At 46.4% G+C, this 285,934-nt stretch overlaps 7 protein-coding genes and 1 pseudogene across 21 annotated transcripts in view; 3 read left to right on the top strand and 5 right to left on the bottom strand.

Annotated features, from left to right (window-relative positions):
* Positions 1–16,618: 16,618 nt before the first annotated feature.
* On the bottom strand, positions 16,619–18,393 carry C5H11orf86 (chromosome 5 C11orf86 homolog). Of its 2 annotated transcripts, none has more exons than XM_075974952.1 (2): positions 18,070–18,393; positions 16,619–17,447 (listed from the first exon to the last, which is right to left on the bottom strand). In XM_075974952.1, the coding sequence occupies exons 1-2, from the start codon at positions 18,340–18,342 to the stop codon at positions 17,340–17,342; spliced, it is 381 nt and encodes a 126-aa protein (XP_075831067.1). In that variant the 5' UTR covers positions 18,343–18,393; the 3' UTR covers positions 16,619–17,339. The 2 variants fall into 2 exon arrangements, with proteins under 2 accessions (XP_075831067.1, XP_075831066.1); XM_075974951.1 differs by having other exon boundaries at positions 16,619–17,450.
* Positions 18,394–21,861: 3,468 nt separating this feature from the next.
* Positions 21,862–22,485, bottom strand: LOC142851370 (phospholipid hydroperoxide glutathione peroxidase GPX4 pseudogene; annotated as a pseudogene).
* Positions 22,486–33,983: 11,498 nt separating this feature from the next.
* Pc (pyruvate carboxylase) lies at positions 33,984–132,982 on the top strand. 7 transcript variants are annotated; one of them, XM_075973042.1, is made up of 23 exons: positions 34,164–34,214; positions 52,023–52,214; positions 87,733–87,854; positions 112,669–112,804; positions 112,927–113,111; positions 113,284–113,449; positions 113,566–113,711; positions 113,829–113,946; positions 114,126–114,277; positions 115,497–115,615; positions 118,087–118,249; positions 120,555–120,737; positions 128,318–128,462; positions 128,664–128,753; positions 128,841–129,062; positions 129,376–129,532; positions 130,140–130,380; positions 130,495–130,744; positions 130,933–131,177; positions 131,267–131,446; positions 131,529–131,777; positions 132,011–132,151; positions 132,242–132,891. In XM_075973042.1, the coding sequence occupies exons 3-23, from the start codon at positions 87,834–87,836 to the stop codon at positions 132,488–132,490; spliced, it is 3,558 nt and encodes a 1,185-aa protein (XP_075829157.1). In that variant the 5' UTR covers positions 34,164–34,214; positions 52,023–52,214; positions 87,733–87,833; the 3' UTR covers positions 132,491–132,891. The 7 variants fall into 7 exon arrangements, with proteins under 7 accessions (XP_075829158.1, XP_075829163.1, XP_075829159.1 ...); XM_075973048.1 differs by lacking the exon at positions 52,023–52,214 and having other exon boundaries at positions 34,151–34,214; XM_075973044.1 differs by lacking the exon at positions 87,733–87,854 and having other exon boundaries at positions 34,161–34,214.
* On the bottom strand, positions 122,496–125,819 carry Lrfn4 (leucine rich repeat and fibronectin type III domain containing 4). Its single transcript, XM_075973049.1, has 3 exons — positions 125,683–125,819; positions 123,863–125,221; positions 122,496–123,347 (listed from the first exon to the last, which is right to left on the bottom strand). Exons 2-3 carry the CDS (start codon positions 125,209–125,211, stop codon positions 122,786–122,788), a joined length of 1,911 nt encoding a protein of 636 aa, XP_075829164.1. The 5' UTR covers positions 125,212–125,221; positions 125,683–125,819; the 3' UTR covers positions 122,496–122,785.
* An 883-nt stretch (positions 132,983–133,865) lies between the features above and the next one.
* On the bottom strand, positions 133,866–136,815 carry Rce1 (Ras converting CAAX endopeptidase 1). 3 transcript variants are annotated; one of them, XM_075973054.1, is made up of 8 exons: positions 136,605–136,815; positions 136,376–136,478; positions 136,199–136,282; positions 135,883–135,961; positions 135,221–135,388; positions 135,036–135,099; positions 134,706–134,789; positions 133,866–134,523 (listed from the first exon to the last, which is right to left on the bottom strand). In XM_075973054.1, exons 1-8 carry the CDS (start codon positions 136,787–136,789, stop codon positions 134,163–134,165), a joined length of 1,128 nt encoding a protein of 375 aa, XP_075829169.1. In that variant the 5' UTR covers positions 136,790–136,815; the 3' UTR covers positions 133,866–134,162. The 3 variants fall into 3 exon arrangements, with proteins under 3 accessions (XP_075829169.1, XP_075829167.1, XP_075829168.1); XM_075973052.1 differs by having other exon boundaries at positions 134,706–134,768; positions 135,028–135,099; XM_075973053.1 differs by having other exon boundaries at positions 134,706–134,768; positions 135,028–135,099; positions 136,199–136,278; positions 136,605–136,633.
* A 198-nt stretch (positions 136,816–137,013) lies between these two features.
* Top6bl (TOP6B like initiator of meiotic double strand breaks) lies at positions 137,014–220,476 on the bottom strand. The gene is made up of 15 exons (XM_075973051.1): positions 220,447–220,476; positions 218,084–218,222; positions 209,305–209,358; positions 180,297–180,406; positions 167,534–167,617; positions 164,365–164,420; positions 163,980–164,051; positions 163,211–163,406; positions 158,085–158,232; positions 154,858–155,004; positions 150,166–150,287; positions 148,179–148,289; positions 143,336–143,434; positions 138,314–138,392; positions 137,014–137,360 (listed from the first exon to the last, which is right to left on the bottom strand). The coding sequence occupies exons 1-15, from the start codon at positions 220,474–220,476 to the stop codon at positions 137,014–137,016; spliced, it is 1,794 nt and encodes a 597-aa protein (XP_075829166.1).
* Positions 220,477–236,562: 16,086 nt separating this feature from the next.
* Positions 236,563–280,596, top strand: Sptbn2 (spectrin beta, non-erythrocytic 2). 3 transcript variants are annotated; one of them, XM_075973055.1, is made up of 37 exons: positions 236,563–237,043; positions 243,865–244,043; positions 248,675–248,826; positions 249,221–249,394; positions 250,184–250,275; positions 250,404–250,484; positions 250,838–250,953; positions 253,534–253,646; positions 253,778–253,965; positions 256,041–256,158; positions 256,733–256,891; positions 257,143–257,445; positions 258,387–258,540; positions 258,750–259,620; positions 262,332–262,469; positions 262,835–263,591; positions 265,212–265,414; positions 265,765–265,855; positions 266,020–266,166; positions 268,442–268,705; positions 270,506–270,730; positions 270,978–271,067; positions 271,566–271,826; positions 271,911–272,041; positions 272,242–272,446; positions 273,057–273,431; positions 274,151–274,395; positions 274,487–274,625; positions 275,056–275,140; positions 275,404–275,600; positions 275,902–276,044; positions 276,134–276,209; positions 276,283–276,333; positions 276,528–276,748; positions 277,000–277,173; positions 277,711–277,753; positions 278,082–280,596. In XM_075973055.1, the coding sequence occupies exons 2-37, from the start codon at positions 243,887–243,889 to the stop codon at positions 278,307–278,309; spliced, it is 7,167 nt and encodes a 2,388-aa protein (XP_075829170.1). In that variant the 5' UTR covers positions 236,563–237,043; positions 243,865–243,886; the 3' UTR covers positions 278,310–280,596. The 3 variants fall into 3 exon arrangements, with proteins under 3 accessions (XP_075829170.1, XP_075829171.1, XP_075829172.1); XM_075973056.1 differs by lacking the exon at positions 236,563–237,043 and adding an exon at positions 237,586–237,707; XM_075973057.1 differs by lacking the exons at positions 236,563–237,043; positions 243,865–244,043 and adding an exon at positions 246,456–246,648 and having other exon boundaries at positions 278,082–278,932.
* A 3,634-nt stretch (positions 280,597–284,230) lies between these two features.
* LOC142850030 (RNA-binding protein 4B) overlaps positions 284,231–285,934 on the top strand; it is a 9,526-nt gene continuing 7,822 nt past the window's right edge. For 3 of the 4 annotated variants that reach the window (XM_075973059.1, XM_075973062.1, XM_075973061.1), the window contains exons 1-2: positions 284,303–284,431; positions 285,067–285,494. In XM_075973059.1, coding sequence (XP_075829174.1) covers positions 285,083–285,494 — 412 coding nt within the window. In that variant the 5' untranslated portion in view covers positions 284,303–284,431; positions 285,067–285,082. Of the gene's footprint in view, positions 284,432–285,066; positions 285,495–285,934 lie in introns of all 4 variants that reach the window. The other variant, XM_075973058.1, reaches the window with a different exon arrangement.

Genomic DNA, 285,934 nt, shown 5'->3' on the forward strand with positions numbered 1-285,934 from the left:
GGTTGAAATGCATCTTGATCCCATGTACTGTTTCTGCATTGTCCCATGTCTGGCTTGAGACTTCCCTCCTACGAATGGCATCTTGTGTTATCCCATAGATGCACCTGTGTCATGATGGCCGGTTGTTGGGCCCCAGGCTCCTTTTATGATGATGGGGAAATTCATTAATTTTTATATTTTTTAATTTTAATTTTATTTTATATGTATGGGTGCTTTTGTCTGTGTGTATGTTTGTGTACCACTTACATGCCTGGTACCTAAGGAAGCCAGAAGGCAGTATTAGATCCCTTGGAACTGCAATTACAGATGGTTGTGAAGTTCTACATGGAAAAATCAAATCACAGACCTCTGGAAGAGCAGATGGTGCTTTTAATTGCTGAACCATCTCTCTTAGCTCCTCATTTAATTTTTTTTTTTTTTTGAGACAGGTCTTTCTATACAGGCCTGATTGGCCTGGAACTTGCTCTGTAGACCAGGCTGGCCTCGAACTCACAGAGATCCACTTGCCTCTGCTCTCCAAATGCAAGTGCTAGGATTAAGAGTGTGTGTACCTTCCAGCACTTGGGAGACAGAGGCAGACAGATCTCTGTGAGTTCGAGGCCAGCCTGGTCTACAAGAGCTAGTTACAGGACAGGCTCCAAAGCTACAGAGAAACCCTGTCTTGAAAAAAACCAAAAATAAAAATAAATAAATAAATAAAAAAGAGAGAGAGAAAGAAGAGTGTGTACACCACACCTGGCACCTTATTTAAAAATCCTATGTCAGGCAGCAGTCTACAGAGCGAGGTCCAGGACATCCAGGGCTACACAGAGAAACCTTGTCTTGAAAACCAACACCCCCCCCCAAAAAAAATTACGTTACAGAAGATATAGTTGCAGTAACCCCTCATCATTTGTTGGGAACGGGTTCCACAATCTCTCCCAAGATACCAAAATCCTCAGATGCACATATCCTTTGTATAAAATGGTACAGTAAACTGGAGGTGATGGCACACTCCTTAAATTCCAGCACTGGGGGAGCAGAGGCAGGTGGATCTCTGTGAGTTCGAGGCCAGCCTGGTCTACAGAGCGAGTTCCAGGCCAGCCAGGACTACACAGAAAAACCCTGTCTCAAAAAAAAAATTTAACTATTTTTAAAAAAGGCATAGTATTTCATATAACCCATGCACATCCTTCAGTACGCTTCCTTAAATCATGTCTAGACGATTTACAGCAACAAATACAATGGAGCTCTACATAAATAGCTTTTATTATGTTGTCATTAGTGTGTATATAAGGAAAAATATGTGGGCGTCGGTCTGACAGCAGCATCTTCCTCAATTGTTTTTTATTATAAGTATATATGCTTATTAGTATATATATATGTATATATATATTGGAGGCAGAGGTAGCTTGGTGGTTAAGAGCACTCTTGCTTTTGCAGAGGACCCAGATTAAGTGCTCAGAACCCACGTAGTGCCTCACAACCATCTGTAACTCCAGTTCCAGGGTCTGACACTTGTGAACTCCTTGTGAGTATGTATGCTTGTGGTACACATATATACAGGCAAACACACATATATGTAAAACAAAATTAATCAGAAAAATATATTAAAATGTATTCATTTGTATGTAGGTATATTGGTGAGGGTGTGTGTGTGTGTGTGTGTGAGAGAGAGAGAGAGAGAGAGAGAGAGCGAGAGAGCGAGAGAGCGAGAGAGCGAGAGAGAGAGAGAGAGAGAGAGAGAGAGAGAGAGAGAGAGTCAGTGTTTTCTTCACCTTGTCTAGCATGGTCTCTCTTGGTCACTGTGCCACATTCTCAGGGCGAGCTGGCCCATGAGCCTCTGGGTGAGCTCTTGTCTCCACCTGCGTCTCTGTGGGTTCCCAGTATTGGTCTCCAGTCAGCGGGCTTGCAGGGTTCACACTTCACTGCTGAGCTGTTGTGGGCTAGCCTTCCACCTTGTGTTTGGCGGTGTCTCTATGGAACCCGGAGCTTTCCAGTTTCGCTAGCCTGGCTGTCGCTACCTTCAGCAGAGGGATGGAGGTGTGTGCGTCACCACCAGAGCTTTTTAATGTGGGTGCCGGGGAGCAAACTCGGGTTTCTGAGTTTGTGCAGCAAGCGCTTTGCCAGCTGAGTCAGTCCCAGACCCAGGGGAAAAGGACAAGAAAGAGTCCAGGCATGCTCCGTGTGGATGATTATTATTTTTAATCTTTTTCTCATTTTTTATTTTCGAGACAGGGCTTCTCCGTAGCTTTTGGAGCCTGTCCTGGAACTAGCTCTTCTAGACCAGGCTGGCCTCGAACTCACAGAGATCCGCCTGCCTCTGCCTCCCGAGTGCTGGGATTAAATGCGGGCACCACCACCGCCCGGCTATTTTTAATCTTTTTATTCACAATTAGTTAACTTCGCATATGTCAACCCCACCAATAAGGAGGGCTGACTCTGTACCCTGTTATATTAAAAACAAAAGACAGAAATTGTCATGAAAGTGTAGCTCCGCTAGCTCTCCAGTAAGAGAGCACAAGGGCCTGCAGTTCTGCTCCACCGTGGGCAAATCCCTGAGGCTTCCAGGTCGTGCTGGTTACTTTCTTTTCACACTTGGACTTTAGTCTTTTTTTTGGTAGACCAGGCTGGCCTGGAACTCCATAGACCAGGAGGGCTCCGATTCAGAGACCACCTGCCTCTGCTTCCCTACTGCTAGGATTAAAACTGTGGGCCACCATGTCTGACTGGTATTTCCTATTTTGTTTTATTTTATTTTTGTATTATTATTTTATTTGTGTGTGTGCATGTGTATATGTATACAAGTGGTGGTCAGAAGACAATTTTGGAATCAATTCTTTCCTTCTACTGTGGGCTTTAAGGATTGAGAGACAAACTCAGGTCCTCGTGTTTGCTTGGCAAGCACTTTAACCCCTGAGCCCTCTCCACAGCCAGACTCCTGGTTTCTAGTCTAGTCTAGGTTGGTTTTTTTTTTAAGTAGTCTATTGATCCATTGATTTTTTTAGAACCTTTGATGTATCTTGAACCAGTTTGTCTCCTTGCCTCTTTTTCTTAAAAAACAAAACAACCAAACAACCCCCCCCCACCGCCCATGCACACACACATACAGACATTGGGAGCTGGAGCGGTGGCTTGGCAGTAAGGGAATGTCTTGTGTTCTTGCAGAGGACCTGGATTTGTTTCCTAGCACTCACATGGTGGCTCACAACCACCATAATTCCTGTTCCAGAGGCTCTGAGGCCACTTTCACTTCCACAGGGCGCAAGGGTGGTGAGTGGGAGCCCCTGCAGCTTTCTGAGACTCAAGAGGGCCATATCCAGCCTCCCGACCTGTCTAGTATGAAATTAGAACTGTTTAAGACTCTCTCCTGAAGCTTCTCCCCAGGAACCCCGTGTTCCCGGGGAGGCAGGACCTGAGATGGCCCTGTGGGGATGTGGGCTTGGGAGCATACCAGGCCACCTGGCAGCTGGGTGTAAGGAAAGGTGCCAGCCTCTTCACACACCCACTCACATTCCCCACCCCTGGGCAGCTGCTTCAAGTCTTTGGCAGTGAGCCTGTGGCTGCTGCCTCTCATTTTCCGTCAAAGGCTCCGACAGAGGCAGCTGGCACTCAAGGTGTTCTTGTTCGGGGCATGTAAAGTCTGAGATAAAGCTGAGCATTCAAAGCCTCACACAGGGGTCAGTGAGATAGCCCAGCAAGCAGAGGCACTTGCTGTGTAGTGGCACAAGTTCGATCTTGGGACTCACAAGGTAGAGGGAGAGAACCACCTCCAGGAAGTTGTTCCCTGACCTCCACACATGCATGGGGCACAAAGGTGCCCCCCATAAATAATGTAGTCTAAGAAATTTAAAAAATCAACAAAAACAAGACCAAAAAACAAAACAAAACAACAAAAAAATAACAAGTAAATGGGAGAAAAGGCTCAACAGTTACGATGGCAAGAATGCTGAGTTTCGGGGAGGCGGAGGGTGCAGGGCAGAATAGAGTGAAAGGAAACCTCAAAATAGCCACACATCAGAGGCATGCTCGCCTACACAGCTCAGGTGACGGCCCTACCCAGCCTGGACTTTGCCCTGAGCAGGGAAGGTGCTTGCCAGGTTGTGGGCTGGAGCTTTATCAGACATTCATGTGGTGTGTGTATGTGCACGCTCGCACGCGTGTGTGCCGCCCTCTGCATCTGCAACTTCCACATCCATGGCTTCAGACATTCATGTGGTGTGTGTGCGCGCATGTGTGTATGTGTGCGCGCGCGTGTGTGTGTGCGCGCGCGTGTGTGTGCACGTGTGTGTGTATGCGCGCGTGTGTGTGTGCCGCTCTCTGCATCTGCAACTTCCACACCCATGGCTTCAGACATTCACGTGGTGTGTGTGTGTGTGTGTGTGTGTGCGTGTGTGTGCCGCTCTCTGCATCTGCAACTTCCACACCCATGGCTTCAGACATTCACGTGGTGTGTGTGTGTGTGTGTGTGTGTGTGCCGCTCTCTGCATCTGCAACTTCCACACCCATAGCTTCAGACATTCACGTGGTGTGTGTGTGTGTGTGTGTGTGTGTGTGCCGCTCTCTGCATCTGCAACTTCCACACCCATGGCTTCAGACATTCACGTGGTGTGTGTGTGTGTGTGTGTGTGTGTGTGTGTGTGTGTGTGCCGCTCTCTGCATCTGCAACTTCCACACCCATAGCTTCAGACGTGGTGTGTGTGTGTGTGTGTGTGTGTGTGTGTGTATGTGTGTACTGTCTCTGCATCTGCAACTTCCACACCCATAGTTTCAGACGTGGTGTGTGTGTGTGTGTGTGTGTGTGTGTGTGTGTGTGTGTGTACTGTCTCTGCATCTGCAACTTCCACACCCATGGCTTCTGCACTGAACATGTATAGTCTTTTTTCCTTGTTATTCCCTAAAGGAGAGGACACAAAGATTACAGGAGGATGTGTATATACCGTGTGTGTGTGCGCGCAGTGAACTTTATGGATGATATTCAAGAAAGTAGGGTTCCCTAAGGTCCGGGCCTTCTTCTGGCGGTCTGGAATGGAAACTGTGAGGGGACACACTCACTGTCGGAGGCTGAGCTGGCACAAGGACTCCTCAGCAGTCAAAGACTTCTCTCTTGCTCTTGTATTCTTGCTGGGGTGGGTGCTCCGAGCCTTCTTGCTCCTTGGAGACCATGTAGGTCCACCAATCTGTTACTGGAGCCATTCATTGTCATACCAGGAAATATGATAATGTCATCGAGAGCATTGCCAGCCCCAGAATCAAAGGTGGTAGAGTGGGCATCACTGTTAAAGTCGAGGGAGACAACCTGGTCCTCCATGTAGCCCAGGATACCCTTTAGTGGTCCCCCGGATGCCTTCTTCACCACCTCCTTGAAGTCTTCACACTTGGCAGCTTTCTCCAGGCAGCATCTCAGATCCTTGACAGACACCATGGGAAGCTATGCTTCCTGTTCAGCTCTGGGATCACCCTGACCACTTGGCAGCACCAGTGGATGCAGGGATGGTGTTCCGGGCATCCCCATGGCCATCATGGCACAGCTTGCCAGAAGAGCCGTCCACAGTCTTCTGGGTGCAATGATGGTATGGACCGAGTCATGAGTCCTTCCACAATGCCAAAGCTGTCATGGATGAGCTTGGCCAGGGTCGGCTAAGCAGTTTGTGCAGGAAGCACTGCTGACAACCTTGGGGGAGTTGTCTTACTTCTCATTGTCCACACCCATCACAGATATGGGGGCATTAGCAGAAGGGGTGGAGATAGTGACCCTTTGGACCCCACCCTTCAAGTGGGCCCTAACCTTCTCCATGGTGGTGAAGACACCAGCAGCTCCACAGCACAGTCTGCACCAGCATCACCCTATTTGATGTTGGCAGGATCTTGATCCTGGAAGAGGGTGATGGCCTCCTGTTGACGACATTCTTAGCCTTGACTGTGTTGTGGAACTTTCCATGGGTGGAGTCATAATGCAACCTGTGGATCATGTAATTGAGGTCAATGAGAGGTTAACAATGATGGCAACAATATCCACTTTGCCAGAGTTGAAGGAAGTCCAGGTAACCGGGCACCCTATATGTAGCACAAATAATAAAAACCCAGAGACAGATATTGGGGTTCAATCAGAAATGCAGAGTAGACAGCTACTGACTCTTACTTCTTCCTCAGACCGAAAATGGGCGATCCTGTCTCCACAAATCCTCAGACTGAGAGTGAGATCCGTCTCCTCCCATCTTATATTCCTCTCCTGTGCTGGGATTAAAGGCATTCACCACCAACGCCCAGTCTTTGTGGCTAACTTATGTGGCTTCTGGGATTAAAGGTGTGTGCCACCACTGCCTGGCCTGCATGGCTGACTAGTGTGGCTGTTTCGCCTTGATCTTTGAGCAAGCTTTATTTATTAAAACACAAATAGTATACCACTATTATTTCCCCTCTTTTGTCTAAAATAAAAGAAGGCTATGACTAATATAAGAAAAACTATACACAATATATAAGGCAATAAATACATCAACAGTGTCTAGTCCATTTGCATTGGACAAAATCAGAGTAAATACTCCATATCTATCCTATCTTGGTGAGTTAAAGGCTTGTACCTAATTCACTTTCTATTATAACTTGCTTTATGCATCTAGTAAACAAGGAAAATTATAACAATCTAGTCTTCAACTTCCTCAAACCCAAGAAGGAAATAATATTAACTGAGTAAGCAGGAAGTGCAAGCAAGCGACTTCCAAAAGATGTGAGAAATGACAGAAACAGCTGACAGAACCCAAGGTTCTTCTGCAATGTTGGGGCATCTCATCTTCAGCCTACAGGCTACCATATCCAACAGACTTTTCTATGAAGCAGGATATTCTGAAGGGCTCTCCCTCCTTGTCTTGACAATATTTGGCAGTCACTTTCTTTTGTGCCCTGCTTGTCCAATTAGGACAGCATACTGTCAGCAGTTGAAGCAAGGGCACTTGCACTTTCTTGCCCAGTGGCTTACTTTTGCCACAAAGAAAGTAAACTCCATGTGGAGTTTCTTTGATGCCCTTTATCTTCTCTGAAATAAATTGGTGCTGCCAGGAGCAGACATGTCTCACTGTCATAAATAAAAGGATAGGTTATTAAAATATCTTAAATGCCATATTCTGTAGATCTCCTAAGTGTTTGAAGATAACCTGTCTATCTAAAATATATCTTTGTTTGATCTTGAAAACATGCCTAATATGACTACAAGTTTAATCTTGATGAGCTGGTTGATTTAAACAAAACCTTAGGTGGTGAGAAGGACTTATATAGGCTCAGGGATTTATCAGATGAAGCTAAGAGAAAATTGGTTTTGATTGAAGAGATATTTCAGAAGATACATGTGGATCTGAATCTTAACTGCATTCTGGTCATATTACCCTCCAAACATCCCCCTACAGGAATTTTAATGCAGAGAGAAAATATCTTAGAATGGATATTCTCACCACATAAACTGTGTAAAAAAACCAAAAGCTTATGTGGAAAAGGTCTCTGAGTTAATTATGAAATTGAGACTTTATCAGTTAGCAGGAAAATTCCCAGCAGATATTAGAGTACCTTTTAATAATGAAATTGACAAATTATGGGAAGAAAGTTAACCCTGGAAAAAAGCTTGTAGTAATTTTGGGGAGAGATTAATAACAAATATCCCAAAAGCAAGAGAATTCAACTTATAAGGAGAACTGAGTGGATCCTTCTTCGCATTGTATGGGCACACCAACAACTGGAGCCCCTGAATCTGTACTCATGCAAATAAATCAGGAAAGGCAGGTTACAACTCAGAATATTTAAGTAAAATGGATCGATGTCCTTGTGCTTCCATCCAAAAGTCAGAATCATATGCTATTCTCATGGTACTAAGAGATTTTAAAGAACTTCTCAACATAGTTGCCAATTCACAATGTGCAGAGAGAATTGTTTTGCATATTGAAACCACTGAATCTATACCAAGTGATACAGAATTGACTTCCTTATTTATCCAGTTACAAGATATAATCAGAAATAGGAATCATCCCATATACATAACACATGTCTGATTCCATACGGGTCTGCCAGGTCCTCTAGCATAAAGTAATGCAGAAATCAGTCAATATTGATTGGAAATGTGCTGAAGGCCTCAGAATTTCATAAAAAAGCATCATCTCAATAGCAAAGGTTTAAAAATAAAAGACTTGGCTGGGCGGTGGTGGCATACGCCTTTAATCCCAGCACTCGGAAAGCCGAGGCAGGCGGATCTCTGTGAGTTCGAAATCAGCCTGGTTTACAAGAGCTAGTTCCAGGACAGGCTCCAAAACCACAGAGAAACCCTCTCTCGAAAAAGCAAAATAAATAAATAAGACTTTTCCATCACATGGCAACAAGCCAAAGAAATTATAATGAAATATCCTACCTGTTCTTTATACACCCAAACACCACTACCTGTAGGAAGTAACTCAAAAGGTACTCAAAAGAATGAAATATGGCAGATGGATATGTTCCATTTTGTAGAATTTGGAAAACCTATTCAAGTTTTCAATGGGCAACTGCTTTAATTCAAAAAAGGCTAATTTAGTCATCACCCATGTGCTAGAAATTATGGCCATCATGGGTATGTATACCTGCACAAATACAGACAGACAATGCTCTAGCATATGTCTCTAAGGAAATGAAACAGTCCTTTGCTTATTATAATATAAAGCATATTACAGGTATACTACACAATCCAACAAGCCAGGCAGTTATAGAAAGGTCAAGATGAACTCTAAAGTATATGTTAAATAAACAGAAAGTGATGATAAATACTTCCAGAAATAGATTGCATAATGCTTTATTAACTTTGAATCTTCTAAATGCTAATGAGAAAGGAACAACATTGGATAGTAGAAAAACTACAGAATTAAATCAGCTGGCATACTTTAAAGAGGTACTGACCTCAGAATGGAAGTCAGGATATGTGTTACATTGGGGGAGGGGTTTTACTTTTGTTTCTCACACTCTGCTTTACCTAAAATAAAGTTCCAGTCCCTAAAAACTGAACATTTACATCCTGAACAGGCCAATTTTGATGCCAATAGTCTAAAGAAATTATTGTTACATCCACACCTGTGTCTACTAGACCTTCAGTGACAACACCATTTATTTGTATTTTTAATTTTGGTCTTTGTTCATTTATAGAGGTTTGCCAAAATACTTGCTTTATGGTTTCTCCTGAATTTTTTGTTCCCTCTTCTATTGTCCAGAGCAGTGTGGCTTCTTACAATAAGCATTAGGTTCTTTAATTGCTCTGGAGAAGTTTCTTCTACAATGGCGGGAAACGACTGAACTGGATTTAACAAAATAGAAATATATTATTTGTGTTTTAATAAATAAAACTCACCTGAAGATCAATGTAAAACAGCCACACTAGCCAGCCATACAGGCCAGGCAGTGGTGGCACACATCTTTAATCCCAGCAGCCACACTAGTCAGCCCTAGAGTCTGGGTGGTGGTGGTGCACACCTTTAATCCCCGTACTGGAGAGGAATGTAAAATGGGAGGGGATAGGTCTCAGTTTAGTTTCATTCTGAGGATTCCTGGAGGCAGGCTCGCCCATTTTCAGTTTGAGGTAGAGGTGAGAGCCAATGACTGGCTGCTTTACTTTTCTGATCTTCAGGTTGAACCCCAATATCTGTCTCTGGGTTCTTGTTATTCGTGCTCCACCAGTACTGACGGATCCATTTCCTCTGACTTTTCACCATCACGTCTCAGGGACAAGGCTGGCACGGTATGGAATGTGGCTGTCTCTAGGACAGAGAGACATCTCCCCCCCCCCCCGTGTAGCTCTGTCAGCCCTAGAACTCACTCTGTATGCCAGGCTGGCCTCACACTCACAGACATCCACTCGCCTCTGCCTCCCAAGCGCTAGGATTAAAGACGTGCGCTACCATCACCCAGCCTAGTACACCGTTTTATATGTGGGCGTTGAACAGTCTCAGCTTGTTTGTTTTGTCTTGATATTTGTTTATTTTTCTGTATATGAGTATTTTGCTTGAATACATGTATATATACCATGTGCATGTCTGGAACCAGTGGAGGCCAGAAGAGAGATCAGATGCCCTGGAACTAGGGTTACAGATGCTCGTGAGCTGCCATGTGGGTGCTAGGAACCGAACTGGGGTTCTCTGCAAGAGGAGCCAGTGCTCTTAACCACTGAGCCAACTGTTCAGCTCCGTGTTTGTTTTTTGAGATGGTATAGAGGCAGAAGTCAGTTCTCTCTTTCTGGGCATTGAACCCAGCTCTTCAGGCTTGGCAGCAGGTGCTGAGCCATCTGGCTGGTTCCTAGTTTCCTTATATTTTAACTTAATGTTTCTCTTGTGTTGCTGAGTTTCATCTTGCTGTTTTACAGACTGTCTCTCGGATTTGTCTGAGATATTTCTTGTTACTACATCAGGGCTGTAGGTTTGGGGTGAGGACCATAGGGGAAGCCATTGTCATCATCAGCATTGGTCTTGGCTGGGAGAGCGCTCCTCAGGCTTTGCCACTAAAGCTGCCCTTTGTTCCCGGTCACCATGCCTTTCCTGGAGAAGTCTAATGGCAGCTGCACCTTTGTTATCTAGGGGACAGCAAGCTGTGGCAGTGGCAGATCCGAAGTGGCCAGCACTCCTGGAACACGTGGCTTACATTGTGTCCCTCCTTATGACGCCTCATAACAACCCATTAACTTGTTCTTGCTGTCTCTATTTCAAAGATAAGAGCAGAATCTTCTAGCGCTAACCACACTAGAGCAGGCAAGACCCAGTCAGGAGAGATACATTCCGAGTCTGTCGGATCCTGGGCCTACCTGCATAGATGCAGAACGCTTATCTAGCCAGGGACTCTGCCAGCACCCTCCTCTCATTCTCTCTCTCTCTCTCTCTCTCTCTCTCTCTCTCTCTCTCTCTCTCTCTCGTTACATTTTTTTTAAATAATTTATTTTCATTTTATGTTTATTGGTGTTTTGTGTCCATGTACATCTGTGTGAAGCTGTCAGAGCCCTGGAACTAGAGTTACAGACAGGTGTGAGCTACCATATGGATGCTGGAAAGTGAACTCGGGTTGGTTCTTTGGAAGAACAGTGCTCTCAACCGCCTAGTCATCTCTCCAGCTCCAGTCAGCCCTCACTGCCCCCCTCCCAGGCCCCCTTTAACACCAGCTCTGCAGTGGTTTTCCTCCCTGGCTTCGGTTCCCATCAAACAGCCCACTCCTGACCCTCCAGGGTGTTTAGTGCCCACAGGGGAAGTGACCCAGACTTCCCAGCAAATAAACCTGCCCACGGATTTCCATATATACAGAGGCCACTGTTTCCTTTCCCTGCCGCTGGGAAGGGCTGTACTCTACACATCCCAGCCTGCTTTGGATCCTCCTGGTGGTGGGATCCTAAGCCAGACGTCTTGATGCAACGGAAACCTGCACCCTGGTGCTACAGAACAGAGGTAGCCAAAGAGTTGTGACCTGAGACACACCCACAGGCTGATTCTGGATACATTTGACTTAACTCTTTTTGCAGTGCTGGGGAAGCAAACCCAGGGCCCCACACATGCAAGGCTAGCTGCTTCACACTGAGTCACATCTGCCACCCGGATACATTGTTTGGTCTAGTTCTTTTTGCTACAGGAGTTCTGTAACCAGGGTTAGCCTCCAGCTGACTATGTAGCTTAAATGCCTGACTTTCCTGACTCCACTTCCCAGAACTTTGCCAGCAGGCCCACAAGATACATTTTCTAAAATTTATTTTATTTAGGCCAAGCATGGTGGCCTCAGCAGTCAGGAAGCAGAGGCAGAGTTCCAGGCCAGTCTGTTCTATATAGTGAGTTCCAGGTCAGCCAGGGTTACATAGTGAGACCCTGCCTAGGAAAAAAAAAATCAATCAGTATATGTACTTGTGAAAATCAGACAATTTAGGGCTCCTGAGAGAACCTTTTGTCTCATCTCACCCTTTTCTAGGCAGGTGCCCCCTCAGGTGCCTCCTCTGGGGTTCTCTCTAGACAACACACTGGAGTTACAGTTTCTTGGCTTGTCAAGCATGAATATGCTATCACCTACTGACTTCACACTGTGGACGGTAGAGACTTAGTGCCCTCACGTTCCCCTCCCCACCATACACTAGAATGTTCTTTCCCAGCCCTCTTGACAGTTACACTATGATTTGGTATAATAAATATTCATTGATTATATTATTATTATTATTTCATGTTTATTATTTGTGCATGTATGTGCGTGTGTGTGTGTGTGTGTGTGTGTGTGTGTGTGTGTGTGTAGACCAGAAGATTATCTGGGACTAGAGATACAGGCAGTTGTGAGGTGCTGTGTGGGTGCTAAGAACCAAATTCTAGTCCTCTGCAAGATCATCAAGTGCTCATAACCACTAAGCCATCTCTCCAGCTATTGCTGTTTTTCTTTTAAATTTTAAGTTTATTATTATTATTATTATTATTATTGGGGAAAACACTCTTTGGAGCTACATTCTCAGCTCCTGGAGACCCTAGTCTGGAAAACAGAAATATAGGCGGCTTCTCCTTCCATCATCCTCAGTGGGCAGCCCCAGGAATCTTTCCCAGCTGCCCACTCCCGAACAGCCTGCTGTAGCTCCCCTGTGCTTCTCAAGAGAGACACTCTTTGGCTTCCCTTTTCTGGGCACCTCTGCATCTTCAGACAGTACCTGCTTGCTCCATTCTCAAAGAGTTGACCTCAGTGGTCCACAACGGGGAGCACTGTCTCTCATCCTGTCTGAGATCCACACTGCTGGTTGAGTCTTGGAAGCAGAGGGGTGGGCTGACTGCTTGTCCTGGAGGTGTGGGGGGTCAGGCATGGTCAGTGGCAGGCACAGTGGGGAGGGCGCAGGGAGGAGCCTCTGTCTGCCTTCCTGTCATACCCATTTCCGGACATGTACTGAAGGCAGACTCCTCTTGGGAGGTCCAGTGCTGCCATCTGGTCTGTGGCCTGCTGGGCCCACTCTCCCAGATCCTGAGAGCTTCTGCCTGGCACCCGTAGCCCTGCCAAGGCCATGCACAGCCAAGGTGAACTGAGGACAGGCCTGGCTTTGAGTGGCCAGACTTCCTCAAGGCTTTCCTATGGCAGGCACTTCCAAGGGCTGGCCCTATGGGGTACAGCTTGCGCCCTGGCCCATTGCAGCCCCAGGTACCTCCAGCCAGGAGCTGTTATCAAAATTATTTGGATGTGAATTTTTGGAAGTTCTAGTTGCATGTGGAGACTTGTCTGGAAGTGGTGAACCCGGGGCTCATTAATGGCTCTGCTGTTTCACATGTCTTAGCTCTAGGAACCCAATGATCCTGTGGGAAGCAAAGGCTCTTATTTTTATTCAACAGAGAAGGAAATCAAGGCACAGAGAGATTGAATGACTTGCTTGATATCATTCAACCAGCACTAGTGGAAACAGAATTCTCCTTCCAGCTGGCCCTGTGTGTGTGTGTGTGTGTGTGTGTGTGTGTGTGTGTACATTCACCTGTCAGTGGTCAACCCCGCAGGTGCTGTCACTCAGGTGCCATCACCTTGTTTTTTGACACAGGGCTTTTTCTCCCCCACCTCCTCCTCCTCTTCCTTCTCTCTCTCTCTCTCTCTCTCTCTCTCTCTCTCTCTCTCTCTCTCTCCCTCCCTCTGTCTGAGACAGGGTCTCCTTAGGTAGTTCTGGCTGGACCTGTATTTTTCCACCTTTCTACTGTAACCCTTACTGTCCTGGAACTCACTCTGTAGATCAGGCTGGCATTAAACTCACAGACGTCTCTGCCTGCCTCTGCCTCCCAAATGCTGGGATTAAAGGTGTGCATTGCCACATCTGGCTGACACAGGGTTTCTTACTGGTTTCTTACTATGTATGGTTCAGCATTAGGCTAGACTGAATGGCCAATGAACTTTTGGTATCCTTCTGTTTCCGTCTCCTCAGTGCTGGGGTTACAAGCACATGCCGGTGCACCTGGATTTTTATATGGGTGCTTGGAATTGAACTCGGGTCCTCATGCTTGCACAGCAAGCCCTTTACTGACTGAGCTATCTCTCCAGCCCATGACCTTGGATATTTTACACACTCTATTCTCTAGCTTGATGATAAAGACCAACTGGGTATGTGTAAGGGTTCTCTCTTGGGATATAGAATGCCAAAGCATCATCATGACCATTTTACAGAGGAGACAGTTAAGGAGGAAGAGAGTGGGCTGGTGGGATGGTTTGGTGTGTAGAGGTACTTGCCATGCAAATTTGGCGACCTGAATTCAGTGCCTGGAACCCACATAAAGATGGAAGGAGAACAGGGAGGGGAACAGAGAAAAATGCATTGAAAATAAATAAATTAATTTAAAAAAGATGAAAGGAGAAAACCCGCTCCACAGAGTTGTCCACTGACATCCACACATGTGCCATGTCATATGTCCACACACAAACACGAGAGAGCACGCAGCAGGAGTGGGGAGTGAGCTCAGAGGAGGGGAATGATTCTCCCTGAGGTTACTTTCAGGAAGGAGGCTCTGACTATAGCTTTGACACTCAGGCCCTGACCTCAGCTCCTTCTCTGTCTGACCACACTGCATCCCTGCTGCCTCCTTCAGAGAGGAGGGTTTTGGACATCCAGCACAGGCAACATAAGCTGTGGCTGTCAGTCCCAGCTTGTCTCTGGCCCACTGCAGCCTCCCTGCCTCATCTGTAAGATAAATAGCCCTTTCAGCACCCACAGCCCTCACCCCGAGAGATGCTGGGGACACAGTGTTTTCTGTGCGCCTCACTGCTCCGCCATTAGCGCAGCCATGAGGCCCTATTTCCCCAGTAGGATTCCTTCCCCAAGCCTGCTCCCAGCCTTCTTCCTTGCAGGAAGCTAAAGAAGATGCCCAGTCAAGCCCAGAGCCAAGCCCTGGTCCAGGAATCAGGCCTCCTGTGTAGTCCCCCTTGCGATGCTGCCCTAGTAAACATTTAGTCTGTTTTGTAGCAGAACATCAGGCAGCTGTCTGTGCTCCATAGCCACACTGTGAACTACCTGAGGACCAGAGCACTGATGGAACCATGCCGGATGAGGAATGTGTTCCCCAGAACTGAGCAGATGGGAAAGAGGCTGCTCGAGCACCAGGAGGTGAGCAGGGAGGCTGGAATACAGTAGAGTCTAAACTGTAAGGGCCAAGAGCCTTGGACGTTGCCTAAGTGGTTCTGTCCATAGAGGCCAGAATTAATGGGGAACTGAAAGTTAAGAGCATAAAGAGCAAGAAAGCTGGACGGACAGACGCTGTCTGAGGGCAAGCGAGTGCCGAGCCCTGGCAAGCACCTCTGCATAGGCTATGCTGACCATTACACTGGGGAGGCCTCTGGAGACCACACCTTCATGTGTGCCTACACTAACAGAGAGGTCTAGAAGGTGGGGAGTGTATGTCCTTCATGAGGTAGCTAGCTAATTGGTTAGGAGCTACCCCTACCTCTAACCAGCAAGCTATGTCACCTCAGCTCTTTCTGGTCAGGTTTGAGCCCAGCCTGACCATGGTTCTGGTCCAATTCAGAATGGTCCCCATGCCTCCCACTGTCACCTCATCAAATCTGGCAAGGTAAGGTTGTTGTCTCCTTTGATGGACGGGGAAACTGAGGCCTCAAGTGCAGGAGGGTATAGGCAGCTGTTACAGAGCCTGACTCAAGCCTACACAACCAATGGAAGTAAAGGATGGGCAAGGCATGAAGCAGACACACGGGAGGCCGTGGGGAGCAGGGAAAGGAGTCATTTGCAGCAAATCCATGAAGTGCCTGAGTCAGGTCATTGCTGCGTCTGGGACCTTTGCAGCAGTCTGTGCTTCCGAACTGCGCCATAGCCTATCTAATCTCTAGCCTTTGCTGCGCCGATCCGTGCGAGGCAAATATTCCCTGAGCGCCTACAATGCAACCAGTGCAGTCTGAACAGCAAGCGCGAGGAGAGGCAGACTTGTCCTGCTGTGAGCTTTTCAGTCAGGACAGGCTGTGACCATAACCCCTGTTCCCTCTCTGGTCAGTGATTCAGGGTGACAATGTCCCAGTCCTACTGGGTGGCGCTGGTCTCTGTTCCAGTGAGAATTCCCCAAACACCTGAGACTGCCATGTCTTCCGAAACCTAAGAAGCTGATTCACAGTTCAGGAGGCCAGGCAGGAAGGTTGAGTCAGGTGTGTGCAGTCCCAGCTGTAGGATCAGGAACACAAGGCCCGCTTTGGCTTTCTAGTGAGTTTGAGGCTAGCCTTGGCTACAAGAGAACTTGTTTCGAAATAGATAAATAGAATTGGCAAGATTGCGCAACTGGTAAGAGCTCTGGCCATGTGTCCTTGATGACCCTAGAGATCCATCCCCAGGACTCACAGTGGAGAGTCAACCGGCTCTGGAGGTCGACCTCTGAACCCCACGTGCACACACGCACACACACACACACACACATGAATACAAATGTAATAATTTTAAAGTTTCTACTCTGTCTCCACAGTCTAGCTTCCAGCCCAAGTTCCCAGTGGCTTCCAGGGACAAATACTGTCCAGGACTCTTTTGTGCTCTAAGAAAATAGGGAGCCCATCACTATATCTTCTGGGACTTAACCAACCCCTCAGTGGACCCTGTGCCAAGACATCAGGCTGGAATTTGAAGAACTCGGAGGACCCACCAGAAGGCCTGATACCCTCTCCCTGTGCGGCCCTAGGCGATCCCTCTGCCCTTGAGAGGCTCAGAACTTGAGTGTCAGTCACCAGGCAAATATTTCCTTCAGCTCAGTGGTTTTATTAACATGGTCAACCCCAGTGTCAGGTACTGGGTGTGTGTGGAGGCAGAAGGGTCTCTTTCCCTCCCTGGGCCTCAGTTTCCCTCTGTCACACAGGGAGGGAGGACTTCCCTGCTTCCTTCATCAGGATATAATGAGGTCTAAAGAGGCAATACGCATGACTGGGCTTCTCAGGCATAGCACCCAGAGTGAGGAAGTCCAGACGCGGTCCTAGCCTTTGAAGGCCCGCTGTCTGTGAGGGAGACCCAAGGTAGAGCTTGGCCCTGTGACCAGGCGATATTCAAGAAATTCTCAGCCGTGTTTGGCTTTGGCTTCACTGAACACTGTCCTAGAAACAGCTGGTCTGTGTGGAGTCAAGAGTATTGTTGACGCTCTCATTTCTGCATAGGTCCCTAAGACCTTCATACATGCCAGTCCAGAAGGCGGGGAGCTAAGTGCCTTCTCCTCAGGCCTATGGAGGTCCATGCTAAGAGCTAACTGCCTGAACCAAGAAGGGCAGCCACACAGGGCTTTGAATGACCTAGTGACAGAGGCCTCCACGGGTCACATGACAAAGGCTGGAAGAGTTCAGAGTACAGAAAAGTCATGAAGAAGCAGATGGGGAGACGGGAGATGCAGGAGTTCGGCTGGCGGAGCAAGGGTCAATCACAGCAGTTCTAAACTGTCGGTGTCCAACGAGGTCTCTGGGGAGGCTGGCCGATGCAGGGTCACACTGGGGATGCTGGCGACAAAGCTCTTCCACTTTCTCCTCAGCTGCTGGAAGACCAAAGAGGGAATATGACAACACAGTGGTGGGCTTCAGATGCTGTTCCACTCATAGCCACCAGGTGGGGATAGATCCATGAAGGAGAGGCTAAGTTCCTGGGGGAGGGGGGACTCTTCCCGCTGGGAGGCAGGGCCAGGAGGGGTGGGGAAATCTACCCTTCTCTCCCAGATAAGAGAGAGATGGTAACTTGCCAGAAGTTGCTCTGGCCGATTTCCTTGCCTTCTGCTCTAGTCACCCTTCCGGCATAGTATTACGTTAATTATCTTAATACGTGTCTGAAAGGCTGGCAGGGCGGTTCATGCCTGTACTCCCAGCAGCACTCGGCACACAGTAGGATCAAGAGTTCTAGGCCATTCTGGGCCATAGAGTGTGACCCTATCTCAAACACACAGAGTTCTGACCACATCTCACCCAGGCCCCATTTCATCCCTCCTCCAACCTTCACTGACTCCCCAAAGCGCACGGAGAAAATCCCAGCTGCTTCCAGAATGTTCAGCCCCTGGGTATTTGCTTGGCTTTCCTCAGGGCAGCTGTGCTCTTGACCCTTTTCTGCCTTGGGTCCCTACCGTCCGTCTCCCATGGAACTGGTAATTCAGTTCGAAGTCTCACCTGTTGGTATTGCCTCAACCACCGCTGGCTGCCTTCACTCTGGGTTTGGATCAGCTGCTCTGTGTCTCCCAGGGTCCCTGGCAGCCGCTCCTGAACAGGGACCTCGGGCCCTTCTGTGCCGGCAAGGCCCTGCGACCTGGACTTCTCAAGGCCCTGTCTGAGGCTCAGTGCCCTGTGGAGTCGGCCCTCCAGGGGCCTCCCCTGGGACTCACGGAGCTTCCCATAGCAGGACCGGGGTTCTCGAAAGGACCGACTGCGCAGGCTGGTCCCCATGGTTCTGGAGGCTGTAACTGCTCTGTGAGCCACTAACTTTGTGAGATGGCCTGCTGCGTCCACTCATATGATGGAGCCAAAGGTCAGCACTGCTGAGGTGGCTGTCATAAACCAAAGGGCAGGCCACAAAGATCAAACATCTCTGAGTCACTTCCCAGTTGTCTCCTCACCCTGTGGGATTAGATAGCCCAGGCTGGCCTCAAACTCATAACCCTTCTAAGTGCTGGGCTAGCTCCCACTGTCTTTCCTCTGGCTGTACAGTCAGACTATTCTGACCTCTCTACCCTTGGGGACCTTGGCCTTGGCCGTCCATAGCGCTCAACTCATTGATGCTTCCACAGGAGAGCAGAGAACAGAACAGCTTCAACCTAGAACTGTCAGATTCACACACACCAGCGTGAAACTGGGTAAGGCAGCAGGCTGGAGCAGGGAACGGTGCTTGTTTAATGGCTACAGACTCCTGAGTTTTACAAGGTGACAAGGGCTCTGGAAGTCAGTGGCACACATAAAACACCCGTGACCCACAGGGCCTGGGGAGATGGCTCGTTCCTAGTAAAGTGTCTCCTGCACAAGGTTAGAGTCTGGCTCCCCGGTACCCAAGTGGGAAGGTGGAAGTGCAGCACATACGGCAATCCCAACACCTGAGAGAGATGGGAGTCTCCCTGGGGCCTGCTGGCCTCCTAATTGAGTTGCATTGGTGAGCTCCTGGTTCAGTGAGAGACCCGGTCTCCAAACATAAGGTGAAGGCTGTCAAATGGTTGAGAGGGTTAAGGCATGGGCCACCCCTCCTGACGACCCGAGTCTGATCCTTGATGGTGGAAGGAGAGAACGGGGGCCCACAGGTTGTCACCATACCACCACACGTGCCGCGACACTCACGCTCCAGCTCTCAAGAATGCACAGGAAACAGACAAATAAATGAATGCAATTTGAAAATCTAGAATGGTGAGGTCAGGCATGGTGACGCGTCTTCAACCTCAGTGCTGAAGAGCTGCAGTCAGGGGAATCTCTGCCAGTTCGAGGCCAGCCTGGTCTACACAGCTAGTTCCTCTCAAAAATAAAAAATAAAATAAAATAAAAATTAAAGGTAGAAAACGGCAGAGAAAGATACCTGATGTCAACTTCTGCCCCACCCCCGCGCGAAAGTCCCCCTCACACACATACACTACATAGAGACACAAAGAAGAAAATCAAAAAATGATACATAGTAAATATTATTTCACTGTACCAGACTTTTGTTGTTGTGTATTTGTGGCTGTATATAGGCCAGACTGGCCTCAAACTTGCTGTGTCAGAGGACAGTCTTGAACTCCCGATGCCCGTTTTCACCCCTGAGTTCTTGGATCACCAAGGTGAGTCACCATGCCTTGTGTAGCTAGTGCTAGGGATGGAACACAGATTCTTGTACGTGCTAGGCAAGCGCTTTACTAACGGAGCTACATCCTCAGCCTAGAAGGAAAAAAATGAAGAAAAGAAACAGGACAGTTCCTGGAGGTGTCAGACGCCTGGATTTTTCCAGCCTTGGCCTGGCCTTAATATTCTAGCAAAGCACACGGTTAAGAGCCCAGGCTCTGGGGACCACTGTCTCTAGGTGAGCTGTAGTCTTACTGCGCGAAGCTCTGCGACCTTGACTTACATTCTGCTCTCCTAAGTCCCCTCAGCTGTAACAGGGACAAAGAGCTCAGGCTGCTGTGTGGACTAACTGGGGTGCATAGGTCTGGGACCCTGTAAATGCTCAATTAAAGTGAGTTGATGGCATTCATTGTGTTGTGGTTATTGTTGTTTTCAGTTTCTCTGGGTAGCCCTGACTGTCTTGGAACTCACTTTGTAGGCCAGGCTGACCTCAAACTCACAGAGATCCACCTTGCCTCTGCCTCCCGAGTGCTGGGATTAAAGGTGTGTGCCGCCTTCACCCAGCTAATGGCATTCTTTCTTGTGTGTAAACCCTTTCTTGTAAGTTTCCTCATCTGTAAAATGGGTTGTTTGGAAACTAACACACATCATGGACATGAAGTGAGGCTACCCACTGCAGCTCTCAGATGAGACCGGGGAGAGAAGGCCGTGGTCTGGGCCAGTGATTCCCTGGAACTGTATAATTCGAATGCCAAGGGGATCCCACACATCTGGAGCGCCCCCTTTGAGCATTTCTATTTTTAATGTCCACATTTCTGGGGCTAGATTTGTCACCAGCCTGATGACACGGTGGAAGGAGAGAACTGGCTTCTGAAAACTGTCCTCCGGTGTCCACATTCACCACACACACCCCAAATATGTGTACAAGTGTTTTGGCAACATGTCTGAATGTGTACCATGTGCATGCCTGGTGCCTGAAGAGGCCAGAAGAGGGAGCTGGATCCCCTGAAACTGGAATCCAGAGCACTGTGAGCCACTGTGTAGGTGCTGGGAAAGGACCCTGGGTCCTTTGCAAGAGGAGCAAGTGCTCTTCATCCCTGATCCATCTCTCCAGGCTCACATTTCCAAATTTTGTTTTATTATTTGTTTGCTTGAAACAGGGTCTCCTGCTGTAACCCAGGCTGCCCTTAACTCAAGATCTTCTTGCTTTAGCCTCTCAAGTACTGGGATTATGGGCATGCATCAACATGCTTTACCTATGTGTGTGTGCACGTGTGTGTGCATGCGTGTGCAAGCACGCACACACGCTTGAGCACAGAGGTCACCGGACAGCTTTGGGTGCCAGTTTTCTACTTCCACTATGTGAGTCCTGTGAATACACGGAGGTTGTCAGGCTCTGCAGTGAGTATGTATGTTGACCATTTCATCAACTCATAAATAAATCTTTAAAAACATTAAAAGTGAATCCCTGGCCTTCAGCATTAGCCTGTCCCACAATCCTGTTCTGAAGCAGACCCGGGTCTCTTTTTGTTGTTATTGTTTCTCACTGTGTAGTCCTGGCTGGCCTGGAACTCACAGAGATCTGCCTGCCTGTCTCTTGAATGCTGGGACTAAAGGCGTGTTCTGCCATGCTTGGCTACTGTTGAGACAGGGTTTCCTGCAACCCAGAATGACCTCAAGCTCGAACTCCTGCTTCTTCTGTCTCCATCTCTCAAGCGCTGGGATTACAGGTGTGCGATGTACCTATGCCCCTAGTGTGAAGACACCCACACCCTTTTGCTGCTTAAAAGACTTCAGAACCATTAGCATGCTTATCTCTGCACCTGTAGTCAGCTCAGATCTCCAGCCTTGGTAAAGTGCTTGGCTGGAGTGTACCAGGCCTACCTTCTATCCTTGCCCCACAGAAACTTAGGGCTGTGGGAAGGGTGTGGTCTGAGTCCAGAAGGTGCTGCTGACTCACCGAACCCCCATCGAGCCCATAACTGGAAAGTACCCCCTTGCTGAACATTTAGTAATTTTTTTTCACTTTTCAACATTGTATTACCACAAGGCAGCCAAGGTGAAGCTCCGGACCTTCCTCTGGTGGGGGATGCACGCCAGGTCCTCAGGACTGCCCCACCAGCAGGCTGGTTTGCAGGCAGGCCATCCTGAGGGCTCCAGGGGTCACAGGGCAGGGGGGCTCGGCGGGGCACACACTTGTAGGGCTAGAGATAGCATGGCAGGTCTTTCTCTCTCACCTTGGGCTCCTCCATGGGACCGTAGTGCCTCATCATGCAGCCATTCTGATCAATGAGAAACTTGGTAAAGTTCCATTTAATGGCATTTCCCAGCATGCCCCTGCCCTTGGGCTGGACTTTCATCCGTTTCCACGGTGGGTGGGCATCGTCCCCATTTACACAGTTCTTGTACATGTCAAACTTGACATTGTAGCTGGCTGCAAACTCCTTGATTTCTTGATTACTTCCTGGCTCCTGCTTCCAGAACTGGTTGAAGGGAAGGCCAGGATTTGTAAACCACACTCAGCATGTCAGGCATGCAGATCGACTAGCTGAGTGCAGTTTATGTCGGTTTTGCCTCATTAGGAGGCTACGTTGGTGACGTGCATACGAAACCCTTGTACTTATCCAGGCAAATCTGTGCCCATCGATGTCCTTGGCTGAGAATTCGTGCGTTGAGCGCGTGGGATGCGCACGTGGTGCCTGCGAGGCCTGGAGCAGCAGGACCCCCGCACAGCCGTGCAGGCTTCTGTTTGTTTGTTTTTTGAGACATGATTTTGTGGGGGCCAGCCATGATAAGGTAAGTCTGGGCAGGTCACCCAAGGGAAGTTCTTTACTTCCAATCATTATCACCTGGGACTCTGGCCACTGCCGAATTTAAATGCAGTCTGGAGTCTCAGTAGTTTATCCTGAGACGATGCCTGACCCCCACCCAAGAGCAAACCATTCAAAGGAACTGCCTGGCATTCCAAGAGCTGTAACTAGAGACACCTGACAGCATACCTCGACAGGACACCCCTAGATTAATGTCAGCCAATCAGGGGCCCTAAACCTCAGAGACCCCTCGCCCCCCCCCACACACCTCTACTACTATAAAAACCCTATTCTAATTGAGCTTGGGATTCTCCGGATATTCCTACATATTGCACGTGCTGCGGAGAAACCGAGTTTGCAAACTTGATTAAAATAAAGGCTCTTTGGGTTTTACATATGGGACTCGGTCTCCTTTGTTGGCTTTTGTGGGGATCCCACGAATTTGGGCATAACAATTTTATATAACAACCCAGGCTGGAACTTAACTAAACAGCCAAGGAAGATTTTGAACTCTTTTATTTATTTATTTATTTATTTATTTTTTGAGATAAAGTCTATATGGCCTTTTGGTTGGCTTGGAACTCACTATCTATGTATGTAGTCCAAGCTGGCCTCAAACCTGGAGATCCGCTTGCCTCAGCCTCCCAAGTGTTGAGACTCGAGGCACGTGCCACCACCTCTGGCTCTTTATAATATTTTTCAGATTTATTTTTATGTATGTGAGTATTTTGCTGGCATGTTTGTGTGTGCACCACATGTGTGCTGGTGCCTGCTGAAGTCAGAAGAGGCAGTTCAGTCCCTTGGAACTAGACTTATAGATGATTTATGGACCACCATATAGGTGCTGAGAAATGAACCAGGGTCCTCTGCAAGAGCAATTGCTCTTAACAGCAAGCAGAGCCATCTTTCCAGCCCCTCATCTTCCCATATCTAGTGATACCTCCGAAGAAGTCTGCTCCACCCCTTGGTCCTGGGTAAGGTGGGCTTTTCCTCTGGCAGTCCAACAACGTACACACCCACTTTAACCCTTCGCTGCACATCCCCTGGAGACCAGGAAACCATTATCTTCATCTTTGTGTCTTCAGGCCCAGACACAGTGTTAAATACTAGAGGCTGTTAGTTACCCATTGCCACAGGACAAAAAATTACTTGGGGGAGGACTGCAGGCCTTGGATGGGACCAAAAGGTCTTCCCGCTTCCTTCCTTCCTTTCTTTCTTTTTTTTTAAAGGTTTATTTATTTATACATACAGTATCCTGTCTGTAGGCCAGAAGAGGGCACCAGATCTCATTATAGGTGGTTGTGAGACACCATGCCACCATGTGGTTGCTGGGAATTGAACTCAGGACCTCCAGAAGAGCAGTCAGTGGCTCTTAACTGCTCCAGCTCCCCCCCCCCCACACACACTTTTTTTTAAAAGACAGTCTTACAGCCCTGTTTGGCCTGGAACTATGTAGAGCAGGCTAGCCTTAAACTCAGGAAGTCCACCAGTGTTGGGACAAAATTTCTGCAGCACCACACTCTGCCCTTATCTGGTTTTACCCATTATCTCTCTCTCTCCTGCAGTTTTTACTGGTTCTGGAGCTAATCTCTTCACGGGTTTCATCTAAACCTCCAGAGAGCTTAAATGAAATTTAGTGGCTTAAAACAACATTAGTGGCTTAAGACAACACACTGTAATTATCTCTTTGTTCCTGTAGGTGGGGAAACTGGGAGTGGCTTAGCTTGGTGGCAGCCTCTCAAGAGCTCCCACCGAGGTGGCCCAGGGCAGTAAAAGTGCTTCAAGCTCGCTGGATTATTATTAGGCCAAAGGCCTCAGTTTCTTGCCAGCTGTTGTTGCTTGATCCTCTCTTCAAAGAGCCTCTCGCGACAGAGCAGCTTGCGTCAGTCAGAGTGAGCAAGAGTGAGGCTGGAACTCAGGGGGAAGACAGAGCCCCGCTCTGGATGTAACATTGGGAGCGGCCATCACTGCTTTCCGCTATCTTCTGTTTCTTAGAAGCTAATTGCCAGGCTCGGCTGCTGCCAGTGCGGGGAGCTGCACACGGAGGCTGTGCTATGTGATTATTTCTTAAATTTTTATTAGAAATTTAAATACATATGATATACTTTTGTGTAGATTCTCTCCCCTCCCCCAATCCTTCTAGATCTTCCCTCCCCACTCAACTTTATGTTCTTTCTCTCTTTCTAAAACGAGACAAAAGTAAAAAGAAAATCAGTAATAGAAAACAAAAGTACGCACAAAAAAATCCATGGAATGTGTTTTGCATTGACTCCTGGGCCTTGGCTTGTCCTGGGGTACGGTTTGCAGACCCAGTGCTGTGGTTTCTGATTTTTTTGTTTTTGTCAACTTAGCACAAGCTAGAATCACCTGGGAAGAGAGACCTCAGCTGCAAAAACACGTCCGTCAGACTGGCCTGTGGGCAAGTCTGTGAGGGCATTGTTTTGATTAGTGACTGATGTGGGAGGGTCCAGGCCTCCGTACGTGGTGCCATCCCAGGACAGGTAGGCAGGGTTGGATAAAAAAAGCTGAGTGAGTGGACGATCCGGTCAGTGAACCGCATCCCTCCTGGTCTCTGCTTCAGTTCCTGTCCCGACTTCCCTTCATGATGGCCTGTGACCAGGATGTGTAAGTCAAATAAACCGTTTCTCCCCAAGTTGTTTTCTGGTCATGGTGTTTATCACGGCAATGGGAGGCAAACGAGGACAGCAGCCTGGTGTACTTGGAGCCGTCCTAGGGAGGCCATTGCAAGAGGCTTAGAACTCCAAACCCAGGGCACTGCTTAGGTCTAGGGCCTTGCTCTGTTTTGTTGTCTCAGCTGGTCTGGAACTGTGTAGCCTCAGCTGGCTTTAGACTTGAAGGATCCTCCTGTAGCCATCCTTTCAGGGAAGAAGACTCCTAGGGAGACACTAATGCTATCAGCCATTGAAATCACAGACCTCAAAGGAATCTCTGCTGGGTGGAAGGAAAGGTAGAAGGCCTGGTGCTAGCTGGAGGAGCCTGCCTCCCAGGAAGGGATTTCACAGAGCTGTGACAGTTTATCTGACCACTCCCAGCTCAGCTCAGTTGACAGATGTGCACTACCAGCCCAGTTAGTTTCCTTAGTTCAGACCACGGGTCTATATTTCTGGTTTTTATTTTTATTTATTTATTTGATTTTTCGAGACAGGGTTTCTCCATAGCTTTTTTTGGTTCCTGTCCTGGAACTAGCTCTCGTAGACCAGGCTGGCCTCTAACTCAGAGATCCACTTGCCTCTGCCTCCCGAGTGTTGAGATTAAAGGCATGCGCCACCACCGCCCGGCTCATTTCTGGTTTTTAAATGTTCACAGAAAAGATGGGATGGTTCTCAGGTTCAGCGCTACCTTATCACTTGGTGACAAGCGCTTCTACCCACCAAGCCTTCCCACAGGCCCTCCACCTCACCACTTGGGGTGAGTCAAAGTGAAAGCAAACAATCCCATCTTTACTGAAAAGTCCTGGGAAAGCTGCTGGGAGGAGAGCACTTGGTGCTTAAGGTTTCCTGTGTGGGAGGGGAACTTACTTTACAGAGCCAAGACAAGGCCTGTCCTGATATGCAGGGGCTGGTGTGGTTGTGTCCTCAGGGGCTGGTGTGGTTATATCCTCAGGGGCTGGTGTGGTTGTGTCCTCAGGGGCTGGTGTGGGTTTACCTCAAGGACTGGTGTGATTGTGTCCTCAGGGGCTGGTGTGATTGTGTCTCAGGGGCTGGTGTGGTTGTTTCTCAGGGGCTGGTGTGGTTATATCCTCAGGGGCTGGTGTGGTTGTTTCCTCAGGGGCTGGTGTGGTTGTGTCCTCAGGGGCTGGTGTGGTTATATCCTCAGGGGCTGGTGTGGTTGTGTCCTCAGGGGCTGGTGTGGGTTTACCTCAAGGACTGGTGTGATTGTGTCCTCAGGGGCTGGTGTGGGTTGTTTCCTCAGGGGCTGGTGTGGTTATATCCTCAGGGGCTGGTGTGGGTTGTTTCCTCAGGGGCTGGTATGGTTATATCCTCAGTGGCTGGTGTGATTGTGTCCTCAGGGGCTGGTGTGGGTTGTGTCCTCAGGGGCTGGTGTGGGTTGTGTCCTCAGGGGCTGGTGTGGGTTGTATCCTCAGGGGCTGGTATGGTTATATCCTCAGGGGCTGATGTGGGTTGTTTCCTCAGGGGCTGGTATGGTTATGTCCTCAGGGGCTGGTGTGGGTTGTGTCCTCAGGGGCTGGTATGGGTTGTATCCTCAGGGGCTGGTATGGTTATGTCCTCAGGGGCTGGTGTGGGTTGTGTCCTCAGGGGCTGGTATGGTTATATCCTCAGGGGCTGATGTGGGTTGTTTCCTCAGGGGCTGGTGTGATTGTGTCCTCAGGGCCTGGCGTGGGTATGGCCTGCTTCCTAAGCTTCTTCCTCACCTGGGTGCCCAAATTCCCTTAGTTAACAAGCACAAGAGCGTTCTCTGCTTAAACCTACTGCAGAAACAGGTCTGGGCAGAGGCCAGAGAAACTGTCTGTACAACCAGGTCCCAGGCACTCCTTATCTTATGGGATATCTTGGGACTGCATTGTTCAAAATGCTCTGGATTTAACACGGTGTGCTTAAAGAGGCCTATTTCTAAACAAAGCCCTTTGTTTTGAAGTCTGTTCTTTTTTACCCCATGTTTTTTCAGGTGATCCAAGGTGGTTGCCAACTGGAATACAAAAGAAGCACAATCCAGGAGTTCAGGCTGTGGGTCAAGAGAGAGGTCCCGTCTGTTCTGGGAGCCTCAATGTTCACATCTGTCAAATGGGCACAGCATTCCTTAATACTTGACAGGATTACTAGGTAACCCACAGGGGTTGTGGCTCTGAGTAACATGTGGTAGTGACATGGTGACTGTGGTGAGGTGTCTACCACAGGCTTTGTGCACTTGAGCATCAAAACAGCAATGTGACAGGGCAGAAATTTCATGTTCACTGTGGTGAAAGAGATGGTATGTTCACCCCCAATAAGATTGGGAGGCACAGCTGGGCAGTGGTGGCTTGTGCCTTCAGTCCCATCACTTGGGAGACAGAAGCAGGTGATCTCTGTGAGTTTGAGGCCAGCTTGGTCTACAAGAGCTAGTTCCAGAACAGCCCCCAAAGCTACAGAGCAACCTTGTCTTGAAAAACAGAAAAAAAAAAAAAGATTGGGAGGCACTTTGGAGGTTGCTGTCCACCCCTTTGCTTGTTGGGAGCCATAAATTTAGAGGAAAGAGAGAGGATCTCGGAATTGGCAGAGCCAATTACAGACCAGGTTGGCCTTGAACTCAGATCTGCCTGCCTCTGTCTCCCCAGTGCTGGGATTAAAGGCATGCACCACCATCTCCTGGCTGGTCAGAACATTTTGCAGAGATGGGAAGTTCATGCCAAAACCCAGAGCAGGAGGAGACTTAAAAGAATGGGGCAGGGCGGGGTGGGGGTGCGCAACAGGATTAAAAGAACCTAAAAACCACAACAGGGAAGACATTGAGATTTAAGTTCCCTCCAACCCAAAAACTATACCCAGGCAAAGGCACAGGGCAGCCTTGCACAGCTGCACAGTTTTGCACACTGCACAACTGATGCAAACTTATGGGGCAGGCGGGAATTGCACCCTAACCTAGGGACTCTGCAGGTGTCAGGGAGACAAAGAAACTTCGAAGAGATCAGAATGAAAACTTGATGTGGGAGGGTCTTCTGTTTTGTGTTGATTTCATTGGTTAATAAAGAAACTGCTTTGGCCATTTGATAGGCCAGCCCTTAGGTGGGTGGAGTAGACAGAACAGAATGCTGGGAGGAAGAGGAAAGTGAGGAAATCGCCATGCCTCTTCTCTCTGGATCAGACGTCATGGATCCAGCCACCAGGTCAGACATGCTGAATCTTTCCCGATAAGCCACCACCTCGTGGTGCTACACACATTAATAGAAATGGGTTAATCAAGATGTGAGAGTTAGCCAATAAGTGGCTGAAACTAATGGGCCAGGCAGTATTTAAATGAATACAGTTTCCATGTAATTATTTCAGGGGATAAGCTAGCCAGGCGGCCGGGAGCCAGGCGGCAGAAACGCAGCCTGCTGTTCCTTCTACAAAAACTCGGGTTAGATTGACTTCATTAACCTGGATCAAGATTTCTAAAGGGTCTCGGGAGGCAGAGGTAGGCGGATCTCTGTGAGTTCGAGACCAGCCTGGTCTACAGAGCTAGTTCCAGGACAGGCTCCAAAGCCACAGAGAAACCCTGTCTCGAAAAACCAAAAAAAAAAAAAAAAAAAGATTTCTAAAGGGTCTGATCAGAGCCAGGCATGCCTTTAATCCCAGCACTCAGGAGGCAGAGGTAGGCAGATCTGAGTTCCAGGCCAGCCTGGACAACACAGAGTGAGTTCAAGGACAGTCAGGGACAGTAGAGAAATCCTATCTGAAAGACAATAAACAAACAAACAAACAAGAGTCTGATATCAGGTGATTCATTCAGAATTTATTTTAAGCCAACTATAATCTGGAAAGACATTTCCTGGTGTGATATAATCCTCAGTGCACAAGGAAGTGTGATTACATCAAAACTCAACTCAGGGTACTTGTTATTTTCCCCAAGAAGATGGGTTCTAGAGATAGGCTACCTAAGATAGGGCCTAAGGGTCTAGCCTGGTCTCAGTCACACAGATGGGGTAGAGGTTATTTGCACTATTAGGCAAGTCTGGTCCTGGTTGTGGGAGCTTGGGGGAGCCTATGGCTATAAGAATCATTTAGATTACCAGTCACTTCCGGTCCTAGTTGTGGGAGCTTGAAGTGGTCTCACCCAACAGATACCACATAGCACCAGCTCTTAATCACTTCCAGTTCTCAGATTTCTAGAACCTAGAACCAATTGTTTGTTTGTTTTTCTTTTTTATATTTTTCTCACTGCAAAGACAATTCCATGTGTTTTAACATTCCTGGTTTCTCTGAAGATCTGTGGCTGCAAGATTTGTGCTGTTCTCCCCAAACTAACCCATGTCTGGTTGGCCATGGACTGTGGGAGGCACTGCTATGGACCCAGTGACTTCCTGACGGCAACCTTTGCCTCATTTTCATGAAGGCCCAGAATGCCTTAGCAGTACTGCTATATGGAAAGCAACTTCAGAGACCCAGTAGTGTGGCCTGGGCCCTTGAGGACCTGGAGGAGGCAAACGGTGAAACAAGAAGAACCGGGGTCTACCCATTGCTCTTCCAGAAGACCTGGGTTGAATTCCCAGACACCACATGGAACTCCAGTTCCAGGGAATTTTTTGTCCTATTCTGACTTCTGGGAACACTAAGCAAAATAGCCATATACAGAAAATGATAATAAAATAATGCTTTAAAAAAGAAGAGTTGGGCGGTGGTGGCACACACCTCAGCACTCAGGAGGCAGAGTTCTCTATCAGTTCAGGACAGTCAGGTCTACAGATCAAGTTCCAAGGTAGGCTCCAAAGCTGCACAGAGAAACCCTGCCTTGAAAAAGAAACAAACAAAAACAAAACAAAACAAAACAAAACAAAAACGACCGACAAAGAAAAAGAGAGAGGGGAAAGCTATCGCTCACTGCTCCTCTCAGGGCAGCTTGCTTGCTCACACCCCAGACTTGACCTGGCATGTTGCAGGGTGTTGGCTGCAGTTGGTCCTTCCTTCTTCAATACAGAGGTCTGCACTCTTCTGTTCTGCGGACCTCTCTGCCTCTGGGCCAGTTTCATTTACTCCAATTCACTTAACTACTTATCATGGACTGGGTTCTCTTTATCAGGGAACTACTGTTTGTCAAACTCAACTCTATAAGAGGCTCTATTTAAAAGTGAGCAGGGGTTAGAAGACAGAAAGCACATCACTCTCCAGTTTGTCTTTGTGGAAGACAAAGAAGCTAGATGGCCTTACAGGAGCCCCTGAGATGCTGGGCACACTTCCCTCCCTACCTGTCCGAGATCCATATCCTATGTGTCACAGACAAACTTCTAGCCAAACCTGCCTAGGCCAGGCTCTGCTCTTTTGTCTGATCTTGCTTTCTGTTGAAATCTCTTAGGATTCCAGACAAGTTTCCTAAGAACTCAACAATCGTTGTGGGTTGGTCAGAAAGTGGGGAAAAAAAAAAACCAATAAAAAACTTTCTGGGCTCCACCCCAGCTTTTCAGGCACATAATCTCTAAGAGTGGGTGTGAGCCCAGAAGTCAACTTGGTTTTATATTTAAGAGCACAAGGAAGATTCCTTTTTTAAAAAAAATGATTTATTTATTCTTATTTTGTACATTGGTGTTTTGCATGCTTTTTCTGTGAGGGTGTCAGATGCCCTGGAACTGAAGTCACAGACAGTTGTGAACTGCCATGTGAGTGCTGAGAATCCAGGCCCTCTTTTTTTTTTTCCTTTCCAGGTCCTCTTGAAGAACAGCTAGTGCTCTTAACTAGCTGAGCCATCTCTCCAGCACCACCAGGAAGGTTCTTATCACCACAGAAGCCCGGCAAATACTTCTGAGGTCTCCTGGTGTTTCTCAACAGTCACAGAAGACCCGGCTGGAGAGCTTCTACACCAGCACAGAAATAAAGGGGCCCTCAGTCCCCAGGGATGATCTTAGGTGGCTTGGGTAATGCTGCTGGTGTTTCTGACTTCAGAAGGTAGAGCTCAGGCTGTCACCACCAGCAGCAGTACCTCTGGGCCCTGGAATGGAATCCATCCCCAAGTCTTTCAGGGAACCTCATCCAGGGGCAGGTGAAGGCCTGGGTAGACTGGAGTCTTGTTTCCTAATCTAACCTGAGCTACATAATATAGATGCTAGATCTCACCGTTCAGGGCCTACAGTTCCTTTGTCTACTCACTTTCTGGTTCTGTCTTCATCAGTTTCTTTGCTCAGGAATGAGTCATTCGGGGTGGACGTAGAACCTTCGGGAACTACCTCAATACTTACAGGAACCAAGCAGAGCAAGTCACACCATCTCAGATTGTTGCGTGGCCAGTTAAGCCTTTCTGAAGGACATAGGAATCCATGTCTTATAGCTATTAGTGGAGATTAGTTATAGACAAGAAATGAGGAAATGACAGGTAATCATGTACTAGGAAAATAATTAGGGCCAGCAATTAAAAGACTCAGTCACCATTAAGTGCAAACCCCTTTCATGGGGAAATCCACTTAGAGGTGAGGCCTTTGCCCAAGGTCACATAAAAAAAAAAATTAGACCGGGTGGTGGCCTTTAATCCCAGCACTTGGGGGAGACAGAGGAAGGTGGACCTCTGTGAGTTCAAGGCCAGCCTGGTCTACAGAGAGAGTTCCAGGACTGGCTTCATAGCTACTGAAAAACCCTGTCTCGAAAAACAGTAACAAAAAAAATTTAGAGGGGTTAGAAATAGCTCAGTGGTTGAAAGCACATATAATTCTTGTAAATGATCCAAGTCTGATTCCCAGCAGTAATTTTAGGCAGCTCACAAATGCCTGTAACTCCAGCTCCAGGTTAACTAGTACTCCTCGGTCCTCAGATGAACACATACACATAAGTAAATAATGACAGCTGGGTGGTGGTGGCACACGTTTTTAATCCCAGCACTCGGGAGTCAGGTGGATCTCTGTGAGTTCGAGGCCAGCGTGGTCTACAAGAGCTAGTTCCAGGACAATCACCAAAGCTACAGAGAAACCCTGTCTCGGAAAAAAAAAGTAAATAACGATAAAACAAAACAGTTTTTTAAAACGTTAGAGACCGGGGTGAGGTAATGTGGATCTCTAATCATTACATTAAAAAGTAGAGGATGCCGGGCGGTGGTGGCGCACGCCTTTAATCCCAGCACTCGGGAGGCTGAGGCAGGCGGATCTCTGTGAGTTTGAGGCCAGCCTGGTCTACAAGAGCTAGTTCCAGGACAGACACCAAAGCTACAGAGAAAACCTGTCTCAAAAAATCAAAAAAAAAAAAAGTAGAAGAGTTTGAAGCTAGCCTGTGCTACACAATAAGTCTTTGTCTCAAAAACAAAACAACTCCAAAACATGAACAAAAGGGTATGATCTTGAACTTGAGCGTTCGATAGAACAGACCTCTTGGGGTTATAGAAGGAGCTCTATAGCAGCCAGTAAAAGGAGCTCATACACAAGGACAGTGAGACCCCATCTCAACAACTCTCAACTCCCGATCCTCAGCTGAGCCTGGTGGCACATGTCTTTAATTTCAGCGCTGCGGCAGCGGCAAGTGAATCTAGGGATCCCAGGCCAGCCTGACCTACATAGTGAGTTCCAGGTCAGCCAAGGCTACACAGGAAGAGCTTGTTGTCTTAAACGAGCAAAAACCAAACAAAAAACTCAAACCCAAACTTCCTGATTCTCTTGCCTTTGAACGGCCAAGTGCTGGGATAAGAGTTTTGTGTCATTGTGCCTGGCGTTTCGGTCATAGTTATTAGGAATATGAAGAATTTAATGCAATGGCTTAAACGGGGTCTTGCCCACCACTCTCTCTGGCATAACATCAAGTACGTGCTTAGTACTTAGAAGAGATAAGTGAGTCTGGAAAATTGTAATTTAAATCCATATTCTCCCACTAAATAGCTGTATTGTACTGGATCCATGCAGGGTAGGGGTTCTGCCAGACAAAAGGAGGACCCAGAGTTGTCCTTCTTTTTAAACAGGACTTACTGCAGAGGCCAACCTCGAACTCAAAATCTTCTTGCCTCAGTCTTCTAAGTACTGGCATTACATACCCGTGCCTGCTCGCCCAGCAGCAAGCTCTACGTAGCAGAATCGTGGTCGATAGCAATTATTGGTTAACGCGATGTTCTCATAACTCTTGATTGTCCTGTCAGGAAGTGGTTATTTTTCTCTTCTTGCCCTTGAATGATGATCGACTGTAGATTTTATTTGTCTTATTTGTTTACTGTCTGGTCTCCTGTCATTGGAAGGCAGGGCTTTTGCTTGGTAACTTCCCACTCCTGGTTTGGCACAGAGCCCAAATTATAAAGCTTTCCTTTCCTTAGCTAACCGAACCTTCTAGAAAGAAAACCTTTAAGGTTCTGAGCGGTCCGGCATTATAGATCAAGAAACGTAGCTCAGAGACGTGGAGCTACTGCTCCAAGGTCACACAGAGGCGGGCTCCTGACCACCATCCCCACTCACGCAGGTACTAAAGGACGCAGACACGCAACCAAGCAGCACCGGCGCTTCCTCCCTCCTCATGCCCTTCGCTGAGGCTTTTCCTGCGACCTCTTCTCTATCCGCTAACGTCTACCTGCGTCTGGCAACGCTGCCCCAATCCCCGTGCATCTGTTATGATTGCGGTTTCCAGAGACACGTGCTACTCAGTGAATGAATCGCACGTACCCACCCCCGCCGACAGCCAATCAGGATGAGCTAAAGCCGGACCACTTCCGCCTATTGCGGACTCGGGCCACGCCAGATGGCCCACGTGAGGCTCCCAAGAAAAGGGTGTAGGCGGTGGCGCGTAGGGGGCGGGCTCTTGACGCCTCTTCACCAATCAGAAGGCCCTCCGGAGACGCGAGGGGTGGGGCAGACGTGAGGCGCCAACGCTTAAACGAGCGGGGTAGGTGGGTGCAGGGAGGAGCCCTAAAAGGGGGAGCGGTGAATGATAGACCCGTTCACCCAATCCTAGGAGGGGTTGGGCTGCCTCAACCAATAGGAAGTCTGATGGGCCGGGCCTGCGCTGCAGCAAGTTCGGTTGCGCGGAGACCGCAGCTGTTCTCTGTCAGTGGAGGCAGAGGCCGTCAGAGGCGGCGGCCACGGCTTGCGGCAGCGGGGCGGAGGTGAGTGTCCGCGGCGCTCCGCACCTTCCTCTTCCTGCTGCAGGTTGCCGTGGGTGGGAGTGCGCCGGCGCCGGGGACGCTTATGTAAGGGTAGCGCGCGCCCAGGCGGCGCGGGCTCCGGGAGTGACTGCTGGAGGAGACCGCTGCGGGCTGTGTGCGACGCGGCGCGACACGACGTGCGCAGTCCCATCCTCCCCAGGCACCGGGTCGGCACGGACCCGCCCCCTCCCTTGCTCGGGGCGCCGGGAGCCCGCGGCTGCTGGAGCATCCTTCTGGCGCAGGCGACTCGTCCCGCCCCCCTGGTGGCCCGCTTTGGCCTCAGTCCTGCTCTCGGGGGTGGGGGGGTGGAGCCCATTTTCCAGATAGAGAAACTGACACTCCAAGCCCTAAAGTGCTTCGCGCCAACTTCCCAAGGGCTCGAACTCCACTATATCAGAATGGGACGTTCTAGTTGTCCTCATAATACTGGACGTGTGAAATCTATTCAGGGAGTGTCAGAGACTTTTCCTTGTTCCAGATGTCTGTGCCACGTCTCAGGGAAGCTCCTAAGAGCTCCTGGGTTCCACTTCGGTTCATGTGTGGAAGAAATTCTGAGGCTCCCAAGATGCAATGAGGTGTGACTGGGTGCAGCCCGTTATTTCTGCATCTTCTAAGAGTTTATGAAGCACTTTTGGGAAGTGCCCTTTGGGGCACGGAAGCCCTGACTTTGAGGACCTGTGTTTCGGGTTCCTCCCAGAGTTACTTGCCCAGTGTACTTTGAGCGAGTTGTTTTACCTTTACAGGACTCTTTCCTCATCTCACAAACTTTGGAATCAAGCAAGATTTATAGGTCGGCCGGGCAGCGGTGGCCCACGCCTTTAATCCCAGCACTCGGGAGTCAGAAGCAGGCGGATCTCTGTGAGTTTGAGGTCAGCCTGGTCTACAAGAGCTAGTTCCAGGACAGGTTCCAAAGCTACGGAGAAACCCTGTCTCGAAAAAAACCAAAAAAAAAAAGAAAAAAAGGAAAAAAAAAGGATTTATAGGTCTTTGGCAAAGATTCTTAAAAATCTGAAGGTTTCTTAATTTTAAGAAAAAGTTCAGCCAGGGCTTATTACTGCCATTCTCCTTCTGAAAATACTGAGATCAAAGAGTCAACTAGCTGGGCAGTGGTGGCTCACACCTTTAATCCCAGCACTTGGGAGGCAGAGGTAGGCGAATCTCTGGGTTTGAGCTTGGTCTACAGAGTTCCAGGACAGCCAGGGCTATACAGAAACCCTGTCTCAAAAAACAAAAACAAACAAAAAACCAAGTAGGTAAACTCACTCTCAGAGTCTTTGCCATGTGCCTTCCAGTTGCTCCCTCACCCACTGCCTCCAGCAGTGCTGGCTAGCCTCCTGCTTTTCACCCTTCCCCTGTATATGATGCAAATGCTCATGCTGGGGGAGACTTGCAACTGAAGCTTGTTGGTTTCCCTGTTCTTCACTGCTCATTCTCAAATTATTTTCTTTTGGGGAGATACAATCTTTCAGTGTAGCCAGGGCTACCTTCCAGCTCATGATTCTCTTACCTATTCTTCCCAAGTGCCACATGCCAGCAGTTATAACTCTAGGTCTTTAATTTTTTTGTAATTAATTTTTCTTCAAGACAGGGTTTTTTTGTGTTGTGCTGGCTGTCCTGAAACTCACTCTGTAAACCAGGCTGGCCTCAAACTCAGAGATATGCATGCCTCTGTCTCCAGAGTGCTGGGATTAAAGGGGTTCCACACCCAGTCCCAATGGATACTCCTATAACACATTCTTGCAACTAAGGCTTTGAACATTGTGGAAGAGGGGGTGGAAAGATTGTAAAAGCCAGACCAAGGATCACGGAGTTTGCTGTGAGACTATGTATCCTAGTAATTAATGTCAGATGCTACACCATAAAAATCACCACAACAAGCCAGGCATGGTAGTGTAAGTGTAAGCCTTTAATCCCAACACTTGGGAGGCAGAGGTAGGTTGATCTCTGTGAGTTTGAGGTCAGCTTAATCTACTAAGTGAGTTCCAGGACAGAGGGCTGTCACACAGAGAAATCCTGTCTCTAAAAACAAACGAATAAAAGTCTCACCAACATAACTGTTCAAATGGGCTTTGAATAAGGGTGACATGAACACACATACCAAGGAAAAAGGGGGTAGGGGAGCCAATAAGGCCTCAACCTTACACAAAGAGCTATATGCAGCTCAGGAAATCTGGGAGTGGGAAAGATAGTCTTCCCCAGGGAGGAGCACACCAATTGGTTTTCCAGGACAAAATAATCAGCCGTGAAAACATGCATACAAGTAACATCGGGCTGGAGAGATAGCTCAGAGGTTAAGAGCGTTGCCTGCTCTTCCAAAGGTCCTGAGTTCAATTCCCAGCAACCACATGGTGGCTCACAACCATCTGTAATGGAGTCTTCTGGCTTGCAGGCATACACACAAAGAGAATATTGTATACATAATAAAAATAATAAAATATTTAAAAAAACAAGTAACATCATACATGGTGAGTAGGTTTTATTTAGGTATATGTATGTATAGATGTATACATATATGCATGCAATAACAGTTAATGAGAAAAGAGACTATGAATTTGAGGAGAGGGGGAGGGGTACATGGGAAGGTTTGGAGGGAGGAAATGGAAGGGAGAGATGTAATTGTAATCTCACACTGCTCTTTCAGAAAAAAGAAAGACATGCACCACCATGCAGGCTTTTGTTTTTTTAGATTAGTTTTTATGTAACTGAGGCTCGCCTTGAACTCTCCTGATCCTCCTGCCTCTCTACTTCCTATAAGTGTTGGCACTATTGATGCAGTCCCAGTTCATCTTTTTCTCCTGCAGTACCCCAAGTGCTGTGCTGGGTGCAGTTCCTCCCAAATTCCACATTTCCACTATGTGTCTTTACAGTCCCCAACACTGTCCTGGGAACAAAAAGGTGCTTAATAAAGATTTTGGATACATTGGAATGGCTCATGGTGAAAACCAAGGAGAGTAGTGGGGCTGAAGTCCAGGAAGATAGAAGTCAGTTTAGGGCAGTGGCAGTGGCCAGAATCATTAGGAGAAAGTCAGTAAATTTGAGAGGGAGTTTCATCTCTCTGGAACACTTCTGCCTGAGCCAGATGCCTTTGTGGGTCTTCTCTTTTGTTGCTTCGGGTAACATCTCTTTTGAATGGGCCCCTTTTGTGTTCTAGAAGTGCCTGGCTGCCCCTCTGTTAGTGCTGAGTTTTATAGTGAGATATAGCCAGTGTCTGCAACTCTGAAGCACAGGCTGTCCTGAAGGTTGGAGGTAGTTATGTGGAGAAAGTGCCTTAGGGCTGATTTCTTGTCCAGAGGCATCCTGTGCAGAACTTAACCTGCTCATTCACTGGGATCTCACCTGAGCCTGTGGCTGCCTGCCATGGAGGAAGGCCTGCAAGTGGGAGCTGGGAAATTGGCAAAGAGAATAAACCATTTGTTCTTGTTGAGTGGGAAGTTTTCCTCAGCTTGGCTTTTCAAGTGTCTGGACATGATGGCTTATACCTGCAGTCCCAACACTCAGGAGGTGAGACAGACCAGCCTGAGTCTCATAGTGAGTCCCAGGCCAGCCTCAGCTGCATAGTGAGACCCTATCTCCTCCTTGCACTCCTCAACGAAACAAGACTAATGCTATTTTACCATTGACCTCAAGACTGCTTGACCTTCTTTGAAGTGCAGTTACTAATTGGTCTTAAAAATAAAAACCCAGAGTTAGATATTAGAGGGTGAAAGCTGAAAGATCAGAGAAGCAGAACAGCCAGCCACTAGTTCTTACTGCTACAAAATCCTCAGACTGAATGGGGTATTGTGTCTCTACAAGTCCTCAGACTGAATGCCGTCTCTATGACACCTCAGACTTGATCCTGCACATGTTCATCTCCACCCCCCCACCAGCCGTGTCACCTCGTCACCTCCTATCTCCACCTCCCTAATGCTGGGCTTAAAGGTGTGAGTCACCACGCTTTTCTCTTTTAGACACTTCCAGTCTCTGTAGCCCAGGTTGACCTTGAACTCACAGAGATCCACCTGCCTCTGTCTCCCTAGTGTTGAGATTAAAGGTGTGTGCTGCCACCACAGCCTGGCCTCTATGGATAACTAGTGTGGCTAGCTCCACACACTGATCTTTAGGATTTTTAGCATGCTTTATTTGTTAGCGCACAAACACCATACTTCTTTAGCCCCCTTTGAAACTATTCCCTTTTTCCTTAAGCCCTCTTTAGAGTATGTCTTTGGCTCTTATTTCTAGTGACCTTGTTTTTTTTCAGGGCCTTTCCTCTTATTCTGTCAAAATTAAACTAGTCTTCAAGACAAGGGGCTTTCCTGAATTAAGCTTGCCAAATCTATTCAGTCAGAGATGGCTCTCTATTTTAATATGATGATGATATTAATTTTAAAAGTCACATGCATGATAGGCAGATCTCTGTGAGTTCAAAGCCAGCCTGGTCTACAGAGTGAGTTTCAGGACAGCCAGAGTTACACAGTACATGTATGTGTTGGTGTGTATGTGTATGCTGTCTCTCTTTGATAGGGACTTTGCATACAGAGAGGTGACCTAATTCATTCAAAGTCATACAAGTAGGAATGGCATGGTTGGAACTAGTCCTGGGCTCAGGCCCTGCTGGCTACCTCTTGTTTCATCCCTCTTTTGCCTTCTTAAGTTGGTCTGTAACAATTTATTGGCACTTTTTGGGCAGAGCCTGTGCCTTTTGGCTTGAATCTTTATGCAAGGCGGTACTCAGTAAATGTTTTATTGAATGAAATGTCCCAAACATTCTATTTTATTTTAATGTAATCTATCATGGCAACTGTTTTTGTTTTTGTTTTTTTTTTGTTTTGTGGACAAGTGGCTTCCTGGTCTGTGGCTCCCATTTGCTCTTTATTGGCCAGTAGCTTGAACTGCCCACAGTGGCCTTTGGAAAAGAAGTACTTTACAGAGAGTGTCCAAAGCAGCTGCACACTCCCTGTGCATTCCTGGGGTGGGGGCTTTTAGATAGTGGGGTGTGCTCTAGGTATGGCAAAGAGGGGCCTCAGCATGAGAGGATTAGAGGAAAGAGTTGGGGGTGGTGGAAACAGAAGATGCATGGTAGGTCACGTAGGCCTGTGCTTCATTAGTGTCAAGTTGCACAGTGAGATAGGCCAGCATCAGAGAATCAGGAGCACAGGTAGCACTTGGATTAGACACAGCTGCCTGGAGAAAGTGCATCTGGAGCTGCATGGAGGAGGGAGGGGAAAAATCACTCTGAAGGAAACAGAAACTGAGTTTTTGTTCTTTCATAGTGGTTCCAGACAAGGGTTTTACTTAAATGCTTGTTGCATGTTGACCCTCATCAGAGCATGCCGTTTTCCTCTTTTAGTGCTGGAGATTGAGCTGAGGATCCCATATATGCCTGGCAAGTGCCATATCACTGAGCTATAACCCAGTCTTGTTTATATTTTTTATTTTATGTGTATGGGTGTTTTGCCTGCGTGTATGAATGTTTGTATATGTACCTGTGTGCGCTTAGTGCCTTGCAGTACGAGGTGTCATATCCCCTGGAACTGGAGTTGTACTGACATGTGCCGGTGGGACCTGAACCTGGACCCACTAAGCCATGTTTCCAGCCCCCTTTTTACTTTTTATTTTGCGACAGGAGCTTTGAATTTGTGATTTCTTCTGCCTCTGTACAGGCCTACGTGTAACTCCAGTCTGAGGCAGAAAAATCGCAGGTTCAAAGCCCCCGTCTCTCTCAGTAGTTATTGGTATTGCCCCACCTTTTATAGGTGACTGGGTGGCAGAGCAGTAAGGTGTGGGGTGCAGGTAGCCTTTATAGGACAAGCAGTTCTGTGGGTTCCCAGTGTTCCTGACATTCCTGGGTTCTCTGCGGAGTGTCTGGAGAAATGAGATAGCCCCCCCCCCTTTTTACTGCAGCTAGCATCTGCCTTCTGGAGAGCCGACAGCACTGAGGGTGAGTTCTGAGCCTGAGCCCAGGCCATCATCCCACTGCATGGGTGTTCTTAAGACATTGTCGTCCTAGTGTGCACACTCCACCTTTCAAGTTCAGTGAGTACGAAAGCCCTGGCTTTCAAAAAATCTCCACTTCATCTTGATCTCTGAATTTTTTCTGGGTTTTCCCAGGAAGGTGACATCTGGTTCCCTGCAAGCTCCAGTTGGCAGCTGGCCAGCTGCAGTAGGATGCCCTTTTTCTGGAAGGGTGTGGCTTGGGAAGCTGGTCTGGGGATGGTGGGGCTGTCCCTACAGGAAACTCCCTTCTGTGCAGCCTTTGAGAAGACCCCAACTTAGAGACAGGCATCGTGGTGGCACTCAGTGGTTGAGAACTCTGGCTGCTGACTGAGTCTGGAGATGTATCAGCTGCCACATGAGAGGTGTCTTTCTCAGCTGTAGTAACAGACACTTGGCCCACTTCTCTGATGTCTAGCCACCACAAGGACAAGGGGTAAAGGCAGAATTGTGCCTTTTTCTCCTCACCTAGTGCTTAGCAGCATTGAGCGTTGTCCTCTTTAACCTGCCACTCTTTTTTAGACAGGGCTTTTCTGTGTAGCTCTGGCTGTTCTGAAGCTGGCTCTGCAAAGCAGGCTGTCCTCGAACTCAGAGATCTGCATGCCCCTGCCTCCCAAGTAAAGGCATGTACCACCATGTCTAGCAGGCCTGCCACTCTTAAAGTGTCTCCCTTGAGGCTTTCTCTAGGTTGCAGGTAGTTGGGAGCTGCAGGTGCATCTGCTCAGCCTGTTCTAAGGCATGGGATTGGGCCCCACATCCTTCTCCAGTCCTGTCTCCCTCTGGTTTGCCAGAGAAGATACTCTTTCCCTCCCTCGGAAGGCAGATGCACTGCTCTCCTGTTTCGTAGCTAGGGACCCTGGGGACTTTGTTACTTAGCTTTCTCCAGTGCTCATGTCTACCATGGGGTAGAGATTCTTTTGAATGGGGATTTTTGTTGGTTTTCTACTCATTGTACAAAACATTTTTTGAGGGTGCCCTTCTCTCTCTCAAGATTTTATGTGTTTGGGTGTTTGTCTGTGTACCACATGCATGCAGTACCCGAGGAGGCCAGAAGGTGCTATATCCCTCTGGAACTAGAGTTACAGGTAGTTGTGTGGGTGCTGGGATGTAAACCTGAGTCCTCTGGAAGAGCAGCCAGTGCTCTCAGCTGCTGAGCCATCCATCTCTCCAGCCTAGAACTGGTCACTTTAAGTCCCTATTCCTCTTGTCCTGCACCTTGGGTCAGTAGTTTCGATTCTACCACAGTCTTCTTAGAAAGTCCATGGAGAAAAGGCAGATGGGTACCTATTGGAAATGGTCTATTCTGTGGACATGTGACTTTCTCTACCATGGTTTTCATCATCTTCTCTTTCTGGCTCTGTACACTAATTTTTTTTTTGAGACAGTGTTTCACTGTGTTGTATAGCCCTGACTGTCCTAGAACTCACTTTGTAGACCAGGCTGGCCTTGAGCTCACAGAGATCGCGAGCTGCCACCACCCAGCTACTAATTCTTAGTTTGTGGACTGGTGTGGAAGAAAATGAAGCCTAGAGAAGGTTCATGAGCCAAATTCAGGAGACCAATCCTTTTTTTTTTTTTTTTTTGGCTGTCATCATTTATGGATGATAAATCCATCAGTTAGAAGAGAAAATTAGTCACCAACAAGGGTCTATTCCCAGGTCATTTGGTTTGTCAAATCTTGTTCTTTTCATCAGTTCCCAGGGCTCTGCTACTTCCCCAGAGCTTTCCTTAGTTACTGTAACCAAGACTCTGTCATCTTATTGGGGCCTCCCTGCTCTGAAGCTTTCTCCTGGGGCTCTCAGAGGGAGGGAGGTGTGGGCTGTTGTGATTAAATATCCCACCAGAAGGCAAAACTCATCTTCCAACCCACCTCAGCCTGCAGCTTGTATGTTACTCCTTGTCTTAGTTTGCCACCGGGGCTGGGGGCCAGGCCGGGATATGGCAAGTTTGCTGGCAATACATTGCTCCAGCCATGTGTGTGTGCGGTAGGCCACACTCCGGTGGCAGCTCCTCTCCTGCCCTACATGCAATATGACATCGCAGGCTGAGGTTTCAGGGAAAATTCCATGAGCTGGCTGTGCTGAGTCATGCTTAAGTCTCCTTTCTCCCGCCTGTCACTGGTCAGCCCCAGGTCTGTTTCACCTGCAGGAGCTGTAAGAAGATCAGGCTGTCACTCTTACATCTGCACGTACTTTATACTTCGGAGTGTTTTTTTCCCACTGATGTGCTCTCCATTGAAAAGAAATTTATTAATAATAAATCTCTAAATACAGTATTTATTTTGAGAGGCATTCCTTTCATGAGTAAGAGAACTGAGATTCTGAAAGCCTCAGTGAGTTTCGGGGGGGGGGCAGGCAAGTGGCATGTTTGGGTGAGGTTGTAGGTGTAACCCCTACCCTGACCCATGGAGCTTTGAGCAATGCCAAAGACATTCATAGTGACTTTGGCTGAAAAGATTTTGTTGGTTATTTTTTTGTTTTTTCAAGACAGGGTTTCCCAGTAGCTGTGGAGCCTGTTCTGGAACTTGCTTCGTAGACCAGGCTGCCTCGAACTCAAAGAGATCCCCTTGCCATTGCCTCCCAAGTGCTGGAATTAAAGGTCTGTGCTACTACCACAGTGCTAAGTTTTTCTTGTTTATTTTTATTTAATTTACTATTTATATAAGACAAGGTCTTGTGTAGCTTTGGCTGTACTCAAACTCACAGAAATCCATTCGTCTGCATCTACCTCTGAGTGCTGGGGTTAAAGGGATTAAAGTCTCAGTTTTGATTTGTTAAAATTGAAAATTAAAAAATCTAGTTCTTCCTTTTAAGGACTTTTAAGTTTAATTCTTTACGTGTAACCTCTGAAACTTTACATTTTACTTATGAGTTTAGAAAAATTTAGCAATCACTTTGAAGGGCCTTTTGATTAATATTGACCTCCTTTGAATAATTCATTAAACTTACTTGAAAATTTTAAATTGAATTTATAAATTATAGTCACCTTCCCTTAATTATTTTATTTTTTCCAATTGCATGATTAAAAATCCCTTAATATTTTAATTACTCCTATAAATCTAATAAATTAAGCCAACCCTTAAATTTTCTTAAGGATATTCCTGTTAGATTTTATTTATTTATTTATTTGTTTGTTTATTTATTTATTTATTTTTTGAGGCAGTGTTTTACTCTGTTGCCTGGAACTTACTATATAACCCTAGCTGGCCTTGACTTGCAGTAATCCTGTCTCAGCCTCAGGAGTGTTGGAATTTACAGGCATGGACTACCATGGCCAACCCTGTCCTGGTTTATTTAAGATTTATTTTATTTTAACTGTATGCATGTGTGTGTGCATGTGCATATGTATGTGTTCGAGCACATGTGCATGCATGTTTATACAGGCACACAAGAAAGCCAGAGGAATCAGATCACCCTGGAGCTGGATTTACAGGTGGTTGTGAACCACGACATGATGTTGGGAACCAAACTTGGGTCTTCTGGACATACAGTGCTTTTAGCTGTTGAAATATCTCACTCCTCCACCCCAAGTAACCACAAAACTGCTTTCCATTCCTGGAGGTTGGTTTGCATATTTCTGGAATTTTCCATAGGTAGACTGTTGCAGGATCATTTCCACTTTGTGTCCTTTCACTCGATATAATCAATAAGACATGCCCATGTTGTTGCATGTATCAATAATTCATTCATTTTTACTGCCAAGTCACTCTTGTTTTACATACACAGCACACATTTATCCCTTACTTGTTGCTGGTCATCCTAGTCACTTCCAGTGTCTGGCAACTACAAATAAAGCTGCTATAATCATTTGTGTATAAGTTTGATTTGGCAAGTGCTCCACTGGTGAGCTACGCCCAGCTCTAAAACTTGAATTTTTACTGGTGTGTGTGCGCGTGCATGTGCTGGTCAAGCATTCTGCAAACTGAGCTACATCTCCATGCATCTGTTCAAGTCTTTTTTTTCTGGACATGTATTCCTTTGCCTAGGAGTGGCATGATTAGATCACAAGTAACTGTTAAACCCTTCCAAGGTGCTTGCTCTGTTTTATATTCCCAACAGTAATAGAAAGTTCCAGTCACTTTCTACCTTTCCTAGCATTGGAAATCACCAATCTTTTCCATTTTTCCATTAAAAAATATAGTTTAATATATATATATATATAATACTGTAATATTATATATATGGTATCTCATGCTTTCAATTTAGATTCCCCTAATGACTATCATAATGTGGAACATTTTCTCAAGGGCTTGCTTGCCACCATCTGGTCTTTCTTTTTTCTTCTTCTTCTGGTAAAGCTCTATCGGAAGGTCCAGGAGAGGCCAAGTTATCTCCACTTCAGATAATGGAACTGAAGGCAACCTGGGTTCCAGGGCCAGGACTTCTTGGTAACCAAGCCTTACTGACCAAAAAGTAAGAATTCTTAAGTTCCACATTCTCTTTTTCTTTGTGGGGAAAAAAACTATATATGAAATAGTAAGTAGAAGGCCAGGCCTAGACTTAGAAGACCCGGATCCAAATTCCAGCCCTGCTAAGTCACTGACAGAAATTTTGCAGCCAATCATTGGTTAGACAAACTCTTTTTTTTTTTTTTTTTTGGTTTTTCGAGACAGGGTTTCTCTGTGGCTTTGGAGCCTGTCCTGGAACTAGCTCTGTAGACCAGGCTGGTCTCGAATTCACAGAGATCTGCCTGCCTCTGCCTCCCGAGTGCTGGGATTAAAGGCGTGCGCCACCATCGCCCGGCTAGACAAACTCTTGACAGCTACACAGAATCCAAGTTCTACTTACTTTGTATTCAAGTTCTACCTATTTTATAGGACATGAAGCCATAAGTAGATAAATCAAATCCAGTGCAAGGATTCAGCATCTGGTAGGGAACTGGAGAGGAAACTACGCAATAGTGTTTCTATCTGGGACACAGGACTGTCAGACCACCCTATTCGAGTCAGAATGGCTATGAATCATGGATCTGCTTAGTAGCCAGATTCAGAAGCTAAGACCTAATTTCATCTGGGCCAGGGGTCCTCGAATTATGAGGAAAACATGCAATTGCAGCCAGGCGGTGATAGAACACACCTTTAATCTCAGCAGAGGCAGGCGGATCTCTGTGAGTTTGAGGACAGCCTGGTCTACAAGAGCTAGTTCTAGAACACAGGCACCAAAGCTACAGAGAAACCTTGTCTTAAAAAACCAAAAAATCAAAAAACCCCAAAACCTTGCAATTGCAGAGGAAGTACCAGAAGTTGCTTGGGAAAGTAATGTACTCAGAGTGAGCTCCAGAGAGACCCTCTCTTGAAAAAAAAAAGGAGAAAAAAAATCATTTTTCAGGTGACATTTAGCCTATTTCCTTGTAAGAGTTTGTGGTTTTAGACGTTGCATTTAGATCATGGATCTATTTGAATTACTTTTCCTACCCAAGGTTTTGTTTTTGACTGCTTCAGTTATCTGTGGTTAACCTGTTTCCAAAAAACATTAAATGTAAAGTTCCATAAATAATTTACCAATTACCCACTGTTCTAAGTAGTCTGATAAAGTCTCTTGGGTGTCCTGCTCCTCACTGCCTAGGACACAAATTACCACTTTGTTCAGTAAACTCATACTATAGGAAACCCACCTGTCAGCTACTTCATGGCCATCTTGGTTGTCTGAAGTGCAGTCCTAATTAATTAGTCTTAATAATAAAAACCTGGAGTCAGATATCTGGGTAAAAGCTGAAAGGTCAGAGAAGGACCAGCCACTGTCACCTCTTATCTTTTCGTCTAACTACTCAGACCAAAGGGCCTAGATCCTGTCTACCCTTCTCCCCCAGCCTAATCACTTCCTCTCTCCACCCAAGGAACAACAAGCTAGCAGCTGGCCACAGTCAAGTTAGCTAGTAATAAGCCTGAGCCTTTGGCCTAACATTGATAATTAATATAAGCCTCTGAGTGGTTATTGGAACTGGCGGGTGGGAGAGAAACATCCAGTTATACATATTACTCTCCTGTCTGTAAGACCTCCAGATCTCTATGGTTAATTAGTGGCTAGCTCCACCCTCTAGGCAAGCTATATTTGTCAGAACATTGTTGTAATATGAGCGGCAGCGGGGCTGCGTCCCCCAACACCCCAGCCACCTGCCCGGCTAGCTTTACCCGAAATAATTACACAGACACTGTATTCATTTAAACACTGCTTTGGCCCATTTCTATCTAGCCTCTTCTAGGCTAATTCTCACATATTAATTTAGCCCATTTCTAATCATCTGTGTAGCGCCCCTAGGTGCGCTTACCGGGAAGATTCTAGCCTATGTCCATCCTGGATCGGAGCTTCATTGCTTGCGTCTGCCTGGGAGCTGGGACATGGCGTCTCTGCTGCGGCGTCTGCTCCCGAGAGCAGAGCTGTCGAGTCTGCCCTCACTTCCTCTTCCTCCTGGCATTCTGTTCTGTTTACTCCTCCCACCTATCTCCAATGAGAGCCAAGCAGCTTCTTTTATTTTAACCAATGACCTTCCTCCATCAGAACATAAAGTATCACAACAGTCATCAGACCAACTGTGCTGGAATGTAGAGCTTGAGCAAGTGACCCTGAGCCTTGGGGAGAGACCTAACATTATGCCACAATGCCTGTTGTCTATTCTGCTTCATCTCATCATGTGGACTTCACATTGTGTGGTCTCACATCAGCACAAGACTGAGAACAAGCCAGGTGGGAAGTTGTGCACTGCCACCACCACCTTGGTGATAGCTCACATTTTTAATTTCAGCTCTTGGGAGTCAGAGGCTAGCCCTCTACATAGAATTTCTGGCTAGCCAGAATTACCCTTGTTCAGAAACAAAAGCAAAACAAAACAGAACCTGGAGAGATGGCTCATCAGGTAACAGTACTTGTTGCTCTTGCAAAGGACCTGGCCACTAAGAATGTCTGAAACTCTTGTTCCTGAAGATCTGAAGTCCTTTTCTGGCCTCTGCAGGAACTGTACACACATAATCGCACAAAAATACATGAAAAATTCTATAGACATAAAAAACAAAACAAAAACTGTAAAACTGAACAAAGAAGACAGATAAACACTGTATGTTATAAGAAATGATTATATTAGCTGGGCGGTGGTAGCGCACGCCTTTAATCCCAGCACTCGGGAGGCAGAGGCAGGCGGATTTCTGTGAGTTCGAGACCAGCCTGGTCTACAAGAGCTAGTTCCAGGACAGGAACCAAAAGCTATTGAGAAACCCTGTCTCAAAAATCCAAAAAAAGAAAAAAGAAAAAAAAAAGAAATGATTATATTCACTTGGCGGTGGTGGTGCATGCTTTTAATCCCAGCACTCAGGAGGCAGAGGCAGGTAGATCTCTGTGAGTTCAAGGCCAGCCTGGTCTACAGAGTGAATTCCAGGACAGGCTCCAAAGCTACGAAGAGAAATCCTGTCTCAAAAAGCAGCATATTAGCCAGGCGATGGTGGCGCACGCCTTTAATCCCAGCACTCGGGAGGCAGAGGTAGGCGGATCTCTGTGAATTCGAGACCAGCCTGGTCTACAGAGCTAGTTCCAGGACAGGCTCCAAAGCCACAGAGAAACCCTGTCTCGAAAAACCAAAAAAAAAGAAAAAAAAAAGAAAAAAAAAGCAGCATATTATTCTACCTTTTTGTTTGTTTGTTTGTTTGTTTTTCCAGACAGAGTTTCTCTGTGGCTTTGGAGCCTGTCCTGGAACTAGCTCTTGTAGACCAGGCTAGCCTCGAACTCAGAGATCCGCCTGCCTCTGCCTCCCAAGTGCTGGAATTAAAGGCATGCGCCATCACCGCCTGACTTATTCTAACTTTTATTTTACTAATTATTAGTGCTAATCTTTTATAATGCCTAGCCTAAAAATTAAACTTTTTTATAGGTATGTGTGTATAGGAAAAATAGTTCACATAGGGTTCAGCACTATCAGAAGTTTCAGTCATGCACTGGGCATCTTGAAATGTGTCTCCGTGGACAAGGAGGAACTATATAGTGTTAGGGCCCAGCTTCTACAGGAATATTAAATAAAGTCTCTCCTTACCTATGATTCTGTGTTTCCCCTTTAAGTAATGTAGGAATACTATGATTTAAAAAAATGTCTGCATGGGACCAGGCATGGCTGTGTATGCCTTTAATCCCAGCGCGGGTGGGCAGAGGCATAGACAAATGGGTCTCTGAGTTTGAGACCTGCTCTATGTAGTGAGTTCCAGTTTAGACAGAGCGATACAGTGAAACTCTGACTTACCAAAACAACAGCAAAACTGTGTGTGGGGAGGGGTTGTCTTGAGAAATGGCTCAGTTAAGAGCATTTCTGTTCTTGAGAGGCTTGCCCATGTTGGGTGGCTTACAAAGGATTGTAACTCTAGTTCTAAAGAATCTCATGTCCTCTTCTGGCTTCCTCAGGCACTGCACACACAATGCACATAGAGACAAACAGATGCACACACATACGAATAAATTTATTTTAGAAAGTATGTGAGAATATAGTTGGTCTTTCATATTTTGGGTCCCACATCTGTAGGTTCAGACAAGTTCTTTTCTTTGACATTATTCTCTAAGCAATACAGTACAGTAGCTATTTTTATGGCACTGATGTTGCCACAGGCTTTATAAGTAATCTAGAGATGACGGCTACAAGAGTGTGTGTGGGTTACATGCACATATGCCATTTTATATAAGAAACTTAGGCTTTTGAAGATTTTGACATCCAAGGTGTGGGACCTGGATTGAATTCCTTTTCAAATACCTAGGGGTGACGTCACTAAGTGACACATTTTCTTCTTAGAGACAGGACATTTAAATAGAAGGCAGTGCAGAGATTAAAATTTAAAAAATATAAAATAAGCCGGGTGGTGGTGGCACACGCCTTTAATCCCAGCACTTGGGAGGCAGAGGCAGGTGGATCTCTGTGAGTTTGAGACCAGCCTGGTCTACAAGAGCTAGTTCCAGGACAGGCTCCAAAACCACAGAGAAACCCTGTCTCGAAAAAAAACAAAATAAATAAATAAATAAAGATAAAATAACAATCTAATTTGAGGAGTGCAACCTGAAGTGTAGTGGATCAAATGAATGTGTAAAGGTATTCAAATGACTGTTCTTACAGCAGAAATGTCCATCAGAAGATAGTTGTTCTATATGAGGTCTGTTTGGGGTCATGTGATATTGCCTTTAAAATTAGCTCCTGTGCCCTGATCAAACTGTCACTCCAGTTTTATTACTACAGAACAAGACCTATGAAACTTTCCCATAAATAGGCTGCATAGAAAATCCACACCACCTCTGCCTTGGTTAGTTTAGAGTGCTGCACTGAATGTCTTCCAGATGCTGGGATTATAACTTTGCACTTCCAGCTTCTTCTTTCCAGTGTGCTTTAGTTTAGTTTTGGTTTTTGAGGTGGTGGAGAGTGAACCCAAGATCTTGTGCTTCCTAAGCAAGCTTACTAAGCAAGCATTCCACTACTGAGCTGTATCCCCAGCACATTTTAATTTTTAAATAATCAACTCAGTTTTTTAAATTTTTATTTTTTAAATAGAGAATATTTTTTCTTTCTCTCTTTTAAATATACTCTTTTTATGATTTATTTATTTTTATTTGATGTGCATTGGTGTTTTGCCTGCATTTATGTCTGCATGATGGTGTCAAATCACTAGCTGGACTACAGACAGTTGTGAGCCACCATGTGGTTGCTGGAAATTGAACCCTGGTCCTCTGTAAGAGCAGCCAGTGCTCTTAATCACTGAGCCATTTCTCTAGCCCCTCTCTGTTTATTTGAGATAGTGTTTCTCTATGTAGCACTGAGCACTGGCTGTCATGGAACTCACTAAGTAGACTGGGCTGGCCTTGAACTCCTAGAGGTCCACCTGCCTCAACCTACCAAGTGCTGAGATTAAAGACGTGTGCTACTGTACCAGGTTGAAAAGAATATTACTTTGTAATAGTACTTGGAGTTTAATATTAAGTACAAATTATTTACTATTAGAGTTTTGCTCTTTCTTTATTTCATTCTTTCTTTCTTTCTTTTTTGGTTTTTCAAGACAGGATTTCTCTGTAGCTTTTGGAGCCTATCCTGGAACTAGCTCTTGTAGACCAGGCTGGCCTCAAACTCAGAGATCTGCCTGCCCCCTGAGTGCTGGGATTAAAGGCATGCGCCACCACTGCCCGGTGAGTTTTGCTTTCTTATATGTCTTCTCTGAAACTTTGTTCTGGAGACAACCCCTGCCTCCTTTTTTATTCAAGGCAGGGTTTCTCTGTAGCTCTGGTTGTCCTGGCACTCTTTGTAGTCAAGGCTGACCTTGAACTCACAGAGATCCACCTGCCTGTGCTTCCTGTGTGCTGGGATTAAAGGCTTGCGCCATTATGCCCTACAGCAAATCATTTTTCTAAATGCCACATAAGGTATTGTTCTCTGAGGAATGATAGAGTAAGAATGGTGAATGTGGCCAAAAATCATTCCGTTTAGAGCTCTGGCGATTAATCAGAAGTATGCAACAGTTGAGACATATTTATTCAAGAAAAATGACTGACATATGTATTCATATTTTCAATGAAAAGTTAAGAGGCATACACAAAAGAAAGAACCCATCAATTGAAAGTGTCCCCAAGGACACCCAGGTAGTAGACTGTAGACCAGTGGTTCTCAACCTTCTTAATAGTGACCTTTCAATACAGTCCCTCTGGTTGTGTAACCCTCCCCAACCATAACATTATTTCTTTGCTACTTCATAACTGTAATTTTGCTACTGTTACGAACCGTAATGTAAATATCTGATGTATAGGATATCTGATATATGACCTCTTAAAGGGGTTGTGACCCACAGGTTGAGAACGGCTGTTCAGACAAAGTCTTAAATGCTCCATTTCAAATAAATCTAAAGAACTAAAGGAAACTATGAAAACAAAAAACAACCTTCCTTGCAAAGAGAACTCGGCATATGTTAGATGGACAAAAGAGAACCACATAGACGCTCTGGTGCTGAGACTTCCACTGGAGGGATCAGCAGCAGAGCAGGAAGGTGCAAGAACCAGCAAACCTGAGAGCAGGCAGGTGAAGCACCTCCAGCTGAGGATCAGAATGAGCGAGCAGTGAAGGGGAAGGAGCAAGATCTCAGAGGCAAGCAGAACACCATCAGAAGGTCAGTGAGTCAACACACATGGCAGGAATTCTAGAAACAAAAGAGAAGGTCAGACTGTTTGAAGAAATAATAGCCAGAAACTTTCCAAATTTTATGAAAAAGCATCTAAACATCTAAATAACTCAGTGAGCTACAACTAGAATCAACGCAAAGAGATGCACCTAGGTGTGCCATAGTTATACTGTGAGGCACAGGTGCTAATTCAGCATGTGCAAGGGGCCACTGAGAAGTTCAATAGCTCATTTCTCCCCATAAGCCAAGGGTGATGAAGGTGAATGGAAGTGCCTTGTGAGGAGAATCCTTCAGCTATGATTACATCATTGCTTGAGTTGTAGGTGGTCTGGACCTCCCATCTTTACTAATGATTTGTTAGTTAGCTTTCCAAATAGCAATAGGTCAAACTCCTTTACTTTTTTTGTGATGCTGAGACTTGAACCCCAAGGCCTTGTTGTATGCCAGGCAAGCTTTCTAGCACTGAGCTACATCCCTAGCCTTCTTTTTATCTTACTTTAATTAATTAATTAATCAGTTAATTTATTTATTGGGGGCAGGGTCTCATGTAGCTTGGGCTGGGCTCCAACTCAATATGTAGCCTTTTATGACCTTGAGTTCTTTTGTTTTTATTTTTAATTTTTTTATATAGATGAGTATTTTGCTTACATATGTGTTTGCAAATTCTGTACATGCAGTGCCCATGGAAGCCAGAAGAGGACATCATAACACCTGAAACTAGAATTATAGATGGTTGCAAGCTGCCATGTGGCTGCTGGAAATTGGTCCCTGATCCTTTGCAAAAATTAACTGCTGAGCTGTTTCTCCATTCCAACCTTTAACTCTTGATTGATTCTCATGCTTCCACCTCCTAAGTGCTGGGATTACAGGTTTGTACCCACTATCTCGTTTCCCTTTTTATTTTGAGACAAGGAAGATCTTGGTAACTTGCCCAGGCTCATCTTGAACTCATTATATATAGACCCAAAGACTCTGAACTTGTGGTCCTCTTGCTTCAGCCTTAGAATAGCTGGGATTACAGTACTGCATCACCACATCTGGCTAGCAATTCTTTTCCTTCCTTCCTTCCTTCCTTCCTTCCTTCCTTCCTTTCATTTTTTGAGACAGGGTTTCTCTGTATAGCCCTGAAACTCACTCTGTAGATCAGGCTGGCCCAGAATTTGCAGAGATCCACCTGTCTCTGACTCACAAGTGCTGGGATTAAAAGTGTGCTACTACCTCTGGGCTAGCAATTCATTCTTTACTCAAGAAAAAGAGATTAAATGTAAGAATTTAACAAAGGCAGGTTCTCTCCTGCCTGTTGGCCATCCATGTTCAGTCAGATATTGGGATTTGAGGTCAACCTGAGCTCCCTAAAACACCCCAATGGAACTGGCTATTTCTGTGTTGGTACTATTGTGTGTGTGTGTGTGTGTGTGTGTGTGTGTGTGTGTGTGTGTGTGTGTGTGATAGACTCAGTTTTACTAGGAAGAAGCTCTCTGGGGACAAAATTACAACAGTCAGTTTAAGATGCTTAATTAGCTCTTTTTTTTTTTTTTTTTTTTTTTTTGGTTTTTCGAGACAGGGTTTCTCTGTGGTTTTGGAGCCTGTCATGGAACTAGCTCTTGTAGACCAGGCTGGTCTCGAACTCACAGAGATCCGCCTGCCTCTGCCTCCCAAGTGCTGGGATTAAAGGCGTGTGCCACCACCGCCCGGCTAATTAGCTCTATTTTTGATTGAAGAACCAACAACACTTCATTCTACAAAATAAAATAAATGTTCTAATGATCCAGGCTGGGAAAATTGGTTTTATAGACAGAAAAATGGCTGAAGACAGAAGAAACAAAAACCAAAAGGCAAACTGGTTACTTTCAGTTTTCCTTATGAGGTAGGGCCTTGGGACAGAACAGTAGAAAAATAAATGATTGGTCACCAATGATTTCTGGAGGAAGGCCAAGAGAACCTCGGTGTTATTCCTATGGAAAGCTGGTCTGTTTGCAAAATTTGGCATTCTAATCCTGATTGCTCTGAAGATTGGGTCCACAGCTTAGTTTTAGCTTAATGGAACCTCAATATGAGTGATTCCATTTTGAATTTTAGTCAGTAGTCTTTTGAGACAATTCAGGAGTTTAGTTCAAAGCAGTGGCCTCTTGTAATTTTTATTTAACATGTCAGAACCAAATTTCTTTCCTCTTGAGGCAGGGTCTCATCTGGCCTCCAATTCAATATGTAACGGAGGATGATCTGACCTCCTAATTCCCTTACCTCCACCTCCTATTTTGTGGGAATACAGACATGGACCACCACACTTGATTTAGCAGTCTAGATTTGTTTGCTTGTTTGTTTTTCAAGACAAGGTTTCTCAGCGTAGTCCTGATTCCCTGGCTTCTGCTGGGATTAAAGACATGGTCCACCATGCTTGGCTTAGTCCTGATATTTTACATAGGATTTTAAAAGTATGTCACGTGTCTATAGGGGCATTGAGGTTATCCTTACGTAATTGCTGGAAGAGAACAAATGAAATAACTCTTGTGAAATGTCACAAAGTTATGCCTATACTTCTGGGAAAATCACACTGGTGGTTGTATGAAAGGTCCCCATAGGAGGAGTCCCGAGGAGAGCAGACTCTGAGTACAAGGATCTGTGGGCTCAGGGTTATCTAGTGAGTAAGAGTGTTCAGGAGGAGCAAGCTCCGGAACTGTTGTCACAGTGGGGTTGAGCAAGAAGAGAGGAGGGCCCCCTGCATAGTGGCATTCTGAGGGGAGACATATTGATCAAAAAAACAGCCTTGCAAACTCGATCAAATGTTCAGGTCATCATTGGCTACAGAAGTTGTACATCAACCAGCCTGACTACAAGAGACCCTGTCGGGGCTGAGAGATGGCTCAGTAGTCAAGAGCACCACCTGCTCTTCCAAAGGTCCTGAGTTCAATTCCCAGCAACCACATGATGGCTCACAACCATCTGTAGTGAGATCTGTGCCCTCTTCTGGCTTGCAGGCAGAGTACTGAGAATACTGTATACATAATAAATAAATAAATCTAAAAGAAAAAAAGAGAGACCCTGTCTTTAAGAGTCAAGTATGGACCTAACTGAAGGTGCTGGAATCCCTACAAAAGAAGAGACATTTACTTACATCAATGGAAGAATACAGCACTTACCTCAAAAATGACAGAAATTTATTCTGGAGCCTAATTAGTGACAATGCCCCAAGAACACAGATTTATGTTACACCAAATTCCATGTTCTAATGAGGAAGCAATTTTATGAAGTTTTCATAGTAACAAAGTCATAAATCAAGACATTTTTCATATACTTTGGAAATGTCAGGTACCTAAAAGTACAATATATAAATTTAAGCTGTGGGACCTCAAATGCTATCTGATGACATTCTTAGCATTTAGGTTGATGGAAGGTAGTCTGCTAAGTTAATGTATTCCAAAGGGACCTGGTGGTGACGGCACACACCTTTAATCCCAGCGCTTGAGAAGCAGAGGCAGGTGGATCTCTGAGTTCAAGGCCAGCCTGGGGTACAGAGTGAGTTTCAAAACAGCCAAGGCTACACTGTGAAACTCTGTCTTGAAAAACCAAGAACAAAAGTAATACAATCCAAAATGTTTTTAATCTGTTAGTCACAGAATGTTAGGTCTGACATGTAGGTGGACAGCGAATGACTAATTAGGGGCTGAAAGCCAGCCTGAGATAAATTGTAATTGGGCTCTGGACCTGCAATGCTTCAACCTTTCCACATCATTGCATTTCTGATCAGTCAATCAGCCTTTGCAGACACAGCCACTTTCCAGGAATTCAGTCAAGTTCATTACTGCATAGCACTCAGGAGGCCTTGGAGAGCGGTGCTGCTGTGGGTAGCAGGTGCCAGGGCTGGAAGCCATTGTGTGAGCCTCAGCTGTGCTGTGACTTAAGGCAATAAGAAGCCCCTGAGATGCTTGAGCAGGGGACCACCCTGTGCTACACAGGACTTGGGGAGCTTTTCTGAGCTACATCTCCAGCTCTCTAGAATGTCCCCCTCATTCATTCATTCATTCATTTATTTTATTTATTTATGTCTATTTATTTATTTGAGATAGGGACTTTCTACATAGTCCTGGTTGTCCTGGAACTCACTATGTAGACCAGGCTGGTCTCAAACTTACAGAGATCCTCTTGCCTCTGTTTCCTGAGATGAAAAATGTACCACCATAACTGGCCCAACTGTTTTAATATTGAATGTGGTTCAAACCTAGTACCTTGACAAGTGCTCTGCCACTAAGATACATTGCCAGCCCTTTTAAAAACTTTTTTATTAGGCCAAGTGTGGTGGTGCATACCATTAATCCTAGCACTTGGGAGGCAGAGGCAGGTGGATCTCTAAGTTCAAGGCTTGGTCTACAGAGCGAGTTCCTGGAAAGTCAGGGATACACAGAGAAACTATCTTCCTCAAAAATAATCAAATAAACCCCACTAATTTTTTATTGACTGAATTCTTTTTACTTTCACTTCTTATTTGTATGCATACTGTTGTAATTTATTTAAAAAATGCCTCGAAGAGAAGACACCCCATGCAACAAGGCTCACATAGGTTTATTGGAAGAGAAGAGAGAAGGGGCAGGGACAGGTTCCTGGGTGGGAAGCGGGCAAGACTCACCTTTTAGAAGGGAACATAGCAAATGTGCACAGGAGGTGCTTTTAGTGGCTGCAGCTGAGGACATATCCTGTCAGGATCTCAAGGGCAAGCCAGTATAGATGCCTGGATACTAACATATTTGTTTCTGTGTGCATGCACAGGTATGTGGAGGGCATGTTGTAAGAGCTGGTTGTCTTCTAGCAAGTGGGATCCAGGGATCAGGTTGTCAGGCTTGGTGGCACTCTTTTCCCATTGAGCCATCTTGCCAGCTTCCTTTTTATTATCCTCTTTCCTATTATTCTCTCATTTTATCCTTGATTTCCATGGTTCCTGTCCTTGGGAAGGGGGTTTAGTCAGCTGAAATGACAGGTGGGACATCAGCTGTCCCTTTGAGGCCAAAGTCACAAACTAAGCCGTGTCACCTGTGTCTGGCCTGCTAGACAGCTCTCTCTGGCCGACTTGCTTCTCAGATGAAGAGGATTTCTGGTGAAAAGGGCAAATGAAGCCATTCTTCACAGACTCATGGATCCCAAAGAACGTTGCAGCTACTGCCCACCTGGAAGAGTTTTTCCCAGATCAGCCCACCCAGCAGGGCCCAGGTGACCCATCACTTTTGAGTCCATGCAAGAAGTCTCTGAGGCACCCTGGGCTAGATGGAGTTGTTTTGCTTTCTGGGTAGTCACATGAGATGGTGGAGTTGCATCTACTCTAAAAGCTTGTGAGACCAAGAAACCAGTGTGGCCCAGGCTAGTGTTTCAATGACACCCTTGACCCTTACTACCTAGTAACAGGTTACCAAGTGGTGGTGCAAACAGTATTTAACTTTTAAAATGTCTCTGGTTCTTAGCTGAATAATACTTAAATCTGGAATAAACATCTTCGTGTATCAAAGCCTCCTTTTGTTCTCCTTAGGGATTAGCTCAGTTCTCCCTGTAGGCTCACTCCTGCTAAAATGATCTCAGTCTTTTAGAGACATGTATTTGTTTAAAATAGAAACACAGCAGCTGGGGAGGTGACTCAGAGGTTAGGAGCACTGGCTGCTCTTGCAGAGGACCCCAATTTGCTTCCCAGCATCCATATGGTGACTAACAATCATCTAAAGACAGTTCCAGGACATCTAAACCCTCTTCTGGCTTCCAATGGCACTACACACATGTGGCACACATACATACATGGAGGCAAACACAAAAAATAAAGTACATCTTTAAAAAGATAAAACAGATGTGGTTCTTTTTGCTTTTCTACATCTTTTCTCTTGTACATCCTCTCTGCTGAGGCCCCTTTCTTTTATCAAGATTTGGTTGGATATGTGTTATTTTACAACTCACTCATGGAGCACACTGCTCTTTTTCAGGGTTGTAGGGTTTCTCACTGTACCCCAATGTATTTTTCTTAGTCTTGCTGAGAAGCCCTTTGGCTTTTACCTTTTTATGCTCCTAGAAATGGTACTTTTGTGAAATTCTTGTCCAGAGTTCCTAATTCGTGTGAGCAAGTGTTGCTCCAGGATATAAATTAGGAGAGGAGTTGCTGACCCTCCTACTTTAGGCTGTGTGCCATCCTCTTCCTGCCAGCAGTGCACAGCACTTAGTATTTTGTGTTCTCTCAGCTGTGGGATTTGGATCTTAGGTCCATGTGAGAGTCACCTTACAATCTCAGATTATTGGGGTGAGATACTTTCTTCTCACGACGTGATGGGATCACAGTTGATTTCCATGCAGGAAGGGGGAGGGGAAGATATAGTTTATTTCTGGTTGACTCTCACCCTGAGGTGTATCTTTCGGAAATCCCAACTGGACTTGGAGTAAGATCTCCTTAGAATTCTCATCTTGGCTGGGCACGGGGATGTGCCCTTTGCCTTTTGAGGCTTTGAAAAACCAAAGCTCAGGTTTCCCTGGTTCTGCAAAGGCCCCAGGATAAAAGTTACAGCAGTTACCTGCCTCTGGGCTTCTGCTTCTCCTTAGGTTTCCGCCTGAGTGGTCCTGATTTTCTTGCTGACTTGCTTACACTTTTATGAAGTATGTGTATGTGGTGTGTATCCCTCCTCCTTAATACATACATTTTATCCACAAATGTAGTTTTTCTTTTCAGCAGGAAGGATGTACAGTCACTTATCTATCCTTCTGGGAAACTTCTTGATTTCCTTTGAAGTCCCTGGGCACTGTGTCTTAACAGCTCTGGATTCCTTCCCAGGTGTCTCCAGCTCACAGCTGAATAATGGGGCCACCCCATCATAGGGACATGGTGGAGTCAGCTTGCCCATTTGCCACCCAGAATTGTAGAATTGCAGTGTTTGGGCCCGGAAGTGTGAGTCTCCCATGTCATAGATTTCTGAATTATAATGAGAATTGGAGTCTTTGGGGTCCATCCACCCCTCGGGTTTTAAAGTTCTATAGTTGATCCACTTGGCCTATGTTCCTCTGGCCTTCCTTGGGACTCAGTCAATTCTAGCTTTGGTTAGTATGGGCAGATTGCTTAGAGAACAGGCTAGTACACGGGCAATGATTAGGAACTATCTGTGGGATTTGGTTTAATGAGACAGTATACCCCATATCAAACCCTGATCCCTCTTGTCCTTTGTTTCAGTCATAGTGATTTTTTTTTACAAATATTTTGCTACCTTAGCCTTTGATTCCTGAAATTCCCATAATTCCCTTTTTTTTTTTTTTTTTGCATTCCTGGGTAGAATTCCAAGAATGGGTGAAACCCATTGTTACTTGGATTCTGGTCTCATTCTTGTTTTCTTTTTTTTTTTAATATTTATTTATTTATTTATTATACAATATTCTGGCTGTGTGTATGTCTACATATGACCTCATTACAGATGGTTGTGAGCCACCATGTGGTTGCTGGGAATTGAACTCAGGACCTTTGGAAGAGCAGGCAATGCTCTTAACCTCTGAGCCATCTTTCCAGCCCCCTCATTCTTGTTTTCTAAAAACAGTTTACATTGTACTTACATCTGCCACCAAAAAGGTTTTCAATTGTCTTCTGCACACCTCCAGATGCCATCTTTTTGTGGTGCCTTCCAAAGTACCTGCCAGTGATCTGGTTCTGGGCTGCTCTGGTCCATGTGAGTGGGCCAGGCCACAGCTGCCTCAACCCAGAGAGGTTCAAAGACCTGACCGTTAGACACACCTGAATGAGGGGCATGTTTTTCCTGGGGAAGGAGGCAGGACAACCTCCGCTGGTTTCGTCTTAGGATCTAAATATTACTTCTCAGTCAGTGTTCCTGTTTCTGTAGAGTTCTACCACACTGATGATCTCTCTAAAATAATGAAATGGCGCTCTTCCAGAATGCCCGCTGCTTTTCCATTGTATTCTTTTCTTATGTTCTTTCCCCTTTCACTTTTCCCTGTAGGACTTTTATTTTCATTTATTTTTTGCTGTGTGGCGACTCCTGTACATATGCTAGGCTAGCAGGCTAGCACTGTTATATTCTCAGTTGGAATTTTAAAATGTTTATTGCTGTGTTTCTATAAACTACCTTCTGAGTCCAACAGTTGCAGCCACTGCCTTTCTAGTATGTTCTGTCTGTTGTGCTGCTTTGTCCAGTGCAAGCAACCATCAGCTTCTTCTTGTTCTGCCGGCATGGTCTTTGTTTCCCTTGCTAGGCCCCTGTTCTCTGACTCTTACCCTCTCTTTCCAGAGAAATGCCCTGGAAGGGAGGTAAACCTATGCCTCTCTCGCTTCTCAAAGGATCTACTCCCTGCCCTGAACTAGTGTTTTTTGTTTGTTTGTTTTGGTTCTTGCTTTTTTTTTTCAAGAAAGGGTTTCTCTATAGCTTTGGAACCTGTCCTGGAACTAGCTCTGTAGACCAGGCTGGTCTTGAACACACAGAGATCCGCCTGCCTCTGCCTCCCGAGTGCTAGGATTAAAGGTGTGTGACACCACTGTCAGACCCTGAGCTAGTTTTGATATAGCTTGTCATTCAAATTAAACCAGAACTTTGCTGCATTATGAACTGATAGCATTAAAAAATATGTTCATGCCTTTAATTCTAGTATTCAGGAAGCAGAGGCAAGTGGATCTCTGTGATGTAGGTCAAGTATACATAATGAGTTACAGAACACCATAGCCACACAGTGAGACCCAGTCTTAAAACAGAAAACCAACCTCCCCTCCCTCCCCAAATATGTGTGTGCCTGTGTGAGTGAAAGTCACAATGTCTATGGAGGTCAGAAGAGTGTGGTGACCTGAATGGCACCAGAGCATGAGCTGAGAGCTACATCCTACAGGCCAATCATTTTTTCAATGAGGTTCCCACTAGGGGTGGAGCTCAGAGATAGAATATGTGCTTAGCGTGAAGGAGACCCTGTATTCAATGCTCTAGTACTAAAAATGTAGAATTTTAAAAATGTAATATGCATGCAAATATTCATGGCATTATTATTCATAATAGCCCCCAAATGGAATTAACCAGAAGGTTCGTCACCTGATGAGTGTATTCAGATGTAAGAACTGACATTTGCTGAAACCTGGGTGAAGCTTGAGAACACTGCAGTTACAGAGGCCAGGCACAAAAGGCCACATGCTGGATGACATTTCTGTGGAATACTAGAGTGGGCAGACAGCCAGAGTGGTGATATCCAGGGTTTGGAGAAACAGAGAACAGGATGTCTGGTTTCTTTTTGTGTAATGAAAATATTTTGAAGCAGATATTGGTGATGGTTACACAGTATTGTAAATCTGTTGAGACCCACTCAGTTGTGTACTTACTGTTTCAGTGGTGAAAACGTAACTTAAAGCACTTAATAGAAGTTGCAAACTCATAGTGTAATTGCGTCCCAACACGCTTGTCTTTGTTCTTTGTTTTTTTGTTTTTTGGGTTTTTTTTGGTTTTTCGAGACAGGGTTTCTCTGTGGTTTTGGAGCCTGTCCTGGAACTAGCTCTTGTAGACCAGGCTGGTCTCGAACTCACAGAGATCCGCCTGCCTCTGCCTCCTGAGTGCTGGGATTAAAGGCGTGCGCCACCATCGCCCGGCACATGCTTGTCTTTGTAAGTGCATCTATGGGTCATGTATGTTCTTGTAACTAGAGTAACTGTAGTTATAGGATAATATGTTCCAAACAGTTTTGTGGGTTTTTGTTTTTTACATTTATTATTTTTGGTTTTTCTAAACAGGCTTTCTCTGTATTGCCCTGACTGTTCTGGAACTCTGTAGACCAGGCTGGCCTGAAATTCACAGAGATCTGCCTCCACCTCCCAAGTTCTGGGACTAAAGGTGTGGACCACCATGCCCAGCAGTATAACTTTAAACATTTCTTCCTCCATTGTGCCAAGCACTTAAGAAGCACTCTGCAAATACTTATTGAGTTATCTATGTTTGCTATTTCCTATTCATTAGTGTGGACACTTTTCAGGCTAGTTATAATTACCTATTGTTCTTACAAAAGGTAATATTCTCCAAGTGATGTGCTTTTTGGTACGAGCTGTCTATTTACATGTATAAACTGTGTATATATTCTTTTCCTGGATGAAAATAGCTTTTTAATCATAAAGGCAGTATCTGGCACAGATGTTCAGCTCTAGCCTCTCTGGATTGGCCTTTATCTTTCAGAGGTTTCTAAACAGCCCACATCTGCACAGGACCCTGCTTTTTACTACTTGTTTGCTTGTTCTTGTTCCTGTCTTCTCTGTGCCATCATTGTCTTCCCACTGACTTCTGATATACCTTCTCTTAGGCAGGAGCCCAGGATGGCATTGTTCTCTTGTCCAGGACTCACTGTCTAACTGATTTGCAAATAATGAAGAAAAATAGAATGCTTGATGTTTGATCCACAAATTAGTATCTTTGATTCCTAACTCTTTTCTTCTCATTTTTGCCTTAAGGTCTTCTGACATTCAAACCTGTCTGTGTTTCCTTGGCCAATTTAAAGCGCTCAGCTATTGCATATCTCTTGTGGGGAAGGAAGGAATGGAATTCTAGGGCTCTTCCCTTTGCTGTGGAGCTCAGTGTACATCTGAGTAAGACATGCATCGTTACACTGGTGGCTGCTATTTGCTAATAAAGCAAATGTTACTGACTTTTTCTTTGAGTTATTGCTTAGGAATGAGAGCACCATTATTTGAACCCCCTTTGTAGCTAATAGCAAGCTTGAATGGGCATTTTATCTGAGCCAGGGGGAGAACTTGTCATAATGTCTCTCTGGTTGATGGTGATTGTCTCAGTCACTGTCTGCTGCTGTGAAGAGACACTATGACCAAAGCAACTTTTATAAAATAAAACATTTAACTGTGGTCTTGTTTACAGTTTCAGAGGGTTATTTCATGTATCATCATGGTGGGAGCATGGCGGCATGAATGGCACTAGAACAGTAGCTAAGAATTACATCCCGATCCATAGGCAGAGAGACACAGAGCGAGACTTTGGGCTTGGTGTGGGCTTTTTGAAACCTTAAAGTTTACTCTTATTATAAGGCCACACCTACTCCAACAAGGCCACACCTCCTAATTCCTCTCAAGTAGTGCCAGTCCCTAATGACCAAACATTCAAATATATGTATGAGCCTATGGCAGGGTCATTCTTATTCAGGGTCATTCTTATTGTAGCTATATCATAATGCAAAAATGCATTCTGTCCTTCAAAAGTCCCCATAGTCTATTAGTCTCTGAGATGCATGCAATCTCTTTTTTTTTAAAGATTTATTTATTTATTTTTATTATGTATACAACCTTCTGCCTCCATATATGCCTGTGTTCCAGAAGAGGGCGCCAGATCTCGTTACAGATGGTTGTGAGCCACCACGTGGTTGCTGGGAATTGAACTCAGGACCTCTGGAAGAGCAGCCTGTGCTCTTAACCACTGAGCCATCTCTCCAGCCCTGCATGCAATCTCTTAACTGTAACCCCTGGAAAGCAAATTCAGAAAGCAGACTGCATACTTCCAACATAAATGGCATGGAATACACATTGCCATTCCGAAAGTAAGGAAAGGGAGGAAATACTGGACCAAAGCAAGACTGAAAATAGCAGGGAGAACTCAATATTCTAAATATTCTGTATTTCCATGTCTGATGTAAAAGCCTTCTTTAGAACTCCAGCTCCTCCAGCTATGTTGACTGAAACATACTCTTTTTCTCTTGAGCTGGTTGCACACGTCTGCAGCTCTCTTTGGTGAGTATCCCACAACTCTGGCATCTCCAAAACCTTGGGGTCTCCAACACAACCCAGGGTTCTTCTTCTCAGCTCCACACAATGATATCTCTGGACCTCCATGCTGGGACACTCTAGACACGTCTGGTCTCAGTGACTTTTTTTTTTCTCCTCAACTTGTAGATTTTGTATTTCTCTTTGTTCTGTTTGCTCCTTTTTGTTATAGATTAGCAGAAGAGCAGAAGAGTGATTACTAATAACCACATGACAAAGTCAATACTAGGACAAGGCAAAAAGTGATGACATCCTTTGCCAAAATATCACAAGAATTTTTTCTAGGCCACTTACTATTATTTTTCCCCTCTGAAACTTTTTGAACTGGTCCCACAGTTCATCCTCAGCCCTGTTTTCTTCTATGCTCTTACTAGGATGGCCCTTTAAGCCCTGTTTAAAGCATTCAGTCACTTTTCTAGTCCAAATCCACTGGGAAAAGACCACAAGACTTGATTCATATTATAATTAAAAGAATTTATTAAATACTGCTAGCAGGCCAACAGCCTTGAAGCCAATCAAGGTGTGTCGTGCAGAAGACACTAGAGGAAGGGTTTTTAAAGGTGGGTGCTACAATGATCTCATTTGTGTGGAATGTGTAGCTAAGTGAGCAACTGCTTTATGCCTCTCAGCTGTGAGGAACTGTCCCTCTCCCTCTGTATACAGCAGTAAGGGAGCCGTCTCATTCCCTGATACACAGTGATAAGTGGGTTTACAAAAGCTAGAGCAATTGGTTAATTAACTAATAGCAGTTTTAGAATTTGAGGGAGGGAGGCAAGGAGTCAGCATTGCTGGGAACTTATCTTTGAGGAATGTAGACTGGGTGCATAGCACAAAGTGAAGTTTTTCTTAGCCATCACAACCCCAGTTTCTGGTACCAACATCTGTCTTAGACACTGTTCTCTTGCTGTAAAAAGACATCATGACCAAGGCAATACTTATACAAGATAGCATTTAATTGGGGGCTTGCTTACAGCTTCAGAGGGCTAGTCCATTATCATCATGGTAGGAGCATGGTAGCACTCATGGCGCTGGAGTAACTGAGAGCTACATCCTGATCTTCAATCAGAGAGACTCAGAGAGACACTCTAGGCCTGGTATGGGCTTTTTGAAACCTCAAAGCTTACCTGAGTGACAACAAGGCCACACCTCCTAATCCATCCTTGGAATGGTGTCACTTCCTAGTGACCAAGCATACAAATATATAAGCCTATGGGGCCCATTCTTTTAAAACACCATTGATGTTGCCCCTCCAGCTTGTCCTATAGCTCTGGGCATCCTTGTGTATAGTAATGTGCAATGATAAAATACAATAATCATGACAGCTATAAGTGATAGCAGTTACTAAATTCATTCTGCTATCCAGGGGTCCTCCTTCCTTTCCTTTCATTTCTTTTCTCTCTTCCTTCCTGCTGCCTTTTGGAAAGGTTTTATGTAGCACCGGTTGGCATCGAACTTCCTATATGGCCAAGGATGATCTTGAACTTCTGATCCTTTCTGCCTAAGAGCTGGGATTACAGTTGCACCTTCACCACTGGTTTCTGTGGTGCTTGTTGGGGTTGAATTTAAGGCTTTATGCAAGGCAAGAACTCCATTGACTCTACATCCCAACTTTTAATTAATCAATTAAAGACAGAGACTGTGTATTCTAGGTTTGCCCTCAACTCATTCTGCAGCCCATTTTGGGTACAAACTTTCAGTGGTCCTCTTGGCTTGTCCTTCCAGTGTTAGAATTTCAGGAGTGCTCTGCCATACCTGGCTTTCCTGGTATTTCTTTATATATCATTTCTATTTCAAATCCAGGACCTTTACACATGCTAGGCAAGAAGACTATCCCTGAGCTACAGCCCAACCCTCTGCTTCCTTACAACTATATTAGAAGTCTCACCTTGAAGAAATGGACCCTTCAAAGGAAAACCTTCTTGTCCAGGATGTGGCAGAGTTCAGACCTAGAATCTCTGACATTATGCCAGCACCCAAGCCATCCCTCTGCCATCCTGCCCACAATGGCAACTGAATAAGGCATTCCCACCCCAAAGGCCTGAGCTTGTGCCAGTCTCTGAATGATAACTGTTTCTCTGTTGTTTTTGTGCTTGTGTGCTTTGCAAAGCCTGTAAGCCCCTTTCTTCTTCGCCTCCCTACACATGGTGCCTGAAGTCTAGGAGCAGGTTTTGCTGAGGTGCCTTGCTTTTCATCCGTTTAGCCTGTTATCCTTACTCTCTGTTGTTGTTGTTGTTGTTATTATTGATTCCATTTCTTCTCTTGAGTGCAGCTTTCTGTTTGTGAGACAGGGTCTCTGTAGCCCAGAATGGCTTCACATTTGCTGCATAGCAGATCACCTCCTGAGTGCTGGGATTGTAGGCATATGCTGCACACCCACCTCTTCTTAAAGACTACAACACAGATAAAGACAGTCTTGCTCAAGGGTTTGAAAAAAATACAAAAGAGGGTGTTTTTTTTTTTTAATTTTAGCTGGTGGCCAAGTTTCTCCTAAGGCTGTTTGCACACTCCTCACTGTTCAGTGAAAGTGCTGTTTTCTTCACATGAACAGGAAAGATGGGTACAGTCTGCTGGCCGCCCAGTCAAGGGCAGCATCTCCTTAGCCATACTTCCTGCCCTGCACACTGGTGTTTCTGCACACTGAACAAATTAAGTTTGGACTGAGGCCCAGCTCTGTTGAGAGAATCCTGAAGAGGAGAGACTCTTAATGTTGAGTAGAAGGAAGGGGTCAAAGGGTAGGACTACTTGGAGGAGAGTGTATGAAGAGAGAGGAACAGCTTGAAGAATCAGGATTGAGGCAAGCCCCTGCTTAGATCTGGTGTGCTGTCCTTCCCAAGGGCAGGCCTTCCAGTGATAGCTATTCTATCTGGTTTCTGCCCATTATCCTGTCCCCCTGTGCTTGTCCCATCTTCCAGAATTGAGTCTATGTTTACAGTTTTCCTTTCTTCCCAGCTCTTAGGCAGGAGCCTATGCCAGGAGAAAGAAGACAGACCCTTCTGATACACACCCCGCTTATTAGAAGTAGAATTTCTCTGAGTATCTTTGGAGTCATCATTGCTCGTGCTCTCTCTCATTCCACTCCCACCTCATTCTGTTCTTCCTCTATCCCAGCAAGAACATGGTATGTTCTAGTCATCCTTATACATGCACTTTTGGCCAATCTCTGCCAGTTTGATTACTTCACATACAATCAGGAGACCATTCATTCATATATTCACTCAACAAGCATTTTTTTTTGTGTGCAAGCGTTGTAGCTTAAATCTTCAAGACTCCAAACTGTTATTTCTAAGCTGGTATCACTTGTCACTAATGCCCAATTTTTATAAACCCAGGTATTCAACATGAGGTAACAGAGTAATTCTATTCCAAAGAGTTACGACTTAGATGAGAGTTCTGCCATCACACAGAAGAACCCTCGGATCAGGCATACCTTTTGCTTTCATTCCCTGTCTTGTTACCTCCTTGCTCCTCTTAGCATAGATCCTCAGAATTGGTTCATTCACTTCTGGCCTGGAACCCATTCCACTGTTGTCCCTGCACCGACCCACTCTAGACATCTCAGTGTGAGCATTGATACAGACCCCACCTGGCCAAACAGAGGAATGGACAAACACATTTCCCCTTTCACTGTTCCTTTTGAGACTGATCAGAGCATGAGTCAGTGGTGCCAGGAGTGGAGCCTCACTGGGCTTCAGCTGGATGCTTCTCAGAGCTGCCCCAGTCAAGGAGCAGAAGAGCTCTTCCTCGAGGCAGATGTTCTAGAGTTGTTGAAGTCCACTTGAGAAGTACTTGTAGAGGTAACTGCCTCAACATGGCCAAAGAGGGAAGTCTTTTCTTTAAATATGTTAAGAGTGTGTGTGTGTGTGTGTGTGTGTGTGTGTGTGTGTGTATGTGTGTGTAGTAAGAGAGTAATTTGTTAGATTTGATCTTGGGCTTGGCAGCAAGAGTCTTTCCTGACTGAGCATCTCACCAGCTGGAAAATTTGTTCTTTATTCTTTTGCTTCTCATTTCCCTGCCTGTCTGACCTCCACACAGTGTTCCCAGAAGAGATGGTTAGATGTAGAATGTGGAGCTGGTTCAGAGGGACGCCATAGAGGTGTGTTCACCTCCCTGTACAGGGGCTACATGGGAGTGTGAACATCTCACCGATGCAGTTTTCTTTCACGAAGCATTGTTGGGAGGCTAAAGGAAAATCCCACGCAGTGTTTCCGTCACACCATAGAGTATACAGGCTTCTGTGAGAGGATGCTTGACTAGAGATTTTACAATTGATTGTGGCTGCTCCATCTTGGATGAGACAACTGTTGACCTAGAGGAGAGCTGAGCATTTCCATGTTGTTCCCTTTTCTAGTGCATGTCCTCTTGGCCGTCTTGTACAGTAGGCAGTCCTTGAAGGACCTTCTGTGCAGCCTGCCCTGGGCAGGGAGTGGTACTGCCAGGAACCCTGAGGCCAGATAGAGGTGCCTCTCAAGCCAGGTCACCTAAGTATAGTTCAAACAAACCTCTCCTTTAGTGTTGAGAGTGCCAGCAGGTTTGCAGGCCTTTCCCTCTTGCAGCAACCAGGCCAGTGGATATGTGTTAATTTAAGTGTTGATGTCCTGAGCTCAGTGACAGTGGACAGCAGCTCTCACTCACTGGAAACCAGAATTAGGGTTCCCTGGCCCGGCCCAGTCTGTTCTACAATTCCACACTTAACCTCTTTTCTTAGCCTACTACTTCCTATGCCCTCAAGTTCCTTTATCTTAGGCAGGAAAAGGAGAAGGCTGTTTCTGGAAACCTATGCTGATTTGATTTGCAGAGATTCTTCGAAGTATACGTTTCTGAGAAGACTGGGAATTTCACATTTTAAAATGGTTTACTGGAAATCACAAAGGGCCAGGTCCATCAAGCACTTTCTGCAGTACTGTGTTATTCTCCTTTTAGGTTTATTTCCATAACTATTTACCCAGTTGGAATTAACAGAAGAGCCAGCAAAGAGAACCTGCCCCTGCACAAAGGTCATTTCTTTTTGCCAAGTCCTGCCAGCAGTAGTGTGTGTTCCAGCAGACCCGGTGGCTAAAGAAATGTAGGTTGGTGGGCTTGTTTACTGGGATGAGGGGCAGAAGTACAGGACAGGGGAAGGCTGGGGAGAGCTTTGAGGGGGGATAGAGACAGGGTGGAGAGTACTTAGCTTACAGTGCAGGAAGATGCGAGCAGTTACTGGCACTAGGACTAAGAAGAGAAGAGACAGACCAAAGTGGGGCCTTGGGCTGGAACCAGGCATCACCCACCAGTGCATACTTGTCAGAGCTGGGGCTGCTGCCTGGTTACCCTCTCTGCTTCTTTAGCACGAGACTCTGAGATGTGTAGTGGGAACTTTGGAGCCTGGCATCCTGCCCTCTGAGGTCGCTGGCCCGTTTCCCCAGAGTTCCACTGAGGGGAGGCCACCAGCATAGCCCTTTGTGGGGTGGGGCTGAATTACTCCATACCCTGGTCTCTGTGTAGCTGTCTGGCATGGAGTGCTGTGCTGTAGCCCTGCTTTGGGCACTGCTGTGTAGCTGAAGGAATAAGTTTCAGACCCCTGCTGGGAACACTGTAGGGAAAAGAAGGCCTTGGCATCTCCTGTCATCAGAGAAGCCAGAGGAAGGCCAGACTGTGTAGTCACTGCTGTGATCATACTGTGGGAATCACACAGTGGCCCACGAGCACACCCCAAGCCCATGGGGGCCTCTCGGGGAGCCTCCCTTCCCTGTAGCTATCTGCCTCCTGCAGCTGGCAGCTTCAGACCCGCAACTTGGCAGGGACACCTGAACCTTAGTCACATCTCAAACTCAAGAGTGGAGGATAGAAGAGGAGGTGAGCAGCCCCTCCTGTTGCCCTGCGAGGCCCATTGCTGGTGCTGCCTGATGACTTACTTGGTGAGCCTCTTTTCATTGGCCCAGCCTAGGGACTTGCAGGGTGTTTCCTTTAACCAGCTCTGGGTGGTGTCCCTGTGGGTAGCAGAATTGTCCCTAGGAGACGGAGCTTATTTAGAGTTGAATTCAGCACTTCAGTTGTGGTTACCTGCCTGGGAGTTATCTGAGTTTGTTCCCAATTCATGTTGCCTGATCCTGGCCTCTCAGTGACGTCTTCCTATGCGCTTTCTTCCTGGCACCTCACCTGTGGGTCTCAGTGAGGGGTTGGCCCAGTAACATGCCACACTCCAAACAAAATACCCTCAGTAGACTGAGCAGTGAAGGCCAAGGCACTAACTGAGATCTGGTGTTTCCCATTTGGCTGGATATCTCCCATGTCTGAACAGGAAGTACTTAGGCTTTGAATCCTTAACACATTCTTGAGGACAACTTTTATTCAAACCCATTGTTGTGGATGCTAGTTTTAGAAGTACCACCATTGGCCAAGGCTGCACCTCAGAGCACACTTTGGAGTTTCTTCCTTCAAATGGTTACAGTTCCCATTATGTGCCCTTTTGGCACATTGACCCTTTGAGAAGCTCTGAGTCATCCACCTGTGCAGGGACAGCTAGCTGTACCATGTGATTATTCTGGCCTATGCCTAAGCCCAGTATCAGGGACAGTTGTGACATTTTCTATATGGACCCTGTGGACTGTCAGAATGGTATTAGTGTAGTAATATTGAGTTCTTCATGTATATAAATAAAAAAACCATGTTTGCGTGGAGCCCCAGACAACTAGGGGTACCCTGCACAGGGGCTGCCTATTGTGTCTTCTAGTTCTGCTTGGCAGCTTTGGGCCTGGACCAGAAGAAAACCTTTCCCAGAGTAAAGGGCCTATTGTTTGTCCCTGTGGCCTGAATGGCACTTTGTTTCCCTCCTTCAGCTCCAGCCAAGTGGCTTTGTTTGGCTGCGGGTGCTGATGTTACAGTCTCAATCTCAAGTAAGAAATTCATTCCCAGGGCTTTGAACCAACTAGGGGTCTTGTGTTGGTGTCTGCTGGGTAAGAACCCATTATAGGGCCAAGAGAAAGCATCTTCCTTATCAAGAACCTGGAGCTATTATTACTGAACTTGGGTCGAGGTGAGAGAAGTATTTACAGGAAGGGCATGGTGAGGCCTGGTGGATGGACCAAGCTGGGGGCAAAGGCAGGAGATGTGGGCTGTGCTTCCCCCTCCCTTCCTGTCCTCCTGCCCTTTGTCCCTAGCCATGCACTGTCACGTTGGTCCTCTAGTTGGAGGTATCTGTTTTGACTGGAGGTCAAAAGAAGAGAAAGGTTGCTCAAGGCCGGATGAGTAGGGATTAAGCTATTGGATTTGGCAATCAGGAAGCAGCCTGTTCAGCCAGCTTCGTGCTTGAACACCCGTCCTGCAGGTACAGGTCAGCTCCCACCTGGCCCTGAGAGTTATATCTGCTCACTGCTCTTCAGAAGACACACAGCAGAGCTGGCTGTTTGCTTTATTTACTACCCCAGGATGTAGGGAGTGCTGCCCTTACCAGTGGATCTTAGAGGGCTTCCCAGACCCTTGCAGGTCTTCAAGCCCAGTTGAAGGGAGTCTTCAGGGCAGAATAATTTCCTAACAATGGTGACAAATTCTTTTTGCCAGTGATGTAAAATTAGGGGAGGCAAAACTACTGACACTTTTGCAGGGGTCAGGTTACACACAGACCACTCCGCCGCCCCAAACCCTTTGCCCTCCACATCATTTAACACTGGCCTTAATGAAGCAGTGAAGCAGGTTCATTTAATCAACACTAATGTGCTGTGCTTGGGCACATATTCTTACTTTCTGTGTGATAAAATAGGAACTAAGCATTCTGTTTGCCAGCCATGGGGGCTGTGTGGGAAAAGCGCTCATCTGGACCTGAGTTGCACATTGAGCGTGATGGGTTTTTAGAATGCGTTGATGTAAATTGTGGTCATGACTGTGGTTACACAGATTTGAGTGCTTTCTAAACTTTTTATTTTATTCCAAAAGTGAACATTGATGAGTCTTTTTCTTAAAAGGAATCAGCTAGCCATACAGGTAGCCTGTGGTGAACTTGCAGGTTTTTCTGATGATGTTGACCTTGGTAGTGATATTATACATGTGGCATTCTGTTAATTCATTTCAGTCTGTACTGTGTCCCTGCCCAGAAGAGCAGCCTAATTCAGAGAGCCAGTATTTTCCGGATGACCAGCACATAAGATTACAAAATCATGCTGAGCAAAAGGACCCATTTACAAATTGAGACAGGCCAGTGAATTTTAAAGTCACAAAGCAGGAAAAGTTCACGAGGTTCGAGATTCCCTGTCACAGTGGACTACTTGTCTATTGAGTTTGGATGTAATGTCAAGGGAGTGACCTCAGTCATTGAGAGGTTATTAAAATATTTCTCTTTTGTAACTACAACTACATGTCTGGGCGAGTCTAGGTTTTCCTCTCAATATCACAGTAGATTAAACTATGAGTACACATGTGATGGGTGCTGGGGATTGAACCCAGAACTTCACACAAGTTAAGTGAGTGCACAGTCTTCATTAAAATTTTAGTAAATTTTTTTTGTGGTGCTGGGGGTACAATCCAGGGCCTCATGTATGCTAAGTAAGTGCCATACTTTCAAATTAAACTTGCCAGGCGGTGGTGGCATACACCTTTAGTCCCAGCACTTGGGAGGCAGAGGCAGGTGAATCTCTATGAGTTCGAGGCCAGCCTGGTCTACAAGAGCTAGTTTCAGGACAGACTCCAAAGCTGCAGAGAAACCCTGTCTTGAAAAACCAAACCATGGGGGCTGGAGAGATGGCTCAGTGGTTAAGAGCATTGCCTGCTCTTCCAAAGATTCAATTCCCAGCAACCACATGGTGGCTCACAACCAGCTGTAATGAGATCTGGTGCCCTCTTCTGGCCTGCAGGCATACACGCAGACAGAATATTGTATACATAATAAATAAATATTTTAAAAAAAGAAAAACCAAACTAAAACAAGAAACAAACAAAATAAAACTAAAGCCCTAAAATTATTTATTTTAAAGTTTTATTGATATGTAATTCATATAAAATTTACTCTGTGTGTGTCTGCCACCCCACCCCGGGTGTGTGTGATGTATGCAGTGGGTATAAAGGCTGATATCAGTTGTTTTCCTCAGTTGTTCTCCATCTTTATTTTGTTTTGTTTTGCTTTTCAAGACAGGGTTTCTCTACGTGTAGCCCTGGCTGTCCTAGAACTTGCTCCTAGACCAGGCTGGCCTCAAACTCACTCTGCCTCTCAAGTGCTGGGATTAAAGGCGTGTGCCACCATGCCTGGCCTCCATCTTGTTTCTTGAGACATGCTCTCTGAACCTGATCTTACCAATGTGGCTAGGTTGGCTGCTCAGAAAGCCTCCGGGATGCTCCTGTCTCTGCTCTCCCAGGCCAGGTTGCAGATTTACACTGTTTCATCCTTTTCTCTAGGGGCCGAGATTTGGCCTCAGATCCTCCTGCTTGTGCAGCTGGCACTTAACTGCCTGTCTTCTGAGACTGCATTAGAATTAGATTGTGCAGAGAATGTGCTTTAGCTATCTATTTTTTGAGACAGAGTCTCACGCTGTACATCAAACTGACCTGGAACTCACTATGAAGCTCAGGCTGACCTCAGATTTATGGTTTTCCTGCCCCAACCTCCCAAGTTGTGCGATTATAGGCATGAGCATATATAGCCCTCCCACCCCTTTTTTGCTACAAGGCTTCATTATGTTGTTCAGGCTGATCTTGAATTCAGGAGCTCAAGTAATCATCTCCCTGTCCCAGGCTCTCAGGCAGCCTGGACTGTAGGTGCAAACCACTGTGTCTGGTTAGAATTCCCCACCCTTTGTTTTGAGACTTGAACTTGCCATCCCTGTGTTTCTGGTGCTGTTATTACAGCCTTGACTGGCAAAATTCACTCCTCTAAAAGTGTGTGGTTCACTCGTTTAAAATTCATTGGCTTTTAGCACATTTCCAGGGTTGTGTACCATCTTCATTATTTGATTTTAGAACATTCTTATCACCCCACAAGGAAACCCTGTACCCATTAGCAGTCACTCCCTGCTCATTTCCCTTCCCGGCACCTGACATCTATTGTGTACTTTGTGTCCCTGGACTTCTTGTCTATACTTCATTTAGATGGTTGTATTACTTGTGCTTCTTTGTATCTGACTTCTTTCACATAGGTTGTTCTTAGAATTCATCTACTTTGTAACTATTTCATTTTTAAGTGCCTAAATATTCATTGTGTGGCTGTCCCAGATGTTTATCTGATTGAGGGTTTTGTCTATTATGAACAATGCTGTTATGACCACTTGTATACAAGTTTTGGGTAGACATATATTTTCTGATAGCTTGTGTATCTAGGAGTGGAATTGCTGGCTCACAGGATAACTGTTTCATCGAGGCGCTTCCAGAGTCTGCTGAAAGGCTGCACCATTTTACTCCCCCACCAACAGTGTAGAAGAGTTCCAATCTTTCCAAATCCTCACCACCACTTACTGTCTGTATCTTTATCAGACTCTGATTATTGTGAAGTGGCCTCTCGATTAGTTTGATTTATGTCTCTCTGTGGCTAGGGATGTAGAGTGTCCTTGTATGTGTTTATTGGCCATTTGTATATATCATTCAAAGAAGTATCTATGAAGATCGGCATGGCTCTGAGTCTGTAGATCAGTTTGGGGTATGTCTCCATAGTCTTCTGTAAACATGAACATGTTTCCTTTTGTTCAGAACTTTCTGCTTTTTTGTTTTGTTTTGTTTTTCGAGACAGAGTTTCTCTGTAGCTTTGTAGCCTGTCCTGGAACTTACTCTGTAGACCAGGCTAACCTCGAACTCACAGTGATCCTCCTGCTTCTGTTTCCTCAAGTGCTGGGATTAAAGGCGTGTGCCACCACTGCCCGACTTTTGGTTCAGAACTTTAACTCCTTTAAATGGTATATTGTAGTTTTCAGTGTGTAAGTCTTCTTTTGATGAGTCTGTTCTTCAGTATTGCATTGTATTTTCAATGCTTGTGTTACTCTCTATTTAGATTTCACCTGTGCTGTTTAACCTCCTCCTTACTTTGACTCCTTCTTTCTCAGCTAGACTGAGGACAGGACTGGGTCTCCACAAGGCCTAGTACCTTGTAGCATGATGCCTCAAAGTAAGTAGTCCATTCTTTATTTTTGTTCTTACTGCTTCTATGAAAAAGCTACCTTTTAAGCCAGGAGGTGGTGGCACACTCCCTTAATCCCAGCAGTCGGGAGGGAGAGACAGGCAGATTGCTATGAGTTTGAGAGACAGGAAGGGCCGTTAACAGAAAAACCCTGTCTTTTTTTTTTTTTTTTTTTTTTTTCGAGACAGGGTTTCTCTGTGGTTTTGGAGCCTGTCCTGGAACTAGCTCTTGTAGACCAGGCTGGTCTCGAACTCACAGAGATCCGCCTGCCTCTGCCTCCCAAGTGCTGGGATTAAAGGCGTGCGCCACCACCGCCCGGCAAAAACCCTGTCTTGAACAAATAAAAAAGCCACATTTTACCTAATGATGCTCAGGATGGTGGGGTGACTTTTCTTGAGAAAGTTCTGATAAACAGAACAAATTTTCTGATTTCACAGCCACTGTTCCCTCCAGCCATCACCCTACACAGAACTGTTACTCTCTTCTTAGACCCCTGGGGCTTGTGTCTGGGTCTGTGTCTCTTAATACAGTGTAGACCCAAGACATGATAGAATAGAGGATTATCACAGTGGCTATTAGGGGTCACTGTACTGGGCATCTGGAATGTGCCAGAGTCTCCCAGATACTGCAGAAAACACCTTCAGTTGAGGAGTTCTTGCAGCAACTCTATAAAGTTATTTGATTGTTCTTCTTCTATAGATCAGGAAATCAAGATTTAGCAGATGACATAAATTCCCAAGTTGATTGGGCAGTAGTGGCAGGTGGATCTCTGTAAGTTTGAAGCCAGCCTGGTCTACAAAGTGAGTTCCAAGACATTCAGGACTGATGGAGGTGGGTCTTGTATCTATCTGTTGCTTTCATTGGTTAACTAATAAAGAAACTGCTTGGCCTTTGATAGGACAGAAAATTAGGTAAGCGGAGTAGACAGAACAGAATGCTGGGAGAAAGAAGCCGAGTCAGGCAGTCGCCATGACTCTCATCTCTGAGATGGATGTCCTTTAGACTCGTCCCGGTAAGCCACACTCAAGTGACAATACGGATATTAGAAATGGGTTAGATCAATATGTAAGAGCTAGCCAATAAGAGATTATAACTAATGGGCCAGGCAGTGTTTAAAAGAATACAGTTTCCATGTAATTATTTCAGGTAAAGCTAGCCGGGTGGCAGGACGCAGCCCCACCACTACTTCTACACAGGACTATGCAGAGAAACCCTGTCTTAAATAGTCAAAAGAAAAAAAGAAAAAGAAATTCCCAAGTTAAAGAACTTATTCCCAAGTTAATTGAATGTGTATTAGTCAGGGCTCTGTAGAACAGTGGTTCCTAATGCTATGACTTGCCTCTACTTTTTCTCATGTTGTAGTGATCTCCAACCATAAAATTATTTCAGTTGCTACTTCATAAATGGAATTTTGCCGCTGTTATGAATCATGATGCAAATAATTTTTTGGAGATAGTGGTTTGCCCAGGGAGTCATGCCCTACAGGTTGAGAACTGATGCTCTAGAGGAACAGATCTGATAGAATGAATGTGTATATTAGAGTGACTTAGCAACAATGGCTACGTACCAATGGGAAGTCCAAGAATCCAGTTTTTCAGTTCATGAGGCTGGATGTCTTCAGTATGTGTCAGAACCCCGAGGAGGTAGTCTCTAATGCCTGTGAAGGAATGGACTTGCTAGAAAGAGGGATGGCAAAGAGGCAGAGTGAGAGCTTCCTTCTCCCACATTCTTTATATACACTGCCACCAGAAGATATGGTCCAGATTAAAGGCGGATCTTCCTACTTTAGTGGTGGCGCACACCTTTAATCCCAGCAATTGGGAGGCAGAGTCAGGTGGATTTCTGTGAGTTCAAGTCCAACCTGGTCTACAGAGTGAGTTCCAGGACAGCCAAGGGCTACACAGAGAAGCCCTGTTTTTAAAAAAATCAAAAGAAAAAGAAGAAAAATTTCTCTCAGGTGTGCCCAGCTGATTGGGTTTTAGTTAATTCCAGATGTAGTCAAGTTGATACTTGACCAAGAAATAGCCATCCCAGAACTACATACAGTTAAGACAATTCTGAAGCTCAGGCTGTGGCGCTAGGAGAAGGGAATGGTGAAATCCCATGAGCTCTGTGTAGGAGGCAGGATTGAGACTTGATGGAGATGGAGAGGCTCTGTCAACAATGGCCTGGGTCGTTTCAATCCAGAAGCATTGTTCCCTGGCCTAGAACATTCACTACCTTTCTAGAGGACCCCTTCTTGGGATAGGAAGACAACAGAGGCCTGGAAGCCTCAGCCTATTGACCCTCATTGTCAGCGCCATTGCTCTGTGGCCCTGAGCTTATCAAATGGCCCTGTGGTGGTGGGCTCTGGTAGTAGACACTCTTATCACATTTCGGGCTTGCCTCTGTTAGCAGATCGTGAACTTAAGTGTGGTGATCACTGCTTTCTGTTTCTCTGTGGCATATAATGTCATTTCTGCTCTGTAGTGGGATCTTCCTTACAATTTCTGTATAAAAGAAATTCTTCCCTGTCTTCTACACAGAAGTCACACAAGTTCAGTGCCTCTTGACTGGATTGGGCATGATGGGGTAGGCAAAGAACATTATCTTTAAAGGGGTTCAGCTGCCCTGGTAGAATGAACAGCTTTTATAAGTGGGCCTAGAGTGAGGACAGGAAGACATGGGACAGCTACAAACTCTGTCTCTTGTCAGTGCTCCCGCTCCTGGAGCTGAGCTTGGAATGTCTCATTCAGAATCGCCAGCATTTGCCAGGCAGTGCAAAGCATCTGAGCAAACCACTTGCAATCTGTGTATCACCACCTGGCCCATGGCTTATACTGGTAGTACTCTGGTATCTTACTCCCCTGGTGACTGGTGGCATCTCTGTCGACTCCACCTTCTTTCTTTCTGTATTCAGTTTGGCTTTCCTGTCATAAACCAAAGCAGCTTTATTCATCATCAACCAATAAAAGCTACACATATTCACAGTGTACAGAAGGACATCCTATATCACCCCCTTCTGTTTTTTTTTTTTAAGAGATGAAGAAACAGACAAAACCCCCAACTACCTGAACTTCTGTATCCATGACTTCTGCATTCAAGGGATTAAAAATATTGGGAAAATATGTTAACGTTGTTGCTGGTGTGTAGTATATTGTTAGTTCTGTGTTGGTTGCTGGCTATGTCTGTACTGAGCATACATGGACATTTTTTTTTGTCGTTATTTCCTAAGTATGACAACTGTTTACCTTGTGTCAGGTATGAGTCATAGAGATGATTTCCATGTATGGAAGGTGGCCAGGGAGTCACATGTGTGAAACACATCATTTTTTGCAAACAGATTTTGGTATCTGAAACAGTCTTGGAACCAGTCCTGTTTTGGTACCAGATGATTGCAGTACCGTTGGTGTTTTGGGGTACTTCACACTTGGAGAAAAAAAAGGATTTATTTATTTATTTATTTGTATGTGTGAATGCATGAGCTTGGGTGCCGCATGAGTATAGGTGCTCACAGAGGCCAGAATACCTGCTCACAGGGAATTGTATACCCTAGAATTGTGTTCTGAGCCACCTGGTGTGATCTGGGGGATGGAACCTTGGTTCTCTATAAAAGCACTAAGTGCCCTCAACTGCCCAGCCATCCCTCCATCCACATATTACTTGGGGGGAAGAGGGGAATGCTAGATTTTATGCATCAAAATTGAAAACAATGGAATGAGTGTTGGGCCCCTGTTTTCCCTTCCAGCCTGGTATGCATAGCTTGGTCCATCTGCCACCAGAACTATAGCATCACTCAGGTTGAGCCTAAACATTGCTAGTATCCTCAGAGCATCCCGGGAAAGGGATATCTCCTTCCTGCCTGAGTCCTAGTCCTGACCCAGAGAGACTCACCCTAGAGCTGGTGCCCTTTTCCCAGCTAGATTGAGCAAATCAAGTACTTCAGATTTGAAGAGCAGGTATAACTAATGTTTTATGTTCTTGAGGTTCTCAACTCTTCCCCTCAGTACAATGGGGGTTAAATGTCCCATCCTATATTTTGCCCATGGTATTGAAAGACCCCCAGTGTGGGGTGACTCTCACTCAAGTCTCGGGATAACATGACCCGCCCCAGTAACTCACGAGAGACGGTCCTTGCTGCAATCACACGAGGTTTATTTGACAGGTACCAGTGCACTGGGGCCGAGACTCATAACCTACTCAGGGGAGGAGTTCAACCCCAAGTAACTGGGAGAAGGGGTTTTCAAAGGAAGAAACCACAGCCTAGTAATCCTAAAGGAGTAGGGAGGGTGTCACAGACAATTCCAAAAATACCAGTGATGATCACAAGGGGGCAATTCCCTGTTTCTCAAGATTATATTCAAGATTACAATCTGACTTTATCTTTAGCTAGTTCCTGAAACTGAACCGGCTAATCCTAGATTTCTGATTCTTCTCTCCCTGCTTAGATTTTTGGGTCTATTTTTTTCCTGCTAGGGGCCGTCTGGATTTATCCAGGTCTTTCAGTATGAGAAGGTTGGTGTAACATACCTAAAGGAATTCTCAAGAGTGGCCACGATCTGTTGTAGAAGTGTCTCCTCAGCCATTTGTGGTCCTAGGCCTTGCTCCTGGGTGTTGCTCAGGCTCCACATCCACCTAGTGACTCACGCCCAGCAGCAACTGTCACAGGCCAGAGCAGCAATAGGAGCAGTGGAGCGTTCTAGATGCTCCTCTCCTCTCCTCTTCCTCAGCTCTGGTTTGAGTGACTAGAGCTTACCTTGCAGAATCAATGTTAAATGGGCTTTGTCAAGATTTCTTGGTGGACAGGAAGGGAAGCAGAAGCTGATAATATCAGTTCTAACAAAGGATGAGAAGAGGTGGAGGCTTGATACTGTCAGGTGAGGTCATGGAGGGTTCAGCTTCCACTAACTCTTCAGGAGATTTGCATTCAGACTGTGCCTACCTAGGAACCTCGCCTGCCTCAGGGCAACCTGTATTTTATTAGCAGTTTCTCTGTATACACGACCAGAATCAGGTGGGGACCCAATTTGAGCACTTACTCTTTAGTTCAGGAGGTCATACAAAAGAGAGCAGTGGGAAGTAGACTGTGCTGCCCCCAAGTGACCTTGGCAAAGCTCAACTGGGTGCTTTGTTTTTTGTGATGGCTAATGTTCCTAGAGGGAGGAGCCTTTCCTGTCCTCACTGGGTGGTCTTAGGGCCAATACCACAAAGGCCGTCTTTGTAGCATGTAGCATTTAAAAGGCTACTTGTTAATGAAATCTGGTACAAGCTCACAAGCTCACAGGCCTCAGGTGATGTGGCCTGCAGAGGGATCCATCTCCTGGCCCCAGTAGGAGGAAGGACCATCAAGTCGTCTGTTACCAGATGGACAACCTGAGGCGACTTTCAGTCTGGGGGGGGGGCGCTTTTAGCCTCCTCTGCTGCTTCTAGATCGACCTCATCTCTTTCCTGCCTTTGAAAATTCCAATGTCATTGTCCCTTAGTCCTTCCATGGGCACCCACAAAAGTGGTTTCTTACTACCCTTTTGCAGCTTATTTTCACCTGGTTGTCTCTGCTTTGAGGCGGGGGGGGGGGGGGGGCATTGTCACTCTCCCTCTGGAACAGATAGCTTTCTAGCAGGAACAGGACAGGAGACAGGTTTTAGGGATGGGAATCAAGTAAGAGGGTGGACTAGATCATGGCTCAAGGGTCTGTGGGAACATCTGTGGTTGGAGATATCAAAACCCTGCTTTGGACAGAGGATATGAGTTATCGATCCAAAGCTCTGGGCCAGTCTGCTTTCATGTAGTGAGAGCTGTTAGAGGAAGGCAACAAGGGTCCCTCATGGAACTGGCTGCTGAGGTCAGGAGAAGGTCTGTTCTCAGTCTAGCTCCAAGTCAGGGCCACGCTGGGCTGTGACCGGAGGGCAGAGGCCCGCTTTCTAAGGCACAAGGCCTCCTGCATAGCAGTGAGGGAAAGTGCTGCCACTGGCCTATGAGTAACACCCACTGCTCAATGTAGGGTCAGAGAGCTCTCAAATTTGCTTGGGAGGAAACCTTTTAGGAGGAGGAGAGCTGATAAGGCCTGTGGCTTCTGACTCTTTATCTAAACTGCAAACAGCCCAGATGCCTGCCAATCATAGGGTAGTGACTCAGGAGGTGGGAGGCTATGTGTATGCTTGAGTGTTCAGGAGGCAGATGAGGGTGGCGTGGAGGTTAGCATGCCTTAGTTATCTTCCTCTGTCCCAATGTCCCAAACCCCCTACATCAAGACTTAATAGTGACTATATCTTTTTTCAGTATGGGCTAGATGGGACATGGGACTTACCCCTATGCCTTTGTTCTCTGTTCAGGAAACCTATCATTAGGAAGGGGGTCTGAGACAAAGATACAGTCTGTATTAATCTGAATTAATCTGGAATGATCTTTTTGTTTGTTTTCCTCTAGAAACTGGGAATTGAACCAGTGACCTCATACATGTTGGTTAAGTGCTTTGTCACTGAGCTATCTCCTCCAGCCAGAATGATCCTGGTGTGAATGAAATGTCAGTTTCACAAGGGCCTCTTATTTGTCCAGTTTATCTCTAATCCTAACAGGCCTCAGGTTTTGTGAAAGGCTCTGTCAAGACTGAATGAATGAATACTTCTTCTTCCCCCACTTTCGTGCCTGTCCTTCCCTTAATCCTGTGCACCTTCTGGTGGTGCCACCGGGCCTCTCACCACTATCATCTACCTCCAGCTGCCCTTTCTATGACTGTGTTCCCATTACCCCAGGAAATCATGATAGCTGCCTCAGACCAGGTGGCATTCCAACAGTATTCTTTTGCCCCTTTTCAGCCCACCTGGTTTGTTCGTGCTGTGGTTTCTCCGCCTGACATTTCTGCATCCCATTCCTGGCCTTTGCTGTTGTGGGGAAGAACAGCTGGCAGAGAAAAGTTGAGAAGGGTCTGAGCCCCGTTTTAATAGAGAAAGAATGGTTGTGGGACTTGAAGGCACATGGCTCCTTCCCAGCTTGTCAAGATCCAACTATCTATTACGGGTTTGCCTGTCGCCTCTATGCTGATCCCTCTATCACTGTGGCACGTCTTCATACTGAGCTGATGGTCTTTCCAAGTCTGGCCCCAGCCTGGAAATCAAGCTTTGCTTGGTAGCATGTTTTACATCCCCCGAGGACAGTTTACATGGATTTTCATGTTTAATCTTCCCAAATGAATGTCTGAGGTTCAACTATTCTTATTTTTCAGTTTCAGGCAAGTGAGCTTTCCCCAGGCAACCTGGTTTATAAACACTGGGGGTAGGGATTAGGATTTGCTGGACCCTGACCTGAAGCAGAGCCTCAGCAACAGGAGGTGTTGGGGGTTTGTTTTCTCTCTGGTGCACTCACTGAGCACGTGCTAATGCCCTCTGAGCCAAGTGGCCCTCCATCTGTGACGCTTTTACCCTTCTCAGCTGCATCGCAGCTTCTGTCAGCCTCGCCCCTTCAACCGTGGTGCCTTCACTGCTTTCTCTTACATGAGGGACAACTTGTTTCAAAACCCTGACCAGCCGGGCAGTGGTGGCGCACGCCTTTAATCCCAGCACTCGGGAGGCAGAGGCAGGCGGATCTCTGTGAGTTCGAGACCAGCCTGGTCTACAAGAGCTAGTTCCAGGACAGGCTCCAAAACCACAAAGAAACCCTGTCTCGAAAAACCAAAAAAAAAAAAAAAAAAAAAACCCTGACCATTTGAGGTTCTAAGTATCTTGAGACAGAGGCCATCCTTCATTTTTTACCCTCTGTCCCACAAATGTGACATTAGAAAGAAAATGCTCGTTAACATGGCTTGATCACATGGAGTCTAGTCGTCTTCCTTTGAGTATGAATTATCATTTACAGTCAATGAAGAGACACGGCAGCCAGCCAGCCTGTGGTTTGAGACTTAGCTTAGCTCAGTGGTAGAGCATTTAGGCCTGGATTTGGTCCCTAGTTTAGGGGTAAAGGTGGTAGGCTGACATGGACAGAAAACAGTGGGCAGTGATGGTGCTCGCCTTTAATCCCAGCGCTCAGGAGGCAGAGGAAGAGTTTAAGGCCAGCCTGGTCTACAGATTGAGTTCCAGGACAACCAGGGCTGTTACACAAAGAAACCCTGTCTCAAAACCAAAACATGAAACAAACAAACAAAAAACCCACACCCCTCCAAGGAAAGAAAAGATGGGACAAAATCACAAAAAGCTTGTTTATGAGAAAATGCTTAACATTGGTATTTGTTGAAATAGGAGCGGCGGGCTACGTCCCCGGCACCCGGCCGCCCGCACGGCTAGCTCTAGCTTGTGCCCCGAAATAATTACACGGAAACTGTATTCTTTTAAACACCGCTTGGCCCATGTGCTCTAGCCTCTTATTGGCTAGCTCTTACATATTGATCTAACCCATTTCTAATATTCTGTGTAGCCCACGAGCTGGCTTACCAGGAATGATCTTAACCTGCGTCTGCCTGGAGTGGGAGAATCATGGCGACTCCTTGACTCAGCTTCTTTCTCCCAGCATTCTGTTCTGTTTACTCCACCCACCTATGTTTTAACCTATGAGGGCCAAGCAGTTTCTTTATTGCTTAACCAATGAAATCAACAGATAGAAAGATGACCCTCCTCCATCAGGTATTCACCAAGGAAAGGGGCAAATGAAGTTGGTCATGTAGCAACATCCTTGTAATCCCAGTATTTTGGAGGTAAAGGCAGGAGAATCCGGAGTTCAAGGCTAGCCTTGACCACATAGAGAGTTCTAGAAGTAAAAGCATATACTACCAAGGCTACCTAGCCCTTTATTTATTTATTCTTTTAAACTTATTTATATTTTATTTTATCTGCATTTGTATTTTGCCTGTTTGTGTGAGGTGTCAGATCTTAGAATTAGAGACAGTTGTGAGCTGCCATGTGGGTGCTGGGAATTGAACCCAGGTCCTCTGAAAGAGCAGTCAGTGGTCTTAACTGCTGAACCATCTCTCTAGTCCCTAACCCTTTATTTTTTAACTATTGCAAATTTTTGGTAAATTTTAAGATTTTTTTCATAGGCCAGGCGGTGGTAGCATACACCTTTAATCCCAGCACTTGGGAGGCAGAGGCAGGCGGATCTCTGTGAGTTTGAGGCCAGCCTAGTCTACAAGAACCAGTTCCAGGACACGCTCTAAAGCTACAGAGAAACCCTGTCTCAAAAACAAAAACAAAAAAAAAATTTCCATGTTGACTTCAGAACTTAAAAACTTATAAAAAAAACTATATTAAAAGCATAAGAATTATAAATACATGTACATACAATGCAAATTCTTTTGGTGTCAATAACTGTACTCAGAGCCTTACCTACAGCAGGCAGGTGCTATACCACTGAGCTATGACCCTGACACTGTGTAACATAATCCAGTTACGTACATCTACCTCCTCACTTCTCATCTCCTTAAGGTAAAAATACTGAAAGTCGTTTCTAGATCTTTGAAATAAATACTCAATGCTAAGCTGCACTGCTGTAGCCACACCATCATGGGACCACCCCAAGATTGCTTTGTTCTCCTTCAGTACAGCTCAGTGCCCACTGATGACATCTCTCCAGCCATCGCTCCATTGCTTTCCTCAGCCTCTGCAAGTCTCAACTTCCAGAAAGTCAGTTTTTCACATTCTATACTTTTTGTGCCTAGTTTATTTCATGTAGCATAATGTCCCCAGGTTTATGTTGTCATAAATGACAGGATTTCGTTACTTTTTATGGCTGCATAATGTTCTACTGTGTATGTCCTGCTGTTTTGAACACATTCCTCTACTGACAGACATCTGGGTTGTTCCCATGTCTTGGCTATTGTGAAGAATGCCGCCATAACATGGAGTGCAGGTGCCCTTTGGCCTCGTATCCGGTAGTGAGAGCACTGGTTCAAACTAGTTCTTTTGTTTGTTTGGTTTGTTTTGTTGAGACAAGGTATTGGTATGTAGTTCTGGTTGTTCCGGAACTTGCTATATAGTCCAAGCAGTCCTCAAACGCACTGAGATCCTCCAGTCTCTGCCTCCTGAGTACTAGAACTAAAGGTGTATGCCATAGTTCTCTTTTTAAAGCCCCTCACACTGTTTTCCTTGTTGCTGCACTAGTCTACATTCTCACCACCAGTGTGAAGGGTCCACTCTTCCCACATCCTTTACCAACACTTCATGCTTTCGTTTTAGTTGTTGTTACTCGTGTTTTTCAAGAGGGTCTCATGTAGTAGCGTTTGGGAAGCAGAGGCCAGTCCGATCTACAGAGTGAGTTCAAGGATGTATGGAGAAACCTGTCCTGAAAAACAAAACAAGCAAACAAAAAAGCTGGGCCTTTTTCTGCTCATCTGGAGAGATTGTTGAGCCATTAGGAGCTATTAGTGTTCTTTTAGAGGATCCTGAGTCCAGAAGGGGAAAGAGCTGATTCCTTGGGTTAACTTCCTGTTCTCTATAGCCACTGCCCTGGTTCACTGGTCTCTAAATCTTACAGCATGGGAGGACCCTGGCTCCAGGAGAACATTTGCATTCTAATTTGATTTTATTTTGGTTCAGATAAGTATGTTTGGAACCTACCCCATGAGCAGACACCAGGCCAGGTTTCTTGGGTGGGAAAACAGAGGCTCTGATATTGAATGGAAGTAATGATTCTTGAGTTTGCTACATCCTGTGGGTCCCTCTGAGCCTCATTTTTCTTATCAGTAAAATTCGGGTTGATTATACCCCCGTGGGATTATGGGGAAATTAAATGAGCTAAAAGGTGCCTGGCATAGAGAAGGCAGGAAATGAAAGTTCTTTTGCTGTGCCCCTGGAGCTAGTTATGTATGCCACATTTCCATGACAAAGATGAGGCAGATGTGTGTGTGGGCAGCAGACTCCCTATCCTTCAGATTGGGTCTGGGGCACCTAAGTCCTCATAGTACCAAAGCTCTTACCTATACACTGCATTTTAATATGCCAAGCACAGTAGAAGTCAACAATAATTGTTATTATCACAAAGTTATATGAATGTGCTCTCCCTCAAAATATTTTGGTTTTGCTCCTTTTGTTGTTTTAAGACAGGGGCTAGTCCAAACTGGCCATAAACTCCAGCCCTTCTACCTCTGCCTCCTGAGTGCTGGAAGTATGATACACATGTGCGCGCGCACACACACACACACATACACATACACACGCGCGCACGCACATTTTCAAAAGCTCTTACTGTACTTTACCTCCTTGTGCAGCTGTGAAATGACACAGACCTAGTGATGGCATGAAGAAAGGCACTTAGCCTAGTACCTGTAGTTTGAGGTGCAGCAACAAAACTTGCTTGAGTTTCTTTTTTCTTCCTCACTGTTTCACAAATAGAATCTTTCCTGACAAAGATCTTAGCAATTGCAGCCTATAGTTTTTTTCTTACTAAGTCAAGAACTCTCTCTTAAAGGATGTGGACATGACCTCTCACTGCCCTTGCCCTTGGGGCCATTGGTAAGTAAATAAGGGTTGCATGAACAAAAGAATTTTGCTACTGGAACAGTCATTGATAATTTAGACTGCCAGGTAACTAGCAGGCCCATAACACATGCAGCATGGATTTGCTAGACAAAGGCATGGTTTAAGTCTACCCAGGGCAGAGCAGGACCAAGAGAAATCTCATATTACTCAAAATGCACTTAAGAATCACCAGGTGGTGGCGCACGCCTTTAATCCCTGTGCGCAGAGGCAGGCAGATCTCTGAGTTTGAGACCAGCCTGGTCTATAGCGTGAGTTCCAGGACAACCAGAGATACACAGAGAAACCCTGTCTCAAAAACAAACAAACAGGCCAAAGTCTCTTACTGCTCCCTTGTAGGAGTAGGGCCCACCCATAGCAGCTCCTGGGGAAAGTCTACTGCATTTATTTATTTAAGAGACATGGTTTTGCTGTGTTGCCCAGACTGGCCTCCAAAGTTTCCCCTACCACCGCGCGTGTGCACATGTGCGCACACTCACGAAGAGAGAGAAGAGACTGTAGCCTGGAACTTACTGTGTGGACCAGGTTGGCCTAGAACTCACAGATTGACTTTGCCTTCCCAAGTGCTGGTATCAAAGCCCTGAAACACCACATCTGGCATGCTTCTGCCTCCCTCCCTCCCTCCCTCCCTCCCTCCCCTCCCCTCCCCTCCCTTCCTCCCTCCGCTCCCTCCCTCCCTCCCTTCCTTCCTTCCAACAGGAACTTACTATATAACTCTGACTGTCCTGTCCTAGAATTCACTTTGTAGACCAGACTGGCCTCTAACTCACAGAGATCCACCTGCCTCTGCCTCCCGGTTGTGGGATTAAAGGCGTGCGCCACCACTACCACCTTGTCTCCAGTTTCTTTTCTTTTCTTTTTTTGGTTTTTCGAGACAGGGTTTCTCTGTGGCTTTGGAGCCTGTCCTGGAACTAGCTCTGTAGACCAGGCTGGTCTTGAACTCACAGAGATCCGCCTGCCTCTGCCTCCCGAGTGCTGGGATTAAAGGCGTGCGCCACCATTGCCCAGCTTGTCTCCAGTTTCTTAATCCTTCTTCCAGAGCCTCCTGTGTGCTGGGATAGACAGGTGTGTACCACATCTGGCTTACATTTTATCTTTGTTATTTTACCTTCATACAGCAACTATAGTTAGATGGAAAGAACATTTCAAGATGGAAGTCATTTTGTTTGTTTGTTTTGTTTTGTTTTTTTCAAGACACGGTTTCTCTGTGTAAGCCCTGTCTCTCCTGGAACTCGCTTTGTAGACCAGGCTGGCCTCGAACTCATAGAGATCCACCTGCCTCTGCCTCTTAAGTGCTGGGATTAAAGGTGTGTGCCACCACTGCCCTGCTGGAAGTCATTTTCACTTGACAAATCTGAATACATGCTTTGTACTTTTCTAGCTTCTCAAATTGCTGAGAAATCTAAAACCTTTCTGATTTGCAACTGCTCTGCCCCCTCAGCACACCTTGATATTGGTGTGTTTATAAGACTCCCAGCCAGTTCCCTAAATTACTACTAACATTTTCTCTTTATTTTCACCACTGTTTTTGAAACTCATGTTGTTTAGTTTTTGGATCTCTTGAACTGACCCTCTCATTGTCCCCCATTACTGACTTATGTGCAGTTTTGAAGGCGTAAGTCACAAACAATGCCACACCAATTTGGGATTATGATTAATAGGGTGATATTTATTTAAAGGGGAAAAAACTTACAGATCACTGTCCCAGGCAACAGCCCTCTACGCAACGCAACCAGGAGTCTAGTCGCCAGCGGAGCAGGAAGTGAAGAGAGAGAGGAGAGGGAAGTGGCCGCTTTTTTAAAGGGAGAGAGACCACGCCCCAATGGGCTGGTATCTCAGCAGCTATAGGTTGGAGAAGTGGGAGGACCTCCCGCAACACAGTTTCTTTGTCTTTTGCTTTAGTTTCTAGGTTTCCTTTCATCTTAGCATCCAGCCCTTCTATTGATATTTTTGTTTGTTTCCAACGTACTTTTAATTTCCTAGTGCCCTTTCCCTGTAGTTCTTTAAAGACACATGTATAATATCCCACTGTTTCAGGGATATGGCCTTATTTCTCTGAGGATTTTAATGATGTGGGTTTTTATTCTCCCTGAATAGTCTACTGCCTCTAAATTGCTTTTTTTTCTCTGCAGCTTTCTTTCCATCTCTGTCTTCTTTGAACAAACCCAGTGACTGTAGCTTACACGTATGTTTTAGGAGTGGAGGATTTAGAAGCGGCCAGAGTCCAGAGCACATGGGGCTCTTTTATCTTACAGTAAGTGCAGGATGGGCTGTTTGTGGGGGTCTTACATTCAGAAATATGTCCTCTCTTACTGCTGTTCTAGAAATGGTGTGCAGGACGGGCAGAATCAGAGAGTCACTTACTCCTGGTCCCCAGCCCCAGCCCCGAGAGCCCTGCTTTACCTCTCCAGAGGGTGTGTTCTGTTCTCCCTGATTAAGAGGGTAGCTGTCTAACTGTTGGTTGGCTTTCACCCCACCCCATTGTTTGACATCTGCTCCTTCCCTAGCCAACTTGGAGTCTGGGGCAGGTGGGGATAATCAGCCTTGGGGGATGTAAAGTCCTTAGCTGACTTGTGTTCCAGCTTTCCTGGTTGTTACTGTTGTCACTTCTCCTGTTATATCTGTCCTTAAGTGGTTTATATCTTTAAGAAAATCTGCTAGTTATGGTGGTGAATCTGCTGTACAGTGGTGAATGTCTATAATCTCAGGAGGATGGTGTTGGGTGGTGGTTTACTCTTTTGGCTTCTTGGGCGGGCCCACTACCCAGCTCCCAAACAAATCACACACAGAGGCTTATTCTTAGTCATGAATGCGTGGCCTTAGCTTGGCTTGTTTCTAGTCAGCTTTTATCTTAAATTATCCTGACTATCCTTTCCCTCTGGGCTTTTATCTTTCTTACTTCTGTACATCTTATTTTCCTTCTTACTCCGTGGCTGACTGTGTGACTGGTCCCTGACGTCCTCCTCTCCTTGTTCTCTTGCTCCTCGTCTCCTTCCATTTATCCTTTCTGTCTGCCAGCCCCGCCTATCCTTGCTCCTGCCTCACTACTGGCCATTCAGCTCTTTATTAGGACCATCAGGTGTTTTAGACAGACACAGTAACACAGCTTCACAGAGCTAAACAAATGCAGTGTAAACAAAAGTCACACAGCTGAAAATAATATTCTCCAACAGGATGGAGTGAGGGAGGAATATCTCAAATTTGAGGCCATCTTGGACTACAAAGTAAGATTTTTGTCAAAAAAAAAAGTCTCTTTCCTGAAGTTGTGTTGGGACTTCTGGAGGGAGAAGTGTTAAGACACATCAGACCCTAGCACAATCATGCAACAGGGAAGGGTGTCCAAATTGGCACCATCTAGAGGGAAGGAAGATGGTGATTTTAAAAAACATAGAGCAGAGACAGGTGAGCCGGGTGTACAGGATGAGAAGAGAGAGCAGAGACAGGTGGGCCGGGTGTACAGGATGAGAAGAGAGAGCAGAGACAGGTGGGCTGGGTGTACAGGATGAGAAGAGAGAGCAGAGACAGGTGGGCCGGGTGTACAGGATGAGAAGAGAGAGCAGAGACAGGTGGGCCGGGTGTACAGGATGAGAAGAGAGAGCAGAGACAGGTAGGCTGGGTGTACAGGATGCAGAAAGGGAAGGATGGTGGAGACAGGCTGGAAAGCAGGTTGGTGTTATCATGAGCACAGCCTAGAATTGCCAGAAGGACATCTTACCCGCTAGGGACTCGCGAAGTGATGGTTACAAGGATTTCACAATAGCTCAGGCCATCAGAAGAGGATAATGAGGGTGGGTTATCAGAAATGGAAGGCAAGAAGATTGTGAGGGACTTGAGGTGAAACTAATAGTATTTTTTGAGTAGATGATGGGTGAGGGGAGGGAAGAGCTGAAGGTGATGCCAAAATTTAGTCCTTGAGTAAATGGTGTTGAGAAAGACCAGAGGGGGTGTTTGACCTGGCTTTATGTGCATGGAGGAACATGATGGGGAGATGAAGGAAAGACCAAGTTCACCTATAAAACAGGTAGATGTTTGTACATTCAAAGCTATAATTTTAAACCTCCATACTTCAATTTACAAAATCCTGTGGTTGGGAGGGAGCTCTCAAGGGTAGGAACGAGGAAGTCATTCTCTGAGAAGACAGGACAGTTCTCGAGTTGTTAAAAGTGATCATCAAGGCATTTTTATTCTGAGATGCTCTCAGGCTAATTAGTACTGCCGTGGCTTCTTGGTCCCGAACACATCTCCGCATCAACAGAGGATCTGTTTTCCATCGTTTTTAGCTCTTCATCTATTTTGACTGAATTAAACCCTTTGTATTCTAGACCCTTAAACAGAGAAAGGAATTTCTTCTTTTGAATTCTGCAGTTAAAAGGAAAGTAGAGAAGGGGCTGTGTTCATCGGCCTGCCCTGTGGAAGTTTTCTGTCAGTGGTAGATAGGGCACAGTGAGGACAGGGCTGTCATGAGGCTTTGCTAATTCCTAGGGAATAAATATCCCAACTGTGGCCACTTTCCAGCTACTTACATGATGTCATTGAACATGGAGCCAGAAATCAGTAGCACGGTCATGTGGGCCAGTGAGACGAGCAAACCCAGGTCAAAGCCTCCCCATTGGTGCCAGCAGTGGCTTTTAGAGATGGTCTGATCTGAGCAAGGTTTCTCCCTGCTGCAGCCTCAGCCTCTCTGACAAGCCTCTGCTTTCTTCCCCTCACCTTCCTGCCTCATTCTACCTTGGCAGAACCCACAGATCCAGCATTAATACGTAGCGAAGTGTAGGCTGACTGTGTGACAGGCAGTGGCTTAGACACTTTACATGCCTCAACTCATTTGATCTCTATTAACCCCAGAGGTAATTACTATTAACCCATACTTTATAAGTGAAAAGATTGAGGCTCAGAAATGAAGCCGCTTCCTCAGTTTATGGAACGCTGATTCGCACCCAGGCAGCTTGGCTCCCAAGGGCTTAGGCACTGAGTTTGCCCTGTCATGTTGTATCAACAGTTGGGAATTCTCTCTACTAGCTTCTTTTGTTGTGCTGTCTCAGTGGCTTGTTAGAATTGCCAGACAAACTATAGGATGCCTGGTTCATTTAAATTGTGATTCAACAACAAATAATTCTGCAGTATAAATATACCCTAAGTAGTACATGGGATTTACTTATATTTTTGTATACCTTTTTTTATGTGTGCTTGTCTGAAATTCAGATTTTTTGTTTTGGTGGTGCTGGGAATACTGAACCAGGGTCTTGCTGGTAGACAAGTACTCTGTTACTGAACTACACTCTCAGGCCACTTAAGCCAGATTTCAATCAAGCATTTTATATTTTGTTTTATTGCTTCTGGTATGGCCCAGCAGACTTTTGCTTATTTGTTTGTTTTGAGATAGGATAGCATAAAACCTAGGTTGACCTCAAACTTTCCAAGTAGCTGAGATTGGTCTTGAATTTCTGATCTTCCTGCCTTCCCCTCTTCCAAGTGCTAGGATGTAAGCACGAACCACTTGCCTGGGAGATTGGTGAGGTATGGGAGCCACAGTCGTGCTGCTGGGATTCTGTGGCTCAGTGGTACTGGGCTTCAAACCTCTGAGTACATTTTAAATTAGATCTTTAAAGAAAAGACTATTAGGGCCAGAGATGTGTGTCAGTGGTGGCTTGCCCTGTAATCCCAACACTTGGGAGGCAGAGGCAGGAGGAACACTGCAAATTCCAAGTTAGTCTGGTCTACATTGCAAGCTACTAGGACCAAAGTGAGACCGGTCTCAAAATAACAACAGGGGCCACAGTGCCCTACAGAAACATGGCGGAATATAGCCAGAAAAGTGCCGTTAGTGCCTCACCAAGACAAGAAGGTAACCACAGCAGAGATCTAGTGTGGCATTAGAGTTTGCTTTCCACAAAAGTCACTTGACCTCAGTCCACTCCTTTGGAAAGCGAGCTCCTTAAACTCTCTCAGAGGCAGGTGCCACTCATCTCTAACCTCAGGGTTTTGCTGATCTCAGTGGGCCAGATGTTGTCTTCAAGTTTAATCTCTGTGCAACTTGTCGTCATTATCACCGCTTTTGGAGCAGCTGTGGCAGGCAGGCAGTTTGCATGTCAGTAGGAAGCCATGCTGTCTGCTCATGGGTCTGTCCTGGGCTGCTGTTCTGTTCTTTTGGCTGCGCCTCCTGGACAGTGATGCCTGTGGCTTAGCCTGGGTACCAGAGTTTTAAAAACTGTGTCAGTCACTGGGTGATACCCTGGACAGATATAGGGATTTTTACAATTGGGACTGTCCCGGAAAACATAGGCATTTGTTTTTTCGAGGAGGTGTTTTTGTTCAGTTCAACGCCAGCCTTTTACCCGAGCCTGGAACTTGTTCGTCTCTTATATTCTTTTTCATTTCAAATCTTCCTTTCTTCTAATATTTGCTCCTCCATGCAAAAGGAGCCTGGAAAAAGGAGAGTGGAATAATATACACATTTACTATAGCTAGCAAAAAGGACAACCAGATAAGCAGAATATGTCCATGACCTTGAGATCATCTTCAGCTTCTCTGATAGAGAACTGATAATGAAAACAAAATAGGAGTTTGGGGTTTAGCTCAGTGATAGTGTGCTTGCCTGGCAAATATAAAACCCCGAGTTTAGTTCCTAGCACATACACAATAAAGTGATAAAAATGTAAACAATATATCATTTTATACCTACAGGGTTGACAGAAGTCAAAAGTCTCATGTAGGAGTCAGTAATGATTTGGAAGCTATCTAGAAGTCCTGTTGGCCTTCAGTGGTTGTACGAATTGCTAGAGCGTGCTTTCGGGACAGAGTTTACTAGATTGACATTGAAGACATTCCAGTTGTCTGACATAGCAGTTCCAATGGCAGGTCTGTTTCTATGACAGATTCTTACACTCCTTTGACAGGGGTCAAGGCTTTTCTTTTCTCTTTTTAAATTTTATTTTATATGTATAGGTATTTGACTGCATGTATGTCTCTGCACCACATGTATCTGCTAAGGCCAGAAGAAATTATGGTATGATCTCCTGGGACTGGACTTAAAGATGGTTGTGAGCTGCCATGTGAGTGCTGAGAATTGAACATGGATCCTAACAAAGGATAGATAGTATTCTTTTTTTAAATTAATATTTATTGAGCTCTACATTTTTCTCTGCTCTCCTTCCTGCCTCTCCCCTCCCCCATTCAACCCTCCCCCAGGGTCCCCATGCTCCCAATTTACTCAGGAGATCTTTTTTTACTTTCTACTTCCCATGTAGATTATATCTATGTGAGTCTCTCTTAGTGTCTGTATTGTTGTCTAAGTTCTCTGGGATTATGGTTTGTAGGCTGGTTTTCTTTGCTTTGTGTTTAAAAACCACCTATGAGTAAGTACATATGATAATTGTCTTTCCATGTCCGGGTTACCTCACTCAAAATAGTGTTTTCTAGCTCCATCCATTTTTCTGCAAAATTCAAGCTGTTGTTATTTTTTTCTGCTGTGTAGTACTCCATTGTGTAAATGTACTACATTTTCCTTATCCATTCTTCGGCCGAGGGGCATTTAGGTTGTTTCCAGGTTCTGGCTATGACAAACAAAGCTGCTATGAACATAGTTGAGCACATGTCCTTGTGGCACGATTAAGCATCCTTCTTTGGACATATACCCAAAAGTGGTATTACTGGGTCTTGAGGAAGGTTGTTTCCTAATTTTCTGAGAAATTGCCACACTGACATCTGTAGTAATATGGGCGCGGCGGCGGGGCTGCGTCCCCAACACCCCAGCCGCCTGCTCGGCTAGCTTTTGCCCCGAAATAATTACACGGACACTGTATTCTTTTAATCACTGCTTGGCCCTCTAGCTCTAGCCCTTACTGGCTAATTCTGAAATACCGATCAACCCATCTCTAATAATCTGTGAGCACCGGTCTTACTGGGAAGATTCTAGGTCAGAGCTTCATCGCGTGTGTCTGCCCGGGAGCGAGGCATGGCGTCTCTCTCTGAGGCGTCTGCTCCCGAGAGGAGAGCTGTCAAGTCTGACCTCACTTCCTCTTCCTCCCGGCATTCTGTTCTGTTTACTCCACCTACCTATGTCCTAACCAATGAAATGGGCCAAAGCAGTTCCTTTATTAGCCAATGACCTTCCTCCATCAGACATCCAAACGGGTTGTACCAGCTTGCATTCCCACCAGCATTGCAGAAGTGTTCCCTTTTCCCCACAACCTCTCCAGCTTAAGTTAGACAGTATTCTTAATGCTGAGGTATTTGTCCAGCCCCAGCTTTTCATTTTTTTTTTTTTTTTGGTTTTTTTCGAGACAGGGTTTCTCTGTAGCTTTGGTGCCTATCCTGGAACTAGCTCTTGTAAACCAGGCTGGCCTCGAACTCCCAGAGATCCGCCTGCCTCTGCCTCCCAAGTGCTGGGATTAAAGGCGTGCGCCACCACCGCCCGGCCCAGCTTTTCATTTTTAATTTTTGATTTGTTTGTTTTGAGACAGGATTTCACATAATTCAGGATGATTTAAAAGTTGTTATGTAGCCGGGTGGTGGTGACGCACGCCTTTAATCGTAGCACTCATGAGGCAGAGGCAGGAGGATCTCTGTGAGTTTGAGGCCAGTCTGGGCTACAAGAGCTAGTTCTAGGACAGGCTCCAAAGCTACAGAGAAACCCTTTTTCAAAAAATTGTTATGTAGCTGAGGATGGTCTTGAACTTCTGATCTCCTGCCTCTCCCTCCTTTTTTGTTGGGATAACACTACCACAGCTGGCCATTTCTTGGCATTTTTTAAAGACTTTTATTATGACTTTTCAATCATTCACGAAAACAGAGCAATTAGTGTATTGGACTCAGTTAAAGCTTTTACCCTAGCTTTAACGACTATTCTTATCAGTCTGTGGGCTGTGGCTTTGGAGCTTTAAGAAGAAGAAACAGCAAGGATGTGTTGGCACTGTCTCAGTCTGTGTGAGGTAGTCTAATAGCATAGACACCATGGTGTAACCAATGGACTTTGTTTTCACTTTCTTGAGGCCAGGAAGTCCAAGACCAAGGTGTCTGTACAGCTTCTGCTTGGTTCTTACATCCCTGTTCTTATTACATTCAGGAACTGTGCCCAACCAGGACCTTTTCACCTTCCAAAGGTCCCACTTGCTAACACCATGTGGAGGTATAGAGTCATCACTTGTGAGTGTGGGAGGGCAGACAGAAATATTCAGTCAATGAATAGTGAGTGGGTCCTCATTTGGTCATGACTCAACTCTGTTATACAGAGCAGTATACAGACACTGAAATTACAAATTAACCAGAAAAAAAATGAGAACCGGAGGGATCGTTCAGTTTGATCGCAGCATAAAACAGACAAATATAATGATGACAGAACACTCTGTGTGTGTGTGTGGGGGGGGGTGTATGTCGTGTACATACCACACATTTGTGCTTATTTGGGAGACTGTGGAGTTTGATATCAGGATGTCTTCCTCTATTGCTCTCCACTTTGTTTTTTCAGACAGGGCTTTCATTGAACCTGGAATTCACCAATGCAGCTAGACTGGCAGCTCAGTGAGCCCCTGGGATCTTTCTATTCCTGCCCCCCAAGTGCTGGGTATTGGGAATCTGAACTCAGGTTCTCATGCTCCCAGCCAACACTTTACCCACTGGGCAGCCTCTAGTGCCATTCCTCGAGAGCCACCCATCTCTGTTTCTGGCAGCCCAGGCTAAGGAGCCCAGGTCCACCTGTCTTCACCTGCTCAGTGCTGACATTGCAGACTCGCTACCACATTCAGCTTTTAGACAGGTACTGGATGTCAAGCTCAGGTCCTCATACTTACATGACAAACACTTTATCAACTGAGCTTTCTTGATATCCAGTTCTGTAGTTATTGATTTTTTTCTTATGATTTAGTTCATGTAACACTCCCCTCTGTCCCAGATATGTACCCCCTTTCTTTCTCTGCATCCTTCCAGCATGGGTATAGGCATACTTCTTCATATTTTCAATTATTCAGGTCAATTAGTCACATCTGAAAGTGTATGCTGTGGTGGTATTTCCTTGTCTAACTCTCACTTTGCTGGAGCTGGGGTTTGCAATTCCTTCCCCATCAGCTAATCTGCCTTTTTGTTGTCTAGCAGTCACTCCACAGGGAACCTGAGCCTTCCTGTCTATTACCTTGTAAATCTCCAGGTGCAGGCTTGCTGGGCAGTGGCCTGGGGCTCTCCAGGTGGTTCCCTTTGCTCCTTCTGGAGATAGCCAGGGACTTGGCATGCCTGAGGTCTGTATTTTGTAGCTCTTTATTGATTGATTGAGACAGGATAAAAAAGATAGAAAATTAAGGGGGCATGAGAGAGTTCCAGGACAGCCAGGACACAGAGAAACCCTGTCTCAGAAAACCAGTAATAGCCGGGCGGTGGTGGCACACGCCTTTAATCCCAGCACTCGGGAGGCAGAGGCAGGCGGATCTCTGTGAGTTTGAGACCAGCCTGGTCTACAAGAGCTAGTTCCAGGACAGGCTCCAAAACCACAAAGAAACCCTGTCTCGAAAAACAAAAACAAAAACAAAAAAAAAAAAAAAAAAAGAAAACCAGTGATAGATAGATAGATAGATAGATAGATAGATAGATAGATATATAGATCGATCGATCTAAAAACAAACAATGGAATTTTAAGAACCATAAGGTATGAGGCTTGGCCATCGCTAAGACACTAAGATGCACCTCTGTTGAGCAGCTCAGCCCACACTGGAGTGTATACTGCCCTTCATTTGTGTTAAAGTCCCATCTTGTTTTTTTGCTTTCTGCCAGCTCATCCTGAAAGTCTTCTCTGCAGTGAAGTCAAATATTCTAGCTTCACCTGAACAGAGTTCTCTGAGCAACCACTGCAGCTGCTACCGTTGGAAGCATGTTCCACTGCCACAGATGTGATACTCTGACTGGGTAGGACATTTAGGTTGGAAGGGCTTCCTCAGGAAATTGGAGACATTGGTCCAGGGGCTTGTAGCATCCCTGTTGAAGACTGTTCAATGCAACCTCTTCCCTCTCTGCTCAGAAGTGTTTTAGGATTCAAGGCACCCCTAAAGATACAAGGTCTTAATCTCAGTGTCATTTTAAAAAAGGTCTCAATATGTGGATTAAGGACTTTGACAGGGCATGGGCCCTGCATACTATTTAGGAGAGAGAGAGTTACACCAAGATGATGTGGAAGCAGAGGCAGGAAGACATTGAAGTGATGTGGCCACAAGCCAAGGAGTCCCATCTACCACCAGAAGCAAGGAAATGGTCCTCTCCATAGACCTGCCCGGGAGCAGATTTCATCTAAAATCGATGCTGAATTTTTAGCTTCCCAAAATTCAAACGGATGCATTCCTGTTTCCTCAGACTTCAGGCTTGTGTTCATTTGTTGCCATCCTTAGGAACCAACTCCAAGAAGCTCACCAGGTTGCTCCTAATCCTTTTCCAGTTGGGGCTTTCAACAGAGTGCATCACAGGCCCTTTAACATGAAAGGAAGTGGGTGACCTTCAGCCTCCCAGACTGCCATAGGTTGTTCCCCATCCCCTAATTTTCTTGCTCTCTGGGATTCCCAAGTAGCCAGATAATGGACTCCCTGGTGAGTTCTTTATTTTCTCCTGTTTTCTTCGGTAGGTAGCCTTTCTGGGCGATGCTGTCCTGAACCGTCTTGCGGTCCCACTTGTTACTCTAAAAACCTTTCCTCAGCTCTATTTTTACTTTCCTAGAGCTCTCTCTTGCTGCTTTTTAAAATAACTGCCGCCTCTTAATGGATACAATCACTTTTCTTATTTCTCTGAGGAGATTAATTATAGTTTTTCTACATGTCTGATCTCTATATTATTTTCCTCTTCAAAATCTCCATTAAAACATTCCCAACTTTGTTTTGGTGATTTCCTCAGGTATCCAGTGGCATTTGGCTGATCGTTCCTATGTAAGACTGCAACCCCAAAGTGCACTGGGAGGTGAGGAAGTGAGGGTTGGAGAAGGTGTGGACTGTGGTCTTTGCTCTGGGAGAGGGGATCGTGGGTAGGCTTTTCCAGACATTTGCAACAGTGGACTAGGTCGGCTTCTGTCACTGTAACAACTTAGAAAAGCAGTGAGCTCCAGAAGGGGTCTACTTCAGTTCGATATTTCAGAAGTAAAGGACCTGATTGCAGTGGGAACATGTGGAGGAGCAAACCAGCTGTCTCATAGCCAGGGAGGGAGAGTGGGAGAGCAGGGTCTCCTTTGGAGGATACCTCCCAGTGACCCAAAGGCCTTCCATTGGACCTCACCTCCCAGAGACTCTAGCACAGTGGTTCTCAACCTCGGAATTGAACAACCCTTTCACAGGGGTCACATATCAGATATCCTGCACATCAGATATTTGCATTACAATTTATAACAGTAGCAAAATTATAGTTATGAAGTAGCAACGAAAATAATTTTATAGTTGAGGTCACCATAACATGAGGAACTGTCTTAAAGGGTCCCAGCATTATGGAGGGTTGAGAACATAGTGCTAGTCTGGGGATCAAGACTTTAACACATAGGCCTTGGGGGACATAGAAGATCCAAGGGAGGAATCTTCTAGCTTGCTGCCTAAGAGTGAGCCTGCTTAGTGCTCTGTGTAACTGTGGAGCTGCTGTGTCCATCTCACTCCTTGGTGGCTGGGGTTGCAGCCTCTCCAGGGACCAAGCCTGCTTCCTAGCTTCAGAGAACATTGTTACATAGTGTCCAACAGCAGGACAGTGGGTTCCCATGACCCAGCTGTGTGCTCTGGCCCTGACATCCTAGCAGCATGCCTCCGGTGTGGCTCAACTTAAGTTGCCAGAATGTCTGTTTCCGTAGTTCTAGACCCGGAAGCGACCATCATAGAGGGACTTGTGAGGGGTCAGAGAGTGACCGCAAAGGGCACTCAGAGGCCATGGGCACATCTGTGAAGGTCTGCTTCTACTGTCACTCCACTGGGGACTGGAACGTCCCAAGCTGTGTAGGGGAGAGACATTTGAGTATTCTAAATCCCTCAAACTTCAGTTTGTCAATGTTTGGAGTCTTTCCCACCTTCTGAGTCTCTGGTACCTTGCTGACTTTCCAGAGTCTTCAGATTCTCTTGTTGGGAGGAACTTGTATTTGTTCCCCATCTTTTGAGTCATGGCCCCAAGTGCACATGCTGCCCATCTTGCTGAGTGCAGCCTCTGTCGTCTGCTGTCTCCGGCTGCTGTCAAGCATTCTCACTTTGTCTTTTGTGCTCCTTAGGAAGTCCCAAGGCAGGCATAATCCCAGCCCTTGAAAGTCTGAGACAGTAGGAGAACGAGGCCAGCCTTGGCTATTAGTGAGTTCCAGGCTAACCTGGACTACAAAGTAAGATGCTGCTTCAGAATTAAAGAAAGGAAGGAAGGAATCCGGGCGGTGGTGGCGCACGCCTTTAATCCCAGCACTTTGGAGGCAGAGGCAGGCGGATCTCTGTGAATTTGAGACCAGCCTGGTCTACAAGAGCTAGTTCCAGGACAGGCTCCAAAGCTACAGAGAAACCCTATCTCGAAAAAACAAAACAAAACAAAACCAAAAAACAAGAAAAAGAAAAGAAAGAAGAAACCAGTACTCATTGCCTGCCCATGGGCTCCTTTATTGCATCCTTGTTCCCTGCTGTGACTAGGAACTGGCTAGATTTACTCCTGTTGTCCACCCCCCACCCCCACATCTGAGCGTCTTCCTCTGCCTGGCCTCTTCTCTCTCCCTCCATTAATTCCTCCTCCCTCTCACTTGTCTCTTCAGGGCTAGTCTGTGATGTCGTTGCCCCTAGAGGCCTTCCTGCTGGCTCAGCCCAACTTTCCCAGCAGCCTCACACACCACAGCCACAGCGTCACTGTTCGCTTCTCTTTCTGCTGCCTCCCACTCACCTTTCCCAGCTGAGCCAGTCCTAAATAGCTACATGCTCTGAAACCCGGCTGCAGCTGCAGCCTGCAGCAGGATGAGCAGGGCAAATTGTACTATTGAATGTGTTCCTTGCCCCAGTCTTAGGGTCTGCAGAGGTCTGGCCACCTGTCTGGTTATTTTCCAGGGTCATCACAACCAAGGACCAACTCTGGTCTTAAAACTTAAAACAAAAAAAAAATAATAATAAACAAACAAACAAACAAACAAAAAAAGATGGCCGGGCGATGGTGGCGCATGCCTTTAATCCCAGCACTCGGGAGGCAGAGGCAGGCGGATCTCTGTGAGTTCGAGACCAGCCTGGTCTACAGAGCTAGTTCCAGGACAGGCTCCAAAGCCACAGAGAAACCCTGTCTCGAAAAACCAAAAAAAAAAAAAAAAAAAAAAAAAAACTTAAAACAACTGAGATTTTGACTCTCGGATTTGAAGGCTAGAAGTCTGAAATCATGGTATCAACAGGGCCATATCCATCTTAAGGCCTTGGGTCTTTTCTGACCTTTTTCAGTCTCCTGTGTTTGCCTTTGATGCTTGGCTTCCTAGGCTTGTAGACATCATTGTAGTCACATGGCCGGATGCATCTTCATGTTATCTTCCATCTGTGTGTCTCTCTGCCCATGTGTCCCCATTCTAGAAGAACACCAGGCATATATTGGATTAAGAATGCCATCCAGTAACTATCAGAGTTCCTTGGTAAAGACTCCATTTGTAGATGAGGTCATACTCTGAAGTACAGGGGCAGGACTTTAAGGCATTTTTTTTTTGAAGGGACACAATTCAGTCTATGTGTCCTGAATGTACCAGGCCCTCAAGACTTCTGAGAGTCCTGCTCTTATCCAGCCAGGGCCTTTCACCTCCCATCTTAGACCATGAAAGAGGAGCATATGAAGGGAGATGAGGCCAACATGACTTTCTGGAAACACTGGGCCATCTGCCAACATCTGTTGTCTGCCTTGCCTTACTGCAGACATGGACCAGTGAGGTGCTTCTCAATACTCACCACAACCAGCCCTGAAACTTGCCTTTTTGTTGTTGTAGTTTTGTTCTTTTGAGACAGGGTTTCTCTGTGTAGCCCTGGCTGTCCTGGAACTTGCTCTGTAAACCAGGCTGACCTCAAACTCACAGAGAGCCTCCTGCCTCTGCCTCCCAAACGCTAGGATTAAAGGTGTGTGCCACCACTGCTCAGCTGAAATTTGCCTTTCTTAGTTCCCACCTTTAGCTTGTATCTGAGTCCATTTGGGTCACTTAAAAAATGCTGCAGACCAGGGAGCTTACAAATAACACACGCTGTTTCTCGTAGTCAGGAGGCTGGGAAGTCCGAGGTCAGGGTTTCAGCATGTGGATGTGGGGCGGAGACAAACAGCCAGTCTGCCAGGTGCTCTCCACTGCCTTGCCCTTTGTCCTGCCAGCAGCGCACTGGGCTCCAGACTTCGTGGAGGGAGACTTGTATGCACTGTCAGCTGGGGTACGCCACTCCCAGAGGAGCTGAGCTTTGCTCACTTTTGGTGAATGTACCATAATATTTTTTTTTTTTTTTGGTTTTTCGAGACAGGGTTTCTCTGTGGTTTTGGAGCCTGTCCTGGAACTAGCTCTTGTAGACCAGGCTGGTCTCGAACTCACAGAGATCCGCCTGCCTCTGCCTCCCAAGTGCTGGGATTAAAGGCGTGCGCCACCACCGCCCGGCACCATAATATTTTTGAATGAATTTTAACCACCACTGTATTTTGCAAGCTTACTGTGTGGCCTGGTTTATTCATTCCTTGATTCATTCATTCGTCATTCATTCATTCATTCATTCATTCTTCATTACCTGCCTCAGGCATACATTTAATTTTGGTGCCTGGCACTATGTACAATGTTATGGAGAAAGTAGAGGGAAAGCTAAGCCAAGCATATTGTGCCCAAGGTGCTCACAGTGTCCAGTAAAAAGAGACAGATGGGTCAGCAAGTTGTTGTGATATTAAATGTACCTTGCTAAGGACGTAAGATTTGTCCTCAGGGAGATGGCCTCAGCAGGAGCTCGATGGGTGAGAAGGAGATGGCTGAAGGGAGGTGGCTGCCCAAGCAGGGCTGTCAGAGTCAGCTGGGGAGATGGGATATGTCAGAAGGCAATTCTGTTCAGAGTCCCGAAGGATGTGGAGAAATCCAGCCAAGTGCCCTTTCCTGTTGGGGGTGGGGCGTGGGTAGCAGGTTGGTAGTAATGGCTTCTTGCACCAGAGGGCAGAGCGGCCATCTCCATGCCATCAGTGCCCTGTGCCCTGTCCCTTGTCCTCTTCCTGCTGTCCTTCAGGCCCTTGAGATAACTTCTTGCCTCCTATCTCTGCGTCTTTTTGCACAGGTAGAAGCTCTATGTAGCAGCAGATAGCCAGCTTTCTTCTCCTGTGGCATTTGAATGGGAGCTTGCTGAGCACTGTTGGACCACATAGCCCCTGGCGATTCTAAGTCACCCAGTTCTGCCCAGGGCTACTTAGAACCCTTGGGACTCAATCTGCCACAATGTTTCAGTGTTTCACTGAAGCTCCTAGACCCCCCCATTGCCTGTAGACTGGCTGTCCCTCTTATGCTGTTCTGTCTTCTCTGTTACCTCGTGACACCCCACACCCCTACCTTCCCAGCCTCCATTCCCTCTACCCAGAAACCATAGAGTCAAACTGTCCTTTCCCTGGTGCTTTGATGTCAGCTACTGTAGCCTAAAAAGCCAGGTATGTTCTTGTTTCATTTGTTCTATTTGGCTGCCAGTTCCTGGACCCACAGAAGACATATTTAAGATACCAACCATGGAGCAGCCTAGAGAGTAGCACATCCACCAGAGGATGGCAACCAGGGAGGAATGCTCTGCCAAGACTCTCTGGTTCATCCAGCCTGCAATTGCTTACAGTGGCCCAGGATAGCTAGGGTGGGCTGAGCTGGGGCCTGGGAGGGGGAAACAGACTTTGTTGGCTAGTGTGGTAGATATAAGGGCCTGTTTCTGAGTTGTCCTTTCTTCTTTCTGCACACCTGGCTGCTTCCCAGCAAACTTGAGTCAGCACAGGTAGTCAAGACTGCTGGCTGTTCAGAAGCCACTTACTACCAGTGCCTCAGGCACCTTTCCCTTCCTTGTGACTCTTCTGCTACTTACTCTGTGAAAGCATATATAGTTAAGATCAAAGCCATTTGGGTTCTAGAAGGAACATCCTAGGCCTACCACTTGACTGCAGCACTGACAGGGCTGTTCCGTGGTGGAGCACATCTCTTTGGCAGCACAGTGGCCGTATTACATGGACCCAAACTGGCCTGTCATGGAATTCTATGCTGCTTCTGGTTGTAGGAGGCAGCTTGCAAGATACAGTTTAGGTCTGAAGGAGTGGAGTTTCTAAGGACATTTGGTGATTTATTGGGCAAATTGAACCTGCCCTGGCATTTCTGTGACACATGACCACTGGCATTGTTGCTGGCTTTGGTGTTCAGCAGAGTGCTGAAGGTGGCCCTGTGCTGTAGCTCAGGAGGTTTTTGTTTTTTTTTTTAAATCATAGGTTTTCTAGTTTGGTTGTGTTGGTGTCTAAGAGCCTGTCTCCTGTGTTTTGGATGAAAGTCACAGCTCAGTTTCATAGTTGGGACTTAATTGCTATCAGCTCAGAGCTCCATCTCTGGAAGGAAGCGTTAATGTTGGACTCAAACATGGCTGGTGTTAGTTAACGCTTAAGTGTCTGACTAATGATCTGTGAAGGAGCCTCTTAAGGAGTGGCTTCCTAAGAATCACCGGCTGGCACTGGGAGTTTGGTGTTTGCACGGCACTGTAGAATCCACATGGACATCACAACAGATCTAGCGCCTGTGATGTCAGGACCTTAAACCTGCCTCACTCAGCATTTTGCTGTAGGCACCATCCCAGCAACACAGTCTTCTGTCTGGAAGGGGAAATGCTGAGTTCATAGATCCAGTGTTGGAGAAAACCGGGGCAGGAAGACATAAAATTTCCCATGTGCTGTCTTGAGAAGTGGCGAGAGAGAAACAGGTGCGCCAGACACTCCTTGCTTCTCTGTGGTTCAGTCTTGCTTGAGAGGAGTTATTTACATGTCCCCAGTGACAGTCACAGCAGTCTGAGTTCCCTGTTTTTAATGCACAACCCGAGACCAAGAAAGGGATCTGTCAGCCAGCATTTGCAGGAAATAGCAGACAGGCCTCTTCAGGCTATTGGCTCTCTGAAGAAGAATGTGGGGTGAAGGATCTTTGGGGAGTAGTGGGTCACTTGTCCTTTTCCATGGGCAAGAAATGAGTTCTGCTTGTGTGTCACTCAAAGCAAGCAAGATGGTGTGATGTCTCCTGGGGCATGTTCCCTGGGCCAGTTGCTGTGCCTGTAAGATCGGAGAGCTTTCCTCCCATGTAGGAAGAAAGACATCCTTTCTGGGAGCTTCAGGCTTAGTGCAAACTCCAGGTGCATTGGTGTCACTGAGTAGGAGGGCTTTCCCTCAGAGGATTTAAGTCAGATTCTCAGTCACATTGTCAACCATGAGGGCTTCATTTTAACCATCCAACCAAATACTCCCACAACAGGACACTGTGTGGGCTAAGTGGAAGATGGCCTTCCAGTTCCACTTCTTTTCCATGCCATCATGTGGAGTGAGAGTGAGAGGAGACACCTGGAACAGTACTGGCCTGAAGGGCTGTGACTAGAAACGGTGCTATTGTGAAGAAAGTCCCTGTTAGTGCCCGAAGCAGGAATTCTGGGGAACCTGGAGGACATCTCATGCCTCAGTGCCCACTCAAGATCTTCTCATTCCCCTAGATATTCTTCTCTCCCACCTGACCCTCAAGCTTTATGACATTCTCTGAGCTGTGCAGAGGGTCCTGTTCCTTCATCTTTGGAGGATGTGGTGAGGCTCAGGCGCAACTTGGTCAACCTTGTTAACTGCTCTCTGGGACCATTTCAGACCCTCAAACTCAACATTCCAGTTAGCTGTCACATGGGTCTGTGAGGGCCTCTGATGGGCCACTGTCCAGTGGATCCACTGCTGTCCTGCAGCAGGGTGTCTCTGGCTGATGATCCTGAAAGGTCCTGGTTGTAGGCCTGAAGGGCAGTGGGATTCCATGAGGGAAATTCTGGATTTAGCAATGGAGATGCTTCAGGAGCAAAGTGGTGTGTTCTGTTATCTGTGTGGGCAAGCATTGTGTTGAACACGAAGAGAGCAGGTTGGAGCAGAGGTCTCCTGTAACTGTCGCATAGTGAGCAGTGGGACCCTCTATCACGCCCACCAGCCCCTCCCAAGCAGCCCTCCTAGGCACTACTCTACCCTCTGCTTGAACTTCAAGTGGCAGTATGTCCTAATTCCATCCTGTAAGTCCGTAGCTGCTTGCTAGCCTTAGAACACTTGTTTTGTAATCCCGCCCATCCCTGAGGGCCCAGGGAACAGGCTCTAGGCCACTGCTCCTCTACTTTCTGCAAGACCCACTGTCCCGCCTCCCTAGCCCGGCCCTCCCAGGCAGCCAGTGGCCCATGATGGCCTCAGGAGGCGGCGCCCCTTCCCCTGATTTCAGCTTTGGCTACAGCCCAGGCCTCCAGCAGCCTAGTGCTGAGGAACTTTGTATTCTGGGGCCAGTGACCTCAGGTGGAGCAGCTGCTGGCTGTGGGTCATCTACCAAGTCCTCTGTACAGCAGCCTAGGTGGTTGGCCAGTGATTGTTCCAGAACAGGTACAGCTCTACACATCTGACTCAAGTCCTGGGGTAGGTTCTTACATGTGGTGAGCATGCCGTGTATGTGTGTGTGTGTGTGTGTGTGTGGTCAGCCCTCCTGGAACCTGCCAGCTCCTCCTGCAAGGTGACCAGCCTTTTGACACAAATCTAGAGAACTCTCTTTCTTTATCAGAAGAATGAGGAGCCTGTGTTGTGGGGAGAGGAGGTAGGGCACCAAAATGGCCTGTTTACTCATAGGATGAGAGTTAGGTGCTCAAGTGGTGGTAAGATCAAGCCCAGAGGGTGAGGGACAAGCAGGGCCTCCCCAGAAATAGCTTGAAACCTCCCGGGAAGTTTGAGAATCTGGGTGCCAGCTGTAAGCCTGCTTGCCACTGATTGGACAGCTCCAGCTGGGCAGTAGGTGGGAAAACAAGTGTGAAGGCTCATGCCCAACTTCTGCTACCCACCAGCCTCATTTGCTACCAGGCAGAAGCCCAGAAGTCCCCTTGACTTTCCTCAGCAAAAGTCGGCCTTCTCTACCCCTCCTTTTTACTTCTCACCACGTAATCCAGCCTTGAACTTGAGGCTGTCCTCCTGCCTCAGCCTCACGAGAACTGGGATTACAAGTATAGTTTGTATTTAAAATTATTTTACATTTTTCTTTTGCGTTTATCTCTTTTGGATAAGGAGTGGACCTGAGTGCCACAGTGTCTGTGGAGTCTCTCTCCCACAAGCACTTTTACCAGCTGAGTTATCTCATCAGTCCATTTTCTCTCCTAACTATAAATAATATGCCCAGCCTGGTCCTGAGCCAGCAGCGGTCTGACCTGTTGGTGGCCTGGAGCTTCCCCTGGAGTGGCATCAAGATGAGTGAATGATAAGCCAGACCTGTCCAAAGTGAAGCCTGACAAGTTAAAATTAAAGAAACTAATACTGAAGGAAATACTAATTCTTCAGTCAGAGAAAACTAAATAGAGGAGAAAGGTGTGTTAGAGGGTTGTGGCCTGAGGGTCTCTGCCCAGAGCAGCCAACACTGTCCAACAGTCTGGGTTTAGGCTTGACTTACAAACCTTTGTGTCTGCAGAGATTTAAGACAGTCCTGAAGGCTTCCCTCCTGTGCTGAATGACTAAGTAGCCAGGATCCACTGATCCCTTTGTTTGTTTTTAAACCGATGCAGATTCTGACGGTAATCTTGCCACTGATGACCGTTATGTTTATATCCTTGGGCCCTAGAGGAAAGTCAGTTTTACCAGTAATAGGGTCACTGCATTGCTTAGTCATTGTTCTGGAGTTGTGGGTTTTTGCAGCTTTCCATGTTTATTTTCTTTCTTTTTTCTTCTTTTTTTTGGTTTTTTGAGACAGGGTTTCTCTGTGGTTTTGGAGCCTGTCCTGGAACTAGCTCTTGTAGACCAGGCTGGTCTCGAACTCACAGAGATCCGCCTGCCTCTGCTTCCTGAGTGCTGGGATTAAAGGCGTGTGCCACCACCGCCCGGCTCCATGTTTATTTTCATTTCCAATGTAGCAATAAAAATAAGTGTAGTTATTATTTTAGAAAATAATGTGTTCCCATTGGATAAAGTATGGAGATTTCTGCATATGGAAACATATAGGCATATAAAGGAGAAAATAAACACTGCACCCAACTAAGCCTACGGCAGTGAGGTGGCCACTGGCCGGGTGTCAATAGTTCTCACCCTTGCTTCAGAAAAAACCTCAGGAGACGGTATAGTTTACCTTTCATAAAAACACTTTCCATGCTGTGAACACCCGTGCAAAGCCATCATTGATGGATTTGTGATGTCTATCCAGGACTTCCAAATGGACTTTAAATCCTTTCTTGTGTGTTGTTGTAAATGGTGCTACTTCAAACACCTTCATGCACACATCTCAGTCCCTGTTTCAGAATATGGATATTCTGCATTCTTGGAGTAGAAATAACCTAGCCAAAGAACAGGAGATTTATATTTAGAAAGAATTTTAACTTTATATTTTGATATTTAATATATTTATATAGCATTTTGATCACTTTTATCCCAACTCCCTTCCCCTCTCACACCCTCCCAACAGTTCCCCTCCCTCTTTCACTAGTGTGTTTGTAAGTACTGTAGAAGCTCTGTACTCTGAGCCCTTGGGATGTCAGTGCAGGAGGATTGTATAGTAAACTCAAGTGACCCTGGGCTATGTTATAAAAGACCTGGTGTCAAGAAATGAAGGAAACTAGCATTTTGCATTGTAGACCAGACTGGCCTTGAACTCTTGATCTTCCTTTCTTAGGCTGTGAAATACCAAGATTATTCATTGTATCAGTGGGCTTGGCTTGAAGGCTCTTGATAGTTTCAAACAGCGCTTCCACGGTGACTGGTCCTGGGGGTGTAACCTGTGGACTTCTCAGTTAGAAATATTCTCTTTTATGAAGTTGTGAATTCATGGCAAGGGCAGCACCTTGCTGTATTTCAGTATCTGGGTATTTGGCAAGGGAAAGCCTCACACGCTAGGCATTTGTTGTTGTCAGAGCTTCTCCCAGCCATTGACCAACAGCAAGAACAGGAAATGAACATCGGCACCCTACTGTGTAACTTGCAGACCTTGTTTAAACTTTGTCAGTGGTCCCCTTGTGCCCTTGTGCCCTTGTTGGCAACAGAAGTCCAGGGTCCAGTCAGCGCCTAGTTGTCATTTCGGTTCCTTTCATCTGAACTGATTCTGGAGTCCAGGAGTCCATGTCTCATATGAACTTTTACACATTTGGGTTTTTGTTTTTTTTCGAGGCAGGGTTTCTCTGTAGCTTTGGAGCCTGTCCTGGAACTCAGCTACGTAGACCAGACTGGCCTTGAACTCACAGAGATCCACCTACCTCTGCCTCCTTAGTGCTAGAATTGTTGTTGTTGTTGGAGATGGGTCTCTCACATAGCTCTGACCATCCTGGACCTGGATCTGTAGGCCAGAAGCTTCAAACTCAGAGATCCACCTACCTCTGCCTCCTGAGTGATTAAAGGTGCCACAATGCCACAATGATTGGCACCTTTCATATATTTGAAGCATTAATTTTGAAACATTAGTTTCAAACATTGTTTGAAGCAATAAAAATAATTATTATCTTGAGAAATATAATGTGCCCCCTCCCATTGGACAGAATATGCGAATTAGGCTTTAGTTAAGCTTGGGTTGTGTATCTGAGGCAAGGCTCTGTAACAGCCTGGCTTCCATCTTGGTGGATAACTTCAGGGCCAGGCACCAATCATGTCAGTTTGATGTTGGTGCTGGACTTTTCTTCATCTCTTAGTCAGTGAAGAGTTGGCCCAGTCTGTCCACACTGTGGTGAGCATTCGAATCCACCAACTCCTCTTTTCTCAATTTAGTTATCCATGAAAAATTATGCCCCAAAAATATTAAATGGAAAAATTTCAGAAGTAAACAAGTCATAAGTTTTAGGTGGTATGCTGTTCTGGGTGTGTAATGAAATCTTGCCACCTGCCACTTCTCCCATCCAAATTGAGAATCTCCACGCTGTATTTGCTATCTGTTTGCTGGTTGGCTAGTAGTGTCTCAGTCATCAAAGACTGGGTGGAACTGCTTGTGTCTGGGTAACCAGTATTTACTTTAGTGACCCCAAAACACAAGAGAAATGAGGCTGGCAGCTATGATTTGCCAGGAGGAAGCTATCTGCTTTGCTTCAGTGAAAAGGTGAAAGCTCTTGAACTCTTCTCCTGAGTTACTGAGGAGAAAAATAGATGCTGAGTAGCTAACATCCACAGGAGAGATCCAAAAGAGATCACATAGCTCTGTTACAGCATTTGTTATGGTTCTATTTGATTATTAATTCCTGTTCATCTCTAACTGTAATTTCTAAGTTAAACTTTACCATGAAACATTCATTAAAAAAAAAAACCTACATTGTTGCAGCCAAATGTGGTAGTACATTCTTGTAATCCCAGTACAAGGTAGAGGCTTGAAGATCAGGAGTTCAAGGTCATCCTTGATTATATATGGAGTTTGAGGCTAGCCTGGGCTACTTGAAACTTTAAAAAAAAAAGCATAGTTGCCATGGTGTTCAGCATGTTCCAGATAAGATAAGACTACAATATGGTCAAGATAGAAGTTATTTTAGGAAGACCAAAGCCTGGAGTCCAGCAAGGTGACCCCACACTTGAAGCCTGGAATCCAGCGAGCTGGTCTCCCCAACCCCCCCTCCCCCATGCACACACTTTTGTGTAGGTGGGTTAGCTATTCCTGCCAGCCCTGGCTGCTGCGTACTACCTGGGGCAGACACAGACTTAAGGACAGTCTTAGAGTCATCTTATTCTGCCTCGCAGAGAGTGGGGCTGACCCCACTTTCCCAGGGCATGAGCTCTGACTGACACTATGTTCCTGGCCTTCCTCCTTGCTCTTGGGTAGCTGTCTCTTTGTTGGCTCTTCATCCTAGTCAAACCAAAAAGGACAGATCTGCCGGGCGGTGGTGGCGCACGCCTTTAATCCCAGCACTCGGGAGGCAGAGGCAGGAGGATCTCTGTGAGTTCGAGACCAGCCTGGTCTACAAGAGCTAGTTCCAGGATAGGCTCCAAAACCACAGAGAAACCCTGTCTCTAAAAAACAAAAACAAAACAAAACAAAACAAAAAAACCAAAAAGGACAGATCTGGCCCTTTTTGATTCTACAGCATCCTCAGCCTGAATTTGTATGTTACCTGTCATCTTGGCACCAGGTTTGTCTTCCTTGCTCTTCCCTTGTCCATGAGCTTCCTTCCCTCCTAATGCGGCCTATAGCTCTACAGTCAGGATCTTTTCTAAATCCTTTTCGATATGCTCATGGGCTGAAGGAGGCAGTGACCAGGATGTCTGTCCATGCCTTCAACTTTACTTTACACACTGTTCTTTGCCCTCTGGTTCCTGTCCCTCCAGCTTGCTTCATTGTACCAAGCTTGTTCCCTCAGGGTCTTGGCCATTGCTGTTCTCACCTTTCTCCCTGGTCAGGTTCCTATGTCCCCTTCTCAGAGAATCATTCTGATGTCCAGCCGCAGTAACCATCTTTCCCCAGGACATGCATAGATGTGACCTTGGGGCACTTTGTCGTCACATGTTTGGTCAGAGATGTTCTTGTGTGTGCTTCCCTCTTTGCAGTGGGACCTCACTGGAGATCAGGCTTTCTGGGTCCAGTGGCCTGCTGCCGCCCTCCCTGCTTCCCCTTCTGTGTAAGACTTACTTGCTCATGCCTTTTCTGTTCTAGTTTCCCCTTCTGTATTGCTGGCTGTCCCTGTGACATTGGTGTTCTTGCAATGTTTGTTTTATTTATTGAGTTTGCTTTTATATTTTAAAAAAAAGTGGCTGAGTCAAGCATTTTTACTTTTTACTCAGAACTGAATCATTCAGTTACAGAAAGGCCACAGTCTGAGTTGAGAGACCAGACGCAGACTTAGGTCCTGCTCCGTCTTTTCCTTCTTTACTAGACCTGGCTCTCTCTCCCTTCCTGTTGTACGAGGAGCGGGCTGCATCCTGCCACCCGGCTAGCTTATAACCCCAAAATAACCACACAGAAACTGTATTATTAAATTACTGCCTGGCCATTAGCTCTAGCCTCCTATTGGCTAACTCTCATATATCTTGATCTAACCCATTTCTATTAATTTGTATTCATCACAAGGTCGTGGCCTACCGGGAAAGATTCTAACCAGCGTCAGTCTCAGACAGGAGCTTTATGGCATCTGCCACACTGCCTCCTTCCTTCCAGAATTCAGTTCTGTCCTCCCCGCCTACCTCAGTTCTGCCCTATCAAAAGGCGAAAGCAGTTTCTTTATTCACCCAATGAAAGCAACACAAATACAGAAGGACCTCCTATACTATTTCCCCTTTTCTGTTTAAACAAAAAGAAAGGCTTTCACTTTAACATAGTGAAATTACATATAACAAAACAGTTATCAAGCAAGAATTACAGTTATAATATTTAGATCTATTTTATCTTTTATCATAACTAAGGAAAACTATAACTATCTATTCTTCAACTCTATCAAAGACTCCAGAAGGATAGGGCTGGAGAGATGGCTCAGAGGTTAAGAGCATTGCCTGCTCTTCCAAAGGTCCTGAGTTCAATTCCCAGCAACCACGTGGTGGCTCACATCCATCTGTAATGGGGTCTGGTGCCCTCTTCTGGCCTACAGACATACACACAGACAGAATATTGTATACATAATAAATAAATAAATATTAAAAAAGACTCTAAAGGATATGATATTTCCCAAGTAAACAGGAAGTGCATTATAAGCAACTTCCAAAACTCTAGACTTGACAGAGACATCTCGATGCCTGGACAGTCACCCAAAGTTCTTCTGTACCGTTGGGACATCCATCTTCAGCCTACAGGCCCATAGTACCCAGCAGACATTTCCATGAAGCAGGAAATTTTAAAGACAGTTCAATCACTTTCTTCTGTGTCCTGCAGAATGTCTCACAGACTCTTTCATGAAGCAGTAACTCCAAAGGACTACCTTCCCTCTTTTACTTCTCCCTACCTCTGTAGCTTTCTTTTGATTTTTTTTTTGAGGGAGTGGGTGTAAAATCACACTGTAGTTCAAGCCATCCTGGAACTCACTACGTAGTCAAGGATAGCCTCAAACCCAGCAATCCTCCTGCCCCAGGTTCCAGCCACCACATCCAGCTGAATCTTTAACTTAGAAAATTAGTGGTCGGCTATGAGACCTGTTTTGTGGTATATAAGTTTTCTTTAGTAGACAATGCCAGGTTTCCTGTCTCTGCCAGTACACAGTTCGGTAGCTTTAAGTCCATTCACAGCCATTCCACCGTCATCTGCAAAGCTCTTTTCATGGTGCAGACCTGAAACTTTGTCCTAGTTCAATACAGCTCTCTCCTATCCTCAGGTGAGAAGAGTCTGCTCTCCCTTCTTCCTCAGCCTATCACACCGCCATAACCATCCTAGGACCTACTGTCAGTGGAGTCCCAAGGCATGTGTCTCTGTGACCAGCCTCTTGACTTGCTTTTTGTGGTCGTCATAAATATTTTACTTGATATCCCCCAGTAGAAGGTCCAGGCTTCTGTTTGAAGAAAGCTGTTTTATTTTTTTATTTTTGGTTTTTCGAGACAGGGTTTCTCTGTGGTTTTGGAGCCTGTCCTGGAACTGGCTCTTGTAGACCAGGCTGGTCTGGAACTCACAGAGATCCGCCTGCCTCTGCCTCCCGAGTGCTGGGATTAAAGGTGTGCGCCACCAAGGCTAGCTCCTGGGAGAGCAGGCTGACAGGATTAACGTGGAGAATGAGAGTGGTGAGCCTCCAGAGCATAGGGATGCACACTAGGCCTGCACAGGCCACTCTGTAGCCTCTGAAATGTAAACACTGTACTCAGTAAGAGGCTGTGGAGCTGAGCTGAGCTTCCCTGGGCTGACTTTGCTTGCCCTCCAGAGCTCCACTACAAATGGAATTAGAGTTGGCACTGTCGTTTTTGTGGTCTCCTGAGTGTTGAGATTCCTCTCTCTTTCAGGATCTGGGGTGCTCAGTGCCCAGCCTGCTCTAACCTGGACTCTGATTGCCTTTCCTCAGATGCTGAAGTTCCAAACAGTTCGAGGGGGCCTGAGGCTCCTGGGTGTCCGCCGCTCCTCTACTGTCCCTGTTGCCTCCCCAAATGTACGGCGCCTGGAGTACAAGCCCATTAAGAAAGTCATGGTGGCCAACAGGGGTGAGCACTACCAGTACTCGGGTTGGGGTCAGCCTAGCCTGATCTCATCACTCTGTTCTGTCTGTCTCCTTTGTGTTTCTCTCTGGACCCAGGAGTCTAACTGCTCACCCTGCTTCTCCTAGGTGAGATTGCCATCCGAGTGTTTCGTGCCTGCACAGAACTGGGCATCCGCACAGTGGCCGTCTACTCGGAGCAGGACACAGGCCAGATGCATCGGCAGAAAGCTGATGAAGCCTACCTTATTGGTCGTGGCCTGGCGCCTGTGCAGGCCTATCTGCACATCCCAGATATCATCAAAGTGGCCAAGGTAGAATCACCTTGGCCTAGGAGATGCCAGGGTCTCCTGACACTTGGGCAAGATTCTGTGCTGTGCCTGTCCCCACACCTACCAGCAGGATGTGTAGGGTTGAGGTGCAGCCCAGCACAGCAGGCAAAGGAGAAAGACGAAAACACACAGGTGTTTCTTCTGCCACTTACAGGAGAATGGTGTCGATGCTGTGCACCCGGGCTATGGGTTCCTCTCAGAGAGAGCAGACTTTGCTCAAGCTTGCCAGGATGCTGGAGTCCGGTTCATTGGGCCAAGTCCAGAGGTAGTCCGCAAGATGGGAGACAAAGTGGAGGCCCGGGCCATTGCCATCGCTGCAGGTAACACTCAGCTCCTGCTGGGCTAGTAGACAAGGGCCAGTGTGAGAGTGTGCTTCTCTGACAAGATGTAGTAGAGACGTAGTCTGCTACAGAGACCCCTCATACCCTCCCAACAGGTGTCCCAGTGGTCCCTGGCACTGATGCCCCCATCAACTCAATGCATGAGGCTCAAGAGTTCTCCAAAACCTATGGCTTCCCTATTATCTTCAAGGCTGCCTATGGAGGTGGGGGCCGTGGCATGAGGGTTGTGCACAGCTATGAGGTGAGCATGGTACCACGTATGCTGAGGGCTGGGTGCCAGGCAGGCATCCCCTGCAGTGGGCTCTGGGAAGTGTGCAGAGGTGGTCCCATGTCTGCTTGGCCTTGCCTGTCCTTCTAGGAGCTGGAGGAGAATTACACCCGAGCCTACTCTGAGGCCTTGGCAGCCTTTGGGAATGGGGCACTGTTTGTGGAGAAGTTCATTGAAAAGCCACGGCACATCGAGGTGCAGATCCTAGGTAAGTGGGGGTTGTATGAATAAGAGGAGCCTAGATCTCCCTGGTTTACAGCATCATCCTTTGGGACAGCCTTCCCAGGGATCACCCCCTGGAAAGGGGCCCTGGGGCAAAGCAGGTAGCATGTTGGAGGAGGCACCTGGATTCTAGGAAAGGTTGAATTCAGTTTCTTGTATGCTCAGGGGACCAGTATGGGAACATCCTGCACTTGTACGAGCGTGACTGCTCCATCCAGCGGCGGCATCAGAAGGTGGTTGAGATTGCTCCTGCTGCCCATCTGGACCCCCAGCTTCGCTCACGCCTCACCAGTGACTCTGTCAAACTTGCCAAGCAGGTGAGGACATGCTCCTGGGGACATGAGCCCATTTTTTTTTTCAAAGATTTATTTATTAATTATGTATACAGTGTTCTGCCTGTGTGCATACCTGCACCCCAGAAGAGGGCACCAGATCTCACCACAGATGGTTGTGAGCCACCATGTGGTTGCTGGGAATTGAACTCAGGACCTCTGGAAGAACAGTCAGTGTTCTTAACCGCTGAGCCATCTCTCCAGCCCCCAAGCCCATTTTTTGCAAACTTTCTTGGTACCTCTGCCCAGATTTTCTCATTGCTTAGGGATACAGGCATTCCCTGTTGAAGGAAGGAGGAAGGCCCTGCAGGAAGGAGAAGGGCGCAGATATCCTCTTGAGACTGGAAGCAGTGCTTATCAAAGTAGAGGCGTTTGGCCCCAAAGGAAGGTGTACTGGCCATTCTCTTGCTATACAGACAAGCTTTTCTGTGGGACCAGCTTACCCTGGTCACTGGAAAGAGAATGAGAGTCCTCAGATTCTGGCAGTTATGGCATGTCCTCATCATTGGCTCCTAATCTTTGCTGCAGCACAACCCATTCCCTCACCAAGGTGTCTCTGCTCAGCTGGGAGAGTGGGTTCTGAGTATGGAGGTGGGAGCTGTGTCCATAGTCTGTCCTGGGAACACGGGCCATAGCAGCAGGGTACCACCTACACATGCCCCCTTGGACTGCCCCGGGTTTGCCATAGGGCTTAGGACAGTGGGAACAGAGTGGTTCTGAGACGAGGCTCAGCAATGTGAGCAGAGGCGCTGTCAGTTCTGGTAGAGCTGGGGTTGCCTCAGAGGAGCAGGGTGAGGACGTTAGCCTTGCTCTGTTTTTTTTCGCCAATGCCATTAACCATACCAGCTCAGAATCTAGGGAGTGGATGTGTTATTCTGGAAGGACCAGAAGTGGAATGGAAGTAGGGTTGTAGTCCGAGTTAGCATCACTTGGGCGATGGCCAGAGTGAGGACACTGGTCAGAGATGACAGCAGAGCAGCACAGGAGGAAACTTCCTGAAAACCCAGACTTGCTGGGTGTGGCCTGGCCCTAGTAGCTCCCAGTGAATCCTTGCCAGGTGGATGTATATGCTGGGTCCTAGGTGCTGGCCATGGTAGGTGGCTGGATTGCCACCAGCTGTTCTGATCCAGAACCCATGTGGTGGGCAGGCTTGGGGAGCTCGGCCCTGATCTTGGGAACCTCTTCTTACCGGCCAACCCTACAGGTGGGGTATGAGAACGCGGGCACCGTGGAGTTCCTGGTGGACAAGCATGGCAAGCACTACTTCATCGAGGTCAATTCCCGCCTGCAGGTGGAGCACACCGTCACTGAGGAGATCACAGAGTGAGCACAGAGCACAGGGCAGCAAGGGTGGGAAAGGCGCTCCTGGAGGAGCAGCCAAGGCCCTCTTGTTGTCACTTTAGTGGACTTAGGGACTTCACTGAAAGAATTCTTAGGAGGGTTTTACATGATTATTGTTATTTAAAAAAAACTAACACAAAATAAAAATCCAGAGCTTACCCACCCCTCACAGTGAGGATGCCAGGTGCTGCCAGGTACTCCATGGGGGGCACACCTGGCTGTACTAAGGGAATCATGACCCCATTTTTCAGATGAATGAACCAAGGCTCAAAGAATTTAAGAGAATTACACAAATCCACACAGTGGGTTCAGTCTCTCCAGCCTTGCCTCCAGCTTTGTGACATTCCTTATGTCTAGGCAGAGTCTTTAGGAACTTTTTTTTCAATATTTGTTTGTTTGTTTATTTGTTTATTTATTTATTTATTATGTATTCAATATTCTGTCTGCCTGTATGCCTGCAGGCCAGAAGAGGGCACCAGACCTCATTACAGATGGCTGTGAGCCACCATGTGGTTGCTGGGAATTGAACTCAGGCCCTTGGGAAGAGCAGTCAGTCCACTTAACTGCTTGAGTCATCTCTCCAGCCTCTTAGATGATTAAAAAAAGATTGACATATTTTATTTTTATATGTATAAGTGTTCACCTACATGTATATATGTATGTTCACCATGAGTGTGCAATATGCCTACAGAGACCAGGAGAGGGTGTCTGATCCCCCAGAACCGAAGCTACAGAGGGTTGTGAGCTGCCATGTGGGTGCTGGGAACCAAACCCTTGTCCTCAGCAAGAGCAGCCAGTGATCTTAGCTGCTGAGCCGTATCTCCAGTCCCTAGAATTTTTATTCTCCTTTAACCTGGTCTATATCGTGATTCCCAGGACAGCCAGGGCTATGTAGAGGAGACTATATTTCAAAACAAAACAAAATGACAATAACAAAAAAATTGCTATTTTGTTGAAGACATCTCCAGGATCATTATTCTTCATGAGTACTTTTAGTGGCCGTAAACTGTTCCACCATCTGTACATGTAATAATTCTGTTATCTTGCTTTCTGTTGGACAGTGTACTGTTCTGGCTTTTGTGGTTCAGGTCTGTTAACATCTGTCTAAATGTGAGCCATGGCTTCCTAGACAATTTGTATCAGAGTATTCTCCCACAAGTCTGGGTACAGACTTAGAAAATCTACTTATTTTTATAAACTGTGAAAATAGCTTTCATTATTCCCAGATACATATTTTGAGCCATTTAAGAATTAATCCTTGGCATCAGACTAGTCCACTGTACCATGGAACATTTCTGATCCAATTTTCTCCTTGGCCCCACCCAAGGTTAATGCTGATGCTGCCCATTGGCTGCCTTTGCCTACTACAAATCCAGAAGCCCACAGACTCCTGGCTCCTTAGGGTCAGAGCTGGAGTGACAGTGATGCTCCAGCCATGTTCCCTGGGCTATGCCTTGGTGCTGCTCTGCCAAAGATTTGTCTGTCCAGGCGGCAGGGTCTCCAGGTCCTGAGTCGTGTGTAGGCTGTGCTAGGTGTGGCTACTCTAACCCTCAAGATGCTCTGATGGGGAAGTACCACCATGGAGACCTAGCATGCAAGCAGGGTCAGTGGTCTGCAGAGAGGGTGCCATGGTGACCATCATTACTACTCTGCTATCATCAGTGACATGGAGGACAGAGGACAGTCTACCACTAGAGTACTGGCCATGAGCCCCAGAAACAATACATGAACCTGGAGGGTCTGTGTTAACAGCTTTTGCCTTGATTTGATACCATTCTTAAGAGTGGCTGTTGCTCAGGCTAGGTTCACACAACCATGCAAATATGGAGAACCTTCTGCTCTGCATGTGCCTGGGGAACAGTGTCCTGATCATGTCTGCCTTTGCAGGCCTCCAACTGACGTAGTTCTCTAGTTCTGTTTGTTTCGCTTTTTGTTCTGTTGTGCTTTGATTTATTTATTTATTTAAAAATGGGATCTCCTGAGTTTGTGAGGTAGCCAAGAGTGACCTTGAACTTCTAATCTTCCTGCTTCTACCCATCAATGCTGAGATCACAGACCTACCAACATCCCTGGCCTCGGGATTCTGATTTTGCAGCCTGCCCTCCCTGCATTCACAGTGTAAATCCCAGGCTCCCAGAGTGGGTGTCCACTGTGACTGCGACCTCAGCCTATACTTCCAGTCTTGGTGTCACAGTGCAAGCAGAGTTTACAGACCTTAGGGCAAGGGCAGACGGAGGACAGGCTACTGGAAGAGGCCATCAGGAGGGTTGAAGGCAGGTAGATATCTGTCTCTGGAAGCTTCTTACGGAACTGTTTACTCCCAGCGCAGGCTGTAGGACCATCAGGCAGAGGACCCTAGGCTGCTTGGGCTAAGAGGAGGCTGCAGCAGCATTGGCCTGTGTGATCATAGAACCCCTCCTCCCTGCTTCACCTCATCACCTTCTCATTTGCAGCGTGGACCTGGTCCATGCTCAGATTCACGTGTCTGAGGGCCGGAGCCTGCCTGACCTGGGCCTGCGGCAGGAGAACATCCGCATCAATGGCTGTGCCATTCAGTGTCGAGTAACCACGGAGGACCCTGCACGCAGCTTCCAGCCCGACACTGGGCGCATTGAGGTAGGTGACGTATCAAAAGTGTGACACCAGTTCCAGCCTGGGCCGAGATTCCTCACAGCCTCTCCATGGTGCCCAGGTTGTTACCCAGGAATCCAGGTGCAGCTGCTTAAGAGAACATGGGAGCCCAGTGCTGTCCTAGAGTAAGGAAAGAACATTCCACAGAAAGCTAGCAGAAAACCAACATCACCTGGGAACGGGCAGACCAGCTAGGGACCGTTGTGGGCCCCCGTATGTGAAGCTTTGTTCCTGGTGCCCTGCTGGTCTCTACCCTGCCTTCTGTTAGGGGTGAGCGGTGACTGGCAAGGCAAGACCTAGTGGGGAGCAGAGGATTGTGGTCTCTGTGGTAGCACGAGTCAAACAGAAGGCGGCCCCTTGGATGTAAGCAAGAGTTGTTCAGAGGGCAGCACTGAGGGACTGAGAAGTTCACCTCAGCTCTGCCCGTTGTCCTCATCGGGGTTAGCACCTTTGGGCTAAGCTGCCTGTCCCTTGCGTTCCTTGTCTGTGGCTCCAGCCTACTCCCTCCCCATGCATGTTGGCAGCACTGCTTACTGGTCAGGGGATGCAGGACATCAGAGGCACTCAGGGCTGGCTTTGGTGTCCAGGGTACAGGTGCAGCAGCGATGAGCATGAACCAGACTGCAGAAATGTCCAAAAGTAGCATGATTGAGTAATACGGCCAGGATGGGGTGCTAGGTCAGTTATGATGACCTTGAGAGCCCCAGGGTCCCCATAGATGACCACCAGAGTACCTTTCTGAGTCCCTAGGTAGGGCAGCCTTGGGCTGGCGCTGCCTTATAGCCCTGGTGGGAAGGGGCAGCTGATGGCCTGGGGCTCAGAAGCTGGCTCCTGGGCTATACGTTTCTCTCCTCCGTGGCCAGGGCTTGACTTTAGAGTCGGTCACCACAAGGTATTTTTAGTTGGTGGTTCCTGCACACAGCTGAGTGTCCACCCTTAAATATTGCATGAAGTTCTTTTTTATTGAACACAGCTTGTACTCTTAGCTACCGAAGGGTGCTGAGGGTGTTCCCAGGCCCGTCCCCCTGGCCTCCTCTCCCTTGACTTCTCTGTGAACCTCAGCTCCCTCAGCTGCCCAATGCTTGTCCTGAGCACTCACCTGTGTGTGCAAGTATAGGCACCCCAGAGCGTCCAACCCCATCTTTGTCTGCCATTTCCCCTCTACTTGCCTCTTGTGTTTCCTGGATGAGCTGGGTGTGCCATCTCCCTGTCTCCTTCCTTCTTCTTGGCTCTTTCTCCCACCCTCCCCTTCAGGAAGAGGGAGTGTGAGTAGATACTGAGTCCTTCCCCTTCCTCTCTCCTTAAAAACAAAGCAAAACAAAAAAATGCCAACAAAAATAAAACAGCCAGGTGGTAATGGCACACACCTTTAATCCCAGCACTCTGTGAGTTTGAGGCCAGCCTGGTCTAGAGTGAGTTTCAGAACAGGCTCCAAAGCTACACGGAGAAACCCTGATATCAACAAAATAAAACAAAAAGCCTGAGTGTGGTGGTACACACCTGTGACTTGAGCACTCAGCAGGCTGAGGCAGGAGAGTCAATGAGTTCAAGGCCAGCCTAGGCTACATAGTGAGTTCAGGCTGGTCTGAGCTACAGAGTGGTATTTCAAAACCCAGCTGGAGAGATGGCTCAGTGGTTAAGAGCATTGCCTGCTCTTCCAAAGGTCCTGAGTTCAATTCCCGCAACCACATGGTGGCTCACAACCATCTGTAATGAGGTCTGGTGCCCTCTTCTGGCCTGCAGACATACACACGGACAGAATATTGTATATACAATAAAAAAAAAAAAAAAAAACAGAAGGAAAACAAACTAACCAAAGCCTTCCTTGGTCAGTCTGCCTGTCTTCTTGTCTTGCTTGTGACCCTATGGTTTGTGTGCTTCTGTCTGTCCCAGAGCTGTTTTGTCAGGGTCTGCGTTTTGTCAGGGTCTGCTTTAGCTGCTTCATCCCCAGTGAGATGTGGTCACAGAATGGGTCTGAAGGAGGGAGGGTGAGGCCGGGCAGGAGGTAGAAGGTCTGTGGGATCTGGCCCCTTCCCACCTAGGCTGCTGACTGGGCTGTGCATGAACTAGGAGCCTTGGCAGGCATTTCCTCCACTATCCCCTCCTTGTTGCAGTTCATAGGACTCAAAAGGACTATGGTCTGGGTCTACTGGCAGAAGTAGGAACTTGACTGATCAGGGATGGGCTGTCTGGGTACCCTTGAACTCAGCCCTCCAGAGGTCATGCTGGGAGCCCAGTTTACTCCCAGTTTCCATCCCAGCCACTGACTTGGTTTTCCTTCTGGCGACAGGTTTTTCGGAGTGGTGAGGGCATGGGCATCCGCCTGGACAATGCCTCTGCCTTCCAGGGGGCTGTCATATCACCCCACTATGACTCTCTGCTTGTCAAAGTCATCGCCCATGGCAAAGACCACCCCACAGCTGCCACCAAGATGAGCAGAGCCCTGGCTGAGTTCCGTGTCCGAGGTGTAAAGGTGAGAGGTGCCTTCCGCTGCCTTTGCCCACAGTGGGTCCATGTGGTCGTGTGCTAACAAGGGGCAGGTGTGCTGCCTGTCTTGTCCCTGTCTTGCTTTACTGAGGTGGCACAGTACTCTCTTCTAGCTATTCTCAGACTGCTGGTACCAGGACCCTGCTGGGTCTCCGTCTAAGTCTGGATCCCTGAGCAAGAGCCCTGACAGATGAGGTCAGACCCTCTGCCAGTTCCCAGCTCTCGTGGCCTGGCATCTGGAGCGGCAGATGCTTCAGAGTAGCCAAGAAACATATGATGAGGGACAGGGCTCTGGCCACGGTGGCTGCCTGACAGCAAGGGCCTTGAGGTGCCCATTACCTCCTTGTGGGCTCTTTTTGTAACTAGTTTCTGCAGCTTGAGACAAATTCATAGCTGAGAAATGTTATTCTGCCCTTTGAAGCCAGCACCTGCTAACGCATCCTGTGGGGCACCCTTGGGCATGGGCTTCGACCCTCAGCCCCTGTTGAGTTCCTCCATTGGGTGTTTTGGCCATGTGGGCAGTCCTGGGTGCTGGCCTCCTCCTATTTATGACCTCTTCCAGCCCTTGATTGCTGTTCAAGCTTGGTGGCTCATGGGCCCACTCTGACAGTGCTGTCCCTGTAGTGGCCAATCCTTTTTCTCACTGTCTATAGGTCCTGTCGGTGACAGTGGGCTCAAAGACCTTTTGGAAAATCTTGTAGAGAGAAGGGATGTTTTGAGCCTGTCCTGTGGGGTGGGGCAGAGCAGCCTGTCTCCCACAGCCCATCTTGAGAGGGGTTAGTGCTTTCTAGATGCTGTTCAGAGCTCACAGGCTCTGTTGAAGTCCCTGTCACCCTGAGGGCAGAGGTATGCTGTAAAGTCAGCTCCCTACATCCTGGATTCACTGCCTCATGCTCTGGGGCCTGTCTCTCCTGTGGCTAACCAGGGATGAGAAGGGTCTTGGGGCACACATTGGGCTGTCCCCAGGTTTGAGGTTGTGCCCTGATACCTCTGCTTATTTTTTCCACCCTTTATGCCAGGTACCCTGAGCCACACAACCTTACACAACTGTCCTATATCCCAGTGGGATCAAGATCCCAGCATTCTCTTCCAAGGGTGAGAACAGGGACGGCAGGATCCATGACCACAGGAAGAGCAGCAGGATCTGGGGCCTGTGTCTGTCCCTTCCTGCCTACACCCTACCTTATGTCCGCCCTCTCCTACATGTCTCCCATCTCTCGCTTATTTCCCTCAAAGGCCTTAAACTAGCATTTCTCTAGGTCCTGCCCAGGTTGTTTTGGTGCCAGGAGGCTGGGTGTGTAAGCTTGGCTGCAGCACACCGTGGACACACGGTAAAATGCTCCTCAGGCTGCATCCTCTGGGATAACAGTGTCCACTGCACTTTCATTAAGCACAGGTGCCCACCCACACAGGTTGCATGCACGGGTGTAGTGGGGCCAAAGCAGCTCACTGCCAATAGGCTGTGCGTCCCAGCCAGGCACCACCCCACCCAGCATACAGTTGTGAATCCTATAGCAGCTGGGAGGGCCATCTCACACAGGACCTTCCCATCAATCCTGGGCTCGTGCCTGCCTTCAGGCAGGGTTAGCGGACAGCATTTTTTAACTACTGCCCTGGGCTTCCCACCTCTGCTGGGCCTGGCAGCTTTAACCGTGACACCTGTACTAGGCTGTGTGCCTCTAACAGCCTCCCTCCTTCCTGCCCTCCCAGGGACCAAGCGGAATGAGAGCAAAGACCTACACTGAAGTGTCCCCAACAATTTTATTATAAATAGAAACAAGACTCCCTCTTGGTGGCTGCAGCCCCTGCCTTGGTGGCTCTGAGCACCTGTTGGTGGGACCTGTCCCTTTAGTCTGGAGGCCAAAACCAAGGAAAGGGCTTGCTGTCCCACCAAGTACTTGGGGAGCCTGAGGTACTGAGGATAAAAAGCAGAGTGGGGCCCAGGGCCGTGCTGCCCACCCAGGCTGGGTGCTGCCACCTGGGCCCAACAGTGGCACTGCTCCTTCCTCAGGGCATGAGAGGCCGCCCTTCCTGTCACACCACACTCTCCTCCAGCCGCTCTGTACTGCCCCCCACGCCCCGGCACCCAGCTCCCAGCAGCCCCCCATGTACAGAGTGGCTCCGCCGGGCCCAGGCTCCTCCCAGGCGCCTAGCATACCCGTAGCACCCACCAGTGTCTCCCAGGTCCAGTGAACAGCTGCGCTGGGGACGGGGTGGAGGGCTCCGTGGTGGGTGGCTCTTGGGCATGGGGCTGGTGCCACCATTGGTCTGGGATTGGACATGGCTGAGTTTGAGTGGGAGGCGGCCATTCCCAGCTCCCCGGCCCCGAACCAGCAAGGCCACAGTGAAGACCAGTAAGGCAGCCACTAGGACTCCCCCCACTGCCACAGTCAGGGTCCCGCCCAATACATGGGCCTGTAGGGCATGGCACAGGGGTGTGGCTGGTAGCGTAGAGAAGTGGGCACAGCCCAGCAGTCTGGTGGCTGTGAGGTCGGAAGGCCCAGCAGCAGGTGACAGGGCCAGCAGGCAGAGGTCGTAGTCAGCACCAGGAACCAGGTGCTTCAGCAGGAAGTGGTGGCTGGAGGCTGGCACGATCCTGCAGGCAAGGGCAGGTGGTCAGAGCCCCAGGGTGGGGTACAGCCCCCTTTCCCATCTTTCATGTTTTCCCTACAGCCCCTCAGGCCTGTAAGACTCTGTCAACACAGGCCTGTGCTTCCTCAGGAAGGCAGAGACGATGACAAGCATCTGTGTGTGTCAGGGCACAGACGGGTGTGTGCACTGAATAGGCCTCAGGCAATAGGAGTTGGGACGGGGTAGCACCAAGCAGAGACTGAAATACCCAAGGGTGGGGGGCAGGTGCTTCAGCAGATACCCAAGCTGCTACTACTGATGGTCAGGAAGGCTGGTGCATACACAGCACACCTGAGACCCCTTATAAGCAGCTGCCCCCTTTCTCTGCCCCAGGCAGCAGGCCCAGCCATGCTCCAAGAGTTTAGAAGTAGAGGAGGAGCAGGCACAGGCCTGGAGGGGAACAGGCAGGACTTGGGGACAAAGGGTCAGCAGGGGGCACTGGGAACAAAGCAGGCTGAGGGCAAGTGCAGGCGTCCTCACCGGTAGATGAGGGTCTCATCCTCGCTGCTGTTGTACTGGATTTGGAACATCCACACTGGGTCAGCTGGCCGCCCTGGGCCCCAGCTCACCAGGCCAGAGGTGGCAGTCACCTCTGTCACTTGCACGACTGGCTCAGACTCTAAAGTCCCCTCGCCTTCGGCAGCAGTTCTAGCAGAAGCAGCAATGTCCGAGGGCCCGGGACGGCCTCCCTCAGCACTGGTGTTTCCACCATGGGGCAAGGCCAACACCCGGAGCTCTACTCGGGCTGTGGCCTCACCAGCAGGGTTAGTGGCGATGCAGGTATAGGCTCCTGCATCTCCTGCGCCTGTCACCCCAATCTCTAGGGTCCCGTTGGGGAAAGCCCAGGCTCTAGAGGAATTGCCAACCAGCCGGTCATCAGGGCCAACCCAATGCATGGTGGGCACAGGATCACCAAGGGCCCTGCAACGTAGAGTGGCCCGCTGGCCCTCTAGCACCCACAGGCGCTGTGTGTGGCGGGCAATCAGTGGAGGCTCACAGGAGAACTCTCCCTCTGGCACTGCCCAGAAGTAGCGGCCTGCCAGGGTTGGTGGAGAAGCGCAGGTTTCCAGGTCATCAGGCCGAGCCAGTCGCCGCAGCCACAGCAGCTCACAGTTGCAGTGCAGTGGGTTCCCGCTGAAGCTCAGCACGAGGGGGGAAGGGGAGGCCTCGGCGTCCCGACCGCGGGAGAAGAGTGGATCAGGCGCCAGGGTGGCCAGGCGGTTGGAGGTGAGGTCAAGGCGGGAGAGCTGGCTAAGCTGGGCAAAGACACCTGGGGGTAGTGCATCGATGAGGTTATGGTCCAGGTTAAGGGTATGCAGGGCAGGCATGGCACCTATGCCAGCCCAGGGAACCTGCCGGAGATTGTTATAGGACACGTCCAGGTCCTCCAGGCTGTCGAGGAAGTCATCAAAGGCCCCTGGAGCAATGCGGCCTAGCTGATTGCCACTGAGAATGAGGTGCTGCAGGTTGACAGGTCCCCGAAGGCTGCTGCTGCCCAGCTCCACCAGCCTGTTGCCATCTAGGTGCAATGAGCGCAGGCTCTCCAGGTCCCCAAAGGAGCGGGCCCCGATGCGGGTGATGGCATTTCGAGACAATGTTAAGTCCACCAGCCCTGTCATGTTGCGGAAGTCAGGTGGTCCCAAGGCCTGGATGAAGTTGTCAGCCAGGCGCAGTTCAACTGTGCGCCGGTCCACGTTGGGTGGCACAAACAGCAGGCCTCGGTGGGCACAAAGGGTGCTGAGCGACTCCGACAGGTTCTGGCACACGCAGGGCAGCGGGCAAGCGGCAGCTCCACTGGCCAGCAGCAGCAATAGGAGCGGCGGGGCCATGGTGAGCGCCCTGTGGGAAAGGGCCACAGCCCCAGGCACAGGTGGGGTTAAGGCGAGTGCCCACTTGTGCCTAGGGCACGGTCCCAGGAACCAGTTTCTTGAGTCTGGGCTGGGAAGGGTTGGGTAAGAGGCTCAAGGAGGACCCCAGGGAGAAAAGATGGCTGGGGCTGCTGGCTCAGGCCCCCAAGAGTAAAGGTCACATTTCCCAAGCAGTTGAAGAGAGTCCAGGTACCAGGGACAAGGTGAGGCATGAGGCAGGAAGTGGAGGAGGGCCAAGAGCAGGGAGGGTCCCGGAACTTCCTTCAGGCATCCTCGGAATGGCCAGCCCCCTCCCCCCTCCGCCTTCCCCTTCGTGGCTGAGGACTGCGTGTCCGTGTCCCCCCCCCCCATCCAAATCCCTGGCGTGGACTGTGGCTCCTCCCCGGGCCGGCCACCCGCTATATCCTGCCCGGACGGGGGAGGGGGGCTCACCTGGTGTCCGTCGCTCAGGGGGCGCGGGCCGGCCTCCCCGCGGGCCCAGCCGGCCTCTGCCGACTCCAGGCCGCTCTCTCGCCGGGGGGAGGCCCAGCCCGCCAGCCGCGCGCCCTCCGGCCCATGGCGCTCGGGCCCTCGGCCCCAGCTCTCTCGGCTCCCGACACCTTTTCTCCGTGCTGTTCGCGGCGGCGGCGACAGGCAGGCGGGTGCTCGCGGGCGGACACGCGCGCCGCGGACACGCACGTGGAGGGCGGGCCGGGAGGGGCACGGGGATCCACCCGGGCCCTAGCCTGGCTCCCGAGGTCACGGGGACACGCGGCCACTGCAGCGCCCACGGGTGGCACCTAGTCACGCCCGAGGCTCGGCCAGGCCCGCCGCGCTGACCCTCAGCGCTGCCGCAGCGCACTCACCCTGGCACGGGCGCGCGTCCCCGGCCACCCTGGCGCCCAAGCATCCTGCACTGCTCAGGCAGGCGCCGCGGTTCTGCAGACAACTAGACAAAGCGCCAGCTCGCAGGCCCCTTCACCATCTCCCGGAGACGGGTCTTTGTCACATGTCTCTGGGCACCCTCCCCAACACGCCCACATATGCCCACACACCCACACGTCCCCGCACCCACAGGCAGGGCCGGGCGCAAACCCGCACAGTTGCTGGGACCCTCGCGTTCACAGACACACACTGAAGGTCACAACCGTTCTGCATCACCGAGTCACGTGAAGGATCCCCCCCCCCCACAGGCCCGGGCCCTGGGGGCTCGGGTGGCGCCCCCAGCAGGGCTTCTGCGGGTGGGGCCTGAGGGCTAGGCCACGGGACCGCCGTCGCGCCCCGCCCCACCGCGCCCCTCCCTTCCCTGCTCGGTCCCCCTCCCGGCCTGCCCGGCGCTCCCCAGCCAACCGGCCTCCGCCTCCAGCCCGATTGGTCTGCTCCGCGCGGTTTCCCAGCAGGCTGGCGGTGGCACGCTGTTTGAAGCTGTGCGTCAGTGGTCCTCTCCGTGTCGTTGCTCCGCCTCGCCGCGCCCCCCCTCCCCGCCCGCCCCACTCCCGCGGGTCTTCTTAAGAAGTATGGCCCGAATGGCCAAGGATGTGAAGTGGCCTCAGAGCCCGGGCTTGGGTGAGAGTGCTGAGGTTGGGTATCGCGGTTCTTGTCTCCACCGTCAGGAGTGGTTCACCGAGTTGGCATTGAAGTTGTCACTTACTACGGGGCGTCTCCTTGCCCTTAGGCTACCTGGGTCCCTTCTTCCTATTCCTCGCCCTTCGTACCTGAGTCTCAGGAGAGCACGGGTGGCAGGAATGCAGGGAGATAGAGGCTGGATTCTAGTCCTGTGCAGCCTTGAGCGAGCTTCTGGTGGAGACCCAGGGCTGTTAATTGCCTGTATTATTCACACCTAAGGGAGTAGGAAACCACACAGCTTGAGGGGCTTAAGTTCTTGCAGCTGGAAGCCTCTGCCTGATTGTTGCTGCTGGGACACTTCAACTTTTGCAAAACAATTCTGATCAGCTCTGACGTGAGGCGGCGTCAGATACTTTTTCTTCCCCTAAAGAGTTTCTTTCACTCCAAACATACACGAGTTCTAGCATCTGCCATGTGTTGCCCTGTGCTGGGAGCCAGGTGGTTTCTGGCTCTGTTCCTACCACTATGGAGCTTTCAGTAGAGGCAATGGTGGGAGGCTCTTGATCCATCTCCTGTGCAGCCTTGGGGGCGTCAGCTGCTCTGGTCCCTATTGCTGGTGGGCAAGGCACCCCAACTTGTCCAGTCTGTTGGGCAAAGGTGGCAGTGTTGAAGCAGCTCGGGGGAAAGGTGTGGACTGAGCAGAAGGGATTAAGAGTTTAGGGTTTGGGGGCTGGAGAGATGGCTCAGTGGTTAAGAGCATTGACTGCTCTTCCAGAGGACCCAGGATCAATTCCAAGCACCCACATGGGAGCTCACAACTGTCTGTAACTCCAAGATCTGATACCCTCACATAGACATAAGTGCAGGCAAAACACCAATGCACATAAAAATAAATTTAAAAAACAGTTCAGGGTTTGTCATGGGACAGGAGTCCATTGTGTCCAGTCACACAGGAATGGGGAAGCCAGGGTATAAGGCAGGGCATCCATCTACCAGATAACTGGGGAGCACAGGATGCAGGGCTCCATGAGGGATGTGGAGATGCTGGCTGCCATTCCACCTGGCTCCAAAGAGGCTGTCACGGGAGCAGGTCCAGATCAGAGCATCCTAAGGACAGTGGCGTGTGAGAAGTGGAAGGGTAGAGGAAGAGGAGGTCAGGGAGGAGAGTCAAGGTGGGAACTGTTAGCAAGATGCTGCGAGACGTTGTTGGAATTAGGAAGAGTTGATGCCATGGTAGTAGGGTCACGTGACTGGCAGGGGTTAAAGGGTGATATGTGTGCTAATATTACAGAAGCACACCTAGGTTCTAGGCCATGGGGGAGGTGTTAGATCTTAGTTTGTAGACCCAAGAGGGGTGGCACTGGCATATGTTCTGGGGTGAGCAAAGGTGGAGGGTGTGCATCTAGCCCCTGGCAGCTCCAGGGATTGCCCGACTGATGGTGAGATTGGGAGCTGCAGTGCTCCAAGGTTGTGTCTTCCCTCCCTCGAGCTGCACAGTGACCCCTCTGCCTTTGTCTTGCAGACCAACATCCCCTTCTTGCAGAATGTGCTCAACAACCAGCAGTTCCTAGCAGGCACTGTGGACACCCAGTTCATTGATGAGAACCCTGACCTCTTCCAGCTGCGGCCCGCACAGAACCGAGCCCAGAAGCTGCTACATTACCTCGGTCTGCCCACCCTTCTCCCTCCTGACTGTTCCTTGTCTCCCACTCCATAGCCCCACCCTTGTTAAGGTCCTGTACCTCCACATGGCCCTCAATAGGTTTCTGCTGCCTGGACCTAAGAGGCCTGGGTGTTCTGGGGAGAGTCTCTATCCAGAGCCTACCTACTCACAGCTGCCCTTGACATACTGCCTACTTCCTCCCCAGGACATGTCATGGTGAATGGCCCCAGCACTCCACTCCCTGTCAAGGTCAGTCCCAGCCCTGTGGACCCAGTTGTTCCTACAGTGCCTATAGGTAGGTGAGATCCCTTTTTACTAACCCAAGGATGTAATGTCTGATTGCTACCTACAGGATAGGCATTGATGTTCTTGTCTGCTCTAGGTCCACCCCCAGCTGGCTTCAGAGACATCCTTCTGCGAGAGGGGCCAGAGGGCTTTGCCCGAGCTGTGCGGAATCACCAGGGGCTGCTGCTGATGGACACAACCTTCCGGGATGCCCACCAGTCACTGCTGGCCACTCGAGTGCGCACACATGATCTCAAAAAGATTGCGCCCTATGTTGCCCACAGCTTCAACAGGCTCTTCAGCATGGAGAACTGGGGAGGTAGCTGGAGGGGGGCTGGGATGTTAGTGCTAGCAGGAATGGAGTGCCCAGCTCAGAAGGCCAGGACACTAGGGACAGAGAGACAGCAGCCGGCTCCTGCTGGAAAAAGCCTAGTGCTTGAGGCTGCAGGACTGGGGTGTAGGCCCTGTCCTGGTAGCTTGAGGGCAGCTGGGAGCTCATCAATGCTTGCAGGATCTCAGATGAGCCTGAGCATCCCAGAGCATCAGTGGAGGGAGAGGCGGGGGGCTGGGAGTGAGGGGGCCATGGAGGGTCCTTGTGACAGGTGGAGTGACCAGTCTCTGTTCTTGCCCAGGAGCCACATTCGATGTTGCCATGCGCTTCTTATATGAGTGCCCCTGGAGGCGGCTGCAGGAGCTTCGGGAGCGCATCCCCAACATCCCGTTCCAGATGCTCCTGCGGGGGGCCAATGCCGTGGGCTACACCAATTACCCTGACAACGTGGTCTTCAAGTGAGCCTGGGTCGGCTGGGACCACACAGCAGTGGGCTCCAAAGTGTCTTTGACTACGCCCTATGGGGACCAAACACAAAATTGCAGAGGCATAGCAGGCAGGGCTTCTGGGTCTCCATGGCAGCAAACACTGAGGGAGATGACTTGTCCCAGGAATCACAATGTGGAACTGGAGTTCGAACCCAGGCCACCACGCCTTTGCCAAGAATCTCACTAACCCTCCAGGCTCAGGCTGGACACCTCTGCCAGTGACTGTTACCCCTCCTGGCCCAGGCTGGCCTGGAAAAGGCCTTGTTTAGGGCTGGAGAGATGGCTCAGTGGTTAAGAGCATTGCCTGCTCTTCCAAAGGTCCTGAGTTCAATTCCCAGCAACCACATGGTGGCTCACAACCATCTCTAATGAGGTCTGGTGCCCTCTTCTGGCCTGCAGGCATACATGCAGACAGAATACTGTATACATAATAAATAAATAAATATTTTTTTTTAAAAAAAAAGGCCTTGTTTACCCTTTGAAGCCCCTACTCCTGCCAGACCAGACTTCATCCCCTGGGGGCTGGGAGCTAGAAAAGGAAGTGCAGGAAGGATTCACCTGTTTTCTCACCTGCCAGGTTCTGTGAGGTGGCCAAAGAGAATGGTATGGACATCTTCCGAATCTTTGACTCCCTCAACTACTTGCCAAACATGCTGCTAGGCATGGAAGCAGCGGGCAGTGCTGGGGGCGTGGTGGAGGCTGCCATCTCATACACCGGTGATGTGGCTGACCCCAGCCGCACTAAATACACGCTGGAGTACTACATGGGCTTAGCTGAAGAACTGGTGCGAGCTGGCACTCACATCCTGTGCATTAAGGTGCCAAGGCTGCTTGCCTATCTCTTTCTCTCACCCTCCCCACCATACCCACCATGGCCTGCAGCACAGAAACACATCCCATCCCTCCTCACCATGTTTCTTTCTCCTTTTTAGGACATGGCAGGGCTACTGAAGCCTGCGGCCTGCACCTTGCTGGTCAGCTCCCTCCGGGACCGATTCCCTGACCTCCCACTGCACATCCACACCCACGACACCTCAGGAGCAGGCGTGGCGGCCATGCTGGCCTGTGCACAAGCTGGGGCTGATGTTGTGGATGTGGCAGTAGACTCCATGTCTGGAATGACGTCACAGCCCAGCATGGGGGCCCTGGTGGCGTGTACCAAGGGGACTCCTCTGGACACAGGTAGGATGGAAGAGCCCGTGGCCACGCCCCTCTCAAAGCTGTAGTCGCAAATAACCCCAGCAGAGTCTGGGACACATAGAATCAGATGCCTCACTCTGCTCCCACCCAAATTTGAGATGGGATCTGGGCTAGCCCCGAGTCCTGGAAGGAGCCCCTGCCAAGCTCTCCTAACTCTAGCTTCCCTGCAGAGGTACCCCTGGAGCGTGTGTTTGACTACAGCGAGTACTGGGAAGGGGCTCGGGGGCTCTATGCAGCTTTTGATTGCACGGCTACCATGAAGTCTGGCAACTCAGATGTGTATGAGAATGAGATCCCAGGGGGCCAATACACCAACCTACACTTCCAGGCCCACAGCATGGGGCTTGGCTCCAAGTTCAAAGAGGTCAAGAAGGCCTATGTGGAGGCTAACCAGATGCTGGGGGACCTCATCAAGGTGAGCGAGGCTCTTATCTAATGGCCCTGCACACTGCACTCCTGCCTCTGTGCCTAGCATTCTTATTACCAGAGATCTTTTCTCTTCAGGTGACACCATCCTCCAAGATTGTGGGTGACCTGGCCCAATTCATGGTGCAGAATGGGTTAAGCCGGGCAGAGGCTGAAGCTCAGGCAGAAGAGCTGTCCTTCCCCCGCTCTGTGGTGGAATTCCTGCAGGGCTACATTGGGATCCCCCATGGGGGTTTCCCTGAGCCCTTCCGCTCTAAGGTAGGGACGGTGCCTTAGGATGTGAGACAGGTACCGAGTACAAGAACCTGGCCTGACCCTCACCCTCTGCTTTGCTCCTCAGGTGCTAAAGAACCTGCCAAGAGTGGAGGGGCGGCCTGGAGCCTCCCTCCCTCCCCTGAACCTGCAGGAGCTAGAGAAGGACCTGATTGAGCGGCATGGGGAGGAGGTGACCCCAGAGGATGTTCTCTCTGCAGCCATGTACCCTGATGTCTTTGCCCAGTTCAAAGACTTCACGGCCACCTTTGGTCCTCTGGATAGCCTCAATACCCGCCTCTTTCTTCAAGGACCCAAAATTGCAGAGGAGTTTGAGGTCAGTGATTCTTGTGTTTGTCCACACTCAGCCCCAAGCACTACAGAAGCCCTGCCAGACAGCCCAGACTCGGTTCTGACAGCCTTGTGGACTTTAGAGCAGAAACAGTCCTTGTGTGACCAGTGGCTAGGTCTTTACACATGGAACTAAGATCCAGGTTGTATGACTTCCCTTGTCAGAACCCAGGGCCTGCTCTCCTGACTCTCCCCAAATTTGACCTACCTTTTCTGCAGGTGGAACTGGAACGGGGCAAGACACTGCACATCAAAGCCCTGGCAGTGAGTGATCTGAACTGGGCTGGCCAGAGGCAGGTTTTCTTTGAACTCAATGGGCAACTTCGGTCCATTCTGGTTAAGGACACCCAGGCAATGAAGGTACAGTACCCTCAGGGCCAACCGGCCAACCAGGTGGCTGGGCTGGCCCTGACTTGACCTGCTGTCTCATGTCATCTGTCTTGTTTGCAGGAGATGCACTTCCATCCCAAGGCTCTGAAGGATGTGAAGGGCCAAATCGGGGCCCCTATGCCTGGGAAGGTCATAGACATCAAGGTGGCAGCAGGAGCCAAGGTGGTTAAGGGCCAACCCCTCTGTGTGCTCAGTGCCATGAAGATGGAGACTGTGGTGACTTCGCCCATGGATGGCACTATCCGTAAGGTTCACGTGACCAAGGACATGACACTGGAAGGCGATGACCTCATCCTAGAGATCGAGTGATCTTGCTTCAGAGTGGCAGCCTGGCCAACCCTACCCCAAACCTCCCAACAGAAGCTGTGCAGCCAGGGCAGGCCCAGGCCAGCCAGTACCCGAGGGCAGGAAGGCCAGGCCCTTGAGGTCCTGTCCCAGGGTACAGCACACACTACCTGCAGTGGTCCATTCCCTTCGGTCATTTGTCCTTTCCTTATGGACAGGCAGTTGCTCATGTTCTCATCTCTTGCCAAATAAGGGGCTGCTCCTATGGGAGACTACAGGTGTACAGCTGGTGGCCTTGGGACCTGGGGGAGGTGGTTTAGGGGTTCTACCTCTGGGGGTAGGGGGAAGACCTAATTCGCAGGTCCTGGGAAATTTGCTCAATAAAAGTGGCCTTCCCTTGCCCTCCACACTAGGTCATGACAGTCTACACCATCTCTAGTGCTGTCTCCAACCCAGGGCAGTGTGGGTGGGGTTCTCTCAAATTCCCATGAGATCTAGGTCAAATCTGTTTTACTTAAGAAAAAAAAAAAAAGAAAACTTCCTGGATCTCAGGAAAGTGGACGCCTGCAGCCTGTCTGCCCAGTGTTCTCAGGGTCCTGGCACCTGACTTTGGGAAGAGAACAAGTCATGGGCCTAGGCTGCATCCTCTCTGGACCCCAAGATCTAAATGTTCTATCTACCCCCTCACCTCCCTAGTGCTAGCTTCTACATAGGCTGGAGGTGAGAGGCGCTCTTCAGGGAGGCACTGGGGGAATGAGTATATACCTGTTTTCTCTCAGGCACCAGCTCTAGGGACCCAGTTTCAGGACAATCCTGAATGTGGAAGACTTAAAAGGATAAAGGGAAAAGGGCTACAGGAAAACAACCACTCTAGAGCAGGGAGCAGGGAGAAGCCGGGGGCCCTAAAGAACCTTGAGTTGCTGTGTTGCTTGGCAGAGTCCTTGCCACTCTCAGTGCTGTGACCTGAGGGACAGCAGTCCAGTAGAACCAGAAACCACTACTCCTGGGAGGCAGAGGAGCAGCCTCTGTGCTCTGGACCTACATCCCAGTGTAGAATGAGGCTCTGGAGCCACCCTCCACCAGCTCTTAGGACACAGATCAGAGCTGTGGGTCTTACTCCCTGACCTCAATAGCAAAGGCGCAGGCCCCACGATGGGCTGGGCTGGGTTCCCACCTGGTACCTGACAGGCACAGGAGCTCAGGAGAGAGTGAACCACAGCCTTGGCAGCTAAAGGCCCCACCCCATCCTCTGCTGTTGGGACCTGCTTGCCAGGCTCACCTGCCCAGGTTAGCAGTGTTCAAAGTAGCCAAGAGGAGTGTACATACTGCAGTAGTATAGTGTAGGCCTAAGTCCTCACCAAGATCCAAGTACATGGACTCCCAAAGGTTCAAGACAATGTTACCCAAGTTAAATCTCTTTAATATCCCAATACAAAGTCTTGATGCAAAAAGACAATGAGAAAACCCTGGGAAGTTGGGAGGGTTTTATAAATAAACCCACTGAGCAGCTTTCGGGGGTGGGGGGAGGGAAAGGGGAGCAAAGAGAAGCAGCAGTCCAAAGAGGGAGTGCACAGCTCCTAGGATTTCTCCCTGTCCCCTCATGTCCAGCTGCTCCTCAACCCCTCTGTCAGAGAGGCTGTACCCTTTGGATATCTGCTACTTTCTCTTGGTCCCTGGGGTTCAACTAGCTCTGGCTTCAATCCCCTACAAAAATTCCTGAGATCTCGGGGACCCCAGCCAGCCCTGCCCTTGCAGTATTCCTTGATAAGGAAGAGCTGGAGAGCCCGTCTGAGTTCACTGGAGTGTACACAAGAGTGATGGTCAGGAGCACAGTAGGGTCTCTGAGGCTCCTGTTCGTTCCAAAAGCACACAAAGGGGAAGGCTGCCGTAGAGCTTGGGGTCCGTCAGGGGCTGAAGCAGAAGCAGGAAGAGTCCCACACCAAGAGCATAGCCTGCCAGCAGTGGCCACTTCTGTGGATGCTCCAGGGCTGCACACACAGCAGGGAAGCCCATGTAGTTGCAGAAGGAGTGGCAAAGAACTGGCCCTATCAGGTGTCCTGGAGAGGGAGATGGTGTGACATGAAACGGCCCCACCACTTCTGACCCCCGTGTCATAATCTTTCAAACCTTAAAAAGCTGAGGGCCCTGGCTCAGTCTGCTTCAAGGACTGTGCTAGAAGAAACTGTCACATTCACAGTACCCCCTTCTCCCACCCTCATCTGGGGCCCCGAGGACCAACCTGTTCGGATGAAGAGGAAAGCTGTGTAAGCACCGAAGACAGCAGTGTAGGAGAACTGGAACGCTGGAGACAAGCTGCGAGTGACTACACCTGATGCCCACCCTGCTCCAGCCCTGCACATCCCACAGCCAGAGACCACCCTTTCCCCTTTGACAGTGGCTGCCCCAACATCTATGGCTGTTCTCTGTACCCCACCTCCCATGACCAGTGGTCCCCATTCAACATTTATAGCCCCGTGTTTCCAGCTCTTTCTGTAGAGTGGCTGTCAGGCATATCATAACACCCAGCCCCTAGCTGTGCCAAGCAAGCTCCCCAGGCTCACCTGCAGACAAGAAGATACTCCCCACACTGCTTTGGCGGAAACGTAGCTGCTCAATAATGTGATGAAAATGGGCTGGGAGGAAAGTGAAAACCACATCGTATTCCTCTGGCCTGCTATCTAGCTCACCCCTCACCCCAAGCCCCATTTTCAGCCCTCGTGCTGGGAACATCTTTACTGGACCAGTTAAACTCACCAACTCCAAAAAAGAGCGGGCAGGTGAACACAGCAGGGCCCAGACCTGTGCATGGCGCTAACATGGGCAGCATACAAGCCCGGAACACCAGCTCCTCTGTCAAGGGTGCAATAACTTGGTTTCGTAGCCAGCGCATGTCTGTGAGGCAGCGGGCCCAAGAGCGAGGGGCTAGGGTAAATTCAGGATAAATAATGAGTGCCTAGTTACTAAAAAGAGGGACCTTACCACCCGGGGGCCTCTCCCACAGAATTATTCTGGCCAAACTCGGGTCAGGAACCCTGAGAATCAGAATGGGGAAGGGAACAAATCTCAGCACACATAATCACAATGTCTTGAGATATAGTTGACAATGGTAAGGGAAGGGAACAGTAGATGAGGGAGTCGGTAAATTTAACCAAGGCCAGTCTGGGGAAGCCAAGGATGGAAAAGCAGGGGAAGGTGCTTCTGACCCAAATCAAGTACGGTTTTGGGTCCTGAAAGACCTCCTTGAGTATCATAAATTTACAAGGTACCCAGCAATATGATCCACTTTACTGGTGAAGAAACACACCCAAAGAGGTGACATCTCGCCTCTTCAGTCCAGGTCACAGCATCTCACTGACTCCTTTCCCCAGTGTCCTGCACTGCCTGTGCCTACCTTTTCCTCAGTCTTGAAGACTCACCCAGGACAACCTTCAGCCCATCTGTCAGGTCACACGGGCAATCCATAGAGAGCTGCATCAGTGGACCCAGGAAAAGGATCTGGAGGCAGAAAGACGGATCAAATCAAAGACTCACCACAACCCAATGACCTTGCTCACATAGTGCCCTTGGTCAGCCTCAGGACCAAGTTTCCTGAGTTCTAGGATTTCCCAGCCATGCACACCAGGGGGCTCAAGGGTCATATCACAATTCCTGTCTGCCAACCTCCAAGACTGGACACAAGGGCATTTCATTACACTAGTGAACACAGGGTAGGAAAAAGGAACCAGGACTCACCATAGTTAGCAGCAGCGGCAGCAGAGCTGCTGGGAAAATGCCCTCCAGCCTGAAGCCCATCAGGGTGAGCAGTGATGTGCCTGGCTGAGCCACAGGAAAGGGGGCATCAGTGATGTTCCCTCCCACAAAAACCTTGGATTCTTTCCCTGCTTGCCCTGTGCCCCGCCTCCTTCGCACCTGGATGCCAGTGAGTTCCCGCCAGAGTAGCACGCAGAGAGGGGACAGGCTGGAGACCACCAGGACACTGGTGAACCGCCGCTTGATGACAGCAGGGTGGTCCCTAGGAAGGATCAGTAAGTTCAGGGGGCCAGTAGCAGCCACTTGCCAATGCGGCCCCACCCCCGTACGGCCCAAGCTCCGCCCACAACCCCGCCTCGCGGATTCCGGCCGCGCGCAGCCCCCGCACCTGGGCAGCTCGCTCTTCCACACGTAGAGGCTGCCCACGTAGGAGCAGGCGAGGCTGAAGCAGGAGAACACGGACACCCAGCAGCACAGCCCCGGGCCCGGGCCGCTCAGCGCGGTTGACTCGGGCTGCCGCTCAGGCCGCGATACCGACAGTAGGCGCAGCCCGTCCCCGCCCAGCGCCGCCATCACGCCCGGACCCGTGGCGCGCGGCAGTGACGTATCCGCGTGGATGACGTCAGGAAGCGGCGCGAGCTGCCGGTGGCTCCGAGGTGCCCCTCCCCTTGCACCATAGCGAAGACTCTGTGCTTGGAGCAGCTTTATTGAACTCTAGAAGGCACGACACACGCGTCCCGGGCGCTTTGGCCCGCTGGGATCCTCAGTAGCGGACGTTTAGAACCTGCGTCCCGGACTCAGCCACTCGGACAGATTGGAGACCTCTTGCAGCCACAAGTCCTGCGGGAGCAGAGGACACAGTGGTGAGGACCCAGCGGCAGCAGCCCAGGCTGCCACCCGCCCTGCGCTCGCCGAGGTACCTCCAGGCCGCCCGCAGGGCTCGCTGCCTCTGGCGCCAGGGCTCTGCTTTGGGCCGCTCGGGTCGGCGATCCTCTGGCATTGGGGGAGGCCACAGTGGGCTCGTGGTGGCGTGCGGTGCACTCTGGAGGGCTCGGATCCCTGGCGGAGCACAGAGCTTGCGATTCTTCCCTGCCCAGGCTGGGGCTTCTCTTGAGCTTCTTGTTTTCTGCTTGCCGGCTGCTCTCTAGGAGGAGAAAAGTCCATTTCAAATCTTGCTCCCGCAGCCTTGTGCTAGTGCTGCAGTCTTGAGGCAGGGGAGCTGGGCGTGGGCATGGTTCTAAATGAGCTCTCCCACTCCATCCTTCCAGATGAAATCTTTCAACTCCTGCCTTCCATAACTACCTCCCCCCACCCGTCTTAGCTGGACTTTGATGGAGGGCATTAGTAACACCCTCCACCCCCGATTGTGTAGTATGAATTCCTAGCTCCGATTGCTTCGAGCAGAAAGCAACTCAGTCTCTCTGGTGTTGTACTAGGCAGCTGCTACAGTTGCAGCCTTTTGTTATTGATATTTAAGCAGGCTGTCACGTAACTAAGGCTGGCCTTAAACTGATCGCCCTGCTTCAGTGTCCCAAGCTCTGGGTTCACAGACATGAGTCAGCTTGCTTTAGCCAGTGGTTCTTACCCTGTCGGTCGCGACCCCTTTGCATTGAACAGCCCTGTTACAGGGGTTGCAAATCAGATATTACGATTCATAACAGAAGCAAAACTACAATTATGAAGTAGCAATGAAAGTAATTTTATGGTTGGGGGTTGCATTGCAGCATTAGGAAGGTTGAGAACTATTTTCCACATATCAGTAACGGGTTCATTTGTGGAGGGGAAGGGAGTCAAGCTCAGGGTCTTGACAAACAGGCAAGCAAGCACTCTGCCCCTCGGGTGCAAATTTACAGCGTCTTTGCCATGACATATCCCTCCTGAGCAGGTCCCTGGGGATCTCGGCCAACAAATGCACTTTCTTTAGAAAAGCTAACAATAATAAGTACATCACCCAGATTTCCAGTCCACTCAGGTAGCCCCACAATCGCTGTGGCACAACCAATCCCAGCAGGGGGCAGCATAGCCTAACTGCAGTGGTGTAGTTGAACCGCTCCCAGCCGCGGCTTTTACTTCTCTGCTTTTAGCTAAGGGCCTTACCCACATGGGACTGCTGGCCGATAGTCCCATGCCAGTCTTCGGTGCTCTGGATGGAATGCTTTTTCTCTGGAGTCAGGTGCTGTAACAATTAGAAATTCCAAGTGAGTTTGCAGAAGTCTGACTGAGCCATAGTGAGCGTGTGCCTGGTGGCTTGATTGATTTATAGGGCGTTCTTCACCTGGAACTCCCTCTTCCTCCTAGTTCATCAGCCTCTACTTGACCTCCAACTTTCAAAGCATCCTCCTTCTGTGCAACTCACGCTCTACCCTTCCCAGCAAGTCTGTTCTTCCCTGGACTTGGGATACTTGCTGACAGTGGAGTATGGCGCTGCTCATGGTTTTATGTGCATGTGTCCATCTCCCCACTCAGTCTATTTGTGAGGACCTATGTGAATTACGTGTGGAGGCCAGGAGAGGGCGTCAGGTCCCCGGGGATTGGAATTACATGTTTGTGAGCTGCCTGACGTGATTCTGGTCTGCTGCAAGAGCATGGCCCTCTTAAACACAGCCATTTCTCCAGCCCCTCTTTATGGAGTCCTGACTGTCTGGAACTTGATATGTAGACCAGGCTAGGCTCGAACTCACAGAGATCATCGTGCCTTTGCCTCCTGAGTGCTAGGATGAAAGGCGTACATCACAATGCCTGGCCATGTCTGTTTTAAAATAAATAATTTGGGGAGGGTGTGAGGAACAGGGTCTCATATATCCTAGAGCTGACCTTGAATGTTTGATCGTCTGTCTCTCTGATCATCTGTATGCATATGTAAATTATTAAATATAAAAATTAAAAAGAAATCTTTAAAAAGATGAAAAATGAGTATTTGCATAGCTCAAAAGTGCATGAAAGCTCCGGGTACAACCCCTAGCACTACATAAAATGGCATAGCACATACATGTAATCCCAGCATGCAGGAGATGAAGGCAAATGAGTATGAGTTCAAGACCATCCTCAGCTACGTAGGAAGGTAAAGGTCATATAAAGATAAAGGTCTCAGATACACAAGAGTCTGACTTAAAAGCAACAACCAAGCCCTCATCTGTGATTTCTACTCCAAAGAACACCATGGGGAGTGGGAAGTGAAACAGGAGTAGGAGAGAGTGGGCTGAGCTCAGCGGGTGCAGGGCTGGTTTTCAGTGCGGTGGAGTTTGGAAGGGGGGCACAGCACCATGAGATCCCTAGTAGCACCTTTAGAGTTGCACATTTTAAAATGACAAGTCAGCCGGGCATGGTGGTTCACACCTTTAGTCCCAGGCCTCAGGAGGCAGACACAGGCAGATCTTTGATGTGGGATTCCCCTCTGTATGCTGTTTTATTGCCAGTGGTTAATAAAAAAGCTGCTTTCGGCCAGTGGCTTAACAGAGTAAAGCCAAGGGGAAAATCTGAGCAGAGATGAAGGGAGAGAGTTGGCGGAGCTGTAGAGACGCCATGTAGTTGCAGGAGGAGAAAGACTCCCGCACGCCGGTACCATAAGCCTCATGGTAAAGTATAAAATAATAGAAATGGGTTAATTTAAGATATAAGGGCTAGCAAGCAATATACCTAAATGATTGGCCAAACAGTGTTTTAATTAATACAGTTTCTGTGTGATTATTCCGGGTCTGGGTGGCCGGGAAGAACAAGCAGCCTGTGTTTACAGATCTCTGAGTATGAGGTCAGCCTGGTCTACAGAGCAGGTTCCAGGACAGCCATGGCTACACAGGGAAACCCTGTCATGAAAGACAACAAAAAAGGTAAGTCCTACATCAGAATTACATCACAGTAAAATACACTCTATAACACACTGCTTCCCCCCTCCCCCCCAAAGACAGTCTTACTGTGTAGGCCAGGCTGGGCTCTGTCTCGCAAGTGCTAGGGTAAAGGTGTACATTTCCATACCTGGCTATGTTACAGAGCTATGCAGTTACAGTCACTGCTCAGCATTTCTGTGGCTGGTTCCACAGTCTCTCCCAATAGACCAAAATCCTCAGAGGCACATATCCTAAAAGGTGTGTGCCGCCATACCTGGTCTACATTGCTTATTAACACAAGTTCCAACTTGTGTAATTGCATTCCCAGGAACACACGAAGGACAAAGATAGCCCCCAAGAAACAGTGCCGTTTCAGTTTACTCTAGCCGGGGAAGTCTTGTGTAACAGACATGTCTGTCTTCTTTTACAAACTGGTTTTGCTGAGGGATGATCCACCCAAGACAGGTTGCATACCTGCCAATATCTGGGCTTCCAGAGAGGCAGCCTGATCCTCAAAAACACAGCTCCTTGGATTCAACACTGGAACATTCAGTTCTAGTCTGCACCCTAGGAAACCAAACCTTTCCTTAGAGAACTGCCCATTTCTCCTTAAACTATAGATGGGTTGATTCTATATTAGGTGAGTTGGCTAGTTGCCATGGAAACAAAGTGATAGGCCCACAAATAAAAGAATTTGACCTAGGACCTTGATCATGTAGTTTGTGCCTGAGGCCACTGGGTGCCGCTATTGCGCCACCAATGAGTTATCACACAGTGGCTGGTTCTAGCGGGAAGAAGGAATGACAAAGGATGGATGTGCTCTTCTTCCCTGGGCTTGTCACTCACTCCTACAAAGGCACACTGTGATCAGGCTGTGAGCCCTGTGACTAGCAAGTTTTAGGTTTTACAAATCTTTGTGGAGACTGAGGTGGAAATACAGACTAGGTATTCTGTAAACACTCCTTTCTTCTGAGATCCTTGGGTTCACCAGCCATCTGCCAAGTTAAGTGGGCTATGGATGGCCCTGAGGCTAGGACCAAACAAGGTAAAGAGGTCAGATAGATTCTTTCAGATCTCACTGGGATGTCAGAGGTCCACCAAAAGATCTCCAGAAACAGGCACTCTAGATCCTGAGGGGTCTTCCCGGGTCCTAGCGATGGCTCATGCTGTATTCTCCTGGGCTGTGCTACACTGGACGGTGCCCCTTCCCCCGCTTCCCCACGTATCCGGGCCCTAACACCAAGCACCTCTGAGTGTGAGATTTGGAAAAGGGGTTGTGGCAGATACAATCATGCTGGATTCAGGGCAAGCCCTCCCAAAGCTGAGAAACAGGTAGGAAAAGGCTAGGTGAAGATGGATGGGGGCAAAAGCTGGAGTTATGTAAACCACAAATTAGGAAGTCAGAGAGGCAGGATGGACTCTGCCAGGGCCTCTGAAGGAAGCACAGATCTGCTTACACCTTGATTTTAGATGCCTGGCTTCCAAAACTGACAGGATAAATGATGAGTCTGTCTGTCTGTCTGTCTGTCTGTCTATCTATCTATCTATTGCTTTGTTTTGGTTTTTGGAGACATTTTCTCTGTAGCTTTGGAGCCTGTCTTGGAACTCGCTCTGTAGACCAGGCTGGCCTTGAACTCACTGAGATTCGTGTGCCTCTGCCTCTGAGTGCTGGGATTAAAGGTGTACGCCACCACTGCCCGGCATAAATAATGGTTTTTTTTTTTTTTTGGTTTTTCGAGACAGGGTTTCTCTGTGGCTTTGGAGCCTGTCCTGGAACTAACTCTGTAGACCAGGCTGGTCTCGAACTCACAGAGATCCGCCTGCCTCTGCCTCCCAAGTGCTGGGATTAAAGGCGTGCGCCACCATGGCCCGGCTCATAAATAATGTTTTAAGTTGTGTGTTTCTGGTAATGTCTTAGAGCATCTCTAGGGAACTAATATAGCAGTTGTGAGCTTTACTTGCTGAGGTGCAGTCATCAGCTCTCCAGCCCAGTGGAAAGCAGGGAGGTTTCGCAGTGAGCCAACTGAGGGCTGCAGACAAGTATGACGGAAGTTGTGACAGGCGCAGTGGCGTGGGCTGCCAGCCTCCCTGAAGAGAAGGGCAAATCCAAAAACTTCCCTATCCAATCAGGTAGACCAGGGACAAAGGGAGAACGGGTGCGGAGGGCGTACTGAAGGTCTGCTAAAGTCACTCTAGGAAATGGATGGTGAGACACCGTGTGGGAGCTGGAGATGCCTCTGAGTGCTGGGATCTGGTGGCACACAACTTTAATCTCAGCACTCAAGAAGCAAGGCAGACAGGTCTCTATGAATTTAGCATCAGTCTGATCTACATAGAGTTCAAGGACAGCCAAGGCTATATATTAAGACCCTGTTCTCAAAAACATTTTTATTTTGCTTTCCATTTCTCAGGAATGACCGCTCTGTTTATTGCCTGACATCAAGTAACCATCTTGACACCAATCCCTCCCTCCCTCCTTCCCTTCCTCTTTCCCAGAAGCCATGGTGTAATGATTTAATCTTTAGTCTTTTGCTTATTTAATTAATAATTTAGTTTTTTTTTAATGTCAAGAGAACCAGAGACTGGTGTGATGGCACACACCTTTAATCCCAGGAGGCAGAGGCAGGCAGATCTCTGAGTTCAAGTCTAGTCTGATCCTACAAAGGGAGTTCCAGGACAGCCAGGGCTATAAAGAGAGACCTGTTCTGAAAAACTAAAAGGGTAGGGGGAGGGAAGGAGGGAGGGAGGGAGAGAGGGAGGAAAGGAGGGAGGGAGGGAGAGTAGGCGAACCAGAAAGGTGGGCTTTAGTTGAACAACTTACTCCCAGCTATTCCTGGAATCTGAAGGCATACAGAATTTTTTAGGCAAGATCTCCCCTTGTGAGAGGACACAGTCACCAAATGTGCTGGAGTAGAAACCTCCACTGAGAACTCTGGGCCTCCAGCACCCAGAGGGTGAACTGCTAACGGTAGATTTTTATGAGACACAAGCCTCACAACAGTAATTTTAGGCATGCATTATTATTATTTTACTGGCATCAAAACCAAAGCTCGGCAAGGTTAAATCATATCTCTAACGATGCCAACAATGACCCAGTGGTAGAAATGGAACCCAGTGTCCGGCCATGCTCTCGGCTTCTACAAAGCACTTGGTTCTGTGACGTTTCTTGGGCCAGGCATCTTTGCTGAAAGGCCAGCCGTACCACCTGAAGCATTTGTACTCACCCACCCTGAATTAAGGGTTCCCACATCAGAATGGGAGATTTCCACTAAAATACTATTATCGTCACACTTACCTGTTCTGTGTCACATGAGCAGTGGTGCAGAAGTCGGTGCTGGGTGGTATCATAAAATAATCTGTGCAGTTTGGTCCCAAATTCCTGTGTGTCAGCTGCCTGAAATTCACGAGACAGAGAAGGCTGAATTCACCACTGGAACCAGAGGGGGAGCTGCAGAGCCTGAGGAAGACAAGATACAACCTTCTCTGCTGTATTTACGGATTTGTCTCTATGGGTGCTCGGTATGTGGCTCCCATATGTCTTCCCACCTAAGCAAGATCTTCAACCAAGGTTTTTGTCTGCAGCAGATATCCCAGAAATCCCTCTGTCTCATGTTTGGGTTGTAAAAGATTCTCTTCCCTAAAATGAGCGAGAAAGAAGTGATTCCCACTGATGCCGTGGGATTCCTCAGCGAGACTAAGAAAGAGGTAGGAAGTCTTCCTCAGATAGGCCTTCTAGAGAAAAGAGCCAGAGAATGCAGTCTGTATCTTGGGCATACGGATCAGCCTTTGCTGCTTCAGTGCTGGACCGTGGGGTGTCAGAATCAAAGACCACGAGGAATCACCTGAAACCATGCATTAATTTAAAAAAAGATTTACTTTATGTGTATGCTTGTATGTTTGTAAGTCATGTGTGCGCAGGATCCTGTGGAGGCTAGAAGAGGCGTCAAACCCCCTGGGGCTGTTGTGAGCCACCTGATGTGGGTACTTAGAACTAAACTTGGGTCCTCTGGAAAGACAGCAAGTTCTCTTATAACAGCTGAGCCATTTCTCTGGCCCCCAACACATTCATTTCATATACAAGAAACTGAAATTCAAAAAGAAGTGACCCATTCAAGATCAGGTAGGACAAAAGCCAGGGCCACTTCTTTTTACCCCATCAACTACATGACCAAAGATGAAGTCATGACTTAAAGGCACTTGCTTATAAAGACATCATTCTTTATGCCAATAGTTCAAAGCACTTTATTCTATGAATAATTTTTGATAAAACAAGATATCACAGAGTGTTAACTGAGACACTATATACAGCAATAAAACTTACCAACTTAGAAGACTAGGTGATTAAATTAAGTAACAAAGTACACTATTGACTAAAGCAAATTCTAACCCTGTTGAAATTGATGAAATGCCATTATATATATAAAAATATAGTTCCTTGGTTTTTACTATACGATATGAGATGTACAAAAATTAAAATTATAGTGATAGAAATTAGTACTAAAGTTTGTCTATGTGTTATATTATCTTCTAAGAAAAAAGGGGCACATGAAAATAAAGAAACAGCCAGACCTGGGAAGCAGAGGTAGGTGGAGCTCCGTGAGTTCAATACCAGCCTCATCTACACAGCATTCCCAAGCAGCCAAAGACTGTCTGGAGGGGAAGCAGCAGCAACAGCTAGGGAATCCCAGTTCCTCACCCTGTGACCCCGGGGGAAGAAAGGTGGCTGACACAGAGTCCATTTTGCATACAGTATTTTCAGTCTCAGTTTCTTCAGGCACTACTATGAATTTTCACAGACTAAGGCTTATGAGCGCTCCACATTTCTTTCTCATAGTTTTGGTTATCTGAGATCAGGGTGTGCAGCAATGATGGCTAATGTTAATTGTCACCTTGACCACATTTAGAATCACCTGGACGGAAGGCCTCTGGACAGGCCAATGATTGCTCTGATTATGTTAACTGATGTGGGAAGACCCTCTTATGTAGCGAGCTGCGTGGTGTCACACCTGATGGAGATGTATAATCAACTCCTGAGATGGCTAAGGCCTGACCTATGCTATGATCACGCAATGATCATCAGCTGTTTGCATATGCGTGAACCTATGGGCAATGCCCACCTGGCAATCCGGGATTGGCAGCCCGTGCCTACTTAAGGGCTGGGAGAGGTTTGCCTGAGGAGAGAGGTCAAAGAAAGAGGAAAGAGAGAGGAGAGAGAGAGAGGAGGGAGAAGAAGAGAGGAGAGAGAGAGGGAGAGAGAGTGAAAGTGAATAAAGTCCTGGAATAAACTGCAGTGAGAAGAGCTCCGGTGGTCGTGTCATTCCTTGCGGGTCGAGGTAGAGACGTGACACTCTTAATTGTAGGTGGAACTGTTGGTTCCCAGGCAGATCATGAACTGATCTGAGTACTGGCATGCACACACACATTCATGGCTCTGTGTCAAAACACCATGGCTAAAGCAACTTGGGGAAGAAATAGTCTATTTTATCTTGGTAGGAACTCAAGGCAGAAACTGAAGCAGAAGCCATGGAGGAACACTTGCTTTCCATGGCTTGCTTAGCCCACTTTCTTCTGTACCCCAGGATCACCGTCCAAGGATAGCACCATTCTTACCACAGTAATCATTAGTCAAGAAAATGCCCCTCAGGCTTGCCTACAGAGCTGGTCATTTTCTCAGTTGAGGTTCCCTCCTCTCTGATGACTCTGCCTTCTGTTAAGGTGACTAAACACTAGCTGGCACACTGCTATCCTACCAAACACTAGCTGGCACACCGCTATTCTACCAAACACTAGCTGGCACACCGCTATCCTGACCAAACACTAGCCGGCACACTGCTATCCTACCAAACACTAGCCGGCACACCGCTATTCTCACGACAGATGAGACTTTGGTTAAGTCTTTGTTTTAGTTTTGGCATGTGGCGCTAAGTGCTGAGTTTTACAGCCTGAATGGTACTTCCGCCATGGAGTCAGTTGTGCTAAGGTCAAGGGGTCCCTCTCAGAGAACAAAACCGCCAGCTGAAGAGCACAGCCTCAAGAGCTTTGATCCCAGTACTTGGGAGGGAGAATCAGGAGGATCTCTGTGATTTCAAGGCCATCCTGGTCTACATAGTAAGTTCCAAGACACCAGGACTTTTTACATAGAAAAACCCTGTTTCAAAAAGAAAACCATTTGCTTTGTGTGTGTGCACGCGTGCATGTACAAGTGCACGCATGTACATGCACAACCACAGAGTGCACATGTGGAGATCAGACGACAACTTCCAAGTGTAGCACAAGTTCTAATTGTTCTTATAAAAAAAAAACCTGGGGAAAAAAAAAAACCTGGGGTCAAATATTAGGGGGTGAAAGCTGAGAGATCAGAGAAGCAGAGCAGTCAGCCACTAGGGAGACCTTTTATCTCTACTGAATCCTAAGACCAAAAGGGCGAACCTGTCCTCAGACTGTGTCCTCTGCTTCAGACTGAGTCTCCAGACTGCACTGCTCTTGTCTCTTCCTGCCTTATATTCCTCTCTCCACTCAACCTTCCTGCCTCCACCTCCCTAGTGCTGGGAATAAAGGCATGGTACTCCCAAGTACTGGGATTAAAGGTGTGTACCATCACCGCCTGGCCTCTAGTGGTTTAGCTCTGCACTCTGATCTTCAGGCAAGCTTCTTTGTTAATACACAAACAAAATAATGTAGTGACATCCAAGAGTGATTTTTTTCAACTATGTGGGCTCCAGGGATCAAACTCAGTTGTGATCAAGTTTGAAAGCAAGCACTTTTACCTGAGATATCTTGACAGTTCCAAAAACTTGAGCTGCCAAGTGGTAGTGGCACACGCCTTTAATCCCAGTAATCAGAGAGGCAGAGGAGAAACGTCTCTGTGAGTTTGAGGCCAGCCTGATCTACAGAATGAGTTCCAGGACAGCCAAGACTACACAGAGAAATGGTGACCCCCCCCAAAAATGTATCTTGAGCTAGGTATGGTAGCCTAAGACCAGCATGTATGATATAAACATTCAGATTATAGCATGCATTTAGCCCCTAGCCCATGAGGGGCTCTTATTTTCCCCAAACTATTAAACAAGTTTCAGAGAAGTTATATATAGGCCCAACTCCACGTAGCAAGTAACAAGTCAAGAATTGACTGACCCCCAAGCTCTGATGTCAAATTACATTGCACCCTGTTCTGTTCACATACACGGCGCTGTGTCTGCCTAGTTGTTTCTAGTGTATTGTGTCACCATGAGGTCGTGATGTCATCTTCAACAAGGAGCTGGGAATCAAGGATCTAATTCTAGCTCTCTGAGCAAGTTGTGTGATATAAAAGAAGCATAACTCTTAAATAACTTTTCTCATTTATAAAAATGGTATATATACTGCTATCCTTCAACAAATTGTTTTTTTAATTAATTATTCTTTGAGACAGGGTTTCTCTGTGTAGCCTTTGCTGTCCTAGAACTGGTTCTCTAGACCACTTGAACTCAGATCTGCCTGCCTCTGCCTTCCAAATGCTAGGACTAAAGGTGTATGGCATGTTATGTGCACCATGTGCATGCCTGGGGCCTAGAGCCAGAAGAGGGTATCAGATGCCCTGAAACTGGAGTTACAGATAGTGATGAGCTACCATATGGGAGCTAGGCATTGAACCCAGGTCTTCTGGGAGAGCAGTTCTTTTTTTATTTTGGTTTTTCAAGGCAAATAGCCTGGCTGTCCTGGATCAAGCTGGCCTCAGACCCACCTGCCTCTGCCTCCTGAGTGCTGGAATCAAAGGCGTGTACCGCCACTGCCTGGTGGGAGAGCACCTCCTAACTGCGGAGCCATCTCTCCAACCCCAACAAATACTTCTTCTTCTTTTTCTTTTTTTTTGTTTTTTCGAGACAGGGTTTTTCTGTGGCTTTGGAGCCTGTCCTGGAACTAGCTCTGTAGACCAGGCAGGTCTTGAACTCACAGAGATCCGCCTGCCTCTGCCTCCCGAGTGCTGGGATTAAAGGCGTGCGCCACCATCGCCCGGCCTCAACAAATACTTCTGAAAACACTCAAAGCTGGCACTAAGTAGACTAACATAAAGGTGTTTCTCCCAGCACTGTATGGGTTGTAGGCATGCTGCAGAGTGTCACTCAGCGTGGTCTGTGATCCCACCTCCATCTGCTAACCTCAAGAGCCCGGAGGCATGTGTTCCTGAAGCTGCTGCAGGTGCTTCCAGTCAGCACACTCGTGATGGCATTCACAGCCACAGAGAGGGAGCCCTGCAGTCTCTGATGAGCCTGGAGTAAGAAGGAAACCATATTAGTCCCAAAGCACTGGTTCTAGAATGCCAAAGGGGAAAGGCTCCAGGCAAGGCAGAACAGCAGCAGTTCCACCAACAACACTCAATAAGATGATGGTGCTGTTTCCTTAAAGCATTCTCTTCTTCCAGAGATGGCGTAATGATGTAACATACTAAGAAAAGACAGTAAGACACTGTGTAGGGATGGGAATGGGGCTCAGTTGATGGAATGCTGGCCAAGCATGTACGAGACCCTGAACCAGCACAGAATAAACCAGGTATTTTAATAAAACAGGTCTGGAAGCACGTACCTGTAATCCCTGACCAGGAAGTGGAGGCAGGAGGAGCAGAAAGAAGGTCAAGGTCACTTTCCAGTAAGAGTTTGAGTTAGCCTAGGCTGTGTCAGTCCTTGTTTCTCAAACAAACAGAACAGTAAAACATATTTGGCACTAGAGACATGGCTCAGCAGTTATGAGCAAATACTGCTATTGCAGAGGTTTGGTTCCCAGCACCCATGTCAGACAGCTCACAGCCACCTAGCTTCAGTGCCCTCCGCACACACACACAAGCACATAATAAAAATATTTTATTGTTTGTATGTTTGTTTCTATGTACTATGACAGGGCCTCACTGGCTAGGAACTCACTTTATGTACCAGACTGTCCTTGACTTCTGAGATTCACTTGTCTCCACCTCCTGAGATCTGGGATTAAAGGTGTTTGCACACCCAGCTTTTATTTATTTTATGTGTTTGAGTGTTTCTGCTTTAAGATTTTTGTATCATGTGTGTGCCTGGTGCCAGCAGAGGGCAGAAGAGGGCAACAGATGCCCTGGAACTGGAGTTATAGAGACAGTTGTTGCTGCCTTGTGGGTGCTGGGAATGAAACCAGGTCCTCTGGAAGAACAGCCATGCTCTTAACTGCCGAGCCATCTCTCCAGCTCTAAAAACAAATCTTTTTTTAAAAGCAAACAAAATAAAACAAATATTTAATTTTTTGTTTTAAATGCATTATTGTTTGAGTGCATGATGTATGGGTCTGCACACGTCACAGTACACGCGTGGGGGTCGCTGAGTTGGTTCTCTCACGCCACCTTTATATGAGTCCCTGCAATCAAATCCAGTTGGTCAGGTTGTGTGGCAAGTGATTTGACAGCTGAGCGTTTCTCGGCCCCTAACTCTGTGGCAGGGTCTCATACTATAGCCTAGGCTGCCCATAACTCATTCTATAACTCAGGCTGGCCTTACACTTCAGTCATCCTGCCTCAACCTTCCAAGTGCTGTGGTCACATAAGGAAACGATCAGACCCAGCTCTAATGTTGTTTTATTATTTTTAGTTTTAAGCTTTGCTCTTCAGTTGACAGTTTTTTTTCTACAAGGAAGTTGGAAATGTATTACCAAAAGCACACAGATTGGAAGAATTCAGTCTGGGCAGAAGCAAGTGTGACATTATGAAAGAACAGGGAAAATGAGGGAAGAGGTAAGGTTTATTGAAATATCAGCTCCAGAGAATTTGTGGGATCAAGATGCACAGATAAGAAGAGGTATGGCTGGACCATGGTGGTGTATGCTGATAATCCTAGCACTTGGGAGGCAGACCTCTGACTTTGAGGCCAGCCCAGTCTACAGAGTAAGTTCTAAGACAGCCAGGACTACATGGAGATACCCTGTCTTGGAAGAAAAAAAAAAGAGGTTTGGCAGCCATGCTATTTGTTTTGTTGCTGTTACCTCTGCAGCTGCTCCAGCACAAACTGGCTGCGTGGCCTAAGTGAAAGCTTAAGTCCCTGTCCAATTGCAGCACTGGGACCTCACCAAGGTGGCAGAATGGAGGGCACATCGAGGGAGCCTGTGAACTCCCAGGTTGTAATTTATTACCTGGGCAGCCTGGTGATACCGCTCCAAGACCTGGTCCACAGCTGACTGGATGGACTCGTGCACGGTGCTGCGGCTCTCTGAGAGGATGGCACTGAGATGAGCTGTGAGCAAAGTGTGGAGTCCTAAGAGGATGGACGACAATGGTGGGAGCCATGAGTGAGGGCGCACTTTCAGGACTTCTGTCCACGAGCCCTGTGTCGGGGCTGGGGCTGGGGCTGTGCTCCCGAAGAAGCTACTTCCACTTCTCCACCCCGATTTTTAGAGAAAGCCCCTCTGAAGCCCCACTGGCAAATGAAAGCAAGCTTAGGAAAATTAAATGAGTCACATTGTTTTTGAAAAAAATAAATGCTTAATCCATGCTACGAACAATGATAGTGGTACCTTCCAAAGGAAAAGGAAGCCTCTTAGGAGTGTCTAACCTCTTCCATTCCTACTTGAGCATCACTGTTAAGTGAGCCTCCAGTTGTCTGCAGGGTGTCATTTCTTTCCAATGTTCTGTGCTAAAGGAAAGGCTAAAACTTACAGAAATTACCCTGGGAATTGTGAATGTCAGACCGTTTAAGATGGGGTGAGATGTTTAAGATGTTTAAGGTGTTACTCGGTTGGTAGAGTGCTTGCCTAGCATGTAAATAGCCCTAGGTTTGATTTCCACACACTTCTAATCCAGCACTTGGGAGATGGAGGCAGGAGGATAAGGAGTTCCAGGGCATCCTCAGATATACAGTGAGTTTGAGGCTGCCTGGGGACATACAAGTTCCTGTCTCAAACTAATTAAAATACGCAAAATGGGGGTGATCTCAGATGAAGTAACCTCTGCTTAGCATCACTCAGAAACTGCCATGTGGGGCTGGAGATGTGGCTCAGCAGGTGAGGGCACTTGCTCTGGCAGAGACCAGGTTTGATTCCCATCACCTACATGGTGACTCACAACTGTCTGTAACTCTAGTTCCAGGGGACTTGATCTGAGGATGCTAAGCATCCAGGTGGCAGATATACATACACCTAGGTGAAGAATTCACACATAGATATCACACACGCACATTTTTAAAAGGTAAGAGTTGGGGCTGGAGAGATGGCTCAGAGGTTAAGAGCAATGGCTGCTCTTCCAGAGGTCATGAGTTCAATTCCCAGCAACCACATGGTGGCTCACAGCCATCTGTACTGAGATCTGGCACCCTGCTCTGGCGTGCGGGCATACATCAAGGCAGAATGTTGTATACATAATAAATAAATAAATCTTAAAAAAAAATAAAAGGTAAGAGTTGGAACACTTCTTATCATGGAACATCCCAATGCTCTCCAGAGAGAGAAATTATATATGGACTTAAAAGGAATCTGGAACTAGAAGTAAGAGAGCATAGATTTGAGGTTATTTTTTTATTTTTATCACCAGCTAGTGATGAGGTAACTTCACTCTTCCCACTTCAGTGCAGAAAATGTTTTTCTTATGTGTTCTCTCAGATATGTTGTCTAGATAAACTGGGATCATGTAAAATGAAGTATTCTGAAACACACACGCAATGTTCAAAGGGGAGTACTGCTGTTGCCATGGTGATGGAGCATGCAGATTCTATTTTATATACTCTGGACCCAAGAAGAACCCAAGAAATGAGAAGTTTTTGAAGGCAGACATTTAATTAAAAACAAAACAAAACAAAATTATTCCTAAAACTGCTCCTACCACCAGATGCTTTTGGCACTGTGGCAAAATAAGGAGTTAATCATAGAAGTTACCATGACAAGGTGGGCGGGAGGCCAGCCGACTGATTTTTTTTTAAAGACACACGAACACAGACTAATTCTGCACAATCTGTTTCCTAGCACACAGAGCTCTGGAGAAGGAAGGATGGGGAAAGACAGGGCAAACTTTAGCCTTGCTGTCCCTCGTTGTATCTCCTTCAGAGGCCTAAACAAGGAGGGTTTTGTTTTGGTTACTTTGAAGGAGTTTTAAAAAAATTATTACTTTTTAAAATTCAAAACTTCATGTTTATCTGTATATATGCATGCATGTATGTATACGTACATGCCTCCAGGTGTCCACAGAGGCCAGACGAGGGTGTTAAACCCCTTCCTGGAACTTGAGACACAGGCAGTTGTAAGACACTGTACATAGGTGCTGGGAACCAGACTCTGGTCCTCTCCAAGAGCAGTGATTGCTCTTAACCACAGATCTATCTCTTCAGACCTGGCAGTGATTTTTGTTTTGAGACAGGATCTCACTATTCAGTTCAGGCTAGCCTGGAACTGACTATATAGACAGGATGCCTTCAAACTCACAGTGATCTACCGCCTGATTTAAAAACATATGTCACGCGGTGAGTGGTGGTGTTGCACACCTTTAGTTCCAACATTGGGAGGTGGGGGGAGCAGAGACAGGTGGATCTCTGAGTTTGAGGCCAGTCTGGTCTACAGAGTCAGTTCCAGGGCTACAGACAGAACCCCTTTCTCAAAAATAAATAGATATATAGATAGATGAATAAATAAAAATTAAAAAAGCATGTGCCACCACACCTGGATTTCTATTTATTTTATTATTGTTTTTTTAGCAGTGAATATTTAAGTGGTTTTGTTGTTGTTGTTGTTGTTCTTGTTGTTTTGAGACAGGGTTTCTCTGTGTAGCCCTGGCTGTTCTGGAACTAGCTCTGTAGACCAAGCCTTGAACTCACAGAGATCCACCTGCCTCTGCCTCCTGGTGCTGGGATTAAAGGCATGTGCTACCACTTCCCAGCAGTAGCGAATTTTTAAATCTACAACTGAGTATAGTTACTGAGAAGCTGCAGGCCTGTGGAGACATGCTGACCAGAGGCATATAGATTGTTCTGGTACAATACAAACTGTTTTTAGGGCACCTGAGTTCTTTGGATATGTTAAATAGGACTTAGAACATGGTGTCAGACTCAAACTGTCCTCTGGCAAGCATTTTAAAAATGCCAGGAAGTAACAGATCTTAGGTCTCATGTGGGCATTGAGCCTCTTAAAGGCCTTTGGTATTACCTAGTTTAACAGTTCGTGTTAGAGATTGGGAAGGGAGGCTCAGATGGTTTCTGTGACTTGATTTTTAAACATCACGAGGGAAGCTGGAATCAGCACAAAGGAAAGCTGTTTGACTTCTACCCCAAGTCCTTTCCACGGCTCCGCTTCTCAGTTTGTCTGTGGGTACATGCCCCAGGTATGAGGTAAGAGGCAGTGGCTGGCACTTTTGCTTTTCTGCTCTGGGTTTTTATTATTCATGATACATTGAGTCTCTTTTCTTTCTCATTCTCTTGGCCTTAATCAATGAAGCAGGGGCACCAAAGAACATTGGCTTCTGAGTTGACAGTTTGATCCCAGGAAAGCAGTACTTCCTCCTCTGGATGTGCACACACCAGGAAGGGAAAAAGAGGTTTGGAAGGTAAGCAGGTAACAGGAAGAATTAATCTCATATTTGACAGCCATGAAATCTGGCACCAGTCACTGAGAGCTTCCGATCTGGGTTATAGGCAGTCTTGTTTCACCTGTGGTGCAGGGAGAACCAACACCATACTATGAAGAACACAATGAAGGTAGAGCCTCCATAGCTCATGGAGAAAGGAGCACCCAAAAGGAGGCTTATAGATTTTTCCTGAAGCAAGTCTAGGTGCCATTTCTTGTAACTTTCCTTGATGTGGGATTCTCTTCTGTATGCTGGTGAATGTTTTATTCTATTGGTTAATAAAGAAGCTGCATTGGCCTACCAGCAAGGCAGGAATTCCAAGTAGATAGAGGAGAAAAGAAGATAGAGTCAGGGAGATGCCATGTAGCTGCTGCAGGAGACAGATGCTGGATGCCAGATTGAACCTTACTGGTAGGCTACAACTACGTGATGATACACAGATTATTAGAAATGGGTTAATTTAAGATGTAAAAGCTAGCTAGAAATACCCTTAAGCTATTGGTCAAGCAGAGTTGTAATTAATATAGTTTTATGTGTGATTATTTGGGTCTGGGTGGCTGGGAAACAAACAGGCAGCCTCTGCCATCAGAACGGCACCCAACATGGGGCCGACTACATCCACATAAAACCAGAGAGCTTAGGAAGGAATTCTAGGCACAAAAGAACAGAGTTAAGTACAATTTCTTGGTAGCTGCATTTTTTTTTCAGATAGGTTCTGTTTGCTGGTGATGAGGATGGGTCAACATTTTCTCAGTTTAGGAATGTGTTATCAACTTTTAAAACTTACTTCCTAGGGTTCATTGAATTAAAGCATGTGATTAAAACACTCAAAAGGCTTCCAAATTTTATTACATCTGAGGATCACTTGAGAATCAAGTGACAGAAATGTATATTTCAATCATTCTAGATTTCTACAATATATAGCAAAAATAATAAATTAACTTGACCCAGGAAGTTGTACATCTTCAAATAGCCTAGGTGATTCAGGTATTTATGTTTTGTGTTCCACAAGCTAAAGCCACCATGTTACCCAGCAGGAGGAGAACCTTTCTCATAACAGGTTACTCTGCACCTGATGGACACATACCAAAGCACTCCTAACTGCACTTGCACGGAGACAGGCTTCTTCCCTTGATTTCATCTAGAAAGGCAGTGATAATTCTTTACATATTACACAACTATCTAATTTAGACAGATATATGCATTATTCATATAGTCCTTTCTTTATCCACTTAGCACTTGGCACACCCAACCTGGCTGCTGTATTTTCCCAAACATACCCCAGACTTCTGCTTGCTGGACTGGGAATCCACTGTGGAAATCTACAAATAGGAAAAGTAGCAGAGCTGGTCCCGCTGAGTCCACATCCTGAGACTGATTCCTCTCACTGGGCTCCACTCGATAACTCACATCGGGAATCACCAAATCTAAAGAAAAAGATAACAGGAGAATTTATAAGGTAAACAAGCCCCTTATACCCTGAGTGACACAGAACCATATTGTGACTGAGAAGGAACTACTAGGTCTACATTCAAATAGTCTGTTCCACTCCCGAATCTGCTCCTCTACCCACATTATGGAAACAAAATAATAATGACTTACATGAAGAACATTAAAATAGCCAGGTATATAAAGTACAAAGGAAATAGCAGCCTTGTGCATTTACTATGGAAGCATTACACAAAAAATTCATTTATTTCTTGTGTAACATTTTTTTCCTTTTGAGAAAGGCTCTCACTATGTACTGCTGTTGGGCCTGAAACTTGATATGTAAACCAGGCTTGTTGGGGGCTATGGACCCCCAGACCCTGAATTTCCTGTAAACAACTTGTTATACTTGCAGCTGCTCTGATCAAAACAACTTGTTTTCCTGTGTTTGCATCTGCTCTGAGCACAAGACCCTCAGGAGTTCCTGATGGCAGGGAAGTGGTTTCTGGTGGGTTTGGCCGGGGCTTATATATCCCTATATAAGCTGCCCTGGAACACAATAAAGGGGGCATTCTTGGGGAATTCAAGGATGACCCATTTCTCTGTCTCTGTGTGTATGTGTGTGTCAATCTCCAGGCCCTGTAGTGCAGGCGGTACGCTACAGGCGTAGTACTGTAGTACAGGTACTACAGGACCGTGATACTAGTCGTAGCTCGGATACTACACAGGCTGGTTTTGACTCAGATAATTCACCTGCTCTGCCTTCAATGTGCTGAGATTAAAGGCGTGGTCACCACACCTGGACATCTTGTGGACCTTCCTTAAATAAGTTATTTAACAAGCATCCCCTATAAATGGAGTTACAGACAGTTTTGCTGTGCCATGTGGGTGCTGGGAATCGAACCTGTGCCATCTGGAAGAACAGGCAGTGCTCTTAACCACTGAGCCATCTCTCTAGCCCAAATATTTTTTTAATATTTATTTTATGTGTCAGTGTTCTGCTTGTATTTGCATATATATACCACATGTGTACAGTGCCTATGGAGATGAGAAGAGGCTGTCAGATCCTCTGGAACGGGAGTAACAGACAGGTGTGAGCTACCGTGTGAGTGCTGAGGACTGAACCCAGGTCCTCTGCAAGAGCAGCAAATACTCTTCACCACGAGCCGTCTGTCTCTCAAGCCCCTTCCTGTGAACCTTCTAAGGTAGGTCTGGCTACAAAGAGGCAGAGGTCAAATTTCAACTTGAGTAATAATGTTCCAGGTAACGTACTATAAGCCAGGTGCCATGCTAAATTCCTTGAATGTCCTTTCTCAAGATTTAGACTTCATAACGCTCTTGAGGAAGACCTATTGTTACAACATTTTACAAGTAAGAAAAGAGGCACAGTCTGGTAAAGTGCCTTGTCCAGTCTGAGCTTATGAATGGTAGAACTGAGTTGTCCACCTTGACAGATCAACTTCAAATCTGTGTTCTTAATGCTAGATGCCCCCTTTAAAATTCCATAACGGTAGTTCCACACCCATATCCACAAGGAAGGGTATCTCCCTGTGGATCCTAGTTCTGTCCTTTAAGAACTAAAGGACAGAGCATGGTGTGGCAGCATGCTCCTATAATCTTAGTACTTGGGAAACCAAATACTAGTACAAGGAGGATTACAGCAAGCTGATTACAGCAAGCCTATGTCACACAGTTTGACAGTGTGTGACTCTGTCTCAAAAGGTAAAGAAGAAAATGAATGTGAGAAATGAGGGTGTTTTCCTGTATTATTCATTTACAAAGTTAACTGACCAAGGTTGACACCGTAAACTGTAGAAACAATGGAAACCAATAAAGTCTAAGAATAAAAATGAAAGTGGCAGAGATAACGAGGGCTAGGGCTCTGGCTCAATTGGCAGAGTGCTGCCTAGCATACATGAAACTCTGGGTTCAATCAAGTATAGGCTACAATGAGATCAAACCTCAATTGTTTTTGTAAAATAAGATCCCAGAAATCCAGTTAGGCCTTCCTTCCAGTCAAGACCCATGACATCCCACCTGTTAAGTAAGACTGCAAATCATTTCCTCTCAAAATGCTTACTCCAGAGACTGTCCTAGGATGCTTCCTCTCAAACCATCTTCTGGATAACTGTCCTCTCAAGAACAAAGACCCTTCTGTGGAGGCTGATGTCTTAGATACCTTCAAGATGCTGCCTTATCCTAAGATGCAGCAATCTTTTCATGCTAGTGAAAATCCTAGAACATCCTTTTCTCTGCTGACCATCAAATAGACAAGCTCAGAACCATAAACCTCCAAGACTGTCCTCATGGTTGCAGCCCTACTCCCCAATTGTATTTATTGATCCAGTCACTAACCATTCAATTTAATAAGTATGCTAATCGATTATATGTGTATGTGTTTGCATATCCATGTGCCATGGTGCATGTGTGGAAGTCAGAGGACAACATGCAAGCTAGAGCTCCCCTTCTACCTGTGGTCCCAGGGAGAAAACTCAGGCCGTCAGGGCTTGGATCAAGTACCTTTACCTACTGAGCCATCTCACTGATGCCAACCTTTCAACGTTTAGTACAACTCACCCCAAATTAACATGATTAGACCCTATATGAGTACCATGGCCAGATTTCTATGTTTAACGCTCTTGCAGCTGGCATTTGTGTTGCATTTAATTTCTTCAGGTAGTTTTCTGTGTACTAACACTCATTTCAGTAAGAATCATTTCTCTTCCACGTACAGAAGGGTTGTTGTTCCCTCATCCACTGTTCTGAAGCTCCCAAACTGACAAATGAGTATGACCGAAGCCTTCCAAGAAAGGCCCTGGGAAAAGCACGAGACAGGGAGGCACCAGCGGAAGTGAGAGAAAAGTGTCAGACTCTGTGCCAAAGCAGGCCCTCACTGAGTTTGTATGGGACACTTAGAACTCTGCCTTGTTCTAAGTGGACTTTCAAATGTGGTCAGATCCCATCCTCTTGTTAAACCAGAGTATTATTACTAGGTCCTATTTTCACAGACATTTGCTTATATATTCATTTCTCTAATTCTTTGTGTTTCTAAATTTTAGTACAAAATATAGATACATACCTGTATCCAAATTGATATCCAAAGTGGGCACCATAAACAAATTGTGTTTCTTCCAGTCAATGAAATAGGAGGTATCTCTGAAGACAGTGATACTTGGCTGCTCCTGATCTGATATCAGAGGCAGACCCAAAGGCCCATATAGAAATATGTATAGCAGCTAAAGAAAACTGTCAAACTTTTCTTACAACTACATACTCATATAAAACAAACTTACATACTGGCCTGGTTCACACCACAGGAATAAGCACATATGCTATCAATTACATGTTTGTCTTTTTCCAAATTACAGACGGGAATGATGCACGGGAGCTCTACCAGGATCCTCAGATTTTTGCAGGGGGTAACTGAATGACAATTTATTGATTCATCTTATTCATCTGATCATAAATGTGAGTGGCATCACAAGCTAAACACAACGCTAGGTTCTAGAGGTATGGAGATGAGTAACTAGTATCTGTACTCAAGTTTTCCATATTTTAGTGTAGTGCACACAAAAAACCTAGTAAATCGCAATACAAGGTAGTACATACTTGTATAGAGCTGCATACAAAGGAGTGTTTTCTAGAAAGTAATTGAGTGTATTTGGATTGAGAGAAACTTCACGCTTTATACAACCCTATTCTTTTTTTCTCCTCTGTGTAGCTTTGGAGCCTGTCCTGGCACTCACTCTGTACCCCAGGCTGGCCTCAAACTCACAGAGATTCATCTGCCTCTGCTCCCAAGTGCTGGGATTAAAGGCGTAGACCACCACTGCTGGCCCAACCCTATTCTTCAACCAAGACAAAGGCCTTGAAATAATCTCTCCCCTTTGGACTCCTGCTTTCTTAGGCTCCTGCCCTGGATGTGGTTTCTTGATATGTCTCAGCACTTGACGTTCCTTGGTGGGCAAGGGGATGTCTATATGCTACAGAATGAAATGTTTTAGAAAGACAGAACAAAGGGAGAATGAACTCTCAAAGCCTCTCTCACAGATCTCAGCAGGCATTAGCATAGGAACTAAGGCCACTACACTCACTGCTCAGGGTCAGAAGATCTTTTAATTACTTCACATACAATGTGAAGAATAAAAAAATAGAGTGTCTGGAATCCAAGTATATGGTTGCCTTATGATTTGATATTTTTTCTGCATAGCCCTGGCTGTTGTGGGATTCACTCTGTAGACTAGGCTGGCCTTGAACTCAGAGATCCACCTGCTTTTGCCTTCTGAGTGCTGGGATTAAGCTATGTGCCATCACCACCCAGCTAGTGTTTTATTTTTAAAAATCATTTTTATTTTATTTGTGTGGGTGTTTTGTCTGCATGTATAGCTGTGTGGCACATGCATGCAGTGCCTGTAAAGGCCAGAAAAGGGCATTGGTTCCCCTGGAACTGGAGTTACACACAGTTGTGAACTGCTATGTGGGAGCTGGAAATTGAACCCAGTTCCTCTGGAAGAGCTGCTAGTGTTCTTAACCACTAAGCCGTCTCTTCAGCCTCATCCTTGTTTGAGACAGGGTTTCATGTACCCTAGCCTGGCCTCAAACTGTGTAGCTAAGGATGACCTTGAACTTTTGATCCTGTATTCAATACCTGAGCACTGAGATTACAGGTGTATTCTGCTATAGCCAGTTTATATGGTACTGGAGTCCACATGAAAGGCTTTGAGCATTCTAGTCAAGCAGTCTACCGACTGAACTGTATTACCAGCCCTTAACTGGACACTCCAAACCATTCACATCTAATATGAATACAGCCATGGTTGGATTTAATCTCTCCACTCATTATATGGTTTCCGTTTGTTCTCTTTACTATTTTTGGATTCTATTTTGGATTCAGTATTCTATCTCTGTTTTGACATATTAGTCATGACTCACTGGTTCAGCCTTTAAAATTTTATCAGGATTCAACAGTTGACAAATATAGAAGAATCTAATAATACACTTGCATTTCTTCCTGATTGGCCCATGTTATTGTTGTCAAGTAAGATTTGGAGGTAGATCAAGATATACATGCATGAAACTGTCAAAGAATACTTTTTTATTTTTGAGACAGGGTTTCTCTCTGTAGTGCATGCTATCCTGGAACTCACTCTGTAGACCAGGCTGTCCTGGAACTCACACAGATCTGCCTGCCTCTGCTTCCTGAGTGCTGGGATCAAAGGTGTGCATGCCACCACTACATGGCTAAAGAATACAAATTTTGCCTGGAAGTGGTGGCACACGCCTTTAATTTCAGCACTTGGGAGGCAGAGGCAGGTAGATCTGTGTGAGTTCCAGGCCAGCCTAGTCTACAGAGTGAGTTTCAGGACAGGCTTAAAAAAAAATACAAGCTGGGCGGTGGTGGCGCACACCTTTAATCCCAGCACTCGGGAGGCAGAGGCAGGCGGATCTCTGTGAGTTCGAGACCAGCCTGGTCTACAAGAGCTAGTTCCAGGACAGGAACCAAAAGCTACGGAGAAACTCTGTCTCGAAAATCCAAAAAAAAAAAAAAAAAAAAATTTAAAGGATTTCCTTAAGCATTTTTCTAATACTGCTTGCGAGTGAATTCCTGACTCTTCTGAATGTCTGAGAAAGTCTCAATCTTGAATCCATTGCATTTGTTTGGCGGTGGGGATTCTTGCAGGGAGGGTCTCACTCTGTATCCCAGGCATTTTCCAGCTCCAGGATCCCATGTTCTGGGATTACAGGAATGAACCATCAGGACCAGCCCTTGTCTTCATTTTGTGTGTGCATGAGGACAACCTTGGCTACCATCTTCAGATACCATCTACCCTGTTTTGAGACAGTGTCTGGCTGGCCTCAAATTTGTCAGTGAGCCCTAAGGATTCAGGAAAAAATTTCTGAACTCCAATCTGATGCCATAAAATGTGAATTTTTTCTGCTTAGCCAGATGGGGACAGAAACTGTCCTGGCTTTGTGTGGGCCAGCGCTGGCCTGTCTGCAGCTCTGTACTGTGCATTTCTCTTCAGTTTTCTTGTAAGTTCTAGCTGCCTGACTCTCAGATCATCTCAGCTCAGATCCACCAGACTCTAGATGAGTGTCCCTGCCTGCTCTGCAGCCTGGAGATTTTCTCTGGCAGTCTGGCAAGGCAATCTAAGTTTTCTCTTTAGAACACTGTCCTGCGCATGTTATATAACAGCACTGATATTTGCCTTGAAAAAAAAAATGGTCATCTACTTTGTGTTGAACAATTTTAATCCATAATTTTGGGGTTTTCTAGGGCCACTGTAGAGGTCACACTGGAATTAAAATAATGGTAATAAAGAGGGGACAGCATTTACTTCTATCATGAAAATTAGTGGATAGAAAAACAGAAAGCAAAGCCTAGGTCCTTCTGCATTTCAGCTGCCTGTCGACAGAAAGTGTCCTTTGTCTTCCAGAGATGTTTCAGTTTCATGAGGTCCTATTTATTAACTGTCGATCTTAGTGCCTGTACTGTGGTGTTCCACTCAGGAAGTTATCTCCAGTGCCAATGTGTTCAAGATTATTCCTCTCTTTCTCTTCTAACAGGTTCAGTGTATCTGGATTTATGTTGAGGTCTTTGATCCATTTGGACTTGAGTTTTGTGTAGGGTGATAGATATGGATCACTTTGCACTCTCCTACATGCTGACATCCAGTTAGACCAGCACCATTGTTGAAAATGCTTTCTTTTTCTATTGGATAATTTTGGCACCTTTGTCAAAAATTAGGGATCCATAAGTGTGTGGATTTGTGTCTGGCTCTTCGGTGAAGTGAGAGACAGGGGACTGAGTATGAAGCACAATGGGAGATTGATGAGGCAGAAGGTGGGCAAAGACCCACAGTAGTCAAAAATATTTACCTGCTTTGTGAACAACATTAAACACCCTATGGTTTACAATGATAAGTTAAAATATTATTACTAATCAGGTCTGGCAGTGGTGGTGCGTGTCTTTAACCCCAGCACTTGGAAAGAAGAGTTGGAAACCAGCATGATCTACAGAGGAAGTTCCAGGACAGTCAGGACTACATAGAGAAACCTTGTCTCAATATAGATAGATAGATAGATAGATAGATAGATAGATAGATAGATAGATAGATAGATAGATAGATAGATAGTTGAGCCAACCCACTTGTCTAGTCACTGAAAACATGTAATGTCTAATGGTCCCAGTCTGTGCACATGGAAGGTAACCTGGGGAGCTATACACCACTATAAAATTGAAGTCCTTCATGCCTGCACAACACACACATTTATTTTGTATGGTACTGCAACATGAGGTGGTCATCTACAAAATTCCCACTGTTACAAAAACAAAAACTTAAAACTCATGATGCTTTAATTAAGTTTACAGCTTTGTGCTGAGCCATATTCATAGCTATCCTGGGACACATGACATCACAGCCACAGGTTGTACATCCCTGTGTGAGGAGCTTCTCATGGACTATAGTTCTCCACCACAGCAGGAGAAAATCAATCCACAAGATGCTCTCATTTTTACTTTAAAGCTGAGGAAGCAGAGTTAGGTTGTTTAAATCAGCTGCTCAGCTGCTTCTGTCACACAGCATTTACACCCCTGTAAATGCTCAAAAAGGCACATAGAACATTCACTCGTGGGATAAACCAGGGGTGGTGGCTCACATCTATAATCCTAGCACTTGGGAGATGGAGGCAAAGAACCAAGAACATCTAACGGTAAGTTTGAATTTAGCCTGGAATATAAAAACAAACCAACAAAACCACTCCTTACCCCAGGCTCTCCCAACTTCAGTCATGAATACTGGTTTTCTTATGTGAAGTTCTTCAGGTGTTAACTTTTGCCTAAACACATAGTTTTAACTCAGGACTTATTAGCTCTTACTCCACTTCACTCACTTATTTAGGAAACACTACCTTTTCTCCTAGAGCACTCAACGTGCTGTGTGAGTTCCTCTTGTCAATCATAGAAATGCAGATCACATTCCTTAGTAAGGCAGGCGGGATCTACCATCCTCCACCCCAGCCATCTTCTGGTCTCATCTCTACCTCTCACTGTTGTGGTCTCAAGCCTAACAGTTACACTGAGTTAGACTTTTATACAAATCACACAGGGTTACAGATAAATAATTCATATATTAAGACTTGCCTAAAATTAGAATTAAAAAATTCATCTTCAAAGGAAATTGGATAGAACCTGTCAAAGGATATGGAAACTGAAGAAATCCTATCCCGTTGGCTGGAGAAGACCTTGGGGCTTGGGCACAGAGCAGCAGCTGGAGTCAGCGCCAGTTTTCCCAGCAAGCCCATGTCAGACATGCCATCAGGGATGGACAGTAGAGCTGGATGTCCTAGCACAGGGTGGATTCTGCTGCAGTGCGATTCAGTTGAATTCAGTTTTGGCTTACTATTAAAAAACATACAAGACAAATTTGACTTTTTTCTTCAAGAAATTATTTAATGGGCATTTAAAATTCCTTAACTGCTCAGGATACACATAGCCCTATGACCTGCCATGTCATCTTATCTGCATAAGATCAGAAAAATTAGCATTGCAAAGACTATTATCATGGCTCCTGTTTATGTTGTCTCTCATGATAGTTGCTTACTCTCAAATTGTATTTTCTCCAATACAATTATACTCTACAGTTCCAAGCATATGTTTCCAAACATTCAAAGACCAGCCTTGTGTGTGACGACTGTGAGCAAATGGTCTAAAACTGACCCCATGACACCTGAGAGTCTACTTCTGTGCACACTATACTTTCCTCTGCTAGGCCTGAGGTCACTGTTAAGTCAGAACAATGAGAAAAATTAAACTCTCATCCTCTCCAACAAAGGAGGCGGTGGATTTGTTTTCCCCCACAGTTCTCTTCTAAACAAAAGAAATACAAGCAAAGAAGAGAAAACAGGAGGGGAATTGTGGGAGAGGAGGAGAGAGAAGAAAAGAAAAGGCATGGAGATCATTTCTAGCTTCTACCTCACATAATGCTGAAAGCCCACAACAAGAGTGATGCCATTGGACAGTCTCAAAATAGGCTCGTTCTCTGCCCTGCAAAACAAAACAAAGAAAAAAGTCATCTTTCAAATTAGTCTCTAGTTGGCTCATGACACTACCACCCAGAGATCGCTGGGATTCAGCAACCAAAAACCAAAAGGAAAACCACAACTTTTATGCTCATTCCCCCAGTGAAAGGGAGAAACATGTAAGGAACGAACATACTTATTTGCTAAAAACTAATATGTGAGGGTCTCAGGATTAGTTTCAAGGAGATTTTGGACTAAGAAATCAAACTGTAAACCTGCTAGAAGCACAGGGCAATCATGCTTAAAAGTCATTCAGAGCCATAAAATCGTTTACAGACCCAAAGATCTCTGCAGAGAGGATCCCATTCACCGTCAAACCGAAATTAAACTTGAGCTGCAAAACAATAAACGAAGGGTAAGATTTCATTCTAGTCGAGGTTGAGATTAAAAAATGTCCACACAGAGAGCAGTAGAAACTACCAGAGAAGTGTTGCTGCTCACACCCCCAACCTGCAGGACCAGAAGAGGCCTCAGTGGAGTGCAGGGATCTCAGGGAACCACCAGAAAAGGATTTAAAACCTCCCCTCCTGTACAGACCAGACCCCCTGCTAACACTGAGGCTCAGAAACCAGTCCCCCTCACCCTGGCCCCCACAGCACCACACAGAACCTGCTGGAGTCAGAGGACTTATGAGTGCTTCCTTTTCAACTCAGCAAAGCTGTGCAAGTAATTTGCTCCACAAAGACTCTTACTTCTTACTGCTGTTTCTTACTCTTGCATGTATATCTTGGGACTGTTTTAAACGCTTTTGTTTGTATTGTTCAGTTTGGTTTTAGGATTGTTTGTGCTTCTCACCCAGCTTGCTCCAGGACACCTGCATCTCTTATGCTCCCTCCACCCCCATCCCATTTCTCTTCCTTTTCCTCTCATCCTCACCCTTTCCTCGTACATCTTAACTGTAATCTTCCAGATATAAAAATTCCAACTTCCCCCTCCCAGCTACTTTATCTACATCAGTTATTTTCAAAATCTCATCCTTACTTCTTATCCTTATCCACTCTCCTTCCCTCCCACTTCTAATCTTTTGCAAATCGACTTTAAAATTTTTTAATTATCTGTATATATTCATTTTGGTGTGGTGCCACCAGAGGCCAGAGAGGGTGTCAGATCCCCTGGAGCTAGAGTTACAAATAGTTATGAGCCACCTGATATGAGCGCTAGGAACTGAACTCAGGTCCTCTTGCAAAAGCACATACTGCTCTTCGTTTTACAGAACATCAGAAGTGGGAAGGAAGACAATGTGTGCTTAACCACGGAACCATCTCTCTTGCTCCCAACTCACCATCTTACTAAAATCTGAGTAGGTTTCCATACCATTCTTGGTTGTTTATCTCTAGCAATTATGAAGTAAGGGAATACTATTGTTAATTGGCTAGAATGGCATTTGCATAGCAATATAAAACAGCTGAGCTGTGGCTGCTCTTCTAGTTAAAATCCTAAGAATACAGAACTTACACCAGGTACCCTTGAGCTCCTGGACTGAGGATTATTCTCTGAAGTAGATATTGAACTCTATCACATCAGAGTCCTACTTGAAAATTGTGAACAGTTCAACTGAAGCAATGTAGCTGGTTAAAAATAAAAACAAGCAATGAAATAACACCAGATGATAAATCCTAATGCAGTGGCAAAGTAAGTAGAAATGACTAAGACATGATAACACCTCCAAAATTACTAATCCTATAAAATTCCATCTAAGGTAAGTGAGGTAGATGAGTTCCTAGACAGAACTCAAAAGAATGATTATAAGGGTTCAAAGACACAAACAGATGAATGAAATCAGGAAGGCAATGCATGATATAAAAGAGGGAACCCACAAAAGGACATACTCAAGAAAAACAAGCAGAAACACTAGAAAAAAATAGTAAGTTAAATAAAAGAACTATGGAAAGTCTCTTCAATATACTAGGTCATGGAGAGAGCAAAATGTCTGTGCTTGAAGACAAAGTGGAGAAACTGGACCAATTCAATAAGGACAAAGATAAGTAAGTGAAAATACCATCAGACAGACACACAAATAAACCACATCAGAATAATAGTTAAGCAAGAGAAGAATAGGAAAAACAAGTACTACAAAATCAATAAAATGATAGGAATCAATACACACCTCTCATTAGTAACTCTGAATATTAATGGTCTCAATTTCCCCCCAAAAGGAAAAGACTAGTAGATTGGACCAATAACTAGGAATCATTTGTTTGTTGGCTTCACAAACTTCATCTCAAAAAACAGCAACTTCACCCTTAAGTTGAAAGTCAGGTGTTCCAAGTAAATGCACCTAGGAAACAGGCAGATGTTACCCTTCTAATACTGACCAAACAGATTTCAAACAAAAATGAGTGAGAAAAACACACGAGGTCACTGGTTAAGGAAAACAATCTGTCAAGAGAATATAACATTTTAAACTTATATGCTCCAAATACAGGTGCACACGATTCCATAAAACAAAATGTAACTAGATGTAAAATCACAGATTAATAGTAGTGGGTACCTTCAATACTCTTACCAATAGATAGGCAATCTAAAAAAAAGAATAGATAATCTGAACCAAATAACATCATAGATAATGAACTTAACAGAGATCTACAGAATATTCAATTCTGCAAATTGCAGGAACTTTCTCTAAAAAACAACATGGGTTAGGACACAAAGTCTTAAATACAGGAAAACTGATCTAATTCTTTGTGTTCTATCTGATCACAATGGACTAACACTACACCCCTACAACAGGGAAAACCCTAGAACACATAGAATCATGGAGAGCAAACAACACACTACTGAATGATGAGTGGCCTTACAATAAGGAAATAAAGATGTTCCTCGAGACAAATGAAAATGAACACAACGTACTGAGGTGAATGGGACTGCAGTCCTAAGAGAAGCTTAAAGCTCCACGCAACTACAGTAAGAAGTCAGAATGATCTCAAGTGACTTAACAGACAAAGAACAAGTCCCAAGTCAGCAGAAGGAAAGAAGTCACTTATAATCAGGGCAAACATTAACTACATGAAAATCAAAAAATATACATAGTTGGAATTTTGAGAAGATAAACAAGATGTAAAGTCCTAGCCAGACTAACCAACAGAAAAGACTCAAATGAATAAGACTAGAGATAAAAAAGGAACCACTACAACAGATGGCAATGCAATTTAGAGAATCATTAGGTCTTATCTATATATATATATATATATATATATATTCCTCTAAACTAGAAAATCTCAAGCTCATTATCAACCAAAATTAAACCACGGTGAGCCTGGCATGGGGTGCACACCTCTGCTCCCATGTTCAGGAGGCAAAAGCAGGCAGACCTTTGAGTTCTAGGCCAGCCTGGTCTCCATAGCAAAATCCAGACCAGCCAGGGCTACTCAGTGAGTTTCTTGTTTTGTTTTTGATTTAAAGAAACTACAGATAAATTGATACTATTTAAAGAATATATAACTTCACCTTGTGATGAACTATGATGATTTTTCGTAAAAAACGCTTTATAATCAGACAGCCTGTCATCAAACTTCGAGGATTTTCATCAACCTGTAACAATAAACACAGCCTGTAACTCCACATATGTAAACTCAACAGCACAAATAAGTTAAATAGGCATTTCTTCCTATAAGAGTAAATATTCAGGATATCCCAGCCCAAAACTCCAGTGGCAGCACCTGCTCCACCAGAGGCCAAGCTGGCAGCCAGAACTCCAGGCAAGTGCCCCCTCTACTTTCTCAGTGCCTGCCCAGCCCACCCAGAATTAGTCCTCCCCTCCTTGTTAACATATCTGATCTCCAGAGGACCCTCAGCTGGACCAAAGGATACAATGGCTGCCAGACCTTCAGCCCCAATTCAGGTGGAAAATCCCTGCTAGACCAGAGGCCACCGCAGCCATCAGAAGTCAAGCCCCCAACTTGGATGGAGATTGACCTACTCAACTACAGGCCACTCCAGCCAGAAGACCAGAGAGGAAACAGAAACCAAGGGAACAAAACACCCATCCAACAAAGGCAAACTCAGAAATTGGTACCTAGGCCTATGATTACCCCAAACCCAGATGCCTAGATGCCAGTGTAATAACACAATTAACAACAGCCAGGGCATTATGCCACCACCAGAGCCCTGTTATCCTACTACAGCAAGCCCTGAGTATTCCAACACAGTTAAAGCACAAGGAAACAACATTAAAACCAACTTTATGGCCAAGTGGTGGTGGTACACGATTTAATCCCAGCTCTCGGGAAGTAGAGGCAGGTGAATCTCTGTGGGTTCGAGGCTGAGTACCAGGACAGGCTCCAAAGCTACAGAGAAACCCTGTCTTGAACTACCCCCAAACCCCAAAACAAAACAAAAAAAACAGCTTTATGAAGATGATAAAAGTCCTTAAAGAAGAAATTAATAAATCTCTTTAAAAATCGAGGGAAAACCGAAAAATTAGAGGAAATGAATAAATCCCTTCAAGATAGTCAAGAAAAAAACAATCGAAGGAAAAAAACTGTTTAAGACCTGAAACTGGAAATAGAAGCAATAAAGAAAATACAAACAGGGAATTCTGGAAATAGAAAATCTAGATAAGTGAAGAAGAATTACAGACATCATCACCACAGCAAACACCACCAACAGAATAAAAGAGATGGAAGAGAGAGCTCAGGCATTGAAGATAACGATAGAAAAAATAGAATCATCAATCAAATAAAATGATAAATCTAAAAAAAATCATGACATAAAAATTCCAGCAAATATGGGACACTATGAAAAGACTAAACCCAAGAATAGTAGGAATAGAAGGAGAAAAATTCCAGCTCAAAGGCCAAAAAAAATTTTTAATAAAATCATATAAGAAAATTTTCCTAAAGAAGGACATGCCTTGGCCTGGAGAGATGGCTCAGAGGTTAAGAGCACTGACTGCTCTTCCAGAGGTCCTGAGTTCCATTCCCAGCAACCGCATGATGGCTCAAAACTATCTGTAATGAGATCTGGCGCCCTCTTCTGGCCTGCAGACAGAACACTGTATACATAATAAATAAATTAAAAAAAAAAAAGGACATGCCTATAAAAGTACAAGAAGCTTACAGAACACCAAATCAACTGGACCAGAAAAGAAAATTCCCCTTGCTACATAATCATCAAAACACTAAACATACGGAACAAAGAAAGAGTATTAAAATCTTCAAGGGAAAAAGGCCAAGTAACATATAAGGGCAAACCTATTAGTATTATCCTGACTTCTCAATGGAGACTCTAAGAGCTAGAAGGGCCTGGGCAGATGTCCTGCAGACTATAAAAGACTACAGATACCAGCCCAAACTACTATACCCAGAAAAACTTCCAGTCACCACAGATGAAGAGAACAAGACATTCTATGATACAGTCAAATTTAAACAATATCTATTCACAAATCCAGCTCTACATAAGGTACTAGAAGGAAAACCTGGGCCCAAGGAGGTTAACCACACCCATGAAAACACAGGAAATAAATAATCTCAAGCCAGCAAAACCAAAATGATGTGGGAAGGCCTTCTGTATATGTGTTGCTTTCATTGGTTAATGAATAAAGAAACTGCTTTGAGCCTATAGCAGGGCAGAACAGAGCTAGGCAGGGAAAACTGAACTGAATGCTGGAAGAGAGAAGGTGGGGTCAGAGAGAAACCTTGCAGCCCTGCCGGAGACAGACGCCAGATGAAAACTTGCCGGTAAACCACAGCCACTTAGCAATACACAGGTTAATAGATATGGGTTAAATTAAGATGTAAGAGCTAGTCAATAAGAAGCCAGAGCTAAAAGGCCAAGCAGTGATTTAATTAATCCAGTTTCTGAGTGATTATTTCGGGAGTCTGGGCAGCCAGGAACAAACAAGCATTTTCCTACAACACCAAAAGAAGGGAAGCATACGTGCTCATGTGCACACACAGACACACACACCCACAGAGACACATACACATACAGACACACACACACACATACACACAAACACCACCATCCCACTATCAACGAAATAACAGAAATTAACAATCATCATTGATTATTGATATCTCTCAGTATCAATGAACTCAATTCTGTAGCACAAAAACCCAGAGACAAATATTGGGGTTCATGTTGAAGATCAGAAGAGCAAAGCAGCCAACTACTAGAGAGACCTCTTACCTCTACCAGATCTTCAGACTGAAAGGTTGAGAGCCTGTCTCCATGAATCCTCAGACTCCACACTACACTGAGTTCCTGTCTCTCCCCGTTTCTATTCCTCTCTGCGCCCAGCCATGTCATTCCTGCTCCTTAGTGCTGGGAGTGTGTGACTTCTGAACACTGGGATTAAAGGTGTGAACCTACCACCACCTGGATCTGTTTCTGGATCCATTTTGTATAGTGCAGGGTAGTCTTGAACTCATAGAGATCCATCTGCTTCTGTCTCCTGAGTCACCACTCCCTGGCCTGTATGGCTGCTTTGCCCTCTGATCTTTAGGCAAGCTTTATTTATTAAAACACAAACAATATGCCACTACACAATTCCCCAATAAAAAGACATAGACTAACAGAATGGATGTGAAAACAGGATCCATCTTGCATACAAGAAACACAACTCGACATCAAAGATAGACATTACTGATGTGGATTCCCCTCGTATGCTGTGAATACCATTGGTTAATAAAGAAGCTGTTTTGGGCCTGTGATAGGATAGAGCAGAGCTAGGTGGGGAAAACTAAACTGAATGCTGGATAAAGGAGGCAGAGTAAGGGAGAAGCCATGGAGCTGCCACCAGAGACACATATGCTGAAACCTTGCTGGTAGGCCACAAACCTCGTGGTAAAATATAAAATAATGGAAATGGGTTAATTTTGGGAGTCTAGGCAGCTGGGAACCAAACAAGCAGCTTTCCACAACACATTACCTCAGAGGAAAGGGTTAGAAAAATATTTTCCAAGCAGATGGAAGCAAGTTGGTTTAGTCATTCTAATATCTAACAAAATGGACTTCAAACCAAAATTAATCAAAAGAGACGGGGAAGGAAAAATCTACCAAAATGATCTTTCAATTCTTAACATCTGTGCCCCAAATGCAAGGACACCCACATTTGTAAAGAAAACACCACTAAAGTTTAAATGACACATCGAGAATGGGAGACTTCAACACCCCATTCTCACCAATGAACAGGTCATCCAGACAAAAACTAAGCAGAAAAATAATGGAGCTAACAGAAGTTATGAACCAAATGGGCCTATCAGACTCTACAGAACATGTCACCCAAATACAAAAGAACACACCTTCTTCTCATCACTCCATGGAACATTCTCCAAAATTGACCACGTATTTGGTCACAAAGCAAGTTTCAACAGATACAAGAAAACTGAAATATCTCCCTGCATCCCATCAGACCACCATAGATTAAAGCTGTATTCTAACAACCACAAAAACAGGAAGCCCACAAATCATGGAAATTGAACAACTCTCTACTGAATGACTACTGGGTCAAGGAAGAAAGAAATATATAGAGAGAGACAGGGAGGGAGGGAGAGAGACAGGGAGGGAGGGAGGGAGGGAGGGAGGGAGAGAGGGAGGGAGAGAGGGAGGGAGAGAAAGAAAAGAAATTAAAGACTTCCTAGAATTCAATGAAAACTAATACACAACATACCCAAACTTGCCGGGCGAGGGTGGCGCACGCCTTTAATCCCAGCACTCGGGAGGCAGAGGCAGGCGGATCTCTGTGAGTTCGAGACCAGCCTGGTCTACAGAGCTAGTTCCAGGACCGGCTCCAAAACCACAGAAAAACCCTGTCTCAAAAAAAAAAAAACTTGTTATGTCATACTTGGTTGATATCTCTGGGAGGCCTGCTCTTTTTTGAAGGGAAACAGGAGGAGGAGGAGGAGGAGGAGTGGATCTTGGGAAGATAGAAAGGTGTGAGGAGGACTGGAAGGAGTGGAAGGAGAAACTGAGGTCAAGATGCAATACACAAGAGAAGAATTTTTAAAAAGTAAACATTAAGGACAGTTTTGGGATATCCATGGAGAAATGACTTGGAAAAGGAGAAATGTACAAAAAATGGAATATAGGGAATTTGATACAGGTAGAAAACCTACTTCATGGAACTTCAAGAGACAAATGAATAAAAGATTAATGTACACTCACAATGTCAAAAACCACTTTTTGGAACATATCTGGTAATTAAGACTGGTGATGAGAAAAGTAATGCTGTCTTCGGTGTCTAATGTGCTTTGGGATAATCTGTATTAAGAAGCTGAAGGAAGGGCTGGGGAGATATGGGTAGTCAGTAAACTTAGTGTCTCGTAAACATGAGGATGGATATTCGATAGCAGTTTCCTGGAGACTGAAACCGCATGGAATAAGATTGTACAGAAGCTCCAGACAGCTCAAAATAGCTCCAGGAAGTCCCTGAAACTGACCAGATGCACTAGGCTTCTTTCTCTCTCAAACAGACAAAGATTGTTGAGAGCCACTCTCAGACAACCCCAGCCACCTGGAAGAATCTGAGACCAGGCAAGCATCCTGTAAGAAACTGTAACCAGGTTAACTGCCTGGGAGAGGTTTAGGATAACTGAGCCACCTGTTAGGACACTCTCGAACCAGTTGAGCCACCTGCAGGCTGTGCAGTGAGCTCCAGTTTCCAGCTTTTGTGAGATGTCAACCATGCTGGGGTGGGCTTTGGTGATGCAGCTGTTTGGGAGTAACTTCTGTTCCTGTAAGTAACCCCTCACCCAGTACTAAGAAGTCGAGGATTTTTCATACTTATAAGCAGAGGTGATTAAATAGAAACTGCAGTCCTGCAGAATACATAGTGTAGTCACATCCTTCATTTAAAATGCTTGCTAGAGTTGGATGGCAGCGGCACACACCTTTAATCCCAGCACCCATGAGTTGGAGGCAGGAGGATCTCTGTGAGATTGGGCCAGCCTGGTCTACAGAGCATGCTTCAGGACAGTCAGAGATACACAGGGAAACCCTGTCTTGGAAAAAAAATGTTTAGTATAGAATGTTTAAATGGTAGACAAACAATTGTATTTTAAAATCATTTTCTGTACTTGACACTTCAAAAGCAAGTTCTTGAAACAGTTTCAAATCTTTGAACCTTGCTAATTACAGGGTGTATCACAAAGCAGGCTGATTACATCTAACAGTAAAGCAAATAATAAGTAAAGAAAGTTCATCAAACAGATCTAAAAAGAGAAGCTACAATTAATGATGATGGCTACTATTTACTTAGCACACTACAGGCCGAGAGTTAAGAGGAAGCAGGAATATTCCCATTTTATAAAGAAGATCATAAAACTCTTAAGTTAATATATTTGTTGAAGTTCATAGGTAGATAAATGACATCACTGGGATTCAAACCTGTAACTGACTCCCTGCAGTCTGGTACCAAATGTAGCTCAAATTCTAATTGTTCTTAATAATAAAAACTCAGAGTCAGATATTAGGGGGTAGAATCTAAGAGATCAGAGAAGCAGAGCAGTCAGTCACTAGAGAGAGTTTTTAACTCTACCGATGCTCAGACTAAGGGGCAATCCTGTCATCATACTGCATACTCAAACTGCACCTCCAGAGCTCCTGTCTCTTCCCTCCTTATATTCCTCTCTCTGCCCAGCCATATCACTCCTGTTTCTGCCTCCCTAGTGATGGGATTAAAGACATGGAATCCCAAGTGCTGGGATCACCTTTGTGTAAACTCTGTTTCTCTTTTAAACAGATTCAATCTTGTGTAACCCATGGTAGCTTCTGTCTCTGGAGTCCTGGAATTAAAAGTGTGTGCCACCACTGCCTGGCCTCTAGTAGCTTAGCTTTGTGCTCTGAAATTCAGGAAAGCTTTATTTGTTAAAAACACAAACAAAATATCATTACATTTCCCCCTTTTTGTCTAAAATTTTAAAAAGGCTATAACTAATATAAAGAAAACTATATACAATATGTATAATAACCAAATAAAATATATATAGGCAATAAGTACATCAACAATGTCTAGTCCATTAGCATTTGACAAATTCAGAGAAAATACTCCATTATATATCTTACCTTGGTAAGTCCAAGTGTTGTACCTAATTCACTTTTTACCCTAATTTGCATTATCATCCAAAAATATCTTTTAATATCTTTCAACTTTATACACTGTATACCTCTTTAATTAGATTCTTTTCTGAGTCTGGTAAACAAAGAAGTCTATAACTATACCTATCTATTCTTCAACTCTCTCAGAGACCCGAGAAAGAAATAATATTAACTGAGTAAGCAGAAAGTGCTAGCAAGTGACTTCCAAAAAATGTGAAAAATGACAGAAACAGCTGGCTGCCTGGACAATCTCCCAAGGTTCCTCTGCAACACTGAAGCATCCATATTCAGCTTAAAGGCCTAGACTATTTGACAGATTTTTCTAGGAAGCAGAATATTTAAAGGACTGTCCCGCCTTGTCTGGGCAAGGCTTTATCGTCACTCTTCTTTGTGTCCTGCTTGTCCACTTAGGACAGCATGCTGTCAGCAGTCAAGGCAAGGGCATTTTCTTGCCCAATAGCTTACTTTTGCAACAAAGAAAGTAAACTCTGTGTGGAGTTTCTTTGATGCCCATTGTCTTCTCTGAAGTAGATTGGTGCTGCCAGGAGCAGACATGTCTCATTGTCATAAAAAGAAGAACCTAGGTTATTAAAACACCTTAATTGCCATATTCTGTAGATCTCTGAAGTGTTTGAAGATGATGTGTCTGTCTATCTTTTTTGACCTTGAAAACATACCTAATGGGACAAGTTTAATTGTAATAGGTGACTTCATTTCCTTATTATCCTAAACAGTTGGTAATTTGCATTGCATTGTTAAATGAGCTGTATAGGTACAAAACCTTGAACAAGAGTAGAAATGTATATATAATATATTCTAACAAAATTAATCTCAAATTTGTATCAATATACATAATTTGTATACTATATACAAAGGTCTAATTCAATTAAGATACTTTAGACTAATAATTGCTTTTTAAAAGTAGATTCAATAATCTACCTTTTTATCATATTATATCTATATCCTCCCTTTTTTCTTTCAGAGTAGATTCAATAATCTACCCTTTTCTCCTATCATATACTCCACTATTTTTTCATGAAAAATGACAAGCAATGCCTACATGTGACTACTTAATATTACATTTATTTATTCACTCACAAAACACTAATATAACTTATTTTCATATATGGGTCTATAGAAATAAAACAACCTACAAATTAGAAAGGTTCATAGTTCTAGGAGAAATAAGTAACTCATATGACAATGTAAAAAGTTTTGTAATCTAAAGATAAACAAAACGTGATCTGCATCTAAATCAGATTAGAACACCAAGAAAGTTACATCAGGTTAGCAGAGAATAGTAAATTGTTACTTTGAAGAGCTGGTTATAAGCTGGGGGCTGCACTCTGCTGTGGTTGGTAAAAGATCCTAAGATGTGTAGAAAGTGAACTTGCTTTGAGCTAAAAAGTCACACCTGGGTAGCTTTTGGGTAGATCATAGACTGAAACCAAAAGACTATTGCAAACTCCTTGAATATCTGGAATGAGACCTCCACTCCAGGGTGACTTCTCTGAGAAACCCCCAGTGATGGAGCAACTGGGCTTACTACAGGCCAGTGTGGCCAAGGCAGCTTGGTGAATGATTTTGAAAAGACATTTAATGTCCTGAAGATTTCTATGCCCGGAGATAAATATACTGTCCTGGTGAACACTGACGCAAAGAAGAACGTGCACAACTGTGCCAAGTTCATGTGTGAATTCAAAGTCACGATCCAGGAAAATGAGAAGCAACTTGAAAAAGTGAACAATATAATTCCTTCTAATCAGATGGCCATAAGTCTTCTGAGAAATCAAGTTAGACAAGAACTATCCCTATTGTCCTAACCAGGAGGATACAAGAAGAGAGATAGTAAAGCCTTTTACACATGTGTGTCAGAAACTCAATACCCCAGGTCTGTCAGAAGCAGTGACATCACTTAAGGGCTATTATGAAAAACAGATAATTCCAGCCCTGGGGAACAGAAACCAATGTTTAGTGTGGTGGCACACTTCTGTAAACCCAGCGCTGGGAAGGTGGGGGCAAGAGGATCCGAATTTTAAGATCATCCTCAAAATAGGCCAGTTTGTGCTACATGAGACACTACATACATACATACACACATACACATATATATGCCTGATTATGTATTAGAAGTTTCTTTTAAAAAGTTTTTTTTGGGGGGCGGTGGTGGCGCACGCCTTTAATCCCAGCACTCGGGAGGCAGAGGCAGGCGGATCTCTGTGAGTTCGAGGCCAGCCTGTTCTACAAGAGCTAGTTCCAGGACAGGCTCCAAAGCCACAGAAAAACCCTGTCTCGAAAAACAAACAACAAAAAAAAGTTCTTTACCGGCATATATTATACATACTGACGGGTTTCCCTAGGACATCTTCATAGAGGTATATGGTGTATCTTGATCATAGTCACCTCAATTACCATCTCTTATCTCCCTTTGAGTCCCTTCCCTTTCCCATCCTTCTTCACTTCCATAATCCCCCTTCAATGTTCATGTCTTTTAAAATAGTGAACCAGCCAGGCTGGTGGTGGCGCACGCCTTTAATCCCAGCACTCGGGAGGCAGAGGCAGGCGGATCTCTGTGAGTTCGAGACCAGCCTGGTCTACAGAGCTAGTTCCAGGACAGGCTCCAAAGCTGCAGAGAAACCCTGTCTCGAAAAACCAAAAAAATAAAATAAAATAAAATAGTGAACCAATGAGTTTATAACAGTTATATACAGAAATATGAGAACATACCAGTGGCTCTATGACTAAAGAACATGTTTCTCTCACCCAGCCACCATTAACTGCTTACAGATCCTTGGGTGGGACCTTGTGTGCCCTGTTTAGAAGTTTGTTTGTTTATTTATTTATTTGGTTTTGTGTTTGTTTATTTTGGTTTGGCTTTTTTTTTTTAATTTTTACTGAGCTCTACATTTTTCTCTGCTCCCCTCCCTGCCTCTCCCCTCCTCCTCCAAGGTCCCTATGCTCCCAATTTACTCAGGATATCTTGTCTTTTTCTACTTTTTACTTCCCATGTAGATTAGATCTGTGTAAGTCTCTCTTAGTGTTTTTTTTTTTTTTCGAGACAGGGTTTCTCTGTGATTTTGGAGCCAGTCCTGGAACTAGCTCTTGTAGACCAGGCTGGTCTCGAACTCACACAGATCCGCCTGCCTCTGCCTCCCAAGTGCTAGGATTAAAGGCGTGTGCCACCACCGCCCGTTAGTGTTTGGTTTTGGTTTTTGAGACCTCTGTGTAGCCCTAGCTGTCGTCCTGGAACTCACTCTGTAGACCAGGCTGGCCTCAAACTCAGTGACCTGCTTGCCTCTGCCTCCCAAGTGCTGAGATTAAAGGTGTGTGCCACCACGCCCAGCTAGAAGTTTATTTTCAAACGTGAACTAATGCAGTCATATTTTGGACTATTTTCCAGAAGTATCAGTTTCTCTCTTCTTGGTAGGTGTAGGTAAGATAGTCAGACAGACAAGATAGATGCTTACATACTCAGAGCAAAGGTATAAGTATACAGATGTTTGTGTATATGTGTTTGTACACATGCATATCTCCATCCATTTTATCATTTAGTATGATTGCAAAAATAAGTATAAAACTGGATAAAGGTTTTTTTTTGAGTCTGGATTTCTCTACATCTTCCTGGCAGTCCTAGAACTTACTGGGTAGACCAACTGGCCTTGAAGTCTCAGAGATCCAGATCCGCCTGCCTCTGCCTCCAAAGTTCTGGGATTAAAAACATAGACCACCACTGCCCGACTCTGGATACATTTCTTAAGGTATTTGGAAAAGGGTGTTACCCAGCCTCATGCAGGGAGTCATATAACCACCAAAGTCACTATCTCTTTTACACAAGGCAGTTCTCAGAGACTACTTTTCCTCATACGATCAAGTTAAATAAAACATTTAGAATAGTCTTTTCACAGATGTCTCAACTAGAGTTTGCTGTAAATCTTGCTACTTGACCCCCCCCCACACACACACACACCACACCACAAATCAAATCTTAGGCACTTTTCTATAACTGTCTTCACTTAAATATCACTTAAATAGCTATAAGATACTAGAGACAAAGAGATGAATGGAAATGAAGCGCACAGACCCCTCCGTACTTCAAAGCCTGACTTTCACGTCCATGTACACGACCAGGGACCCAGGAGTGCAGTGACTGCTCATCCAGCATGCTTCAGGCCCTGGGCTCAACCCCCAGCATAGAACAGAACAGAACAGCAAACAGTTCTATTTGCCTGTCAAGATGATCACACTAAACAATCCAGTCTTAATTCCCTGACCTCTTCAATGACTGTGACCTCGATTTCCACTAATTTTAGCTATTTCCATAGTTACATCTTAGAATTTATTCTGGAAACTTTAAACCAGTGGTTCTCAGCCTCGTTTTTAATACCGCAAAACTTTAGTACAGTTCCACATGTTGTGGTGACCCCAAACAATGAAATTATTTTGTTTCTACATCCTAAGTGTAATTTTGCTATTGTTATGAATTGTAATATAAATATCTGATATGCTCTCCCTGTGAGAGCATTTGACTCAAAGTGGTCACAACCCACAGGTTCAGAACCACGTTTTAAACCAAAATGCCTCACTCTAACTAGAAAAAATACACACCAATATATTACCAGTGGCTTCCTTGATAAGGAAATTATAAATATACTACTAAATATTGCATATGTACTCTAAATATTTGATTTAATCATACTTTTATTTTTCTTAGGGAAACAGTTTTGCAATAGGAAAAAAGAGAAACTTTTTTCTTCCAAGTGTTTTATAACCTCTTGTTCCAGAATTCATCTGATCTAAATTCAAATCTGCTTTCCAATATCAAGACCTCTAGACCCGAATCCCTTGTGGTTGGGATTCCCTCAGTGCTTACCTTATTCTGGCATATATCACAATGTTTTGTAATGTTTGCTGACATGTGTGTCTTTCCTTTATATTCCAAGTTCCTAACGATCAAATAACACCTCCAGAGGAATGTGTACCCATAAGACCTAGCTCAGTGTGACTAATATGAGCAGACACTGCCTTCTAAGTGAATAAATATTGAACTAGCATTGACCTATATGAATCAGACAGTTTAAGTTCTAATTCTTCCACTTTCATATGACACCAGGAAAGTCAACCCAATTCTCTGCATCTCAATTCTGTCATCTGTAAAGTGGGGTGCTAATCCTATTTCATAGATGTCAGAGGCTTAAATATTTGTAAATGTCAGTCATGTGGGTTATTTGCTCAAACTGGCTGAATCACATGCTCTCAGTTCTTTGCACTGCTTTCCTCGGTTCACCGGAATCACCTTTTTATTGCTTCTTGGCATCAGCAGTTTCAGAGCTGACTAACCATTAACTGCTCCAGATTGTTTACTTTGCACTCCCCTAAAGAAGATAAGGCACAGTCAGAGTATCCAGAAGTTGTGCCTGCCCCTCCCAGAAGGAATTTGCAGTTATTCAAACACGGAAGGTTTTGGTTTTTGTTTGTTTCTGGAACCAGTTCCTACACAGCTCCAGCCAGACTAGAATGTGCTATGCTGCTGAGGATGCCGCTGAACTGATCTCTTCCCGCTCCACCTTCCAAGGCCCTAGTTGCCATGGTGACTATTTTTAGACATAGCACCTTAAAGAGTCAGTGAAGGGATTTTATTTTTCACAAATAAGAGAGATCTCTCTATTACACACCGAGGAAAGGCCATGTAAGAACTGAGTGACAAGAAAACAGTCTGCAAGCCAGGAAGAGGCTCTCCAGACAGCAATCGTGAAGGTGCTCCACCCCCTCCAAACACCCTCTCTCCAGAGCTCAGTTGATCCCAGGGCGTTAGTCTCCAGTGTACAGGGATTACAGACACAAACATTACACCTAACCCAGATGCCATCTTGGTCTTGGACTTCCAGCCTCCAGAACTGTGAGTAAATAGATCGTTGTTGCTTAAGCCACCTGGTCTATGGTATTTTGTTTGGACACCCAGACTAGTGAGTTCCCAAGGTCAATTAAATATCAGCCTCTCAGTAGGACCCAGACATCAGCATTTTGGGAGCTCCTAGGTCATCTAATGTCTACAAAGCATCTTTATTTTACTCTACCTTCAAACTACAAAGGAACCAGGCTTTCTTTCCTGTAATTGTAATTGTGTGAAACTAAGTCAAATAATCAGAGTGTATAGAACCACAACAAAACTTGCCTTAAAAGTCATCTGGAAGGGTGTTACGCCTGATGTGTCTTGAGAATGGTCACCCTCCTCTGAAGCCCAAGTCAGCTTTGCAGAGAATCTGGGCAGCACAGGTCGTATTTCTAAACAAGAAGAATGTCAACAAATCAGAACAGCAGTTTGGGTAAGCAACAGACTCTGTGATATATTTATTAAACTGAGGAGCCAAGAAGGCCTGCCTTCCTCTGATGAAAGATTACCTGAAAAATGTGAAATATGAGAACCAGCTATACATCATCAAATTGTTTCAATATTTAGAATTACTTTCTGGAGGAAAGACACCTAATCTCATATTTTTAATTTTTTAGATTGTTAAACCAATCTAAAATTTCAATTTCTATAAAGTCATGACTAGTGACAGACATTCCAGCTGATAAATGATAGTTCTGCATTTTTCTTTCTTTTTTTTTTTTTTTTTTTTTTTTTTTTTTTTTTTTTTTTGGTTTTTCGAGACAGGGTTTCTCTGTGGCTTTGGAGCCTGTCCTGGAACTAGCTCTGTAGACCAGGCTGGTCTCGAACTCACAGAGATCCGCCTACCTCTGCCTCCCGAGTGCTGGGATTAAAGGCGTGCGCCACCATCGCCCGGCAGTTCTGCATTTTTCAACAAATAAATACATTACTTAATAAACACAAGTCCACTAAAACAACTAATTTAGAGCTAAAACCTGAAAAATTTGAGAATGACTGTTTCAGGCACATGATTTTTAAAATATTGCAGTCCTTAAACTCAAATTCTCACCAATTTTAAGAAGTAATTGGTTGATATTTTGTATGTGTTGACCCAGAGCTAGCTTTCTATGAGGTACCTGGGAGTCATGGATTATCCACAACAAAGAGAGTATCATAGTATGTACCATCCCTCTTCTCTATTTTCTGTACCTGAATTACAAACTATAAAACAAAACAAAAAATAAACAAAAACCCTCCCATTCTATAAAATAAAAACTTTTTAGTTCAGGAACAGAAAAGAATTAAGCCACTGTAACAAGTTACTTCAACTTCAAAAGCCTAATAGTAATAAAAACACCTTGAAATAATAATGCAAGTATTCATACTCATATCTAATAGTGTTTTAACTATTAAAAAAGTATGAACTTTCCCAAGATAAAGATCTAGACTCCCATCTTCATGAGTAATATTTTTCTTGTCATTGTGTCCTTCAAATCTAATTCAGTCACAAAGCCCAGGATAACTTGGTAGCAAGGTCATGCTACACTGGAGCTCGGTGACCTTGATACTGAACCTGGATACTCTGTGTTACTCTTCAGCTCACCATTGATCAACAGCCCTTTTCTGATTCAGTTGCTTTTCGGAGTTCTATGTCTCTTTAAACTAGTAAGAGTATAGCAATGAGAGAATTGTCAGTGCAAGACAAAAGGGGGTGTTAAGTGTCTCTGAATTCTTTAGAATAATCTTGATAACCATATAAAACAAATTGTGTACTTTAAAAAAGTCTACTCCAACCATCTCATTCTGCACACCAAAAAAGAAATGAGCAAGCAGACAAGATATAGATTATATATAAAAAGGTGAAAGAATCAGAAGTATATTATTTCAAGAAAAATTGAGCCCATGTAGAAATCTCATGTTCTTGTTCAAACATATATTATAGAACAAATATTTTGAAATTTAATAAAGACACATTCATGGTGGGGAAGAGGAAAATGTAATAGACCATAAATGGAAAGACAAGAGGGCTGCTTGCTGCTAAGCCCAACAACCTGAGTTCAATCCCCAGGTCCCACATAGTGGAAAAAGAGAACGGACTCCTACAAGTTACCCTCTGACCTCCACACCTGCACCAGGGATGAATAGGCACTGCCTGCTCACCTGAGAGATGGCTAGAGCAAAGGAGAGGTGGTAGCCACGTTACTGATGCTGTGTGACGTAAGCAGTCACAGGACTCAGAATCACACAACTATTACATCCAGGAGCTTTGCATCTCATTACTCAGGTAAAGTACAATTTAAGACATACGCCATGCCAGGCTAGGGCTCAGCAACCCTGAGAACCTTTTGACCTACCAGTTGACAACATGGGATGTATTCAAGCAAACAGATCATGGACGATTAACTCTAAATTGCCAAGCAACGAAGCTTGATACCATCAAAACTTAACATGGCAAACGACAACACTTGTACCCGAGAGTTAGTAATTAGACATTTTAAAATAAATATCTATACCTTCAACAAAGAAAAAGAAGCCATGAAACAAGAACCCACTTGTTGTAAGGAGGCTGCTTGTTCGTTTCCTAGCTGTTCAGCCCAGAAATAATTACACGAAAACTGTATTAATTAAAACACTGCTTAGCCCATTAGCTCTAGCTTCATATTGGCTACCTCTTACATATTAATTTAACCCATTTCTATTTATCTGTGTATTGCCATGTGGCTGTGGCTTACTGGTTAAAGTTCTGGCGTCCGTCTCCAGTGGGGCTACATGGCTTCTCCCTGACTCTGCCTCCTTTCTCCCAGCATTCAGTTTAGCTTTCCCCACCTACCTAAATTCTGCCCTATAAACAGGCCACAGCAGTTTCTTTATTCACCAATGGTATTCACAGCATACAGAGGGGAATTCCACATCACCCACTGTAGTAAGTTAAACCAAAAGTAATAGGGGAAGCCATATTAAAAATATTGGAATTTAGGGCTGGAGAGGTGGCTCAGTGGTTAAGGGGCTGCTCTTCCAGAGGTCCAGATTTCAATTCCCAGCAACCACATGGTGGCTCACAACCATCTGTAATGAGATCTGGCGCCCTCTTCTGGCCTGCAGGCATACATGGAGGCAGAATGTTGTATACATAGAAATAAATAAATAAATCTTTTAAAAAATATTAGAATTTAAAGATATGATGTTTGAAATTAAACCCTTATAAATGGGGGTCTGGAGAGATATTTCAGTGCTTAAGAGCACTGACTGCTCTTGCAGAGGACCCAGGTTTGATTCCCAGCACCCACAGGGTGGCTCACAACCATCTGTACCTCCAGTTCCAGGGGATCCAACATCCTCTTCTGACCTCCACAGGCATCAAGTTCTCATGAGATATACATACACACATGCAGTCAAAACGCTCATATAAAATAAAATGAACAAATAAAAAATAAAAATAAATCTTAAAAAACCTGATAAATGTTTCAGCTGGATGAGACTAAAACAAAAACAAGTTAGGATATGTTTTTAGAAGTATTATTCATAACATCCCCAAATGGAAACAACTCAAATGTCTACCAAATGATGGGTACTGGCTTAACAAAATGTAAGATATCACTTCAACTATAAAAAGAAATAAAATATACACTGTGTCCTGGCCAATCTTACATCAAATTGACACACAAACTAGAGTTATCTGAAAGGAGAGAACCTTAATTGAGAAAATGCCTCCATAAGATCTAGCTAGAAGGCATCTTCTTAATTAGTTATTGATGGAGGAGGACCCAACCCATTGTGAATGGTACCATCACTGGGCTGGTGGTCCTGGGTTCTATAAGAAAGCAGGATGAGGGCTGGAGAGATGGCTCAGAGGTTAAGAGCACTGGCTGCTATTCCAGAGGCCCTGAGTTCAATTCCCAGCAACCACATAGTGGCTCACAACCATCTGTAATGAGATCTGGTGCCCTCTTCTGGCCTGCAGGCATATGTGCAGGCAGAACACTGTATGCATAATAAATAAGTTGAGAGAGAGAGAGAGAGAGAGAGAGAGAGAGAGAGAGAGAACAGGCTGAGCAAACCACCACAGGGTGTAGTGGCATATCAGATGTCTTTTAATAAATAAAGACTGCCCGAAGATCTGAGAGTAAAACAGCCTTACAGACCAGGTTATGATAACACACATCTTTAATCCTAGTGGTGCATGCCTTTAATTCCAGCACTAGAGAGGAATATAAGACAGGGGTGAGATAGCTCTCAGGCACTAAGATTCCTGGAGGTACGATTGCCATTTCAGACTAGGTCAAGGTAAGAGCCAGTGGCTGGTTGTTTTGCTTTTCGGATCTTCAGGTTGAACCCCAATTTCTGACCCTGGACTTTTATTAATCATGCTTCAATGGGAAGAAAGCCAGTAAGTAGCACCCCTCCATGGCCTTTGCCTCAGTTCCTCTCTCCAAGTTCCTACCCAGTCTGAGTACCTGTCCTAACTTCCTTGATGATGAACAGCAATATGAAAGTGTGAAAGTGTAAACCAAATAAACCCTTTCCTCCCCAGCTTGCTTTTAGGTCATAGTGTTTCATCACAGAGATAGAAACCCTAGCTAAGGACTGGAGAGATGGCTCAGTGGTTAAGAGCATTGGCTTCTCTTCCAGAGGTCCTGAAGTTCGATTCTCAGCAACCACATGGTGGCTCACAACCATCTCAGAGGGAACCTGATGCCCTCTTCTGGCATAAAGGCATATATGCAGATAGAACGCTCATACATTGATGTGGGAAGGTCATTTGTCAATCTGTTGTTTCATTGGGTAATCAATAAAGAAAACTGTTTGGCCTGATAGGACAGAAAATTAGGTAGGCGATGAAGGGAGACAGGGACAGAGACCCACTTTGGAGCACCGGACAGAAATCTCAAGGTCCAGATCAAGAGCAGAAGGAGAGAGAGTACGGGCATGGAACTCAGGACCGCGAGGGGTGCACCCACACACTGAGACAATGGGGATGTTCTATCGGGAACTCACCAAGGCCAGCTGGCCTGGGTCTGAGAAAACCTGGGATAGAACTGGACTCGCTGAACATGGCGGACAATGAGGACTACTGAGAACTCAAGAACAATGGCAATGGGTTTTTGATCCTACTGCACGTACTGGCTTTGTGGGAGCCTAGGCAGTTTGGATGCTCACCTTGCTAGACCTGGATGGAGGTGGGTGGTCCTTGGACTTCCCACGGGGCAGGGAACCCTGATAGCTCTATGGGCTGACAAGGGAGGGGAACTTGATTGGGGGAGGGGGAGGGAAATGAGAGGTGGTGGCCGGGAAGAGACAGAAATCTTTAATAAATAAATAAACGGGAAAAAAAAACCAAAAAAAATTAGGTAGGCGGAGTAAACAGAACAGAATGCTGGGAAGAAGGGAAGTGAGGCAGACGCCATGCCACTCCTCTCCAGGGCAGACACGATGAAGCTCCAGCCCAAGATGGATGTACACTAGAATCTTCCTGGTAAGACACCACCGGTGCTACACAGATTATGAGATATGGGTTAATCAAGATGTGAGAGTTAGCCAGTAAGAGGCTAGAGTTAATGGGCCAAGCAGTGTTTAAATGAATATAGTTTGTGTGTTGTTATTTTGGGGCATAAGCTAGCCAGGCGGCTGGGAGCTGGGCGACAGGAACGCCAGCCCGCAGCTCCTTCTACAATATATAAATAAATAAATAAACTAGCTAAAACACACTGTAATATAGGGAAATCCTGAAAAACCAAGCTTAGACAAGCACCAGACATAAAAGGCTATGCATCATACAATTCCATAATGTTCAAAATAGACATATCAATAGGGGGAAAAAACAGATTAATGTTTCCAAGGCACAGGGATTGAGGCAAATAGAGTCATTACTGTTTTTGTTTTGTTTTGTTTTTGTTTGTTATTTTAGGTGATGAAAATACTGGAATTAGATAATGCTTATGATTAGATAATAAATTAGATAATTACTAAGACTATTAAAAAAGGTAAATTATAAGCATCAGCCAGGCGATGGTGGCGCACGCCTTTAATCCCAGCACTGGGGAGGCAGAGGCAGGCGGATCTCTGTGAGTTCGAGACCAGCCTGGTCTACAGAGCTAGTTCCAGGACAGGCTCCAAAGCCACAGAGAAACCCTGTCTCGAAAAACCAAAAAAAAAAAAAATTATAAGCATCAAAATGGTATATTATGGCATATGGAATTTATACCAGTTCAGAGGAGAAAAGATAAAAGACATTAGGATAGATCCAAGAAAAATACTGACAATTATAAATAAGACAAAAACAGATATAATTACTATTTGAATAAGTTAGCCAGGTACAAAGAAGTCTAATTTTCTAACAAACAAAACAGAGCTGGAGGATGACTCCACAGGTTAAAGATGCTTGCCTTGCAAGCCTGGCCACATTAGTTATATTCCTGGATCCCACACTGGAAGGAGATAGCTGACTCAAGAAAGTTGTCCTCTGACCTCCACATGCATGCCATTGCACATGCTCCCACACTTCACATGCATGTCACTGCAGTATGCTCCCACACCCCACATGCATACCATTGCACACATGCTCCCACACTCCACATGCATACCATTGCACACATGCTCCCACACTCCACATGCATACCATTGCACACATGCTCCCACACCCCACATGCATACCATTGCACACATGCTCCCACACTCCACATACATGCCACTGCACATATGCTCCCACACATGCTCCCACACTCCACATGCATACCATTGCACACATGCTCCCACACTCCACATGCATACCATTGCACACATGCTCCCACACTCCACATACATGCCACTGCACATATGCTCCCACACATGCTCCCACACCCCACATGCATGCCACTGCACATTTGCTCCCACACTCCACATGCATACCATTGCACACATGCTCCCACACCCCACATGCATGCCACTGCACATTTGCTCCCACACTCCACATGCATACCATTGCACACATGCTCCCACACTCCACATGCATGCCGTTGCACACATGCTCCCACACTCCACATGCATACCATTGCACACATGCTCCCACACCCCACATGCATGCCACTGCACATTTGCTCCCACACTCCACATGCATACCATTGCACACATGCTCCCACACTCCACATGCATGCCGTTGCACACATGCTCCCACACTCCACATGCATGCCATTGCACACATGCTCCCACACTCCACATGTATGCCATTGCACACATGCTCCCATACTCCACATGCATACCATTGCACACATGCTCCCATACTCCACATGCATACCATTGCACACATGCTCCCACACCCCACATGCATGCCACTGCACATTTGCTCCCACACTCCACATGCATACCATTGCACACATGCTCCCACATTCCACATGCATACCATTGCACACATGCTCCCACACTCCACATGCATACCATTGCACACATGCTCCCACACTCCACATACATGCCACTGCACATATGCTCCCACACATGCTCCCACACTCCACATGCATGCCACTGCACATTTGCTCCCACACTCCACATGCATACCATTGCACACATGCTCCCACATTCCACATGCATACCATTGCACACATGCTCCCACACTCCACATGCATACCATTGCACACATGCTCCCACACTCCACATACATGCCACTGCACATATGCTCCCACACATGCTCCCACACCCCACATGCATGCCACTGCACATTTGCTCCCATACTCCACATGCATACCATTGCACACATGCTCCCACACCCCACATGCATGCCACTGCACATTTGCTCCCACACTCCACATGCATACCATTGCACACATGCTCCCACACTCCACATGCATGCCGTTGCACACATGCTCCCACACTCCACATGCATACCATTGCACACATGCTCCCACACTCCACATGTATGCCATTGCACACATGCTCCCACACTCCACATGCATACCATTGCACACATGCTCCCACACTCCACATGTATGCCATTGCACACATGCTCCCACACTCCACATGCATACCATTGCACACATGCTCCCACACCCCACATGCATACCATTGCACACATGCTCCCACACTCCACATGCATGCCATTGCACACATGCTCCCACACTCCACATGCATGCCATTGCACACATGCTCCCACACTCCACATGCATGCCATTGCACATTTGCTCCCATACTCCACATGCATACCATTGCACACATGCTCCCACACTCCACATACATGCCACTGCACATATGCTCCCACACCCCACATGCATGCCATTGCACATATGCTCCCACACTCCACATGCATGCCACTGCACATATGCTCCCACACATGCTCCCACACTCCACATGCATGCCATTGCACATATGCTCCCACACTCCACATGCATGCCACTGCACATTTGCTCCCACACCCCACATGCATGCCATTGCACATATGCTCCCACACTCCCACACCATAGACACGGTAGCTAAAATTCCTTACCAGGGGCAGACTATGCAACATCTATCCCTTCTCCTAAGGCTCCAACAACAAACAGATGCATGATTCCTCCCAACTTCACTCTGGGCACCCAGTAAGTTTACAGAGCATAAGAGAAGGGTTACTTGCAGGGGTGTGGGTGCTCCCCTACCAAAAGGCTGCACCTGGAAAGCCTTTACCCAACAGGGATGATGGCTTTCCTGTATCCATAGATGGAGCCCCTTCTCCCCTAGTCTGCCCCAATCTACATATTCTAGCCCTTCCCTGAGGCTGAGTCCAATTAAAGCAGCGGTCCCTACAACAGGTGGTGGGAGCAGCTGGATACTCAGGCGAGAGTCTCATGACTCTCTCTGCCCCCCACAGGGGTATAAACAGTCAACAGTCCTGCAGGGATAATCCCTTTGCAAGGGGCACAGCTGAATTCTCCAAGGTGGCAATTGCTTGGCTTTGAGGACAGTCACAATATACACATACAAAAATACAATAATAATAACACAATAAAATGACTTTAAAAACAACACAAACGTATCTCATTGAAATTCAGAAAAACAAAGATAAAAAAACCTCTAAAAGCTAAAAGGAATCATAAATAAATGAGTCAAAAGAAATACAAGCTAGGTCCAGGGCAATGGCTCAGAGGGTAAGGGCACTTGCTGTGCAAGCCTGGTGACCCGAGTTTGATCCCCAGAACTACATAAAGGTAGAAGGGAAGGACCAATTTCACAACATTCTCTGATCTCTGTGTGCCACTGCATGCTCTACCTCTGCCACCTCACCCCACCATGGCAATTGACACAATAATATGAGGGACAGAAGAGGAAACAGAGAGGGAAGCTGGATTTCTCATCCTCAAAACTTAGTGAGAAAAGATGATCTGGTGAGTACCACCTCAAAGATAAGAAAACTCACTTTGATTCTGGAGGTGTTGGGGATGGAACTCAGAATCTCACAGATGCTATGCAAATGCTCTTACCACTGAACAACACCCTTAACTTCTTACTATGGATTTTAAAAATTATCATTAGTGTGCCCAGATGCCAGATTAGGGTGTCCAGTGTCCTGCTCTATTATTTCCTCCTTATTCTAATGAGACAGGTTCTTACCCTGAATCTGGAGCTAGGTTAGCAGACAGCAAGTCCCAGATCCTCCTGACTCTATGGTTACAAAGAATGACTTTTTTTCCACCCCAAGACAGGGTTTCTCTGTGTAGCTTTGAAGCCTGTCCTGGAACTTACTCTATAGACCACGCTGGCCTCGAGTTCATAGAGATCCACCTACCTCTGTCTCCCTGAGTGCTGGATTAAGGTGTGCATCACCACGCCCCGCCTCCATATGGACTTTTAAGATAGGTAAACTACCATTAAAAAATAAGGTACTTTGGCATAACAACAAACAGAAAAACCAATGGAACCAAATAGACAATTCAAATATCAATCCACACATCTTAGAACACCTGATCTTTGATAAAGAAGCAAAAAATATCAAATGGAAAAAATAAAGCATATTTAACAAATGGTGCTGGCATAACTGGATATCAACATGTAGAAGAATGAAAATAGACCCATATCTATCACCATGCACAAAACTCAAGTCCAAATGCATCAAAGACCTCAACATAAAGCCAGCCACATTGAACCTTATAGAAGAGAAAGTGGGAAGTACACTTGAACGCATTGGCACGGGGAACCACTTCCTAAATAGAACCCCAGCAGCACAGACACTGAGAGAAACAATTAATAAATGGGATCTCCTGAAAATGAAAAGCTTCTGTAAAGCAAAGGACACAGTCAACAAGACAAAACGACAGCCTACAAAATGGGAAAAGATCTTCACTAACCCCACAACAGACAGAGGTCTGATATCCAAAATATACAAAGAACTCAAGAAATTGGACACCAAAAGATCACATAATTCAGTAAAAAATGGAGTACACACCTAAACAGAGAACTCTCAACAGAGGAATCTAAAATGGCTGAAAGACACTTAAGGAAATGTTCAACATCCTTAGTCATCAGAGAAATGCAAACTGCCAGGAACCTGGAAGTCATGGAGGAAAATATAGAGATGCTGATTTAAAGAAACAAAGCTTCAGACAGGATGAGTAACTTCTGGGGATACAGTACACGGCATGGCAATTACAGTTAATAAAAATGTAATATAAACTTGAAACATCCTAAAACAATTAAAAAAATGTTCTCATTACAAAAAAAAAACCAACTCTGAGATTCCATCTTACACCTGTAAGAATGGCCAAAATCAAAATCACTGATGACAACTTATGCTGAAGAGGTTGTGGGGAAAAGGGAACACTTCTCCATTGCTGGTGGATGAATGCAAGCTTGTACAACCCCTTTGGATGTCAGAGTGGTGATTTCTCAGAAAATTAGGAAACAGCCTTCCTCAAGACCCAGTAATACCACTTTTGGGTATATATCCAAAGGATGCTCAATTGTGCCACAAGGACATGTGCTCAACTATGTTCATAGCAGCATTGTTTGTCATAGCCAGAACCTGGAAACAACCTAAATGCCCCTCAACCGAAGAATGGATAAGGAAAATGTAGTACATTTACACAATGGAGTACTACACAGCAGAAAAAAATAACGACATCTTGAATTTTGCAGGCAAATGAATGGAGCTAGAAAACATTATTTTGAGTGAGGTAACCCAGACCCAGAAAGACAGTTATCACATGTACTCACTCATAGGTGGTTTTTAAACATAAAGCAAAGAAAAGCAGCCTACAAATCACAATCCCAGAGAACTTGGACAACAATGAGGACACTAAGAGAGACTTACATAGATCTAATCTACATGGGAAGTAGAAAGTAGAAAAATACAAGATCTCCTGAGTAAATTGGGAGCATGGGGACCTTGGGGAAGGGTTAAAGGGGGAAGGGGAGAGGCAGGGAGGGGAGCAGAGAAAAATATAGAGCTCAATAAATACCAATAAAAAATAATAATCTAAAAAAATAAGAAACTTTGGACTGGAGAGATGGATCAGTCATTAAAGGCTAGGTTCACAACCAAAAAAACCAAAAAGTTTTCTTGCAAAAAGAACTTTGAAGAACACTTGCTTATTATTGAGGTCCTTAAATTCATAGCCCATATAGAGAAAAAGAAAAGGAAAGAAGAGAGAGAGGGAGGAAGACAGGGAGGAGGAGAGGAGAAATTGGTTTTAAATACTTATGAGAGGTCAAAGAGGTGGCTGGCTTGGCAGGAACAGGTTCTGTGACCAAGCCTGGTGACTCCGGCCCCTGGAACCCATGTGGTAGATGAAGGGAGACCCTGGTATGTTGTCTTCTGACCTCCACATATGCATCATACACAAAATAAATGTAAAAAAAGTTTACTGTTAACAAGCCCTGATGTCAAGTCCTACTAAACCAAACCAGCAAAACCATTTTTAAAAAGAGTTGATATTTTTGCATGTAGTATAAAGGGAGAAATGAGACACTGTCAATATTAAACTACTTCTTCATACATGTCTTTAATGATTAAAGTTGATGGGAAATTTTAATTGTGTGACAATGTGCACACCCACCAAGACCATTTATTGGGACCTCTCCAATTCTGAAGGTTCAGAATTTGGAGACTGAATGACACTAATTCAGAGGAATTCAGAAAATGTCTTGACTTTTTTTAAACCTTCCACTTAAAACGTATAAAACAAGACTTAACAAGGTCAAGGTCTGATCAAATAAAAATCAACATCAATAAAATAATAATAAATAAAAAAATAATAAAATCAGCATCAGAGGAAGATAACAAGATATAGAATATGACTTACATTATCTGATATAAAATAAAATTGTACAAGCCAGATGTTGTGGTATATACCTGTAATCTTGTGGGTCATGACCCCTTCAGGTCACATATCAGATATTTACATTACAAATCATTACAGTAGCAAAATTACAGTTATAAAATAGCAATAAAATAACTTTATGGTTGGAGGTCACTGCAACATGAGGAACTACATTAAAGGGTCACAGTGTTAGTAAGGCTGAGAACCACTGGTGTAACCCTAGCACTTTAGAGGCTGAGGTCAGAGCATTTCTCAGGTTTAAGGCCATTCTGGCATACTTGATGAATACCTATCTAATATAAATAAGCAAATAAACAAACAAACAAATAAATAAATTTTTAAGAAGAAAAAAAAGGCATGAATCAGCCAAAGCCTCTCCTGTCATACAGATCATGACTTACCAAGGGCTCAGCACTGCTATCAATTCTCCGTATCTACTGTTTTCCAGTCTCTAATATTCATAGGGACCTCAGCTGGGGATAAGCAGGGATGAGCCATTGTCAGGGACTGATTCCCCTCACATTGCCTTAGGTTGTGAAGCCTCTGTAGCTATACTGTGAAGGAAGGATGAATAGCTATATTGCTCAGCTTTTTTGCTCTGCAGAACTTGGGTTGACCTGATCCATGTCCCATAGCCTCACAAGTCAGGTGAGGAGCTCCTCCATTGCTGGCTTGAAAGTCTCTAGCTTCAACAGCTCTGGTGCTGAATAGCCTGATTACCACAGTCTGCACCTGCCCATTGCTAGGCCTCTATCAGCACGCTGAACTACAGACCTCCCATTCTTTGTATTAATTCTCTGTGTAAAAAGGTCAGGCCAAGGGGAGTCTGTGGTCACTTTTAATTCCTCCTTTCCTCATCACCATCTGACTCCTTACCATGGCATGGCCTAGGTTCTAGGGTTCTAGGGTTCCAGGAGGGGTTTGTGTTACTGGTCTAATCTGGGCCCTCTAGTCTTATAAAATCACAGACCAACATGTCCATGTCTCCATTTCTTTTACCCAATTTATTCAACAAGTCTAAGACCACAGCTGCAGCTACCAACCTGAATCCCTTTCTTGCTGCAGTGTCCCCATTGTCCCGCAATCTCCCTCCAGGCTGCCACCTTGGCCTCAGATAGGTCTCTTATTTCCTATATCAGTGGCCAGGCTGCCTCTGCAGCTGCTCACTGACTCCTCTGCCCCTCAGGTGCTACTCCCAGTACATGTAACGCCTGCTCTAAACCTTTGGCAGTTCCCAAAGCATCTCCAGGATCCCAAGGAGGACCCAAATATCAAGGAAGCATTTCAAGCCAGCCCACCTGGAGGAAGACTGCCATCCTGGGATGTCTCTCACACCAAACCCTTTCTTTGGAGGCTTTATCCTAGTTCTATGTCTCACTGCTCTCTGCACTGTCAATGCCCCGCCATAAGCTTTATAGGGACACACCATGTTAAAATTTTCTCTGCAGGTTGATGCACGCCTTTAATTCCAGCACTCTATAGGTGATGTCAATCAAATCTCTGAATTTGAGACCAGCCTGATCTACAGAGTGAGTTCAAGGACACCCAGAGCTACACAGAGAAACCCTGTTTCAAATAAACCGAAAAGTAAATTTCTTCTATAACTCCCCAGGACACACACACACTTCAGATATTTACCTCATTCTCCATATCAGAGACAGTACTACTGTTCTTTCCAAACCCATTCTAAGTTTTGTCTTATGCTGTAAAGTATGCCCCAAATGTTGCTAATATTCCATCCTGGGGTAGACATGTACAGTATCAACCCCTTCTCCTAAGATCCCAACAACAAACAGAAGCCCAATTCTACCAAAGCTCCTTCTGGGGAACCAATGAGCTAATTGGGTTTCCTTATAGAGCATAGATAAGGAGTTACTTACCGGAGTGTGGGTGCTCCCCGAAAGCCTTTACCCAGCAGGAATGAAGGCTTCCTATAGCCACACAGATGGAGGCTCCTTCCCTCTAGTCTTCCCTGGCCTACAGGCTCTAGCCCCTTCTTAAGGCCCCGAGCAATTAAAGCAGAGCTGTGTTTGGTTAGTGGTAGGGAGCAGCTGAGGGTTCAGGTATGAGGAGTAAACAGTCAACATGCCCACCTGTAATAGATAATCCTTTTACAAGGGGCACAGGTGAACTCCCCAAGATGGCAGTTCTCAACTCAGAAAGTAGGCATACACAGTCGATGCTAAACTGAGGGGTGACTTTAAAGCTTCTATTATGAATGTGTTCATTTATGGAAGCTAGTTCCAAATAAATGTTAGCTGCAACTAATGCGGACTCAGGAGCAAAAGCAAAGGATGGCAGTTATTGTCACCATTCCTTTTGTTTTTTTCCAGACAGGGTTTCTCTGTGTAGCTCTGGCTGTCCTGGAACTCGCTCTGAAGACCAGGCTGGTCTCGAATCCAGAGATCCAGCTGCCCCCCCCCCCTTGAGTACTGGGATTAAAAGCATGCGCCACCACAGCTGGGCTCTGTCACTTTTGTTAAGTGACAGCCTAACTTGTCTACCCTGTGGCTGCACTTTTGAGGATCCTGGCTTTCTTTGTTTGCTTGCTTGATTGCTTGTTTTTTTTTTTTTGTTTTTTTTTTTTTGAGACAGGGTTTCTCAGTGTATTTGGAGTCTGTCGTGGAACTAGCTCTTATAGACCAGACTGGCCTTGAACTCAGAGAGATCCACCTGTCTCCGCCCTCTGCCACCCCACCCCCACCCCGTGCTGGGATTAAAGGAGTGCGTCACCACCACCTGGCGAACAAGGTTTATTTTGGTAGTGGAGAAATTTCCACCAAAATGACCGATGAAGATACCAAGTCATAATTTCCCATTTTTCCTTTTGGTTCCTTCAACACATTACATCAGCAGAAGGAAACATAAATATGTTCAAATAGTCTGAGTGAGGAATGAACTGATACGGAGGGAATGACAGCTGAGAAACAGACATTATAGAAAATCAAATGGGCCTTTTCATAGGCCAGCATTTATGAAGTCATGTTCAGTTCCAAGTGCCAAGACCACGAGCCCTACCAAGTTGGAAAACAGACAAGTTTGAGTTGGGTATCTCCCAGATGACAACCAAACCAGAGACAGACTTGGAGCTCAACATCACAGCAGTCAAGGACATTGCAGCCGGGAGAGGCCAGAAAGCTACCATAATTTTGGCTACAGTTCCTCAGCAGAAATCTTCCCAGAAAACCCATGTCAAACTAGTACATGAATGGAAGGGAATATCCAGTGGGAAGCATGTAGTCTTTCTGTTCGGAGAATTTAGCCTAAGCCAGCTTGAAAAGCTGCATGAAAAATAAACTGAAAGTGCCACAGACTGCATCCTACTACTGTGCGTGAGCACTCGAGGTGTTGCTTCCCAAGTGAAACTGGGGGCAAGGAGGTCTGAAACTGGAAGACAGCTGGCTCATAAAAGTTTACGGAGACAAAGAACAACACAGAACAGAAGGCTGACACCTGTTTTTTGGCTTGTTTGCTTTGTTTTGTTTTTGTGTGTGTGTGTGTCCTTACATTCCCCAGAGCACCGTGAAGTAGTGGCACACACCTTTAATCCCAGGACTGGGAAGGCAGAGATAGGTGGATCTCTGTGAGATTGAGGTCAGCCTGGTCTACCGAGTAAGTTCTAGAACAGGCTCCAAAGCTACAGAGAAACCCTGTCTCAAAAAACAAAACAAAAACAAAACAAAAAACAACTCCCCAGAGCTTTGATTATAAATAATATGAAAGCTGGCAAGACTGCCGATTTGACTTGGATCCCCAGAACTCATGCAGCAGAAAGAGAACCTGACTCCTCCAAGTTGTCCTCTGACCTCCATGAGCACTGTGGTACACACATACCCATACACTTGCTCTCACGCACAAACACATACATGGATGCAAACACACATAAATAAATAAATGTAATAAAGACTTAGTGATAACTAAGTACCATTCACAGGAAGAAAAACAAAGAAAGCCATATGGAAATTCTGTAACTGAAAAGTTAAATCCTACTACAGAATTCACTGGATAGATTTATCAGCAATGTAGACATGAAAAAAAGAGTCACTGAAATCTCTAAAGACCAGTAACAAAAATATCCCCAAAGGGCCCAGTGAAATGCATCTGTGGACCCAGCTACCCAGAAGGTTGAGGGAGGAAGACTGTTGGTAGTCCAGGAGTTCGAGGCCCAGCCTGAATAGAAAAACAAATAAAGTCTTAATGATCTGTAGGAAAATATCAACCAGTCTAAAATATATATAATGGAAGTCCCAGAAGGAGAAGAAAGTTAGAATAAGAAAGAAAAATACTTTTTTCCCAGACTAACAGGTAGCTTAGAAAGGAAAAATAGTTTAAGAGCAGGGACAGAATTTCCTAAAATTTAAGATGCAAAAATCTTAGCAAACCCCAACCAAGATAAAAGCAAAGGAATTCACATTTAGGTGAATACTGTCAAGGCTACAGGCAGGCTGGCTGTTCAGATCTCTGGAGCTGGTCAGCCAGTCCAGCCAATAGGTGGTGAGTTCCAAGTTCAGTGGAGGGACTGAAGAAGGCACCAGACTTTGACCTCTGACCTTCACAATCTGCCAATAAGAGTGAGTGCTCAGTGTTTAAAAACACAAAAGTTATTTAAGTTTAAAGTGTTACAAGAGGCAGAAGAGAACCTGAGTGAATGTGTGCTATTGACATGACCAGCCATGACAAGGACTTCAGCCTCAGACCCATGGGAAAATGTCAAAGCTTTTCCCCAGGGTGAGGTTAAGATAAATAAATGGTAAGCCTTCCTTTCTAGTCCAAGGGCAAATATTGATAGTACGTGTAGATGTCCACCGTAGCTCTCCCCCACCATACTTACAGCCTGAAGACTGCTCCCCTAGAGCCTATTCCTGAGCTCAGTTAAACCTGCCTCCTAGTTCACCTGCACTCAATAACTTTGTATCTCTGTTCAACTGTATCATAGGAGGCAGTTTAAATCACATTTGGTTTAAACATCTGACTGTTGAGGTTGTATAGAGCCAGGTGCAGGTTTATGGCTCAGTGGCTAAGAGCACTGACTGCTCTTCCAGAGGTTCTGAGTTCAATCCCCAGCAACCACATGGTGGCTCACAACCATCTGTAATGAGCTCTGGTGCCCTCTTCTAGTGTGCAAGCATAAATGCAGGCAGAACGCTGTATACATGATAAATACATTTTTGCCGGGTGGTGGTGACATACGCACTTGGGAGACAGAGAAAGGCGAATCTCTGTGAGTTGGAGGCCAGCCTCGTCTACAAAAGCTAGTTCCAGGGCTGGAGAGATGGCTCAGAGGTTAAGAGCATTGCCTGCTCTTCCAAAGGTCCTGAGTTCAATTCCCAGCAACCATATGGTGGCTCACAACCATCTGTAATGGGGTCTGGTGCCCTCTTCTGGCCTGCAGGCATACACACAGAAAGAATATTGTACACACAATAAATAAATAAATATTTTTTTTTAAAAAAAAGCTAGTTCCAGGCTGTTACACGGAGAAACTCTGTCTTGACCCCCCTCCAAAAAATAATAATAATTGAATTTGTGCCCACGCCATTCTCACTCCATATTCCCTTTGTGCGGGCTCATGGTGTTGTCCAAGACCTGAGAGACTGAGCACATTGTGGCTGGTGAGCTTCTCGGGTGGGTGAGCCCTATGAGCATTAGAGTTCCTCTGCATTAGAGTTCCTCTGCACTGAAAGTAGTGCATGAAGAGTTGACGCTGCATTTCTGAAACATCACTTATATCGCTGATTTTCCTCTTCTAAAATGTGTCTAAGTTTGTTTTAAAACAGAATAATAGCCACTGTAAATCATGACCTCAAACCACAATCGCCTAAAGAGTGCATCTGCACTGTCTTAGCTTCACTTTTAGAAACGCGGTGGTACAGCCACTTTGTTTACCGGTGCATTCTCTGCGAGCGTTATTATGGTATTAGGTTAAAGTACAGGAGTCAGGCCGAAAACCATGAGTTTGTAAGGGAAACAAAATAGCAACTGAATGTCAACTTGGTCACCATCACAGGCTTCACTATGCAGCCCTAGCTAGCTCTATGTAGACCAGGCTGGCCTTGAACTCATAGAGATCCACCAGTCTCTGCCTTCCAAGTGTTGGGATTAATGGTGTGCACCACCAGATCCAGCTTTAAATCATTTTCTTATAAAAATAATACAGTTCATTTCAGAAAATTAAGAAAAGGGTGTTAGATATGATGGCTCACACGTGTAATCCCCACTCAGGAGGCTGAGGGTTGTGTGTTCAAGGCTAGCCTAGACTACAAAGCAAGACTCAAAACAGAAGGAACAGGTGAAAATAGAGAAAAAAGGGAAAAGCAACAATAAAACATCTTGGGACTAGCAAAGGGCCCAGTGGGTAAACTTGATCGTCACACAAGCCTGATGACGTGAGACCAGAATCCAATCTCCAGGATCTATGGTGGAAAAGGTAAAAATCAACCCCTGACCGTTGTCCTCTGACATCCACATGTGTGCTGTGGTACACACCTGCTCATACTCAAATATATATTCAGAGATTAACAAAACAATTGTTAAAATGTACACAATGATAATGTTAGCATCTTACTGTATTCTTTTTAGAATCTCCATATGTCTTTTGATACAGTTGTATTCATAACATTTACAATATATCTGCTGCTTTTTTACTTAGTATGTTATATGCATTTTTCATGTTATAGCATAGTCATCTAGTAATTACTTAATGACAAACTGTTTGTCCAAATGTAGCATACTGCCTAGTTCAATAGTAGAACATCTTGCTCAATATTTAATCTCCACACCAAGAAAAAAGATATTACCATAAATCAGCCATTTTTCTATTAATAGGCATTTAGTTATGTTCACACTTGCCCCACCCACTTCTGTTAGCGGGAACAGCAGAAACGTCAGGAGCTCAAACTGTGTCCTTGAGCAAGTTATTGGGTTTGTTTGTTTGTTTGTTTGTTTGTTTTGTTTGTTCAAGACAAGGTTTCTCTGTAGCTTTGGGGACTGTCCTAGAATTCACTCTGTAGACCAGGCTGGTCTCGAACTCACAGAGATCCACCTGCCTCTACTTCTTGAATGCTGGGATTAAAGGTGTGTGCCACCACCACCCAGCTAAATTATTTGATCTTTTAAAAACACCTACTTCATAAGGTTGTTTTGCGAATAAGTGAAGCATTGAATGAATGCATAGTGCATGCAGCACAGGGGTTATTCTGAGCATATGGTTCTCAATACAGGGCTAATTAACTTTAATGACTCGAATTAATATCTTAATGCATACAGTTTTTTATTCCATTGAAAATGTTGGGACTAACTGAAGTAGAATTAAGTTTAACAAACTTCATATACATACATACATATATATATATATATATATATATATATATATATATATATATATATATATTGAGAGGGGATAGAGGTAGAGAGAGATAGAGAGAAAGAACAAGAAGTGGGGGAAGAGAGGGTGGCACTCTTCAAAAGAGGGACAGAAAGCTCCATATATACTTTTATGGTTCTTGAAATTGTCTTTTTAAAAAATGTGTCATGTAATAGTAGCATTCGTAATTTAGCATTATAGTTTGCTAGCGATTGGGAGCTAAGCCTAAGGACCTGTTCTCAATCCCTGAGCCCTACCTGGTCAAAAGAGAAAACAGACTCCTGCAAGTTATCCACTTGCACTGAGGCATCAGGTGCACAAACATACTTGCAAAAATAAGTTAAAACATAATAAGATATATTAGGGAGGGTGCTAGAGAGGTAGCTCGGCAATTAAGGCTGCTCTTCCAGAGACCCCGAGTTCAGAGCCTATCAGTCACACTGGAGGCTCACAACTGTCTGTAGCTCTCCACAAGTCTAATGCCCTCCTCTAGCCTCCATGGGTGCTAAGCACACACATAGTACACAAACAACATGCAGCCAAAACACCCATACACATAAAAATTAGAGTTAAAAAAGAAATATTGCTGGGTGGTCGTGCAAACTTTAATCCCAGTACTCAGACGGCAGAGGCAGCTGGATCTCTGAGTCAGAGGCCAGCCTGATCTACAGAGCAAGTTCCAGGACAGCCACACAGAGAAACCCTGCATCAAAAAAAAAATTAAGGGAAACAAAAGAAGAGAGAAACCAATTCATTCTAGTTTCTTTGGTCTTTAGCCAACCTTTATAAAATCTTCCCTAATGGAAGGCAAATTTGGCAGCCAGAAAGTACCAAAAACTTGGTCTCATCTGGTTTAATGGGTAACTAGTGATTTATGAAACCACAAAATTCTTCTCTTTAAACTTAGGATAACAAGCTGATGTAAGTCTGGATTTCCTCATCTCTGAAACAGATAACAGGTCTGACCTACCTCTCAAAAAAATGAATGATGTCATGTCTTGTTTAAAGAACAGGAGAGCTGGGCATGGTGGCTCATGCTTTTAACCCCAGCTCTAGGGAGGCAGAAAAACGTAGAGCTCTGTAAATCTGAGGCCAGCCTGATCTACACAGTTCATAGTATGTTCCGTGTCAGGCAAGGTTACATAGTGACATCCTCAGGGGAAAAAAGGAACAGGAGAAGTTAATTATCATTTCCATAACAGACCTGATTGAAATCTGATTGAATTGAATTATGTGTCTTTTCACAAGGAAAATGAATACATCTACAAAACTACAATTTTTTTAATTTTTTTTTTTATTTTCGAGACAGTATTTCTCCGTAGCTTTTTGGTTCATGTCCTGGAACTAGCTTTTCTAGACCAGGCTGGTCTCAAACTCACAGAGATTCGCCTGCCTCTGCCTCCCGAGTGCTGGGATTAAAGGCGTGCGCCACCACCACCCGGCAAAACTACAAAAATTTAAAATTCTATCAAAGACTTCAAGTTTTGAGCACCTATTACAGAAAAACGAGACTAAAGCTATAAGATAGCGTTAGGGGTAGGGCAGGTGTTAGGTAATTTCTCAGTCTTAGAATTGTTGGCCTTCTAAGGTGTTAAATTGTAACAGAATTTTATTCTCTGGCTATAAAAATGTCAGATTTATAAATTCAAAGGTTGATCATTATAAGATGCTCTGTCAATGTTGAACATGCTTAGACCTGTCAATATTTCTCATTGACTTTTCAAATAAACTAATGAGCAGGGCAAAATTAAACGTTTAGTGGGGGAAAAAATCCAGGACTGTAGCAGCTCATGAGAGACACTCTCCAGCGGCTCTAACGAGAGGCCCTGGATGCCACCCGAGCAGCATAAAAACAGAAGAAAAGGTTCGCTGATGGCACAGCAAAGCCTAGTATTCTTATCTGGCTTTTTGAAAGAATTTAAAAATAAAACTTTTCTGACTTAGAAAAAAGTAACTATTTTTAAAATGCCTAGCCAAACTGGATAAAGTTAAATTATGCAAAAAAAAATGGAGGACTAGGAGTGTAGCCAGGAGAATTGCCCTTTACCCGGCTTGTTCAAGGTCTTGCCATTGATCCCAGAACTGCAATAAATAATTTAAATGGAGCTAATTGGAGGAGGTAAGAATATGGTTGCTGTCTGTCACCCCATTAACCAGCAGGGTTCATCTGGCTGATTTGACGAGCTAGGCAGTTGTCCTCTTCCTCTGTCACATACTGTATGTGTGTTCCTAATATAGCAGGACTGTTCTTCAGCCAATGTTATTTGAATAGCTGTCTTCCCTGATAGACCCTTGAACAAGCTCTTACATGGAAGTAAATAGATAGCAAATATAATATGAAGAGACAGACAGTAAAGTAGGCAGGGACCTATAAATGTGGCTGTCTTCTATTAGTAGTTCACCACTCTTTTTTCTCCCAAGTAAAGGAAGCAGTTTCTAGAGCCAAGCAAGTTGTACAAACTGGAAAAAAATCATGTTTTACTAAATAGATATACATTATAGAAGTAATTCAGCAGGCAATGTATATATAAAGTAAATATAAATTATTTATATATAAAATAAATAGAATTACACACAAGTGAATAAGCATACAGTGTTTAACAGAATTTACACATTTGAATGTAGTTATGAAAAACTCTAATCACCTATTTATCTATCTTAGTAATTGTCTTAGTTAAGTAATTGTCTTGGTTCTGAAACACCATAACCTAAAGCAACTTGGGGAGGAAAGGGTTTATTTGGCTTACATAACCCAAGTCACCATCTATTGAAGAAAGCTAAGGCAACACAACCAGATGGTTAGTTGGAGGCAGGAGCTGATGGAGAGGCCATGGAGGATGCTGCTTACTGGCTTGCTCCTTATGGCTTGCTCAGCCTGCTTTCTTATAGAACCCAGTACCACCAACCCATGGGTGGCCCTACTCACAATGAGCTTGGCTCTCCAACATCAGTCAGTAATAAGAAAATATCCTACAGGCTTACCTACAGCCTGATCTTATGGAGGCATTTTCTCAAGAGACCCACCCACCACCTGCCTCTCTGATGACTCTAGTTTGTATCAAGTTAAAATGAAACTAGCCGGTACAGTGGCCATCGCTGTTGAAAGTCAAGGGGATTATTCTAATTGATAGGTGGCATCAAATCTGATCTTCGGGAGTTTTTTGTTTTATTTTTCGAGACAGATTTTATCTTTATAACAGCCTTGGCTGTCCTGGAACTCACTCTTTAGACCAGGCTGGCCTTGAACTCACAGAGATATGTCTGTCTCTGCCTCCTGAGTGCTGGGATTAAAGGAGTGTGCCACCATGCCTGGCTTGTTTTGTTTTTAATAAGCACATAGGAAATCATTCAAGGAGGAGCCTAAAAGCACTTTAAGAAAAGATTTTTAAAATGTATTTATTTTTATTTTATGTGCACTGGTTGTTTTGTCTGCATGCATGTCTGTGTGAGGCTGTTGATTCCCTGGAACTGAGGTTACAGACAGTTGTGAGCTGCCATGTGGGTGCTGGGTTTTGAACCCATATCCTCTGGAAGAGTAGTCAATATTCTTTTTTTTTTTTTTTTTTCTTTTTGGTTTTTCGAGACAGGGTTTCTCTGTGGCTTTGGAGCCTGTCCTGGAACTAGCTCTTGTAGACCAGGCTGGTCTCGAACTCACAGAGATCCACCTGCCTCTGCCTCCCGAGTGCTGGGATTAAAGGCGTGCGCCACCACCGCCCGGCAGTAGTCAATATTCTTAATGCCTGGCAATCTCTCCAGCCCTAAAAGCACTTTTAAATTAATTTAATAAACAATTGTATATTGCAGGATATAATTAACAAGAAATGAGTTTATTATATAACGAAGAAAAAGGGAGAAACTCACTCCTCTTAAAAAGGCAAGGTTTCTAACTCTGGAGAATTGTAAGAATGTTGATATCATTATAAAGAAATCTTAAAGCAGGGTGGTGGTGGCACACACCTTTAATCCCAGCACTTGGAAGGCAGAGGCAGGTGGGTCTCTGTGAGTTTGAAGGCATCCTGGTCTACAAATTGAGTTCCAGGACAGTCAGGGTTGTTACAAAGAGAAACCTTGCCTTGAAAACTTTTTTTTTTTTTTAAAAAAGGAATCTCGAAAAACCAAATAAATAAAAGAAATAAATACATCAAATAGCAATTTAGGAAAGCATGTTACACATTCCAGAGTAACTCTCAAACAGAATAGTCTGCTGCTAAGCCTGAAGTCCTGAGGTCCTGGGGCCCGTGTAGGGAAGGAGAGAAACACTCCTGTAAGTTATCCTCTAGCCTCCACATGTGTGCCATAACTAAAGGAAGAAAGGCACACTTGTGACGGGACTTTGAGGACTATCTTCTGAGTCACCACAAAAGCTCTGGGAACACAGCTCCCTTCCAATCCTGCCACACCCTATTTTATTTGCAGAGCTGTCCCTTTCTGTCACTTCATGGCAAGGCAGATATTCAATAAAAGTTACTGAATGAAAGCATGACTCATTAGAAACTGGAGATGGATAAAGAGAAAATGAACCTAAAGAGGCAGGACTCTTGGGAGGCTGTGCTGGTCAAGTGTTTATTAACTCAGCATAAGTATGAGCCTATTTGTAGAAAATGACCTGGAATGCCCAGAAGGAAGAAGGCAAAGAAGTGAAGGCAACGGAAGTTAGATTATTCCGGCAGTTCAGCTCCCTGAGAGAAGAGTGGCACCTCATTCAGGCACCGGTGAGATCAAGCAAAGGATGAAGGTGACAGTGTGCTCACACTGAATTCAGAGGTATGCTACTCATTTTGAAAGATATACAACTCTTTAGCATCTGGACCCTGATGATTAACAAATCAGCTGCCAGAAACTCCCTGATGAAGCTAATTAAACAGTGTAAAGACAGTGGACCAACTTAAGCAGTTTGCTAACAGTGTTACAGGAATGTTAAATAAATAATAATAGTAATAAAGGCATAATTAATGACACATAAGCCAAGGAGCTAAGGGATTTGAGTCTTAGTCTTGGCCAATTTCCTTTGTGAGCTTCACTGAGCAATTTATGCTACTAATTAGTATGAATAAATAGCATTATGGAGTGGAGGTTAGTATTATGAGCCCTAACAACTGAAGGATTAAGCTGAAGTTGGCTACTAAATATGACTGACATTGAACAAATGACTCAATTTTTGCTGTATACTTGATCCATAATATTTCATATTTGTACAAAGAGCTACTCACTCTTTATCACATTCATATAAAATATATTAAACAAAACTATTTGAGTTTTAAAAATTAAAAGTTAAATCTAAATCACTATGACACTATCTAAATTTTGTATTAGTATAGAAAATGTGATTTCTATAAATGATACTTGATGCTTCCTCCCTACTAGTTACAATGCAATAAACTGACTCCTTGTTGTTATGGGTTTTCATTTTTCAAAGCACTTTCACAAATATTAATTGAAGCAGCTTTACCTATAATCTGACCACTCCTTGCACACACATATTAAATATTAGTTAATATAATTAGAAAATCCTATTACCTTGCCACTGCTCATAACATATTTCCTCTGTCTATATAGAATTACTTCTTTCAAAGCACTTTCAAACATTTCAACTGCAGCAGTGGCATTAGGAATGATCTTTCCATTTTTTGTATCATCCCATGGAAACAATCCCAAGAGGAAGAGCAACTAACAATAATAGAGATGATTTTGAGGCAACTGATCCATGACTCTTTTTTTAGAGGGGAGAATTGGGTTTTTGAGATAGGGTTTCACATAATCCAGGTCGCTCTTGAATTCACTAGGTAGTCAAGGATATCTTTAAACTTCTGATTCTCCGGTCTCCATTTCTCAAGTGCTGTGACCACAGGCATGTACCAACATGTCCATGACTTTTGAATTTGGATTCAGATCTCCCAAAAGTCTTGGAATCAGAGCAACTCTTCCGGCCAGTAAATTGATGCCTCCTTTCTTCCAGGATAGCTTAGGAGGCAGTAGAGCAGAGTGATTAAAATCTAAGTATGAACTGAGCAGGGGATATAGCTCAGTTGAAATTGTGATTGTTTAAGCATGCAAGAGACCATAGGTCCCATCCCAGCACCTCATAAATTGGGCAGCGTTTCTCAAAAACAACAATGAAGAAATATAAGTATGTGGGCCAGACACATGCCTTTAATCCTGGGATTCAGGAGGCAGAGGCAGGTGGATTTCTGTGAGTTCAAAGTCAGCTTTGTCTAAATAACAAGTTCCAAGGACCAGCCAAGGCTACTTAATAGAGACTGTCTCAAGAAATCAAAAACAAACACACAAGCAAAAAACAAACAAAAACCCCTCCTCTGTAATGAGCACAGGCCTAAAGTATAATAAATGTTCACTAGAATAACCACTGTGATAATCACTAAAGAAAGAACATTCTACTCAAACTTTCACAGACTATCTGTTAAAGAGTTAAAAGACTATGTCTCAATAAAAATATGATATCATATTAACATAACAAAAAACAGTTTTATCCTTATTGTCTCTTTAAACATTAGGACTTGGGCTGTGTAAACAGAAGGCTTGCTTCTAGGGAAAACGCTCTAGTTCTAAAAGCAGTTTATACAGGTTTAGCTACTATGCAACTTTGAGCTATAGGCAGGCATGCTGGGAAAAGTGGGATGTGCTGCTTCCCCAAGCATAATCTGCCTCCATGGGTGTGGTCTTTTTGAAGGAATATTATTTTAAGGCATATTGCTTTTGTTTATGCTGCATTTGTTTAACTCTGTGAAGCTGTGATTCTTTGCCTGTCTAAAACACCTGATGGTCTAATAAAGAGCTGAACAGTCAATAGCGAGACAGGAGTAAGGACAGGCTGGGCTGGCAGGCAGAGAGTGTGAACAGAAGGAAAAATGAGGAAGAAGAAGAGCAAGAGAACAAGGAGAGGAAGACATCTGGGGCCAGCCACCCAGCCACCCAGTCTGTCACAGAGAAAGAAGTAAAAACAGGTATACAGAAATAGAAAAAGATAAAAGCCCAGAGGCAAAAGGTAGTCAGGATAACTTAAGAAAAGCTGGCAAGAAACAAGCCAAGCTAAGGTCAGGCATTCATAACTAAGAATAAGCCTCTTTATGTAATTTATTTGGGAGCTGGGTGGTGGAGCCCCCAAGAAGCCAAAAGAATAAAACATCACCCAACAGTTAGTTGTTCCCAAAACGTATGCACTGTAGGTACTAGAAACTCAAATATCAATAATGTTGTTATGAAGGAGAAGAAAGGCAAAATTAGATGCTTAATAATAAACTAGTAAATAACTGCTAAAAAACACAAAAGATCTAGATATTTTTTATAAAGTTGCAGATAAGTTCCTACAAAAACTTTAAATAAAAACTCATTTAAATTTAATTGGAAATGTAAATAATAACATTATGATGATTAATGTCACTCCAGCCCGCGTTCAAATTATCAAAATATAACTGGCAGAATAAAATATATGTGTCTAGTTACAAATACCTGCAGAGCACACGTAATTAGAGTTTTAAAAGTAAAATTCTTTTGTTAAAATTTGTTCATTTTTAATTTTTAAATTTAAATAAATTTTTTTTAATTTTAATGAGTATTTTGTTTGCATATATGTATATGCAACACAATCATGCCTGGTTCTCACAGAGGCCAGAAGAGGGAGTCGGATCCCTAGGATGGAAGTTATAGGCATTGTGAGCTGTATTGTGGGTGCTAGGAACTGAACCTCAGTCCTCTGTAAGAGCAGCCAGTGCTCTTAAGTGATGATCCATCTTTTCAGTCTCAAAAAGTAAAATTCTTAAACCATACCTTAATTCTAATAAAAAATTATAATAAAACTGATAAAATGTTCTATGTTATTACAGACTAAAACAAACAAACAGCAAGAGATGGTGATGCTCCTCAGTGGTAAGGCACTTGCCTTACCAAAGAATATGCAAAATCCTGGGTAATAGCAATCGCTTGGGGAACTAGGGCTATAGTTTGGAGGTAGGTAAGGCTTCTGCCTAACATGTGTGGGGTCCTGGGTTCCATCCCCTATGAAACCTAAACTTGGTAAAATTTACATTTTAACAATTAAGAGGGGAACACATTCACTGGCTAGATATTTCAAAACCACACAAGCACAGAAGATAAAAAATGGAAGCACAATAGTTCTCTGACCATTTTGGTCTCTTTAAAGTAAATGCAGACTCTTTCTAAGTCAAAGAAAAGATGAAATTATTAAACCTACAATCTTCAAAAGTTCCTAAACTGCAAGATTGCTCTTGCAACCAAGCCTGACAATCTGAGTTCAAGTCCCAGAACCCACATAGTGAAAGGAACAACTCCAACAAGCTATTCTCTAGTACACACACACACACACACGCACATGAGCACACACTTGTACAATAAATAAAGTTTTAAAAAATTTATGCTTCTCCTGTAAGCCCAGCACTTGGAAGGCAGAGGCAGGTGAATCTCTGTGAGTTCAAGGCTAGCTTGGTCTACAAAACAAGTTCCAGGACAGCTAGAGCTAAACAATGAAACCCTGTCTCGAAAAAAAAAATTGAGTTCTGAGTCGGGTGGTATTAGAGCATGCCTTAATGCCACCACCACCCAGGAGTTAGAAGTGGATGGATCCCTGAGTTCAAGGCCAGCCTGGTCTACAAAGCGAGTTTCAGGACAACCAGTTCTACACAGAGAAACCCTGTCTTTTTTTTTTTTTTTTTTTTTTGGTTTTTCGAGACAGGGTTTCTCTGTGGCTTTGGAGCCTGTCCTGGAACTAGCTCTGTAGACCAGGCTGGTCTCGAACTCACAGAGATTCGCCTGCCTCTGCCTCCCGAGTGCTGGGATTAAAGGCGTGCGCCACCACCGCCCGGCCGAAACCCTGTCTTGAAATAAATAAACAATTTTAAGTTCCTAAACCATACTAATGTTAACATATTTTTGACATATAATATAGAGAACAGTATTACTATATTACTACAAGGGGAACCATTTATGGTCCATTTCTGAACTATATAGGAACAAATCTTCTTTATCTGGGAAACTTCTGCCTGAGTTGTACAGAGAATAGTCAGAAAAGCTAGAATTACCTGGATGCCATGTCCATTCCTGCATCTAAATTCATTGTTGCAGTGGAACTGCCAGATAAAATGTAGGATAAAGCGTTACATGAGACACACTTATACTGAAAAATGAGAGTCTGAGGCTGGAGAGGTGGCTCAGGGTTAACAACACATACTCTTCTTCCAGAGGTCCTGAGTTCAGTTCTTGGCACCCCTGTTGGGCAGCTCACAACCACTAGAATCAGGAGATCTGACTTCCTCTGTAAACCCTGCAGGCACCCACACACATGTGGCATACACACAGAAACATACGCATAATTGAAAAATAAAATACATCTTTTTGTTGTTTTTTTTTTTTTTTTTTTGAGTCAGGCTTTGGAGCCTGTCCTGGAACTCGCTCTGTTGACCAGGCTGGTCTCAAGCTCACAGAGATCCACCTGCCTCTGCCTCCCAAGTATTGGGATTAAAGGCGTGCGCCATCACTGCCTGGCTAAAATTCATCTTTAAAAGCATCTAGTGTTTATCTCAAAGTGTAATTTGAGTGGGTATCCTATATTTTTATTCACTAAACCAAGGAATTATATCTTTCAGAATAAATGTACTTTAGAAAACAACAAACTTATTAACAAAAAGAGATTTAGTTTCCTGGAAGTTAAGTAGTTGTTTACCTCGTAGAAACTTCTTGAAGACCAAGCCACCATAAACACTTCCTGTAGAAGCAACTGTAAGAAAAAATACAAAAAAATGTAAAAACAATTAAGTATATTTGACTTTAAAAAAAAATCAATGGGACCCTGAAAATACTGCCTTTAGATATGGTACATTAAAAGGAGCCCTTAGTAATAAGTTCAGCACAAAAGAGGGCAAAAATGGTACTAAAAGGCACAATGCATACGTGGGGGTTGATGACAACCAGTGGCAATTCTTTTCACCTAAATTTAGCATCTATAATCAACGCCAGGACTGTTCCTCTAGATGCTGCTATACTTGAAAGAACAGGATTGTGGAAAACTCTAAACTGCAGCTATTGATCAGAGAGCATGGTGCCAGCAACTAACTTTGAGTGTAAGAGTCAATTAAAATATTGGCCCTTTTGAACCAATTTTACTCTGAAATAGAAGATATTTTGCCAGTCAATTGGCTAAGAATTATTTGTACCCAGATACCTAGATTTCAAAGAGCCGAAGTTATTTGTCCTCTTTTAAAACTAAATTTAATTAGAACTTTACCGTGTCTTTTCAGCATCCTAGAGGCTGGCCCTCCCTAACGCAGATGCAGGGAGAAGCTGTTCTGAGTGCGCTGAAGTGTGAACCTCTGTGATGGAAAAACCAAAGTCGTCGTTTAAAGAGTGGGCTTAGTGAATCTAAACACGGAGCACTGAGATAGCTAACACTCCTCATTCCCTTGCTTCCGAATGTTAGCTGCTAGGCTTTTGCCCATCAAGATAGAGGATCCGACCATTCTAGGAGCAAAGATATAATGACACTGATATTAAACAAAATGAGGTTTCCTCAACAAAGAGTTGGAAGAAAAACTGGATGTAGCCATGGAGCCGATCTGGGTGCACTATAGCCTGTGAGCTGGGATGGCAGGTGAGTCCCTGTGAAAGGAACTGGACTGTGCAGTCCGAGGTATCTGTCGCTGGGAGAGGCTTTACAAAATGGAAAGTGGGGAAAGACGCTGAACCCAACAGCCTGAGCTGCCCCCCCATCTCGGGGCATGCTGAGAAGGACCCAAAGGAAAAGAGACATGATTGTCAACTGTCAACGTGTAACACTGAAGTCTACTTTCTCCAGTGCTTTAGAGATGATTATCATCGGCAGTGATGGAATGGACCCTGACAAGGACAGCCTCCTCCTGGGCCAGGAGCACTTCTGTTGCCATGGAGACATCCACATTGAGTGGTATTCACCGAAGAAATTAGCAAAGGACACCAGGTGTGGTAGCACACATGCATTATGTCAGCCCTGGGGAGGCTGAGGCAGGAGAATTATCACAAGTCTGAGACCAGCCTGAGCTACACAGTAAGTCATATCTCAAAAAAGCGAGCACTGGGGCTCAGTTATAAGAGTGCTTGCACAGACAAGGATTGAGCCCATAAACTGGATAGATGGTGGCACCATCTGTCACCCTAAGACACAGGAGTCGGAGGAAGGAGGATCAGGAGTTCAAAGTCGGTCTTGAATTTGAGGCCAGAGTGGGCCACAGGAGACCATGAGCCAAAAAGAAAAAAAAAAGAAAGCCGGGCAGTGGTGGTACAGTCCTTTAATCCCAGCACTCGGGAGGCAGAGGCGGGAGGATCTCTGTGAGCTTGAGACCAGCCAAGGCTATAGAGGAAAACAAAAGAAAAGAGCATCCAACAGTGCTGTTTCTGCCTCCTTAAGCGACGGCAAAGGCAGGCTGGCCTCCGGTGAGTGACAGCAGCATTTGGTGCCTCCTGATAAAGTCATTGCCTGTGTTTGTTATTAAACTTCATAACTTTATCTTTTTTTTAAAAAAAAGATTTATTTATGTATTATGTATACAACATTCTGCCTCCCTGTATGCCTGCATGCCAGAGGAGGACACCAGATCTCATTACAGATGGTTGTGAGCCACCATGTGGTTGTTGGGAATTGAACTCAGGACCTCTGGAAGAGCAGCCAGTGCTCTTAACCACTGAACCATCTCTCCAGCCCCCATAATTTTACCTAAATGGCAAAAAAGATGAAAAACTGAAGGAAATTACCTCAAAAATATGAAAATCAGGGAGAAAATTTTAGAAAAAAAGTTTCATAAATCCACTATCTAAATAATGGAAACTGCTGTAGAATAACCACCAACAAAATTTCCCACATCTGGGGGCTCAGTGGTTAAGAGCACTGGTTGCTCTTCCAGAGGACTTGGGTTCAATTCCCAGCACCCACATAGCAACTCAAAACTGTATGTACCTCCAACACCAAGGTACCCAACACTCTCACATAGATACACATATAGGCAAAACACTAACGCACATAAAATTAAAATAGATAAAACATTTAAAAAAATTTTCCCACTGGGCGATGGTGGCACACACCTTTAATCCCAGCAACTGGGAGGCAGAAGCAAGCAGAGCTCTGGTGTGGGAAGTCCCTCTATATATGTATTGCTTTTATTGGCTAATAAAGGAGCTGCTTTTGGCCAATGACTTAACAGAATATAGCCAGGCTGGAAGATATATATATAGAGAGAGAGTAGGCAGAGTCAGGGAGAAGCCATGTAGCCACCACAGGAAACAGGCGCCTCCACAGGAGCCCGCTGAAACTTTGCTGGTCAGCCAAAACCTTGTGGTGATGCACAGAGTAATAGAGATGGGTTAGTTTAGATATAAGAGCTAGCTAGAAATACACTTAAGCTATTGGCTGGATCAGGATGGTGCATTCCAGCCACCATACACAGGGATATTTCCAAGCCGTGCAGTGCACTGTATGGCAGATTCAGCTTTTACTCAGATAAAAGAGTTTATGTGCTGCATGCCCAGAGCTGAGGTGGTGAGGACGGCTCCCACTCAGCAGTCCCAGACCAGACGGTGAACTACCTCCACCATATTGAAAGCCTGAGAGAGGTGGAGCTAGCATCCAGGGCCACTGTGACCAAGCTGCTTACCATTTTAAAAGTGCTCCTGGTCAGAAAATTATTGCAAACTGCAATAAAGACAAATTCAGATCAAAAAGACCTCTTTTGGATATATTGGATAAATGTACATAGGCTTGAGAGAGAGAGAGGGAAAAAAGTATAGACACTTATAATATAAAAGAGTACAGACAGTCATAGATTAAAGGAATAAAGATAATAAAATAAATATTAAACTTTTAAAAAAGTAATAGAGTAAGGCAAATAAGCCACATAAAGATGGAAAACATACAGAGAGTCTGGATTATGAATATTATTGTGTTTTCTTTGAATTTTTTTTTACCGTGAATGAGTTAAGTACAGAGAGACATTTCATTGTATGGGCTGCTAAAAGCTAAGTCAAGATATATTTTAAAGGTATCTTGACTTCAAAATTTGGGTCTAAGTATTTGTTGCTTTGGAAAAGGGGTTCTTCTTTTGTTTCCACAGAGGATGAGAACCTGTGGATTCCTTCTAGACTAATGTGATTTGATGGACCAAGAGCCCCTGAAAGGTTGCCGTGAATACCCCCCAAAATTACTTCACCCAAGAAAAGCAGAAAGTTCTCTCCAAACTTTCTCCAAACTTGGAGAGAACTACACCCAAATTCCAAAATATTGTTTATAAATGTTTGTTTACATTTAAATGGAGATATACTATAGAGATTTGTATTGGTATGAATCTTGGTTTATTGATACAAATTTAAGATTAATTTTGTTTTATATATATATATATATATACACACACTGCTTTTGATTAAGGTATTGTGTTTCCGAAGCTCATTTTAAAATGTAATGTATAATTAATAAATATAGGTTAAGAGAGTCATCTATATTAGTCAAGCTTGTAGTCATGTTAGCTAGGTTTTCTAGATGTACAGAGATGTATTTCAGATGGATAGATATTCTTCAGATCTTTCAAAGGCTACATAATATGGCATTTAAAATGTTTTAAGAACTTAGGACTTTTCATGACACTGAGACACATCTGCTTCTGGCAGCACCAATCTACTTCAAAAGGATGAAGGGCATCAAAGAGGCTCCTCATGGAGTTTGCTAGCCATTTGGACAAGAAATTGCTCTTGCCTGAACTACTTAACTGAACTTACAGGACCCACAGAAAAATGATTGCTGAAGTTGCCTAAAGAAGGTGAGACAGTTCTTTGGGGTTCCTGCTTCATGAAAGAGTCTGCCAGACATTCTGCAGGACACAGAAGAAAGTGACTGACAAACTGCCAATATAGGTGGAACTGTCTTTGAAATTTCCTGATTCATGGAAAAGTCTGCCAGATACAATAGGTCAGTAGGCTGAAGATGGATGCCTCAATAGTACAGAACAACTTTGGGTGACTGTCCAGGCAGTGAGATGTCTCTGTCAATTCTAGAATTTTAGAAGTTGTTTACAATGTACTTCCTGTTTACTTAGGTAATATTATATCCTTCTGGAGTCTTTGATGGAGTTGAAAAATAGATAGTTATTATTATAGTTTTCCTTAGTTATGATAAAAGATAAAGTAGATATAAATATTGTAGCTGTAATTCTTGCTTGATACAAGTTTTGTTACATGTAATTTTACTATGTTAAAGTTAAAACCTTCCTTTTTATTTAAACAGAAAGGGGGAAATGGTGTGGGAAGTCCTTCTGTATATGTGTTGTTTTTATTGGTTAATAAAGAAGCTGCTTTTAGCAGATGACTTAACAGAATATAGCCAGGCTGGAAGGTGTGTGTGTGTGTGTGTGTGTGTGTGTGTGTGTGTGTAGAGAGAGAGAAAGTAGGCAGAGTCAGGGAGAAGCCATGTAGCTACCACAGGAGACAGACACCTCCACTGGAGCCCGCTGAAACTTTGACCTTTTGGTGATGTACAGATTAATGGAGATAGGTTAGTTTAGGATATAAGAGCTAGCTAGAAATACGCTTAAACTATTGGCCTAACATTGCAAATAATACAGTTTCTGTGTGATTATTGTAGGTCTAAGTGGCCAGGAATGAATGAACAGACTCTATCTACAGATCTCTGTGAGACTGGGGCCAGCCTGGTCTACAAGAGCTAGTTCCAGGACAGGCTCCAAAGCTACAGAGAAACCCTGTCTCAAACAAACAAACAAACAAACAAACAAATCCCACACCCAAAGGACATGAGTTACATGGAAAAGGCGGAGCACAGGGCTCGATGGAGGAAAACTGACCCCACAGCAGGTGTAGTACTGTGAATTTTCAGAACAAAGATCAGCAACTGCGGATCACTCTCTTCTCACTGAGCACAATTGGACACATTTTATAGGCTCCTTTGAAAGTGCAGAGCAGTTATGACAAAACTAAGTCCAGGTCAAAAGTATGGGAACAGAATTCATGTCATTTCCAAGGCTTGTCTTAAAAACATTTGAGTTATAAACCTTGTTCCCTTTCTCCATCCTTAGCTGAAGGGATAGATATTAGAAGCCACAAGGCCGAAATATTGTAGATTCTGCTTTATTTTTTTAAAAAAAATCTTTTTAAACTTTATTTCATGTGCATTGGTATAATGATGTCAGGTTCTCTGGAACTGGAGTTACAGACAGCTGCGAGCTGCCATGTGGGTGCTGGGAATTGAACCCAAGTCCTCTGGAAGAGCAGTCAGTGCTCTTAACCACTGAGCCATCTCGCCAGCCCATGGATTCTACTTTAAAGCAAATAAACCCCTGTACATCTATACTCATCTGGTGGTAAAATAAAGTAAAAACAAACATCCCATATGTTAAATCACTGAAATTTCAAAATGTATCTATTAAATATAATAATACAAAGATAAAGAAAATATTATATAAGCTTACATGGAGAAAAAGAAAAATAGGTCATATACAGAATAATCATAAAGACCAGAATTTTTAGTATCAACAGTAGAGTTATGAAGCAACATTGCAACGTCATTGAAATTCTGAAGAGAGATTAATTCTGACTTAGAATCCCATTCTCTGACAAACTACCAATCAGGTGTGGAGTGAAGACATTCTCAGAAATACGACGTCTCAAGAAATTTATCTTCCCAACATGCTTTGTCAGGGAGCAACTACAGTCTAAGAGCCACCAAAACAGTGAGTAAGCCAAGAAATAAAGGTATTGGGATTCAGAAGCAAGAGACACTCAGAGAAACCCCCAAAACAAATAGCTCTATATACTAAAAACAGAAGGTATCAAAACTAGAGCCGGTTAGAGGCCGTCATGGTGGCTTTTACTGTAATCCTACCTACCACTCGGAGGCTAAGGCAAGAGGACTTCTATGAGTGCCAGGCTATGGCCTACAGTGAGAACCTAACTCAGAAAACCAAACCAAGAGATTGGAGTTGTACCTCGGTTAGCAGAGTGCCTGCCTAGTATGGATCCCCAGCGGCACATAAGCAGGGTGTGGTAGCACACACCTGTAATTCTAGCATTCCTCTGGAAGTAGAGGAGTCATCCTTGCCTACACGTTGAGTCAAAGGCCAACCTGGGTCACACGAGACTCTTTCTTTAAAAGTCAGTAATAACAATGCCTTTAAATTTTTTAAAGGGGCTAGAGAGATGGCTTGGCAGCTGACAGCAATTAGTTCTCTTAAAAAGAACTAGGGTTCAGTTCCCCAATGGGCAGCTCACAACTTCTATAATTCCAGGTCCAGAGGGATCAAACACCTCTAGCCTCCTTGGTCAATGGTATTCACATGCACAGACATACACACAGAAACACATATACAATTGAAAATAAACCTAAAAGGGCTGGGCGGTGGTGACACACGCCTTTAATCTCAGCACTCAGGAGGCCCTGTCTTGAAAAAAAAATCAAAATAATAAAAATAAATCTTTTTAAATGAAAAAGATATTCTAATACAAATATGTTTAGAAACAAGTAATATTAAAATAATCAGTTAATGTGGCCAAAAGTGTTAGCATTTAGGAGAAAAAAGTCAGGGGGTTGGGCTATCTCATAGCTCTCTTGGTGTGTGTGTGTGTGTGTGTGTGTGTGTGTGTGTATCGTCTGGGTGTATGTGAAAGTTGTGTGCATGCATTCATGTGAAGGCTAGAAGCTGATATTGTGTTTCTTCCTTCATTATTTCTTTACCTTATTTTTCCCCTTCTTCCCCTCGCACCCCCCACGCCCCACTTCTTTTTGATTTTTTTGAGATAGATTTCTCTGTAGCTTTGGAGCCTGTCCTGAAACTTGCTCTGTAGATCAGGCTAGCCTTGAACTCACAGAGATCTGCCTGCCTCTGCCACCCAAGTGCTGGGATAAAAGGTGTCCACCACCACCGCCGGTTTCCCCCCACCCCAAACTTCTTTTCATGTGTATGTGGTACTTGAGTGTTTGTATGTGTGAGCATGCATGTGAAGGACCAAGACTGATAGGAATCTTCAATTGCTCTTCCATATTCTACGAGGTAGGGTCTTTAGAACCTTGAGCTCATATATGGCTAGTCTCACTAACCAGTTTGCTCCTGGCATCCCTCGTCTGTGCCTTTTAAGGCTCAAATTATAAGCATTTCACCACACCCATCCAGCATCTACATAAGTTCTGGATATCTGCACCCTCAGCCTAGGCTGACTTGGGACTCATTATATATACCAGGCTAAACTCAAATTCACAGCAACCCTCCTGCCTCAGCCTCCCAGTTGTTGTCATCCACCATGCCTGGCTTAATCTATCCTACTACTAAAATTGGGTGTCTGTATAACTTATAAAACTTAAAACAAAGGAAGTTTCCAAAAATTAATGAAGTAGATCTCCATGTATTAACACAAAACGCTGCCCACTTTTATTAAAAGGCACTGGCACTAACATACACTAATTTCATTTGTTAAGAAATTCAGTAACTGTGCACACATACACAGAAAAGTCTAGAATATACACTGAATGCTAATAATTATTTCAGGGAGTTAGATAACTAGAAAATGTCACACTCCATCCTCGCTTCTGTAATGATACACTATGTCAATTGTATATCAGCATTCTTGTTTGTTTGTTTTGTATTTCATTCTTTGAGACAGGGTTTCTCTGTGTAGCCCTGGCTATCCTGGAACTCATTCTGTAGACCTAGCTGACCTCGAACTCAAAGAGATCCACCCGCCTCTGTCTCCTGAGTGCTGGGATTAAAGGCATGGGCCACCACCGCCCAGCCATTTTTTAAATTTATTTTTTTATTTTATATTCTTTGGTGGTTTTGCCTGCATGTATGTCTGAGGATGTGAGAAGCTCTGGAACAGGAATTACAGACAGTTTTGAGCTGCCATGTGGGTGCTGGGAATTGAACCTGGGTCCTCTAGAAGAGCAGCCAGTGCTCTTAACTGTTGATCCATCTCTCCAGTCCCCATCTTTTTATCTTGACAGACTATAAGCTAACTACATGAAGATCAGAAATAACAAAGCAGTGCCATCTACGCCAGACATAATGAGGAAGTCCTTTATGTTCAAAATGGCTATGGAATTGGATGTCATGATAAGAGCATACACCATTAGTCATTTCATTTCCCTTTCCTTTATTTTTGCCTCTTTGCAATTGCCAAAGTCCATACATAAACAAAACCGTAAAACTTGATATAAATTTGTTGTGAAAGAATAGCTTAAAATCAAGGTCAAAAGTAAAATTGTTTTTGAGCAATTTTTATTTAACCTAGCTATAGAGTCTCACAATAAGAATAATTTTTATCTTTCCTATATCGAACACTTACAAATTAACTACCAAATACTTGTTAAAATCATCTTGGTTTTGTAGCTACTCTAGAGATGAGTGTGACAAATTGGAAACTTTACACCAAGTATGACATGCGTAGCGACGAAACAATTGTCAATGATTTCTGCCTCTACTTACTAGTCACCGCACAACGGAGAGAACTCGGCGCCTGCTTAGAACTTATCGCATCTATGGAAACCTTTAGCTGCCCTTCTAGCGGTGCTCCCTTTGGTAGTCCTGCTTCACACTTCCGGTGAACTATTAAATACCTCAAAACCTGAAAAGAATACGACGCAAATGAAACGCAATCTTTAAGATCATGGTCCTAACAAACTTGTATGACACAGTTAAAACTCTAATATAAAATACTGTACTCCTGCTTATGAAATGTCAGATTTGCTTTTGTTCATGGCATAGTATCGTAACTAAACACAAAAAAAATAGTTGGAAAGCCAGCTTGGGAGGCAGAGGCAGGCAGATCTCTGTAAGCTAGAGGCCAGCCTGGTTTACAGAGTGATTTCCAGGATAGCCAGGGCTGCTACACAGAGAAACCCTGACTCAGATTTAAAAAAAAAAAAAAGAAGCCGGGCGGTGGTAGCTCACACCTTTAATCCCAGCACTCAGGAGGCAGAGAGGCAGGCGGATCTCTGGGAGTTTGAGGCCAGCCTGGTCTACAAGAGCTAGTTCCGGGACAGGCACCAAAGCTACAGAGAAACCCTGTCTCAAAAAACAAAAAAAAAAAAAAAGAAAAGAAAAAAAGAAAGAGCTGGGCAGTGGTGGCACACACCTTTAATCCCAGCACTCTGGAGGCAGAGGCAGGCAGATCTCTGTGAGTTCAAGGCCAGTCTGGTCTACAAGAGCTAGTTCCAGGATAGGCTCCAAAGCTACAGAGAAACCCTGTCTAAAATAAGAAAGAAAGAAAGAAAGAAAGAAAGAAAGAAAGAAAGAAAGAAAGAAAGAAAGAAAGGGTGAAGGAAGGAAGGAAGGAAGGAAGGAAGGAAGGAAGGAAGGAAGGAAGGAAAGAAAGATGCTGGAGAGGGGCTGGAGAAATGGCTCTAAGATTAAGAGCACTTGCTGTTCCTGCAGAAGAACAGAGTTCAGTTCCCAGCACCCATAAGGCACCTACCTCACAACCTTTTGTGTGCTTTGCAGACCAGGGCGGCTTGACTCTGAGATTCACCTGCTTCTGTCTCTGCCTCCCAAATGCTGGGGTTAAAGGTGTGTGCCACCACGCCAGGCCGAAATGACTTAGTTTTATGTGTATGAGTGTTTTGTCCATATACACGTAAGTATAACACATGCTTGCCGCCCACAGAGGTAAGATGGCAGCATTGCCACTAGGGTACTGTGAATCAAACTCCAGGTCTTTGCGAGGGTGATGAGCACTCTAAAATTTCTCAGCCAACACTTTTTTTTTTTTAAGGCAAAGAGCTCTGAGTAAGCAAGTTTGGGAACTAAGATCCTGATTTGTACCAGAGTTCTGAAGGCAGTTTCCAGGCACTTCTACAATCTAACAGCTTCCTTCACATCATCTTCTGATTTCCTGTGCGCCCTCTGTTCGGATTTTTCCAGCGTCTTTATGTATAAAGATAGCAGTTGGGAAAAGAATACTGGCTGGTGAGTCAGAGCCCTGGGTTCTATCTCGGGTTCTGTCATCTGTAAAATCTAATCCCCCAGCTTCCTCTGACGATGACAAAGAAGTCACGAGGACCACAAATATTCTAAGTCACCTCAGCGCCTGCGATTCTATCCCTGTTCACCTGTGCAGCGTTCCTTAGGTCTGAAGCTAAGTGCCCCATCAGGAGATGGCCGCAAAGTTCAGCAGTGGAGTGAACACATGCCGCTAGCGGCACCGGGCCATCTTCTAGAACTAAACAGTTCTCAGTCCACTGATATGGAGAACCTAGCACGAACCCTTGGATTCAACCTTTCGTCATTCAGCCCAGGATCTGCACCTCACGGTGGCTGCCGAGGGGTCGTGTCACACCTTGTCCTCATGTTCCCGTTTTAACATGGCCTGGTGCCTCCTTGCCTATCCTCTGACTCCCTGGTCCACCCTTTAACGGCTGCACACGTCCTTCCCGCCTTTTCGATCCCCCTCTCACATAGATGGGTACAAAACGCTGGGAATCAAGTTAGCCGACTTCCGATTCCCCTCTCAGAATCAGCTCAGGTTTGGCAAACACCATACCTAGTTCTTGGGCCTTCGCGTTCTTAGCTTTAGACGGTGGTGTTTGAGCGCATGAAGGCAAGCCCGGAATACACTGGTTCCTCACAAAGGACCCACGAGGGTGATGAATAGTCCAGCACCTCCATACCTCAGGCCTCACGCCCCCCCCCCCACAGAAATCCCAAAGAAAGCGGGATTTAAAATTGTCTAGCCATTCACGGTATTTTTTCCTGCACCTCAGAAAACGCCAGATCCCACCGCCCAAACTTTGAGGTCTCCTCACAATGCCCTCTTCTCGGAAAAATGTCTTTCTTCCCCTTCCCTGCATCACCTCGCAGACAGCCAAAGCCATACTCTCCATTCTGTAAGGAGAGCGGCCACAGCGCTCAGGGTTGCTGGCTGCTCAAAACCTCTTCCTCAGCTTCCTTCGACCGGGGTGAGCGCCCCGCCAGGCGGTCGCCAGCCGGTTCCCTTCCCGCCCGACAGCGCGGTCGCCCCGCCCCCAGCCCTGGCGCCTGCGCACTGCGCGGGCTGCCTGAGGTCGCCCGCACCAGTAGGCGGCTGGGTGGGAGGACAGGTGGCCCGGCTGCCAAGGTTGGAGGCGAGCCGGGAAGAGGCCGGGCGATGACTCCTCCTGAGGAGACTTTCCCACGGTCTCGCCAAGACGCGGCCCTCGGCCCTTTTCAAAGCGCTTCGACCGCCGGCGGCGTTTTCCAGGGCCGGTCCCTGGAAAGCTGCGGCTGCGTGGTGCAGGATTCCCAAGCTGGCTCTAGACCCCAGCCGGCTTCGCCTTCTGTTCTGAGGGCGGTGCCTGGGACCAGACTCTGCTCCCACATCTAACAGAGGGATATATGGGTGGCTAATTAAGTCTGAATTTTAGGTGAACTATCTTTTCACCCCATATTGTGTATGTCATGCCATAAGATTTGGGATATATAGTAAGGAAATTATTTTGAAATTCAGAGCTGAAAGCTGGGGGGCTTGTATCTGCCAACCTGTCTCCAAACCTCTCCCCAGTCTATTCCAGGAAGATTCTGGGAGCTTCCCCCTCCCCACTAGACCCTTCCTTCCCCAAGTTTGACTTGAGAAAACGTCTGGCTGACGAGCAGCTCTGAGTGTCCCCAGCTGGAAGGAAATCCTATAGGCTGCAGAGCGGGCTTCATGAGATGGACGTAGGCTCACAGCTCCCGAGAATCTGACAGATTGTTCTTTGGGCTGCCAAAAGAAGACACTGGCATCAGAGATTCTTGCTTGGCAACGAGTTACCCAAGGAGAAGGGTGGAACAGGGCGTTGGCCGCTTTCCTCCGGAGGAAATTCTTCCACTCCAGAAGCGGGGATTGCACAGAACAGGCTGTGGAGTTGGCAGAGTGCCCGCCCAGTACCAGCCTTGGTACCACTTCAAAGACCATGTCCCTTAGGACCTGAACCATACCCCCTCTGCCGTATGCTAGAGCTCTTGCCCGCCTTCCCCGTCTCGGGTGCTCACAGCTAGGCAAACTGGAGAGGTGGTTTTTATTTTTTGGTTTTTCGAGACAGGGTTTCTCCGTGTAACAGCCCTGACTGTCCTGGAACTAGCACTTGTAGACCAAGCTGGTCTCGAACTCACAGAGATCCGCCTGCCTCTGCCTCCCAAGTGCTGGGATTTCAGGCGTGCGCCACCACCACCAGGCTGGAGTATTCATTTTAATCATCAGAATTAATAAAAAGCCGACATTTGGGAAGCCACTGGAGTCTTTTCCTCCTTTTTACATCTCTTTTAGAATATTTCCCACTGAAAATGTCGTCTCAGCAGAAGCACTCCGCCTTGAAGATACCAGCGGAGATGAAGGATGAGGAACAATGGCTAATGGCACAGCACTTGAGCTGAGGTGGTTGTCTTGGCTCTCAGCCTCCTCCTTGGAATGCGCCTCAGGGATGAAGGTACAGGAAACACCCAACACTATACCATGTGTAGGCAGATACCTAACAAAGCCGCCTGGGAGAGAGTGTCCTCACATTGGTCTAGGCAAAGTGGGGGGCGCCTCTGCTGTGAGGATCCACCTTCAGGGCTGGTAGTGTTTTTTCTTGTAATCAGACTTGACATTTGCTGAGTCCGACTCCCAGCTCTACGCACCCTACTTTTTAGCTCCCCTTGTTAAAAGTAATCCTTCTGTGTAACAGGTATTGTAAACAGTGGAAATGAGGCTCTGAGGAGAGGTTGTATAACACTCAGTGTGTAAATGTCAGAACCTTAAGACGAAAGCATCCCTGAAGTCCTCTCTGGACTTCTCCCCATCTCCCCATCTCCCACCTGGCCGTGGCCTGGCTGGTTGTCGGGGAGTTCTGTACTGTGTCATTATTGATGTTACCATAAAATGTGAACCCCTCTACATGAACCACAGTGGTGATACCCTCCACTCCCACAAACCCCTGCTCACTTTTCCTGTTCCTCAGCCTGCATCTCCAACCTGTCTGTTTGGATCTAGTAAGTAATATGCTGTTGGATGTCACATTATGAAAACATGTTTGCTCAGGTTCCTTCCTCAGGCCAACAGATGCTATAGTCAGAAGGGATTGCTGAGGTGACCACTTACCTTCAATAGATTAACATGTGTGAGCCCTAAAGAAATTAAATGGCCTGCCTAAGGTAAGGTCACTTACTCCACTGGGTTGGCCAAGACGCCCTTGTGGATCACTGTATTTTCAACCTGACCTCTGCTCTCTGGTAGCTTCCTTGAAGTGTTTCTAGGGACCCGTTCTCACTGCGGTCTAGACTGTGTGGCCTGCTGGCTGTGATGCCGTTCCTCTGCTCACCCAGAAACTGAACTCACGTTTCACGTCTTTTTTGGATATTGATTGTTCTGAGACAAAAACAAAACAAAAAACAAAAAAACCAAACCCCTGTCTGGCCAGTTTTAAAACCCTACCCCAAGAGCACCAGATTGACTCTGAAGCCCCAAAAAGACAAAAAATGGGGGGCTTGAATGGAACCAGAACATCATAGCAATGTTGCCAGGCAAACAGGGACATTTCAGGGACTGTTAAGCTGCCTTTTCCTTTCAATGTGTTCTCTATACATATTCCAGACACTTCTTAGGGTGTACCTTAGTCTCCAGTTCTTCCAGGTCATTCATATGCCCTGAAAGAAGTCAACCTTAGGAATTTAAACTATTGTCAAATCAGGTTCATTTGGGGACTTTCTCCCCTGGGAAACAAGCAACTATGACAAGAGGCTGTTTCCCACACAGACAATGAGAAAGGGTTAACTGCTTCTCTCAGGTCCTGAGAGAAGTCTGTCCCCCACCAGTCTCCATAACCGGGTTTCCTGAAATGGAGCACGTCCCAGGTGCCTCTCCACTAATCACATCCTTGCAAATGGGGCCATGCGCTCAGATTAGCTCATCCCTTCACCTTCTTGAGGCCTTCTCCACCTGGAGCAGAGAATCTGGGGCAGCCTCACCACTGACTTCCCGTCAGGGGTCAGATAGGAATGCGCTCACAGAGGGCAGGTAGGTTAGGGAGCACCAGAGACCATCGTGGAGCTGACTTCCACACCAGTTCGTGGCCACGCCATGTTCTAAGGCTTGCAGGCAAAGAGCAATACCAAGGTTTATATAACGAAAATATTTTCCTCTTCGCCCCCATTCCCTATGCTTTTCTTCCTCTCCTTCTTAAAAGGACTGGCTCTGGTACAAAGTGGCTTCCTGTGTCTCCTGGCTGAGTCACCTTCTCAGTCTGATTTCTCATCTGCCAGTTATCAGGTGCTGAGCCAGCCAGGAAATCTCTTTCCTTCCCTTTTCGTATCCATTCTCCTTTGCTGGGGGAGAAATAGACCTACAAAAAACCTACTTTACAAAATGGTTCATCCCTCCATAACTGACTTTTTATCCTCTCTGAACCAGAGCTGGATTTGTCCCGACAACTGATACACACTAGATGGGAAGCTGGCTTTGTGGCCCAGAGTATGGAAGCAGCTGAGTAGCCTGGTCACGTGTGGCCAAGCAAGCCTATTGATCTGAAGGTCAGACCATCAACTGGATTTTAAGACAAGTAGGCTCACTGGGACAAAGACATCTTGTAAGAACCCCTTTAAAAAGATGTTAGTGCCAAAAGTTCAGTCTTGGGTCACAGAATCCCAAAGCACTTTACCAGGCTCTCAGGCCTCACAGCTCACAGCCAGTCAGCTGGGATTCAGCTCTAAAGGTGACTAGATTTTACCCATTCTGGCTTCAATGGCTGTCTTCTTCTCCAACTTCCATTTTCACGAGTTGAAAAGAGGCTGTGGGATCAAACGTCTAAAAACGTCTGGGCATCTATTTCCTTCACGTTTTGACACTCACTTTGGGTGTTAGGTCCTAATTTTCCACAACTAAAATAGGGAAATTCTCCAAGGGATATAGTTAAAATAACATCTATGAAGTAATTTGAAAGTTAGGATCTTTAAATTACAAGACATTTTAGAGGCCATTTAATCCAGCATTTCCCAGCCAGACAAGCAATGCTTGTTCCAATTCCTTCCCTTTACCCCCACCCCACCTCCGAAGAGCCAGTCTCTTTCCTCTGTCTTTTCCTGGTATCCAAGCAGTTTGCATAGTGTACTTAAGAACAGAAACGACTGCCTTACTTCCCTTCCCACTATGTGCAATAGTTAAACCACCACTGCCCAAGTTGGTAGCTAGCGTTTACTTGAATGTCTTCTGCTGGGATTTGCCGTCACAAACCATTCCACTTTGGGAAGCAGTGGTTTGGAAGAACTTTTCCATCACAAGAGCTACCTTCTCCCTGCTGTTTTCCCGGCCCCGTGTCTTCTGCTCAGCAATCACAAATCTGTCCTTTCAAACCACAGAGAATCCATATAATCCCCGTATAAAAGGCCCTGGGGAATACTCGGGATGGTTATTGTTAACCTGTCATAGTGGCTCAGACTTGGCCTGAGTGATTGTATTATAGATGACCTGAGCTTGGCGCACATGCATCCCTAAAACATTGTATAAACCAGTTTCGTGTGAATCAAATCATTTTAGACATACATGGAAGGTGACTGCTTTAAAAAAAAAAAAACCCTGTTATCGGTTCTCTCATCAACAGAAATAGGGGCTGGGCACTGAACCCGGGGTTTATCCACGCTCAGCAAGCACTCCACCACTGAGCTAGCTACATCACTTCCTACTTCTGAAAGGCATGCCATCTAAGTCGCCTGCAGTGCCCAGGTTCTAGGCGGCCCCACACTTGTCATCTTCAGCTCAGCGCCCCAAGCAGCTGGTATCACAGGCTCGGAGTCCACCAGGCCAGACTGGACAGTCTTTGTCTAACGCAGAAATCTCCCCTATCCAGCTTTCATACAATCTAAATTTTCATGCATTATGCTTTCCTTCTGGTAAAATTTGCCTACATAGAAAACATGCAAAATAATGATAATGGGTACAGCAAACACTGCCGAGCACTTATCTGGCACCCGGTGCCTCACAGCTGACCTGTACTGCTTAATTTCTCCCCACAGCTTCCTTCTGTGAAGTCACCCTAATCGTTTCCAGAAGAGGAAACTCAGGTTCAGAATGGCTGCATACCTTTCTAAGGTCACTCAATCAGAGTCCAGAGTCTATTGTCTTTACCGTCAGGAGGCTTCCGATGCCAGTCACGGTTAGAACGACACAATAAGAGTAAACTGGGCTAAGATACTGAAAACTGACCTAAATGTCTACAGCTTTAAAGATATACATAAAACGGACTCTTCTTGGATACGAGCACTATAGGTTTCTCAGAACAACATATTCCAGCACATATTCTCACATATTCCAGTACAGCTTAGCAGATGAGCCCTCAACAACCCCCCTTCAGCTGCTAGTATTAAATAGATACTGCCAGATTTTATTTCTGGGGTATGGTGGAGAGTGGACACTTTTTTCCAGCGTCTTTGTACTCCCAGGGGTTAATGGCATGAGCTTTTAAGAAGAAAGAAATGGCTCACTATTGACTGGTAAAAGTCATTAGGTATCATGGTTGCTCCCATCCTGCTCCTAGATGGGTCAAGATCATTCAGATGAGCCCAGTTTTTAGTGGCATTTAGGTTTTGGAGTTAAAAATAGTTTGGCGGGGATGGAACATACTAAGTAAGCTCCGTTTCGAATCCAAACGGGGCAGAGATAAGTGGAGGAGATAGCTCCGTGTCCTCCAGTTCCAGTTTCCTCCATTTAGTCAAGACCAGCATGCTGTCAAAGCGTCACTTAGAGCAGAACACAGCCCTGGGGTTCCTAGGACCCCAAACTTCCCGACGCTGTATAAGGAAGCTTGAGGTGGGGCCCTTTTCCAGTCCTCTGTGCCCTACAGCAACTGTCCGCACCCATGAAAAGGCCCCATGGGACTAACATGCTGCCTGCAGTCTCGTGTGCAGACTTGCTTGCAAACACACGTCGATCCTTTGCACATCGTGCCCGAAGCTGTCAGGCTGGTGTCCTGGTCTGTGCTAGCCACAGTTAATTAAGCCTGTCTTCTGAAGGTGCACGCTCCCCTGGGAGCTCACCTTTCTAACCTTTCCTTGGGCAGCCGTCTTACAATCACAAATCAAAGACTGGCGTGGGAAAGGATGTGGTTTTCCTTTCTTCTCAGCCCCTGTTTCTGTGACTGGTGGAAGAATGAACCTGACCAAGTCAAGACAACTCAATCAGTCTTCAGCTTTAAACTCTGTCTCTTAGGCTCCTCTGACCAGCCCCATTCCTGTGGTTTTCTACCTGAGGGGTCGGTCATATGTCACTCTAACATCAGGGAAGGAGCATCAAGGCCGAGTATCTGCACTGAGACCACTGACTCTGCAGCAGGGCTCCCACCCAGGCAGCTTCTGTGGTCTTGGTCTAGCTGGAGCACAGTAATGGTTTCTTGTGCCGCTGCACGCCTCCCCTGGACTGCTGAGCTTCCATCTGGAATGGAATGGCTTGGCCCATTCACATGCTTTCTCTCTGCGTTTCTCGGCCCTTACTCCACACCAGCCCCACGAGTATCCTGGCTTTTAGGTTCTATCATTCCCCCACATACCCATATAGACCTCTAAGGGGATGGGTTCCAAGGAACTTTTCAGAATTTCCTCCAAATATCAAGGAGCCCAGGAAATCTGGGTTTGGGGGATAAGATAGAAGAGTGAAGCACAGTCCATAGGGAGGGTTACACCAGACTGCCTGCCTGCACGGGTCTACGTGGACCCTGCTACTAAGACTCTGAGGCAGCTTCCTGCTATTGACATCAGGTATGTTGAGACCCTGTTTCTTCTTGGAGTCCCAGGAGTGCGGCAGAGTCCAGGCTGGTACTGCCCACTGCTGCTGGGCTGTGCCGAGGGAGTCAGAACACTCTTGCTCTCATGTCCTCAGCCTTTGCAATGCTGCTCCTGGCCTAGAAATTTTCTCTCCTATGTGAAAATCCACACATCTTTTGCAATCCAACAGATGATGGCATAATCTCTGAACTTTAGGTTTACCAGATCTGTCTGTCTCTTGATATTTAGAGGAAGTTTCTGGAGGAAACCTTAAAATCCCTCTCAAGCACCTGGCTCTTCAGTTGAAGAGACAAGTGTCTTAAGAATAGTATCCTGCTGTAGAGTTGATTTGAGACAAACTTCTAGGCTCCAGCAATTCTCCTGTCTCAGCCTCCTGCGTAGCTGGAACTATAGGAATGCACCATTAGTATCTCTTGTATAGCTTCTAAAAGGACTCGTTAAGAGTTTAAAAGGATTAGTTAAGAGTTTAAAACCAAAGATGAGGAAGTAGCTCAGCCAGTAAAGTGCTTGCTTTGCAAGCAGAAGAACCTGAGTTCTGAGTTCAATCCCCGGAACATTTATTAAAAATAAGTAAGTAGAGTCGGACTGTGGTGGTGCACACCTTTAATCCCAGCACTTGGGAGGCAGAGGCAGGCAGATTCCTGAGTTTGAGGCCAGCTTGGTTTACAGAGAGAGTTCCAGGACAGTTAAAGCTACACAGAGAAACCCTGTCCCAAAAAACCAAAACCAACCAAACAAAAAAGCACAGAATTGTTCTTAAAATGTGTTTTGTGCCCCTCAGGTGTAGCGGGTAGGAGCAAGTTTACCTGAGATTATCCGTCACAGCGGGCCATACTTGCACGGGAAAACATGCTTTTCCCTCATGCAGCTTGCTCACCATATGCAACTTGACCTTGTGATTGTACACTTTACTCACGTGACTCCCAATAACCTTCAGAATATACATTGTCTAATGTTCTGAATAAAGTTGGCTATTGCACGAGATTCTAGTTCACCTCCTTTATCGGCTCCTTTCTCCCAGGTCCCACAGCTGCTGGAGTGGCGAACACAAACAAACAAATGTGGATGGCACTTGATGAATGCACTAAAATTATTTCCCTGGCCTATAGACACGTACACACACAGAACACATGCATACACAGAACACGTGCATACACAGAACACATACACACACAGAACACATGCATACACAGAACACATACATACACAGAACACGTACATACACAGAACACGTACATACACAGAACACGTACACACACAGAACACATGCATACACAGAACACATGCATACACAGAACACATACACACACAGAACACATGCATACACAGAACACATACATACACAGAACACGTACACACACAGAACACATGCATACACAGAACACATACATACACAGAACACGTACACACACAGAACACATGCATACACAGAACACGTACATACACAGAACACATGCATACACAGAACACATTCATACACAGAACACATGCATACACAGAACACATACATACACAGAACACGTACATACACAGAACACATTCATACACAGAACACATGCATACACAGAACACATACATACACAGAACACGTACATACACAGAACACATTCATACACAGAACACATGCATACACAGAACACGTACATACACAGAACACGTACATACACAGAACACGTACATACACAGAACACATGCATACACAGAACACGTACATACACAGAACACATGCATACACAGAACACGTACATACACAGAACACGTACATACACAGAACACGTACATACACAGAACACATGCATACACAGAACACGTACATACACAGAACACATGCATACACAGAACACGTACATACACAGAACATGTACATACACAGAACACATTCATACACAGAACACATGCATACACAGAACACGTACATACACAGAACACGTGCATACACAGAACACATACATACACAGAACACGTACATACACAGAACACATGCATACACAGAACACGTACATACACAGAACACATGCATACACAGAACACGTACATACACAGAACACGTACATACACAGAACACATGCATACACAGAACACGTACATACACAGAACACGTACATACACAGAACACGTGCATACACAGAACACATGCATACACAGAACACGTACATACACAGAACACGTACATACACAGAACACGTACATACACAGAACACGTACATACACAGAACACATACATACACAGAACACGTGCATACACAGAACACGTGCATACACAGAACACGTGCATACACAGAACACATGCATACACAGAACACGTGCATACACAGAACACGTGCATACAAAAACACGTACATACACAGAACACGTGCATACACAGAACACGTACATACACAGAACACATGCATACACAGAACACGTACATACACAGAACACGTGCATACACAGAACACGTACATACACAGAACACATGCATACACAGAACACGTACATACACAGAACACGTACATACACAGAACACGTACATACACAGAACACATGCATACACAGAACACGTACATACACAGAACACGTGCATACACAGAACACGTACATACACAGAACATGTGCATACACAGAACACGTGCATACACAGAACACGTACATACACAGAACACGTACATACACAGAACACGTACATACACAGAACACGTACATACACAGAACACGTGCATACACAGAACACGTGCATGTACAGAACACATGCGTACCCAGAACACGTGCATACACAGAACACATACATACACAAAACACATACATACACAGAACACATACATACACAAATACCTGTGTTTGCACAGATGTTCACAAGGCAGTCAGGGGGGAAGAAGGAGAAAGAAGGGAGGGAGGCAAGAGGAGAAAGAGAGAAATCACAAAAACTAATAATTTGCCGGGTGGTGGTGGTGCACACCTTTAATCCCAGCACTCGGGAGATAGAGGCAGGCGAATCTCTGTGAGTTCGAGGCCAGCCTGTTCTACAGAGTGAGTTCCAGAACTGGCTCCATAGTTACTGAGAAACCCTGTCTCAAAAAACCAAAAACTAAGAACTTAACTAAGATTCAGGTATCTTGGTAGGGAACCTGTGCAGACAGCAGTCCATATATAAAGTTCTTTCTGCTGCTTAAATGATGGAAATAATTGGGAAATAAACTGGGGATATGGTTTAGTGGTAGAACATCTGCCTAGCATGCATTCCCCATACTATAACACAGACAAGGCCATACTATTTAATATGAAAACATTAAGGCCGGGCGGTGGTGGCACACGCCTTTAATCCCAACACTCGGGAGGCAGAGGCAGGTGGATCTCTGTGAGTTCGAGACCAGCCTGGTCTACAAGAGCTAGTTCCAGGACAGGCTCCAAAAAACCACAGAGAAACCCTGTCTCGAAAAAAAAAAAAGAAAACGTTAAGTTTAATCTAGTTCCAGTAGAGAATCCTCTTCCCTCCCAAGATCTTCTCTGTCTACATTAGTTTGTTACACAGGCTACCTGTGTAATCTTCCTCGTGGTGCTCACAGCTTGAAACGGAACATGACCATTGGACAGGGATGATCCAGGATGGCATTTTGGATGATGCAGCATTGTAATTCCAGAATTGAGGCAGAGGGATGAGGATCATATAGTATGTTCAGGTGTAGTGGCAATTCACTTGTATTTTAATAAATAAAACTTACCTGAGGATCAAAAAAAGTAAAACAGCCACATTGGCCAGCTTTATAGACCAGGCAGCAATAACACACACCTTTAATCCCAGTAGTCACACTAGTTTGCCATAGAAACCAGGTGGTGGTGGTGCACACCTGTAATCCAGAACCTGAGAGGATTATAAAACAGGAGGAGGCAGCTCTCAGTCACAGTCTCATTCTGAGATTTCTAGAGGCAGGATTGCCATTTTGGACTGAGGTAGAGGTAAGAGCCAGTGACTGGCTGTTTTGCTTTACTGACCTTCAGGTTGAACCCCAATACCCGTTTCTGAGTTTTCTATTAATTGTGCAACATCCAGGCTGGGCAGTGGTGGCACACATCTTTATTCTAGCACTTAGGAGGCAGAGGCAGGAGAATCTCTGTGAGTTAAGGCCAGCCTGGTCTACAGAGCGAGTTCCAGGAGTACAAAAAGAAACTCTGCCTTGAAAAGCAAACAAACAAGCTAAAGAATGAATGAATGAATGAATGAATGAGAAAGAAATAGCATGTCCAGGTGTTTTTTCCCCCATGTTTTTAGATAGAATGTATAACCCAGGCCAGTCTCAAACTCTGTGTAGTCTAGTTGGCCTCGAATTACTTACTGAGCCTCCTGCCTCTGCCACTGAGTTCTGAGATTATAGACCTGTGCCATTATGAATAGCATGTTTAAAAACGCTGGGAAAATATCCAGAGTTCCATATAGTTATGATATAAAGTAAGGAGGGATGCGGTAAGGCTGGAGAAGTACACAAGGCATGTAAACTCTACTACGAAGCTCCTAAGGATTTTAGCAGGTGAGTGTTCTCTGTTAAACTGATGGTCTAACAATGCCATCCAAGATGCCCAGTGAGTAAGATGGTCCAGGAAAGAGACATGGAACAAAGACAAGCCTAGACAAAACACCACCAGCATCAGAAACAAGTGAACGAACAAAACAACAACAAACGCACAGGAGAGCATGGAAACCATAAGCCAAGAGAAGAGTTGTCCTCACGCCGAGAGGACAGTGAGCAGCAACTAGAATAAGAATAGGGTCACTGGTGACCGCTTGTCGGCAGCCTGCAGGAGTAAAGCCTATATCTGGGCTGCATTAGATCAACTGCAGGGATTGGGGAGATCAGGGGGTAAAATGCTCATTTTACAGGCATGGGGACCTGAGTAAATGTCAGGCGTGGTGGCAAAGTGCCTGTAACCCTAGAACTGCGGTATTGCAGAGATAGGCTGATCCCCAGCTCAACCAAAACTGAGAATCCAGGTTCAAGAATAGATTTTCTCAAAATGTACAGTGAAAAGTCACAAAAGAGGGAACTCGCCGGGCGGTGGTGGTGCATGCCTTTAATCCCAGCACTCGGGAAGCAGAGGCAGGCAGATCTCTGAGTTCGAGGCCAGCCTGGTCTACAAGAGCTAGTTCCAGGACAGGCTCCAAAGCCACAGAGAAACACTGTCTCGAAAAAAAAAGAAAAAAAAAGAGGGAACCCACTGTCAACTCCTGGCCTCCACACACATGGAAGAAACACAAGGAGATTGAAGTGAATTTGATATGGGATGTTAGAGAGGAAAGAGGATGGACTGAGCAAGGGAAAGGAGGGAGGTGCTACTTTCTGATATGCGGTGTGACCAGGTTTGGGTGAGAAGATCATGTGAAAATGTGTGACCACGTGTGCATTAAATCAATCACTTCAAAGCATCTCTCACCTTCCATCTCTACACGGATGTCTTTCAAATGGGTTTCCTAAAGGCAGGTGACTCCAACCCATGCGTAACTACTAACCAATATCTCCACTTGACTCAAAGATACGTTCAACCCAAGGTTCCTAAACAATAGTCTCCCCTCTTTTAACTTGGCCATCCCTCCTCTTCATTAAATTCTTCACAAACCCTTTTCTTCTCCAACAGAGCTGTGTGAAATTCATTTCTGCCCACATCTTACCAGATTTCCCTAACTATGCACTTGTGTTTCCACTGGCACCGCCTGAGTTCTGGCTACCGTCTTCTCTCTCCCCAGTCCCACTGTAACGTCCTTACTGGCTTCTCTTCCACACAGACACCCTTTCCACCACCTCCCCACACATCAGCTAGCCTTTTTGAAAAACAAAGTCACCCATTTGACTTCCTTGTTTCAATAATCTCCAGGGCACTAAAGGTAAAAAATAAAAAAATTCTTTATATGCTATAGATATCTCTGTTAAAACCCCAGCTCTATCCCTTCCCATCTCAGGGATCTTAGGTAAGGTGTTCTAGCAATGTCTCTACCTTTTTATCTGTGAAATGGGCTTAATGTTTACCTCTCCATGTTCCTAAAGGAGTTAAATAAAGGCGATGGCTCAGGGTTTAAGAGCACCTGTTACTCTTGCAGGGGACAAAGATTTGGTTCCCAGTCCCCTACCTGGCAGCTCAGCACCATCTGTAACTCCAGTTTCAGGAGATCCAACATTTGGCCTCTGTGGGCACTAGGCACAAATATGTACATGCAGGGGAAACACTTATGCATATAAAATACAAAATGCCTTTTAAAAATTAAATAAGATTCAGAAAGCCAAAGCAGGCGAATCATAGCAAGTTGGGGGTGGGGAGCAGCTTGGTCTACATAGTCAGCTAGTTAGTTCCAGGCTGGCCATGGCTACGTAACGAGACTCTGGGAGAAAGAAGAAAGAAAGAAAGGGGAGAGGTAGGGTTAATCTGCAAGAAATAGTCTCCAACTAATGTTAGCAACTGCTATCACTGCTCCCCATTCTCTGACTTGTCGGTGCTTCTCAAAACCAGCTTCAAACTCAGGTGACGTGTCCTGAGCCAATCTCCTTTCGTCCTCTCTTTCACAGGTTACTGCTCTCTGTTAAACTCTCTTACAACCTCCGAAGTTTGCATTCATGACACTGATTGTAATTGGTGGTTATAACTGAGCAATCTTTTTATTACTGTCTGTGATCCTCACCAGGGGGTCCAAGACCCTAGCACAGTACCTGGCACATACTAAGTCACAACCTTTGAATGAATGTTTGATTGAGGTGAGGAAGGAGCTAGTGGGGCAGATGACTCAAGAAGGCTGTGTGTATCTCAGGGTGTACTACTAGCCAAGCAAGCACAGGCTATGGGTTCCGTGCAAACAAAAGGAAGAAGGAGGGCAAGATGATAATGATGCGTACAGGGTATCAAGATTTCTTGCTTTGGCTGGGCGGTGGTGACACACACCTTTAATCCCAGCACTCGGGGCGGCAGAGGCAGGCGGATCTCTGTGAGTTCAAGGCCAGCCTGGTCTACAAACAAGTGCTAGTTCCAGGATAGGCTCCAAAGCTACAGAAAAACCTGTCTTCAAAAAAAAAGATTTCCTGCTTTTTATTTAATCTGGTAGATGATCAAGCATGTTTAAATGGTCACCAGAAGCAAGGGCCATGAGGGTTGGGAGGGATGAGACCTACAGCAGGAACCAGAAGAATCAGTCTCAGCTGGAAGAAGGGAGACACCTCTTCTGTGGCACGGAAAGCTGAAGATTCAGTTCCAGCTCTAGCTGTGACAGCACAGCCAAGATCTTCCCATGAATCGTGCTTAGCCTGAGCAGGAAACTCGAATCCTCTGAGCAGCTCAGCGTGCCTGGTGGGTACCATTCCATTCACTTTGGCAACGCACAGGAAAAGGAGGCAGAGGTTCTCTTTGTCATTGACCGCACTGATTCACTACCGTGCAAAATACCAAGTTTCCAGAGCAACCCAGGCGCAGAGCTGAGACAGTGATCTCAGCAGTCCCTTGACTGAGCATGCTTGCTTTCCAATTTGGGAAACAGTGCAGTGAAGTAGGAATGTGGGAAGATAATGGCTGCCATGGACTGAGTGCTTACTACGGGAGGGGATGCTGGATTAGTACTTAATGCAATAATTCACTTACTACGGGGGGATGCTGGACTAGTACTTACTGCAATAATTCACTCGGTCCCCACATCTTACAGGTGAGGAGACTCAGTTGCAAAGAAGGTAAGGGCAGATTTAAGGTCCTACAACAAAACTAGATTTTATTTATCTATTTATTTTGAGACACAGTTTCACTCTGTAGTCCAGGCTGTTGTAGATACAGCCTCCAGAATGCTTGAATTACATGTGTGAACCACCACTCACACATCCTAACTAGACAGTCATCTCAGGGGTCCTAACTCTAAAACCGTTGCTGCCTTTCTTTCTCGCCCCCTGGTGCTCAGGATTAAACCCAGGCCTTGTGCCTGCTAGGCAAGGGATCTACCTCTGAGCTACCCCAGATCCCAAATCTATGCCTTTTAATCACTCTGCCGTACTCTTCCTCTAAACAGACTAGGAGTTAGAAGATAAGGTGTCTTTCCATGAGTTAATTCTGTTAACATGGACATCCACTTAGATGTCTGAACAGCATTTTGCTCCTCAATAAATTAAGGGTGAAAGTTAGAATGTTTGTCTTACAAGGCTTTTTGAAAGATTTACATTGCTTAAATTGGGAAATTAATCTACAAAAGCTATTGTTTATGTCAATCACAAGACCTAATAACTCCAAATGGCCACGATCTAACAGGTTGTCACTGAGACCTCAGTTCCCATAATCCTGAGCAGTGGCAATAAATGGTTTCCAGTTTGTTTGGTGGTCAGCTAATTCCCATCCCATATCAACTTTAATGTCCCTGTTGAAGTCTCCATAATGACCGTTATGTACACGTTGGCCTCTTTCTTCCTGAACATCCATATACTCTGACCTCTGGGGACAGAAGTCTATGTCCTCTCTTGACTCCATTGCTTAAAGGAGAGTGAGGTGGGTTTTTCTCATTTTGTTTGTAGTCCTGACTGGCCTGGTACTCCCTTGTTGAACAGGCTGGCTTTGAACTCTCACAAATTTGTCTGCCTCTGCCTCCCCCGAGTGCTGGGATTAAAGGTGTAGCAATCCAACACAAGTGACTGATTTTTTTAAAAAAAGAAAATCATAAATACCCTGAATAACAGTTCGCAGTAAGCTATTCCAGAGAAGGCTAAATTCCAGTTTAACGGTAGAATCTCAGTCTTCAACAAAACTCCCGAATCCCTCTCCCCACTCATTTTACACCTGAGGAAAACCAAGGCCAGACAGACGCAACTGTTCAGTGGTGGCTGGATTGGGTTTCACCTTGCAGATTTTTAAAAGTATATTTAACACAATGATTTCGTTTTGTGAAAAGCATACATGTAGCTGTCTTAGTTATGCATACACTTCCAGAAAAAAACAAAATTGCTAAAATTTGGCTAACAATGAAGCCATTATTAAACCTTAAGTCCAATGATTCACTGAAAGAGCATTCTTTTTGTTGCCCTTACTTGTCCATTTCAGACATTTCCCAGGTTTGAAGGGGCCTACCTCTCCTCTGGAGTATATAACCCAAAGCCTCTGCAAAATCCATCCTGGTTTTTTTGGTGGGTTTTTTTTTTCTTTTCCTCCTTCTGGTTCCTCCCTGAGCTTAGCTCTCCAATCTGGAAGAACAGTACTTTCAGAGCTGGAGTGGGGGTGGGAGTGTCACATGACATAACGCACTTTTAGCACCCACTGCGTGCACCCACTCTGTGCATTTGCTCTGATTTGGGCATATTTCCTTCCTCTCCTAAGCAGATAGCAGCTCACCTTGGTGAATGCCATTAAACCGTAGACCACTCCGCTGCTAATAAACCAAGAAGAAACCCGTGCCAGGCCTAGAAATGCCCATCCCTGCCCCCAACCCCCTTAAGACAGGGACTCGGGCAGAATTCTCCTGGTTGATAAATGAGAGGAGCTGAGGAGCCGCTGTGATGACGGTTCCGAGAATCTGATTTGTGAGAAGGCAAATCTCCAGGAGCACCATGGAGATGCTTTTGGAAAGCGGGCCAGCCTACCTGCCGGAAGGAGGACGAGAGAAAGGGGGCAAGGCAGAGAGAAACGCTTAAGCGAGATGGCCTGGAGGTGCCCAAAAAGGGACATTTGAAAAGGAAACGGAGGCCGCATCTCGGGGAAACCTCGGAGGTGAGTGACATTAAAAAGGACTGTGCACCCTGGCAAAGGGGCATCAGAGACAAAGGTGCAATGTCCAAACTGGGAAGAATGAGCCCCGTTAACTGTGGGTGGTACCCAGACGCCCAAGGGCGTCGCGGGGTTGGCGAAGACCGGAAGGTGGGGGTCAAGCAGGGCGTCCACGCGGAAGATCGTGGGGGGTCGGGAGCCGGCAGAGGAGCGGCGTCCTGAATTTGCCCCGGGGAAGGTCAGCGACCCCCGGCCGGGGAACCACAGTAGGAACCGAGAGGGGCCGCGGTTGCCATGGCGCCGGGCGGGGAGGGGGTGCCTCGCGCCCCGCCCCAAGCCCCGCGGGGCCCGCGAGCTCCAGATGGTCCCGGGCCTCCCGCGGGAGCCGGCGGCCTGCGGCAGGGGGAGGCTATTGTCCTCCTTCCGCGGCGCCGCAGTCCCGCCGCTCGCGCCCGCGCGCATCCGCCACGCGCCCCGCGGCCGCCGGCCCCGCGCGCCCCCCGCGCCGCTCGCGCCCTGTGACAGCGCCCGCCTGCCGTGCGCCCCGCCGCCGCCGCCGCCTGTGACCGCCCGCAGCCACCCCTCGCGACCCGGCTGTGGGCGCGGCGCCGACCAGTGCGCCCCGGCCAGCCGCGCTCCCGCTACCCGGCAGGCTCTCTGCACCCAGGTAGGTGCCTCCAGCGCCCCGGCCCGCTTTGTCCCGGCCGGCAAGGAGGCGCGCTTTGTGCGACCGCATGTAGGCGCTGGGGTCGGTCCTGGGAACCCCAGGAGGGAGGATGCGACGCCGAGTGCCCGGGTTCTGTGCGGGCCAGCCAGGTACCACTGAAGACAGTGGGGGTCGAGGCTTGGGACACGCGGACATCTATGGAGCGCAGAGAAGAGTCTGGAAGAGTTGAGCTGACAGGCACGCTGATGGATCGGGGTCGCCTGGGCTCGCGCGTCTGGCAGCGCAGGCTTTTTCTGGTGCGGTGGTTCCTGCGGGGACCAGCCGGCGCCGGTCGGGGGACTGGGGTCGTGCTCAGATCTGTCTGTCCGGGGCCTGTGAATACCCAGCTTCCTCCAGCTCCGCAGCTTGTTGGCAACTGGCTATGAGGCTTCGTGGGCTTCTCCTCACCTCTATGGTAGCTAGCTCCATGCTGCCCTTTAGGTCTCGCATGGGTATGAGAGGTGGACACGGTTTGGTGGAGATGACTGTTGTTGCTAGAGAGGATGAAACCTTCAGGCCATGAGGAAGCGTTGTGTAAGGTATTTCTGGGGCTCTACATTTACAGGGCAGTGAAGTCTGCCTATGACAGCTGCCTGACTGGGGTTTCAGTTCCAGCTCCACCATCCGTTTATACCATCCACTCTGACTCCAGCCTACTGCACCCCAGAATCCTCATGACACTGCATGCTTGTCTGAGATGGAGGCTTGCCCCTGTTCTAACGTAATTCTCTGTGGGCTGTTTCTCAGCTGCAGTCCCCATTACAATTCCAGTCTTCAGAGCCTGGGTTTGTAGGCATTGCCGGTCGGTATCCACAACCCGGTTTCTCTTGAAGGTGAAGAGAGCAGAGTGAGTTCCAGATGTGTTTGTGTGTATCTCAGTTTGAGCGTGGAGCAACCTCTTGGCATGTTGAGAAGAGTAGGACCCGATCAGTGGTGAGGGAAGAGCTAAAATGGAGCGTAGACTTTTCTGGTTAAGAAACTGATGTAAGCTCAAGCGTAGGAAAGGGGGTGGTAGGAGGGGAAATGAGTCTGAATAATTATGCCCGGGTGGAGGATTTTTTATTTATTTGAGTTTTAGGCCAGGTGATCTTCCTGCCAGTTTCTGGGTGCTGGGATTACAGGTGTGCAGCACCAAGCTCAGCCTAAACAGCAGATTCCAAAGGAGAAAATGAAAACATCCGCGCGTCTTCAGCCTGGCTCCCCATTCCCTCCTAGCAGAGCCCTGAGCTTCATCAGGAACACTGCCTGGGAAAGATCAGGGTTTATTTTTCTTTCTTCTCTTCTCTTTCTTTCTCCTGCTTTCTTAAGCACCCCACATCTCACTGTGACTCTTTCCCCCTTTCTCTCCCTGCCAATCCATCCATTTATACTTTGAGTCAGATGAGATTTTTATTTCGCTCAAGTCCCTATCTGTCCTAATGTTCAGCCTCTGGTCATGTATTCGGCCCCGGCTTCCCAAGGCTGTCCAGCCCTGCCCTCCTTCCTCTCGGAATCCGTTCAGTTTGATTAGTTCTAGAGCTCACTTCCGCTTCGTTTTTGCTCTGTCGCGGCTGGGGCTGGGGTTGCTGCCCTGAGAGGGAAGAGGTATTTTAGTTTAGCTCTGGATAAGACCTGCACGTACTTAGAAGTCATCCACAGTCATACTCACCCCCGGAACTCTGTGCTTTTCAGTCCTCGGAGCTGCCCGAAGGAGTTGCAGCTGCGGGCTTGGTCAGTGGCCCTCTGAGTGAGCGCCTTTCGTCAGCATCTTTTGGGCCACCTGGGAATGAGTTAGATATGCAAAGTCCCAGCCCATTCCAGATCTGCCAAACCAGAAATAGGTATTGAGGGAGGCAGTGATCTGTTCCAGTGGCCCAGCTCTCAGGTCATGTGATCTGTATTTGTGACTCGTTAGTCCCATGCTAGTGCTTACCTTGAAAGTCCTCCAGCTAAGAAACAGGTCTTTTCTCCTCCCGTCTCCATTCTTTGCATGAGTGTTTTCTTCATCCCTAAGGAAGACATTGATTCATTGGCCAAAATAGGAATTATGATGAATTCATGTGATGTCTCTTTAATACATATTCTGCTGGGCCCAGAGAGAAGTGAGAGACAGACAGACAGACAGACAGACAGACACACACACACACACACACACACACACAGAGAGAGAGAGAGAGAGAGAGAGAGAGAGAGAGAGAGAGAGAGACCCCTGCTCTCAAGGAGTTAAAGAGGAACAAGCAGAGACACACACACAACTGACGTTGTGAATGTGAAAAGCACTGTAATGTGTAATAGCTGTATCCACAGGGCTGAGTGAAGCGCAGAGGAGGAAGGATCACTAAGGGGGTAGAGAAGTAATTGGAGCAGGATGTGGAGAGAAGAGGAATCGGAGGACGAGGCAGGGCAGGAAATAGGGTTTCTAGCTTTTCAAACCAGTGCCAGTGGAGGAAAGTGAGAGGGGACCCCGCTGACTCGGGACCAGCCCCTGGCTAAGCAGAGCCTGTGTTGTAGCAAAGCTCCAGCCTGAAGCTAATGGGAGGTACTGCTAGCCTGATGCTAACCACATAAGCCTCTTGGGCCTGGCTGAGGTCAGTGGCTAAGAATGAGGGAATGCAGAACTGTAATCTGGATTAATGGTGGCACCTTCCTTCCGCTGGAGTTCAGGAATCCTTGGAGAAGAAAATTGAGGATTCTCCACAGTCATGTGGCTGGAGGTTTGCTGGAAGACTGAGCACAGAGACCCAGGTCCTATGTAAGGGATGGTCTGGGTAGGGAAATCTCAGGCAGAAAACTTTAAGACCCTGGAGCTGGCAGCTGTTGGAGCTCAGAAAACATATTGTACAAGACAACGGGGGTCCAGAGCTAGAGAAACTGACTGTCAAGGCACAGGGATGGGGATTGTAGTGAGGTTTTTCCTATAAAAGGAAAATAGTATAATAAAATAATGAGGGGAAGCTGGGTGTCATATGGGGGTGCTTTTGCTGGGGTCTTTGGAGAGATTGTTTGGGTTCTAATGCCCTTCCTTCAGCTGAACTGACAAGGACTGCTGGTGAGGAGATTTTAACTCCACACACAGAGCAGGGCCAAGGCCAGTGCTTCTAGTCAGATTCGTTTTCTTGTTCAGAAGCTAAAACTGTTAGCTGACTGGCGCAGGTCGTGCCTGGCTTACAGTGTTCTTTGCTCAGTGTGACTCAACTCTGCCCTACAGTTTAGTTTCATATAAATATTTACAGAGCAAATCCAGTGGCTCTGTTGGTGGAAATGATGGGAAAGGAGCCCTAGACCAGTGGAAATCAAACCCCTTGCTCATCTATAGGGTAAGGAACGACCAAATCTAGGGACTAGAGGCCTGAAAGTCCTCCACCTGAGAAAGAGGTCTTCTCTCCTGTCTCCATTCTTTGCATGAGTGCTTTCTTCATCCCTAAGAAAGACATTGATTCAGTGGCCAAAATAGGAATTATGATGAATTCATATGATATCTCTTTATTGAATACCTATTCTTCTGGACCCAGAAAGGAGAGGGAGAGAGAGAGAGAGAGAGAGAGAGAGAGAGAGAGAGAGAGAGCGAGCGCAAGCGCTACCCCTGCTCTCAAGGAGTTAAAGAGGAACAAGCAGAGACACACACACACAACTGATGTGTCGTGAATGTGAAAAGCACTGTAATATGTAATAACTGTATCCACAGGGCTGAGTGAAGCGCAGAGGAGGAAGGATCACTAAGGGATAGAGAAGTAATCGGAGCAGGACGGGAGTCTTCACTGCTTGGCCTAGTCAGTTTAAACTGTCAGTGTGATAAAGCCTAGAGTCATCTGAGAGGAGAGTCTCCGTTAACAAGTTGTCCAGAGGAGATGAGCCTGTGGCCATGCCTGTGGGAAATGTCTGGATTGTTAGTTGATGTAAGAGGCTCCAGTCCACTGTGGGCAGCACCATTCCCTGAGCAGGGGCCCCTGGGGTGTATTAAAACAACAACAACAACAACTAAGCATGTTCCTAAAAGGAAGCCAGCTAGCAGGGCATCCCTCTGTGGTTTCTGCTTCTCCTGCTTCCGTTGCTGCCCTGCCTTCCCTCGGTGATGGACTGCGACTGGAGAGTATAAGCCAAATAAATCCTCACAAGATCTAAGGACAGCAACTGAAAGGAAACTAGAACACACCTCCTTCATGTCACTCCCAGAAAAGCCCTGGTGTGGGGCGCTACCCAACCCCGCCCTCGAGGAGAGCACACTCAGTCCTTCGGAACCAGTTAACCATAGTAGCTCAGTTCTGCCTTGTGTGCTCATGTGCACACACACTTCTACCCACCTAGAGCCTCACCATCCAGCCTTCAAACCACAGAAGTTTTCCTCACCTCCTTCCTTCTCAGGTCAGGTATTTTTTTCTGAAACAGGGTTTCTCTGTATAATAGCGTTGACTGTCCTGGAACTCACTATGTAGACTGGACTGGCCTCGAACTCACAGAGATCCACCTGTCACAGCCTCCTGAGTGTAGCATGATTAATGAAAACTCAGAGACAGATATTGGGGTTCAACCTGAAGGTCAGAAAAGCAAAACAGCCAGCCACTGGCTCTTAGCTCTTGCTGAAAGAAATGGCGATCCTGCCTCCAGGAATCTCAGAATGAGACTGAGCCTGAGGGCTGTCTCCTCCCATCTTATATTCCTCTCTAGTGCTGGGATTAAAGGCATGCACCACTAACACCTGGTTTCTATGGCAAACTAGTGTGGCCACTGGGATTAAAGGTGTGTGTCACCACTACCTGGTCTGTAAGGCTGATCAGGGCAGCTGTTTTATTTATTTATTTATTTATTTGGTTTTTTCGAGACAGGGTTTCTCTGTGGCTTTGGAGCCTGTCCTGGAACTAGCTCTATAGACCAGGTTGGTCTCGAACTCACAGAGATCCGCCTGCCTCTGCCTCCCGAGTGCTGGGATTAAAGGCGTGCGCCACCATCGCCCGGCTAGGGCAGCTGTTTCACTCTCTGATCTTCAGGCAGGCTTTATTAAAATACAAATGAAGCATCACTATACCTGAGTGCTGGGATTAAAGGCATGGGCCACCACCACCAGATGAAGTAGTTCATGAGTTTAAACTGTCTTGTGGTGAAGAGGTATTAGGAAAATGAAAAATGTGGGATTTAAGAGTTCTGTTAAAGTTACAACTTTCTACCCCCCATTCCCTTGAGTGGCTAGTAAATGTTGTTTTACACCAGAACTTTGGACCTTACAGACTTTCAAAAAAAAAAATCCCCAGCAGCTAATCTGAAGCTCATTTGAGGACAGAGTGTGTTTGCTTAAGTTAAGGTCATAAATAGTACTGGCAAGTATACATGATCCAGATACCATAGCCTAGACCACTGAGGCTGGGTTGAGTGCTGATCCCTCAGGCCACTGCTAAAGGGCCCCAGGATGTCTGGGAGATGTTAATAATGTTCTCTGTACCAGATGCTGTGAAGAAGAGTTAGAGGGGCTGGAAAAATGGCTTACTGGTTAAAAGCAGTGGTGTTTTTTTCAGAGGACCCAGGTTCAATTCCCAGCACCCACATGGCACCCACATGGCGGTTTACAACTATCTGTAATTTCAATTCCGCATCCTTTTCTGGCCTCTCTGGGTACCAGGCAAACATCTGGTACACGAATTATATATATTATATGTACATGCATCAAAACATCCATGCCATAAAACAAAATTTACAAAGTCTTTTTCAAGACAGGGTTTCTCCAAGTAGCTCTGGCTGTCCTGGAACTTGCTATGTAGAGCAAGCTGGCCTCAAACTCAGAGATCTGCCTGCCTCTGCCTCCTGAGTGCTGGCTTTATTTATTTATTTATTTATTGAGGGGAGCAAGATTCTCTTTTTTAAAAATTTAGGAAGAACCTTACTTCAAAACCTAGTACTTGCCTGGTGGTGGTAGCAGACACCTTTAATCCCAGCACTTGGGAGGCAGAGACAGGTAGATATTCAAGTTTGAGGCCAGCCTGGTCTACAAAGCAAGTTCCAGAACAGCCAGTACTGTTATACAGAGAAACCCTGTCTGAAAAAAAAAAAAGAAGAAGAAAGAAGGAAGGAAGGACAAAAAGAAAGAGAAGGGCAGGTGAGTGGCAGGCCCAGCACCCCCGGCGCTCTTCACAAGCCGCTCTTCTTGTAGGAACAGGAAGCCACCCACCACCATGAGCAGCACTCTGTCACCCACAGACTTCGACAGCTTGGAGATCCAGGGCCAGTATAGTGACATCAACAACCGCTGGGACCTGCCCGACTCAGATTGGGACAATGACAGCAGTTCAGCCCGCCTCTTTGAGAGGTCCAGAATCAAGGCCCTGGCAGGTAAGGAAAGGCAGGGAGGGGCAGGGAGGTGATGAGATGGGTGGAGGTGGGTTTATGAGCTCGGAAGGGAGAATCTTCTGTCTTTATGGGATGACTGACTTCGTTTTCTAAGTTGCTGCTCTGAAGCAACAGATACGGACGCCTGGTCCCCAAGTCCAACCTCAAGGTCAAACTTCATGCACTGAACAGTATTGCTTAGCTCCCTTCTCCCCTAACTTGGAGATGCCACTCACATTAACCCTGGGAGTGCCCAGCTGCGTGGATGAGCTTCCTTCCATGACCTAAGCCCTGAGTCAGGTCTCTGTCCCCACAGGGCTTTGCTTTTTATTCTGCTTGTCATTCTGTCCCATCCACCTCTCCCTCACCTTCCCTCCCAATGTGCCTTCCCTTATTTCGACTGTCACTTCCCACACCTGTTCCCTGTCCGGCCCCATTATCTTCCTGCTCCCTCCCCACCTGTTCCTTCTACCTGCTGCCTGTCACTCCTATTTATTTACATGTTCCCTGGAGCAGTTCTCTCAGCTGCCACCCTCCCATTCTCCCAGGGTTTGTTCTCCGCCCACCCCACCTCAACCCCTGCCCTCCCTATGGCCAGAACTCTCCCCTTGGCTGTGCTGGGCACAAACAAACCTGTCTGACAGGCCTCCCTGCATTGAGGGTGGGGGGTGGTCATGGCAACAAGAGTACAGCTGCCACCTGACACCACCAGCCAGTGGCTGTTTTGGGATTGAGTCACCCACACACCCTAAGGCCACCCACCCAATCTGCCTTCCACCTTCATCCCACCCTCTTCATAGCTCCTGACCTGCCCGTGGCCCAGCCAGTTCCAATATGAGAGATTAATTCCATTTAAGGGGTGATCTTCCGGCGGGGTGGCTCCCAGCAGAAGAGATTTGGAGGCCTTGATGATTTTTACAAGTGCAGGTTCTCAAGAAGGATGAACTTGAGAGCCTTTAGACAGAGGGTCCAGAACTTAGGGTTCTCAGAAGCTTTCCCAGGAAATCCTACTCTGCCCTCCCAGTGCCAGAAAATGGCTACAGCTTGTGGGGTTCATGGGTCACTCTCTCCTGGCATCTTCCTGACTGGGACTGAAAACTGATGAAACACTCATACGGGCACTTTAGTAGTTCAGGGAAGACAAGAAATGTGGGGTATGGGGAAGTGTGCCTGGCTCCCTGGTTGTAGATTTGTGTACCCTCTGGTACTATCATTGTGCACATACTACCCAAAACTCTCACGATATCTGCAATGATATATACCTTCCAGAACTGTCACTGTGTCTGTAAGGTCACACGCCAACCAATGTGGTCATTATATCTATGCGCACATGCTACATGCCACCTAGTAAAGTTTCCAAGTCTAGCTCATATGACAGCTGCCATTCAGAGCTCTCACCATGTCTGTAAGCATGCCACATGCCACCCAGTACTGCTACCATGCCTGAGCATTTAACACATACTTCCCAATATGGTCAAACTGTGCACACAAGCCAGGCGCCAATCAGAACTGTCACCATATGCACACACACACACACCACTCGGTGCTCATGTGGAGTGTTTATCCCCCGCTCAAGGCTGGGCTCCTCTCAAGAGGCATCTCTGAATGGGCTCTGCTCTGCACAGTGCCACTCACTCAGTAGGTGCCAAATAAATCCTAAATGACTAGGCGGAACAAGTGTAGGCTGCCAGTGACAAAAGCAGAGGCCCAGGAAGAGGTAGGAAGGGCATCTGATAGATGTGCCCAGTATTCGGTGTATGGGGGCTGGGATGTTGACTGAGGAGGCTGGTGGGCAAAGGAAAAGGGCTGACAGTGGAGGACAGTCACAATACTTACTCCCCAGAGGCCATAGAAGTCAACACCAGCACACCTGGCTCCACTTCCAGGATCTCCTTGTTCCTGTGTTTCTCTGCTCTCAGGGCTGAGATCAAAGTTCAGGCGTCCTGAAGCAAGCCCACCCAGCAATGTCCAGAGAGGTCTACCCATTGCAGACCTTCTGAAAACAAGGGTTTGCTGGGGCCCCCTCTGGCAGGTTTTCCCTAGTCTTGGGCAACTAGTGGCCTGACAAGCAGGTCTCTGGGTGCTGGCAACTCCCTCCTCCGCCCCTGCAGGGCCTGGCCAAGCCCCAACTGGCTCCTCCTCCAGAGCAGCCTGCCCCTCCCCCGCCACTGTCCGACCTGTTTGTCTGGAGCTGCTCTGTCTCCTCTCCCCACAACCAGGTGTGCCCTACTGTCTCAGAAGCTCAGGCATCCCATAACTTTCCCCCACTCCTTGAAACTCCCGGCATCCTTGAAACAACTCCACCCCACCAGGTACGGAAGCCTTTTTCTGGACCCCACCAGCACAGGCTCAGGGGACACACTCTTGGCCCTGCCCTGGCAGGGGAGCATGGACTCTGGGCCACAGGCTGAGTAGGAGGCAGCAGGCACCATGAGTGCGAACGGAGTGGGCAGGGTACATGGAAACGGCCTGAACGGGGCTGACGAGTTTTACTATGAGGCTGTGGAGGGGTCCCAGAACCCTGGGGGCGTCCTGCTCTCGCCAGCTGCCTTCATCAATCCTGCTCTGTATGCCAGTGTGCTGGAAGGACGCTTCAAACAGCTTCAAGGTGAGTTTCCCTGGGCAGAGGGGAGCCTGCTGTGCCAAGGGGGACCTGGGATACGGAGAGCTAGCATGCCCAGAAACCCATGCCTAACGCTTTCGGTGACTCAGATGTTTGTGCTGAGCAACAACGTGGTGGAACTTAGAGGGAATCATCGCAGGTAGCCAGAGAATCCAGGCTCGTGGAGAACTGGAATCCCACTGAATGAGACTGGATGATGGGGTGGGGGTGGCACACGGGGTGTGACCTTGAGGTGCCCTGCTGGGGGCAAAGGTGATGAGGATGAAGGGAGCTTTTGGGTTCCTGTCATCCGCTAGAGAGGCCATAGCAGTCTCCCCTGGTGGCTCACCCTCACAGTTTGGCCATGCTGGAGAGAAGAGTGGTCTAGAGGCGTAGGACCTACAACTTTTATGTGTTTTCCTGGGCTTCTGGATGGCTGTGGAGGGGAGATGTGGAGAAAATGGGGAGTGTGTCTAAGGAGAGGTTTGCACACAGGTCCCATAGATCTGAACAGAAATATTCATCTTGGCTCAGATAAGCTTATTTCACAGTATGTGTGTTTAGGGATGTTGTAGGTGTCTTGTGATGCTACACTTTGGTGCCTGGTTTTACCAGGTTTTCTAGGTACTATTTCCACTTTTAGTCTACCTGTGTGCCTCACACCAGCATGCCCAGTGTCAGGGAAGTCTCCCTGGATTCTGCCCTCAACTATTCTAGGACCTGGGACCCTAAGAGGTCCAGAGTCACCATAGGCACCACAAGGGCTAGGGGTGTCCCATATGGTGATTAGGACCCTGTGTTTGGCATAGGCACAGGAATTGGAGGTGAGAAAGTCAGGAATAGACTTGGGTGTGCTGTGGGACAATGGTCTTTGGGAACTGAACGTCTGGGGGACCTGGTGGGACAGAAACCTCTGTCAACATGGGGGAGTGGCTGTTTTATGGGGGAGGTGCACAGGAATGTGAAATTGGCTTTCTGAGGTGCTGGATGTGACGTACACACTTAACACTGGGGCTGAGACCCACATGGGGCTTCCTATGGGCGACTGGCACGACTCCTGACCTCCAGAGTGGCTCACAGTGCAGAGCGTACTCTCTCCCTTTCTGTTTACGAAGCTTTTAATCATCAGTTTCCTGTGCAACTTGACAGCATCCCTTGTTAGGAGTCCCCTGGGGACCCGGGGACCTGGGGACCTGGCCTCGCCTGCCTTCTTGAAGGCTGGCAGCACTCAACTCCACCTGCCTTGCTCCTTTGAACTTGCAAGTTCTTATTTCTTTGTTTGTTTGTTTGTTTTTGTTTGAGAAAGGATCTCACTGTCTGGTCTGGAATTCAGAGATTGGCTTGCCTCTGCCTCCCAAGATTAAAGGCATGCACCACCATGCCCGAACTAAATTTTTATAAATTCTTCCTGAATCTTGGGGTATTGGTGTTCTAGGCCTGGATCCGCTACAGCCAACTGTGCAACCCTGCCTCTGGTTAGAGTCGCCTACCTTTTCTGTACATGACCCGGAACAGGGAGCTGCCTTAAAAGACCCACACAATCCCTCCCTTGTCCACATCTGAAGGAGAAGGAGGGCTTGCCCTTAGCAAAGCTCCCCAGGAGGAAGCCACATAGCACTGGACACCCACTAGGAGTATCATCCCAGTACCTCATTTAGTTGCTGTAGTGACTCAATAAAATAGGAAGTAATATGCTCATCCTACAAGTGGAGAAACTGAGGCACTGAGTAAGTTGTCCAGTATTTGTTCACTGTTACAGCATGAAGCCTAACCCCATCTCCTTCCTGGGCAGTTTCTTCTATCCTTTCTTTTTAAGGCCTTTTTGTCTGTCTTGTTCTCCACCCTCCACCCCCACCCAGTCCAGAGACAGGGTTTCTCCATGTAGCCTTGGCTGTCCTGGAACTCTCTCCCTGTAGACTAGGCTGGTCTCCAACTCACAGAGATCCACCTGGCTTAAAGGTGTGCGCCACCACGCCCAGCTCAAGCATTACTGTCCTCGAAGGACAGAAATGATACCTTCTTGCCACTGCAGATGAACGCGAAGCCGTGCAGAAGAAAACCTTCACCAAGTGGGTGAACTCCCACCTGGCCCGGGTGACATGCCGGGTGGGAGACCTGTACAGCGACCTGCGGGACGGGCGCAACCTCCTGAGGCTCCTGGAGGTGCTCTCGGGAGAGACCCTGGTGAGCTGGGGTAACAGACAGAAGGGAACCTCAGAGACTGGCAAGGGAGCAAACCACAGGGGGGTGTTAGAGAGAGCTGAGCAAATCCATGGCTCCTGTGCCTAGAGGATGGTCTCATTCCAAGAGGCTTTGCTGCATGAATTACATGGGAGCCATGCTTTGCAAAGACAGGAACAGTGGCCCCATTGAAAGCATTTCTTCTCCCACCCTCTCTGGGTGCAATTAATTCCCCTGGGAATCTTAATCTGCCAGGCCTCATCTGTAACCGTGCTTGGGCTCCATGGCCTCTGGCCTGGCCCTAGGAGATCATGGGAGGTATGGGGCAGGCTGCTGAGAAAGCTAGGAAGGAGGAGAACCATGGCCCCATGTCACTGTACCCTCCATCCGCCCACAGCCAAAGCCCACAAAGGGCCGAATGCGGATCCACTGCCTGGAGAATGTGGATAAAGCACTGCAGTTCCTGAAGGAGCAGAAAGTACACTTGGAAAACATGGGCTCCCATGACATTGTGGATGGAAACCACCGTCTGACTCTGGGGCTGGTGTGGACCATCATCCTTCGATTCCAGGTATCCTCCAGGTGTTATCTAAGGTGTGAGCTGTGTACCAGCCAGCCTTATACCCCCACACTGTTACTGATGGTCCATGACAAGATAAAATACAAAAATTAAGGGGCTGGAGAAATAGGCCAAGAATTCAAAGCACTGTAATGGCTGCTCTTCCAGAGGACCTGGGTTCAATTCCTAGCACCCATATGGCAGCTCACAACCACTTCTAACTCCAGTTCTAGGGGGTCTGATGCCCTCTTCTGGCCTCTGAAAGCACTGGATACACATATGATACACAGACAAACATACAGGCAAAATACCCCTATACATAAAAGTAAAATAATAATTAAATCTAAAAATTGAGCATATAGAACTTTCTGGAGCAGTTTGCCATTGAAGCACATCCATGCAGTCGCTTGCCGGGGGCGGGGGGGGGCCTTGTCATTTTCCATGCTACACGCTATCTCAGTGTCTCTCAACTCCTCTGACATTCCCTCTTTCCCCCAGAGCAGAGCTCTTTCAGCTCTGTCTTTGGAAACGAGCTCTCAGAAAACATCCATTCACCTGTTCATATTCTCCACCTGGAAGAACCAGCGCCCTTCACTTGTGGGCACTTCCGCTCCACTGATATCCTGCTTCAAATCCCCTGGACCTGAAAGTGTGTGTCACTAGCCTAGAAAATAAGGGCCCAGGTTCTGTTCCATCACTCAGCGTTCCTAAAGATCAGTTTTCTGTGATTTTTCCCTGAGTGTCTTTGGTATCACCAAGACACCACTTGGGGAGTGAAAGTCCTGTTTGCTGCTTTCTCAGATCCAAGACATCAGTGTGGAGACAGAAGACAACAAAGAGAAGAAGTCAGCTAAGGACGCTCTGCTGCTGTGGTGCCAGATGAAGACCGCAGGGTGAGGAGGCCCAGGAGCATGGCCGTAGGGGTGGGCCACACTGAGATGGCCTCTCAGGTTCACAACCTGCCCAGTGTCCTTGTATCACACACCAGGGCTCTGAAGCACTCACTGTTTTCTCTTTATAGGTATCCCAATGTCAATGTGCACAACTTTACCACCAGTTGGAGAGATGGGCTGGCATTTAATGCCATCGTGCATAAACACCGGTGAGAAGACAGGTTTAGTGAACACGTGGGTCAATGACCCAGGAGCACGCAGCAGAGGCTGGGAGAGTGGCTGAGTTACAGCATAGCTATAGAGGGGGAAATGAAGGGAAATCCCAGTCTTTTGGGGGCAGAAGCAGAATAGCAAATCCAAGGCCAGTCTGGTCTCAGAGTGAGTTCCAAGCCAGCCGAGGCTACCTAAGAAGAAACCCTGACTTAAAAAGAAGGAAGGCAAAAGAATGGGAGAGGAGTCAGGAAGTAGGATGGTATACCAGGAGTGGGCTTGGGGTATTTACATCTTTTTCTTTAGGCTCTGACATGCTTTTGGTGTGCTCTGTCCCCCACCCCAACCCCAGGCCAGACCTACTGGATTTTGAGTCCCTGAAGAAATGTAATGCGCACTACAACCTGCAGAATGCTTTCAACCTGGCAGAAAAGGAACTCGGTCTGACCAAGCTCCTGGATCCTGAAGGTGGGTCAGCGCTCTGCAGTCAGGTGTGGGAAGACAGGGCCGGGGAGGACCAGCCAATGTTCTGGAATTAGGCAGTAGCAATGACTGTCACAACCTTGTGGTATGAAAGTTGTGTCTTTAAAAAAAAAGTTGTGTCTTGAAAAAAGAAAGTACCTGTATGTTAGCTTATGCCTGCAATCCCAGTACTCAGCAGCCAAAGGGAGAAGGGTTAAGAATTTAAGGCCAGCCTTCCTTAAATTTGAGGACAACCTGGGCTACATGAGACTCTATCTCAAAACAAACAAAGTTTGTATGAATAAAGGAAGCCCCAACTCAGAGAGAGCTCTGGGCTGTAGGTTCTGTCTCAGCTCAGAGCGCCAGTATGATTTAAAGTCATTTAGCCTGGTTTAGTTTCCTCATCTCCAAAATGAGAAGACCAGAGCGGGAAATGAAACTCAGAGGTAGAGTGGTCTTTGTGCACACTCTAGCACCACAAAAATAAAAATTTAAAAAATAAAATGAGAGAACTATGGTTCCTATGATCTCTGGATTATTCTAAAATTCTAGGGTTTTGGTTAAGCTGTACAACCTTTGGTTCTCACTAAGAAGTGGCCCGTGGTCAATTGTCCCTGCGGTGCAATGGCCTGTTACGGCCACTTACCTTACTTGTCCTAACGACAGCCCTCTGCCCTTATCCTCCTCAGTTTACAGAAGAGGTGGAGCCTTTAAAGGTCAGGTGACCTGCTGAAGGTCATAGACCTGTTCTGCTGAGATTCAGGTTCAAACCAGCCCTAGAGCCTGTTTCCTCGCTGCTCCTGCAGGGCAGAGCAATCTGGGTGCAGCCAGAAAAGGGAGGAGAGCCAACTGCGAGCCCCTGTTGGAAGCTTTCCTTCTTAGCTCTTCTGGCTGGTTAGATTCTTTCTCCCTGATTTCACCCACCCGTAGCTCTCTTGGTTCAGAATCACAAGCTTGTCATCCAGCTGTCATTCAGAGTATCTTGGTTACTTAGAGATAGAAGCAGACTAAATGCAAAGTTCTTTGGAGAACATTTGCAAAGCATGGCTGTTCTGCAGGACAAGGAGTAAAGGGAAGGCCCTCATGACTTGACTGACATGACTTTAGGAGTTCCAGCTTGCGTGGGTGTGTCCTGAAGGCTGTGAAGGGCTTCCAGTCTCCTCATCTGACCTTTGAGAGGAGTAATGTGGCCCAAGTCAGATGGCGCAGGGATCCCATGTCATCGTCAGCTTTGGTTGTGTGGAGGGAATGCTTGGTCTGAAAGGATATTTACCTCCTTGGGAATACCCATGGCTGAACCTGGGAACCAGACTGGGAACAACAGCAGTGACCATGCCCCAAGATGGAACTAAAAGAGGCTTAGCTTGTAGTTCCTGCCCCCACTGTCTCTCAGTCAGGAATGCTTGCTTTAATGTACATCACATGCACTGTGTAGAAAGTCTCCTGGGCCTCTGGATTTCTCCCCCTCTGCTCGGCAGGCCCTTCCCATATCGAAGAGAAAGTTGGAATAATTGACTAGGCTCTAAAGCAGTGGTTCTCGACCTGTGGGTCGTGTGTCCTGTGGGTCGTGTGTCCTGTGGGGAGTGGGGCCTGTGGGTAGTGTGTCCTGTGAGGAGTGTGTCCTGTGGGGAGTGTGTCCTGTGGGTCGTGTGTCCTGTGGGGAGTGGGGCCTGTGGGGAGTGTGTCCTGTGAGGAGTGGGGCCTGTGGGGAGTGTGTCCTGTGGGGAGTGTGTCCTGTGGGGAGTGTGTCCTGTGAGGAGTGGGTCCTGTGAGGAGTGTGTCCTGTGGGTCGTGTGTCCTGTGGGTCGTGTGTCCTGTGGGTCGTGTGTCCTGTGGGGAATGGGGCCTGTGGGGAGTGTGTCCTGTGGGGAGTGTGTCCTGTGGGTAGTGTGTCCTGTGAGGAGTGTGTCCTGTGGGGAGTGTGTCCTGTGAGGAGTGTGTCCTGTGGGGAGTGTGTCCTGTGAGGAGTGTGTCCTGTGAGGAGTGTGTCCTGTGGGTCGTGTGTCCTGTGGGGAGTGTGTCCTGTGAGGAGTGTGTCCTGTGAGGAGTGTGTCCTGTGAGGAGTGTGTCCTGTGAGGAGTGTGTCCTGTGGGGAGTGTGTCCTGTGGGGAGTGGGTTCTGTGGGGAGTGGGTCCTGTGAGGAGTGGGTCCTGTGAGGAGTGGGTCCTGTGAGGAGTGTGTCCTGTGAGGAGTGTGTCCTGTGAGGAGTGGGTCCTGTGAGGAGTGTGTCCTGTGAGGAGTGGGTCCTGTGAGGAGTGGGTCCTGTGAGGAGTGGGTCAGACAACCCTTTCACCGGGGCTACATAGCAGATATTTACAGTATGATTCACAACAGCAAAATTACAGTTATGAAGTAGCAACGAAACTAACTTTATGGTTGGCAGTCACCAGAGCACGAGGAACCGTGTGAAAGGATCACAGCATTGGGCGGGTTGAGAGCCCCTGATCTGAAGGGATCTGAAAAGATGTGCTAGCCTTGGAGGGCTGGGGGCCCTAGCATGAGGTGGGTCAGTCAGGTTTTAGGTCTGCTTCTGGAAGAAAGGCAGGTTTCTGATGTCTACCTCACTTAGATGGTACTTTTCCTCAGATGTGAATGTGGATCAGCCTGATGAGAAATCAATCATCACCTACGTGGCCACTTACTACCACTACTTCTCTAAGATGAAGGCCCTGGCTGTGGAAGGCAAAAGAATTGGCAAGGTACTCTCACTGTGAGACACTAGGTTTAAGGGTCAGAGGAGGCCTGCTGTCGGTCTTATTCCCGTAAAAGGGGGCAGGGTAGAGCCATAGCACTGGGCGAGACACGCACTTACCTGTCTCCTGTCCCACAGGTCCTGGACCATGCCATGGAGGCAGAACACCTGGTGGAGAAATATGAGTCCCTGGCCTCTGAACTGCTGCAGTGGATTGAACAAACTATTGTAACCCTCAATGACCGGCAGCTGGCCAACTCCCTGAGTGGAGTCCAGAACCAGCTGCAGTCTTTCAACTCCTATCGCACTGTGGAGAAGCCACCTAAGTACGTGTCCTCTGGGCCCCACCCTGCCAGAGCATGCCTGCCCAGAGCTGTGCTCTCTTGAGAGAAAGCCTAAATGAGGGCGGTCTTTTGGGAGGGACATTTAGCAGTACAGAAATGCAGCCAAGGCTCGTTTCCCTCAGCTCAAAGTGCTGGAAACATCCAAACAGCAGAGCTGTTCCAAAACACATTTTCCAATGACTAGCCATTTTTAAAACGCATGCCATGGAAGAATGATTGCCATGGCATGTCAAGTCGGTGCAGTCCATCAGATAAAATGACTGGTTGCCAGCCAGCTGTGGTGGCTCACACCTGCAAATCCCAGCACTTGGGAGTCTGAGGCAGGAAGACTGCTGTGAGTTCTAAGACCAGCCATATTGAGTTCCAGCCTGGGCATGAAGTAACACCTGCCTGAGAAAAGAAAAAAATACTGGTTGGGGTCACACTGTAGTCTCAGTGTAAGAGCACACAGAACTGGACCTGACAGGTCAGCCTGCAGGATGGTGTGGCCAGTGGCCTGAGCATCACAAAGGTATTTAGCATTCATTTCTTCACGTGTAGGATCACCATTAGCAATTCCATTAGCACAGTTTGAGGAGGGAGGGAGGGAGGGAGGGAGGGAGGGAGGGAGGGAGGGAGGGAGGGAGGGAGGGAGGGAGGGTGGGTAATCATAATCATCAGGCTCTTTTGGAGTTAATATGTTAGCTCCAAACCTAACACTCATCTAGGAAACAACTCTTCTGTACAGCCGAGGGAATGGTTTGAGGTGCCCTTTGCCTGGAAAATCCTTTTCTTGGCATTCCAACAAAGATGTAAGCTCAAGGACACTCCTCAACATGACCTTTGTAAAATAATAATAATAATTCATGAAGCAACCGCTGAAAATAGTATCCCCCCAAATGAATTTTGACATGAAAAGATTGCCATAGTTGAAGAAGTGGGCTACAAGGGTCTTCATAAGCCACAGCAAACAAAGTGGTAAGCACCCAAGTTTAAAGTACCTGGTTCAAATCCTGGCTCTGCCACTCAGCAGCTGTATTGGACAACTTATATAGCTTGTTGAGTGTTCTTATCTGGAAAACAAGGATGAGGGGGATGTAGACAGCGCTGAGAAGCGTCCAGAGCCAAGGTCTTGGTCACAGCTGTTGAGTTGTTCATCACTGAGCTCTGGTTATACTGGTTCCTCACTGCTTAAGGAAGAAACCAGCACTTCATGGGTAGCAACATTTTTGTGGAGATTTTGGTTTCTGCTGGGCCTGGAGTTGCAGGTGTATAATCCAGGCTGTTCAGGAAGCTGTGACAGAGTGGGTGATCAGAAGCTCAAGTTCAAAGCTAGCCTTGGTAACTTGGTGAGACCCGTGATGAAACAGAGTTTTCTTTTTCTTTTTTTCATTTTTGAGACAGGGTTTCTCTGTAGCTCTGACTGTCCTAGAGCTTGCTCTGTAGACCAAGCTAGCCTGGAACTCACAGAGATCAGGCTGCCTTCTCCAAGTGCTGAGATTAAAGGCGTGCACTACCACTGCTTGGCAGAAAGTTTTCTTAAAGAGATGAAGATGTACTTAAGTGGTAGAGGCTTTGCTTAGCATGTATGAAGGCCTGGATCCCACCCCCAGTGCTATAGTCAGTAAATAAATAAATAGAAAAATAAATAAATGATGTTCTTGGGCCAAGCATACACACCTGTAACCCCAGGTCTCTTAAGCTGAGGCAGGAGGATTATGAGTTCAAGGCTAGCTACACAGCAAGACCCAGTACCAAAGAAAAGAAGGAGGAGGAGGAGGAAGGAAGGAAAGGAAAGAAAGAGGAGCATCAGGCGTGGTGGTGAACACTTTTAATCGCAGCTGCCAGAGGCAGAGACAAGCAGATCTGTGAGTTCAAGGCTAGCCCAGTCAACATACTGAGTGTCCCCCCCTCCCAAAAAAAGGAAGAAGAAAACCAAAGTCCATTCTTTTGGCTTACTTGCTAGTGATTTTTGGCTTACTCTTGTGAGAAGAAAAGCAGCATGAGTGTTCTGTGGTGTAAAGTAAAGGCTTTGAGTCCCTTGTGGTCTTTACCTCTGATCTTGGTCTCTGCTTCAGATTCACAGAGAAAGGGAATCTGGAGGTGCTGCTCTTCACTGTTCAGAGCAAGCTGCGGGCCAACAATCAGAAGGTCTACACACCACGTGAAGGCCGGCTCATCTCTGACATCAACAAGGTCCATGTTCCCCCTTAACATCCCCACATAGCCATCCTTGGTCGTCTCTGACCTAGGCACCTTCCATGCCTTTTGTGACTCAGGGCCTTCTTGACCTCCACCAATCCCTGATAGCCACTTCCCACACCCTCAGACATGACTCTGGTGTCCTCTCATGATTGTGGGCTCTTTGCCCACTCACTCTCCATCAGAGCCAGTAAATAAATCAGTCCTCAAGTCTTTTGTTTTGTTCAGCATGTCCCCATTTCACTATCTCTACCGCTTTTTGTTTTTCACAAAGAGAATTGTAAGACTAATTCAGGTAAACTAAGGTTCACCCCCAGAGTCCGACCACTGCAGACAAATCTGGTATTTTCCAAAGATGACCTCATATCTCATCCAGATGCAAACAGTTATTATGTGGGTTCACAGTGTACCTGGCACCTCTCCCTTTTTCTCATATTTTCAGGCACAGTGCCTCACTGATCCCATTCCATGAATCCACTAGACCAAGCTTCTGTGGTACTCACCTGAGCCCCAGCCCGGCTGACCTCTACCCTGGTCCCATTGTAACAATCCAGTCTCTACCTCACAGGCCTGGGAGCGGCTAGAGAAAGCTGAACACGAGCGAGAGCTGGCCCTGCGCACAGAGCTGATCCGCCAGGAGAAGCTGGAGCAACTGGCTGCTCGCTTCGACCGCAAGGCTGCCATGCGGGAAACCTGGCTCAGTGAGAACCAGCGCCTCGTGTCCCAGGTAAGACTCATATTATGGGCACATCCAGGCTGGTGGGGAGAGATGTGAGAAAGACCGTACTGGTAAGGTTCCTCCAGGGCGGGAAGATGATAAAACACAGTATCTGTCATGCAGGAAACTCAGGATCTGGGGGTCCAAGGCTTGCCTGGGAGAAGAGACAGGCAGAATGAGGTGGTACAGAGGGGACAGACAGAGCAAGCGGAGGTATTGCCCCTGGGTTCCCAACCTTGCCCTCCCTGCCTCTGCCACAGGACAACTTTGGGCTGGAGCTGGCGGCAGTGGAGGCTGCGGTACGGAAGCATGAAGCCATTGAGACAGACATTGTGGCCTACAGTGGCCGGGTGCAGGCAGTGGACGCTGTGGCTGCAGAGCTGGCTGCTGAGCACTACCATGACATTAAGCGCATCGCAGCACGGCAGCAAAATGTGGCCCGGCTCTGGGACTTCTTACGGCAGATGGTGGCTGCCCGCCGTGAGCGACTCCTTCTAAACCTGGAGCTGCAGAAAGTGTTTCAGGACCTGCTCTACCTCATGGACTGGATGGCAGAGATGAAGGTAATAGCCACTTGTGGCATGACTCACCTGGGCAGGAGGCCCGAGGTGTGGCTGTCTACCCCACTCAGCCCATCTCTTCCTAGGATGTGCTAATTCAGAGCCAGCCCCTCCTAGTTGTGAGGAGCAAAGCTGACAGATTGTCCCTGTGGGGCTCCCAGCCTAGGGAAAAAGAAGCTGATAAAAACCATAGACACCATAGCAAGCAGGTGGTTCTAAGGCCTGGGGCCACTGGAGCAGGTGATTGGGCAAGAATTGGCCCTTCTGAGAGAAGGTCATTTGAACTGAGGCAAGGAGGCAGCCCAGAGCACTCTGATGAGAGCAGCTTCTGGGCAGAAGGAATAACGAGGCTACCACCCTGGGCTGTGCAAGTGGGGCCCATGGGGACTGCAAGAGTAGATGAAAGAGGAGCTGTGGTGACTCCCTTAGAGCCTTGCAGGCTTGTCAAGGAATTTGGATTTTACTCAAACAGAATAAAGTGTTTAAAGGGTTTCAAAGAAAGGAAGAGGTGTGATTTCACCTCATACTTTAAAAAAAGGTCCTTTGGACTTGGGTGTGAAGAAGGTCTGTGGGCAGCAAGAGTGGGAGCAGAGAAACAGGCTGCCATCTCCTAGGCGAGAGGTGTGCTTGAGGGTGGGTCTGGGAGAAGACACTGAAGGGGGCTGGAACAGAACAGTGACAGTAGTGGGCATCTATGATTCTGGAGCTGAGATGACTCAAAATAAAAATTCCAGAGCAGAACTCTTCCATGGGAGTGCAATTGAGGATAAAGAACCAACTGCAAGAACAGAACTGGGGTGTGTATGTGTAGGTATGCTCACCTGGGTGTAACGTGGAGCCATCCAAAGAGAGTGGAAGGAAGATGCACTGCAGTGAGCTTGGCAGGCTGGTAGGCTGCTAGGCCGTTCTCAGACGGGCACTGGCATGCCATGTGTGTGTGGCAGGGCCGGCTGCAGTCTCAGGACCTGGGCAAGCACCTGGCTGGAGTGGAAGACTTACTGCAGCTGCACGAGCTGGTGGAAGCAGACATCGCAGTGCAGGCTGAGAGGGTGCGAGCAGTCAGCGCCTCTGCCCTGCGCTTCTGTGATCCAGGGAAAGGTGAAAACTGGGGGGAGGGTGAGTTGGAAATGAAAGGACTGGGAAACAAGGAACAAGCTTGTCACTCGGGAACATTTGGGGGCAGGATCACCGATGGGCAGGTAATGGTGATAGCTAGACCCAGAAGGGAGACCTACCAGAGTGACCATGACAAGGGGGAGGGGGTGCAACTGACGCTCTGGACCTCTGGCTTGCTTTTTTCTTTTCAGAGTATAGACCATGTGACCCACAGCTGGTGTCAGAGAGGGTGGCCACTCTGGAGCAGAGCTATGAGGCCCTGTGTGAGTTGGCAGCAACTCGAAGGGCCCGTCTGGAAGAGTCACGTCGTCTCTGGAGGTTCCTCTGGGAAGTGGGTGAGGCTGAGGCCTGGGTGCGGGAGCAGCAGCACCTCCTGGCCTCAGCTGAAACAGGCCGGGACCTGACCGGTGTCCTCCGTCTGCTCAACAAGCACACAGCCCTACGGGGTGAGATGAGTGGTCGTCTGGGGCCCCTGAAGCTTACCCTGGAACAAGGCCAGCAGTTGGTGGCTGAAGGCCACCCTGGAGCCAACCAAGCCTCAACCCGTGCAGCCGAGCTCCAGGCCCAATGGGAGCGGCTGGAGGCCCTGGCCGAGGAGCGAGCCCAGCGGCTAGCACAGGCTGCCAGCCTCTACCAGTTCCAAGCAGATGCAAATGATATGGAGGCCTGGTTGGTGGATGCACTACGCCTGGTGTCCAGCCCTGAGGTAGGGCATGATGAGTTCTCCACACAGGCCCTCGCCAGGCAGCATCGGGCCCTCGAGGAGGAGATCCGAGCCCACCGGCCCACACTGGATGCCTTGAGGGAGCAGGCTACAGCCCTGCCACCTGCACTGAGCCATACACCTGAAGTTCAGGGCAGAGTGCCCACTCTGGAGCAGCATTATGAGGAGCTGCAGGCCCGGGCGGGTGAGCGTGCACGAGCCCTGGAGGCAGCCCTGGCACTCTATACCATGCTCAGCGAGGCTGGGGCCTGTGGGCTCTGGGTAGAGGAGAAGGAGCAGTGGCTCAACGGGCTGGCCCTACCTGAGCGCCTGGAGGATCTGGAGGTGGTACAGCAGAGGTAAGGACTGCGTTTTCTTTGAGATGCATCACCTGTGAGCTGAGGGTCTGATACAGGGATGCAAGTGCCATTATAAACTGCCAGCAACATCCCTCTGAGCCTTAACTGTATTGAGTCATAACTACCATCTTTTTATAGGGTTCTATTGTTGTTTCTCTTTTAGTTTTAGTATGTGTATTTTTAAAGATGTATGTTATGTCTGTGCACCCCTGTGTGCCTGGTGCCTGCAGAAGTCAGAAGAGAAGCTGAAACTAGAGTTACTCGTCCCTGCTCTTTGCTTCCTTCTCTGGCAGTTCCTAGTGTCTGTGAACTGCTCTGACCTCTTCTTCCTTTTATGATGTTGCTTCTCTCAGTGTATCCTCTGAAACTGGAGTTACTGATGGTGGCATGTGGGTACTGGGAACCAAACCTGTGTCCTCCACAAGAGCAACCATTGCTCTTACTCAGTGAGCCCTCAGGATCTCCTCTTCTGATTTTAGTACACGGAGACCAGGGCTTGCTCTAGAGCCTAGGCTTGGTGAACATGTAGCAGCCCCCTCCTGTCTTAGCTTCCCGAGGGCCATGATTACAAACATGTGCCACCACGCCCAGCCTTTTAGAGTTTTAATGAAAACATTGAGCATACTCAAAGCATGTCACAACTAGACCCCGTGTGTCCAGATCCCATTATTGTCAATAATGTTGCTCTTTTTTATTGATTTCCCTTTTAAAAAGCAAGTCTCTGGTATGATTCTTCAAGACAGCCCCTTTAGGAAAGATGAGGAGGTATCCTTATATATAATAATACTTTTAAATTATGTGTGGACTTAAAATAGCACCTTTGGAAGCTAGATACGGAGTATGCCTATGATGCCAACATCCAGGAGGTCATGGCAATCTCTATAAGTCTGAGACTGGTGGGCGCTGTATAGGAAGTTCCAGGGGCAGCCTGGGCTACATAGTAAGATCCTGACTTAAAACAAGTTTAAAAAACAAAATAGCTGGTCTGGAGGGATGGCTCAGTGGTTAAGAGCAATGCTTTTACTGAGTTTGCTTCCCAAAACACATATCAGGTGTCTCACAGTTGCCTGTGAATCCAGTTCCAGGGGCCTGACACTATCTTGTCTTGCTTCTGCTGGTACACACACACACACACACACACACACACCCCAAATAAAAAAACCTGAGTTGTATCCAAAGAACAGTAAACCTTACAGTTATTTAGAAAAGGCATCGTTTTTTCTCTCTCTTTTTATATTCATTTGTTTATTCATTTTGAGAAAGATTTTCATTATGTAGCCCATGCTGTCCTGAAACTTTCAAGGTAAGCCAGGCTTCCCTTGAATCACAGAGCTTCGTCTTCCTCTACCTCCTCATTCCTGGGATTAAAGGTGTATGCTACCCTGACCATCTGAAAGGACATCTTTACTGAACTTCAATACCACTATCACATAAAAAGTAACTCTTAGATATTACTCACTGTCAATCTATAATCAAATTTCCTGGCAGGTTTTGAAATATAAGTAAAATTTTTTTTGAAGTTTTTAAGATCTCCTATTACAGTGTGGATTTGGCAAACTATAACCCTTGGGCTAAATCCAGCCTGTGGCCTGAGTTGGGTTTTATTTTGTTTTGTAAATAAAGTTTTATTGGAGCAGAGCCATGCCCTCTCATTTATGATCTTTGTGGCTGTGTTCACCCCTCCTAGTTGAGTTGGGGACTGTGGCTCAGACTGTGACTCACAGAGCCAAAATTATTAAGTATTTACTTACCTGGCCATTTACAGAAATGTCAGGGGTTCCTCGCCCCCAAAGACATTGTCGTTCACATCTTGATGCTTGGACATTTGTTTTTGGTTGTCTTTTTAGCTCATAGTAGCAGGATGGGGCATGGGTAGGTGGTTACAGAATAAGAGCCGTAATAGGAACACTGAGGTTCTGATGAAGGTAGGGACCCCCCTGTGCCACAATTGAATTTGACTTGCTGTACATGTATTCCTGACTTTAGACCTTTACTATGTCTTTGAGTACCCTACAGTAGATAGTTTTTCTCCTGGTTTTGAGGGAGTTGGGGACTCTCTAGGCTAAGAGGCACAGTAATGCTGGAACAGAAGCCTCATGGTTAAGTGTAGTGAGTCTCTGTCCCATCAGCCAGCTCCCAAATCATGACATGGAGACTTATTATTCATTACAAAAGCTCAGCCTTAGCTGAGGCTTGCTCATAACTAGTTTTTATAACTTAAATTAACCCATATCTTTAATCTACATTCTTTTTTAAAAAATATTTATTTATTTATGTGTTATGTATACAATATTCTGTCTATGTGTATGCCTGCTGGCCAGAAGAGGGCACCAGACCTCATTACAGATGGTTGTGAGCCACCATGTGGTTGCTGGGAATTGAACTCAGGACATTTGGAATAGCAGGCAATGCTCTTAACCTCTGAGCCATCGCTCCAGCCCTAATCTACATTCTTTTATGTGGCTCAGTTACCTTTACTCTTTACTGCCCATGCTGCTTCCTGTCCCCTGGCATCTTAGCCCTTCTTCTTCCCAGGGTCTTCTGTGCTTGGAAATCCTGCCTAGCTGTTGACTGTTCAGCACATTTTCACAGTATACAAAAAGATTATTCCACAATATTTAAGGGACAGTGATTCTGTGGGCATTTGAGGGCAGCTACCTGGTGGCCTTGCTGCCTCACACCATGCGGGACCTACTCTTCCCTTGCCTCAGGTTTGAGACCTTGGAGCCTGAAATGAATGCCCTGGCTGCACGGGTTACTGCTGTAAATGACATTGCTGAGCAGTTGCTGAAGGCCAATCCGCCAGGCAAGGACCGCATCATCGGCACCCAGCAGCAGCTCAACCACAGGTGGGCTTGAGGTGGGGAGGCAGCACCAAAGATTAATCTGAAGAGAAAAAAAAACAGATTTACTTACTAGGTAATGCAGATGGCAGTTAAAGGAAGACTGGTAGGGCCTAGAAGGGTGGCTGAAAAGAGGAGAGAAACTTGGCTAGAATATGTTGAGAGAAGTCATAAAAGGAATAGAAGAGGCCAGGGCAGTCCAGAGAGGCTGGGAGCTATCAGAAAAGGAAGCAAAGAGCAGGGATGAGTAACCCTTATGAGAGTAGAAGCAGGAGTTGTATGCAAAGAGCAGTAGGAAGAGGTTTCCAGGTACCTGGCCAGGGCAAGGAAGCTAAGCCCATTCCACATGTAGACCTTTCCCCTACTCACAGGTGGCAACAGTTTCGGTCCCTGGCAGATGGCAAGAAGGCAGCTCTGACATCAGCCCTGAGCATCCAGAATTACCACCTAGAGTGCACAGAGACCCAGGCATGGATGAGAGAGAAGACCAAGGTCATCGAGTCCACCCAGGGTCTGGGCAATGATCTGGCTGGTGTGCTGGCCCTGCAGCGGAAACTGGCAGGCACTGAGAGAGATCTGGAAGCCATCTCTGCCCGGGTGGGTGAGCTGACCCAAGAGGCAAATGCCTTGGCTGCTGGCCACCCAGCCCAAGCCCCTGCCATCAACACCCGGCTTGGAGAGGTGCAAGCTGGCTGGGAGGATCTTCGGGCCACCATGCGGCGCCGAGAAGAGTCCCTGGGTGAGGCGCGAAGGCTGCAAGACTTCCTGCGCAGCTTGGATGACTTCCAGGCCTGGCTAGGCCGCACACAGACTGCTGTAGCCTCTGAAGAAGGGCCAGCCACCCTGCCTGAGGCAGAAGCCCTCTTAGCCCAGCATGCAGCCCTTCGGGGAGAGGTGGAGCGAGCCCAGAGCGAGTACAGCCGCCTCAGGACCTTAGGCGAGGAGGTGACCAGAGACCAGGCTGATCCCCAATGCCTCTTCCTCAGACAGAGGCTGGAAGCTCTTGGAACCGGCTGGGAGGAATTGGGCCGCATGTGGGAGAGTCGGCAAGGCCGCTTGGCTCAGGCCCATGGCTTCCAGGGATTTTTGAGAGATGCTCGCCAGGCTGAGGGCGTGCTTAGCAGCCAGGTAAGAGCCCAGGGAATTTACTCCCAACTAGAAAGACGAGGAAAATAGGGATTAGGGGAAGGGGTAGGCAGTACTATTGGGTGGAGTAGTTGAGCAAGCAATATAAGCAGGAAGAACATATTAGAAATAGTTTTTTTTTTTTGATTTTTCAAGACAGGGTTTCTTTGTAGTTTTGGAGCCTGTCCTAGAACTAGCTCTTGTAGACCAGACTGGTCTCAAACTCACAGAGATCCGCCTGCCTCTGCCTCCCAAGTGCTGGGATTAAAGGCATGTGCCACCACTGCCTGGTAAAATGTTTGGTTTTTTTAAATTATTTATTTATTATGTGTTGTCAGGATTTCTGTTCTTCCCAGTTCCCGCAGTCATTAAGTCCCAAAGAAATCACACAGAGGTCTACATTAATCATAAACTGATTGGCCCATTAGCTCAGGCTTCTCATTAATTCTTTTTTTTTAAATATTTATTTATTTATTATGTATACAATATTCTGTCTGTATGCCTGAAGGCCAGAAGAGGACGCCAGACCTCTTTACAGATGGTTGTGAGCCACCATGTGGTTGCTGGGAATTGAACTCATGACCTTTGGAAGAGCAGGCAATGCTCTTAACCACTGAGCCATCTCTCATTAATTCTTATAACTTACATTAACCCATTCTTATCTGTGTTAGCCACATGGCTCAGTACCTTTTTCAAAGGTGTAGTCACATCTTGCTCCTTCTGTGTCTGGACAAGACTGCAGAGGAATGGGTTTCCTTCTTCCCAGAATTCTTCTGTTCTCATTGACCCGCCTCTACTTCCTGTCTGGTTGTCCTGTCTATACTTCCTGCCTGGCTACTGGCCAATCAGCATTTGTTTAAAATATAATTGACAGAATATAGACCATTCTCTCATACCAATTATGTATACAATGTTCTCTCTTCATGTGTCCCTACAAGCCAGAAGAGGGCACAAGATTTCATTACAGGTGGTTGTGAACCACCATGTGGTTGCTGAGAATTGAACTCAGGACCTCTCTCTGGAAGAACACTCTGTGCTCTTAACCACTGAGCCATCTCTCCAGCCCCTAGAAATATGTTAATAACATATTTTATATGTTATTACAGTTACTTTTAACCTTCCTAATGCTGGAACCCTTTGATACAATTCCTTGTGTTGTGGTGACCCCAACCATAAAATCATTTCATTGTTACTTCATAGCTGTAATTTTGTTACTGTTATGAATCATAATGTAAATAGCTTATATGCAAGATATCTGATGTGTGACCCACAAAAGGTCACAACACACAGGTTGAAAAATGCTTTGTTATTAGAATATTATAATTCTAACAAAATTTAAATGTAAATATAACCACACTGACTTTTGAAAAAATGAAAAGGCTGGCTAGTCCTGTAACTATTAAATAAATCAATAGATACCAATAAGGTGGAACAGGATTTGGAATGGTGAAAGTCCTCCAGCCCAGTTGCCTTGCAGTGTTGTAAGATCCCCACATCAGTGGCCCCTGCCCTGTCTACAGAGCCATCTGGACACCTGTTCCTCACCAGGCTGGTTTCTGTGTACCTCTAGGCAAGTCTTCTCAGAGGGAGAATCTGCATGCTATGACTGTCTCTCCCACACAGGAATATGTTTTGTCTCACACGGAGATGCCAGGGACACTCCAGGCTGCAGACGTGGCCATTAAAAAGCTGGAAGACTTCATGAGCACCATGGACGCCAATGGAGAGCGCATCCGTGGACTCCTGGAGGCTGGGCGCCAGCTGGTGTCCAAAGGCAACATCCATGCTGAGAAGATCCAAGAGAAGGCAGACTCCATCGAGAAGAGGTGTGATGAGGATGGTGGGACAAATGAGGAACTTGACAGAAAATAGTGGGAAAGGATGACCTAAAGTTTAAGACATGGAGCACTCAGTACATCTATGAACTGACAGAGGGCAGGCAGCTGGAGGCAGAAGACCAAATAAAGGAAGGTCAGAGTGGTTGGACAGGCTGGATCAGGATCCATGAGGGTCTTGCCACATTGAACCAAATTGAAGCCTACTAGCATGGCAGACCTAGAAATCAGATTCCTTGGGTGTCTTTTGGGACCCCTAGAGGTCATTATTCACATAAGAGGAAGACTAGACCTTCTAGGTGAGTTAAGGGTCCTGGTTTCATTCTGGGCTGTCATTGCAGGCACAGAAAGAACCAGGAGGCAGTACAGCAGCTTTTAGGCCGCCTTCGGGACAACCGAGAGCAGCAGCACTTCTTACAAGACTGTCAGGAGGTGAGGCTCCCAGTTCCCTGGCATCCCTGTAGCATCTCCCTTTCACACACATTCACACACCCTTTATGGCTTCCTCTGGAATCTTTTGCCTCTCCTGGCTCATCTGCCACAGCACTCCTCCCCTCTAAAAAATCTCCTTCATGCCTACTTTATACTTGCACTAGCTGAAACTCTGGATTGATGAGAAGATGCTGACAGCTCAGGATGTTTCCTATGATGAGGCCCGCAACCTGCACACCAAGTGGCAAAAGCACCAGGCATTCATGGCTGAGCTGGCAGCCAACAAGGACTGGCTGGACAAAGTGGACAAGGTAACTAATGTAGCCAGAGGCACAAGATGATGATCCTTTAGAGCTGCTTCTGGGCAGATCCTGGACACGGTATAGGCTGAAGGGGCCTAACCCCAGAACATGTTTTTTCCAGATGCGCACATTACCAAAGTGTAAAGTTAGGGCTTAGGGATGAAGTTCAAGAAAATACAGTATATTAGAGAGCCGAATTGTGACTTGGGTTCAATGTCATAACTGTTTCTAGACCTGCAGCACCACAGCCTCTTCTGCTGTGACGTCTGAAAAGATCTATAAAGGGCTGAGAGGAAATACTTCAGGCTTTCTAGGCCATATAGCTTGTGTTGCAGCTCCTCGTCTCTGCTGTCACAGCACAAAAGCAGTCATAGAAACTAACAAGCATGGCTGTCCTCCAATAAAACTTTATGAAAACAGGCAGGGGGCAGATTTTGTCCATCTGCCTTGGTCTGACAACCCTTGTTTCCGAATCTTGTTCTTAGGACTTTGTCTCCCACACAGCTGTGCCTCAGTCACTGAGGACAAGTGAATATTTACTTCTCCTCAGCAAATACTCCTAGAGGTGGTAATACAAACTAGGTGTGGCTAGGTGGTGTGTGGCACATGAAAAGACATTTTCCCTTTCTCAAGAGCATACCACTGGGGAGCAGAAAGCAGTTTTCTGTATTTGCATTTGCTCCGCAGATATATACTTACCACTATATGCAAAGTACTGAGAGAGAAAGGAGGTGATGCTAACACTGGTTCAGACTTCAAGAAAACACACTATAGCCAGGATGTGAGGTATATGTAGACAGCTAAATCAGATGCAGAGTAGAAGGCTGTCTGGTGGCACAGGCCTGTAGTACTAGTTCTAGCTACTTGGGAAGCTGAGATGGGAAGATCCCAAGTTCAAGGCTGTCCTGGACAACTTAGTGAGACTCTCTCTCAAAATGAAAAGTAAGAAAGGGCTGGAGCTTGAGCTTTGACTAGTATGTACAAGGTCTTTTGTTCAATGCCCAGAATTGCAAAACTAAGTGAAAAGACCCAGAGCAGAATGCAGTCTGCCAAAGGTAGAGTCCATAAAGGCTGACACTAAGCAGGTTAGAGATGAAGGAATACATCAGGGCCACCTGTGGAAGGAAAGGAGAATCGTAAGCAAGCAGAAATATTAGGTTCTAGGCAAAGTGGATGATAAGCAGGAAACCAGAAGTGTGAGGAGGAAGTCAGCCTGACAGGAGCATAGAATGTGTACAAAGCCCCTGGAAGGTAGAAAAAGGGTCCTAGGCAAGGTCAGGAAAAGCCTGGATCACTATGCAAAGAGTGTGCTAAAGGCTGGGAAGCCACACAAGCCAAGCTGGCCATGGCCCCTCTTCATCCCGACAGCCCTATAAAGGGCCTGAAAACATTTGACTTTATGGTCTCAGAAGCAGACCCTAAAACCTGAATTTTGGAGCAGCCCGACTTCAGGAGAGGTGATGCCGCTACAGAAGAGTTGTCTAGACAGGATATGTTGGGGTAGAGATGCAGCTCAGGAGTAGAACATGTGCTTGGCATATGTGGGATCAACCCAGGTTCTATCCCCAGTACCACAAAGAAGGCAGAGAAGAATACCATCATGCCAGGCTTGCCAGCAGGTTTTGGGGCACCCTGGAGACAACACAGAACCTGAAGCAGTGTTACCCCACCTACAGCATGAGGTTGCTGATTAGTCATTCATCCCCTCCCTGGCTGCCATTGGTTGAGGCCATTTCTAGCTCACCACACATGCTTCCTGTACTTCCAGAGAAACAAGGCTTCAAGCTGAAAGGCTAAAAATGGGGAGACCATGTGAGATTCGCTTGCTGTAAGAAACGTGAAATGACAGCAGTCCGTGTGCAATGCAACACTAGAAGCTATGAGCAGTAGGGACCCCAAAATAAGAAATTATTGCAGGTGGCTTTTAAGAGAATTTTTTAGGCAGGATCTTGCCATGTAGACCAGGCTGGCATTAAACTCACAGCAACCTTGCTGTCTCAGACTCCCAAGTGCCAAAATTCCAGGCCCGGCTCACAATGGCTTAATAAGTGAGAGTCAAGTTGGATCCTAAAAAAGGAGTAGAGTATGATCAACAATGAAGAGGAGTCTAAAGGCTTTAAAAACCTCTGGGAAGGGTCTACTAATAAGACCACCTTACACGGGAAATTAGAACTATTTGGTACACTTCAGTTCTCTGCTGTTCAGATCTCTAGCCTGTGATCAATCTGCAACATTCAGTGGTATCTAACTTTGGCACTTACACCTCCTTTGTCCTGTCACCTAGGAAGGGCGGGAGTTGACTCTTGAAAAGCCAGAACTCAAAGTCCTAGTGTCAGAGAAGCTGGAAGACCTGCACAGGCGCTGGGATGAACTGGAGACCACCACCCAAGCCAAGGCCCGCAGCCTTTTTGATGCCAATCGGGCAGAGCTATTTGCCCAAAGCTGTTCTGCTCTGGAGAGCTGGCTGGAGAGCCTGCAGGCCCAGCTGCACTCAGATGACTATGGCAAGGACCTCACCAGTGTCAACATCCTACTAAAGAAGCAACAGGTATGCAAGGGACCTTTGGGGAGAGTGAGCAGCAGGAGAATGGAAGAGAGTGCCTGGTACATGACATCTTTTAGAATCTTGAACAGATTTCTGGCTTATTTGTTTTGTTTTTCAAGACAGAATTTCTCTGTAGCTTTGGAGTCTGTCCTGGAACTAGCTCTGGTAGACCAGGCCTCGAACTCACAAAGATACACCTGCTTCTGCCTCCTCAGTGCTGAGATTAAAAGCATGCACCACCAGCACCACCCGGCCATTTGTTTATTTTTTATTTTTTTTTTGTTTTTTTTTTTGTTTTTTTTTTTTTGATTTTTCGAGACAGGGTTTCTCTGTGGTTTTGGAGCCTGTCCTGGAACTAGCTCTTGTAGACCAGGCTGGTCTCGAACTCACAGAGATCCACCTGCCTCTGCCTCCCAAGTGCTGGGATTAAAGGCGTGCGCCACCACCGCCCGGCTGTTTATTTTTTAAAGTTGGTTCTGGTTTGTAGTTCTGGAGGTCCAAGGACTATCTGCTCCATTCTGATGAGAGCCTTGTACTGTGTGGTAAGGTGACAGAACAGGATGGAAATTAGCGTGTGTGAAAGAGAGGAAACACAGAGAGGGAACACAGGAGGCCGCCTTACTTTACAACCTCTTGTAACTAATCCAGTCCCATGGGAACTACATAAATTCCTTTAATGATACTCACCTCTTAAAGGCCATCTACTGTCTTTCAACACTTTGTCTTGAGGACCAGATTTCAGCATAAGTTGTAGAGGAAACAAATCACATCTAAGCTTAGCACATCTTAAAAAGAATTCTGCCACAATTGTCGGAAGACCTTTTCTCTTTAAAGAAACAGTAGGGCCAGCAATAGCTCTGTGGGTAAAAATGCTCATCACCAAGCGTAACTGTTTGAGTTCATCCCTAGAACCTACATGGTAGAAGTAGAGAGACTGAACTATACACCCACAAATAAATAAAATGTAACAACAACAACAAAAACAAAAAGCAAACATTGTCAACAGAGCCACGTGATAAATATTTTGCATTTTGTAGGTCATATGATTTCTATCACAGCAATTCAACTTTTGTCTTTACCATGTTAAAAGAAAAAGCCATAGATGCAATACATAAGAGGAACGGAGCTCCAATACACTTTATTTACAAAGTAAGCTGTATTTGCTGATTTCCTGACCTGAAGAATCCTGGAATAGCAAATAATAGAGCCCTGGCCCTGAAGGGAAAAGAGCTACCAGATCCCTTTTCTGTGGGCAGTTTTTGAAGCCCAAGGAAAAGCAAAGCATGTGGTCTCCAGTGCAATGTGTATGTCTCTTGCGCCCTCTTCTGACAAGGCTGGCACTGTAACAATTGGCAAAAATAGAAAATGCACTCACTGGTCTAGTTAGCATCTCAAAATAAGGCAGAAGGAGACAATGAATTCATAATATGCATAATCGTCACATAGTCCTGGAATGTGTGTGTGTGTAATATTATTATATATTGCCGGGCGGTGGTGCCGCACGCCTTTAATCTCAGCACTCGGGCGGCAGAGGCAGGCGGATCTCTGAGTTCGCAGCCAGCCTGGTCTACAAGAGCTAGTTCTAGGACAGGCTCCAAAGCTACAGAGAAACCCAGTCTCAAAAAACATATATATGTTGTGCGTGTGTGTGTGTGTGTGTGTATGTGTGTTTATATATATTTATATATATATATTTAGGACTGACCTATCTAGGTCGTGGGCTCAAGAGTCATTACTGACTGCATCTTCTGAGTTTGAAGGTAGATATGTGGCACTGACATCTCTTTTCTCCTCTGTTTGCAGATGCTGGAACGAGAGATGGCTGTGAGAGAAAAGGAGGTGGAGGCCATCCAGGCCCAGGCAAAGGCCCTGGCCCAGGAAGATCAGAGTGCAGGGGAGGTAGAAAGGACCTCGAGGGCTGTGGAGGAGAAGTTCAGGGCCCTGTGTCAACCCATGAAGGAACGCTGCCAGCGCCTGCAAGCCTCCCGAGAGCAGCACCAATTCCACCGGGATGTGGAGGATGAGATCGTAAGTCACCAGGCTGGGCATGGAATGGCAAGCTACCCCCAGCCACGTGGCTCTCTAGTCTCTTTCGGACACTGGAGAGATGCCCACAGTGCTCCGTTCCCTCTTCTCTTACATGTTGAGAGTGTCTCCTCTAAGGATGTTCTGCAGGGCCCTCTACTCTAGAATGAGATGGCTGCTCCCTATATACACAACTGTAGCCATAAGCAGCTCCTCTTCGCACCCCAATTAACTTTTCCTTTCTCTCCAGTTGTGGGTAACTGAGCGGCTACCCATGGCCAGCTCTATGGAACATGGCAAGGACCTGCCCAGCGTTCAGCTTCTCATGAAGAAAAACCAGGTGAGGCAGAGGGCAGGGGTGAAAACAAAGTTCCCAACAGCCTCTTCAGAGCTTTGTTTTCTCCTTTTTGGGGAGTGATGATGACAGATGGTGGATGGGTGCAGTGGTTTTGAGACAAGGTCTTACTATGTATCCTTGTGTGGCCTTGAACTCACAGAGACCTGCTTGTTCCTTCTGGGATTACAGATATATGTGTGCTGCCATGTCCAGCTCCTGTGTTTTCTCCTATGATAGGGTTTCTGTGGCATTATCTTGTTGTTATGTAGCCCTAGACCGGGCGATTTAACTTTCCCTAGCTCAGGAGGGGGCCTCTGTTGGTAGGAAAGCATGAAGATTGAAGGGATATCACACTGTATCCCTAAGCCTGGAAAAAGTCCACAAGAGAATTCAGGAAGGAAAATAATATAGGGTGGGGCTCCAGGTAGAGCAGGTCTAAGGGGATATAGGCTGGGGGTTCCTTTTGCAAGCCTTTCAGTGTATCTTCTGTGGCTGGGACAGACCCTGCAGAAGGAGATCCAGGGTCATGAGCCCCGGATTGCAGACCTCAAAGAAAGGCAGCGTGCTCTGGGAGCAGCAGCAGCAGGTCCAGAGCTGGCTGAGCTCCAGGAAATGTGGAAACGCCTGAGCCATGAGCTAGAGCTTCGGGGTAAGCGACTGGAAGACGCCCTTCGAGCCCAGCAATTCTATCGTGATGCTGCAGAGGCTGAGGCTTGGATGGGTGAGCAGGAGTTACACATGATGGGCCAGGAGAAAGCCAAGGTGAGAGCCAGAGTAATATCTGTTTGTGGCCAGTTCTTCCTGCTTCGGCCCCTGCTGTCTGATGTCCCCCTTTCCCTCTCCCAGGATGAGCTGAGTGCCCAGGCAGAAGTGAAGAAGCATCAGGTATTGGAACAAGCCCTTGCCGACTATGCCCAGACCATCAAACAGCTAGCAGCCAGCAGCCAAGATATGATTGACCATGACCACCCAGAGAGGTGAGTGTGTGAGTATCAAAGGGCCTAGACTCTGGAGGAGAGGAGGGCTGACTCTGGGAAAGTATAGGAATTATGGCATCTTTTGAACCATGTGCATATAGAATAGACTAGAAAGTTAGGAGAAGCAAGGGACTTGGCAGGCAGTTAGGGACCTAAGAGACAAAGCTCCATGGAATAAGCTATTCTCTTTACCCCTGCAGCACGAGGCTAACAATCCGCCAAGCCCAGGTAGACAAGTTGTACGCCAGCCTGAAGGAGCTGGCAGGAGAGCGGCGTGAGCGCCTGCAGGAGCACCTCCGGCTGTGCCAGCTCCGCAGAGAGCTGGATGACCTGGAACAGTGGATACAGGAGCGTGAAGTTGTGGCAGCCTCCCATGAGTTGGGCCAGGACTATGAGCATGTGACTGTGAGTGCCACACAGATCTGCACCAGGGAGGATCAGGGCCCGCAGGGAGACCAAAGCCTTGGCCCAGGCAGAATGCTGAGGATGGGGACACAGAGCCAGACAGAGAAGGCACTGTTCTTTTGAGTTTCAAGTTATATAACCTGAACAATTTTCAGAAAGAAGGGTGTAGGGTGACCATAGGTAAGGATAAAAGTGAAATTGCTATACTTTTTCAACAGACCTCAACAAAACAGGGTGAGCTTCAGATTCTTTGCTGTGGTTGAAGGTTTGGGCCCTCTGGTACAGCAATCTGGACTATAGTTACCGTGTCCTTGTTAAGGGCTAAAGGGTCCAAGTGTCTCTAGGTACCTTTAGGATGTCAGGCACTGTATAGAATGTATATTATGTCACCCTAACCATCTTAGTTCACATATGCACCCTGGTGAAATTCCCCAGTAACACATTTCTCAGGATGTGTTCTCACTATTAAGCAACATAGAAGTGTAAATTTTTAAAAACTGCTCACTGACCAGCGGGTTCTCAGTTTTGGGGAGAGAAATGACTGCTTCATGAGACAGGGACCCCACACACTAGGTCTCATCCCTGTCTCTACAAATGCTTCCTTCATCAGATGCTCCGGGACAAATTCCGAGAGTTCTCCCGGGACACCAGCACCATTGGCCAGGAACGTGTAGACAGTGCCAATGCACTGGCCAATGGGCTCATTTCTGGGGGCCATGCTGCACGGGCCACTGTGGCTGAGTGGAAAGACAGTCTCAACGAGGCCTGGGCTGACCTGCTGGAGCTGCTAGATACAAGAGGTCAGGTGCTGGCTGCTGCTTACGAGTTGCAGCGTTTCCTGCATGGGGCCCGTCAAGCCCTGGCACGGGTACAGCACAAGCAGCAGCAGCTTCCAGATGGGACTGGCCGTGACCTCAATGCCGCTGAGGCCCTGCAGCGCCGGCACTGTGCCTATGAGCATGACATCCAAGCCCTCAGTACCCAGGTCTGACCCTAGCTGAACAGGTGGGGAAGGGAAGGCTGAGAGGAAACTGTTTGGTGGGGAATTGGAGAGGGGTTTCATGCGCTAGAAAGATCTCTGAGAGGCTGGGAGGATGCCTCCATGGAGGGGTGGGCATTTGGAGATAAGGTTCCATCAGCTACCACATTCAGGCTTGTTTTATAAGGTGTGTGCACACACATGCATCAGAGCACACAGACCTTAATGTATGTATGGGGATTAGGGACAACTTTACGTTCCAGTAGTCAGGCTTGGAGGTATTGCTGGCTAAGTTCACACTTGTAATGAAGACCCATGACTTTTTCCGGTGGTCCTAATGGCCGCAAGATCCCTCATGCTGTGCCCAAACCCACGTGTTGATACCACTCAGGCCAGAATTCTGGATTTACGAGATTAACACAGATATTCCTTCAACCCCATATGACCAGTCAGTCCCCAACCTAAATCTATTCTGCAGGCTGCACCTTTCCTTCTAGTTATCCTGGATAGGATAGCTCAACTTGATTTTAGAACTCCCCTGGGGTAGGGCTGGCCCCAGATGAAGCCCAGTAGGACAGAGGTGGTAGGTAGGCTCGGAACCTCGATTCTTCCTACCATCTTTTGGCTGGTGGAACAAACAGGAGGTAGAAAGCAGTACAAGGATGAGGGAGGCTTCAACTCCTCTGTCTCCCAGCTCTGCCTGACTCAGACCTGGGTTCCCATAGGTCCAGCAGGTTCAGGACGATGGTCACAGGCTACAGAAGGCCTATGCTGGAGACAAGGCCGAGGAGATTGGCCGTCACATGCAGGCAGTTGCTGAGGCCTGGGCCCAGCTCCAGGGAAGTTCTGCTGCCCGTCGTCAATTGTTACTGGACACCACGGATAAGTTCCGATTCTTCAAGGCTGTCCGGGAGTTGATGCTTTGGATGGATGGGATTAACTTGCAGATGGATGCCCAGGAGCGGCCCCGGTGAGACCCACAGTGCCTGGTATCCTCCACAGGTTATATTATACTACTGGTGGCTGGAGCGACTGGTAATACCATCTTTATATTGTCCTAGGGATGTGTCCTCTGCAGATTTAGTCATCAAGAACCAACAAGGCATCAAAGCAGAGATAGAGGCCAGAGCAGACCGGTTCTCCTCCTGCATTGACATGGGGCAGGAGCTGCTGGCCCGGAGCCACTATGCTGCTGAGGAGGTGGGTGAGATCTAGAGAGAACCTGGCCAGCCACACTGAGCACGGATTATTCCTGAAATTTCTCTTTCTGTTCATTTTGTTTGTTTGTTTGGTTGGTTGGTTTTGTTTGTGGATTTGTTTGTTTGTTTGTTTTGGAGACAGGGTATTACCATGTCATTCAGGTGGCCACAAATGCTCTTGCTGAATCCTCCCAAGTGCTGGGCTATAGGTGTGTACTACCACGCCGAGCTTTGATTTTTTTTTTCCTGTCTTCTGCTTCTTGTCATTCTTTCTTAGCAGGAATTCTTTCACTGTCCTCTCAATGCTGTCCAGAGACACTTCTCCCCCCACAACTATTTTCCTCTCTTGACATTAGAAATCATTGTTGTACTTCAGTGGTTCCCAGAGACCTTGGAAAGTCTTAAGTCATGCCTCCTTTCCCTACCCCCAGATCTCAGAGAAGCTGTCTCAGCTACAGTCCCGGCGCCAGGAGACAGCTGACAAGTGGCAGGAGAAGATGGACTGGCTGCAGCTTGGTAAGCCACTGTGGGAATGTCAGCAAGAGGGAGGGAGCTGATGAGAAAGGCCTGTGAACATTGCCTATTTGTGGTTGTCACAGTGCATGATACCAGGAACCCTGGGTGTGGAATTCCAGGATCCTATACTTGGTACCTCCTGACAGTGCTCTAGGACAATGATGGTCTCTGACCCTGTACTTGAGGTTACCACTGCTACAATCCCCTGCCTCTACATACTCTAATTTTCCATCTCTCTATGACCCCCTCCCAAATCATGGCAGTTTTGGAGGTGCTTGTGTTTGGGAGAGATGCAGGGATGGCAGAGGCCTGGCTGTGTAGCCAGGAGCCAATAGTCCGAAGTGCAGAGCTGGGTTGCACCGTGGATGAAGTAGAAAGTCTCATCAAGCGGCATGAAGCCTTCCAGAAGTCAGCAGTGGCCTGGGAGGAGCGTTTCAGTGCGCTGGAGAAGCTCACTGCGGTGAGGACTGTTGGACCTCAGAGGTGCCCAACCCTATAGCAGCCCCAGCCCTGTTCTTGTTACTGTTCAGAGAAGCCATTTCTTTTCTTCCTACTGCTTCACTGCATATGAGCCCAGAGTGCTTTTCTGTTAGATGACCACAGATGTCAGTTAGCCTTGATGCTACTGAGATCGCCCTGCTTCTTACCCTACCTTCTTTTAGATTCTCTTCTTCATCTGTCCTGTTTCATTGGGCTAGAGCTGAGGCATTTCAGCTTTTCCCCTCACCATGATTCTTGCTGACCTCAGCATTTCTTGACAGCTGGAAGAGCGGGAGAAGGAACAGAAGAGAAAGAAAGAGGAGGAAGAACGGAGGAAACAGCCCTCTACTCCAGAGCCCATGGCTAGTCGGCCAGAAGGGAGTCTGGTAGACGGCCAGACAGCTTCTGACACGGTCTGGGATGGGTAAGAGCTGAATGCCTGGGCCAAGAGGCTGAGGTCGAGCCTAAGCAAGCTACAGATTAATTATTCTGTGTCACATTTGGTCATTCTAGAACCCAGTCACAATTGCCACCATCCACACAAGCACCCAGTGTTAATGGGGTCTGCACAGACACAGAGTCCTCCCAGGTAAGCTCATGTCCGTGAACATCCCTGTCAATCCTCCCAGTCCCCACATCCTCACAGCTTCTTATCTTTGCAGCCCCTGTACGAACAGCAAAGACTTGAACAGAGCAGTGTCCCAGAAGGGCCTGTGAGTCTCTCTGGAGGGGTGGATGTTGGTACTTGGGGGATAAAGGGACAAAAGAAGTGGGTAGGGATCCTGGGTATTAAGCTCAAAAGAAGCTTGGGCTGGGAGACCAGCTCTTGTCTATAGAAACTTCCTGACTCCAAGGCAAGGTACCATACAAATCACCTATTAGCAATGACATTGCTTTCCCCCCACAGGGATCTGGCACAGGGGATGAGTCCAATGGGCCCCGGGGAGAGAGGCAGACCCGGCCACGGGGCCCTGCCCCTTCTCCAATGCCCCAGAGCAGATCATCTGAATCAGCCCACGGATCCACCTTGCCTACACGAGGCCCTGAGCTCTCTGCTCAAGAACAGATGGAAGGGATGCTGTGCCGCAAACAGGAGATGGAAGCCTTCAACAAAAAAGCCGCCAACAGGTATCGGGCCTGGCTGTGCAGAGCCTGTAGCCTCTCAGGCTCCTGCTTCTAAGGAGGGTTTCCTGGAAGCTTCCTAGACAGAGAGTGGAGCACTTTATAGGAGTTTGTCCTTTTGGAAAGAGCTGGAACTAAGGAGTCTCATAGGCTCAGAGGAGGGCCACAAGTGACCTAAGGACTGTATTGTTAAAGGTCCCACAAAGGCCACCAATCCACCTATTTACCAGGTTTCTGACCCCACCATGTCTTCCCAGGTCCTGGCAGAATGTGTACTGTGTTCTTCGGCGTGGGAGCCTCGGCTTTTACAAGGATGCCAGGGCAGCTAGTGCAGGAGTGCCATACCATGGAGAAGTGCCTGTCAGTCTGGCCAGAGCCCAGGGCAGTGTGGCCTTCGACTATCGGAAACGCAAACACGTCTTCAAGCTGGGGTAGGAACCAGGGCTGCTCTCAGGTTGGGATGGACGGAGTCAGAAAGCAAGCAAGGTGGATGAATTGGGGATAGGGTTCAAAGGGAAGGAAGTGACCTGAGGAGAGCTCACGAATAGGAGCTGCTCTTCTAAGTGCTTGGGTACATTTGTAAGTAGAAGAGAGTAGAGATTCTGGGTCCTGAATCATATTAGAATGGCGGAGCTAAATAAAACACAGGCTGAAAAGTTATCTTGGATAGGAAATGTGAGGTCAGGATGCTAACTCACCCCGGCTTCCAGGGGCCTGCCCACTGCCAGCAAGAGCCTGTGTGGCCTTGGATGGAAATGAGCTTAACATTGCCCTCTGCGCTCTATCAGAAATAATCTGCATGTGCACATCTGCAAAATCCAGAAACTATGAAGAATGTGTAAAATGTGATCTGGCCTCGAAGACTATGCCTTCCCAGTCAATCCAATCCTGGGAAAATACTGAGCTCTCAAAAGCAGGCACGCCAAATACAGTTTCTTAGCTCCGCCCTGTGCCTTCTTTCCCAACAGGTTACAGGATGGCAAAGAGTATTTATTCCAGGCCAAGGACGAGGTGAGCCTTCCCCTGTCCTGCTGTGTTCTCTCTGCCAGCATGTTGTTTTATGAAACAGGGTCTCATTCTGTAGGCTTGATTCCTATTCCAGAGTGGCCTCGCACTCATAGCAACCCTCCTAGCTCAGCATCCTAAGCCTGGGTTCACGGGTATATTGCCACCACGACAAGCTGAAGCCCCCTATCATAAAGGAGTCCTTTTTTTCCTTCTAAAATGAAAAAGTCAATCTTTTTTCTACTTATTCCTATTACATTTTCCTTCTGTCTGCTACATGCGGCCCCAGGTCAAAGTCCTTGAGTATGAGCTGACGTCTCTCTGTCCCTCACAGGCAGAGATGAGTTCATGGCTGAGAGTGGTGAATGCAGCCATTGCCACTGCTTCCTCTGCCTCTGGAGAGCCAGAAGAGCCAGTGGTGCCCAGTGCCAGCCGAGGTCTGACCCGGGCCATGACCATGCCCCCGGTGTCACAACCTGAGGGCTCCATCATGCTTCGCAGCAAGGATGGCAGAGAAAGAGAGCGAGAAAAACGATTCAGCTTCTTTAAGAAGAACAAGTAGTTGGGGGCAAGACTCCTAGGCCAGCTCCCTCCCTCCGTTAAGGAAACTGCCAGGGACTATCGACAGAGACCGCCCTCTTGTCAGGACAACTGCCTGCTGCTAGGGTCTGCTGCTAAGGTCAGCCCATCACCAGGAACTTTCACTGAGGACAAACAAGTGTTCCCACAAACAACCTTCTCTTCTGCTATTTAATTCAACTGGTGGTGGGACCCAGGCAACCCCTAATATCACTCTTCCCCACCTTGTCACCTCTTCCCAAGCCTTATGCCTCCACCCCCACCATGGTGCAGATAGTGTCACCCTCAAAGTGGGCTATGTGGGAACCACTGTCCCTGCCTCAGGGACATTGTGCTACCACAGCTAGGGTGTACCATCCACCATCCAGTTCTTCGCCTCTGGGATCAGCCAGGACCCTCTCAGAGCTGAAGCAGGACCCAAGGGCAGGAACACCAGATGGAGTCGGAGGCACTGAAGCCTTCCCTGCCCATCCTGCCTCACCCTCTGACTCAAGTTGCTGCTCCTCCAGCCGCTCAAGGTGGCTCCCAAGTGTGAGTTGTTCAGGAGTAGCCACATCCTTGAGTCTATCCAAGGAGGTGATTAAACAGCTCAGCTTCTCTCACTGCCTCTTGGTGTTGTTACTTTCTGACTGTAGCCTCTCTGGTTCTGGTCTCTGGTGTGTCAGATAGCCACTCTGCCCCCACCTTCTGAGCCTCAGACTCCTGTGATCCTGAGAGTCTCCCTATCTCAGTCTCCCCATGACAGTGATCTGTTTCACCGGGTTGACCTATGCTAAGCCTCTGTTTAGACCAAAGACATCCACTGAAGTTTGGGTTGATGTTAATTAACAGTATTCATGTTAAAAGGCAGCAAGCCACTCTCCCTGGTGCACACTTTTCTTTTTCCTTTAAAAAAAGTTGTTTGATTTCTTGCATTGCTAGGGATGGAACCCTGGGCCTCATGCATGCCAGGCAAACACTCTACCACTGAACTACACTCCTGGTCCCTACACTGTTACTCACTCGCAAGTCTCTCAATTGTTTTCAGTAAGGGGTAGTGAAGAATGTTACCACAACCTAGTGTCAGCTTCTGCTCTTCTCAGCCAGCAGTGAAAAGGTGAGCACCCTACTTTCTGTCCTTACCATAGATTCAAGGGTGCTCACGCAGAATCAGAAGAATGCCAGGTTCCCACTTCCTGAACTCTAGAAGAATGTCACCCTAGGAATCCATAAGGTACATCCTGAGCATGTAAATAAACACACAATATATTCTAGAGATTGAGAGAAATATTTTTCTTAAAGTTTGTAGTGTTTAAAAAGGAGATATTAAAGTTGGACGTTTTGGGTCTGTTTGCCTTCAGCATAACTGGCCAAGGGCCCCGGGCAGCCCTGACTGACGACTACCAGTCAAAACAGTGAGAAGCAGAATGCAGGGTAGGAACTAGCACCACACAGCTCCAGAATGGGCTCCATGCATCAGATCTGGCAGAACAGATCATTCACAGGGTAATCATCCTTTCTCTTAAGATAAGTGGATTCAGTCCCCCACAGCAAACATGCATAAGTACAGCAGTAATAGCCCATCCACTTTGCCCATGATTCAAGTACAGTTGTGATACCTCCTGTTAGATATGGGAGAATCCTTGTGGACGGTGCAGATTATGTGGCTTGGGGGAAAACTAACTGAAAAGTTTAAAAGCAAATGTAGTATGTGTGAGAGAGAGGTTAATGGAAAAATGATTACTGATGTGTTACTGCAGAAAAGTCATGTGACTGAAAAGGAAAGACAGGAATTAGGTGAGAATTATGTACACATGTGGCTGCTGAAGCTGCTTCCTAGTATGATTCCATATGGGCAGAAAGGAGAAGAGGGGCATGGGGCTGGGAAGCAAATCTTCAAGAGAGAAACTTTTGAATGTTGGTGGAAGAGAGGAAAGATGGTAGATGGAATGGGGCCCAAGGGGTACGAGAAAGGTTAGGGCACAAAAGCAGCATTAGTGTTGGTCCTGCACACTGGTGGGGAGCAGGAACAAACAGAGGTGGATAGGGTATGTAGGAATGAGCTTGTCTGCATTTTTACTGAACACCACTGACAAGGGTGGATTCAACTTGTGTTGGCCCGCTGTCCACATGGGTCTACAGAGTACCCAAAGTGTGACAAATCTAAACTTTGGTGTACTGAATGTATGAAATAACAGATTTCCAGGACTTTAGAGGGAATTCTAATATCTCAGTTTTATATTGAATACATGTTGAAATGTCAAAATTATTAAAAATAGATTTCAAATTTTTATAGTTTGATGTTTCTTGGAAATTTGTGTTTAATTTACTTATTTACTGTGGTGCTAGGAATGACACCCAGGGCCTTGTGCATGCTAGATAAATGATTCACCATTGAGTTACACCCATTGACCATTTTCCTAGTTCTTTTTGAATTATTAATATGGCTCATTATAACCCCATTAGCTAGCATTGTTCAAAATGGACCGCAGACATAAACGTGAAAAGCAATGGAAATGGAAGAGAACAAGACTATATGACTTGTGGTAGGAGAACATAAAAGAACAAGCTTTATGAAAGAATAATTAATTAATTGTTACATTTTATAAATGATTTACATCCTGTCTCCAAAAAAAAAACACCAAAATTTACTTCCAGAGACAAAGATAATAGTGGAAAGACAGATCTTTGAAGTCAGTAAGAAATATCCACAATTGTAGCAAAGTCCTACAGCTCAACACAAAGCCTGCAACCTGAAATATAGGCAGAAGATAGGGACAGGAAATTATTATGAGCACAAGCTCCAAGACTTTAAGAATAAGAAGGTATTTTCAAAATCCTTAGTTATGGGACAAAAACAAATCAAAGAAAGTTGGGAATAATACCTTACAGCTCTTTGACAAAAATCAGGAAACAAATGTCAACCTTGGTAAAGATGGAAAAACAGTGCCCCTTACGTGTTACAAGAAAGAGGGAGGATATGCTCGCAGAGCTTTTCTGGGAACTTGGTTCTACTTAGATGACCTGGAATGGGTGTGGGTTCACGTGGGTCTGTAGGCAGTGGCACTCCAAGGATGATTTTAGCCTTTCCAGCTGCAGGGGGCTCAGCCTCTTCTCGGACTGAGATGTTTTCCCTTAGCAAAGGGCTTCTTTATTATTCTCCAATTTATACCTTAGCAAGTTGATTTCCGTATCCCCAAAACATCTTAAGTTTTTCAAAGGGACAATGCCAAATGCAAATTCTGTAGTTTTCCAAGTTTTTCCACACCAAATTTTGCATAGGCTTTGTACCTTTGGAAAACTCAGACACGGTTCACATGTTTAAATAGAAGGTGCTGAAGACAAAGAGCAGAATGAAGGCTACCTGCCAACATTCAGGAGCCAGGTGCAGCTATGTAGGAGCTGTTCCCTATACTTCGACATGTTAGTTTTCTGGGTCTACATTCCCCACAGTCTAATGTCTACATTAGAGCACAGAGGTTGCTAATCATAGTCCAGTTTATGATGCTGAGGGGCTAAAGCAATTCTAGCATCTTATCACCTACACAGGGAAGATGAAAAGCATGACTGAAGCAAGGCTATAACAAAAATTAGACTTAACACATCATGTAGTGGGGAAAAAAGCAAGAAATAATTAACTATACAACATACCATTTATATAATTTATATGAACATACAGTGGGTGAACCTTGTTTAGGTTCAGCAAAGAAGTGAACTATAAAATGGAATTTGTGACAATCTAGGGAAAGTTTGAGCACAAATATTAGATGATACTGACATAACACACGTGGTGGCAGTATAGTTCAGAGAAGATCCCGGGCTCAGTCCCCAGCACTACGAATAATAATGACGCAGGTAAAATTACATTGTGTGTATAACAGGCTGGGAGAAATGTTGAAGCCAGACAAAAGGTCCAGAGGAATTAGTCACCAGTCTACATTTGGGGGTTTGTTTTTGGCTTTGTTTTGTTTTGAAAATTTCCACGATGAAAAGTTTTTAATGGATTGAAAAAAATACATGCATTAAAAGGAGTTGGAGAGACGGCTCAGCAGTTCAAACAATTGCTGCTCTTGTAGAGGACCCAAAAATGGTCGCCAACACTCATGTTGTGCAGCTCACAGACACCTATACCTCACGCTCCAGGGGATCTGACAGCTGCTGGCCTCTGTGGACACTTGCACACGCATTGCATACATTCACACAGACACAAACATACATGTACCGTTTCTTTTTCTCAACAAGGTTTCTCTGTGTACCTCTAGCTGTCCTGGAATTCTGTAGACCAGGTTGACCTCAAACTGTAAGTGCTGGGATCAAAGGTGTGCACCCCACTCAATTTTTTTCAATGTTTTTTTTTTTAAAAAAAAGAAAAACCAGAGAATAGAAATAGTGGTGCACACCTGTAATTCCCAGCACTTGGGAGGTGGAGGTAGGAAAATTGTGAATTCAAGGCTGTTCTGGGTTACACGGCCAGTTCTTGGCCATCTCAAAATGGGGGGGGAGGGGGAAAGAGGACGTAAATGAAAATGTTAGAGACAGGAGGTAACTGTAAGCAGAACATTAATTGTAGAGAACTCGGGAAATTTGGGAAGGACAGAACCCAAAATGCAAAGTTGTGTGGTAGCAGACCCGGAACAAATTCCAGGACAGCTGAGGCTACACAGAGAAACTGTTTTACAAAACAAAAACGAGACATTTTAATTTTAAGCATGTGTGTCTGTTATTATAATTGGAAAGAGGATGGCTTCTGGAATTACTGGGAAAGATGGATTTGGGGGTTTTTTTGTTTGTTGTTTATTTGTTTTTTTCGGGACAGGGTTTCTCTGTGGGTTTTTTTTGGAGCCTGTCCTGGAACTAGCTCTTGTAGACCAGGCTGGTCTCGAACTCAGAGATCCGCCTGCCTCTGCCTCCCGAGTGCTGGGATTAAAGGCGTGCGCCACCACCGCCCGGCGAAAGATGGATTTTGTGAAAGAAATGTTTCCAAGTAGTTTGGGGACCTGGTCCTTATAGTATTGGAGGCTGACGTTGGAATTACCACAATGGGGAAAGCTGTTTAACCCCCATCCTAGGACCTCTACTAGGAGATAAACTCAATCCATCCATCTCCCTAAACGACTACGCTTTGCTTTGTTGAATGGGATAGTGAGCAATCCACGGAGCCAGTGCCCTGCTGCCACCAGGAGGTGCCCTTGGACCGCAGCTGAAAGTCAGGAGCCTGACAAGTGCCCGTGCCTTTGGCAGCTTAGATATGGAGTACCTTGTCACCCTCACAGTCCCAAACCGAGAATCTCTCTGGATTTCTTCACCACGTGTATTTTGGGAGTGCTCATTTCAGGAACCATGACAGATATACGAGAGAGGGAAAGCCCAGCCCACGTATATTCATGAATAAACATGACAAAGTATAGTTTGGATAGAGAAATATCTTCCTCAGTGTAACGAATTACAGATCATTACACTCAGACCTAACCCAGCTCTGTCAGCGATCATCTTTCCGCCCCTCGACTCTCAGTCTCAACTTCCTCGCCAATAAACAACACGATTGCGGTGAGAATTAAGTTGTTCTAAGGGAGTTCTCGCTCCCTTCCACCCAAACGAGGCAGAGACTGGGTTAAGATGGGGTGCCTAGACTTCTGAAGTGCCGCTCTCAGCCGCCACAGGGGTGGAGAAAACCCCCTTCTAGCGGGCCCAGTGAGACAGCCCTTTGTCATCGGCCTCCCTCGACAGTGGACTAATAGCACGCTCCATTGTGATGGTGAGGCTCCCCCTGGGCTTACGGTTTCGCCGAGGCAGTGGTAGCTTCCTGAGCCCTTTTGACGCGCCAGCCGAGACCCTCTCCCAGGGTGGTGATTGGCTAGCCGGGGCTGGGGGCGGGCTGACCTCCTCTCCGCAGTGCCGTCACCGCATGACCCCGCCCCCACACGGGGGGGCGGCCATTTGTGTGCGGCCGCAGGATTGGTCGCCCCGCTCCTACCAGGGGGAGGGGAGGCAGGCAGCGCGCACTCGCGCGTGCGTGAGCTGGCGCGCGAGAAAGCGCTCGGTCGCGCCGAGGCTCGAGCGGCCGTCGCCATTTTGTAGGGTTCTCTCTGACGCGGGACCCGCCGCCACCGCCGGCACCACCCGGAGGTAGGAGAGATGTTGTGGGTGTGTGGGGAGCCCGGGAGCGGGCCTGGCCATCCCAGCGGAGGGCCAGGTAGCCCCGGCATTGGGGCCGCTCGTCTTCTGAGGACCGTCCCGGGAAGACAACGAAAGGAGGCGGGGCCGGGTCTCCGGAGGGGGCGGGGCAGGGGTCGAGACGAGTCTTTGTTGGGCAGTGGGAGCTGGAGGTTGGGCCGCTGAGGACAGGGGTTCAGATGTGGGGCAAAGGAGGGCTTTTCTGAGTATTGTGGGAGGTGATACCGCGCTGTGGAGAGGCACACAGATTTCCCTCCAAAATCTTGTAACTAGGGACGTTCGGATGTTTCTTGCTTTCTGCTTGGCGCTTTCTTCCTTGTGCTAAACCTTGAAGCTGCTAACCTTGTAGATTAGATGTGCCTGACCTCACGGAGATGTTGGAACGTGTTGTGCTTTATGACCTCCTATCTTCTGTTAGAATTGTCACACACAGCTAGCACTACTTAGGAAAAAACTGCTGTTCCGCTCTCAAAAGGAATAATTGTGACGGTTGCGAAGATATTGAGCCATTAAACGGAAATGCTGCATTGCTATGCAATGTCTCAACTTCACGCCTGACTTTTGAAATCTTGTTTGTAATCTGCCAGGCTCTTGTCGGTCAGGATGGTGAAGCTGTTCATTGGAAATCTGCCCCGGGAGGCCACAGAGCAAGAGATCCGCTCACTCTTCGAGCAGTACGGAAAAGTGCTCGAGTGTGACATCATTAAGAACTATGGCTTTGTGCACATAGAGGACAAGACGGCCGCTGAGGATGCCATACGCAACCTACACCGCTACAAACTGCACGGAGTGAACATCAATGTGGAAGCCAGCAAGAATAAGAGCAAAGCTTCAACCAAGTTACATGTGGGCAACATCAGTCCCACTTGTACCAACCAAGAGCTTCGGGCCAAGTTTGAGGAGTATGGCCCAGTCATTGAATGTGACATCGTGAAAGATTATGCCTTTGTACACATGGAGCGGGCAGAGGATGCAGTGGAGGCCATCAGAGGCCTTGACAACACAGAGTTTCAAGGTGAACTGTTCTGGGGCTTGGGTGGCAGAGCTTCGTGGGGTCTAGCTTAAGGCAGAAGCAAGAACATTAAGACCATGGGGCTGTGAGAGCGGCTCTTTTCATTCTCTTTTCATTGACATGGATAGATTATGTTTACTATGCTGAAGTATAATTTACTTTTAGGGAAGTAAACATTTCCCATTATTTTGCTAAGATGTTTCTCCACAATTGTGGGTTACTTTCTTTGGTCTTCATTTACTTGAGTGCTGCTAGGCTGCTAAGCTGCCTAGGCAGGGAGTGTGAAAACAAGAGCTAAAGGTCATAACTTGGTTACTGCTTTTGTTGTGACCCAGAAGCTTTAGTGTTTTATATTCTGATACTTTGAATGATGGATGATAGTAGCGAAGAGAAAAATGGTAATCTAGAGGAAGCACTATATGAGAAATCTGTGGTGAGTCTGG

The sequence above is a fragment of the Microtus pennsylvanicus genome, chromosome 5, assembly GCF_037038515.1.
Source record: "Microtus pennsylvanicus isolate mMicPen1 chromosome 5, mMicPen1.hap1, whole genome shotgun sequence".
NCBI lineage: Eukaryota > Metazoa > Chordata > Mammalia > Rodentia > Cricetidae > Microtus > Microtus pennsylvanicus.

Bases quoted from the DNA above. Each gene is read 5' to 3' on its own strand.
- Pc (XM_075973048.1), top strand. From the start codon at position 87,834: ATGGGGCTCTTTTATCTTACA. The intron at 129,533-130,139 runs GTGAGCCTGGGT...CTCACCTGCCAG, and splicing joins CCTGACAACGTGGTCTTCAA to GTTCTGTGAGGTGGCCAAAG. The intron at 131,447-131,528 runs GTAGGGACGGTG...TTTGCTCCTCAG, and splicing joins CTGAGCCCTTCCGCTCTAAG to GTGCTAAAGAACCTGCCAAG.
- Lrfn4 (XM_075973049.1), bottom strand. From the start codon at position 125,211: ATGGCCCCGCCGCTCCTATTGCTGCTGCTGGCCAGTGGAGCTGCCGCT. The intron at 123,348-123,862 runs GTGAGGACGCCT...CCTTGCCTGCAG, and splicing joins GATGAGACCCTCATCTACCG to GATCGTGCCAGCCTCCAGCC.
- Sptbn2 (XM_075973057.1), top strand. From the start codon at position 246,471: ATGAGTGCGAACGGAGTGGGCAGGGTACATGGAAACGGCCTGAACGGG. The intron at 249,395-250,183 runs GTATCCTCCAGG...CTGCTTTCTCAG, and splicing joins CCATCATCCTTCGATTCCAG to ATCCAAGACATCAGTGTGGA. The intron at 250,276-250,403 runs GTGAGGAGGCCC...TTCTCTTTATAG, and splicing joins TGCCAGATGAAGACCGCAGG to GTATCCCAATGTCAATGTGC.
- Top6bl (XM_075973051.1), bottom strand. From the start codon at position 220,476: ATGGAGAGTATGGCTTTGGCTGTCTGCGAG. The intron at 209,359-218,083 runs GTAAGTAGAGGC...TTTTTCTTACAG, and splicing joins TCTCCGTTGTGCGGTGACTA to TTGCTTCTACAGGAAGTGTT. The intron at 158,233-163,210 runs ATATCCTTTGAC...TAGCTGCTATAC, and splicing joins ATAGGATTTCTTCAGTTTCC to ATATTTCTATATGGGCCTTT.
- Rce1 (XM_075973054.1), bottom strand. From the start codon at position 136,789: ATGGCGGCGCTGGGCGGGGACGGGCTGCGCCTACTGTCGGTATCGCGG. The intron at 135,389-135,882 runs GTGAGTCTTCAA...AATTTACCCTAG, and splicing joins TGGGCTGAAGGTTGTCCTGG to CCCCTCGCTCTTGGGCCCGC. The intron at 134,524-134,705 runs GTTGGTCCTCGG...CTCCCTCTCCAG, and splicing joins TTTCCTCTTCATCCGAACAG to GACACCTGATAGGGCCAGTT.
- C5H11orf86 (XM_075974951.1), bottom strand. From the start codon at position 18,342: ATGGGGACCAGCCTGCGCAGTCGGTCCTTTCGAGAACCCCGGTCCTGC. The intron at 17,451-18,069 runs GTGAGACTTCGA...TTGGTCTTCCAG, and splicing joins GGTTGAGGCAATACCAACAG to CAGCTGAGGAGAAAGTGGAA.